Here is a 260,934-nt window from a genome sequence, read left to right on the forward strand (position 1 = left end):
TTCTGGCTTTGTGCTAGTTAGAGACAAGGATTTCATGGATTTGTCTGCTCAGACAGGCTTGGAATTAGGATCCTCGAATCTCAACCACCTGAATAGCTAGGACAGGCATGAAGCCACTGGCACTCAATTCCCCCCTTTTTTTTCTAAATTATTTTAGATCTTATTTCGACATCATAAGTCCAATCATCACTGGAGGTTGATAGGTCTTGTTCTTTTTCTTCTTTTTACAGAGCTTTTAGTATCTGGCCTCCAGTCAATAAGAAAATTTTAATTAATTAGGGAAAAATGTCATTAAGTCACTTAGAAATTTATTCAACAAATATTTATTGAGAAGTCACTATGCCAGGCGTGGTTTTAGGCACTGGAAACTGATTCTGGTGAGAATACACAGAGAAGTAAGTGAATGGATGATAGAATTTTGAAAGCCTAGTGCCATGAAGATATGACATGAAAATCATTAAGGCAGACAAATCATTAAGTGGTGCTTGGCACAGGGGTCAGGAGAATCTATGAAAAGTCTACCTTTAAACTACAGTTGTGGGAAGCTGAGTGGAGAGTTGTCTAGATGAAAGAAATAGCCAGTTGCAATGTTCCTATACCTGCTGGCCCTCTGCTGGCCCGAGAGCCAGAGCTGGGCAGTGCGGCCAGAGTGAGGCCTGAGGAGGAGGCAGAGCCACATCCTGTGATGCTTTATAAGTCAAGGTAGGGAGTTTGTGTTTGGTGGAAAGTTTGTTCATTGGGAATTCACTTGAGGCTTTTAAGCAGGAGAGTGATCTAATCTGTTTAAAAGATCCTTTGGTCTGTGGTACAGAAAATAAAGCATAAAGCTGTGGGGAGACCATGTGGAAGTAATTGTGGGAGTTGAAGGGAAAATGATGGTGTTTTGGACCAGATCGGGAGCCGTAGAGATGGAGAGTCAGGAAAGACGGATGTGTTGCAGGCAGAGTGAGGTGGGTGGTTGGTGGTTAGATAGGAAGTAAGGGGAAGGAGGAGAGGAGGATTCCTGAGAGATGAAGGTTCCTCTCATAGAATAGGGGAGCACTGTGGAGGAAGGAGACCATCGGAAGGTGTCATCTACAAACAATGCCAGGTAGAGTGTGCTCTGCCCATATGGTTTCATTTCAGGGGCTTCATGGCACCCTGGGCTTCCTCCTCTGTAAAACGGGCATGTAATCCCGTCTCTAAGAGTTCTTGTGAAGGACAATGAGCAACTATGTGATGGGCTGGCAGCATCTGGCACAGTGGGGGTGACTTCTTAGGCATTGCTCCACCCTGAAACACACCCGGCCACCCACCAGCCACACACCCACAGTCTGAGGACCCACCCAGGAGAGTGGGTGGATTTCTCTCCCTCCTCTAGGAGTAGCACAGTCTCCAACAAGAATCTCATTCACCCACCTACTTGTTGGAAAGTTCTTGTACTTTGAATAGGAAGGGCTGGTACCGCAGGGAAATGCTTGCCCCATGGCTAAGGTTTCTTTGGGTGAGAGAGACCAGAACTCCTGGATGAACTAGAGGTCCTCCAAAAGAGGTAAGGGTAAGAGAAGAGCCAGAAAAGTGGGAGACACTGGACATGATTCCTCTGTCTCATGTGGGAGTCAGAGAAAAAGGACCCCCAGCAACTACTGCTGTCTGCTCATGGTTCCTTCCTAACCCCTTGATTCCATGAGCACAGAGACCTCAGAATGTGCCTCAACTTGTTCTTAGGGAAGTGCTTCCGGACTTCCATAGCAGAACTGTGAGGTGCCAGTGGCTCACGCCTGTAATCCTAGCTCCTCGGGAGGCTGAGATCTGAGGATTGTGGTTCTAAGCCACCCCAGACAGACAAATTTAAGAGATTCTTATTTCCACTAACCAGTAAAAACTTGGAAATTAAACTGTGGCTCTGGCTGGGAAAGTGGCTCAGTGGTAGAGTGCGTGCCTTGCATGCATGAGGCCCTGGGTTCGATTCCCCAGCACCATATAAGCAGAAAAAGCCGGAAGTGGTACTATGGTAGAGTGCTAGCCTTGAGCTGAAGAGCTGAGGGACAGTGTCCAGGCCCAGAGTTCAGGCCCCATGACCAACAACAACAACAACAAAAAAAAGTAAGATAAACTGTGGCTCATGTGAGCTACAGCCTTGAACTCTTGAGCTCTACCATTTCACTTATATTTGGGGAGTAAAGGGGGCACAGAAATGGAGGGACAAAGGATGAACAAACGCAGCAATGGGGATGGGAGGGAAACACTGGGAGAGAGCAAGGGAAGGGGTGACATTGTCCAAAAAAACATGTGCTCTTTACCTGACTTATGAAACAGTAACTTCTCCATATATCACCTTTATAAAAACAATTTAAAATATGTTTAATTTTTGAAAAAGACTGAAAGTCATTGTTTAGAAAGGCAAGAAATTGGAAAAATTCAACTTCATAATTATTGAGCTTCTTCCTAAGTTCTGAATTGTCTTTCTACTTCTTGCCATGCTAAGTAAATAAATAAATAAGTAAATAAATCTATTGAAAGAAGCCCTTTAAAAAAAAAAAAGAAGAAGAAACTAAGTGACAGAGCTCAGGCCCTGAGTTCCAGCCCCAGTACTGGCACTAAATTAACTAATTATTTTATTTTATTATTAATTTTATTTGCTTCTGTGATTAATTATAATTATTTATAAAAATAAATGGTTTAATTCAATTGTTAATTGAATTAAGATGCTGATGTAATTAAATAATATCATTAGAATTTAAATATTAAATATCATCATAATTAAATATTAAATAGTTAAAATATTCATATTATTTAACATATTTAATTAGAATAAGTAACAAATTAATTTAAATAATATAACAGAACTGTGAGCCGGGACCCTGGCGTACAGAGTTGCTCTCCCTACTCTACCCTCCCTGCTCCCCACAGTACCCTGCTAATCTTGCTTTAAGTTATGTATGTCAATGCATGTATACACATACACACATGCCATATTTTAGATGTATGTTCTGACTAGAAGGACTACAGGGTATGCATTAAAATATTTCTGGGTGGGAAAACTGTGACTTTTTATGTTTATATTTTTAATATTTATTTTCCTTGTCTCAGTCTCTATCTCTCCTTCTTGGTGCTGACGAGGAAACCCAGGGCTTTGTGCAGGCTAGACAAGTACTAGTTGGACAAGTACTGGCCTTGGAACTTGTGATTCTCCTGCTTCAACATCCCAACACCATGTCTGTGTGTGGTTCAAGTGGTAGAGTGCTAGCCTTGAGCTGAAGAGCTCAGGGACAGCGCCCAAGCCCAGAGTTTAAGCCCCATAACCAACCAAACAACAAAAAAAAATCAAAATACTATGATTCTTATGTCTTACTAAAATCATCTTTATGAGGGATATTGTTTAAGAAGTACATAGTACTCTAAGTACTCATGCCTGTACTCCTAGCTACTCAGGAAGCTGAGATCTAAGAATCCTGGTTCAAAGCCAGTGGGAGCAGGAAAGCCCATGAGATTCTTATCTCCAATTTATCACAAAAAAGCCAGAAGTGATGCTGTGGCTCAAGTGGTAGGACACTAGCCTTGAGCACAAAAGCTCATGGACAGTGTCCAGGCCCTGAGTTCAAGCCCCAGGACTGGTGGGGGGAAGAAGGACAATGGAAACTTTATCTACTTTCATTCATAGCCTGCATTCATTCCATTCACTTTTTTTTGTGGGGGAGGGGAGAGCAGTACTGGGGCTGAACTCAAAGCCTTGTCTACCCACTCCCACTCTCTTTTTGATACATGGTCTAGCTACATACCTCAGGCTCGCTTCAAACTCTCTATGTAGCCCAAATTGGCCTTGAACTCTTAATCCTCATGCTTCAGTCTCCCAGCGCTTATATTATAGGTGTGAGCCACCACATTCTGCCTACTTTTTAATTTAGATTTTCTTAAAGCATTAAAGTAGAATAAGGCAAAGAAGGAAAGGAATAATTAGGAAAGCTAAGGTTCTTGAGGAAGGTCTCATCTTGAGGCATTGAAGGCAATTATATACAAGAAATGAAAGTTCTAGGGAGTAGGTAAGATTTGGATCAGTGAAACTGGTAGAAGAGCATTTTGGGCAAGTAAATAGCACTGGCAAAGGCACAGAGGCAGAGGATGGAAAGGAGCAGGTAAAGCAGGAAAATGTATACACTGGCTTCCAAGTTTCAGAGTGTATAAAGTGTATGTGTGTGCATGTGTGTGCACATATTGCCTTATTTTATTTTCATTTTTTGCCAGTTCTAGGGTTTGAATTCAGGGTCTGGGTGCTGTCTCTTAACTTCTTTTGCTCAAGGCTGGTTCTCTACCACTTCTGACTTTTGCCGAGTAGTTTATTAGACATAAGAGTTTCTCAGACTTTCTTGTCCCAGCTGGCTTTGAACTTTGATCCTCAGATCTTGTCCTCCTGAGTAGCTAGGATTATAGGAGTGAACCACTGGTGCCTGGTTATATTGCTTTTTAATGTAGTCTTGGCCAGGCACCAGTGGCTCAGGCTTGTAATCCTGTAATTCTCTCATGAGTTCAAAGTCAACCCGAAGAAAGTCCATGAGACTCTTTATCTCCAATTAACTACTAAAAAGTTGAGGCTCAAGTGGTAGAGTGCTAGCCTGGAGTGAAAAAGCTAAGGGACAATGCCCAGATCCTGAGTTTAGCCCAGGAAAAGCACAAAAAAAAAAAAAAAATAGTGAGCACAGATAGAGTGGTTTATGCCTATAATCACAGCTACTTGGGAGGCAGAGATTGGGAGAAAGCGTTCAAGGCTAACCCAGGCAAAGATATTGTATCAAGGGTTTCCCTTATTTGTAATATCTAGTATATGTCTGAGTCAAGCGGAACAGGTCAGATAATGTGATGTCAGGAAAATGAACGCTTAGATATGTATTTTAATGTTTTTTTTTCTTTCATGCAAGTGTTTCTAACGCATTTATAAGATTATCTCTTTGTTGCTTTGTATGTCCCTCCCCCACAGTATAACCCCTGCTTTCACTATATTTGATGTCAGTATAACTTGTGGAGGAGATGGGGAAAAAACCAGTTGTTTAAGGATACAGGTGGACCTGTTGCAACAATGAGAAATACAAGTTGTCAGGTCCAAAACAAGCTTTACAACGTCGGTGGGGGGGGGGAAGGGGGGGAAGGAAAAGGATTGGGATTGGGGGGAGGGGGGAGGCTGGGAAGGGATGTGAAGGGTAAACAAAGGAGGAGGCTGCAATGCTTGGTAAGAAATGTACGCATTATCCTGCCCATGTAATTGTAACTCCTCTGTACAGTATGTTCACAAATAAAATTAAATTAAATTAAAAAAAAATAAGATAGCCTATCTGAAAATAACAAAATAAAAGGCTGGAAATATGGCCAAGGGGTAGAGTGCTTGCCCTGAGTTCAAACACCAATATCACCAAAAAATTAATTAAACATGAAACGATGTCTAGAAAAATGTTTTAGGTTAAAAAAAAGAGCACATAATGGTATGTAGGATTTAATCATACAGCACCCTCTTTATATGTTCATTTATATTAATTTGCCAAAGAAGTCATTTTACTAACAGTTATTTTATGATCATTTATTTTTTGTGAGGCAGGGTCTTGCTATGCAGCCCAGGCTGGCCTTGAACTTGTGATTCTTCTGCCTCAACCATCCAAGTACTGAGATTAGAGGTGTGAACCACCTCACCCACCTCTAATTTACCTTTAATGATATGTGTGTATTCGCCAGACTCTGGTCATTTTTCTTCCTTCATTGCCCTCTTTCTTCTAATGGCAACCCACTCCCCAAGTATGCTGTGAGGTGTTTCCTGCAGTGTCCCCACACAGGAAGCTATGTCCTGCTACCCTTCCTGGGGACCTTCACCGCACATCCTACACCCCAAGATGGACAGCCATTTATTTCCTCTTCCTAAAGAGGAAGCAGAAGCTCCTGGTGAGCAGAGGGCACAGGGAGCCCTGTCTAGACCACCATCCAGGGGGAATTCTGTCCACACAGTTCCCCATGGAAATCCCCGAGCCCCAAGCAGCTCTGCTGACTCAGACTGCTTTTCTAGGGGTGCCTCAGCCCCCAGTCAACCTGCCTTTTGCACACACCCATGTTCCACCTCTCCAGGGTTCAGGACACCTCCAATGAAGAGTTTGCTTAGACAAGGTAAAGGATTCCATTTGTCTCCTTGATTAAAGCTATGTGTCAGGACCAACTTTGGACCCTGCCTAGAATTAATCCTCTCCTCCCTCCTCTGGGAACAGCTGCCAGCTAGGGCAAGTCCTGAAGGGATTCAAAGATCAGATACATTTTAGCACAATAGGATTCTTTCCACTTCTGAGTAAAGAATCAACCATAGGCAATTCTCAATGGTAGACAATTTGCCTCCTAGCATGTATTTGGTAATATTTGGTGACATTTTGGGTTATCATGATTAGAGGGTGTGTGTGTGTGTGTGTGTGTGTGTGTGTGTGTAACCACTGGCATAAATATATAAAAGCCGGGTTGTTGCTAAACATATACAGAATACATACTAACACACACACACACACACACACACACACACACACACACACACACACACACACACCTACACACACACACACACACACACCAGCCCCAAGCAGCAAAGTCTGAGAGACTATCTTCAATTAACTGGCAAAATGCTGGACTAGAAGAAGGGGTGAGATTTATTGGAATGTATTGTAAACAAGAATGGAAATGTAACAATGAAATCCCCCACTGTATAATTAATATAAGCTAATAAAAAAATACTGCAATGGAGGTGAAGCTCAAATGGTAGAGTGACCAAAATTTTTAAAAAGGGGAGAGGGGCTGGGAAGGTGACTCAGTGGTAGAGTGGTTGCCTTGCATGCATGAGGCCCTGGGTTCAATTCCTCAGCACCACATAAGCAGAAAAAGCTGGAAGTGGCGCTGTGGCTTAAGTGGTAGAGCACTAGCCTTGAGCTGAAGAGCTGAGGGACAGCGTCCAGGCCCAGAGTTCAGGCCCCACAACGGACAAAAAGAGACAAAGAGAGAAAGGGAAGAGGACAAAAGGAGAGAGCTGGATTCTGGCATCTAATTTTGCTCAAATTCTGAACATTTGGTGATTAGAAACACTCTTAAATAGAAATCTGACAAGTGAAGCCAAAGAGTAGAATCTGACCTTGCCATATTGTTTCTTGTGACCCTCTGGAACTACAGAACTATCTTTGACAGCGTCTAAAAGTATAGTATCATCTGGGCTGGGATGCAGCTCAGTGGCAAAGCACTTGCCTAGCAAGTGCAACATCCTGGGTTAAATCCCCAGTACCAAAAAAGAAAAGACAAAATAAAAATGTATAGCATCTGGGCTGGGAAGGTGGCTCAGTGGTAGAGTGCTTGCCTTGCATGCATGAGGCCCTGGGTTCAATTCCTAAGCACCACATAAGCAGAAAAAGCTGGAAGTGGCACTGTGGATCAAGTGGTAGAGAGCTAGCCTTGAGCTGAAGAACTAAGGGACAGTGCCCAAGCCCAGAGTTCAGACCCATGACCAACAACAACAAAAAAAATATAGCATCAGAGAACAGTTATTCTTCTGTGTCTGAGGGGACTAGTTCAAGGCCCACCAGAGACACCAAAGTCTGAGGAGGTTCAAGTCCCTTATATGAAGTGGCACATTTACATATAACTTGTGCACACTTTCCTGGATATTTGAAATGATCTGTAGATTATTTATAATACTTAATACAATATAAATGCTAAGTAGTTTGATACTAGGGAAACATAACAAGAAAAAGAAACATATGCATAGTCAGTACAATGCCAATTCTGGTGAATTTTACAAATATTCACTCTCCGGTTGGATTTATAGGTGTAAAACCCACGGATACAGAAAGCTGACTGTTAAATGAATTAATTTTTTTCCCCTGCTAGTGATACTGGAGTTTGAACTCAAGCCTGCTTAGCAGAGCTCTACTACTTGAATCATATCTCAGTCCTCTTTTGCTTTCGTTATTTTTCAGGTAGGCTCACACGTTTGTTTTTTTTAATTTTGGGTCATACATTTTTACCTGCAGCTAGCCTTGAACCCTGATCCTCCTGCCTTTGCCTTTCCACATGAACTTGATTCCCATAGTTGTGGCCTCCCACATGAGTTCAATGTGTCCAGTGAGATGCATAAAAATAGAACAGGGGCCCCAGGGCTGCCCTTGAGGAGCAGTTGAGAGTGGAAAGGTAGGAGGAAGAGGAATTCAGGAAGGAAATAACTAAAAACTATGAGAGAAGGAGGAGGGTGTAGAGGCCCTGGATTTAAGCCCCTAGGAGGGTGGAAGGAAGAGGGAGAAAGGAGGAGGGAGATGGGGAGGAAGAGGGGAAAGGGGGAAAGAAAGAAAGAGGGAAGGGGAGGGAAGCAAGATACCCTTATGCCTTTGTAGTTGTTAAGGCTCAAAAGATGTCAGAGTGTCCTTTTTACTGAGAAAGGGGGATTCTGTGAGACAGGGAGACGGACCATGCTAGGTCTCATCTATTTTAGTGGTATTGTGGTTTATATTTAGGCTCTTGCACTTGCTAGACAGGAGCTCTACCACTTGAATCACACCTTCAGGCCTTTTTTGCTTTTATTACTTTTTTCACAGAGTCTTTTTCTCTGGGCTAGCCTAGACTACAGCCCTTCTATATATGCTTCCACCACAGATGGGATGACACGTGTATCCCACCATACTCAACATTTTTATGTTTGAGATGATGTCTCTTAAACTTTTTGCCTTTGCTTGCCTCAAACCACAATCTTCTCAGTCTCTTCATTCCACATAGTTAGCTATAGGTATCCTGCACTCGCCAGGCTTCAACCATGTTAGTTTGTCCAATATCATCCTAGTTTTAGATTTGTAAGTCCCATATCCCAGAAAATATCTCCATTTTCTAAGGTAACAGAATGATGAAGATGTACAATTTTTTAAAGCTAGATACTAATTGGGGTACCAACGCAAATAGTTCAGCAATCAGTAGTGTTGATACATACTCTTCAAGAAACCATAATTAAATGATCAGGCTGTATTTGCTACATCCCCTGGGCACGACCCTGGCCCAGACACAAGCCAGGGTTAATAAACTGAGCTAGTTAGATCCAGTCTTTGAAAACCTTTGATCACTTTTGATGTTTTTGGCCTAGAAGCTTTTCCTATCATAAAATTCAGTTAGTCAAGGTTATATTTGGTTCAAACACTGTTTCTCTCAATTGCCTTCACCCAATTGCTTTTACTGGAAAGTAAGCTGTCAAAATAGTGTTGATGCCTTCTCAGAAAAGAAAGCAAGCTTCAAAACTGACACACTTGATAGAAAGAACAAGGAAAATTAGCCCACCTCATTAAGGCTGGAGATCTAAGTGGGGGGAAACAGGCTGTGATTTGGGGAACCATAAGGTTCATCTGTGGTAACTTCTTGGAGCCCATATTTTTTTCTGAAGGCTAAATGGAAAGAAGAGAAATAATGGAAGGAGTGACACTGGTCAAGATGCATTGTACCTGTTTAATGTGTATGCCAGCTCTGGGGTTTGAACCTGGGGCCTGTGCACTGCCCTTTAGCACTCCAGGCTGGTGCTCTACCACTTGAGCCACATCTCCACTTCTGGCTTTTGAGTGGTTACTTGGAGATATGAGTCTCATGGAGTTTTTCTGCTTGAGCTGGCTTTGAACTGTGATCCTCATATCTCAGCTTCCTGAGCAGCTAGGAGTATAAGCATGAATTACTAGCACCTGGCATTATAAGCTGATTTGTTGCATTGAGAAATAGTTTTTTTTTAAAGGCCAAATGCATTGTTTTTGTTAGCAATTATTGCAAAATTCTTCCGTGCTGTGCTATGGTGCTTGGAAATGAGGAGACACTGGAAATAATTTTTCATGTTTTCTGGTTGTTGTTTTTTTACATTCTTTTGGGTTTTGCCCATTTCCTTTAAGCTGGAGGCCAAAAACTGCCAGCATGTGAGTTAATTTCAGCCTGTCAATGTGTTTTGTTTGGCCTATAAGGGTGTTTGTTGACATTTGGATTTAGTTGCCAGCATTTAAAATCCAGGAGATTCATATTTTTAAATCTAAATTCCCTGCCATTTCTTGAAGAAAAAAAAAAAGAGGAGGATCTGAGGATCTGGAGCCACGTACCCCCATGGCAACCGTTGGCAGGCTCTGGGAGCAGCTGCCCCTTTGGGTGCTTCATCCCCTACCCTATTCCATCACAGCTTGCTCCTTTCCTTGTCTTTTACCTGCCAGGCCTGTTCCCAAGACTTCACAGAGAACAAGGCTTTCCAAATGCCTTGATCATTAGTTCTGAACCACTTGCCTTGACCTGTTTACTGCCCTATATCCCAACATGTTCCCCAGACTCAGAGGTTCTGACGTCACAACTGATTTCCTGTTTGTGGATTCGACTCATCCCCTGGCCCGACGCCTGGCACCATTCTCCCAGGTTACCTGGGCTTCCTGCCCACGTTGCCCCTGCCCCTCCAAACCAGACTCACCAGGATCCGTGCTGCTGGCAACCACGAAAACCAAACTCTCCCTTTCTATCTGTTTCCCACTCCCCACTTCTTTTACAGCCCACCAACTCACTCTGCAGATTTTTTTCTCTCTCATTTCCATCCTTGGACTTGGCATAGAGCTCAACTCTTCTTGTTTGGACTCATGGCCTCTTCTCAAGATGTACTTAAAGCTTCACGTGTACCTCTTCTTATTAACAAAATTTCCAGGTCCTCTTGGCGATGGTAGCTCATGCCTATAATCCTAGCTACTCAGGAGACTGAGATTTAAGGATTGCAGTTCAAAGCCAGGCAGGGCAGAAAAGTCTATGAGACTATTACCTCCAATTAACCACTAAAAAGCTGGAAATTAAACTGTGGCTCAAGTGGTAGAGTAGTAGCCTTAAGCAAAACAGCTCAGAAAGTGTTCAGGACCTGAGTTCAAGCCCGGGACCAGCGTGCGCACACGCACGTGCGCACACGCATGTGCGCACACACACACACACACACACACACACACACACACACACACAATCTCCAACTCCATCTGGCTCCAGTCCGGTGAAATGAATCAGTAAATGCTGGCTGTTATGAAGAAATCAGTAGCTTAACACAAAGCAACTTTATTACTCACTCACATAACAACTAAATGTGAATTTTCTTGGTCTGTAGGTGTCTTAGTCCATTTCCTGTTGCTGCAACAGAGTACCCGAGGCTAGGTTATTTATGAAGAAAAGACTCATGATTCTGGAGGCTGAGAGTCCAAGGGCATAGGGGACAGCTTCCGGTGAGAGCCTCATGTGACTTCAAGTCCTGGTGGAAAAGTGAGAGAGCCATGAACACTGTTGGAAGAAATAAGCATGAGAGGTTAGGCTCAATTTGTGACAAACTACGCTCACTTTTTTTTCTGGTCCTAGGGCTTGAACTCAGGACCTGGGCACTGTTCTTGAGCTTTTTTGTGCTTAATGCTGGTGCTCTACCACTTTAGTTATTTTTTTCAGGTAGGGTCTCATGTTTTTGCCTGGGGGCTGGCCTCAAACAGTCATCCTCCTACCTAGAGCCTCCTGAATAGATCACACATGCGTATCACTATACCCAACTCTTTGCTTGAGTACCATGGTCTTTAGCCATTATTCTCTTGGTCTTTTCTTCCTCAGTAACAGAAATTACACTTGTGAGCCACTGCACCTGGCCTAAGTAATCTGTAAATAACCAACCCCCCTCTAATGCCCTACCTCCCAATACTGTCACAATGGCAATCTAATGTCAGCATAAGTTGTGGAGGGAAGAAATATATCCAAAGCATAGCTGACTCTGCAGCTGTGGCTCTGCACTTTCTGAGGGCCTCAGAAGCCTCTTTCCTCTGTGTGTGTGTGTGTATGTGTGTTTGTGTGTGTGTGTGTGTGTGTGTGTGTTTGTGTGTGTGTGTGTCCAAGTGCACACATGCACACTGGTACTAAGGCTTCAACTTAGGGCCTGGTGCTCTACTACTTGAGCCATAGCTCCACTTCTGCCTTTTCGGTGCTTAAGTGGAGATAAGAATTTCATGAACTTTCTTGCCTGGGCTGACTTCAAACCAGGATCCTCAAATTTCCACCTCCTGAGTAGCTAGGATTATAGGTGTGAGCTGCCTGCACCAGACTTCAGAATCCTATTTATCCAGCCCAGTGGAAATCTTCTCTTGGCCAGGATAACACCATCACTTCCACTGCTTATCTATCCCCACCTGAATGAGAGAATGGAAGTGTATTGTGTGGGGATTGCCAGTGACAGTGTCATGTAACATGTAACAGGAGGAAGGGCCTGGGCGTCAGTGCACAGCACCCAGTCTAGCTCTAAGCTCACCTGCCAAGCTCCCTGGCAAAGCTGGCAGTGGCTCCCATCAGGGGTGGGAAAGACACTGTACATTTTTCTCAATATAATCGAAGTAGTCAAAACTCTCCATGACAACTGACAGCAACTCAAATCAGCCCAAGATAAAAGACCCCTTGTTGGCTGTCCTAACCAGCAAGTTCAGGTGGTTGAGGTAGCCTGGAATATAATTGGAGCCAGCACTCACACATAAATATCAGGCCTCTTTTTCTCTCTCCATATCTGGACTGAGCCCCCTCTCTCCTGCAGTTTTCTCCACATGACAAGGAAAGGTGGCTGACAGCTGCCTTTGAGTCATATCCTCCTAATTCCAAAAGGCAAAAGTCCCTTGTCCTCCAGCTCCAAGTTTTCAAAACCACAGAAAAGACTGACTAGCCTACAGAGATGTGAGTTCCTTTCCTGCTATATTGAAGAGGGGGAAGGGAGGGCAGACAAAGCATTGAGTACCTGCCACAACATAATGCAGGCTCTTCCTTGACTTACCCAGTCCAGGCCCTGGGCCTCCACAGGTCCTGGGAGTAGCCTTCTGAGACTCATGCATGCTTGTTATACATAACTATACATTTTTTGTTTGCTTGTTTTCTGGGTTGCGTGCGCGTGCGCGTGCACGTGCGTGCATGCATGCATGAGCATGTGTGCAAATACTGGGGCTTAAACTCAGGGCCTCAGGCTCTTGATCAGCCTTTTCTGTTCCAGGCTGGTGTTCTACCACTTGAACCCACACCCTCACTTCCACCATTTTGCTGGTTAGTTAGAGATAAGAGTTTCTTAGATTTATCAGCTCAGGTGGCTTCAAATCATGATCTTCAGATCTCAGCCTCCTGAGTAGCTAGGATTACAAGTGTGAGCTTGCAGAAATGCTAGAAAGTGGGAGTTAATTATGTTAAATAAAGGTAGAGACTTGATCAAGGGGCTAAGAAGAGGAGAGATCCCAGTGCTGGTGGCTCACACCTGTAATCCTAGCTACTCAGAAGTCTGAGATCTGAGGATCACAGTTCAAAGCCAGCCTGGGCAGGAAAATGTATGAGACTTTTATCTCCAATTAACCACAAAAAGCTAGAAGTTGAGCTGTATAGATCAAATGGTAGAGTGCTAGCCTTGGGCACAAAAAAAGTTCAGGGACACTACCCAGCCCTGAGTTCAAGCCACAGGACTGGCAAAAAAAAAAAAAAAAAAAAAAAAAAAAAAAAAAAAAAAAACACAGGAGGAGGAGGAGGGGCCTAAACTAGTATGTTCTGTTCTGTCTATTCATGTGATACCTGGCGTCACCTAAGGACTCTCCCCCCAGCAAGAAGGTCCTCACTAGATGAGATCTTCTATCTTAGATCTCTAGAACTATGACCTGAACAATCTATTATTCTTTTATCCGTTTATTTTTGCTATTGTTTTTGTTTTGAGACATACTGTCATCATGTATCCCAGGCTGGCTTTTAACTCATGATCTTATTGTCTATGCCTCCCAACTACTGGGATTATAGGCATGTATCAACACATGGCTTAACCTTTCTCTTTATAAATTACTTCAGCCGGGCGCTGGTGGCTCACGCCTGTAATCCTAGCTACTCAGGAGGCTGAGATCTGAGGATCGAGGTTCAAAGCCAGCCCGGGCAGGAAAGACTGTGAGACTCCTATCTCCAATAAACCACCAGAAAACCGGAAGTGGCACTGTAGCTCAAGTGGTAGAGCGCTCGCCTTGAGCTGAAGAGCTGAGGGACAGCGCCCAGGCCCAGAGTTCAAGCCCCACGACCAACGAAAAAAAAAATTACTTCATCTTAGTATTCAATTATTAACAAAAACAAAAACAAAAAAACAGCCCAAGACACCAAGAACAGAAGAAATTCCTTACATGCTCAAGAAAGGAAGATAACCTGGAGTGGTAGTACACATTTGTAATCTTAGCACCTGAGAGACTGAAGTAGGAGGTTTCAAGTTCAAGGCCAGCCTGGCCTACATATTGAGTCCTAGGCCAGTCTGGGCTATGAGAAACTATCACAACAAAAAAGAGGGCTAGAAATGTGGCTCAAGTAGGTAGAGCACTTGCCCTGTAATTCTGAGGCTTTGAGTTCAATCCCCAATACTGGAGAGGGGTCGGTAGGTGTGGGGGGGGGAAGATGGGGAGAGAAAAGGAGAGAAAAGGAGGGAGAGAGAGAGGCAGAGAAAGAGGAGAAGAGGGCTGGGAAGGTGGCTCAGTGGTAGAGTGCTTGCCTTGCATGCTTGAGGCCCTGGGTTCGATTCCTCAGCACCACATAAGCAAAAAGCTGGAAGTGGCGCTGTGGCTCAAGTGGTAGAGCGCTAGCCTTGAGCTGAAGAGCTGAGGGACAGTGCCCAGACCCAGAGTTCAGGCCCCACGACTGAACCCAAAAACAAAAAGAAAGAAAGAAAGAAAGAAAGAAAGAAAGAAAGAAAGAAAGAAAGAAAGAAAGAAAGAAAGAAAGAAAGAAAGAAAGAAAGGAAGGAAGGAAGGAAGGAAGGAAGGAAGGAAGGAAGGAAGGAAGGAAGGAAGGAAGGAAGAGGAGAAGAGAAGATAGAAATCAAGAGCAAACAGCAGAAGTACATGATAGAATTCATGATGTATGGCCAAACACTTCTGGAATTAGGTACTACTTGAATGCTGCCTTATCAGGTGAGCTATTGAGACCAGCCAGCCACTCTCTAACCCCTTTCTTCCTTAATTGCCACTTAGGTTTCATTAGATACTTCCTTATGAATACACAACTCATTTTTCCTGTTAAGTCAATGGCAACTATTTTATATTTATAGAGACTTGTTTTGTATTTACAGAATATGACATGCAAAGTGAAGAGAAACTAAACATTCACTCTTGATTTTGTTTATTACACTATTTATTTTAGAATAATTTTAGGTTAACAGAAAAGTTGTGGAAGTAAAGCAGACAGTTCCTATATACCTTTCAAAATTTAAGTACTCTTAATGTTAAAATTCTTACATTAGCATGTTACATTTGTCAAAACAAAGAAACTACCAGGCACTGATGACCCATGCTGTTAATCCTAGCTACTCAGGAAGACTGTGGTTCAAAGCTAATGCAGACAGAAAAGTCTATGAGACTCTTATCTCAAATTAGCCAGCAAAATGTCAGAAGTAGAGATATGGTTCATGTTGTAGAGTACCACCTTGAGTGGAAAAAGCTAAGAAGAGTGCAAGGCCCTGAATTCAACTCCTAATACTAGCACACACAATTAAGAAACCAATATTAGTAGGTTACTTACTCTTTGCTATACTTCCTATTCTGATTTCACAAGCTTTGTGTGTGTGTGTGTGTGTGTGTGTGTGTGTGTGTGTTTGTGTGTGTGTGTGTGTGTGTGTGTGTGTGATCAATCCAGAATACCACTTTGCATTTAATAGCTCTTGATTTTTGAAGCTCTGTGATCTCTAGGCATGGATTAATTCTGTCTCTTTTCCCTCTTACTGCCAAAGTTCTAAAGATTTCATGGTTCATTAGCACCTCCACTAGATTGTGGGCAAAGGAAGAAAACAGGTTTGAAATGCAAATTAGCCAAATGTTGTTATTTATTAGTTTGTGGCAGTTAGCTCAGTTGCTAATAAGGCCAAGGTTATTGGCTTTGGTAAATGAGTCAGCTGGCTTCATAATGACAAGGGGAATTTTGTCTTGTGGCCATTATTTGCACCTCAAACCCTATGCAAGTTCTCTTTAGATGCAATCCTTTTGTCACAATGAGTAAACCACAAAAGTGCCTTTCCCATTACCTGCCTGCTCAAGTGTGGCTCTTGGACCAGTAGCACCTACATCTTCTGGAATTGTTAGATGGAAGTGCAGAATCTCAGACACTCCCCCAAACCAAGAGTCAGAATCTGCACCCTAACAAGATAGTCTTTTTTTGTTCAGATCAGATTAATTTTTTGCATTTACAAGATCCCCAGGTGATTAGGAAGTATGACTATGATATTTATGATTGTATATTATGATCTATATTACCATCTGAGAATCTGCTCTCAATTGATACTGCTGGAAATTCAAAATTGACAAAGTACTAAGCTACAGTAGTTAGTGGTAGAACTCTTGCTTGGCATGTGTAAGGCCCTGAGTTCCATCTCCAGCATAGAGGAAGAGGGAGAACAGGGAGAGGGAGAGGGAGAGGGATGCCAGAGGGAGGGAGGAGGGGGAAGGGATGGAGGGAGGGAGGGAGGGAGGGAGGAAGGAAGGAAGGAAGGAAGGAAGGAAGGAAGGAAGAAAGGAAGGAAGGAAGGAAGGAAAAGACCCCTTCTTCATCATCATAGAACATGTAATTAAATAAAGAACAATGACAATGATCACAAGGACAATTAGATGATGAGATCCAGCCAGAAGACAAAAGAAAAGCTATTCTTGAAAGCATTTTCTAGAATGATATATTTGAGCTGCAGAAGAGTAAGCTCTAGCTAGTTGAAAGGAGGAGGAACATACTAGATGAGAATAGAAAAACAAATCAAGGGTAGGAGGCAAGGGAGACCATGGTGTCTCCTGGGAACTTCACATAGTTCAGCACAGCTACCATATCCAGTGCCAACACTAGGAATTTGAAAGAGTGGATCTGCAGGTTTTACCTCCTCTGTCTTCATCAGCATCATCAATAAGTATTATTGAGCACTACACTGGGCCCCATGCTAGGCACTGGGGACATAACTACTACATATTATGTATGAATTCCAGGTTGGTTAGTATTATAATAATCCAAAGAACTAGAGGAAAAGAGTGCAAGATACACAAATATGGATCAAGGATCCCCAGGGTGGAACAACCCAAAGGCTCACCTCATGCAACATGTGCCCCAGATACTCAACAGAGCTATAGCGAAGTTTGTCCTGCTGGGGTTTAGTCCTGCTTTGTTCTTTTCATTTTATTTTCCTATTCTTCCATTTTGTAATGGAAATGGTTCACCCTGTGTTATTTTATTTTAGAAGAAGGTAACTCGTCTTCTGATTTTTACAGGGTTTTTCTGTCAAGAATTTGCCTCAAGTATTGGTGGAGACTTTTAGCAATGCTGGAACAGTTATGACTTCAGGGAGTCTTAGTATTTTGGACTCTTGGACTCAATGAACTTTGCATTGCAAAATGAACATGTGCCTTTGGGAGCCAGGGGGCACAGTGCTACAGTATTCATTCATTCATATGTACCAGTACCAGAGCTTGAACTCAGAGCCTGGATGCTTTCCCTGAGTTTTTCTTCTCAAGGTTGGCATTCTACCATTTGAATCACTGGGTTGGTTTTTTTGCTGGTTAATTGGAGATAAGAGTCTCACAGACTTCTCTGCCTAGACTAACTTCAAACTTGGATCCTCAGATCTCAGCTTCTTGATTAGCTAAGACTACAGGCATGAACCACCCCAGCCTGGCTATCAGAGTAGAATGGTTTAGATGTTGAATGACCCTCCCCTGCAAAGGCCCATATATTGAAAGTTTGGTCCCTAGTTGATAGTGCTATTAATAGGTAGTGGAACTTTTACTAGAAGGCTCCTAATGGGAATACAGAATATGGAGGACACACCCTTGAAAGATAGGTATGCTTGTTTTGAGACTAGGTCTGGCTATGTATCCGAGGCTTGCTTGAACTGTAATCCTCCTGCCTCAGACTCCTGGGTGCGATGATTACAAGCATACACCATCAGTCCTGACTCCTTGAAAGGGGTATTAAAACCCTGGCCCCTTTCAGTCTCTTTCTGTTTCCTGGTCACTATGATGAGATCCAGACAGAGGTGAATCATTTCCTCTGCTACACACTCTTACCATGATGTGCTGCCTTACCACAAGTCCAAAAGGAATGGAACCAAACAACTATGGACTGAATCTCTAAAACTGTGAACCTAAATAAACGTTTTCCCCAACGTAAGTTCCTTATCTCAGGTATTTTGTCATAGCAATTGAAAATTGACCAAAATAAGAGACCAGACTTGTATTCATACAGGACAGTAGAATGTTTCAAATACTGAGGGGCTAAGCAAAGGGGGTGTTAGCCGAAGTACCATGTAATAAAAGGATACATGAGTCCCATAGAGGCAGAAGTGCTCCTGAGGTCAACACTGGGCAGATCATGGGAGGCAAGTTCATTTTCTATTGCTCCATAACAAACTTAGTGGCTTAGAACGACACCCAGTTTATGAGCTTACAGATCTGAGTCAGAGTCTGGCTGGTTCACTTGGCCTCTCTGCTTAGATTCCCATAGGGCTAAAACCAACATGTCAACCAGGCTGAACCCTTTATCTAGAAGCCCAGAGGAAGAACATACTTCTAACCCCAGTTTCTTGTGGCTTTAGATTGGGATTTTTGCTTTGTTTTGGCTGCCAACCAGGATTCACTCTTATTAATATATGTTACCCATGTTCCTTTACAAGGAATCCCCTTGTCTTCAGAGCAAACAATAAAGCCAGGAGCTGGTAGCTCATGCCTATAATCCTAGCTACTCAGGAGACTAAGATCTGATACCTGTGAAACTCTTTTTGTTGGTGGTGGTGGTAGTCATGGGACTTGAACTCAGGGCCTAGGCGCTATCCCTGAGCTCTTTTTCCTCAAGGCTAACACTCAACCACTTTGAGCCAGAGTACCCTTCTGGTTTTCTGGTGGCTAATTAGAGAAAAGAGTCTCGTGGATTTTCCTGCCCTGGCTGGCTTTAAACCATGATCCTCATATCTTAGCCTCTGGAGGCATGAGCCACCAGCGCCTGGCTTATAAAACTCTTTTCTCTAATTAACCAGCAAAAAGCCAGAAGTGGAGCTCTGGCTCAAGTAGTAGAGTGGTAGCCTTGAGCAAAAAAGTAAGAGACAATGCCTTGGTCTGAGTTCAAGTCCCAGTATCAGCACAAAATTTTTTTTAAAAACTTTTTTTTAAAGCAACAGTACATAGAATTTCTTTCATCTTTTGTACTGTGACTCCTCTTTAGCTTCCAGCCAGAGAAGCTCTCTGCTCTAAGTGTCCTATGTGGTTGGGTCAAGCAGCTGAATAATCTCCATTTTAAACTCTACTGTGCCATGGAACATAACATAATCTAATCACAGGAATGAAATCTCATCCTATTCAGAGGTTCTGAGAATTAGAACATCTTTGGAAGGATATCTTTGGTTTGGTGCTGGTCCCTGGGGCTTGAACTTAGGGCCTAGGTGCTGTCCCTGAGCTTCTTTTGCTCAAGGCTAGCACTCCACTACTTGAGCCATAGCTCTACTTCCAGCTTTTTGGTAGTTTATTGGAGACAGGAGTCTCATGGACCTTCTGCCTGAGCTGGCTTTGAAGTATGATTCTCAGATCTCAGTAGGATTACAGGCATGAGCCACAGGTGCCCAGCTAGGGCTACTTTTTATTTATTTGGTTGGTCATTTTTCGTGTTTTGAGACGGTGTCTCATTATGTAACCTAGGACAGCCTTGTAGTCATGATCTTTCGGCCTCAGATTCCCAAGTGCTGAGGTTAAAGACATGTACCACTACTCTCAGCTTTGGGAAGGGTGGCATTTTAGAAATCTTGGCTATAACAGAAACTAGGAATCGAGATGGAGTCTTGCAATTCTAATTATTAAGATTTTGCTACATCAAAGTCCCAAAGGAGACTTATGTGGGACTGGAAGTAGAGTTGGCATTCTCATAAATGCCAGGTTAGTCAACCCAGGAAGTGAAGTTGGTGTCAATTACATGCACTCAAGGTCTCCTACCCATCTATGACTTCTGTGATCTCCTAGGAGATTCTGATGATCCATAGTTACTCCTGGGACCAACATCTTCCTTTTCCTCAATTAGGTTAGAATCTTCTCTCTGTGTTCCCATAAAACATCTTCTGTTGCATCTTCTGACAGACCAGAGTCCTGGCAGCTCAGACCCCTTGTTGTCTTGGCACAAAATTCGCTGCAGCCTTCCAGGGACTGTAACAGGTCTAGCTACAGGCTCTTCTTTGTCTTCTCTTCCAACTTCTCATAACTCATTGCTTCCTTCTTCTATTCCTTCAAGAAACCAATCTTGTTCTTTCCTGTATTATAGGCAGAGAAAGACCACTTTCCCCAATCCATACCTTATAGCAGATCTGATTATTTTGTGAAAGCTTTGGGATCACCACTGGTAGAGATCTACCAGACTAAATCACACATCAAGACCACCCTCCTTTCAAGACTGTCTCCTAGTAGGAGTGAGGTGATGGTTGTTTTTTTCTTTGAGTTTCCATGCTATTGATAGAAGTTCTGGGCACAAGGGTAGGGGCATCTCCCAGGGAGGCTACAGGGAATTGAAGACCTAACAGGGTGACTAAAAGGGGAGGAGGACCTATAGAATCAGGCCACAGTAGAAGGGGAAGGCTTTTTACAAACACAAGAAGAGATCAAGGGAGTGAAGGAATTGAGCCTCAAAGGAAGATTAAGATTGAGGTCAGGCCAGGTGTGGTGGCACATACATGTTATATCAGTTACTCAGGAGGCCCAAGTAAGAGGTTCACAGTTTGAGTCCAGCCCTGGCAAAATTAGTAGGAGATTGTATATGAAAAAAATAAAATAAAATAAAAAAGCAAAAGGAGCCAGCCAGCTGCTGGCTCCCCTGTAATTGTAGCTACTCAAGAGGCTGAGACCTGATGGTCATGGTTTAAGGCCAGCCCAGGAAGACAAATATAGATATAGGAAACCCTTATTTCCAATTAGTCAGCAAAAAGCTGAAAGTGGAGGTATAGCTCAAGTGGTAGAGCACCAGACTTAAATGAAAAAACTAAGCAAGAATGTGAGGCCTTGAGTTTAAGCCCCAGTACCTACACACCCTCTCCCCCCTCTCCCACATACCATACACAGAGCAGAAGGACTGAGAGTGTGGCTGAAGTGGTAGAGCACTCGCTGAGCAAATTCAAGCCCTGGGATCAATCCCCAGTACTGCAAAGGCATAAGTTAGCCAAAGAGGGTGCACAGCTTTCCAGGCAGCCCTGTCAATCAAAAAAAGCAGGGAGGAACCTGTTAGGATATCCTGTCCAATCATCAGAGCTCTTTGGAATTGAGAGCTGGCACACAACTTGCTACATGTTGGGTGTGGGAGGCACCTAGGGGACAACTTGTAAAAGGCACAGAATACAAAGCTATTACTTTCATAGGCAGCGAGGTGTCAATAAAGGTTTGGCAAGGCATGTCAATTTGTGCCACCAAGGTCACTTGAATTGACTTAACCTATGCTTGCAAGCATATATACCGTCACATTATATAAAACCTGACTTTATACACACACACACACACACACACACACACACAGCCCCTTCCAAAATACACACAAAGAAAACCTTTTGGTAGCATAAGAAATTGTTTCTTTCCCACTTTTCCAGTGATTTCTTAGTTCATAGAGGCAGAGCTAACACTGACAGGCCAAGTGCTGGTTGTAAACAATTGGCCCTTGGCATCCATTTCCTCTATCCTAAACCTTCCTACATTTCAAATACTGGAGTTGTAAATTACGCTTCTTAGAACCTCTGGAAGTTAGGGTTCTAGACGATTCTGCCAAATCTCACAAGAGATCTCAGAGGCAGAAGGAGAATTGAGTCAGGAGTTCTCTTTCTAAATGCTTTGGCTCTGCCATCCTGATGTGTCATGTTGAGATGATGTGGGGATGCTATTTCTATGTTGACAAGTGTCATGATAAATTGGTGGCAGAGGAGGTGAAGGTAGACTTTATCTCTGGATTGGGGCCTGGTAGTGGACTTTTAAACATAGCCGTGTTGTCAGTATCCTAGTTATGGAGGAATTACAGGTGTCCAGGAAAGCAGGTATCCAAGTTAAAACCCCATTTCTAACCCTTCTAATAATTATGAAATTGTGAATCTTATTCTTGCTGAAAATATCTTGGACATTTAGTTTAGTTCCTGCTGCCCCGAACCTTGACTTCTGAAGCAAGATGACATAAAAAGAGTAAGGTTGTTGTTGTTGTTGTTGTTTTGTTTTGCCAGTCCTGGGTCTTGAACTGAGGGCCTGGGCACTGTCCTTGAGCTTCTTTTACTCAATCAAGCACTCTACCACTTGAGCCACAGTGCTACTTCTAGCTTTTTCAGTTTATATGGTACTGAGGAATTGAACCCAGGGCTTCATGCATGCTAAGCAAGTGTTCTACCACTAAGCCATATTCTAAGCTCCCCTGCCACTCCTTTTTTTCTGTAAGGAAACCTTAATTTTTTCCCCTCAAAGTTGACTATAATAGTAATAGTAATATTATAATAGTATAATAGTAATAGTCCACTTCTGGATTTTTGATTAATTGGAGGTGAGAGTCTCATGGACTTTTCTGCTCAGGCTGGTTTCAAAGCACAATCTTCAGATCTTAGCCTCCTAATAGCTAGAATTACAGTCATGAGCCACCAGTACCCAAACTATGTGGAATTGATCGGGATGGGGTAGGCAGGGAAGGGGTCTGGAATCACCTGCCTCTTTAGTTCATGGACTTCCTCAGGGTAGTGTTCTCAAAGTGTGGTACTTCCATGTAGTGGCACATGAGAGGACATTCTGTAGTATATTAGTGACATTATGCAATTTCAGTGAGTGTGTTTTTATTTTTATATGTACTAGAAAACAATTGTAAGTAACCGCTTATCAGAGCAAACTTCATGATTCAGTAAGTTCATGAATATTATTGTTTATAACAAGGCTAGAGTGAGTAATGATTGCTATGGCAAAATATGCTAATTAATTTAATGAAAAATAGGAAATAAACAACAGATGGATGGCACACAAATCTGGCAAAAATCATGAGGACTGCCGGGTGCCGGTGGCTTATACCTGTAATCATTGCTACTCAGGAGGCTGAGATCTGAGGATTGTGGTTCAAAGCCAGCCCGAGCTGGCTTTGCCAGAAGTGGCACTGTGGCTCAAGTGCAGAATGTTTTCCTTGAGCTGAAAAGCTCAGTGACAGCAGCCAGGCCCTGAGTTCAAGCTCCACAACCGACAAAAAAAAAAAAAAAAAAAAAATCATGAGGATAGTATTGAAGTGACTGCAATTTGGGAAATACTTTCTTAGCTACTCATCCAATGAGGCCCCTTATTGTAGGAATTGGGAGGAATACATTGGGATTTTATGTACTGTTCTTCCACCTGTACCAGGCCTCCATACCCAAAGACCACTGTCCATTCGTTTAATTTATATCCGTACTCAAGGCCTCACATGCTCATTTGACTTTTTTTTCCTCAAAGCTGGAGCTCTACCACTTGAGCCGCACCTTTAGGTCTGGCTTTTTGTTGGTTAATTAGATACAAGAGTTCCATGAACTTTTCTACCCAGACTGGCTTTGAATCTTGATCTTCAGATCTCAGCCTCCTGAGAAACTAAGATGATAAGCATGAGGCACCAGTGCCCAGCCAGACCAGTTCTTTTTTTTAAGAACTCCAGCTACAATGGAAAGGCAACAGTGTTGTGACGTCTTAGACAGAACACCCAAATCCTGTGGGTTTTCACATGCCAAGACTCTATGACCCAAGGGTGGAGAAGGGAGGAGAGGCTGCAAAATGAGCCTGGCTCCAGGAACAGTATGTTACAGCACACAGCCATAAGTTCAGAAATACCAGACTTGGGTGTGTTTGTTATGGAGACGTGCTATAATGCAAGGGTGGACATGACCTGGGATTATTGTCTTCCAAGGAAAAGCTGACAACATCATCTCCCATGCATCCTTGTCAAGACCTCTCAGCCCTAGACATACTAACAGAATAAAGGGACAGCTAGGAGCCATGGACCCTCTCTGTCCTTGTTTTCATCCTAAAGACCTCAGAGGAGATCCTACAGATATATGACTCTAAATGTAATGAGTACAAATGGCAATTGCTCAGAAGCTATGTCTTGATAATGCTTAACTGCAATAGCAAAGAGATAAGATGAGAAACTGGACTAGAGGACATTTAGAACAAAGGCTCTAATAGGTCAGTTGTTTGTAAGGGCTGATCTACAGAACAGTGTCTAGCTGACTACAGAATAATCACCTCCCTGGACAATGAAGGTATGTTTTAAAATCAGAAATTCTATAAAATATTATAAATTCCAAGCCAGGCAAAGTGGTATGAGCCCATTATCCCAGATACTCAGGAGACTGAAGCCTGGGCAACACAGTGAGATCATCTCTACATGACATGAAATGACATGACATGACATAATATAGCATATAATCCTAGAGACCAGCATTTTCTCGTTCAGGTTGGAGGTCAATTCCTATGGTCAACTTTTTTTTTGGTCATGGGGCTTGACCTCTGGGCCTGGGTGCTGTCCCTCAGCTCTTCTGCTCAAGGCAAGCACTCTACCTCTTGAGCCACAGCATCACTTCCAGTTTTCTGAGTGGTTTATTGGCGATAAGAATCTCACAGATTTTTCTGTCTCGCTTGGCTTCAAGCCATGATCCTCAGATCTCAGCCTCCTGAGTAGCTAGGATTACAGGCGTGAGCCACCAGCACCCAGCTTATGGTCAACATTTTTAATACACTGTCCTGATGGTTCTAGTGCTTCATCAATTATATAAACTACTTTTCAAGTTCTTGAGCTTCACATCTAGTTGCTTCCTTCCATTCCCCATCACTCTACCCTGACTCATTCCTTTCCCAAATAGTTGACCTCAAGTTTTCTATTTCCTCTCTTCTCCTTTCTTCTTTCCTCCTTCCCTTTCTCCTCCTCTTCCTCTTCCTTCTTCTCTTCCTCCTTCTTCTCTTTCCTTCTTTTTCCTCCTTCTTCCTTTCTCCTAATACTGAAGTCAAATCAATGATTCTGAAAGACAGGAAAATCCATTTCATAGAGAAAACAGAATTTAATATCCTCCCCGCCCCCATTCTCTTGGGAAAAGTTATTTTACCTCTCAAAACTTCAATTTCTTCATCTTAAAAAATAGAGGTTAAGTTGGTCTCCAGTGGTTCATGCCTGTAATCCTAGCTACTCAAGAGGCTGAGATCTGAGGATCATGGTTCAAAGCCAGCTTGGGCAAGAAAGTCCATGAAATTCCTATCTCCAACTTACCATCAGAAAACCAGAAGTGGATCTGTAGCTCCAAGTTGTAGAGGGCGAGCCTTTAGTGAAAGAGCTCAGGGACAGTGCCCAGGCTCTGACTGACAAAAAAAAGGGGGGAAGGAGAGGTAATAAATGTGCCTATACTATTGAGTTATTATAAGGATTAAATACAGCTATTGATCCATACCTAGTGATATGTGACTTAAGTTGATTGTATCTTTTCTATGTTCAGAAATGTCCAGTGGCTCCTAGAACATATAAGTCTTCCTATGGGCCAGCATGAATTATTTTAAAACACTGCCTTCCTTTCTTCTGTAGAATTCTAGAAAAGCCAATCAGATTCTCTCTTGGGGATATGAATTTTGAGCGGGAATTGGGAGATGGAGTGTTGAAGCTGAGTCATAAATTCATCCCCTGGAGATTCCCTCCTGCTTGGTCAGTTCTCTCTTTAATTCTACACACTTCCTAATATCTTTGGAGCAGACTGCCTCTTCTTTTTTTCACTTAACCCAAAATTGTTTCCTGTCTCCTGAAACCAAAGAGCCCTCACTAACACAGTTTCCCACTGACTACAGAAAAGTTCTCATTCTGCATTACAGACTCCCCATTCTACGTATTTCACACTTCATGCCCTTGTCCTAATGAAGCTTTAAGCTCATGTATGTCAGCCTCCTGAGAACTAGCTCTGAGATTGGCTGTACTTTATGGGAATTGGAATCAACTAGGTGTGAGGCCCAAGGCCCCACATTACAGGCTTGATAGATCTGGGTCAGATCCCTTCAAGGATCATCTCTGATGTTTAAAAATAAGGAAAGACATTCTACCATTTAGAAGTAGCTACCAGAAACTAAGACAACACACACACACACACACACACACACACACACACACACACACACACACATACAAACCATGATAAAACATGAATTTAGGGGAGAGGGTACTTTTACAATACCTTCTAAATAAATACCAGGAAGTAGAAACATGTTTTAAGAGGTAGAATGAAGGGGGAGCACAGGAATGGAGGGAGGGAGGATGAGAAAATGTAGTCATTATATTCAAAAAAAGTAAACTGTGTAACTGGAGGGTGAGGATGGGAGAGGAGAATTGGGAAGAACAAAAGAAGGGATGACATTGACCAAGAAGCGTTGTACTCATAATCTAACATGGAATTGTAGCATCTTTGGACAACTACCTAATAACAACAACAATAAGTATATTCTAAAGATTATATTCTATTCCTTGGGCTGGAAATTATATTTGGAGGTCTAAGTTGGAGGATATAAACTAACTAACCCATGTCCTCTCCATGAAGCCAACTCCTCTGGATTATGCAAATGGATGTTCATAAAGGTTATTTGTATCTTCAGGAGGTCCTGAAGACCCTCACAGGTGCTGTATTCTGAGAATTTAAATCAAGCATACTGTAGGTACTTACATATTTTGCAAAAGGAAAATAATGCAAATTCGTTTTTTTTTAAATTTTTGTGAGTACTGAGGCTTGAATGCAGAGCCTTAGGCTGGCCTTGACTTTTTTTTTAATAGTTATAATTTCTTTTCTTTTTTTAATTATCTTTAAGTAGTTGTACAAAGATGTTCCCATTCTACGAAACAGTATATGAATACAAAGTGTCTGACAACATTGTCATCCATCTGTCTTAACCCATCCCTTCTCTCACTTTTTTTCTTTGAGATTAGGTGATTACATAAATTTCACATATTTCCCAGTATGGTGGAATAATGATACTTAAAGTAACATACACATTTTAACCTTCACAAGGCAAATTTGACTTTTTTTTGCTCAGGGCTCTGCCACTTGAGCCACACCTCCACTTTTGACATTTGCTGCTTTATTTTTTTTTTTTTTTGGTCAGTTGTGGATGCTGTCTCTCAGCTCTTCAGCTCAGCCACAGCGCCACTTCCGGCTTTTTTTTCTGCTTATGTGGTGCTGAGGAATCGAACCCAGGGTCTCATGCATGCCAGGCAAGCACTCAACCACTGAGCCACCTTCCAGCCCCCATTTGCTGCTTTATTAAAGATGAGAGTCTCATGGACTTTTCTAGTCTGAGCTAGATTCTGAAATACAATCCTCAGATCTCAGCCTCCCAAGTGGGTAGGATTACAGGCCTAAACCCCTAATGCCTGGCTTCTTATGCAAATTTGTAATAGGTCAGAAATAGAATAAGGAAATAAGGTTGATTCTTGATTGGTCTGGTGGTAAGACTGGTAGGAAATTATTTTTCCTTCCTTATCTTCCTTATTCCCAATGTCATTAGTTTCAATGACCAATTAGGCATTGCTAACTGGGGCTGCATTCACCACTTTGTTTTTATTATTATTCCCGGAGAGTAGAGAGAGGCGGTGATCAAAATAATTTCTTCAAGAGCAATGTACAGAATGAAACTTCCTTAGAGTCTACTAAACCCAGTTTTATATCCTGCTCTGGCACTTGTTAGTAGCTTATCTTCAGGTAAGTTATTTCCCCTCTCAAAGACTCAGTTTCTTTTTCTTTTTCTCTTTTTTTTTGTTGGTCATGGGGCTTGAACTCTGGGCTTGGGTGCTGTCCCTGTGCTCTTCAGCTCAAGGTGAGTGCTTTACCACTTTGAGCCACAGCGGCGCTTCTGGTTTTCTAGTGGTTTATTGGTGATAAAGAGTCTCATGGACTTTCCTGCTCCACCTGGCTTTGAACCACAATCCTCAGAGTAGCTAGTATTACAGGCGTGAGCCACCAGTGCCTGGCAAAACTGTTTCTTTATCTTTGAAATGAGGACGATAAAAGTGGTAGTCCCAAGATCCTGATTGTGTTGGTGGTTTGGTTCCTTGGAATTCTATTCTCAGTTCCCAAAACGTGTTGTTGTGAGGATAGAATTTATGCAAAGCTCAAGAACAGTGCTTGGGACCAAATCAGTGCTCAAGGAAAGTTCCTGTCCCTCCTTATTCAATGCCCCCTTTGTCCAGTTCCTCTTTAGACCTTAAATTATATTACAAACAGGTGTATATGTGTATGTATGGGCATAAAACATGAATTCTAACATATAAACATATCCTATGTACTTACTTAGCTGTTCAGCAAGTACTTACAGAGAATCCATGGGTGCCAGGCACTAGAACAAAGTTCTCATAGGATTTACCATCTAGGATGAGCATTCCCAGTGAGGAGACAGGGAGGGATAGATGTGGGGAAATAGCACTGTGTAGCCCAGGCAGGTGAGAGATTTATTTCATATCTATCTATCTATCTATCTATCTATCTATCTATCTATCTATCATTTTTATTGTTATTATAAAGGTGATATACAGAGGGGTTACAGTTACATAAATCAGTCAAAGAGTATATTTCTTTTTGGACAATGTTACCCCTTCCTTCACTCTCTCCCAGTTTTTCTCTCCCATCTCCATCCACAAGTTGTATAGTACATTTCCCACATAATGTCTAGTGAGTACCACTGCTGCATTTGTTTACCCTTTGTCCCTCCATTTCTGTGCCCCCTACTTATCCTTCCAAAGTCAGATAAACACACACACACAAGGAAAAGAAAACAAAGCCAACAAAGAAAAAAACACTTGTTCATTTCAATAAATATTATTTTGTATGATCAGATGCACACAGGCATTGCGCCTTTTTGTTCCTCTCCTGAGAGTATCCTCCTTTGGTCTCACTATGTGTGAATACTTAGAGCCCTGTGTATCATATCCCAGTGTGTTTTCGACCTAGCTTCTGCATATGAGAGAAAACATGGGCTGTTTGTGTGTCTGAGCTTGGCTTACCTCACTTATTCATATAGTTTTGAAGGCTGGGAAGGCCCAGGTTGAGGGGTTCTCATATGGCAAAGGCTTTCTTGTGCCATTGCAGAGGGCAAGAGAACACTCTGGTTTCAACATAGAGAGGGAGAGTCAGAGACAGAGAGAGAAAGATAGAGGAGGGAAGGAGCCAGAGCTTACCATTTTTAATCAGGAACTTACTCCTACAGTGGAACTAGTCCATCCTTGGCAGCAGGTCCCTCATGACAATCACCCTTCTTAGGAGGCAGTGCTGGGGATTGTACTCAGGGTGTCAGGCTTCCTAGGCAGACAGCCTACCCCTTGAGCCACATCTTCGGTCTCCCTCCTTTAACTGTGGTTATTTTTGAGGTAAGGTCTTGTCCAGGCTGGCCTTGTGACCCTGGGGATGGCAGGCATGTGCCACTGAGCCAGCCATCGTGTTTTCCTTCCAACTGGGGTAACAGACACGTATCACTGAGAAGTCTCTACAACTTCTTTCTCCTTGGGCTGGCCTTGAGCTGCAATCCCTTCATCTCTGTCTCCCCAGTAGCTAGGAGTACAAACTTGAGCCACCATTCCAAGTGTGGCTACCCCTAATGTCTCATGAACTCTCTGGAGCTCAGGCCCTCTGACATCCTGTTACACATTATGTTCTTTCCCAAATGAGCTGAAATCAGTCTCTACACCTTCCCATGTGCAGTCAGCTAGCTCCCTTCTTTCTTCTCCTTACCGCTCCTTCCACCCCTCTCCCTACACCTATCACCACACAAGGAAATTCTTGGCAAAGGGAAGTGAGGGGACCCAGATCTGGGAACTCTAGATAAGGAAGGAAAGGGTGTAGGGATTCTTATATTGTTGCTGTAGTTTATGTGGTGCTAAGGAATTGAACTCGGGGGGTCATGCATGCTAGGCAAGCACTCTACCACTAAGCCACATTATTCCCAGCCCAGGATACAAGGATTCTGACCTTCCCTTCCTCCTTGATATCTAACAAGCTCTAGTACCTAGAGCACTGACACATGTTGCTTGAAGTGGCACAGCCCTGCAGTAGCTGTGAACACGAACTGATCCTGTCTTCGCCCACCTAGTCCACTTGTTTTGCCAGAGAATTTTAGAACTTTAGGGATGGTAACATAAATAGTTTCCTTCTAATTTAACCATAGGTTGGCAGGGAGGGAGCCAGATGCTAAATATAGTGAGTTCTAATTTTCTAAGGCATTCCTAGAAGTATGAGGAGGAGGGAGGGAATGTGATCACCTACGTTCTGGCACTCTCTACGTTATGTAAGTTATACTCCACACCAGCTCTATAAAACAGATGCTTTTTAAATTCTGATTTAGAAATTAGGGAACTGAGGCTCAAAAGAAGTAAAGGGAGTAAGCAGAATCACCCAGCCTGGCAGTGCTGAGAGCCCAATGAGAACCAAGATTGGCTCATGCTTGGCCCAGAGCTGTACTATATGCCCTTCTGGTACCATTCTCTAGAGTGTTCCTTTAACAGAAAGATAATCTTCATCGCCCCCTTTCTCACATGACCCCATTGAGCCAAGGAGGGTTGGTGGCCCACTTTTCTAATTTTTTTTTTGCCAGTCCTAGGTCTTGAACTCAGGGCCTGGGCACTGTCCCCGAGCTTCTTTTGCTCAAGGCTAGTGCTTTATCACTTGAGCCACAGCACCACTTCCAGCTTTTTCTGTTTATGTGGTACTGAGGAATTGAACCCAGGGCTTCATGCATGCTAGGCAAGCACTACCACTAAGCCACATTCCTAGACCTTAGCTTTCCCATTTCTGATGCTCCTTGTCCATCACTTGATGGATTTCCCACTCTCCCAGTGCCTCCACCTTTGCCCAGGTCCTTATAGCTCTTCTGGTCTTCCTTCCTATGCTTCCTACAAACTGAGGTCAGTGTGTTAAGAAAGAACATTTGAATATTTCAGTTTAAAGAGTGGCCTTTTAGTGTTTTGTTTTGCTGGAGAGGTGAAAGAAGGAACTATTTTTACTGTCTATGCCTTGTTTTGCCTACTGATTTGTGTGCTGATTCCTTAACATGGAGTACTGTCCCAACTACCCCAGGCCTGCAGTGATCTCTCCTTGATAGGTTGTACCCACACAATTAGCATTGACCTAAGAAACAGACTTATCCTGAAGTACTCTCTTGCTGTATATGGGCAGGGAAAATCACTACCATCACTCACCCACCTCTGGTGGATAAGAGGCTATGTTTTATACTTCCCTTGTGCTATGTCCAATAGGTATCAATTTTTAACATAGTTGTGGCCAGGTGCTTGGGGCTCATGTCTGTAATCCTAGCTACTCAGGAGGATGAGATCTAAGGATCATGGTTCTAAGCCAGCCCAGGCAGGAAAGTTTATGAGGATCTTACCTCCAATTAACCATCAAAAAGCCAAAACTTGATCTTTAGCTCAAGTGGTGGAGCACTGGTCTTGAGTGAAAAAGTTAAGGGACAGCGCCTCACACCCTAATTTCAGGCCCTAGTATTGGCATACAAACAATACTACTAGTAATAATAATAAATCTAATAATAATAATACTATAGTCTTGTCTTCCTGATCATCTGACCCTGTAGTAAGCAGGGACCACATAGTGTACCTGAAAGGTGGCACTCCTTGACTTTTGGCTCCTCATCAAGTCTTTATCTCAGGAGCTTTGCCACACCCCTTGTGCATCTTATCTTTGTTAATTCTACAACATGCCTATTCAGCATTACTCTCCTTTCACATAAAGGAAACTCAAGACCAGAAAAGGAAAGCAACATACTCCCAACATAAAACAGAGAGGAAGGGGCAGAAATGGAATTAGAAGGCAGGTGTCACAAAGCATCAGAACATGTGAGTGTCCAACTGTGTGCTTCATCCTGCAGACTCTCCTGGGTGGGGACTGGGTTCCCTATAAAAGACATTTGCATAGTAAATGTTTGCTCAGTAAATTGCCAAAGGAAGTTTACCTTGATTATGGATTGGGTGAGAATTAAAACTGGGGAAAGAGGAAGTGTTTGCACAGTGATAAGGCCTGTGTGCCTGATGGTGTTCCCTATGCCCAGGGCCAGTAGGAGGTAGGCAGCGGTGCCAGCCATCATGAGACAACCTGCTCTGACAGAGGCTGAGAATGAAGAGCATTCAAGAGACCTAAGATGTGATAGAGAAGTTGGGAAGAATGGCTACTCCATTGGCACCTAGACCTAGAGGTTCCCCCACCACCATCACCACAAGTAGCTGAAGAGAGAGATGAAGAGGGTCACCTGAGGCTTATGGGAAGAGCCAGCCAGAGGGGCATATGTGTAAGGGGAAGTCTCACACATATGTGTTGGAGGAGGAGGGGTGGCGCAAGTGCAGGACTTGAAGTTGCTCCACAGGAAGACGGAGATGTATAGTCTTACTTAACATCTCTGCAAATAGAACATCTTCTTGGAAGACTCAGACCAAGAAGGTAATAGAAAAGCATAGCATGAGGGGATCAGATAAGATAGAACCTATGGAAGGACTCTGCATAAGGGAAAGCAGAGTTGGTTCAGGCCTAGCCAAGCCTGAGGAAGATACAGATGACCCAGAAATGCAGGGTAGCAGTGGAAGCTAACCAGATACCTCACATCCTCACCTCCATGTCCACTAGCTGTAGGACTTTGGACAAGTTGCTTAACCTCTGAACCTCGTTTCCTTCTCCAGTAAGTGCCGTATAGTAACAGCATAGGACTTCTACCATTGTAACAATGAATAGCCTTTTCCAGGACTATGGGGGGACTGCTTCCAGAACCCCATTCAGATACCAGTATCTGAGGGTGTTCAAGGAAGTCCCTTATATAAAATGGTGCAGTCTTTGCATGTAATGTCCACGCATCTTCTTGTATACTTTAAAATTATCCCTAGATGATTTTAGATGCATCCCTAAGGCAGTGTAAATAGTTGTTCTGCTGTATTGTGTAGGGAATAATGACAAAGAAACAAGTGTGCATGTTTCAATTTTATGCATGCATTTTTTCTAGTATTTCTATCAGTGATTAGTTAAAACTAATCACTGAAACCCATGGGTATAGATAGTCAGTACTATATAGCTTGACATAGCACCAGACAGAATAAAATGATCTTATTAATATTAATAATAATTGATGGTGGTGGAAAGATCTGGATGTATTCCTGGGAGGAAGAGGTCTAGGAATATAGTGAAAAAACAAGCCACCAACAACCTGTTCTATTAACAGCAGCTTACCTGCACTGGGTGCATACTCTGTTTTAAGCCTTTTTTTTTCTGGTCCTGGGGCTTGAACTCAGGGCCTGGGCAATGTCTATGAATTTCTTTCTCTCAAGACTAGTGCTCTACCACTTGAGCCATAGCTCTACTTCTAGCATTTTTTTTTGTAATTTATTTGAATATGAGTCTCATGGACTTTTCCTGCTCAGGCTGGTTTTGAACTGCAATCCTCAGATCTTAGCCTCTGGAAAAACTAAGATTACAGGTATGAGCCACCATGCTTTGCTGTCCTAAGATATTTTATGCTTTATTTCATTCATTTCTCACTAAAGACTTACGAAGAAGGCATTCTAATCACCCTCATTTACACAAGGAAGCAGATAGATTCAGTATCGATTTCAAGCATTCAAATCTTATGACCACATACATAAATCTGCCCATCATCAGCTTTATTAAAACTAAGACACCTAGGGATCTAGCAGGAACTGGTTTTGTAGCTTCTAGCATGGTACTAAAAATCTCATGTACATTAGAATTTCCTAGAGAGTCAGTTAAAATGAACCACTTCTGAGCCCCAGCAAACCTGATTTGTTTGCAGCAGTAATGGTGGTAGCTACAGCAGAAGGAACAGAAATTAGTAATTTTTTTAAAACTCTGAGATAGGGACTTAGTAACTGACACTTTTGCTTGTTGGCTGATGCTTTACCACCTGACCATTCCTCCAACCCCCAGAAATTAGCATTTTTAGCCAGCTCCTTAGGTAATTCTGATGCAAGTGGTCCAGAGGGAGGGAACAAAGACATGAGCAACACAGGAGTACCCTTTGTGCATCACCTTTGTAATAATAACTTACAATCTTTTTTAAAAAGATAGTAGGGGCTGGGAAGGTGGCTCAGTGGTAGATTGCTTGCCTTGCATGCATGAGGCCCTGAGTTTAATTCCTCAGCACCATATAAGCAGAAAAAGCCAGAAATGGCACTGTGGCTCAAGTGGTAGAGCGCTAGCCTTGAGCTGAAGAGCTGAGGATCATAGCCCAGGCCCAGAGTTCAAGCCCCATGACTGACAAAAGAAAAAAGAAAAAGGAGTTACCAGAGGCCTGGCACAGGGGATCATGGCTGTGCAGTAGGAAGTTGTAAGACCTCCTGGGGCAAGTATCATTTGACATGGACTTCAAGGATGGGTAGGATTTTGAATATTTCTACCTATCTCTATTTGGAGACTGTATAGACATATTGAAGTCTGATGCTGGTGGCTCACACCTGTAATCCTATATACTCTAGAGGCTGAGATCTCAATATTAAGGTTCAAAGCCAGCCCAGGTAGGAAAGTCTGTGACTACAATTTCCTCATAAAATCCTGGAAGTGGATCTCTGGCTTGAGTGGCAGAACACTAGCTTTGCATGAGAAAACTAAGGGACTGCCCAAGTCCTGAGTTGAAGTACACACACACACACACACACACACACACACACACACACACACACACACACACACACACACACACACACACACACACACACACACACACACACACACACACACACACACACACACACACACACACACACACACACACACACACACACACACACACACTGAACCTGTGAATATGACCTGAGTTTGGGAAAAAGGACTTAGGAGGTGTGATTAAGGATATTGAGATCACTCTGGATTGTTTGTTAGGTGCTAAATCCAATGACAGGTATCCTTGAGTATCCTTGATAGAAAACAGAGAAAGAGAAAAAGGAGAAGGCCACATGGAGATAGAGGCAGAATTCAGATGAAAAACAAGGACTATCTGGAGCTACGAAAGTAAGGTGGAAAATTCACATTTTCACCCTTACTCTTTTTTTTTTTTTTCTTGGGGCTTGGTCGTGGGGCCTGAACTCTGGGCCTGGGCGCTGTCCCTCAGCTCTTCAGCTCAAGGCCACAGCGCCACTTCCAGCTTTTTTCTTTTTGCTTAGGTGATGCTGAGGAATCGAACCCAGGGCCTCAGGCATGCAAGGCAAGCACTCTACCACTGAGCCACCTTCCCAGCCCTCACCCTTATTCTTATAAGTCACCATAAGGAGGACTTTGAGACCTCAGAGCTGTGGGGATCATAGCCTGCAGACACAAGGTCTTGAAATGGGATGACAAAACACAACTATTAGTGGATGTAGGTTTAATAGAAGTCAAGGAGCCAGGCACCAGTGGCTCATGCTTATAACCCTAGCTGCTCAGGAGGCTGAGATCTGAGCACTGTGATTCAAATCCATCCCAAGCAGAAAAGTCTATGAGACTCTTATCTTCAATTAAGCACCCAATAAACTGGACCTGGAGCTGTAGCACAAGTGGTAGAGCACTAGCTTTGAGCATAAAAGCTCAGGGACAGCACCCAGGTCCTGAGTTCAAGCCACAGGACCAGCACAAAGACAAAAAGGCTCTATGCTTAGTCTCTGGCTTCACATTTTATAAAGGTATGCCAGATATTCCAGTGTCTAGTTAGTATGGCATAACCAAGATCCCTGTGTAGATCATATATGTGTCTCTGGCAAGTTCATGCCATTAAGACCTGGTTAGGATAATATTTATTGTTACTTTAATTTCCCTCCAGAAAGAACTGGTTGCCTCTAATGACTTTGTTTGGTGGTCTCATCCCTGACCAGTGTGTGGGTAGTGGCTCCTGACCTCTGGTTTAGAGACTCCAGTGGTTCCTTCTTCATAGGTCTTCTACTTTAAGGATGTAAGTCAGAAGCTATTGTTCAAAATGCAGAAGTTGGCCATCTGTGGAACTGACAAAACTGGTTGTGGTTTGTGAAATACCAAATGTTAGAGAAGTGTGTTTTTAGCAAAATTATTAATACTTCCTTTGTCCACGTGCCTCAGTGACTTTTTGCAAGGGAGGATGCAAAGATCCTGTTCTCCCCTGTGCCTGTGGAGACAGCTTCCCATTCCTCCTTCATCAACTCTTGAGTTGGGAGCACGTGGCCGCCAGAAGAATGACCCTTGTTCTCAAGCTAGTATTCAGGTCTGTCATTCCCAGAGGACACCTTTTGTGTTGTTTTCTAGGTGAAAAGGTAACAGTACTTCAGCAGGAGGATGGGAGATACAAGTCAAACAGGGGAAATAATATTTGTTGAGGAAATGCTACCTGAGAGGCATTGAAAGGTTAGATGCTGAGACAGGAACAATGCCTTTGTTTTGGTTTTGTTTTTGGTTGGTCGTGGGGCCTGAACTCTGGGCCTGGGCGCTGTCCCTCAGCTCTTCAGCTCAACGCTAGTGCTCTACCACTTGAGCCACAGCACCACTTCCAGCTTTTTCTGTTTAAGTGGTGCTGAGGAATCGAACCCAGGGCCTCGTGCATGCAAGGCAAGCAATCTACCACTGAGCTACCTTCCCAGCACCAATGCCTTTGTTCTTATACCTAGATGCCCATCAGATCAGGTGATGTCCTGATGCTCAGGTGACATACCATACCAGTTATATCAGGAAGTGGGGAAGTGATGGCCAGACATAAGTTGTCGGTTTTGTTGTTGTTTTGCTGGTCCTGGAGCTTGAACTGTTAAGCCTGGGTGCTGTCCCTGAGTTCTTTTGCTCAAGGCTAGCATTCTTACCAGTTGAGCCACAACTCTACTTCTGGCTTTTTCTGTAATTAATTGTAGATAAGAGTCTCATGGACTTTTCTGCCCAGGCTGGCTTTGAACTGTGATCCTCAGATCTCAGTCTCCTGAGCTAGGATTACAGATGTGAGCCACTGGGTTTTTGTTGTTGTTTGGGTTTTTCTTTTTCTAAGATCCCTAGATGATTCCAATGTACGGGAAAGTTAGGAAAGCACCAAAACATGCTATTCCCTAGTACCATGCCTGTTTTCATTCTTCTGTGTTGGGCATTGGTAGTGTGTGTGTGTGTGTGTGTGTGTGTGTGTGTGTGTGTGTGTGTGTGTGTGTGATTGGAAATATGGGTCACCCATTCTCAGTTCATTGGTAGTTTTTTTTTAAGCTGTATGAATAGTTCTGATACACAGTTCTATTAGATAATAAAGGGTAACAGTCCTGCAGACAGTGTCAAACTGCCTGTATCCCATGTTCTTTCTCCACCTGTGTGGTCCATCTCCCCCTCAAAATGGACCTCCTGTTGAAAGAGAATAGTTTTTTTGCAGATTTCAAGCTAGCTGGTGGTGGTGGACTTGAAATACTGACCACGTAATGGTATGAAAAATGCACTGAAGAGAAAAACTGAAACTGTCTCAAGCCTGGCTCCAGTGGTTCATGAATATAACCTTAGCTGCTCAGAATTCTGAGATCTGAGGGCTAAGGTTCAAGGCTAACTGGGGCAAGAAATTCTGTGAGACTCTTATCTCCAATTAACCACCAAAAAGACAGAGTAGAGCTGTTGCTCAAGTGATAGAGCACTAGACTTGAGCAAAGAAAGGTTAGGAACAGCACCTAGGCTCTAATTCTAAGCCCCAAGACATGAATGTGTGTGCGTACACACACACACACACACACACACACACACACACAGCCTGTTTCAGATCCAGGAGCAAATGCCTGCACCATGTAGTTTTCTACTCTAGGTAACTACATTTTTTTTTGATGGGGCTTGAACTCAGGGAGCTATCTCTGAGCTCTTTTACTCAAGGCTAGCGCCCTACCACTGGAGCCACAGCGCCAGTTTTTGAGTGGTTAGTTGGAAGTAAGCATCTGATGGGGACTTTTTTTCCCTGGGCTGGCTTCAAATGGCAATTCTCAGGTCACAGCCTCCTGAGTAGCTAGGATTACAGGTGTAAGACACAGGTGCCCAACTTAGTAACTACACTTTTTTAAGGTCCCAGAACTCTTGGAAGTCAACTGAAGCCCTCTCCACAGAGAGCGTTGGGCAAGACAGTGTCCAGGAGCAGAGTGCAGCTAATGTTAAGGTTGAGCATTTGGATTCTCCATTCCTCTGTTGGAGAGCTTTCATTCTGGAACTACCTCACAGAGTTTTGTGTAATTTTCCCATTTCTTTCTCAGTCCTTTTTTCCCTTCTTCATGGCATAAACAGTTATGGCATAAGGCAAACCAGGGATCTCTAAAGTCTGTGTCTTACTATATCTCTGGCCCTACTTTGTCTTCCTTTAGAATTCCATTTCTTTTTGTCCCTTGGATCTTCTAATCCTGCTGGTCCAACAGATTTCTTTTTAATCTCGTTCTTGATCTCATGTTCACCTCTGTACCAGGCTCCATGGCTGATATTCTCCATGAAGAAATGCAGCTTTTGGGGAAGAGGAAGTGCCTGTCTTCTAGAACTTGTCCTTTCAATTTTGGTTTGTTTCCAAAGCATGGGAGTTGGCTCATATGATGGTTTTCTGACACTTGGGCTTTGAGGACACATTTTTGCTTGTATCATCTCTAGAATTTTTCCTATTTAAATTTTTTTACACATATTATATTTGTGAAATATAATGTAATTTTTTGAAACACATATAGTGTATAATGATCGAATGAAGACGATTGCTATATTCACCTATTTTGTTTTTTGTTGTTGTTAAATTTACACTTCTTTTTTGGGGGGAGGCAGTCCTGGGGCTTGAAGTCTTAGGGCCTGGGAACTGTCCCTGAGCTTCTTTTGCTCAAGGCTAGCACTCTATCACTTGAGCCACAGTGCCAGTTCCAGCTTTTTCTGTTTATGTGGTACTGAGGAATTGAACCCAGGGTTTCATGCATGCTAGACAAGCATTCTACCACTAAGCAACATTCCCAGCCAATCCACACTTCTTTCAGTCCACATACATCCTTAGAAGAGCTTTGATCCTGGTGATCAGGAACTAAGAGGCAGAGCATACAAGGCAGAATCCTGATAATTTTTTTTTGGGGGGGGTCCGGTTGTGGGGCCTGACCTCTGGGCCTCGATGCTGTCCCTCAGCTCTTCAGCTCAAGGCTAGCGTTCTACCACTTGAGCCACAGTGCCACTTCCGGCTTTTTTCTTTTTGCTTATGTGGTGCTGAGGAATCGAACCCAGGGCCTCAGGCATGCAAGGCAAGTGCTCTACCACTGAGCCACCTTCCCAGCCCCAAGAATCCTGATAATTTTTGTCTACACTATTCTACAGATGAGCTAATTGAATTCATATTTAACATCTGGAAAGATTAAAGTTTAGTATCATAGGAATCTGGAGAGGAAGATAAATCTTGTTTTGTTCTGTTTTGTTTTTCCCAAAAACATGAAGTGAGGGGACCCTAGTAAATGCTTTAAGTTTCTGTATTAACTATTAACATCATCGTATCTGTTATGGGAGAGTTAAAATCTATGTAAAAACTACAAATATACTTTGAGTATAAGTGTGGCTAGAGAAAGATTACCCAGAAATCTAAAACTTCTTAATAGAGCATTAAATAATAAATACCATGTTTTATCAGATGTGATGGCAATTATATCTAAAGACTGGTCTGCAGTTAAAAGTTCTCACATCTGTTTTTGTTTTTATTTTTTAAGTAGTTTTACAAAGGGGTTTCAATTCAACAAGTTAGATTATAATGTATCTTGATCAAAGTCACCCTTTCCATTGTTTTACCCCATCTTTCCCAATCTCAGGCCTATTTTCAACTGTAACATTGACTCATTGTATGATTTGAGGCAAATAAGTAAGCAGCTTTGGACCTCAGCTTCTCCATATGAAAAATGGTGATTAAAATACTGCTAGATAGAGGAACTAGTATTTATTGAGCAATACTCTATTCAGCCCAGTGAAGGATGGCTTACTCTTGTAATCATAGCTACTGAAAAGGCTGAGATCTGAGGATTGTAGTTCAAAGCCAACTGGGCAGGAATGCTTGTGAAACTCTCATCTTCAACTAACCACCAAAAAAAGACCAGAAGTCAGTTATGGCTTAAGTGGTAGGGTGCTACCCTGAGCACAAAAGCTTAGGGACAGCACCCAGGCCCTCATTTCAAGTCCTAGGACTGATGTGTGCCTGTGTGTGTACACATGCGCGCGTGCACGCGTGCGTGCACACACACACACACACACACACTATGTTCATCATGTGCTAGGTTCTATGTTGTAGGAGCTCATTTAATCATACACCAAATCTTTGTTGAGTACCCACTATGTCTAGGATGTTATACCTAGTCTACAATAGAGCAGCTCAAAAAGCCCTTACTCTTTTTGAGCTTAAATTCCAGGTGGATAAGGTGACTAAACAAGAAATGAAACATACAAGATAGTGACAATTGCTATGCATGTAATAAAGCAGATAGTATGATAGAAAGCAATCTGGGGATAGGGTTACTTGAGGGACAGACTACAGGATCTAGAGTCCACAAGACAAGATCTGCGAAAGAAAGGTCCAGGAAGACAGTAAGTGTACAGGTTTGGGTGCAATAGGATCTTAAGCTGTTTAAAAGGCTAGGTAGCTGTAGAAGGTGAACAATTAGGGAGTATGAGAAGTCTTCACTGGGTAGGATGAGATTAGAGAAGTAGGCAGGAGCCAAACCACAGAGGCTTTTGGATGTGGTAATGTATTCAGGTTTTATTTATTTATTATTTTGTGGGTAAGGGGACCTGAACTTAGAGCCTAGGCATTGTTCCTGAGCCTCTGTGCTCAAGGCTAGTGCTGTACACCTTGAGCCATAGAGCCATTTCTGGCTTTTTCTGAGTAGTTTATTGGAGATAAGAGTCTCACTGAGACTCTTCAAACCACGATCCTTTGATCTCAGCCTCTGAGTAGCTAGAGTTACAGGTGCCAGCCACTGGTGTCTGGAGAGACTTTTCTTTTTGTTAGCACCAGGACTTGAACTCAGGGCCAGAGTGCTCTTCACTTAGCTTTTTTGCTTGAGGCTAGAGCTCTACCATTTGAGTAGGAGCTCCACTTTGGGTTTTTTTGCTGGTTAATTGGAGATAAAAGTCTCACACACTTTCCTGCCCTGACTGGCTTTCAACCTCAATCTTCAGATTTCAGCCTGTTGAGTAGCTAGGGTTACAGGCCTGAGCCACTGACACCCAGCAAGACGGTTTTCTTGTGTATGAGAGAGGAAACCTTTTCCATAAGGGGTCACATGATAAATATTTCAGACTGTAGGCCACATAGCTCTCTGTCACACATTCTTCCCAGGCTCCCGCTCTTCCTTTTTTTTTTTTTTTTTTTAAACAATCCTCTTTAAAAAACAGTCTTAGCTCTTGAGCAATACAAAGACAGGAAGTTCTCTGCCAAATCTGACCTGCCTAGCAGATTGTAGGCTACAAGCCTCTGGCTTGAAGAGGAGAAACTGATTAGCATCTATTTAGCGCACAGAACTGATAAGACTTCCTGATGAACTGACAGTGTCTGAAGACTGGGAAATACAGAGGCAAGGATGGTCTCAGGAACTAGGTAGAAGGTAGTGCTGTTTACTGAGTTGAGGAAGACGTAGATTTGAGAATTGGGGAGTGGGAAAGAAGTTATGAGTTAAGTATGAACTGCCTATTGTTTAAGTTGAACTGAGCTAGGAACTCCACAAACACTGGAGCTTAGGGTTAGATCAGAGATGGAGAGCCATATCTGGAAGTTAAATATGGATGGATGCATTTAAAGTTAAGGGATTAAATACCACTGCCAAGAGAGCAGCACATATATTCTGGGACCAGGTACTGGAGGCTCCAACATTTGGAGGGCCCCTTGAAGAAGACCTTGGATTTACTCTCTGGATCAGAGACAAATATTGCCAAATCACTTCCCAGAGGGATCTTTTGGATCTTCCCAGAATCCATCTTGTCTTAGCTAGGTAAATACATGGTGTGGGCGTAGACATGAACGGGCAGGGACACTGGAGGAGTCAGGGATCCTGGATGGCTTATGAGCTTATGAATAGGTTATGCTAACACTGAAGGATTAAACTGGTTAAAGGTAACAGAAGAGGCCCTATGTGTTTCTAAAGGTTCCCATCCACAGAGTCACTGAGACAGCTTGTTATAAATGCTGTGTGTGTATATATGTCTGTATGTGTGCCAGTCCTGGGGCTTGGAATCGATGCCCGGGCACTGTCTTTGAGCTTTTTTGCTCAAGGCTAGAGCTCTACCACTTGAGCTCCATTTCTAACATTTTGGTGGCTAATTGGAGATAAGGGTCTCATGTACTTTCTTTCTCAGGCTGGCTTTTTTTTTTTTTTTTTTTTTTTTTTTGCCAGTCCTGGGGCTTGAACCCAGGGCCTGGGCACTGTCCCTGAGCTTCTTTGCTCAAGGCTAGCACTCTACCACTTAAGCTACAGCACCACTTCTGCCTTTTTCTGTTTATGTGATACTGAGGAATTGAACCCAGGGCTTCATGCATGCTAGGCAAGCACTCTACCATTTAAGCCACAGTCCCAGCCTTTGGCTGGCTTTGACCTATGATCCTCAGATCTCAGCCTTCCGAGTAGCTAGGACTTCAGGTGTGAGCCACTGGCACCCAGCTCCATGAATAAAAGCTTCTGATTCACTCGGTGAGATGTACTTTAAATATGTTCCATCTTTCACAAAGATAAAGTAGAGAATCCGTGGTTTATGTAGACTGGGGAGAGGCTATGTCCTCATGATGTTTCATGTCCGGAGGCTCTGGTGGCTTCAGGAGGTCCTAGGTGGGTCTGGCCTGAGAGTTTCAGATGGAGAGGATGCCAGAGAACCTGCTGGCCAGGAAGACGCATTTACTTCAACTATAAGATGTTTTTCATTTGATTGGGAATTGAGAAGGAATTTACCATTAGTACTGCTCAGACCCACAGAACAAATGTTGCATTCATAGAACCATTATTTATTGTGCCTAAGTTCTGGGAACTATTTTAGGTTAAGGAGATAAAGCAATAATGAACATAGATAAACCCAGCACTGGTGGCTCACGCTTATAATCCTAGCTACTCAGGAGGCTGAAATCTGAGGATAGCAGTTTGAAGCCAGCCCAGGCAGGAAAGTCCATGATACTCTTATCTCCAATTTATCATCAGAAAACCTGAAGTGGCGCTGAGGCTCAAAGTGGTCCCTTGAGCAAGAAAGCTCAGGGACAGCACCTAGGCTGAGTTCAAGCCTCATGACCTACAGGAAGCAAGGAAGGAAAGAATGAAGGGAGGGAGGGAGGGAGGGAGGGAAGGAAGGAGGGAGGGAAGGAGGAGAAAGAGAAAGAGAGAAAGAGAAAGAGAAAGAAAGAAAGAAAGAAAGAAAGAAAGAAAGAAAGAAAGAAAGAAAGAAAGAAAGGAAAGAAGGATGAAAAGAACAGATAAAAATCCTCACAATAGATTCAATTTAGGAGATAGACTGGTAAACACAATGAGAAAATCAATAAATATAAACATGTTATATTAGAGATGAAAGCTAAAGAAAAAAATGAGAGAAAGCAGAGACACAAAGTGTTGGGGCTAAGGAAAAGTACAAACAGAACAACAAAGGACTTAAGAGCTATGACATAGAAAAGTGACTCAGAGCCAGGTGCCCGTGGCTCAGGCCTGTAATCCTCAATACTCAGGAAACTGAGATCTGAGGATCATGGTTCAAAGCCAGCCCAGGCAGGAAAGTCATGAGACTCTTATCTCCAATAAACCACCAGAAAACTGAAAGTGGTGCTGTGGCTCAAGTGGTAGAGTGCTCGCCTTGGGCTGAAGTGCTGAGGGACAGTGCCCAGGCCCCACACAACAACAACGAAGAAGAAAAAGATGAAGAAGAAGAGGAGGAGGAGGAGGAGGAGGAGGAGGAGGAGGAGGAAGAGGAAGAGGAGGAGGAAGAAGGAGGAGGAGGAGGAAAGAAAGAGAGAGAGAGAGAGAGAAAAGGAAAGAAAAGTGACTCAGAGCTGGCACTGGTGGCTCACGCCTGTAATCCTCGATACTCAGAAAACTGGGATCTGAGGATCAAGGTTCAAAGCCAGCCTGGGCAGGAAAGTCTGTGAATTTTTTAATTTTTTTTTTTGTCGGTCGTGGGGTTTGAACTCTGGGCCTGGGTGCTGTCCCTCACTCTTCAGCTCAGGGCTAGAGCTCTACCACTTGAGTCACAGCGCCACTTCCGGTTTTCTGGTGCTTTATTGGAGATAAGAGTCTCACGACTTTCCTGGCCAGGCTGGCTTTGAACTGTGATCCTCAGATCTCAGCTTCCTGAGTAGCTAGGATTACAGGCGTGAGCCAATAGCACACAGCTGTGAATTCTTATCTCCAATAAACCACCAGAAAACTGGAAGTAGCACTATTGCTCAAGTGGTAGAGTGCTAGCCTTGAGCTGAAGAGCTGAGGGACAACACTCAGACCAGAGTTCAAGCTCCACGACTAATAGCTTCTCTGTGGCTCAGTTTTTTTCACCTGTAAAAAAGCTTTTGTTTTGTGTTTTGGTATGTATGCTACAGGACTGGAGCTTGCACTCAGGGCCTCTTATTCTTACTCAGCTTTTTTAGTCACAACTGGTGCTCTAGCACTTGTGCCAGACCTCTACTTCCCACTTCTTTCAGGTTAACTGGATTTTTCTGCCTGCTCTGGTTTAGAACCTCAATCTTCAGATCTCAGCATCCTGAGTAGCTATAATTATATATATATATAATTATATAACTATATTTTAGCTGGTACTCAGCTAAAATAAAAAAAAATGTAGTGAAAGACCAGTTGTTATAGTTGGGAAGGTGGCTCAATGGAAGAGTGCATGCCTTACATGCACGAGGCCCTGGGTTCGATTCCTTAGCACCACATAATCAGAAAAAGCTGGAAATGGTGCTGTGGCTTAAGTGGTAGAGCGCTAGCCTTGAGCTGAAGAGCTGAGGGACAGCGCCCAGGCCCAGAGTTCAGGCTCCACGACCAAAAAAAAAAAAGACCAGTTGATTTTTTTGTGCTGGTCTTCAGGGCTTGAACTCAGGGCCTGGATATTGTTCCTGAGTTTCTTAGGCTCAAATCTAGCACTTTATCACTTGAGCCACAACACTACTTACAGCTTTTTCTGAGTAGTTTATTGAAGATAAAAGTCTCACAGACTTTCCTGCCTCAGCTGGCTTCAAACTGCAATCCTCAGATCTCAGTCTCCTGAGTAGCTAGGATTACAGGTGTGCTGCACCAGCACCTGGTAGACCCAGGCTTTTATCACTTTTAAACTATGGGATTTTTGAGTGCTGACAGACTTCTATCAAACTGTATTCAGGCTATTCTTAACTTCTTTCTCAACTATGTCCTAACTTTTGGACTTATATCTGTACACTATTCAGGTTTAATAACTCTTCCAAGTCACTTTAGCCCAAATATCCTCTCACCTCTGATGTTTACCTTAAGTTACTTTTTGCCCACTGACCTAACGTGATTAATCCTTGGCTGTAAATTTCTGCTTTTCCTTGTACTTGAAGTTAAGATTGACTTCTCTTCCCTACCAATTATCTCTGTCCATATGTATCAATCACTATAGTTTCCTTGAATTAGTCTCGAATTAGTGTCATGAATGATTGTTTCTTTAATACCAGGAAAGTTCCTTGGCTTTTCATATCCTCAAAGTGCCTTATCTGTAAAATTAAAAGACTTGTCCAGACTGTTCAAAACTTTTTTGGAAAATGTGAAGTCACTAAAATATGTGAAAAAGGCCCAGCAATGCACACCTGTGATACCAGGATTCAGGAAGCTGAGGCCGGAGGATTGAGACTTCTAGACCATACTGGGCTACAGAGCAAGAAGACCCTGAATCAATGTGGGAAAAAGTGAAAATATCTTAAAATATATAAACCATTCTGTAGTATAAGATGAAAATGTAAGAAAATGAAAACACCCACACAGGCATTTCAAGGACTGCAAATCTCTTACTAATGGTCAGTAGAGCCTTAGGACTCCACGGAGTAAACCATCAATTAAATAACTGTTTGTACTAAGTCCCTCAGCATTGGCAGGGAAAAGGCAATGCAAATTAGCAGGATGTACTCAGTAGAACTAGCAATCTTATCTCAGATCAGGGATAAAACAATCAAACCAAATGTTCCTAAGTGGACACCTCATAAAATAATTATTATGGGGCATTAGTCAAATTTAAAAATGTTTAACAACTCCTTTATATTTGTTCTTGTAGAACTTCAGTTCCAGGAAAAGGACTAGATGGACTTAATGGAGTTAAAAAAAAAAAAAGCCCAGCCAGCCCAGTGGCTCCTGGGTGGCTCATGCCTGTAATTATAGTTCCTCAGGAGGCTGAGATCAGAGGATCATGCTTCAAAAATCAACATTAGGCAGATAAATCTGAGAGACTCTTAGATCCAATTAACTAGCAACAAGCCAAATATGGAGGTGTGGCTCAATTGGCAGAGAACCAGCCTTGAGCAAAAAAAGCTAAGTAAAAGAATGAGGCCCTGAGTTCAAGACCCAAATACCTGCACGCACACATACACACACACCCACACACACACACACCCCCCCCCCACACACACGGGTGTTCATTTAGGTTTCTAAGGTCAGGTAGATCACATTTCTGGGTATTTCTGCTGATGCTCAAAAAAGATTAATCAAAGTAGATGATTATAAGCATAGACTATTGTGTAATCCTTGGGTTTGTTTCATTGTTTTTAAGAGGTAGAGTCTGGGCTATGTTTCTCAGAATGACTTCCATCTCTTGGGATCAAGCCATCCTTCCGCCTCAACCTCTCCAAGTAGCTGGGACTATCTGTGTTCACCACTGGGCCTAGCTTATATTACTTATTTTCATATATTCTTCAGCTCTTTTTGTGTGTGTGTGTGTGTGGTCGTGGGGCTTGAACTCTGGACCTGGGCACTGTCCTCAGCTCTTCAGCTCAAGGTTGGTGCTCTACCACTTGAGCCACAGCGCCACTTCCAGTCCTCTGGTGGTTAACTGCATAAGAGTCTCATGAATTTTTATGCCCAGACTGGCTTTGAACTGTGATCCTCAGGTCTCAGCTTCCTGAGTAGGTAGGATTACAGGTGTGAGCCCTCAGCACCGAGTCTACCAGCACCGAGCCTATTCTTCAGCTTTTATCTATGGTAATAGCATCTCAATAATGATTTGCTAAACATGTGTAATAGACATGCATAATATAGTGTCAACACACCATGTATACTAACCATTGCTGAAGGAATGCATGATTACAATGCAAATTTGCTTACTATACACTAACCTATTTGAATCACAAATGATGCATTTGAAACACACTTGTCTCCCCTGACAATAGTAACCTGGTAAATTGTATGTTATGTCCATCTGTCAGACTGGGTCGAAACATGGTATTTTATTCAACTTAAATACAAAATTAAATTTGTCTCAAATATAACCTGGTATGGAAGACACTCGATGTTAAACAAATAAAATTCCACAAAGGGTGAACAAATGTAGCAGTGGTACTCATTAGACACTGTTGAAAATGAACTATCCAACTTGTGCGTGATGATGGGAGGGAAAAACTAAGAAAGAGCAAGGGAAAGGGTGACATTGTCCAAAAAGAAATGTACTCATTACCTGATTTATATAACTGTAATCCCTCTGTACATCACCTTTATAATAATAATTACATATTAAAATAAGATTCCCAAAGTGTTACTCCAGCCTGAATTCCAAGGACAGGGGTGTGAACTAGATGCCTGGCATTTGTTCACCTGGTGACCTCTGTATCGTCTTCTCTGAGATACTGGCCCACATAAGCTAAGAACCACGTTAAATTCTTCCTGGAAACTTTCCTCTAAGTCTTTAAGTACGCCAGCAGGGAAGCCTACCTCCTCCTCCGCGCCCAGTCCCCGCCGGGCGGGCTCAGCGAAGGGCCTTGTGGCCGTTCCCTATTGGGCCCTGGTTGCTATGGTATCACGGGCCTTAAAAGTCTCACAGGTCGAACTTCCGGGGGTTAAATGGGGAATTACTTCCAGGTCTGCCCATACTTGCTATGGCTGCCTCCAACGTTCTTAACCGCCACAGAAACAAAAGTTTAGCAGTAAAATCCTGGTCCACCGACGGCAGCCACTTAAACTCGTCGTTGTCACAGGGCACCGTATCCTTTCTCCACCTTGAAACGATCTGCTATAAGTTCTTCGCCTGTTAGCCAATCTCCAAAATGGCGCCGAAGGCATCGAGAGGTCAGAGGTGAGTCACGTGGGACCTCTCGGTTCCGGCGTGGTAGAGGCCCCGGGTGGAGAACAAGTGTCCGGCACCATGTCTGGTTTGTCCGGCCCACTGGCCTGGCTTTGCCCTCGCCAGTTGGCGTTGCTGTTTCTCTTCCTGCTTGGCCCTAGCTCGATCCTCGCCATCTCCTTCCATCTGCCCATTAATTCTCGCAAGTGTCTCCGGGAAGAGATCCACAAGGACCTGTTAGTGACGGGCGCCTACGAGATCACCGACCAGTCTGGGGGCGCTGGAGGCCTGCGCACCCACCTCAAGGTGCGGCTCCGGGCGGCGCGGGGCGGGCGGGAGAGGCTCGGGAGGCCGAGTCCGGGAGGTGGGGGGGGCTGGGCTGGCGGGGACGCGCGGGGGTCCGCCCCTCACCTCGCGGGGCTGGCGGGGCGGGGCGCGGCGCGGCGCCCGGGGCGGGCACTCGTACGAAGGCTGCGCGGCGTTGGCGGAAGTGGCCGCCGGCGAGCTCGGGCAGGCCTGCGCGCAGTGTGGTTGCCAGACCTGATCGGTCTGACAGCCTGGGGAAATCTGGATGTTGAGGATTTGTAGGAATTGACACGATTGACACCCTAGGGTATCTACAGGGAAATAACGTACCGCAATTGGTAAAATTTATTTTAAAAAACCAAACCAAGCATCTGTTGTGTGCCCCACTTCCTGAGCTGCTTTATCTACATTACCACTTGTTCATACACTAGCCTAGGAAACTGGTAGGTAAGGCTGGGAATGTGGCTTAATGGTAGAGTGCTTGCCTAGCATTCATAAAGCCCTGGGTTCGATTCCTCCGTACCACATACACAGAAAAAGCCAGAAGTGGCGCTGTGGCTCAAGTGGTAGAGCACCAGCCCTGAGCTCAGGGACCGTGCCCAGGATCCGAGTTCAAGTCCCAAGACTTGCACACACACAAAAAAAGAGGTAGATAGGTAATTCCTCCATTTGACAAGTTGGAAACAAGCTCAGGTAGAGTAAACTGGTAAATGTTAACAGATGGAATTGTCGATGGAACCATGATGTAACTATTCTTTTATGTGTAATTGGTGATATTGATAAAAGTCCACCATTGCTTACAAAGTGATCTTAGTTTTCAGTTCTTTCACTGACTTAAATCATAGTGTGACTAAATCTAAGCCCAACTATTAGATGGCGACTGCTAATTCCCATAATGCTGTTTTGTCTTTTTCACTAGACTGTTAGTATCCTGAGTGCAGGAATTACTTTCCTATTCATGTTCTGCTGCCTGGCTTCTGGTAAGCACTAGTAAGCACTGAGCAAAACTAGAACCATAGTGATTTTTTTTTTTTTTTTTTTGCCAGTCCTGAGGCTTGAATTCAGGGCCTGGGCACTGTCCCTAACCTTTCTTTTGCTCAAGGCTGGCACTCTATCACTTGAGCCACAGCGCCACTTCTGGCTTTTTCTGTTTAAGGAATCGAACCCAGGGCTTCATGCATGCTAGGCAAGCACTCTACCATTATGCCACATTCTAAGCCCTATTAATTAACTAGTTGACGCCTTCTTTCACTATGCCCAGGTTAGGACCACTGATCAAGTGTTTGTTTTCTCATTTCTTGATGTAGCTTCCAACTGAGTCTAAGGCTATTGGAAAGACCTTATCAAGCGTTTTACATGCTGGCATTTCATTCTCACCCAGTTACTCTTCCATGTCTGTTTTCTTCTAAACCAGTTTAATGGACTACTGGGATCCTAGACCCAAATTCAAAGTCAAGAACAAGAACTAATTGGACCAGATAAGCAGTGATGATGAATGGGAGTGGTAGAGAATTAATTTGGAATGTCCATTTCTTTTCTTTTTTTTTTTTTATAAACAAAACAGGGTCCTACTGTGTGTTACAAGCTGGTCTGAAATTGGTTATATATCCCAGATTGGCATGGACTTCACCATTGGAAAGTTTTAGCTTTCCAAGTGCTGGGATAGCAGCCAGGTGCCATCATGCCCAGCAGTACTCAAACTCTTAAGGAGACTTGTCATGCAAGCACATAGACCCCCCCACCTTTTTTTGTTTTGGTCAGTCATGGGGCTTGAACTCAGTCCCTGGGTCCTGTCCTTGTACTCTTTTGTTCAAGGCTAATGTTCTAGCAGCTGAGCCACAGTTCCACTTCTGGCTTTTTGATGGTTAATTGGGATATGAGTTTCACAGACTTTTCTTCCCAGAATGGCTTTGAATCTCTATCCTCAGATCATAATGGCCTCCTAAGTAGCTAGGATTAGGATTATAGGCATGAGCCACCAGTGTCTGATTTTTTTTTTTTTTTTTTGCCAGTTCTGGGGCTTGAACTCAGGGCCTGGGCAATGTCCCTGAGCTGCTTTTGCTTAAGGCTAGCCCTCTGCCACTTGAGCCATATCGCCACTTCTGGCTTTTTCTGTTTATGTGGAATGGATACCCGGATTTCATGCATGCTAGGCAAGCACTCTATCACTGAGTCACATTCCCAATCCCTTGTTCTTTGTTTTTAAGAGACAGAGTCTGGACAGGGTCATCAGGTTGGCTTCTAGCAGTTTCTCAGTAACTGGGACTACAGATGTGAACCACTGGGCCTGACTTGTATCTTGTATTCCTTATTTATCTTTATATATTCTTCAGCTCTTAATATGTAGTGGTAAGTATCTCTAAGGTCTCTTTACTCTAGAGCAGTCCATTCTTTTTTTTTTTTTTGGTCAGTTGTGGCCTGAACTCTGGGCTTGGGACTGTCCCTCAGCTCTTCAGCTCAAGGCTAGCGTTCTACCACTTGAGCCACGGCGCCACTTCTGGCTTTTTCTGCTTATGTGGTGCTAAGGAATCAAACCCAGGGCCACCTTCCCAGCCCCAAGAGCAATCCATTCTTATGGCTTCCTTTTTAATGCTTGCAATTGTTTGTTGTAATCGATTGCCTTTGAAGGACACCCTACATTTTAGATTTATTTTGTTTTAGAGTACTTCAAGTTGGTTAGAGTACTTCACATGACATCAGGATAGGAACACATTGTACTTTTTGTGACTCTTAGTGCTACTAAAATTGATCAGTGAGTTTAACTGTATATTAGGGTTGTATTGTTAAAAGTAATGAATTACCACAAACAGTGGCTTATAGACTTTTAGAGTTCTAGAGGTCATAAGTCCTAAAATCAAGGAATCACATGGGCTGTGTTCCTTGCTTTGTCTAGCTTCTGTAATTATCTAAATTCTTGATTCTTGGCTAATGATTTCCTCCATCTTCAAAATCAGTGGCATACTGTCAAATCTGTTTTCCCTTTTTCTGTCCCTCCATCCCTCCCTTTTTGTTAAGGAAATACTGACTTTTGCCTCCCTTTTTCCCTTTTATATGCACTCTTATGTTATTCCCCCCTAAGACCCTTAATCAAACCTTTAAAATCCCTTTTGCAGTTAAACATTAGCCAGTTTGGGAGGATTCAACTGTGGATTTCTTGGTGAGGGGTCTTGTCTGCTCAGGTGGAAACAACCTAAAGCAACCTCCATTGTAGTTTCCCATTAAGCTTTCACTTATACATTGCCTAATGACTTTTGAATGAATTCATTAATCTTGTGAAAAGATGACTTTCTTTGTTGTTGTTGGTGGTGGTGGTGATGGTCATGGGGCTTGGGCCTGGGCACTGTCCCTCAGCTCTTCAGCTCAAGGTGAGCACTCTACTATGTTAGCCACAGCGCCACTTCCGGTTTTCTGGTGGTTTATTGAAGATAAGAGTCTCACGAATTTTCCTGCTTGGGCTGGCTTGGAACTGTGATCCTCAGATCTCTGCTTCCTTAGTAGCTAGGATTACAGGCATGAACCACCAGCACCCAGCTTAAAAGATGACTTTCTAATGTAGTTGTTATTCCATATTTAATAACTAGAATTATTCTTAAGAAATTTATGAGGATTATTTAATGTATGATTAGATAAAGTTTTAAAGAATACCATGTAATTCTTAAAAAAAAAAATGCAACCAGACACTACTAGTGTCTCATGCTTGTAATCGTACCTACCTAGGAGGCTGAGATCTGAGGATTGAGGTTGGAAGCCAGCCCAAGCAGGAAAATCAGAGAGACTCATCTCCAATTAACCAACAGAAAATCAGAGTGGAGCTGTGGCTCAAAGTGGTAGAGAGCTAGCCTTGAGCAAAAGAGTTCAGGGACAGTACCCAGGCCCTAAGTTCAAGCCCCACAACCGACAAGAAAACACACACACACACACACACAACACACACACACACACACACACACACACACACACACACACACAAGAAAAGAGGGCTGGGAAGGTGGCTCAGTGGTAGAGCGTTTGCCTTGCATACATGAGGCCCTGGGTTCGATTCCTCAGTACCACATAAGCAAAAAGAAAAAAGCTGGAAGTGGTGCTGTGGCTCAAGTGGTAGAGTGCTAGCCTTGAGCTGAAGAGCTGAGGGACAGCGTTCAGGCCCCTTGACCGGACCTCCCTCCCAAAAGAAAAGAAAAGCAATTAGGGCTGGATGTGTGACTCTAGTCATATATCTAGTCTAGCCAGTATATGGCCCTGAGTTCAAAGCCCAGTACTGCCAAAGGAAAAAAGGTGGGGGGCAGTAGCTCTACTAATTCTGGCATATTTAATATAGAATCTATTAAAAAGAAAAAAGTCAGCTGGATACTGGTGGCTCACTCCTGTAATCCTAGCTACTTAGGAGACTGAGATCTGAGGATCACGGTTCAAAGCCAGCCTGTGCAGGAAAGTCTGTGAGACTCTTATCTCCAGTTAACCACCAGAGACTCATCTCCAATTAACCACCAGAAAACTGGAAGCATCATTATGGCTCAAGTGGTAGAACACTAGTCTTGAGCTGAAGAGCTCAGGGACAGGAAGCAGGCCCAGAGTTCAAGCCACAGGACTGATAAAAGGAAAAAGAAAGAAAGAATAGTGCCAGGCTCTGGTGGTTCATGCCTATAATCCTAGCTACTTAGGAGGCTGAGATTTGAGGATCATGATTCCTGGCAAGGAAAGTCCATGAGACTATTAGCTCCAATTAATCACCAGAAAACCAGAAGTGGCGCTGTAGTTCAAGTGGTAGAGCGCTAGTCTTAAGCTGAAGACCTGAGGGACAGCTCCCAGGCCCAAAGTTCAAGCCCCATGACCAATGGAAAAAAAAAAAGAAAAAAGTAAGCCATAGGGGAGAAAACAAGGGAAGAAAAATTATTGAAAAAGAAATGTATTCGGGGCTGGGAAGGTAGCTCAGTGGTAGAGTGCTTGCCTTGCATGCATGAGGCCCTGGGTTCGATTCCTCAGCACTACATAAGCAAAAAGAAAAAAAGCCAGAAGTGACGCTGTGGCTCAAGTGGTAGAGTGCTAGACTTGAGCTGAAGAGCTGAGGGACAGTGCCCAGGCCCAGAGTTCAGGCCCCACAACCGGACCCCAAAAAAAAAGAAAGAAAGAAAAGAAATGTATTCAACATCTGACTTATCTAACTGTAACCCCTTTGTATATCACCTCTATAATAACACTTATGTAACTGTAACCCCTTTGTACATCACCTCTATAATAAGAGTAAAAATTTTAAAAAGTAAGTCATAGTATACTTATTTTAAAAATAGTCTTACTGGGTGCTAGTGGCTCATGCCTGTAATCCTAGCTACTCAGGAGGCTGAGATCTGAGGATTGCTGTTCAAAGCCAACCCAGGCAGGAAAGTCCATGAGACTCGAGACTCTTATCCAATAAACCACCAAAAAACCAGAAGTGGTGCTGTGGCTCAAGTGGTAGAGTGCTTACTTTGTTTGAGCTGAAGAGCTGAGAGACAGTGCCCAGGCTCAGAGTTCAAGCCCTATGACTGACCAAAAAAAAAAAAAAAGGTCTCATTGTATATTCAAACAAAGTCATGTCTGTGTATATGTAGGGAAAAAAAGTTTTGGTGGGTAGCACTGAACTTACCAGTAACTCTTTCTGGGGAATAGAATTAGAGATGAGAAAGGCAGGGGGTTTTCAAACCATAGAGAAACATTAAATTTTTTAAAATTGGCTGGGAAGGTGGCTCAGTGGTAGAGCGCTTGCCTTGCATGCCTGAGGCCCTGGGTTTGATTCCTCAGCACCACATAAGCAAACAGAAAAAAGCCAGAAGTGGCGCTGTGGCTCAAGTGGTAGAGTGCTAGCCTTGAGCTGAAGAGCTGAGGGACAGCGCCCAGGTCCAGAGTTCAGGCCCATGACTGGACCCAAAAATAAATAAATAAATAAATAAATAAATAAATAAATAAAAAATTTTAAAATTAAGACAAACAGGATATTACTAAACAGCTCCGGGTAGGCTGTAGCTTGCAATCCTTCTGCTTCATCTTCTTGAGTACTGGAATTACCGGTCTGTACCTCTGAACCTGGCCAAAAAAAAATTACCTTTTTAATGAACATTTATTTTGAAATTAGGCAAAAGACCATTGTCAGCATAGCTAGAAAAATACAATAGTATGTATCCTCCTTCTTTTCTCTTATCAGGGCGTGAACTCAGGGCTAGGCAGGCACTATACCACTTGAGACAGAGTCCCCAGTATTTTTTACTTTCAACTCAGGGCATTGCATCTTTTTGATAACTTATGAAGATTTAAGTTTCTAGGAAGTAGGACTAATGTGTAAAGGTAACTTAGAGGGGTACAGTAACTTTCCTACTGTTTTTTGTACTGGCTGATGGTTGATTTAAGCCATTGCTCCCATATTCGTATGCAGCTGACAGCCTCGACAGAAGAGCCCTCTGTGAAATGAGCCAGCTGGACTCAGACCAGAATTTGGGCTTCCAAACAAGCCTAAGACTTGAGGGAGGTTGATGTCATCTGCTTTATCCTGTGCCCCCAACCTCATTGTTCAGTAAAACATGTGGGAAATCAAGAGACTAGTTGTGAAGAAAGAACAAGGCTTTGTTTGTGCCTAAAAGGGTCATGCTGGAGGTTTTACCGTAAATAACTTTGGAACTGTATGAAAAAAAACATTTGATCTGGCTTCACCCCCGCAGTAGTATTGTTAGGACATTCTCATTCCCTCCCCCCGTTCTCCCCTTTCCTTCTCTCCATCCCCACCCCCTCCAGTGAAGAGTGACGTATTGCCTATGTTAAGTTAATGTAGCAAATGCTGATAGAAGCAGGAAGAGAGCATCTATCCATTATCTTACCAGTGCCTGGAAATTTTCCATTTCTCGTTTTCAACACTTCTGTCAAAAAACAAAACAAACAAATAAAAAACCAGGCTCCTTGATCAACTAAAAGGAAATACCTACTATGAAGTATATTGTATCCTTTCAGCTTTTAAGTCTTGATTCTGCTTCCTTGAGGGTTTGCCTGTCTGTCTGTCTGTCTGTCTGTCTGTCTGTCTGTCTGTCTGTCTGTCTGTCTGTCTCTGTCTCTCTCTGTCTGTCTCTCTCTGTCTATCTGTCTCTCTTCCTCTCTTCTCCCCTTCTTCCTTTCCTTCTCTTCCCTGCCCTTCCATCTCTCTCCTTCCTTCTTCTTCTTCTCCCTTCTTCCCTCTCTGCCTCTCCCTGTCTCCTGTCCTCCCTCTCTCCCCCTCTCTCTATGAGGTAACTATTTGGGCACCAATCATCCTTGGGTTTGGTCAACACAGCCTATTTTACCTAGTCTATTAGTACTGGTAGGATAGAAGTATGGTTATTTAGTTAAGTGTTTACAGAGTTCTGAGTTGTTGTCACTAACAATCATAATAGTAACTTTTACTGAGTGCTTGTTATATGAAAGGCACCTCGGGAAGGATGTACAACTATCGTCCTTATTTTGCAAATGAGGCACGGAGTGATTAAGGAACATGGTTTTAAGAGTTACAGGCTTTCAGGACAGAGTAGGAGAGACACTTGAACTAATAGGCACAGGAGGAAGGAACTTCCTGAACAGAGTCCCAGGGTCACAACAAGTTGGAGAGAGACTCGACAAATGGGACTACCTTAAAATAAAAAGCTTCTGCACAGATAAAGCTATCGCAACCAAGCTAGAAAGACAACCAACTAATTGGGAAAAAATATTTACCAGCAATATATCAGACAAGGGGTTAACATCCTGTATATACAGGGAACTCAAGAAACTAATCCCTCCCAAACCTAACAAACCAATTACTAAATGGGCAAGGGAACTAAAGAGGGACTTCTCAAATGAAGAAATAAAAATGAACATGAGGAAATGTTCATCATCCCTGGTGGTGAAGGAAATGCAAATAAAGACAACCCTGAGATACCACCTTACCCCAGTCAGAATGTCCCACATCCACAAATCAGCCAACGACAAATGCTGGAGGGGATGTGGAGAACGAGGATCGCTATTACACTGCTGGTGGGAATGTACACTTATACAACCACTTTGGAAAGCAGTCTGGAGGGTCCTTAGAAAGCTAAAGATTGACCTCCCTTACGACCCAGTCATACCACTTCTAGGCATCTACCCTGAACAACAGGAACCAATATACAAGGACACGTGCACCTCCATGTTTATTGCAGCACTGTTCGCAATAGCTAGGATATGGAAACAACCTAGATGCCCCACCACAGATGAATGGATCCAAAAATTGTGGTATCTATACACAGTGGAATATTATGCAGCCATTAGAAATGACAAAATAATGGCATTTGCAGGGAAATGGATGGAGCTAGAAGGAATCATGTTGAGCGAGGTAAGCCAAGAACGAAGAGACAAACAGTACATGGTCTCCCTGATAAGTGGATGCTAAATCCAAAATGTTAGGTGATAATGACAAAACTAACAGGACTTAAGAAACAAAGAACTCCCACTCATCTGGTTGAACCACTACCAAATATCCCCATGCTGCTGATCACATATATGGCATATAACATGTGAGCACCGTTATATATTACAGACTGTGATAGACAATTTGCTCCAGGAAAGTTAGAATGAACTTGTGACTTTAAATGAGCATCATTATTCCACAATACTGTGAATTTCCGGAAATTAAGTAATCACTTAATCACAATCAAAAAAAAAAAAAAAGAACCTTGGGGAAGGGAGGGAGGGAGGGGGAAAACAATGGAGGGGGTAACAATGTTCAAGAGGAAGTGTACTCATTACCTCACTCATGTAACTGTAACCCTCTGTATAGTATCTTTACAATAAAAAAATTTTTTTAAAAATTAAAAAAAAAAGAGTTACAGGCTTTTCGCCTAGTGTCATAGCTGTGAGTTGAGCAGATCAGAATCAGACTCTATAACTTTCTACATTTTTTTAAAAATAGAGCTGACTTTAACAAAAAGGGAGCAAAAGTTAATTATCGATAACTTTGCATAAGCAGGCAGAGGCCAGCTAACAGGAAAGGGGTCCACGCTGTGGGTGCTGGGTTGGGACTCTTTGGGAGCCATGAAGTGATCATCCATCACATGTGCCCCACAGTCTTGAAGTAAGGGCTAGTGAAAACAACGAACTTGGCCGTGCCAGCATCGACATAGGGAGGATTTCTTGGGCAGCCAGGTGCCATGTGGTAGAGAGCCACAATGCTGTTTGTGGACGCTGTGTTCACAGTTCCATCCGTAGAAAGACGGGGAGGGGGGGGCCAGGCACAGAAGGACCCCAGGATGCACCTACCCCCATTGAGACAACAGGTTTTGTTAAGTTTCTTACTATCCTGAATTTCCATGGATGACACAAGCTTAAAGGACTGAGCCAGAACTGTGAGTCCCTCCTGGGACCGAATGTTGTCATCTCTGAAAGCCAATTGTCTCTCAGATGGAAATGCAAGTTCACCAAGGCTCAACTGAACAACTAATCCCATTCAAACACGTTGGAAACGGCCATCATGAAAATCACACTGAAAGAGAACTTCACCATCTTCTCCAAACCCAGAGTTGCCCCTCCTTAGAAATTCAAGGGAGAGGACGGGAATAAAAATTGCTCGCTGTGCCTTTCATTCATAGAATCACGGCCAAAACACCTCAAGGAAAATATTAATTTTCATGAAGTGGGAAAAAAAAAAGCAATTTCAAAAGGATGATCAGTCCGGATAAGAGGAATCGTTTGGTCCCAGAGGGTTTTTTCACTTTCTACTTTTAACTATTATGTTGTACTATCTCTCAGAGAGAAGGCTGGGTGTTTCTTTTTAGTTCATTTTTTATTTTGTATTAGAGCTTCTGTTCAGGAACTACAAGGTTGGTGTACCACAGAATGATCATAACCTGAAGAAGATACAGTGCAGGTAGGAGCCATTTTAAAGGAAATTGCATCCTCACATTTCAAGCAAGGAAACCAAAGCTACAAGCTGATTGACCTCTGCCCTTCCCAGAAAGACATTTTGTTTTTTCTTTTTCTTTTTTCTTAGGAAAAGGAATTGAATCCAGGGCCTTGTGCAGTCTAGGCTGTATTTAAGCCATGTCCCTAGCCCTGTTTTTCATTTTTTAAATGAATCAAGGGGGAAATACTCTTGGATTGTTAGGGTATAGGGCTGACCTTGGCAAATACAAGCATTGTGTTACTGTGCTAATAGGAAAACAGACTTGTCACCTCACCTGTGGTTTGTATGTCATCTTACATGACTAAGTGTAGACTTGTGACAAACTATTTGCATATACCTCAAAAAATATGTGGTACCCGTTGGCTACCTGAGAGGCTGAGAATGGGAGGACTCTGGATTGCAGCCAGCGCAGGCAGAAAAGTTCACAAGACTCCTTCTCAACCTGTAGCTGGGTGCAGTGGCACAGCTATCCCAAGCTGCCTGGGAACCTGAGATGGGGAAGACTTCAATGCCAGCCAGCCTGGCAGAAAAGTCTTGAAGTTTGTCTCCATGGAGGAAAGGTGTACCCAGTAGTGTGCACCTGTGATCCCAGTAATGAAGAGAAGCCTAAAGTAGTGGGCTGAAGCTCAGGCAAGTGACTGGGAGGGAAGCAAGACCTCCCCTAGAAAATATGAACAGGGCTAGGGATGTGGTTCATCTGTAGTTTACCAACCTAGAAAGCTTGATGTCCTTTTTTTAAACTCCATATCACCACACATACCCACATCCCTCTCCACACACAAACACACACAGAGAGTGAAAGTGCTTGCTTACTGGGCTCTAGGATTACATTTGAGAATCTGGAGATGTATGTGTATTTGACTTTTTTTTTTAGAAGTTTGAAATTGACGAAAAAATAGTGAAGGAAATACTTCACACCTAGAATCCCGTGTTGTAAAGATAGTGGATAGTACACCTATCATAGTGATCAAGCCAATGGGGATATATTATTACTAACCCAAGTCCATTTATCTTGTGAGGGTGTGTGTGTGTGTGTGTGTGTGTGTGTGTGTGTGTGTGTGTGTGTGTGTGTGTGTGTGTGTGTGTGTGTGTGTGTGTGTGTGTGTGTGTGTGTGTGTGTGTGTGTGTGTGTGTGTGTGTGTGTGTGTGTGTGTGTGTGCGCGCGCGCACTGGGGCTTGAACTCAGGGTCTAGGCACTGTTGGCCTTGGTTTCGTCTCTCAAGGCTGGTGCTCTACCACTTGACCCAGGACTCTACTTTCTGTATTTTGCTGGTTAATTTTAGGTAAGAGTCTCACAAACTTTGTCTGCCCAAGCTGGCTTTGAACTGCAACCCTCCTGTCTCAGCCTCCTGAGGAACTAGGTAGAATTAGAGGTGTGAGACACTAGCACTTGACTCTTTGATTTTGTTTGTTTGTTTTTGTGTTTGTTGAGAAAGGGTCTCAAGATGTATCACATGCCTAGGTTGGCCTTACAAGTTTGATACTCCTGCCTTGGACTTCTGAGTAATTGGGATTACAGGTGTGAACCACCATACCTCACTAGACCCATCCTTGGTCCAGATTTGTTTTTTGTTTTTTTTTCATGTAATACCTCTTTTCTGTTCCAGGATCCCAACCTGGATACATTACATTTTAGTTATCTGTATTTGTGCTCCCTTAGTTTATGCCAGTTTCTCTTCCTTGTTTTGAGTATCTTTATCAATTTGAGAGGTACTGGTACAGTGTTTGTGGGCTGACTCTAAATGTATTCTCATTGTATAGTAGATCTGTGGATTTGGGCAAAGACCACAGAGGTCAGATGTCATTTTCATCAACATCTTTAGTAAGACTAGTTGAAAATGATGACTTTCCCAATAAATTACTGTTCATGTTCCAGGAAAATTGTCCCTGAGATAAATTGGTTAGCTTTCATCAGAAAACAAATGATGTGTAACCTAGTTTATTTCTCTTTTTAAAATCTTGGCTTCCAGAAAACTTGAGCCAGATTTATTATCCAAATCTCATTTGTTCTACTTCAGGCTCTTAAAACACCGATTTGTTTCTTCCTCCTGGTAACCTCCATTCTGTTTTACTCCTAATTGTTTTTATTGATCTAAACTAATTAAAGTTCTTTTTCATTGGGCAGGCTGTTATCTTGAATGTTTGGTAAAGGAATTGGGCAGGCTTGAGGAGCAGGATCTGAAGAACCTTCTTCCAGTCAGTTCTCACGATGGTTCAAGAAAATAAAATTCTGAGTGGGTTTACTTTCCTAGTGATCTCTTTCCCATATTTGACAATTTCAGTATGAACATTCACATGTTCTTTACATCACCTACTCTGTATATACAATTAGTGCCTTTTCCATTGCTTTTTATTTTAAGGTATCGACTTTGGTTTGCTTTTTTTGAGATGTTATCTAGAAACTTTTCTTTTTTTTTCTTATCTTTTTTTTGGTGGGTTGTGGGGCTTGAACACTCGCCAAAGGCTAGTACTCTACCACTTAAGCCACAGCACCACTTCTGGTTTTCTGATGGTTTATTGGAGGTAAGAGTCTCACAGACTTTCCAGTCTGGGCTGGCTTTGAACTGTGATCCTCAGATCTCAGCCTCCTAAGTAGCTAGGATTATAGGTGTGAGCCACTGGCACCTGGCAAAACAAATTTTTATTACTTCCCATTCTTTGATGTCCTATTTTAAACTTGATACTACCTTTGTTTAAATAACTTTACATTAAGTAATATATAGATTTTAATTGTTAAAAAAAATGCTTTGAGGACTTGCTATTATAATGTAGGGAAAGCAACAGCTGTTTAGCATGTAGCCAAAATAATTTTTTTTGAGTTCTGAGGGTCAAACTCAGGGACTGTACATGCTGTTAAGTTCTACCACTGAACTACATTACCAACCCTTTATTAGAAGTGTGTGTGTCTATGTGTCTGTATGTGTCTGTGTGTCTGAGGCTTAGGTGCTGTCTCTATGGGTTTTTTTGCTCAAGGCTAGCACTCTGTCCCTTGAACTACAGCTCCATTTCTGGCTTTTTGCTGGTTAATTGGAGATAAAAGTCTGAGGGACTTTCCTGACTGGTCTGGCTTTGAACCAAGATTCTCAGATCTCAGCCTCCTGAGTAGCTAGGATTATAGGCTTGTGCTACTGGTAACTGGCTTCCTTTGTTAGAATTTAAGAAGAAAAAATAAAACCAGATAATCTTTTAATCTCTACTGAGAACATTTTAATTAAAGAAAATTGAAAAGCATAGTTTCAACTGGAGTTGGTAAACTATCTTTAGTTATCTATTGGTTTATGTAATGATGTTGGATTTAGGATTTTGCCATTGTTTTGTTTTTCTACTTAAGAGTTAACAATTTTTCTTTTTATTAGCATCAATTAATTGTAGAAGGGAGGGTTCATTTTTTTAAAAAAATATTATTATATTTTGTGTCTCTACCAGGGTTTGAATTTAGGACCTTGAGCTCGCTCACTCAAGCTTTTTTTCTGGTTATTTGGAGATAGTGTCTGTTTATGTTCTCATTGTATTACAAAATTATTGTCTCAACTTTGTCCCTCTCCTCTTGCCCTCTAAATAGTTCCATGGTGAAAATCATGTTTTATGTCTATATGTATGCATATCTACATTGGTATCTATACATATGCACCTGTCCATGAATATGTATATCTTTAGGTAGGTCTAGCTTCCACAGATGGGGAAAGACTTGGCTTATCTCATTTAACATGTTGTTCTCCAAATCTGTCCATGACTTCATTTTTCATTATGGCTATGTAATATTCTGTGGCATATGTACCTTATCTTTATCCATTCCATCTGTTATTGGCCCTCTCTGATTTTACTGTTTGTCTATTGTGAACAGTGCCACAATAAACTTAGTTATACAGGTGGCTTCCCCCCCCCCCCCAGCCCCACCGCATTTTGCTTGGGGCTTGGGTACTGTCCTTGAGCTTCTTTGTGCTCAAGGCTAGTGTTTTACCACTTGAGCCACAGTGTCACTTCGAAGACTTTTCTGAGTAGTTTATTGGAGATAACAGTCTCACCAACTTTTTTTTTGTCAGTCATGGGGCTTGAACTCGGCCTGGGCGCTGTCCCTCAGCTCTTCAGCTTAAGGCAAGTACTCTACCACTTTAGCCACAGTACTACTTTCCGTTTTCTGGCAGTTTATTGGAGATAAGAGTCTCATGGACTTACGTGCCCAGACTGGCTTTGAACCAAGATCCTCAAATCTCAGCCTCCTGAGTAGCTAGGATTACAGGCATGAGCCACTGGCACTCTGCACAGGTGTCTTTCTTATATATGCCCCAAAATGGTGTAGCAGGGTCATCGGAGAAGTTATTTTTATATTTTATATTATTATTTATATTATTGATGAACTTGCATACCAATTTCTATAGGGGTTTCATTAAGTTTACATTTCCACCAACAGTGTTTGAGGGTTCCTTTTACCCCTTACATCCTCACCAGCATTTGTTGTTTGTTTTCTTGATGGTTGCCATTCTGACTGGGATGAGATGAGATCTTAATGTGACTTTCATTTACACTCCCATTGTGGCTAAGGATGTTGAACTTTTCTTCATGTCTCTTAGCCATTTGTAAACTGTCTATTTACTTGCCTGTTTATTTGTTGAGTTTTTTTGTTCTTTTGCTTAATTTTTGTGTTCTTTGTATCTTTTGTATATTTTTTATCTTTTGAATAGCTAGTGAATATCTTCTCCAGTTCTGTGGATTATCACTTGGCTCTGGTCATTGTTTTTGTGTTGTTGTTGGTGGTGGTGGTGGTTTTTTTGCTTTTGTTTTTTTTTTGTATGTGTGGTGCAGAAACTCTTTAATTTAGTCCCATTTGTCAATTCCTGCTCCCATCCTCTAAGCACTGTACCTTTGTCTAAAACTTTGAGTTTCCCCTATATTTTCCAGATTTTAAGTTTCAGGTCTTACTTCTTTGATTTTTTGGTAAGTGAAGTCCCGCAACACCCAGTTTTCCCAGTACCATTTGTTGAAGAGGCTTTCTTCAGTGTGTTTTTGGCTCCTTTGTAAAAAAATTATTGGCTGCAGCAATGTGGTTTTATTACTAAGTTTTCTATAATGTTTCTTTAGTCTTTAGGTTTTTTTGTGCCAATACCAAGCTGTTTTTGTTACAATGGCTCTGTTGTATTATTTGAATTCTGATATCGTGATACCTCTGTGTTTTGTTTTTAACTCAGAATTGCTTTTGCTATTTGGGGCTTTTTATGCTTCCATATAAATTTGATTTTTCTATTTCTGTGGCTTTGATGGGTATTGCATTGAATTGATTGTTTTTGGTAGGATGGCTATTTTCATGAGAGTGATTCTGCTAACCCATGAACATAAAAGGCATTTTCATCTTCTGTTGTCTTCTTTAATTTCTTTCTTTAAGACTTTACAAATTTTTTTGGCCTTTTTTTAACTACCACAAAAAGCAGAAGTAGTTTGGTTTTATTTTTATTTTTTTAGTTTATTATTTTTTTGGGGGGTCCCGTCATGGGCCTGAACTCTGGGCCTGGGCACTGTCCCTCAGCTCTTCAGCTCAAGGCTAGCACTCTACCACTAGAGCCACAGTGCCACTTCCAGGTTTGTTTGTTTTTTTTTCTGCTTATGTGGTGCTGAGGAATCCAACCCAGGGCCTCATGCATGCAAGGCAAGCACTCTACCATTGAGCCACCTTCCCAGCCCTGGTTTTAATTTTGTGCTAGTATTTGAGCTTGAACTCAGGGCCTTGCACTTTCCCTTAGCTTTTTCGCTCAGGGTCCACTCCTCAGTTTTTGCTCTTTAATTGGAGGTAAGAGTCTCAGGCTTTTCTGCCCAGGCTAGCTTCAAACCGTAATCTTCAGATCTCAGCCTCCTGAGTAAATAGTATTACAGAACCACTGGTACCTGGCAGGACTGTAGTTTTTCTTGTAGAGGTCTTTCACTTCCTTATTTCCAAGTTAATATTTGAGTATTTTATGGTTTTGATGTTACTGTGAATGGACTGTGTTCCTAACTTCTTTATTTTTGTTTTTTATTTTTTTGGTCAGTAATGAGGCTTGAACTCTGGGCCTGGGCACTGTCCCTCAGCTCTTCAGCTCAAGGCTAGTGCTCTACCACTTGAGCCACAGCGCCACTTCCAGTTTTCTGGTGGTTTTTATTGGAGATGAGAGTCTCGTGGACTTTCCTGTGGCTTTGAACTGTGATCCTCAGATCTTAGCCTCCTGAATTGCTAGAATTACAGGCCCTAACTTCTTCTTCTTCTTCTTCTTCTTCTTCTTCTTCTTCTTCTTCTTCTTCTTCTTCTTATCTTTAAGTACTTGTACAAAGAAGCTCCCATTCTACAAAACAGTATATGAATATAAGGTGTCTGACAACATTGTCACCCATCGCTCCTAACCCATCCTTTCTCTCTTTTTTTTTTTTAATTGAGATTAGGTGATTACATAAATCTCACATATTTCACAGTACTGTGGAATAGTATACTTAAAGTCACAAACACATTTTAACCTTCACAAGGCACATTGTCATTTATACAGTTTGTGAATTCTATGAGCTTTGACAATACAAATTATTTTTTCCACATCAGGTGATGATTACATTTCTTTCCTTTTGCTTAGTCTAAGCTGTTCCTGCTTTCCTTCTCATTCCTCCCTTCCCATCTCTGTCTTTGGGTTGCTTAGTTTTTTTTTCTTCTATGTCTGGTACAGCTGATGAGGCTCTAACTTCTTTCTTAACCTGTTAAAAAATTTCATTATTATAAAGATAATGTACAGAGGGATTACAGTTATATAAGTCAGATAGACATATATCTCTGTTTGGACTTGTCACCCCTTGGCTTTTATGCTCAATGCTGGTGTTCTACCATTTGAGCCACACCTGCAGTTGCAGCATTTTGCTGGTTAATCGGAGTCTCATGGATTTATCTGCTTGGGCTGACTTCAAATCTGAGCCTCATAAGTAATTATGATTGTAGATATACACCATTGCCATCTGGCTGATATCTATGACTTTTTCCCATGAGATTAATATCTTTTTGTAACTAAATGTCTGTGAGGTTATAGGAACTTGGTAGAAAATATAAAGTTTAGAACAATTTCAACAGTCCAAATGAGCTGGCCCAACCTGAAAATTTAGTTGTCAAGTTGCCTACTTGGATTTCCAAATATCCATATAAATATTATCATGCATTATTTCTGGGAGGTAAATTTCATGCTGATAGAAAGCTACAGTGTGAGTCCTTTGCTTGCAACCTCTAGTAGTTCAGTTAAGTCTTATTTCCTAGAATGATCCACTAATAATTTTTCAGATGACATAAAACAAATGGTTCTTTTGTGATTTCAGTTTCTCTGTACAACTTGGAGAACAGTTCAAGCAAGGTTTGCGCCTCCTATCTCTTGGAGGTATGGATTGTTCTGAAGTCATTCCAAAAAATGTGACAAATTTCTTAAATTCATTTTGCCAAGCATTTTTACAAATGTCCTAATAAGAATTTATGACCTGCGTTTAAATACTGTTATGATCTAGAGACTGCTTTCTTTAAGATATAATGTGTGTGTGTTTGTGTGTGTGTGCGCGCATATGTGCTTACGCATATGTGTGTGTGTGCACGCATGCACGCATGTGCATGCATCAGTCCTGGGGCTTAAACTCAGGATCAGGATCTGGGTGCTATCTCTGTTTGTGCTCAAGGCTAGCACTCTACCACTTGAGCCACAGCTCCACTTCTAGCTTTTTTGATGGTTAATTAGAGCTGAGAGTTTCACAGACTTTGCTGCCTGATCTGGCTTATAATCACAATCTTCAGAGCTCAACTCTCTGAGTAGCTAGGATTACAGGTATAAACTATTGATCCCAGGCTTTAAAGCTTTTTTTTTTTTTTTCTTTTTTTGGTCCTGGGACTTGAACTCTGGGCCTGGTTGGTGTCCCTGAGCTCTTCAGCTCAAGGCTAGCGCTCTGCCACTTGAGCCACAGCGCCACTTCCAGTTTTCTGGTGGATAATTGGAGATAAAAGTCTCTTGGACTATCCTGCCCAGGCTGCCTTTGAACCGTGATTCTCAGATCTCAGCCTCCTGAGTAGCTAGGATTACAAGTGTGAGTCACCGGCACCTGGCTAAAACTATTTTTTGAAAGACATGTTTAATGTCTTTGGAGAAAATAAATAAAGAGATTGTAGTTTGTTCTTCTAGGGAATAAGGTAGTTGGGCAAATATAGGCTGAATCCTGTCAAACCTGTTAAATTGTTTGTCCTTGGCTGGTGACCTGGTCACCCTTGCCTGAGCAAGGATATGATGAAACCAGTGATGATGTTCAGTACTTAGTCCCTGTTCTTCTCTACTGGTTTCACGTTTTTTTTTTGTTGTTTTGTTTCTTTGTCTGCCAGTCCTGGGGCTTGAACTCTGGGCCTGGGTGCTCTGTCCCTGGGTTCCTTTTGCTCAAGGCTAATACTGTACCACTAGAGCCACAGAACTCTGGCTTTTTCTGTGACTGGTTGGAGATAAGAATGTCACAGGCTTTCCTGCCCAGACTGGCTTCAGACTGCAATGTTCAGATCTCAGCCTCCTGAGTAGATAGGATTATAGGCATAAGCCACTGGTGCCTGGCTCTGGTTTTACTTTAAACAATGTTTAGGAACGTGTGATTTCTACTTTCCCCCTAAAAAATTAAACTAATTCATTGAGCAATTCAGAAAGCTTAATGTTTACCTGAATTTGCCTTGGAGAGGGTCTTTGTTGTCTGCAGCTTTATTTATAGGAACCAAACCAAATTAGCTTATAGTATGAAAATCTGCCTTTCCTACAGTTGACTTTTTGAGCTTCCTCTGCTTTTATGAGTAATTGCATTTGTGGAGATGGGAGTAGGGAAGTGAGTGCTAGAGTAGGTGAACTGATCTCGTTCTCAGACTTGTTTGCCTTGTTTTAATGTGGGTTATCTAGTGTTCTCCATTAGTCCTTTTTTATTTTTATGGTCTTTCTCTTAGTTGATTATTCAGAAAAAGTTATTTTCAGAGCTAAATTTTCCCTTGTAGATTACATAGCTCTCGCAGACTTCAGGGTCAACCTGTGTGTGGCTGCCTGCTGATTTCTCAAGGTGAGGATATAGGCTAGACAGTGCTGTGTTTCACTTGGGAAGACCCAGCTCTCTGATTTGCACTGAGCCAAAGGATCCAAAGAGTGTGACTTTCTTGACTTGGGGCATTCCACTTGACATCTTCATGTTTGCCATCTCCTCTACCCTGAATGTTTTTACTCCTATTCTTCCTTTGATTAGGATTCATCCTTCAAGTATTTTCTGACCCTCCATAGCATGGTACCTGTCCATATCTTTAGTAGAGCACTCTTTATTTTGCAATTAAGCAGTCTTTTCATTTCACTTGGTATAATTGAAATAGAAATTCTATCTCTCTCTCTCTCTATATATATATAAATTCAAAGGAAACAACTTACTGTTTTTATGTGCATTGTGAAATGATTACCAAAATCACGTTGGATTAGCATTTTATTACCTCATACAAACTGCCAATAGAGAAAAGGGAATCCAACCTCACTAATCATCAAGAAAAGATGAATCAAAACCAAAATGAAAGTCCTGTTTTTTTATGCCTCTCCTCATGTAGTTATCTAATCTTAGACCCTTTGAAGACAGGAACTGTCTTACTTACTCTTTGGAACCAGTGATCAATAGATCTAGATGATTTTGGGGGGGGTTGGTCGTGGGGCTTGAACTCTGGGCCTGAGCGCTGTCCCTCAGCTCTTCAGCTCAAGGTGAGCACTCTACCACTTGAGCTATGGGGCCACCAACACATCCTTTCAAATTGATCAATGATGATTTTCTTTAGTTATTATGGAACTTTTTTGAAAATTAAATAGGGTTATTACTATTTTTGTCCATACATTTGATATATGTTGTTGTAGAAAGTAAAAAAAAAAAAAAAAAAAGCACAGGCAATTTCACCAGGCACTGGTAGCTAATAACATCTGTAATCTACTCAGGATACTGTGATCTGGGCTCTCTGTTTGAAAAGAGAAAAGACTGTGAGATTTTTATCTTCAATTAAGCCAGAAGCAAAGTTGTAACTCAAGTGGTAGAGCACCAGCTTGAGTGAAAAAAACAAGTAAGAACATGAAGCCCTAAGTTCACTACTAGCACACACACAAGAACTCATCATTCATAATTAACCACTGTCAGCAAGTATTTATAAATGCATAACTTAAATGTAGTATTACTCAATTTATTAATTTAAAGTTTCATTTATAAAATAATTCTATTTTAACAAACAGTATTAGGACATCTGGTTTAACATAACAAAGCCACTGCTTTTGTGTTTCATAATGCAAAGTAGTTTCCTGTCTTAGATGATGAAATATGCCTCCCCTAATCTCCTATTCAGGGCTTCATGCTCTTGCTTATTAGCTTTTTTGCTCAAGGTTGGGTCTCTAAACACTTAAGTCAGACTTCCATTTCTGGCTTTTTACTGATTAATTGGAAATAAAAATCTCTTGGATTTTTATTTTTATCTCCAAGTTGTCCAGGCTCACTTGGAGCCAGGATCCGAAAATCTCACCCTTCTCAGTAGCTAGGATTACCAGCATGAACTACTGGCACCTAGTGAAATATGCCTTGTTCAGATAGCCTTGTGCTCTTACCTGGAAATTACCCTGTCACAGCCCGGTATGGATGGCTCACACTTGTAATCTTAGCTACTCAGAAGGTTGAGATCAGAGGATGTAGGTTCAAAGCCAGCCCTGTCAGCATAGTCCCTGAGACTCTCATCTCCAATTAACCACGCCCCCCCAACAACCTACCACATCTGGAAATTGAGCTATGGCTCAAGTGGTAGAGCACTAGCCTTGAGCTAAAAAACTCAGGGACAGGTGCAAAAAGAAAAGAAAAAAAATACTGTGTCATACTATGCTTTTGATGTGGCCATTTACGTACAATTCTGTGACCCTTCATATGTTCTAATAGGCCATTCTTTAGAAAGGAAGCTGTTTAAGTTCAAAGGACTAAAGCTAAGCGAAGGAATGAAGCTACAAGGAAGGAATGATCATTTGGAAGTCAAAAATACCTTTTTTAGGACACCTTCTCCCTCTCATCTTGCCTCTACTCTATGTGCCATTAGCATAATTAATGTGAAGTTTATAGAAATAGACTGCCATAGAGATGGTCTTCTGTAAGCATGCTCTCCCCCTCCCCCCTACTTTCTGTCCTTACTGTCAGGGATCTAAGTCCCTTCTCTATCCCTAGTCTTGACATAATAAGTGCAAGTAATTGGGTAGATCTTTGGCCTAATTCTTTTTGGTGTAGGAGCAATAGGTAGGTTGTTTGAATGAGTGAAATTTATTTTTTGAGTTTTATTATCTTCCAGTCCAGTTCCTTTCTTTGGGAATGGTTGGAACATAGTCATCCTGCAGAGAGCTGTTGTCTCTTTCCATTTCTATAAGTATTCTACCTTAGTGTTACTTGCTGACTATTATTATTTTTTAATTTTAGATCACAGATTCTGCTGGCCATATTCTGTACTCCAAGGAGGATGCATCCAAGGGAAAGTTTGCCTTTACTACTGAAGACTATGATATGTTTGAAGTGTGTTTTGAGAGCAAGGGTAAGAAATCAAACTATTTCCATGGATTAAGCATCTTCTCTAACTCTAGTGCTTCCTGATATAGTCAGATACAGTTTTATTTTGTATTTTTATGTATTCTGATATGGAAAGCTGATACCTTATATCTTTAGAGCATTTTTCAAAAGGTTGTTTAGGTGGAATAAGATGAAGCAAGATAGAGAACTTAGAGCACAGGATATTAAGGACAATTAAAATATTTTGTATGATACTATATTGGTTGATATGTTTATCTAATCTCACATTTGGGATATATACAAAGAAGGAACCTAATGTAAACAATGGAATTTGGAGGATAATGATGTATTTTATCATTTGTAATACTCAGCACTCTGGTAGCAGATGTTGACAATAGCAGAAGCAATGCATGTATAGGGGGTAAGAAAAAAATGGGAAATCTCTCTGCCTTCCTCTCAGTTTTGCTATGATCCTAAAGCTGCTCTAATAAAAAGTCTTTAAAACAGAAAAGATAATTTCTTTTTTTTTTTTTTTGGGGGGGGGGGTCTGGTCGTGGGGCCTGAACTCTGGGCCTGGGTACTGTCCCTCAGCTCTTCAGCTCAAGGATAGTGCTCTACCCTTGAGCCACAGCACCACTTCCAGCTTTTTTCTTTTTGCTTATGTGGTGCTGAGGAATCGAACCCAGGGCCTCGAGCATGCAAGGCAAGCGCTCTACCACTGAGCCACCTTCCCAGCCCCAGAAAAGATAATTTCTTTGCCAGGCTAGTTCAGAGAAGATTACTGGAATGGTTTTAAGTCCATGATGTCAGCTAACGATATAAGCTGACTGTTCTATGTAAGAGACTGTATAGTTTGGACTCAGACCATCTAACAGTCTATCACTTTGTGGTTTCATTTGGGCTTGAAACATGCTAAAACTGGGCCTTGGACAGACAGGGAGACAAAAGACTCTTAGAGCATATCTGGTCATTTGAACAGAGTAGGGGGTGGGAACTACTTGGATTTTACTTTTTTTTCCATAATAGGGTTTGAATGTGGGACCTTGCACTTGTCAGGCTGGCATTCTACCACTTGAACCACAACTTCAGCCCTGCTTTTTGCTGGTTATTTTGGAAATGGAATTAGTGAACATTTCAGCCCCTAAACTATGAGCCACTGGCTTCTCGCTCCTCTCCCTACCCCCACCGTTGGGTTTGAATTCAGGGCCTTGACCTTACTAGGCTGGTGTCCTTGCCATTTGTTATACTTCGAGCTCCTCACATCTTTGTAGATGAGGAAGGAAAGCAAAAACTTGTATTATATATCTCTTGTGGATTATATCATTGTCAGGATTGCCCATCTTGATTTGGAGAAAAGACTGCTTTGGGTACTTAGTTTTGTTTGAAGACTTGTGGGGGTCTGAGAGTATAGATTAAGTTGTATAGGGCCTAGCATGCATGAGAGAATTGCAGCTGAACAGGAGGGCTTTTATTCTTTTCCTTTCTCTTCCCTAAAGACTAAAGATTAGATTTCGGGGCTAGGAAGGTGGCTCAGTGGTAGAGCGCTTGCCTTTTATGTATGAGGCCCTGGGTTTGATTCCTCAGCACCACATAAGCAAAAAGAAAAAAGCTGGAAGTGGCGCTGTGGCTCAAGTGGTAGAGTGCTAGCCTTGAGCTGAAGAGCTGAGGGACAGTGCCCAGGCCCAGAGTCCAGGCCCCACGACCAGACCCAAAAAGAAAAAAAATTAGATTTCCCTTTATCAAGGTAAATTAAATTATTTTTCTAATATGAATATTGCATTATTGACACTATTGCTTTAAATAGACACTTACATGAAGCATCCCCATTGTGCTTTTTTTTTTTTTTTTTTTTTTGCCAGTCATGAGGCTTGAATTCAGGGCCTGCGCGCTGTCCCTAAGCGTGCGCATGTGGGTGCGCGCGTGTGTGTGTGTTTTTGTGTGTGTGTCTTGAACTCTGGGCTTAAGCTCCGCTGTTCCTGAGCTCTTAAGCTCAAGGTTAGCGTTCTACCACTTTTCTGAGTAGTTTTTTTTTTTTTTTAAATTTTTGCTATTCATGGGGCCTCAACTCTGGGCCTGGGCGCTGTCCCTCAGCTCTTCAGCTCAAGGCTAGCACTCTACCACTTGAGCCACAGTGCCACTTCCCACTTTTTCTGCTTATGTGGTGCTGAGGAATTGAACTCAGGGCCTCATGCATGTAAGGCAAGCACTCTACCACTGAGCCACCTTCCCAGTGTAGACTTGTGAATTTTATTTCCCAATGCAGTAAGCCTGTGTTTTTTCTCCTGTTCTAGATCTCTGTAGCACCAGTTGCAGTATTTTGTATGCCTGCTCAGTTATTTGCCAGCAGCCTGTTCATGCTTTCCAGCACCCATACAGATAGAGGCTTTGTCTGGAATGTTTGTGATTTTAGTCTGAGCCAGGAATTTTCTGCTGCTGAGTAGGGGGAGGAGTTGTAGCTTTATTGAGAGGATAGGGTTTGGAAGAGGGAGGGTAGGCGGGTGATTTCCCAGAATTTCAAGTATTCTGCACAATGAATCTTTTGATTTCTTTCTCAGGAATGGGGCGGATACCTGACCAACTCGTGATCTTAGATATGAAGCATGGAGTAGAGGCGAAAAATTATGAAGAGGTATGTGCTGTTTTAACATACAGAGGAAGCATTCGTGTGCTGGGCTATGAGCTTATATGACCTAATCAGGTCAACAGACTTGTCTTTGCCCAGAGGCTGTGTCTTTCTCAGCAGTTGTGATAACCAGCTCTGATCTTAGTAACACAAAAAGTTGTATTAACAGGCTTGACTGGTAATTCTGGCCATGCTCTCAGCCCTGTACAAGTCTCAATATGATAAGCATTCGAGCATATGCCACTAGATCTTTGGGGGGGCAGAAATCAGATATTCATGGCTACAATTTTTTCTTTTTTTCTTTTTTTTTTTGTGCTGCTCATAGGGCTTAAACTCAGCCTGGGTGCTTTCCCCAATCATTTTTGCTCAAGGCTAGCACTCTACCACTTGAGCCATAGCATCACTAGCTTTTTTTTTGCGGGGGTGAGGGAGAATGATAGTTAAAAGTCTTACAGACTTTCTAACCTTGGCTGGTTTTGAACCTTGATCCTTGGATCTTAGCCTCCTGAGCTTCAGTTTCTAAAAGCTTGAATTTAGCAGCATGTTAATATACAAAGTTTAAAAAGTACTTTGTATTTAGTTTCTGAGGTTTCTTTCCTCAGAACCAACAGGTAGGGATATATATGTTGGTTTTTTGTAGGTCATGGATTCAGTCCTGTTTAAATTTGAACAGTTATGCTGCCTTTGAGAAATGCCAGTGATAAAAAAAAAAATACCTTTTATCAAAGTAGTTCATTTGCGTTATGAAAATATAATGAAGCCTGTTAGAGTTAAGAAGGGTGAGTGGGATTGATCAGGATACATTGTATATATGTGCCAATGTCTCAATGAAATTCCCCTTTGTACAATTAATATATGCTAATAAAAAATGCCTTTTAGTTAAAATAACTCCAGACTGTAAGATGAAGATGCAAAACCTGTTAGAGACTAGAGATAGTGATAATGAATAGAAATTTGACACTGATAAGAACTATTAATAGAGTAATAAAAACTGGTATTTGAGTGACTGAAGTAGAAGTGTGCTTTTTGTCTATTTGAGAGACTTGAGGGCAGCAAAAAATGGTTCATTAAATGAAGAACACCTTTGAAAAACTACAAGAACTATTTAAGACAAGAGACTTGATGCTTACAGAAAGATAACAGGTTGTTTGTTTTTTATTCCACCAAATATTCCTTGAGATTTTAAAGAAGTGAGGTACAAAAAATGTAAATGTATTTTTTTTTCTCAGTGGTTTAACACGGTTATTTTTATTTCTCATTCATGGTAGGTTTAATGGGGGTCACACAGCCTTCCCATCTCAGAGTTCTTTAGCAGATGCCATAAAACAGGGCAGAGAGGAACATGAGAGACCACACAGAATGTTATTGTTAGTCTTGGAACTTCTCACTTACTTTGGACCATATTTGGTTGACCAGGAGTCAGGTTCAAAATAGAGTGAGAACTATAGACTCTTTTCCTAGAAATTGATAATAGAATCCTGAGAATCTAACTCTTCTATGCCAGAAACACCATTTCCCTTATGTACCTCAGCTGCCACCTTTTTTCACATAATTTATCTTTTTTAATTTAATTTTATTTGTGAACATACTATACAGAGGGGTTACAATTACATGGGCAGGATAATGTGTACATTTCTTACCAAGCATTGCAGCCTCCTCCTTTGGTTTACCCTTCACATCCCTTCCCAGCCTCCCCCCTCCCCCCCAATCCCAATCCTTCTCCTTACCCCCCCCCCCGTAAATGTATTTTGTAGAGTGTAAACTAAATAAATAAAGGAAGCTGAAGTGATTGAGGAGAATTTTCTAATAATGGTAGAATAGGAGAAATTGCTGTCTTTGGTCAGGACTTTGGAAAGTAATGTAAGAAGATTCCAAGTGTTTGATTATTCTACTTCAGGAAGTAGCATTACATTGTAACTTTCTGGGTCTTTTCTCTCTTTTGTTTTCCTTGTTCAAGAAGTCATTTGAATGAAACTAGGTAAGAGTTATTTGGAATCAGTAAATAATAGAAACAAATAATACAGTAATGAATAGAAGATAATTCCTGGTCAAGATTTTGAATGGCTTCTTTTCTCAGGCTAATTTAATTAAAAGAAATCAAGCAAGATAGGCTCTTAATTTAGTAAATGTAAGAATAAATTGAGGGCTGGGAATGTGGCTTAGTGGTAGAGTGGTTGCCTAGCATGCATGAAGTCCTGGTTCAATTTCTTAGTACTACATAAACAGAAAAGCCTGAAGTGGCACTGAGGCTCAAGTGGTAAGAGTGCTAAGCCTTGAACAAAAGAAGCCCAGGGACAGTTCCCAGGCCCTGAGTTCAAGCCCCAGGACTGGGGGGGAAAAATTTTTTTAAATGTTTTTTAAAAAATCTTGATAACTGAAGACTCTTAGTTATAGTTAAGTAATGTATGTTAAAATGCTGAGTGCAATAAATTACCAAGAAAAATGTAGTTACTATGAGGTGCAAGAATAGGTAAAATGATTTTCTATGTGCTGCTCTTCGCATCTATGAACCATCTCTAAATAAGTGCCTTGAACATACCAGATTTCATCTAAATAGGTAATCATTGCCTTCCTGCTATATGAATTTTACCTGTTATAACTATGTTTCAACATAATAGCAATTATTAAAGCTTATATATTAAATAGCAGAGCACATGATGCACTATTAAACTTGAGACCTAGCTGTACCACTGTAACAAAACTGTTGGCATCCTGGTTGCTTTACATATAGAATGATGTGGATATCACTGTCATAGCACCTTTTAGTCAAACACTCTACCATTGAAATATATTTAACATTTTAAAACCTCTATACCTTCTGGAATTTCTTTCATCTTTGGACTTACTAACACTGGGAAAGGCTTTTTTTTTTTTTTTGACCTTATGCTTCACCCATAGGGGATTCCCTAGCAGAAAGGAAAGGACATCGTTTCCTTTGGCTGCTTCCTGCTTTGGCTGTCTGGCACGTCCTAAGCTTTTCTTTATGCACATGGTTACAACATAGCTTTGAGGTTCTGCTTCCTAACCAAGAGCTTGTCCCTACTGCTGTTTAATGACCCCTCCTTCCAACCTCCAGCAGCTGACCACATTGAGGCAGAGAAGTCCGGCCAAAGAACAGTTTTTTTTCCATAGTCTATGACTATGCTTCCTTGAACCTTAAAAATAGCTGTAAATTGTCCCTGGACTAATAAGGCCTCTGAAAAAAACATGGATAATGGAAGTGTTTTCTTCACTGATTAATAGCCAGAGTGTACTGAGCATATATATAATGTTTGAGGCACTTGATTTTAGGCCCTTAGGATAATGGAGAGCCTTTATCCCCAAAGCATTAGGACACTTTGGCATTACTACTCCAGAAGGCAGCACATGAATTTTCTTCACATCCACATATCTATTCCTATTGTATGTGAGTTCTAATCCTCAAATCCTTATGTACTCTTATAAAATTCAGTAGCAGTCAGTGTATTTCATGTTGTTGAATCAGGGTCTCACTATGTAGTCAGTCTGGTTTGCAACTCTGTAGCCCAGGTTGGGCTCAAACTCCTGTTCTCCTTCCTTAGCCTCCCAAGGATTACCGGTGTTGGCAACCATGTCTAACTTAATCAGTGTCTTAATAACTGGACACAGTACCACAGTATCTATCTAAAATGTTTTAGAGACTTAATTAGTGCATGTGAAATAGTAACAATACCAATATGAAATGAAACTACATGGTAGATGTTTTACATGTTATAAAGATGCATAAAATCTTGCTAGGTGCCAGTGGCTCATGTTTGTAATCCTAACTATCCAGGAGGCTGAGATCTGAAGGCAGTGATTCAAAGCCAGCCTATGCAGGAAAGTCAGTGAGACTCTTTATCTCCAACTAATCCCCCCAAAAGCTGGAAGTACAACTGTGGCTCAAGTAGTAGAGCACTGTAATCTTGAACACAAAAACTCAAGGACAATCCCCAGGCCTAGGACTGGCACCAAAACAACAACAAAAAATCTTGCTAAGCACTGGGGGGCTCATACCTGTAATACTAGCTACTCAGGAAGCTGAGGTCTGAGGATTATGGTTCAAAACCTGCCCAACCAGAAAAGTCCCCATGAGACTCTTTTCTCCAGTTAACCAACTCAAAACCAGAAGTGACTCAAAGGGATAGAGCACTAGCCTTGAGCCAAAGAGCACAGGGACAGTGCCCAGGCCCTGAGTTCAAATCCCATATCTGACCAAAAAATCTTATAGCTTGAATTTTTTTGTTTTGTTTTTTGAAGTTGGAATATTGGAGTCTTTATTATACACTTAGCAGACTGAAGGCAGCTAGTTGTTACAAAGGCCTGCAGCACCCCAAATACACTTAACATGGTTAGGAAACAGGCCAGAGAGGAAAGAAAGAACAAAACAATATCAACAAACGAGATGAGCCAGCAGACAGAACATAGGATACCGGACACGATCGGGGAGACACACATGGCATGACTTTGCAGCTTGAATTCTTCCTCTTCCCCCCCTCATCCCCCGCCCTCCGCCCCCAGGTCATGGGTTCTGAACTCTGGGCCTGCGTGCTGCCCTTCAGCTCTTCAGCTCAAGGCTAGCACTCTACCACTTGAGCCACAGCGCCACTACCAGCTTTTTCTGCTTATGTGGTGCTGAGGAACTGAGCCCAAGGCCTCATGCATACAAGACAAGCACTCTACCACTGAGCCAGCCTGTAGCTTAAATTCTTAAAAGAGAAAGAATACTTGTGTCCTCAGAAATAAACACTTTTGAATGTCAGTGTTGTATTTTTAAGGAATTCTGGTTACTGTCTTGTTTTTGCTCTTCAGAGGGGGAGGTATCTGTTAGATTCCAGCTACTTTTTTTTGTGCCATTATACTGAGACTTGAACTCAGGTCTTGCTGAGCTTTTTTACTCATGGCTGGTGCTCTATCATTTAAGCCATACCTCCAGCTGGAGTCCAGGGACCTAATGTCTGATCGTGTAATGCAAGTAAGTTATTTTCCCACAAAGAAGAGCACACATTCTCCAACTCCCAAGTTCTGTATGTCCTTCTGGTTGTTCCAAGGGAATAAAGTTCTGTTTTGCTTACAGGTTCTATTAGTCTGCCATTTGTAGAAACAGTGCCCTAGTTAGAGCCACAGCTAAAGACTTTTCTAAAAGCTCTTTCTCTAAATACTTTTAGGAGGGAGGAGCTATGTTTTCATGTACTAGATCCAGAATCCCTTTTTTGGCATACATTAAATGAAAAGACATAAATAAGGCATGTGACACATAGTTGGTCTGCCCAGTAGATTTTTTTTTTTTTTTTTTTTTTTTTGTCGGTCGTGGGGCTTGAACTCTGGGCCTGGACGCTGTCCCTCAGCTCTTCAGCTCAAGGTGAGCGCTCTACCACTTGAGCTACAGCGCCACTTCCGGTTTTCTGGTGGTTTATTGGAGATAGGAGTCTCACGGTCTCTCCTGCCCGGGCTGGCTTTGAACCGCGATCCTCAGATCTCAGCCTCCTGAGTAGCTAGGATTACAGGCGTGAGCCACCGGCGCCCGGCCTGCCCAGTAGATTTTGACTCCTTTCTCTTACCCTTTTTGAAAACTACCAAATGGTATTGAGTTAAGAAGGGTTTTTCTAAATTTTATTTATCTCTAAGGTTGACAGCATTATCTAGAGTTAGCACCCTCTTGGCCTTCTAAACTCCTAAATAGGCTTGTGATTCATGTCATTTCCTCACCCCCAGAGGCCACTAGATTTGTCCTTGAATGTTGCTTGATCCTCTTTTCCTTGGTTGTTTTAAACTAGATGTTTTTTCACATTTATTGAGTTTGTAAGATCTGTTATAGAAGGCATAGAGGTAGAAAACTAATTTGACTGAATTTGGCCTGCAACAAGAAGGTTCTCTCATGGGTCTTAATTCAAGGGGAAAAAATATAGAGAATCTCAAGACATTGGATTCACACTCATGTTTTAGGAAGGTTCTTGTTTTTGTTTTTTGTTTTGTTAGCGATTTTCCCTGGTAGTTACATATAGCTAAACCAGGTCCTTACCATTACAGTGGCAGATCTGAACCTGGTTTAGTTTACTGATATTTGGGAGGCATTATAGATGTACAGGGGCAGTTTTTATATTTTCTAACTTTTTCAAGCATGCTTATGAGAATAATATTTACTACCTGTGAGAATGGTAGAAATGTACTATGATAGAGCGCTTTCTCTAGGCAATAGGTCTCATATACCAGGTATTTAGGACTCTGTAAGTTGTAAGACATTTTAATTTCCTTGAGTTTAAGAGCTAAACTATAAGAGGGAAGGGTTAAAAGTCAATACAGCCAGGTGCTGGGCACTCACGAAAAAGCTAAAGTGGAGCTGTGGCTCAAGTAATAGAGTGCTAGCTTTGAATTCAAAAGCTCAGGGACAGCACCCAGGTTCTGAATTCAAGCCCCAGCCTGACACACACCCACATACAAAGATAAAACAGCTTGTGAATATGACAGTGTATGCTTATTAATTGTATAATACAATCTTAAGTATGTAGGGCTTTAAGGAAGAGGAAATCAGTGAGGACAGGAGTGGTAGAAGCAGTCATCATAGTTAAAGCCTGCAAGATAGGATTTGGGTAGAGTTGAGGGTATACAATATGCTCTGGAACTTAAGGATTCAGTTCTAGAATTGTTACAGCAGGGCTTTTTGAGGCTAAATAAATGCTTGATGACTCTGGGTAGGGGATCAAGAGACCATATGGTGCTACTAGTTTTGGTCTGCCACACAAAAGTTAAACAACTTCAGTTTCCTCATTTGTAAAATGTAGTCTAGCTGCAACCTTTGATTTCCTAAAGTATACACGCATTAGGCAAGTACCACCACCTAGTGGAGAACCTGTGGTACATACACGTTATTATGGCTTGCCTTTATCAAGCTGAAACACATCATCTTTGCAGCCGTGGAAGTAGTCTAGAGTACTGGCCTGTCTTCAGGAAGCATATTAATCTGGATAATTTGAGCATCAAATCAAATGTTCAGAAGAAAAGAACAATAGCCTGGAGATTCTGAAACTGAAGTCTGCTTTTTAGGTAGGTAGGTAGGTGTGTGTGTGTGTGTGTGTGTGTGTGTGTGTGTGTGTGTGTGTGTCTGTCTGTCTGTCTGTCTGTCTTCAGGAAGCATATTAATCTGGATAATTTGAGCATCAAATCAAATGTTTAGAAGAAAAGAACAATAGCCTGGAGATTCTGAAACTGAAGTCTGCTTTTTAGGGGCGCGCGCGCGCGCGCGCGTGCGCGCGTGCGTGCGTGCGTGCGTGCGTGCACCATCACCATTCCCCTTTCCCCATGCTGGGACTTCACTTGACTTCAGGTCCCTAGCTCTTGCTTTTCTGCTCAAGGCTGACACTCTACCATTTGAGTTATATATGGTTGCTTTTCTAATTTTTTGGTGGTTAATTGGAAATAAGAATCTCATAGACTTTTCTGCATTGATGAGCTTCAAACCATGCTCTTCAGGTCTCAGCCTCCTGAGTAGCCAAGATTACAGGCATGAGCTATGAGGGCCTGGCTTGATTTGTATGACTATAATATATAAAGTCTTAATAGTTTAACCTGGAAAAATTAGACTAATAACAGGAAGAAAGCTACAAAGCTTATTAGTCAAACTTCACTAGTCAGACAAACTAAAACTTAGTCCAGTCCTTCTGGCCTGCTTATTATAGCTTGCTTTGGATTTTATTTATTTACTTAGTTTTTCTGTTTTAGAAAGGTTTTATTTTGGTGTAATAGGATAAAGTAGAGGGAGTTCGGAGTTAAAGACTCAAAATGTGGTTCTTCTCAGTAGCCTTTATGCTTTTTAAAAATATGCCCTAGGGGCTGGGAAGGTGGCTCAGTGGTAGAGTGTTTACCTTGCATGTATGAGGCCCTGGGTTCAATTCCTCAGCACCACATAAGCAGAAAAAGCTGGAAGTGGGGCTGGCTGAGGCTCAAGTGGTAGAGCTCTAGTCTACAGCTGAAGAGCTGAGGTACAGCACCTAAGCCCAGAGTTCAGGCCCCATGACTGACCAAAAAAAAAAAAAAATGCCCTTATCCTTGGACAATACTTTTGGCTAAGTACTAGAGTGGAGATATTATCTAGGCCTACTATAGATACAAGGACAGTTCCCTATCCTTTTATCCATTGTAAAGAGTGTAGTTTTTAACAAATCAAAGAAGAAGTTGATGTAGTCAGCTCCTTTATGTCTTTTATTCTCCTAACTTAACATCTAAAAGTAGATATGTGGGGGATGGGGGGGGAAAGCAAGGGTGTTTGTTTTTTTGTTTTTCTTTTTGCTTTCATTTTCTGGTTCTGATGTCTGAATCTGGCTCTTCTAATATTTATTAATCTTCATTTTCTATCTTCCTTAACTATCCTGCTATAGTTTCCCTCTAAACAACTTGGTTCCTTTTAATCATTAGAGAGGTTCAGAGGGTCAGTGATCCATCTTTAGTAGCAGTTTCTTAGGTGAGAGTGGTTTGCTGGAGTTACCTAGAAGAGGAACCAAAAAATTGTGTCCCTGTCTTACTTAGACGATTAACAGGAAATTCAATTGGCAGCAAACTCATTTGGCAGGCTGCCACAGTTAGGACTATAAGACTTCAAATTGTTCTTTTTTTTTTTTTTTTTTGGTTGGTCATGGGGCTTGAACTCTGGGCCTGGGCACTGCACCTGAGCTTTTCAGCTCAAGGTGAGCACTCTACCACTTGAGCCACAGTGCCACTTCTGTTTTTCTGGAGCTTAATTGGAGGAGATAAGAGTCTCAAGGACTTTCCTGCCCAGGCTGGCTTTGAACCATGATCCTCAGATCTCAGCCTCCTGAGTAGTTACGATTACAGGTGTGAGCCACTGGTGCCTGGCTCGAATTATTCTTTTAACTTGTGAGATTTAAGTCTTGGTTCAGACTTACCAATCTCTGTTACCAGATGATGGATACTGGATTCTCTCAACTTCCCTGTTACCATACAATCACTGGTCCTTGAAAACAACACATGAAAAGAGGTCTTACAATAAGGAGAGTCTCACGAGGTAGAAGTTTTAGCAAGAATTTAAGTTAGAAGAATATATACTGTAAAGATTGGGAATAGTTTTTTTTTTTTCCATCTATAATCTACATTGTAGCCATACTTATTAGTACTGGGTTTAATTTCATCGTGCCTTTTGGGTTTTAGGCTTTAGCTGGTTTCACTTCCAGTTCCTTTTAAATTTCTATTTAGAGACCCTGAAATATTTGATGTCAAAGAAGTTTCAGGCCACTGCCTTTCTACTATTTCATTCATTCATACTAGAAGACAGTAAACAGACTAAAGTTCAACTGTGTATTATCTCTTGTATTGATACGTTTTTCCTGTAGGATATCCTCCCCTCCACACACCCCCCCCCCCAGTCATACATGAAATAAAACAACCACTATACCCTCAAGGTTCATGTCAAACCTGGCATTTGGAGAATTTGCTTAGTGAATAACCACTGGTTAAATATTATGCCTACATAAGCTTTTCTGCAGCTGCCAGTTATTATTAACTCTGTGCAACATTTTACAAATGTAAGAAAATGTGCATACAATGAAAAAAATGTTTAGGTGTCTATTTTAAAATTTAGTGTCTATTGCAAATTGATCACCATGTTTTTATGTGCTTTATATATCAAACTCAGTTGTTTTTTATTGTGTTTTGTTTTTAATTCTGGTACTGGAGCTTTCACTCAGAGCCTAGGTGCTGTCCCTGAGATTTTGTTGTTGTTGTTTTACAATACTAGTGTTCTATCATTTGAGCCAGAGCTCCACTTCCAGCATTTTGGTGAATTAGAAATAACCGTTTCAGGGTGGTTTCAAACTGTGATCCTCAGATCTCAGCCTCCTGAATAACAAGAATTACTAGCATGAGCGTAAATATAAACTCAGTTTCTCTCTCTCTCCCTCTATTTTTTTGGTGAGGGAAGTAAGACAAGGTCCTACTGCATATCCACACTAACTTCAAACTTGCAAATATCATGCCTCTTCATCTGAAATGCTGTGATTAACCAGGTCTGGAATGTATTTTATTTTCTTCACAGTGATGGCATAGGTTGATTGTTAGACAAGCAATCTAGTACAAGAGCCACACCTCCATCCCTTTTGTTCTGCTTATTTATTTACTTATTTATTTATTGTTGGTCTTGGGACCTGAACTCCAGGCCTGCGCGCTGTCCTTGAGCTCTTTTGCTCAAGGGTAGACTTGGCCACTTTGACCCACAGCTCCACTGCCAGTTTTCTGGTGGTTAATTGGAGATAAGAGTCTTATAGACTCTGTGTGACCTAGCTTCAAACCAAGATCCTTAGATCTCAGCCTCTTGAATAGCTGGAATTATAAGTGTGAGCCACCAGCGCCAGGCTTTGCTCTGATTATTTTTGAGATAGAGGTTTATTTCCTCCTCTCCCTGCACATGCTGGTCTGGCTAATAGTAGTCCTATTTGTACTTCTCACTGTATCTAGAATGACAGGCATATACCATCTTGCCCAGACTTTTCTGAAATGAGGATCTCACTTTTTTTTTTTTTTTTGCCAGTTCTTGGGCTTGAACTCAGGGCCTGGGTACTGTCCCTGAGCTTCTTTTGCTCAAGGCTAGCACTCTACCACTTGAGCCACAGTGCCACTTCCAGCCTTTTCTGTGTATGTGGTACTGAGGAATTGAAATCAGGGCTTCATGCATTGTAGGTACGTACTCTACCACTAAGCCACATTCCCAGCCCAAGGATCTCACATTTTTTTTTTTTTTGCCTAAGTTGCCCTGAAACTGTGATCCTCTCAGACATGCACCACCATGCCTACCTGTTGGTTGAGGTGAGGTCTTGTGAACTTTTTACTCAGTTTGTCCTCAAACAGCAATCCTCCTTAATAGCTTGGGACTACAGAGGTAAGTCACTAACACCCAGTTTTAATTTAATTTTAGTGGTGTTTATAATTGAACACAGAGCCTAGTGTATTCTAGAAGAGTACTCTACCACAGTGCTACATTCTCAGCCCTTTATCACCATTTAACAGCTTTCTAGTTGTGGGAGTGGGGGCTGTGGGTGGGTGTGGGGGTGTGTGTGTGTGGATGTGGGGCTTGAACTCTGGGCTTAGGTGCTGTCCCTCAGCTCTTCAGCTCAAGGCTAGTGCTCTACCACTTGAGCCACAGCGCCAATTCCAGTTTTCTGAGTGATTTATTGGAGATAAGAGTCTCACAGACTTTTCCTGCCCAGGCTGGCTTTGAACTGCAATCTTCAGATCTCAGTCACCTAAGTAGCTAGGATTACAAGCGCGAGCCACCTGTGTCCAGCTTCTAGCTTTATTTTAAATAATACCTTGTTCTTCAAGATATTATTTTCCTGGGGCTAGGAAGATGGCTTAGTGGTAGAGTGCTTGTCTTGCATGCATGAGGCCCTGGGTTTGATTCTTCAGAACCACATAAACCGAAAAAGCCGAAGGACAGCGTCCAGGTCCAGAGCTCAGGTCTCACACCGACCAAAAAAAAAAAAAAAAAAAAAAAAGATTATTGTCTCTTGAACAATAGGTAATTAAGGTGGGTGTTATGGTGCATACATGTAATCCCAGCACTGAGGAAGCTGAGGTAGGAGGATCTCAGTTTGATGCCAGCTTGGGCTACAGAATAAGACTCTCTCTATGAATGATTAATAAGTGAATGCATGAATGATTGAATGCTTAAACCCTTTCCATTTGTCCTATATTAATTGCTGTTAACACTTAATAGAACAGTGAAGAGGGATAGGACATGGATGAAAAGTGGGAAATCCTGTAGACAAGGTATAGCAAATACGCTGTGAAAAAGCAAGCATAAAAAAGTATTCTGGCCTGGGAATGTGGCTTAGTGGTAGAGTGCTTGCCGTATAAAGTCCTGGGTTCAATTCCTTAGTACCACATTAGCAGAAAAAGCTGGAAGTGGCTCTGTGTGGCTCAAGTGGTAGAGTGCTAGTCCTGAGTACAGAGAGGCTCATGGACAGAGCCCAGGCCCTGAGTTCAAGCCCTAGGAATGGCTATATATATATATATATATAATTTTCCTGGTACATAAAGAAGTTTGCTTTGTTGTTGTTTCTTTGTGTTTTTGTTTTTGTTCCATTGGTCATGGGGCTTGAACTCAGGGCTTGGGCGCTGTCCCTGAGCTCTTTTGTTCAAGGCAAGCACTCTACGAGCTACAACACCACTTCCGGTTTTCTGGTGGTTTATTGGAAATAAGAGTCTCATGGACTTTCCTGCCAGGCTGGCTTTGAGCCACAAGCCTTAGATCTCAACCACCTGAGTAGCTATCATTACAGGCATGAGCCACTGGCCAGAGTTTTAAGATCTGGAGGTCTTTGATAGTTACTCCATTTTATTTTAGTTTGCTTTTGAGATAGGGTCTTGCTTTGTAGTATGTCCTGACCTCACATTGACAAGTTTCCTCTCTCAGCTTCTTGAGTGCTGGGATTATAAATACATACTTCTACACCTAGAAGTTTATTCCATTTGAACTCAAATCATGGGCCAGGTATACTAAGCACCTGTAATCCCAGCTATTTGAGAGGCCACAGCAGAGGGGAATCACATGAGCCCAGAGGTTCAGGCAACAGAGCAAGACTCTGTGTCATTAAAAAAGTTTCTAAAAAACAAGGAAATCATAAACTAAAATTAATAAAAATAAAACATGGAGCAATGAAATGCTTGCTCATATGATATGCACCTCTACTTATTAGTGTTTCTCACATCATCCCTCATCACACAGGGAAAGCCTTAAGAAATTTCCTTTTTTAAAAAATTAGCATATAATAGTTATGGAGGGTTCACTGTGACATTTCTGCACGAGTATACAATATATTCCAATCAGTCACTCCCCTATCCATAAATTGTCCATTACCTCCCTTTTTTAGTGGGGAAAGTGAGACAGGGTTCTGTTGCATCTCCACACTGACTTTAAACTTGCAAACCTTCCTAAAACAGTTAATAGGTTTCATTGTTCTGTTTTCATACATGCATACTTCAACCATATTCATCTTCACTTTCATTTGACTGGCTGTGTCATTCTTTAAAAAAACAACTTAGGGCTGGAAAGGTGGCTCAGTGGTAGAGTGCTTGCCTTGCATGCCTGAGGCCCTGGATTCGATTCTTCAGCACCACATAAGCAAAAAGAAAAAAGCCGGAAGTGACATTGTGGCTCAAGTGGTAGAGCGCTCCCCTAGAGCTGAAGAGCTGAGGGACAGCATCCAAGCCCAGAGTTCAGGCTCACGACCAACTAAATAAATAAATAAATAAAAATCTTAGACTAATTTTAGAGTAAAAGTTTAAAGTTGTGAGATTTATATCAACAAACCAGAATTCTCTGAATTTAGTGTTGGGGAGTTATCTTAACACTAGAGTAACATTTGCCTTTTCATTTCTATGTATTATTGGAAATCCAGTGGCTTTTCTTCTAAAATCCGGTTTGACCTAAGATCTGTAATACTTTTTATACTAAGATTGTTTATTTCCTAAAATGAGTGAAAGTATAGTAAAGTGATATATTAAAGTCAGAAATCTGGGGGCAAGGCAAGGTAGTTCAACCCCATAATCCATTATCCTAGCTCCTTGGGAAGCAGAGATAGGGTTCAAGGTTCAAGGCCAGTCCCCCCTTCCCCCAAAAAAATTTTATTTAGAAGAGTATGCTGATTAATAGCTATTTGTACAGTGTTACACAACTGTCATCTTCATAACATGGGGTAGCATAAAACAATACCCAATCTCAAAAATAACTGGTGCAAGAAAGAGCTAAAGACTTAGTGCTAGGGGCTGGGAAGGTGGCTCAGTGGTAGAGTGCTTGCCTTGCATGCATGAGGCCCTGGGTTCGATTCCTCAGCACCACATAAGCAGAAAAAGCTGCAAGTGGTGCTGTGGCTCAAGTGGTAGAGCACTAGCCTTGAGCTGCAGAGCTGAGGGACAGTGCTCAGGCCCAGAGTTCAGGCACCATGACTGGCAAAAAAAAAAAAAAAAGACTTAGTGCTAGGGCTGGAAATGTTGTTTACTTGAGAGTGCTTGCCTAGCTTGCATAAAAGCCTGGGTTTGATTCCTCAGTACCACATAAGCAGAAAAAGTCGAAAGTGGCGCTGTGCCTCAAGTAGTAGAGCGCTAGCCTGGAGCAAAAGAAGCTCAGGGACAGTGCCCAGGCCCCTGCCTTCAGTCCCAGGACTGGACAAAAAAAAAAAAAAAAAAAAAGACAGTGCTAGTATATCTGCTGACAAGCATGTTGCCCTGAGTTTAAACCCTTAATACGCTCCCTGCCAAAAAAGAAGAAATCTAGAAATATAAGCAATAAGTACATCTTACTTTATAGCTTTCCATATAATAGTACTTCTTACCAAGGTTTTTTTTTTGGGGGGGGGGCGGGGTGGGGAGCGTGTTAGCCATAATGTGGCTCTCCTCTCTCTCCTCTTCCCTCTCTCCCCTCCCCTCCCCCCTCCTCTCCTTTCCCCTGTCTTCCCCTTCCCTCCCCTGTCCTCCCCTCTCCTCTCTCTCCTCTCTCCTCTCCTTTCCTCTCCTCTCTTTTCCTTCCACTCGCTTCCCTCTCTCCCCCCCACCCCCCTTTCACCAGTCTTGAAGTTTGAACTCAGGGTCTGGGCATTGTCTCTATCCTTGAGCTGCTTTTGCTCAAGGCTACCAGTTGAGCCATAGCTCCACTTTCTGCTTTTTTGGTAATATATTGGAGACAGGAGTCTTATGGACTTTCCTACCCAGGCTGGCTTTCAGACAGTCTCCTCTTCCCCACCCTTTCTTTTGTGCTAATCCTGGGGCTTGAACTCGGGCCCTGGGCATTGTCCTTAAACTTTTATGCTCAAGGCTAGCACTCTACAACTTGAGCCACAGCTCTACTTCTGGCTTTTTTGCTGGTGAATTGGTTAATTTTGCTGGTTAATTAAAACTGCGATGCTCAGATCTCACCCTCTTGAATAGCATGAGCCACAGGTACCAGGCAGTCTCCCTTTCTAGCCCAGGTCAGTTTCATATATTATCAGTCTTTCTGCTCTGCCTCCCAAGTGCTAGGATTGTCACCATGCCCAACATAAAGAGGTTTTAATTAAAACAATCCCAACATAAAAATGTTTAAATTAAAAGTATTTTTATGCTAGGTGCTGGTTTATACCTGTAATCCTAGCTCTACTAAGGAGGCTGAGATCTGAGGATCTAGGTTCCAAGCCTTCCCAGGGAGGAAAATCAGAAGTGGCTCTGAGTGGTAGAGCACTAGCCTTGCGCAAAAGAACTCAGGGACAACACCCAGAGCCAGAGTTCAAGTGTGGGGATATTAGAAAAGTCTAAGAATGAATGTTATTAATAATTTATAGGGAAAGGTAGAAATTCAGATTGCAAGCTAGGTGCTGGTGGCTCTACTCCGCTTAGTTAGCCTAGCTACTCTGGAAGTAGATAGCAAGAGAATTATGGTTCAAGACCAGCCCAGCAAAATGTTCACAAGACACCCACACACACATACACATACTTCCACCAATAGTAGGGTTCTGTTGTATGCACCTGTCATCTTAGCTGCATGGGAAGCATACTTAGCATATCAGAATCCAAGCCAGCCCTGGGCAAAAAGTGAGACCCTATATAAAAAATAAAGTATGGGGGGCTGGGAAGGTGGCCCAGTGGTAGAGTGCTTGCCTTGCATGCATGAGGCCCTGGGTTCGATTCCTCAGCACCACATAAGCAAAAAGCCGGAAGTGGCACTGTGGCTCAAGTGGTAGAGCGCTAGCCTTGAGCTGAAGAGCTGAGGGACAGCGCCCAGGCCCAGAGTTCAGGCCCCACAACCGGACCCAAAAAAATAAAATAAAATAAAATAAAGTATGGTTTTTATCTCCCAATCTCTTTGGCATCCATCCTCTCTCATATTGTCACCTACATCACAACTCAAGGGTTTCATCACAGCATCTCAGTGTTATTATCGCATTCAAATGGCTTTGATCTTATTTTATGAAATATAATTGTAACATCATTACAAATCAAAACTAACATTTTTTAGGGCTGGGGCTTTGAAGATGTTCTTATTTGAACATGACTAGAATATGGTTAATAACTTACTGCCAAAGAGTTAAAATAAATTTCATGTTTTTATCTTAAAAGTAAAGCAAAGGCTGGAGGCATAGTTCAAGCAGTAGAGCACCTATCTGGAAGAGGCTCTTGATTTCAAACACCAACACACAAAAGCCAGATTGTCAAATGTGCTAGGATAATTGACAGGAAAGAATTTAACTCTGGTAAACTTATTTAAAAAAAAAAAAGGCTCCTATTTTGTTTTGTTTTCTTTACCAGAGCAGGTTTTGGGGTTTGGTTTTGTTTTATTTTGTTTTCAGAAAGAGGATTCTTAATTCTTTTCTTTTCTAGATTGCAAAAGTCGAGAAACTCAAACCATTAGAGGTGGAGCTCAGACGTCTAGAAGACCTTTCAGAATCTATCGTTAATGATTTTGCCTACATGAAGAAACGAGAAGAGGAGATGCGTGACACCAATGGTGAGAGGAAGGCAGTTATTTCTCAATAAGTAATCCAGGAGGGAGACAGATCCCCAAATACTAAATTCTGGGATAGCCTTTACTCAGTTTTACAAAAGCAGGGTGTCATATATAGAAAGAAAATTGCTTGCTTCAGTGCCATTGCTGTTGAAGATTAGGTCAGTCTTGTTAGATTTTCAGGAGAATAGATTTTTTTTTTCCTGATAGTGTTTTCTATTGGCCTATAGGTTAGCAAATTGATACCACTAATCTTTGTACTTTGTTTTTTGTTTTCAGTGCTGAGGATCAAACTTTACCACTGAGCTACATCCCTAGCCCTTGGTTTCTTAAGTTGGCTTTGAACTAGCAGTCCTTTGCGTTCACCTCCCAAGGATCACAGGCCTGAACCACCACACCTAGCTTTTTTTTTTTTTTTGGTCCGTCCTGGGGCTTGAACTCAGGGCTTGGGTGCTGTCCCTCTGCCCTTCAGCTCAAGGCGAGCGCTCTACTTGAGCCACAGCGCCACTTCTGGTTTTCAAGTGGTTTATTGGAGATAAGAGTCTCATGGACTTTCCTGCCTGGGCTGGCTTTGAACCGTGATCCTCAGACCTCAGCCTCCTGAGTAGCTAGGATTACAGGCGTGAGCTACCAGCGCCCGGCTTTTTTTAAAACTGTTATTATAAAGGTAGTGTACAGAGGGGTTACAGTGACATAAGTCCAGTAAAGAGTATGTTTTTGGACAATGTTCATGCCCAGCTTTTAAAAAAATGAAATTTTACTTTTAATACTAAGGGTCGGGATGAAATTAATTGCCTGTCTAGTGAGTAGAAGTTATTCTGTAGTTAGTATTAGCCGTCTGACTAGGCTTCATTACATTTCCAATGTTTTTGTTTTTTAGAGTCAACAAATACTCGGGTCCTGTACTTCAGCATCTTTTCAATGTTCTGCCTCATCGGACTAGCCACCTGGCAGGTCTTCTACCTGCGTCGCTTCTTCAAGGCTAAGAAGTTAATTGAGTAATGAAGCCCAGTCTGCTCCCCACTTGTGTGTCAGTCAGCAGAACAGCACTGGGACATGCATGGTCTAATCCAATGCCATCCAACACTAGCACCATCAAGGCCCAGTGGAGCTTTCTTGCAAGAACTGATCTCTTTTTGTGGGGGGGGGGGCCCTGGGGTACTACCTACACCCAAAAGTCAGTGAGGGACTTCTTTTTAACTTGGTAGAATTTGGACTGGTTTTGCAACATTAAGACTATTATTAGAGTCATCTATGACAAAAAAAAAAAAAATAGAGGTAACCTAGATAATGCCAAACTCAGCATTTGTCCTGGGTTTCCTCACATGATTTGTTCGAACCATGTTGGCTTTCTCCTCCCACTTGCTCCCCAGCTTGGGCTTTCACTCTAGTTCTTTTACCAAGAAATGTATGACCATGTTGAACTTGTTTCATACTGATTGTCCTCCTTGGGTTTCCTGTGAAAACATCCTGAACTTTCTCTTCGCCCGTAGGTGAAATGTTTACATAGCTTCTGGTGATATCCTTTCAGAATTTTATGTCCGTAAAAGGGTCCTGGATGTGACACCTCATAAAAGTGAGCTTTGAACTGTAGATAAACCCTAAAGAAAATCTCATTTCATACTATTAAAATATTTGTGCTCAATTGCTTGAACTTTTTTCTTTTCTTGTATGTATTTAGTTCTGTGCAGTTTTACCATGTGACCGTTTTATTCATGTGACCATACACAGTACAGTAAGTTCCATCACAGACCTTTCATTCTGCCCTTTTATACCATAGTCATTCGCTTCCTTACCCAGTGACCTCAACCTCTGCAGTCACTACTCTGCTCACAAGTTCCTTTAATTTTGTCTTTTTCCATGTATTATATAAATGGAATCAAACAGAATGTGTCACATGTTGAGATTGGATTTTTCAGGCAGCATAATTTCTATCAAATTCATTGCAGTTGTTGCACATATCAGTAGTTTGTCCCTTTTAGGGAGAGAGGGCTCGGTCCCTAAGCTTTTATGCTCAAGGCTAGTGCTCTACCACTTTGAGCCATAGCTCCACTTCTGGTTTTTTTGGTGATTAATTGGAGATAAAAGTGCTATGGAGGATTGGGAAGGTGGCTCAGTGGTAGAGCGCTTGCCTTGCATGCATGAGACCCTGGGTTCAATTCCTCAGCACCACATAAGCAGAAAAACCCGGAAGTGGTGCTGTGGCTCAAGTGGTAGAGTGCTAGCCTTGAGCTGAAGAGCTGAGGGACAGTGCCCAGGCCCAGAGTTCAGGCCCCAGACTGACGACAAAAAAAAAAAAAAAAAGTGCTATGGACTTCCTGCCCAGGCTGGCTTCAAACGACAATCCTCAGATCTCAGCCTGAATAGCTAGGATTACAGGTGTGATGAGCCATCAACACCTGGCTACTAATTTGTTTGTTTTTATTACTGAGTAATACTATGAATATTATGAATATTATGGTTATGAATAGCCTACGTATGGTTTAGTCAGTTACCCACAGAAGGACATATGAGTTGTTTAGGGGGTTTTGCCCTAATAAAATTTCTGTGAACTTAAATTTTCATTTCTCTGAGCCTAAGTGTCAGGACAGTTATATTGTATAGAAAGCATATTTCATTTTGTAAAAAACTTCCCTACTTCTTCTAGAATAGTTGTACTGTTTTACATTTCTACTGGCAGCATGTCACTGACCCAGTTCTTCCATATCCTCACTAGATCTTGTTAATACTGTCTTGGCCTTTTGAATAGGTAGGCCTAATGTTACCATGATTTAAATTTGCCTTCTAACAGCAAATGATGGTTGAACATGTTTTGTGTGCTTGTTTGCCATCTGTACATCCTCTTCAATGAAATGTCTATGTCCTTTGCCCATTTTCTGATTGGGTCATTTCTTCTCTTCACTGTTAAATTCTGAGGGTTTTTTTTTGTTGTTGTTGTTGTTATTTCTGAGGGCTTTTATATATTCTGGACACAGGTACTCTATTAGATACATGGTTGCTTGAATTTTAATATCACCAAAAAAAAGTAAATTACCAACTTTTCTTGCAGGATCAATAATTAATTAGTGTGTTTTATCTAGTCAAATGAAGTATAAAATGGAGATCTAGGAATGTCATGAAAAAAGTAAATACTTGAAATAAATACATGTTATGAAATCAAAGCTAAAAATTACTTGTGGGCGTCTAGGGTACCTAAAGCCAATACTAATGTACAAAAGAGAAATCATGGGGCCAAGGTTATGAATCAGTGTTACAGTTTTGCTATCATGAACAAGGCCCTAGGTTCGATTCCCCAGCACCCCACAATAACCATGTACTAAAAGTGAAAACAAATGATTGTGTTCATAAACAGGAAAAATCCTAGCATTTCTTTCTTTCTAATCCTGTTGACTGTTAGAATTTGTCTAGTTACAGTGGCAAGAATTACAAGATTTAGGCCCATATCAATTTCAGTAACGAAATAGAATATGAAACTTGTCAGAGAGCAGTGGATGATCTGGGTGAAGTATGAAAGTGAAAGGGGGAGTGATTTATGTTCTTAAAAATCTCAGGCTATCCTGTTAATGTTGCGCTTACAGTGATCCAAAAGTTGCCCCCTCCCCTTTTTTTTTGACTTTTCCGCAAGTGTGGCTTAAAAGTGGTTCTCATTAACTTGTGCAGCATTGCCATCTGCTGTTGGAAAGTGGAAGATAACTGCTTCCTTGCCAGGAAAGCAGGTGTTGAGAAAGTCTGTCTATAATGTTACATATATTAAATGATAGAGGAATGATTCAAGTAGGGAAAAGAGTTAAATTTGTGGTCTATCTTTATGGACTTTAAATGTGAAAACTTATACTGCACAATTAGCCTAGTAAAAGATTCTTCCATATTTCTGACCTGTGCCTTTCCCCCTTTAAGAAGCAACGAGAGCTACTTTCTTAGATGTGCTTTGATGTTAAAGGTAGGAGAGAAGAGAATATTTTACTTTATTGATATTTTTATTCCTAAATATGACTAAATTTAAACTTTGTGGAACCAAAATTCTTTCATTTCCTTTTACCTATGCCAAAAATTGGACATTTGTGCTTTTGGAAAAAAGAGTTAATTGCTACTAAACCTTGATTTCAGCTAGAAAATAAGAATATTTGCCTTTGATATCAGGCTTGCAGAAAAACATATCAGCATTAAAAAAGGGACATTATCTGTTTTCCTTCATTTTTTTAGCATAATACTCAATGATTTGTGTAATGTAACCGAAAACAATGCAGTTTCAGTAAAACTTGTTATACATTGTCTTGAACCCCTGTCAAAGCCATTTTTCTGTTTGTTTAATGGATACTGACCTGCAATTTATACAAATTCACTTGTAAGTGTTGAATTGGAGATTTTTCTGTAAAATTTCTCAAATAAAGGCTAGCAGAAACCATATCAGGTGTATTTTTCTAATATTCTAAAGTATCTCTTTGTTTTAGCAGTAATCTCCATGTTTCTAGTTTGAGTTTGGGGGGATTTTTTTATTTATTATTTATTTATTTATTTTTTTGCCAGTCCTTGGGCTTGAACTCAGGGCCTGGGCTCTGTCCCTGAGATTCTGTACTCAAGGCTAGGACGTTACCACTTAAGCCACAGCGCAACTTCCGGCTTTTTTCTTTTTGCTTATGTAGTACTGAGGAATCGAACCCAGGGCCTCAGGCATGCAAGGCAAGCACTCTACCACTGAGCCACCTTCCCAGCCCTCCCATGGTTTATTTTTAAGTATAGCAAATAACACTTGATACATTAAGGGAAAAAAATATTGTCTATAATTTACACCAGATGGATAAAGTTAATATTAGCTAATAAATGCTTATTATATATAAATCATGCCTAAAGTAATAACTATATGTACTCAGAAAGACTAGGGAGTCTATAAGCCCAGAATTCCCAATAGCTTTTATTTTGAGACCACTTGGAATTATTTCTTCAGAGAGCCTTCTCCTTGCCCTCATTCCTAAAATATTCCCCTTGGGCTTACTTTTTTTGCTCTATCACCTCTATGCAAAACCTCACTTGAGAAAATAAAGGCTATTTTCTTATTTCTTTCACAACTTTTAACATTTTTCACAAGCATCAAAAATTTTCTAAGCTTAACACTGGTCACTCAGACCTGTAATCCTAGCTATTCAGAAAACAGATCTGAGGATCACAATTCAAAGCCAGTAGGAAAGTCTGTGAGACTTTTATCTCCAATTAACCACCAGAAAACTGGAAGTGGAGCTGTGACTTAAAGTGGTAGAGCTCTAGCCTTGAGCAAAAGGAACTCAAGGAACCACACCCAGGCCCTAAGTTCAAGCCCCATGGCCAACAAAAAGTATATTTTGTTCTCACTGATATTTTAGAGAACAAATAATTTAACAAAACTTACAAATGAATTTTATAGTCTAGTAGAATTATTGTATACTTGTTGGGTATTAACACATCTTTTGCAAATTATTCAGCCTATTAGTGTCCATTATGTGAGTCACAATTTAAATTTTTCTAGTGCCAAATTAAGAAGGTATAGCCAGGTGCCAGTACCTCATGCCCGTAATCCTAGCTTCTCTGGAGGCTGAGGTCTGAGGATCGTGATTCAAAGTCAGCCCCGGTAAGAAAGTCCATGAGACTGATCTCCAGTTACTAGTAAAAAGCTGGAAGTGGAGGTGTGGCTCAAATGGTAGAGTGCCAGCTTTGAGCAAAAAAAGCTAAGGGAAGAGTCTAGTGCCTTGAGTTCAAGCTCCAGTTCAGACAATCAAAAAAAAGTAAAATCAGAAGCCGGGCGCCAGTGGCTCACGCCTGTAATCCTAGCTACTCAGGAGGCTGAGATCTGAGGATCGCAGTTCAAAACCAGCCCGAGCAGCAAAGTCAGTGAGACTCTTATCTCCAATAAACTACCAGAAGACCCAGAAGTGGCGCTGTAGCTCAAGTTGTAGAGCTCTCACCTTGAGCTGAAGAGCTGAGGGACAGCACCCAAGCCCAGAGTTCAAGTCCCACGACCGACAAAAAAAATCAGGAAAATAAAATTGAACAATATGTTGCAACATGTAAACATTATAGAAATAATTTACAATCTTTTTATATAAAATCTGAAATCCAGTGTTTATCTTATAGCACATCTCCAAACGAGCTACAACACAAGTGTGCAGTAATTACATGTAGCTTGCTAGTGGCTACTACAGTAAACAGGCAAGGCTTGGGGTTAGGTCAATTTTTTAGCCTTTACAGTAATTCTATGACCCCTGACAAGTCTGTCCTTCAAAAATGTGAAAACTTCTGTAGTATCATGTGCTAACTATTCATTGGTTAATATAAAACATGGAAATAGTCTATTTTAACAAAAGGAACTTTGAAATCAAGTTATACTTTCAGAATTAATGTTGAGTATTTCTAGACTTAAAAATATTCAAAAATAACCAGGCATCAGTGGCACATGCCTGTAATCCTAGCTATTCAGTGAGATCTGACAATCCAGGTTCAAAACCAGCTGGGGCAGGAAAGTCTGTGAGACTGATCTCCAAATTAAGCACCAGAAAACCAGAAGTGGCGCTGTGGCTCCAGTGGTAGAGTGCTAGCCCTGAGCAAATGAAGCTCAGGGACAGTGCCCAGGCCCTGAGTTCAAGCCCCAGGACTGGCCAAAAGAAAGGAACACTGAAGAGCTGTAGGGAGGCCAGAGGAATGTGAACTCAGCCTTTATACCACTATACCATTTTATCAATTCTGTCTTCCTCCAGTATTTGTTATCTCTATCTGCTTAATACCCTAGAATGAATATCCTGAACTATGTCTTGTACCAACCATATCTCAACTGATCACAAAGTTCTAAATGTTCCCCCAGAGGGATTTCTTTAATCTGGCCCTCCTTCTCACTGATACTGTCTCAGCATCTTTCAGGTTACAAATTGTGTCCTAACTGACCTCCCTGCCTCTAGCCTTTATCTTGCACTGTGTCATCAGAGTTATGCTGGGGAAGAAAGTGTTAACTAAGACTTACTAGAAAAATTGGGACACATGGTGCCTACTGATAGAGTCCATTAAAAACTCTCCAATAATTCCCCTTGCTTATAGGAAACACCAAAACTCTGTCAAAACAAAAAACTCGTGTGTGTGTGTGTGTGTGTGTGTGTGTGTGATTGTCTTCTACTTAACTGGACATTCACCCTGGGCTCCTTCAAATTCCTAGCTCTTTGTTAATCAGCCTTATCACATTTAGCCAGTTAGCCTCCCTGTATCAGTTTCTGTAAGAGAAAATATGAGAATTAAGTGCCATAATACATGGAAAACAGTGTCCAGAACATAATAATCAACACCTTTTATCTGTTACCCCTGCGATGTGGGTTATATTCCCACAGGTTTATACACCGGGGGAAGAAGTTTGTTGGCGATGTGATGAAACATTTGTTGGGTGTATTCCAGATCCCTCGATGACTTGAGGGCCAGGAGCGTCTTCCTGCAGAGGATCCATTCTCAGTGTCTGGCACCAGCGGCACAAAGAACGTTTCCTGAGAACAGATGGTCAGCGAACTGGAAAACGGCAGATGCCGAGTGTGGAAAAAGAACATGGGGAAGAGAGGGCCTGGAGAGTTGACTTAGAATTGTAAGAAGGCGGAGGGAACTGAGGCAGCTTCGACAAAGAGCCGAGGGGAAAGTCTTTCGGCTTGCGATGCCTGTGGCTACCATTCTGCCAGAACTGCTTTCTCAGTCATGGCGCAGGTGAGGCCGGAAAGTCTGGACCGCCGAGCATGAAGAGGACGCAGCAAGGGAAGCGGGAAAGCTGCGGTCAGCAGGCCCTGGAAGGCATCTTGTCCGGGAGGCCTCTGCCCCGTGAGAGCCCCGCGGCTGCTCGGCGTTCTAACCCGGCCGTGGGCCCCGCTTCCACTCCGTCCCCCCGCCCCCGCCCGGGCCCGGGCCCCGAAGGCAGGAAGCCCCAGCAGCCAAAGAGGCGGAAGACAACCTCGCCGGGGCCGGAAACATAGTGAAACGCTTCCGGGTCAGGGGTCAGGAGCCACCATGGAACCTAGCAGTGGCCGAAGGGCCGAGGAACCCCGGGCGGGCGTCTGAAGTGAGGAAGGCGCTGTGCGTTCAGCGCCTCCGGGGACACGCGGGCCGGTGTCCCGGAGTGCCAAGGCCGCCGCCATGTCGGTGCTGGGCGAGTACGAGCGACACTGCGATTCCATCATCTCGGACTTCGGCAGCGAGTCTGGGGGTGGCGGGGACGCGGGCCCGGGGCCCAGCGCCAGCCCGGGGCCGCGAGCCGGCGGCGGCGCGGCGGAGCAGGAGGAGCTGCACTACGTCCCCATCCGCGTCCTGGGCCGCGGCGCCTTCGGGGAGGCCACGCTGTACCGCCGCACCGAGGTAGCGGCCCTCGGCTCTGGCGCAGCCGGCCGCCCGCCCCGAGCCCCTCCCGGCCGGCCCCGCTCTGCGCCCCCCCCCCCCCCCCCCCGGCTCAGCCCGCGTCTTGAGCCTCCTCTCTTAGCGGTTAGATGCCCGCTGAGCTTGTGTCTCAGGATCTTCCACACTCGTTTTGCACTGGCTAGCTCACCGATTTCACTAGCTACTGTTCATTTTTGTCTAAAGGGGGTCGCTGAGCAAATCACTGAAGCGTCTCAGACTTAAAGTCTTCCCCATTTGTAAAATGAACTTAGTGGTAACTATTTTTAAAATGGTCATTTGAAAAAAAATACTCTTTTGAGAAGCAAACGAAGGCGCTTTGCAAACTGTAAAAGTGTAATAAGAACGAAAGATATTGCTAAACTTTCCTTCCTCTCTGGTTCTCGATGGGTAGGTAGGTTTGGGGAAGAGGAGCATAGCATCAAAAAATAGCCACATCCGCCGCACCTCTGCTAGTTTTGTTACTATTTTTAAGTGCCGAAGTGATCGATCTCTCGTTCCTTGAAAATTACTGGGAAGATTGCCCTGTGTTAATTCTTCATCAGCATTTATCCTGTAATTTTTAAGCCTGGGAAATGCTGTGTCAATTGAGCTATTAGTTCTTAACTGTTATAGGAGCAATGACTCCTTTGAGAACCCAGCCTAAGCAAAATGGTCTTCCTCCCTCACCTTCATCCACATACGTATTTATGCACGTGCTTTAGAGGCTTCCATGGATCACTGATTCCCAAATTAAGAACGTGTGCTGATTTAAAACCCTGCAGTGCCATAAGTTGGATTTGATCACTAAAGTCTGAAAACCATAGCTTTAGGGTGGACATTTATTGGAAACTTGATGAGGTGGCTGAAGGTGATTCATACATCCCTGATCCAGTTGTAGTACAAGTGTCTGTTCCAAGCTAACATGTGTTGTTTGGTTTGATTTTCTGTGCTGGGGACGAACTTAAGGCCTTGTGAATGCTAGGGAAATGTTCAACTATTGACATACACCCCTCCCCCAGGCAGCATATAAGACTGAAAGATGGATGTGCCGAGTTGCAAGGGAGTGTCTTTAAATGTTCTTTTTTATTCTGTTACGCATTGATAGATACAGTATTTGATTTTCAGTCAGCTCTTTAAAATTTGTACTCAGTATAAGATGAGCATTGATGTTCATATTTTACAGAGAAGCTCAGAGTATTTAAGCAACTTACCTGCTTAAAGTTTAGGGCTGGGAAGGTGGCTCAGCGGTAGAGTGCTTGCCTTGCAAGCCAGAGGCCCTGGGTTCAATTCCTCAGCACCACATAAGCAAAAAGCAAAAAGCCGGAAATGGAGCTGTGGCTCAAGTGGTAGAGCGCTAGCCTTGAGCTGAAGAGCTGAGGGACAGTGCCCAGGCCCAGAGTTCAGGCCTCATGACCGGACCAAAAAAAAAAAAAAAAGTTTAGAAGTAAATCTTAGACTAGAAGTAGTTTCACATCTTTTTTTCACATCCTATTCCATTATAATCATGTTGAACTTGGTTATTAGTTTTGAGTTAAATTTGATTATACTTTCTCAAAATTGTAGCATTATATTGCCAAGTATGTATTAGATCTATGAATTAACAAAAACTTTTTGGAGGGGGCTGTCTTGGTGTTTTAACTTGCTTGGCATGTGTTCTACTACTTAAACCATACCGTAAGTCTTGCCAGGGTGTAATTATAAGCAACCCTTTTCCTCAAGGTTCAATTTCAGTGAGATGTTAGCCATATAACAAATAGCACTACAGACATTAATGTAAACAAATGAGCAAGAACTGACATAACATTTCAGTGTTTGCTGAAAATTAGGGAAATTGTTTCATTAAATAAATGTATGATAAAAAAAAAAAAAAAGGTTCAAAGTTTCCAGCCAGGCACAGTGCCTCATGCCTGTAATCCTAGCTACTCAGGAGGCTGAGATCTAAGGATCGAGGTTCAAAGCCAGCCTGGGCAGGAAAGTCCCCATGAGACTTATCTCCAGTTACCCACTCAAAAACCAGAAATGGGCCTGTGGCACAAAGTGGTAGAGCACTAGCCTTGAGCAAAAGTGCTCAGGGACAGCACCCAGAGCTTGAGTTCAAATACTAAGCCCTTTAGCTAAAAAAAGCAAACAAAAAAAACTCAAATTATTTAATGGCCTGACAGAGGCATTCAAAAAGAGTATTATATGGGTGGGAATGCTGATGATCTGGGAAGCAGTACCTGGGAAGAATTAGAGGATCAGAAAAGGGAATAGACCTGAGCTACAAGTAAGTTTTCATAGGGGAAAATGTGATATGTGAAAGACTATAAGGATGCAAACTGGGATATGACTTATTCTTACCAGAAATGGCATATGAAAATAACTAGTGAGGTCTAAATTTATAAAATCAAACAGGTTTAGCACTTCCATTTTACAGTATTCTGTACTGAGCTCTCCTTCCCCTATATTCTAGCCCTACCTACTGCAATTTCCAACATGACTACCTGTTTTATAGCCTACTCTTTAGTAGGATTTTTGAGATCTCCCACCCTAATTTTTTTCCTGGTAATGATGCAGGTTAACTAATCTTAATTAAATCTAAATCCGCCCCCCCCCCCATGGTGCTTGACCTCAGGAGTTGGATACTGTCCCTGAGCCCTTTTTGCTCAAGGCTAGCACTCTTACCACTTTGAGCCACAGCGCCACTTAATATCATGAACTTTCCTGCCCAGGCTGACTTTGAACCTCCAATCCTCAGATCTCAGCCTCCTGAGTAGCTAGGATAACAGGTGTGAGCCACTGGCATCGAATTTTAACTGTAATCTTAATGCTTTGTTTTCTCCTGCAGTAAGTTAATAGTGCTCAATTATATGTAAAACTCCTAAAGACTGAATAAAGGAAAAGGTAAAAATCAATCTTTGCCTATCTAGGAAGTTTTCTTTCTAAGCTTACAGGTCCAGGTATGGATTCTCTTCCTGCCAACCAAGAGGAAAGTACATTACACCATTACTGTGTTGCAGGATGACTCACTGGTTGTGTGGAAGGAAGTTGATTTGACCCGACTCTCTGAGAAGGAACGTCGTGATGCCTTGAATGAGATTGTTATTCTGGCACTGCTGCAGCATGACAACATTATTGCCTACTACAATCACTTCATGGACAATACCACCCTGCTGATTGAGCTTGAATATTGTAATGGTAAGGTAGAATTTAATGGGACTTCCTCCGCAAGTTATTTTTCCTGCCCATGCTTAACTTGAGGGGAAGAGTACAATAAAGCAAATGCCATGACAAAACTTTAAATGGATTTCTCAAGCTAAAGACAGATGGTTGAGGCCTTGGAAAGTTATGAAGAGGTGCTGTACAAATAAGGGGATGGATTCTTATAATCCTAGTTCAGTATTCAAATTAGTTTTTCATTTGGACTTATATTTATTTTTAATGGCTTTTCATCTTGAAATAACATCAGTTGCAAATTATAGGTATGGTATGGTTTCGATACTACACAGTATGATATTTAATGAAGTGATACTTACTTATTTTAACTTTAGCTAAAGCTGCCCTATTCAGAAATGGTCCTAGGTCATAACTAAATAAATATGATTGTAAAGCATAACCTTATTTTTCTAGTCTCTGTTTCTCTGTACTTTTTTTCCCCTCTAGTCCTGGGGCTTGAACTCAGGGTCTGGGCACTATCCCTGAGCTTATTTTGCTCAAGGCTAGCACACTACCACTTGAGCCACAGCACCACTTCCAGCCTTTTCTGTTTATGTGGTACTGAGGAATTGAATCCAGGGCTTCAGGCTTCATGCATGCTAGGAAGCACTTTACCACTAAGCCACATTCCCAGCCTGCTTAGTTTATTTATCTTAAAGTGAGTTTATTGATTACAATACTACTTTCTAAGGCTTAGTGTAAATGTGTAAAACTTTAGTATGTAGCAAATGATTCATACCTATTGTACTATTACCCTTTTCTGAGCAGTATGTGCATCACTTATAGCTTTACTGTCTAGACTTTTGTGGTTCAGGATTGTTTCTGGTTCTAACTTATTACATAAGATTGTGTTACTTTTTTTTGTGTGTGCCAGTCCTAGGGCTTGAACTCAGGGCCTGGGTTCTGTCCCTGAGATTTATTTATTTATTTACTTATTTATTTATTTTGGTTAAGGCTAATGCTGTACTACTTAAGCCATAACTCCAATTCCAGCTATTTTTGGTAATTAATTGGAAATAAGAGTCTCGAGCTTTCTTGGTGCTACTGGCTTTGAAGCATGATCTACAGATCTCAGCCTCCTGAGTAGCTAGGATTACAGGTATTACTTGATACAACTCTTTTTTTTTTTTGGCAGTCCTGCAGCTTGAACTCAGGCCCTGAGTTTCTTTGGCTCACTCTACCACTTGAGCCACAACTCCACTTCTGGCTTTTTCTGCTTATGTGGTACTGAAGAATCAAACCCAGGTCTTCATGCATGCTAAGCAAGCACTCTTACCACTAAGCCACATTCCCAGCCCGACACAACTTTTTGAAGTAACAATAGCTTTAAGTAATTAACTTTCTTTGTAGTTAGGAAGTTCTAGGACAAATGATAGTTGTTAGAACTCTGAGTTACTAAATTAGAGTATAAGAGAAGTTGTAGAGCTTTAGCCCAGAGTAAAGTGTAAATTGTAGCCTTGGGTAGGAAATAAAATGAATTATGATAATTTGTAGTCTCTATTACTTGATAAAGGAAAGAGAAGTAAATTCTCATTTAACCCACAGGGGGGAAAAATAGTAAATGGAGTAATGATTAGAAAATCCAGGAGTAGCCCCTAAAACTTGAAGAAACCTTCTCAGTTGGAACTGGAAATAAATACCCAGTATATATGAAACATTGCATCATAGATGTAATCCCAACAATTTGGAGAATTACTATAGAACTATTGCAGATTTCTTGAAATGAAGTTCAACAAAAGAAATTAATTGCGCTCATGCCTGTAATCCTAGCTACTCAGGAGGCTGAGATCTGAGGATTGAGGTTCAAAGCCAGCCTGGACAAGAAAGTCCATGAGACTCTTATCTCGAATTAACTATCAGAAAACCAGAAGTGGCATTGTGGCGTGGCTCAGAGTGATAGAGTGTTCGCCTTGAGCTGAAGAGTTGAGGGACAGTGCCCAGACCCAAAGTTCAAGCCCCACGACCAACAAAGAGAGAGAGAGAAAGAAATTATCTGACTGTGAAGCTATTTCACTAATTGCAATACTACACAACTGGTCTTTACTCTTATCTTTTATTTTTACTTATTTAGTCGGTTGTGGGGCTTGAACTCTGGGTCAGGGCACTGTCCCTCAGCTCTTCAGTTCAAGGCAAGCACTCTACCACTTGAGCCACAGCACCACTTCCAGTTTTCTGATAGTTAATTGGAGATTAGAGTCTCATGGACTTTCCTGCCCAGGCTGGCTTTGAACCTCAATCCTCAGATCTCACCCTCCTGAGTAGCTAGGATTACAGGCATTAGTCACTGGCACCTACTTTCTTATTTTTTCTTAAATGTCATACATAGGCATGGGTGATGGTACCCCTGTAATCTCAGCTACTCAGGAGGCAGAGACAGGAAAATCAAAAGTTGAGGCCAGCCCAAGAGAAATAAAAACCAAAGGGTTGGGTACGCAGCTCAGGTGATTGCCTAGCAAGTGTGAAGCTCTGGGTTCTGTCCCTTGTAAGTTAAAATGTAATACTTCTCATTTTTTTAACTGATCCTTTTCTGTTAGGGAAAGGTGTTTCTGAACCACATTTCTGACATAGAAATAAGAATAGTTTTATACTCAGGTAAAAAAACAAGAGGGAAGAAGTCATTTCCTTTGGAAAGGAAGCAGAATCCTTCATGTCAGCTGTTAAAACCTTGTAAGATAAAGGATCCAAGCTTTGATTTATGAGGCATTCAAACTTGGGTTTTTTGTTTGTTTAATTGTAGGAGGAAACCTGTATGACAAAATCCTCCGTCAGAAGGACAAATTATTTGATGAAGAGGTAATTTATGTGTCTATGAAGGGAAGCTAAAGTTATAATGTTTAATTTCTGAATTCTGGTTCTGTAATTACTCTTCCAACAGTGAAGAGTGTCTTTTTTCTTTTGTTCAGACTCCCTGCAGGCTCTGATATTCATGAGAAAGAAAACCTAACAAGGAAGCTGTCTATAGCTCCCTCCTAAATGTTTTACCTCCATATCATGATTCACTGGACTATCTTTCCTAGTTTTATTACTGCATACTGGTATGCCCAGTTTTCTATGCCTTTGCATTTTTCCTGGGTTTCTTTCCTCAAGTCTGCTTATTACCATACTATATTTTGTAACTATATCCGAATTATATTATGACCTGTTTTTTCTTTTTTCCTCTACCAGTTTTCTTTGCCTCCTCAACCTACAAGCAAGCGATGTCAAGTCATGTTGATTTATAACCTCTAGTTGCAGCTTCCTTTGCTTGGTATGTTTATTTTAATGGAGTCTTTGTTTCCAATCCAAATATATTTTATGTTTGCAGATGGTGGTGTGGTACCTTTTTCAGATTGTTTCAGCAGTGAGCTGTATTCACAAAGCAGGAATCCTTCATAGGTAATAAATTTAAAAATTTATGGGGTGGATTCTTTCCTACTAATCTAATCCTTACTTAGAGTTTCTCCTATTAGTTTTTTTTTTTTTCTTGTCAGTTGTGGAGCTTGAACTCAGGGCATGGGACACTGTCCCTGAGCTCTTTTAGTAGCAATCTATCACTCTGAACCACAATGCCACTTCCGGTTTTCTGGTAGTTACTTGGAAGTAAGAGTCTCACAGACTTTTCCTGCTGGCCAAGCTTTGAATGATGATCCTTAGATTTCAGCCTCCTGAGTAGCTAGGATTACAAGCATGCACCACCAGCACCATCCATTTTTTATGTTCTTGATTTAAGGAGTCAAGGGTTTCCCCCTGACACACACACTTTTATAAAGGATGGGAAAGAGTGAGTATTGAAGGATGTTAGCTTCACTTTCTGAAGTTCAGTCATCTTTGTGATCTACAAAGTCTCCTCAGTAACTAAGTGCCACTGATTATTTCTTTTAAATGTATCCTAGAGTTTACTTATTCAATTTATCAATAAAGCCTAGAAAGTGCTATAAAAAGTCATATCAGTTAGAATGTGTAGCAAGTATGAGCAATAATAATTAGCAGGTATTTTTAATTCTATGCTGAACCTAGCTGTACAGCTTTACACTTTCATTTACTAATAGAAATTCAATTTTATTTTCCCACTTAAAAGACAGGGGGCTGGAAAGTAGCTCAGTGATAAAGTACTTGCCAGTAAGTACAGTGTCCTGGGTTTAATCCCCAGTACCAATAAAGAAAAAGATAGGGGGAAAAAAAGTTTAAATGTAGAAGGAAAGGGAATGCTGAGAGAATACATGTTTTCATATACTCTTTAAAAAGATTTATAGCCCAGTATTGGTGGCTCACACCTGTAATCCTTGCTACTTAGGAGGCTGAGATCTGAGGATTGCAGTTCAAAGCCAGCCCAGGCAGAAAAGTCCATTGAGACTCTTATCTCCAATAAACTACCCAAAAAGCCAGAAGAGGAGCTGTGGCACAAGCCCCAAGACTGGCAAACAAAAAGAAAAAAGAAGAAAATGTTTGACATAAGGAAATAATTCACAATTTTTTCAATTTAAAATTTTTTTTTGGGGGGGGGGGCGTCTGGTCATGGGGCTTGAACTCTGGGCCTGGGCGCTGTCCCTCAGCTCTTCAGCTCAAGGCTAGCGCTCTACCACTTGAGCCACAGCGCCACTTCTGGCTTTTTTCTGTTTGCTTATGTGGTGCTGAGGAATCGAACCCAGGGCCTCATGCATGCAAGGCAAGCACTCTGCCACTGAGCCACCCTCCCAGCCCAATTTTTTTCAATTTTAAAATTAAGTTTTATACACACACACACACACACACACACACACATAAATGTTTTTTTTTGGGGGGGGGGTGCGGGCAGGATTTGGTTGTGGTACTTGAACTCTGGGCTTGAGTATTGTCCCTCGGCTCTTTTGCTCAAGTCTAGTGCTCTACCACTTTGAGCCACAGTGCCATTTCCAGTTTTCTATTTGTTAATTGGAGATAAGAGTCTCAGGAACTTTTCTGCCCGGGCTGTCTTTGAACTGAGATCCTGATATCTCACCTTCTTGAGTAGCAAGGATTACAGGCATGAGCCACCAGTGCCTGGCAAGTTATATTAATTGAAATAAAAGCCTGCTTATGTTGTACAAGTAACTGTATAGTTTTACTAATTTTTTTTCCTTTGGTCAGTCCTAGGGCTTGAGCTCTGGTCCTAGGTGCAATCCCTGAGCTCTTCAGCTCAAGGTGAGTGCTCTACTTGAGCCACAGTGCCACTTTTGGTTTTCTAGTGCTTAATTGGGGATAAGAGTCTCACAGACTTTCCTGCCTGGGCTGGCTTTGAACCTCAATCCTTACATCTTAGCCTCCTGAGTAGCTAGGATTACAGGCATGAGTCACCGGTGCAGGCTACTAAATCTTTATTTGATGAAAATTCAGAGGGGAAATAAAGTTTTCACTCACTTCTAATTGTAGATAAGAATCATTATAAGAACATTTCTGCATCATTAAACCCTTCTTAAGTGAGTCATAAGAACATTTCTACATCATTAAACCCTTAAGTGAGTCATTGACCATTGCCAGCAATTAATTATACCAGAGTTTCTTTTTATTGGTTTGTCCATTTAGTTAACACATTTATTGAAAGCTATTGAATGTCTACTATTGCACACTGTTACTGTCTTATTAAAAATAAAAAAATTCTGGCTTAGTCACATCTAGAGTGTGATCTAGATACAGATTATTTTATTTTACTTTATCTTATTTTATATATAGCAATTCACCTTTAAAAGATTAACCACTGACTTTCTTTAGGTAATCTAAAACAATCTAGTTATGTTGTTGTTGACATAGGAAGCCTCTTTTCCTGCTTTAGCAGATTATTTGAAACTATGATGCCAGGCAGGTATTAAATTGCCTTGACATCAAATTTCAGGGAATCATAAGGCACATTCAGGGAATCACCAGGCACCATAGCTCACATCTATCATCTTAGTTATTTAGGAGGCTGAGATCTGAGCATTGCAGTTCAAAGGCAGAAAAATCTGTGAGACACTTTTATCTCCAATAAACTACTCAGAAAAAGCCAGAAGTGGTGTTATGGCTCAAGTGGTAGAGTGGTATCCTTAAGCACAAAGAGGCCCCGGCTCTTCAAGCCACCCAACCGACAGACAAAAAAGTAAATAATTTTTTTTTCAGGGAATAAGTATAGTTGCATAGGCAAAGTATTTTACAGATTATGATTGGCTGGGGTACTGTCTCATCTGTTTAATTTTTACTAGCAGCTTCAGTGGTATGGGTGACAATCTTTTACTATCAAGCCCTAGAGAATAATATTCTCTGCCTTTACTCCCAAATCTCTTTAAAATGTTGTTAAAATGTGTGTGATGCCGGGAGCTGGTGTCTCATACCTATAATCCTAGCTGCTCAGGAGGCTGAGAGCTAAGGATCACGGTTCAAAGCCAGCCCAGGCAGGAAAGTCCGTGAGACACTTATCTCCAATAAACTACCAGAAAACCAGAAGTGGTGCTGTGGCTCAAGTGGTAGAGTGCCTGCCTTGAGCTGAATTGCTGAGGGACAGCGCCCAAGCCCAGAGTTCAAGCCCCACGATTGACAAAAAAAAAAAAGGTGTGTGAAAGTGGGACATTTAGGACCCTGTAACAAAAACAGCAGAAGAAACACTCATTTTTATTCTGTACTAATCCTGACTGGGTGGGGGATGAGAATTGTTATAGGGACTTAATATGCAGTATCTTTTTTTTCAGAGATATAAAGACCTTAAATATTTTTCTGACTAAGGCAAACCTGATAAAACTTGGAGATTATGGCCTAGCAAAGAAACTTAATTCTGAGTATTCCATGGCTGAGACGGTAAGTATAGATTCCTTTTTCTCACTTAACACTAAGATATAACTATGCACTATAAATCTTGCTCAGTTTTCCAGTATTCTTGCACTTTATCCACACTACTAATGCAAGTTTTCAGATGTCTTGTCCTGGGCCTACTTGTAGTCATTTTTATGAGATGTTCTTTGTAGACTCATTTTCCATATCACAGCTTTGACCTCATAGCTTTTTCCAGCACTCATTAGACAATTTTCTAGAAGAAACAAAATGCTGTACTTTTTTTTTTTCTAGCTTAACATCTTCAGTATATTTCATTTTATTTCCTATTTAATGTTTGAAGCCATGGTGAGATGTTTCTTTGTGTTTCTTTTGAGTGTTGCTTCTGGCTTGGAAAGAAGCACTACATTGTAAGTTGAGGCTAATGGCAGAAAACAATCTGTTCTGTCACACACAGGTTATATTGGAGAGCTAGCTCTCTTCTTACCTGATTTGGAGAAAGATCATTGGTTAAAAAGCAGACTTAAAATGATCTTAAGATAGTGATATTATCTTTTGACAATTATAAAACCCGATTGTTACTCTTCTGGTTTTACAGTACTCTGTCCTTAAAAGAACTTGAATATGTAAGTTAATAAAGTTAACTTCATCTTTGATAATGTCAAGATAGTCTGCAAGCAATTTAGAAATTCAGTGTTTAGAGTCTCTGTTTCAGGACTTCAGTTATATGTTGTTGGCCAAATTAAGCTTCTAGGGAAGCAATTGTGTTCCTTACATGGAATTTTTTTTCTTACTAAGAACTATCTGATAAAATCCAAGAGTTGACTTCTTTTCAGCTAGTTAGATGCAATGAAATAATTACATGAAAAAATACAAATGCTATGTAAGCTATTTGGAAATTTGTTTGCTGATTAAAGATGTCTGTCAGTTTTGTTAGAATTGCCGGGGCATATATTGTCTCTTAACTTTTGGAGTATTTATATAGATTTTTATTTCCAGACCCCTTTTTTTTTTGGTCCAGTCGTGGGGCCTGAACTCTGGGCCTGGGCGCTGTCCTTCAGCTCTTCAGCTCAAGGCTAGCGCTCTACCACTTGAGCCACAGCATCACTTCTGGCTTTTTTCTTTTTGCTTATGTGGTGCTGAGGAATCGAACCCAGGGCCTCAGGCATGCAAGGCAAGCGCTCTACCACTGAGCCACCTTCCCAGTCTCATTTCCAGACCCTTTTATTGTTTATCGTTTGTGTTTTTTGAGATAGGTGTGGTATGTAACACATGCTAGCCTTGAACTCAAGGTTCTCTTGCTTCATCCTCCCAAGTCTGACTAGGATTACATTATAAGCATGTACCACCATATCTAGCTTCCAAGTCTATTTTTAAAGTAAAATCCAAAGAAGTTCACTATGTTAGTACCACAAATGTCAAGTGAGCCATTGAGAAAGTTCCATTTACATCCCAGTTAGGACTTTTAACCCCTTTATTCAATTGCTATTTCCCTTCTGCCATTGTTTGACTATTCCCCCTTGGTGAGCTTTCAGCATGACTCTGTCTTTATGAAATCTTTAGTAGACTTTATTGCTTAAAGCCTATGTTAATGAGTGTTTTATGGTTATTATTCCTAATTCTTGGAAATTTTAATTTAGTTGTTGAACTATTAATTTAGTTACCTCAGAAAAGAAGTTATCTTTGTTTTCTTTATTGTTTAGCTTGTAGGAACACCATATTACATGTCTCCAGAGCTCTGCCAAGGAGTAAAATACAACTTCAAATCTGATATCTGGGCAGTAGGCTGTGTCATTTTTGAACTACTTACACTAAAGAGAACTTTTGATGCTACAGTAAGTTGGTGAATTATCCCCATATTGTGAATGGTACATATTGGTTAAGTAATTATGTATCTTTGAACTTCTTGCTTTTTTTTTTTTTTTTTTTTTTTTTTGCTGGTGTGAGGCTTTGGGCTCATTCAGCTTGCTAGCTCACAGTTGGCTCTATCACTTGAGCCACACTTTTAGCTCATGCACGAGCTTCTGAATTCTTACACATATATCACCTGTAGTCAAAAATAACCTATAGTCAGGCACTGAATTCGTAGTATATTAAATGTAATAGGCTATATTTATCTCCAATTTGAATTTCTCATTGAATGATCATCTGACAGTTTGGGCACTACAGTTAAATTTGACTATAATTTTAAAACTGGCTTTAGGGTCATCCATATTATATTGTAGTCTAAATAAAAGTGATTTCTTGAGCTTCATCTCATAATTTTTTTAAAAAGCTAAGGTGAATTATCTAAAACTTCAGTGTTTTAATCATTTTTTATGAAAAAATCACTCTCATTAAAAACTCATAAGTTTATGGACAACATGTCCCTTTAGGCGTTTCTTTCTTTCTACTTTTTTAAACTAAAAACATGAGGCACATCTTGTTACAATGCAAGTCAGAGTGGGGAAGAGAGGATATTCTACATTTCTAGCAAACTCCCAGACAGAAGTTTATTTTGGTGTACTTACCAATCTAGTTCTCCTAAATAATACAGTGAAAGAAAAATAACTTTTGGAGTCAGGTAGACTTTGATTGGAATGATGACTTCACTTTTTTTCTATGTAATTTTGGGCAAATAACTTTATATCTCTAAGTTGTGTTTTTCTTTTGTACAAATTGAGAATGATAGCAACTTTATTGTGATATAAGAGGTTTTATTGGGTTTAAGATGTTCATATATGTAATATGCCTATCTAGTTTATAGTGATCTTTCATTAAAGTGGTGATGGTGGTGGTAATGTATGATTATCACCTTATGTCATGCTTTGTCTTTTATTTATTGTTTGGCCTGTTAGTCATTATTGGGATGTATACATTAGTAGGCAAATTAATTGACAAGGGAGTTAAGGCTAAGAAACATGGCTAATCATGCTGTCCTGTTTCCTGAGATTCAGTCCATGAGTCAAATTATAATCAGAGCAATATGCAATGGGCCACACAATAATAGCATTAAATTCCATGTTGACTACTTAGCTTTATTCCATCTGATAGAAGCAGTACATTCCTAGCCTCTTACTGATAAATATTAATGATTATAAAATTTAACCAGAACTTATGAGTTCTTTAAATAATGAGTTCTTTAAATAATGGCTACAGACATCTCTTAAGTCCCTGCTGGTAGGATAGTGTAACCAGAAACAATGCAGTAATCATTTTCTCATAGAATCCACTCAACCTGTGTGTGAAGATTGTGCAAGGAATTCGGGCCATGGAAGTTGATTCCAGTCAATACTCGTTGGAATTGATTCAAATAGTTCATGCATGCCTTGACCAGGTAGATATAACTTACATATTGATTTTAGTGTCATGTTTTTTCCTTCTAGCCTCAATGTTGAGGATATGGCATAGTTACAAATCACACAAAACCACATCTACTTCCCCAAGGTAGAATATGTGTATGTGGCTATACTCAGAATATACATTGGCAATTCATGATAGTTACGTGCCTCAACAAACACAACCTTCCCTTATTCTGTTCTGTAGTTATTTGTGAAACAGTGTTTTTGTTTGGGGATTTTTGTTTTTTTTGTCAGTCTTGGAGCTTGAACTCTGGGCCTGGGCACTGTCCCTCAGCTCTTCAGCTTAAGGTGAGTACTCTATCACTTGAGCCACAGCGCCACTTCTGGTTTTCTGGTGATTAATTGGAGATAGGAGTCTTATGGACTTTCCTGCCCCGGCTGGCTTTGAACCACGATCCTGAGATCTCACCCTCCTGAGTAGCTAGGATTACAGGTATGAGCCACCGGCACCCAACTTGTGAGACAGTTTTGATGTCTAAATTCTGCTCTTTTTTTTTTTTTTTTTGATCGGTCCTGGGGCCTGAACTCAGGGCTTGGGTGCCATCCCTCAGATCTTCAGCTCAAGGCGAGCGCTCTAGAACTTGAGCTACAGCACCACTTCCGGTTTTCTGGTGGTTTATTGGAGATAAGAGTCTCACGGACTTTCCTGCCCGGGCTGGCTTTGAACTGCAGTTCTCAGCTCTCAGCCTCCTGAGTAGCTAGGATTATAGGCGTGAGCCACAGGCATCCGGCTGCTCCATTTTTTTATAAGCAAGATTCATTTCTAAAGCTGGTGGTTCATAGTGGTTCATACCTGTAATTCTAGCTACTCAGGTGACTGACACTTGGGATCTTGGTTTGAAGCCAGCTCAGGTAGAACATCCATGAGGCTCTTATCTCCAATTAACTAGCAAAAAGCTGGAACTGGAACTGTGGCTCAAGTGCTGAGTTCTAACCTTGAATGGAAAAAGCCAAGTGAGAGTATGAAGCCCCTGAATTCAAGCCCTAGGACCAGCATGGGGGAAGAAAAAAAGATTGATTTAAGTTGATTTTTTAAAAAAATTATACCTAGTGGTAATTTAGAGTTCCTTATATACACAATGTATATAGTTCTATTATAATTCCCTTACTGTGTATGTAATACTAATTTTATTCAAAGTATTGTCAGAGAACCACTGATACCATAATCCCTAGTGAGTAGAGGAATTACAAGTAAAAATGAAAATTTCTGGGTCCTTCCACAGGCCAACAGAGTGTCTGGATAAAACCAGAAGTCTTTATTTGTAACAGGTATACCAGGTGATACTTTGGTGCTGTATGTATTGAGATGTGTGAGCTTATTATTATTGAATAATAAGGCAAGGTAATTGTAGACATTCTCATTTGTGTGCAGTGTTGATGATGATGGGGCATTAAATGTGGACTATGACATAAGAAATGGCTATTTTTGAAATTAAAGAATAATAATATGCAGAAACTTTTAAATATAGACTTCTAAGAAGACAAATAATTCCTCATTAGATCCCATATTACTCATCCCCTTTAAGTGAAAACTAATATTGTTTTGCTTTCTTAGGATCCTGAGCAGAGACCCACTGCAGATGAACTTCTGGATCGTCCCCTTTTGAGGAAACGCAGGAGGTAATGTACAAAAATCATCTCATTGTCTTTCCAGAGATGATTAAGAGTAGTACAGGAATGTCTCCTAATTTGGCTTCTCTAGTGCTCTTTTCTACCAACCCCTGCTTTCATTCCTTGAGGATGCCTCTTATTTTATTCTAATTTTGTATTGAGACCCAAAAGCCCTTAATGGGTTTTTTGTTTGTTTAGTGCCAGTCCTGAGGCTTGAACTCAGGGCCTGGGTGCTCTCCTTTAGCTCTTTTGCTCAAGGCTGGCACTCTACCACTTGAGCAACAGGTCTACTTCCAGCTTTTTGCTAATTTGTGGTGATAAGAGTCTCAGATTTGTCTGCCCAAGCTGGCTTCAAATGACAGTCCTCAGCTGGGTGCCGGTGGCTGATGCCTGTAATCCTAGCTACTCAGGAGGCTGAGATCTGAGGATCATAATTCAAAGCTAGCCTGAGCAGGAAAGTCTGTGAGACTCTTATCTCCAATAAACGACCAGAAAATCAGAAGTGGCTCTAATGGTAGAACGCTTGCCTTGAGCTAAAGAGCTGAGGGACAGCGCCTAGGCCCAAAGTTCAAGCCCCATGACTGACAAAAAAGCTGTGCACCAGTGGCTCATGCCTGTAATCCTAGCTACTCAGGAGGCTGAGATCTGAGGATCACGGTTCAAAACCAGCCCAGCAGGAAAGTCTGTGAGACTCTTATCTCCAGTAAACCACTTAGAACACCAGAAATGGTGCTGTGGCTCAAGTGTTAGAGCGTTTGCCTGGGCCAAGAGTTCAAGCCTTACGACCAACAACAACAACAAAAAAAGACAGTCAGATCTCAGTGTCTCAAGTAGCTAGGATTACAGGTGTGGACCACCATCACCTAGCCCTATATGCGTTTTTTATTGAAGAGTCAAGACATTGATATTCTTAGGCTTGTATCTTTGAAAACAAAGATTTGAAACAAATACTTTAGTAGTATTAGAATTTAAACCCAGTATCTCTTCCTTGTAGCTTTCTTTTCAATGGGTCTCGTGCTTTTTGCTGGGCTGGCCTTTTACCATAATCATTTTGCTTCTCCTTGCCTACCAGTTAGATAGAAGGGAGTCCAGGTATGTACCACCATACCAACTTTGGTTTTGTTTTGATTTTTTAAAATTGTTATTTTTATTTTTGTTGATACTGGGTTTTGAACTCAGAACTTTGCACTTGGTTAGGCAAATGGATTACTACTTGAGCCACAATGCCACTTCTGGCCTTTTCTGAATAGTTTATTGGAGATAGGCATCTCATGAACTTTACTGCGTGTGCTAGCTTCAAACCACAATCCTCAGATCTCAGCCTCCTGAGTAGCTAGAATTACAGGAATGAGCCACCAGTGCCCTGTTTCTGTGAGACCTATCTCCAGTTAACTACCAGAAAACCAGAAGTGTAACTGTCGCTCAAAAGTGATAGACAACTAGCCTTGAGCAAAAAGAGCTCATGAACAACACCCAGGTCCTGAGTTCAAGCCCCATGACCAACTCACGTCTGTAAGCTACTCAGGAGGCTGAGGTCTGAGGATCGGGGTTCAGCCCAGCCTGGGCAGGAAAGTCTGTGAGACTCTTATCTCCAAAAAACCACTCAGAAAACTGAAAGTGGTAGAGTGCCAGCTTTGAGCTGAAGAGGTCAGGGACAGGGCCCAGGCCCAGAGTTCAAGCCCCATGACTGACCCCAAAAAAAAACTAACATAAAAGCATGGGCACAAGAAATTGTGGGAAGTACTCAAGAAACACATAGTCCTATTTGGCTAGATTAGTGGTTCTAGTCCTTCTTCAGGAGCTTTCAAAATTTCCAGTGCTTGGGTCTGTAGGCACAGCTCAGCAGTAGAATGCCAGCTCAGCAACTAAGGGGCTTGAGTTCAAACTCCAGTACTATTTTTAAAAAAAAATTTTTTGTTTTTTTTGGTCAGTCATGGGGCCTGGGCTGAGCTCTTCAGCTCAAGGCGAGCACTCTACCACTTGAGCCACAGCACCACTTCCAGTTTTCTGGTGGGTAATTGGAGATGAGTCTCACAGACTTTCCTGCCCGGGCTGGCTTTGAACCATGAACCTCAGATCTCAGCCTCCTGAGTAGCTAGGATTATGTTGAGCCGCTGGCACCCAGCAAAAATAATTCTTAGTGGTAGGAAATTATTTGCATAAACTTCCGAAATTTAAAAAGAAGAATTACTGATGTCTGCCTACTACCACAGTAGTTCATCAGTAGTAGAACAATAATAAATTTATGTTGAATAATAACCCTGGCTAGAACATGGATTCTTAGTGAAAGGAAAGAAGGTAGAGAATCTTGAATGCCAGGTTTGGTTCAAGAGAGTACAGAAGTATTAAGTGATTGTGAAGAGCAGTTCATATGATGAGAGATGTACCTAAGGAAGAGTCATTTAGCAGCACTAGGATTAGGTTAAAATAGGACTAATGAAAGCAGATTAGGACTCTACTAGGTTTGGCTGGCTAGGAAGCCCTACTATAGTACAAACATTCACAACTAAGATGATAGGACTTTGGCAGGAAGAGTTGAGTTTTAAAAGGTATTGTGGTCAGGCATGATGGCATATACCTGCAATCTCAGCACTTGGGAGGCTGAGGCACAAAGATTTCAAGTTTGAAGCCACCCTAGGACTTATAGCTAGTTGAAAGTCAGTATGGAAATCATTGTGAAATACGGTCTCAAAAAGCAATGGCAAAGAGAAAAAGTACTGATAGGTAAACATATAGAAATGAAATGTTGAAGAAAGGAGAGAAGGGTTAAAGGTGACTGGATTTGATTGGGAGAGAATGGGTGAGAGTGTTGCCAATTACAAAAATAAGGGTGTCAGCAGGACACATTGGTAGTTCCTGCCTATAATCCTAGCTACTCTGGAGGCTGAGATTTCAAGATTGCAGTTCAAAGCCAGCCTGGGCAGGCAAGTCTGTGAGACTCTTAACTCCAGTTAAGGACCAAAAGGCCAGAAGTAGAGCTGTGACTCAAGTGATAGAGCACAAATCTCTCTCTCTCTCTCTCTCTCTCTCTCTCTCTCTCTCTCTCTCTCTCTCTCTCTCTTCTCTCTCTCTCTGTCTCTCTCTGTGTGTGTGTGTGTGTGTGTGTGTGTGTGTGTGTGTGTCGGTTATAGGGCTTGAACTCAGGGCCTGGAAGCTGTCCCTGAGCTCTTTGTTCAAGGCTAGCACTCTACCACTTTGAGTCATAGCTGCACTTCCAGTTTTTGAGTAGTTACTTGGACATAAGAGTCTCAAAAGGCTGAGATCTGAGGATCTCGGTTCAAAGCCAGCCCAAGCAGGAAAGTCCGTGAGACTCTTATCTCCAGTAAACCACTAGAAAACCAGAATTGGTGCTGTGGCTCAAGCGGTAGAGTGCTCGCCTTGAGCTGAAGAGCGCAGGGACAGCGCCCAAACCCAGAGTTCAAGCCCCATGACCGACGAAAAAAAGAATCTCATGGGCACTTTCCTGCCCAGGCTTGTTTCAAACTGTGATCCCCAGATCTTAGCCTCCTGAGTAGCTGATGTGAGCCACCCAGCACCTTGCTTTAAGAAAAAAAAAAAGCTGAAGGACAGCGTGCCCAGACCCTGAGTTCAACCCCCAGGACTGGCCAAAAAAAAAGGGAAAGTCAAGCTGGTTTGGAAGAAAGATAACAAGGATAGGACTGGAGATTTTGCATTTGGAGCAGGTGGCCAAGTAGATCGAGATGTCCATTACTTGCATCAGAGGATCTATCATGTGTTCCCTGCTTCAGTCTAGTCTGTTTCTTGGAGATAAAAAGTAAATGGCCCCAAACCACTGGTCACTTTGTATCTAATGCCAGGTGTGAGTAACTGTTATATAGAGATATTTTCCTAAAAGTATTACCATATTGTAGGATGCTTATGATTAATAAGAGGATTCAGTTTGACATTTATTGAGACATGTTGCAGTTTAGAATCTGTTGTTTTACTCATCCTTTTTTCATTTGGTAGAGAGATGGAGGAAAAAGTCACTCTGCTTAATGGACCTACAAAGAGACCAAGGTAATGTTCAAATGAGTCTGTCTATCCTCGCTTCTCACCATGAAGATTAGTTGATCCCAGTAGCCTTTGAAATCCTGTCAGGAGTCAACATCTGCTTACATGTCAGACTCACTTCTGAGGAGAAAACTATAAGTCACCCTCATACTAAAGTAGATATCAGGGCTGGGAAGGTGACTCAGTGGTAGAGTGCTGGCCTAGCATGCATGAAGTACTGGGTTCAGTTCCTCAGTACCACATAAACAGAAAAGGCTGGAAGTGGTGCTGTGGCTCAAGTGGTAGAGTGCTAGCCTTGGGCAAAAGAAACTCAGGGACAGTGCTCAGGCCCTGAGTTCAAGCCCCAGGACTGGAAAAAATTAAAAAAAAAAAAAAAGTGGGTATCATTGCATGGTGAGTGTTGGAAAGTATAAATGTTGCAAATCAGACTGGAATCTGTGATTCTACTCTGCCCTCAGGCATGCTTTGCAAAGCAAGAGTTGAGAGAACATACTTTCTCAAACCAAGGTTGTCAATCCTAGCCACAGCCTTCTTAGGTACTAATTGCACATTCAATGTGCCTTTGTTCTGGGGGTTGTTGGCAGGTCAAGTACCGTGACTGAAGCACCCATTGCTGTGGTAACATCACGAACCAGTGAAGTATATGTTTGGGGTGGTGGAAAATCCACACCCCAGAAATTGGATGTCATCAAAAGTGGCTGTAGTGCTCGGCAGGTGTGCGCCGGGAATACACATTTTGCTGTGGTCACAGTGGAGAAGGAACTATACACCTGGGTGGTAAGTGGAGGAATGCTGTCAGCCTGGTTGCTTAAGGGACCCAAGCTGTCCTAATCATTTGTTAGTTAGCTATGTTTCAGGACTACAAGAGGGAGTTGGTATATCAGCCCTTGTGAGAGAAAGGATTTGGTCTGCCCATAACTGGGAGGAAGGGGAGGGAGTGTGGGAGTAGGGGAAGATGGGAGGGAATCTTAGGTTTGGAATCAAGTTGCCATTTACATTTGGATGATTTCAGACAAATTTGTTACTCTGTTAATGTTACTATGAGGGTCAGAACAGGAGTGTCTGTGAAATAGCTTTGTAAACAAAGCATATACCATGTCAGGAAGCCTCTGAGACCCTCACCTGTGATTGAAAATGACTGGTTATATCCTCCATACCCATACAGATTTTCCTTTGTTGCTGTCTAGATTCTGCCCTGACTCTCACCTTCTTAACAAACTGTGCTTGCTGCCTATTTTCTTATCTCCCTCTCCTCACTCATCTACAATTGCAGCTTCATTCCCTGACATTCATTTGAAATGTGTCTTGAGCAAATGATAAATTGATAAAGCAAAATAGATGCTTTTTAACCCTTGCCTAGCTAGACCTCTCAGCAACGTTTGATATAGTTAACCACTCCTTCCTTCTTGAAGCTGTGTTCCATAATAGCATGTTCGCCTGGTTTCTCTCTGAGGGAGCTCCCCCACCCTCCCAGTAGTTTCAGATACCTTCTCAGTTAGTATAGGAACTAAATCGTACTCGCTTCTGAAGCCCTAATACATGAGAGTGGACACACAAACTATTATTGAAATAAAGAATGAATGATTTGGCTTAGGATGGAATGACGGTTTCCTGCTATTTCCTAACACCTACCCCCTTACAGTATTAGTCCCTGGACAGTTACCAAAATAGAATGAAACCAGTACTTTAAAAACCATTTATAGGCTGGCACCGGTGGCTCACAACTGTAATCCTAGGGACTCAAAGCCAGCCCAGACAGGAAGAAGTCCATGAGACTTTTATAACCAATTAGCAAAACTCCAATAGAGCTATGGCTCAAGTGGTAAAGTACTAGCCTTGAGCAAAAAAAAGCTCAGGAAGCCTTAGGACCAGCATCAAAAAAACCACAACCCATAAGCCAGGCGCTGGTGGCTTACAGCTGTAATACTAGCTACTCAGGAGGCTGAAATCTGAGGATCACGGTTCAAAGCCAGCCTGGGCAGGAAAGTTCTTGAGACTCTTATCTCCATTTAACAACCAGAAAACCAGAAGTGGCACTGTAGCTCAAGTGGTAGAGTGCTTGCCTTGAGCTGAAGAGCTGAGGGACAGTGCTCAGGCCCAGAGTTCAAGCCCCATGACAAACAAAAAAAGAAACCCACAAAACTATAAAGTAGAGTGCTGGTGGCTCACACCTGTAATCCTAGTTAATCAGAAGGCTGAGTTCTGAGGGTTGTGGTTCAAAGCCAGCCCAAGCAGGAAATCTATGACACTCTTTTATCTCCAGTTAAGTACCAGAAAAATCATAAGTAGAGCTGTGGCTCAAAGTGGTAGTGTGCTTGTCTTGAGCAAAATAACTCAGGGACAATGCCCAGGCCCTAAGTTCAAGCTCTACAACCAACCAAAAAAAAATAGACTTATAGTTGAGTCATTGAATGGGAAGAATTATCTGTACATGTAAAACTTGGAAAGTCATGTATCAGTGCTGTGTAGCAGCTTCTTTGATATAGCAAGATTTCTTTCTTGCTTTTCTGGGAAAATGACTAAAATTTGTAAAACTCCTAAAAGCTAGACTCTTATAGAAAGCAATGAAATTATACTTTATGGAGAATTTTTCAACATCACCCATGATTAAATATATAGTTTCAGCTTAGATTTGAAGAACAAAGACAAAATTAATATGTCCTATTCATATCCTAATGGATGTGGACATGTATACTTTTAAAAATCTTTACCTGTCGGTAGAGGTTTTGTGCTGCATATTAAAAGGTCTGATCCCCTTATCCATTATTTTCTTTAAACTATTCTTTTTCTACCATTTTTCTTCATAAGAAGTTAGTAATTAGCTTTTAGTGTGAAAAGTTACAACTTCACAACCTCTTCATTTCACAGAACATGCAAGGGGGTACTAAACTCCACGGTCAGCTGGGCCATGGAGACAAAGCTTCCTATCGACAACCAAAGCACGTGGAAAAATTGCAAGGCAAAGCTATCCGTCAGGTCTCATGTGGTGATGATTTCACTGTCTGTGTGACAGGTAAGCCATTAGCAGAAAGCATTTGAGAGCCATTTAGTGTAGGTTATGGTGCTGAATGTTCTTCTCTTTCATTTATTTTGATTATTTATTTTGGTTGGTTGTGGGGCTTGAACTCAGGGCTTGAGCACTATCCCAAGCTTTTGTGCTCAAGCCTAGAGCTCTACTACTTTGAGCCACAGCGCTACTTCCAATTTTCTGGTGGTTAATTGGAGATAAGAGTTTCACAGACTTTCCTACCTGGGCTGGCTTCAAACCAAGATCCTCAGATCCTCAGCCTTCTGAGTAACTAGAATTACAGGCACGAGCCACCACTGCCTGGCAGTTTTAGATGGGATTTTATAACAACACAACAAAAATCTAAAAAAACCAAAAGACATTATAAACAACTCATTCATGACAATTCAAGTTTATTTTGCCATGAATTAGGAAGTGATGAACAAGGGGAAGTCACATCAATAACACAGGTTGTGGATTAGGGAGACATTTGTTGTATTTGGGAAAAGGAAAAAGACATTTGGAAAATAGGAACATAATCTCCCTACCTGTTCAGACTATGTATAGCACAAAATTAGGACCAAGAACTAAATCTAGTTTTGGTCTTAGCATTTTATGAAACCTTAGTACTTTTCTCTTTACCTACAAAATATAGAAGACTAGTAAAAATGTTAAGTCCTTTTTAACTTGGTAATACTACCTTTTTTAGAACTTCATAAAACCTAGTGCTGATGGTTCACACTTGTAGTCTTAGCTACTCAGGAGGCTGAGATCCAGAGGATTGCAATTCAAAGCCAACCTGGACAGAAAAGTCCATATCCAAAATTACCAACAAAAAGCCAGGCTGGCTGCATGGCTTACATGATAGAGACTAACTGAGTAAGCAGGAGGCCTAAGTTCATATTCTAGTGCTGGGGAACTAAAAACAACAACAAAATAACTTATTCATTACAGTAATACTACTTGTGACTCCTTAACTGGAAATAGCTCTAGACTTACGTGGTTTATTATTTAGACTTCGGATGTAATCATCTCACATGAGATCATTGGCTGGGGTAGTCTTTATTCTATCCTTATTCAGTTTTCTGGTTGGACAAAATAAGTCATTCCTGTGATGAACTGTTTTACTTCCTTGTGCAGATGAAGGTCAGCTCTATGCCTTTGGATCTGATTATTACGGCTGTATGGGGATGGACAAAGTTGCTGGCCCTGAAGTTCTGGAACCTATGCAGCTGAACTTCTTCCTCGACAATCCGGTGGAACAAGTCTCCTGTGGGGATAATCATGTGGTGGTTCTGACACGGAACAAAGAAGTCTATTCTTGGGGCTGTGGTGAATATGGTAGGTATAGCTCAGGTGTACAGCTTGATTTCAGGCTGTGTGAATCTAAGCACATCATTTAGCCTCTGAGAAATGTTAATGCAGTAACAGACTCTTATAGAACATTCTCATTGGGATAAAGGTCCTCATCATAACGGCTTTATTTCTTATGCATGTTTCAGGACGTCTAGGTTTGGATTCAGAAGAGGATTATTGTACACCACAAAAGGTAAAGTCAGAAACAGCTTCTTCCTAAAGCCTGTGTAAAACACATAACCCCTAAAAATATATCCTTTCACCCTATCATTGACTCCTCATATTAAAAGTGTTAATTTCTGAAGAAATTCCTATCTGGGAGCCTGACAACCTAAGATTCCTAATTCAGTTATATGTGGTCTTGTCATCTGAAAAAGTCAGAAAGTTGAGAGAGTAGGTATAGGTATTATGAACACTGTGGTATCATATCACAAGTACTAGAAAAAAGTACAGCAAAAAATTCAAGTATAGCTAAACATATGACTAAACATTTTTCCTTCTTTTGTGTACAGTTGAACACCAGATGAATAGATGTTTTTTTGCTATGAGATCATGTGGTCTGAAACACGTGACTACTCCCAAGACTATCAGAACTGGCTATCTGAAGGAAAAGCACATCTCTCTCACTCCCTGGGGACAAGTTTATACTGGCTGACATCTATTACACTACTTACTGTTACCAGTTTTTATTTACATCCTAAACATTAACTGATGGCGTGGAGACCATCCTCATCGGAATTTATATATAGCTGTTCCTTTTCTCCTAAAGAGGCGGTAGTAGAAACTTGGGACTCACATTTCACAAATAGCCATCATGGCCACATCTGTCACTCTCTTTCTTCAACCCTGTGTAGTTAGCTGTAGAAGTATATATTTGGAAGACGACTAATTTTTTTTTTTTTTTTTTTTTTTTTTGCTAGACCTGAGGCTTGAACTCAGGACCTGGGCACTGTCCCTGAGCTTCTTTTGCTCAAAGCTAGCATTCTACCACTTGAGCCACAATGCCACTTCCAGCTTTTTCTGCTTATGTGGTACTGAGGAATCAAACCCAGGGCTTCATGCATGCAAGGCAAGCACTCTACCATTAAGATTAAGCTAACCCACATTCTCTTACTCTTGAATAAACTAGTGGCCCTAGGCTTGAGCCTAGGGCCACTAGTTTATTCGGCTTGCATGCTTGCCTAGCATTCTATCACTTGGGCTATACCTCCAATCCAGTTTTTGATGGCTAATTTTAGAGATGAAGTCTTGTAGACTTTTCTACTGGGATGGCTTTAAACTTAAACCTTCAGATCTCAGCCTCTGAGTAGACAGAATTACAACTACTAGCACCTGGCTTTAAACGATTTTTAACAACAGTCAAGCCTGTAATCCTAGCTATTCAGGAAGCTGAGATCTGGGAACTGCAGTTAAAAGCCAGCCTGGGCAGAAAAATCTGAGACTTAAGGGGGGGGGGGGGGTGTGTGTGTGTGTGTGTGTGTGTGTGTGTGTGTGTGTGTGTGTGTGTGTGTGTGTGTGTGTGTGTGTGTGTGTGTGTGTGTGTGTGTGTGTGTGTGTGTGTGTGTGTGTGTGTGTGTGTGTGTGTGTGTGTGTGTGTGTGTGTGTGTGTGTGTGTGTGTCACTCTACCACTTGAACCACAGCTCTGTTTTTTGTTGGTTAATTAGAGGTAAGAATTTCACAGTCTTTCTTGCCTAGGCTGGCTTTGAACTGTAATCCTTAGATCTCAGCCTCCTGGATACCTAAGATTATAGGCATAAGCCACTGGCACCCAGTTCTATCACTTTTTTCTTTCTTTTTTTAATTAACATATCAGTAGGCTAGAGGCATACTGTGCCAGCCTAACAAACATGAGCTCCGAAGTTCAAAATTTCTAGTACTAAGCCGGGCGCTGGTGGCTCACACCTGTAATCCTAGCTACTCAGGAGGCTGAGATCTGAGGATCGCAGTTCAAAGCCAGCCCGGGCAGGAGAGACTGTGAGACTCCTATCTCCAATAAACCACCAGAAAACCGGAAGTGGCGCTGTAGCTCAAGTGGTAGAGCGCTCGCCTTGAGCTGAAGAGCTGAGGGACAGCGCCCAGGCCCAGAGTTCAAGAGCCCCACGACCGACAAAAAAAAAATTTTCTAGTACTAACCAAAAATAAGACCAGATCAAGGTCCAAAGGGCTGTTGAACTTCTTTTGTAAATGTCAAGGTACTCTCTGTCTCATTAGAAAAAGCCAGTGAGGGATTAAGGCCAATCCTTTCCCAGCACTTGTATTGCTCTTTCTCTCAAGTTTTCTTTTCCAGAGAAGTAAGATCTGTTGCTAAAACAGATCTATAGAATCTGTCTACTTAGTTGTCCTAGAACTGCCACTTTTTCCTTTATATATTAAAATTTGCGTTCTACCTTGCAAAGGGTAGCCTTCAAACTACTGGGCAAATCTGAAGAGAACAGTTCAACTATATTTCCTTATAATCATTCTTCTGAATGTAGCAAGTCCTTTTGTGAAAGACTAAGGGGTTTTCCTAATATGAATGCGGTACTTAAGATTTTTTTTTCTGATTTACTCTTTCTTTGCAGGTGGATGTTCCCAAGGCCTTAATTATTGTTGCTGTTCAGTGTGGCTGTGATGGGACCTTTCTGCTGACTCAGTCAGGCAAAGTGCTGGCCTGTGGGCTCAATGAGTTCAACAAACTGGGTCTGAATCAGTGCATGTCTGGAATCATCAATCATGAAGTGAGTATTCTCTTGATGTCCTGACCACATTGTCAGAACTATTGTAGACTGGAATACCTTTGGAATGCTGTTATTGGTTAGTGACCATAGAAGTTGATTTAAGAATGAAGAATACAATGTAATACAATGTTCACAAAAATAAAATAAATATTAAAGAAAAGAATTAAGAATACATATTGTATTCAGCAAAAGAAGACAGCCACAAAAGGTACATACTGTATGATTATAGATGTGAAATATAGCAACATTCAAAATTAAGTTACTGTGGCATTAGTCAAGAGAAGTTACTTCTTGGAGGAGTGTGGGTCTTAACAAAAAAGTGAAAAGATTACCCATTATCTCTGGTGCTGGAAATGGTCTGTGTCTTAATCAGAGTGATTTTACAGAACAGAAAAATAATCAGACTGACAATATTTTGCAGTATGTTATAGCTCAATAAAATTGATAACAGCAAACAAAATTGTAGGTTCTATCCTTATTACCGGAATAGGAACAGGAAAATTACTGTGAAAAAGCAACATTCTAATATATCACCTCCCTGGAGAGATTTTAGATTTATTGTTTCTTGTTGTTGTTTTTTTGGGTCCAGTTGTGGGGCCTGAACTCTGGGCCTGGGAGCTGTCCCTCAGCTCTTCAGCTCAAGGCTAGCACTCTACCACTTGAGCCACAGCACCACTTCCGGCTTTTTTTTTTTCTGCTTATGTGGTGCTGAGGAATCGAACCCAGGGCCTCAAGCATGCAAGGCAAGCGCTCTACCACTGAGCCACCTTCCTAGCCCATAAATTTATTGGTTTCTAAAACACTGCTTACTAAATGTATTACCATTTTCCTCCTTTAAGGATGTCACCAAATTAACCAATGATAGTCTTGGTTTTTCTCTTTGTGTAATATCATTACTTTCTGTCTTTTTTTGTTGTTGTTAGTCATGGGGCTTGAACTCTGGACCTGGGCTCTGTCCCTGAGCTCTTCCGCTCAAAGCTAGCACTCTACCACTTGAGCCACAGTGCCACTTCTGGTTTTCTGGTGTTTTATTGGAGATTAGATTCTCACAGAGTTTCCTGCCCCCTTGCTGGCTTTGAACCGCAGTCCTCAGATCTTAGCCTCCTGAGTAGCTAGGACTACAGACATGGGCCACCAGCACCCAGCTACTTTGTGTCATCTCTAAAGAGTCAAGTTAAGAGACATAAATTTCCTCACTCAATGAAAAAGGTTAGAGTAGAGTTTTAAGTCTTTGAAGTAGTGAGTCTTAGGAGATTACAAGTTCAGGGCAAGGCTGAAGAATATGTAATTTGAAAGGTTTGTTCAGAATTACTACTTGATTTTTGTGTTTTGTTAAGAAAACTAGATTTGTTGTGAAAATTAATTTATGTGAGGGTATTTTTCTTTTAATATGAACTCAAAAGGCCTTAGGGGCTTTAAAAAGTGATGAAACACTACTCCGTGGGTGAAATTAAATCTTTAGTAACTGATTACTTAGAGGCTGGAGAGATTCTTCTGATTTTAATTCTTTTTCCTGCTATTGTTAGGTGTGCAGAATATATAACCAAAACAATGTCAGGGAGTCTGTCCTTAAAATAATATCTTTTCTAGGTGCCAGTGGCTCACGCCTGTAATCCTGGCTACTCAGAAGGCTGAGATCCAAGGATCACAGTTCAAAGCCAGCCCAGGCAGGAAAGTCCTTGAGACTCTTATCTCCAATTAAACACCAGAAAATAGAAGTAGTGCTGTGGCTTAAAGTTGTAGAGCACTAGTCTTGAGCTGAAGAACTCAGGGACAGCACTCAAGCCCAGAGTTCAAGCCTCATGACCGACCAAAAAGAAAAAAGGAAAAAAAAAAAACTTCTACAGTGTTCATATATTACACACTTTTAACTCAGAATATAAAAATGTGTTGTCAGAAAGTCCTGCTTGGTATACTAAATTCTTGTTGACATGTTGAGCTTATTTCTTCTTGTATCCTTTTAAAGATGGCAAACTTCCTGGCACTCAGTAACATGGTTTGTTGAAAGACTTTGTGGTCACCATGACCTTTTCCATTCTCAGTTTAATTATCCCTTCATTTTTTACTTCATGAGTCTTTGTGTTTTACTTGTTTCAGGCATACCATGAAGTTCCTTACACAACTTCCTTTACCCTGGCCAAACAGTTATCCTTTTATAAGATCCGTACCATTGCCCCAGGCAAGACTCATACAGCTGCTATTGATGGTGAGTTGACTATCAACCATATCTCATGCATTAGGAGCTCAGGCTCCTTTATACTATGAACAATGCATGTTCTGACAGCTTCCTGTAATCCACTTTGTGTGTGTGTGTATGTGTGAGAGAGAGACAGAGACAGACAGACAGACAGAGACAGAGAGAGATTGAATGCTGGTCTTTAGGTCTTAAATTCAGGGCTTGGGCACTGTCCCTGAGTTTCTCTGCTCAAGGCTAGCAAACTACCATTTGAGCCAGAGCTCCACTTTGAGCTTTTTCAGCTAGTTAATTGGAGATAGAATCTCACAGACTTTCCTACCTGGGCTGGCTTCAAACCACGATCTTCAGATCTCAGCCTCCTGAGTAGTCTGGATTACAGGCATGGGCCACTGGCTCATTTTTGGTGATAGTCCCTATAAATAAAAGATAAATAAATACATCTCATAATAAGAATCTCTCTCTCTCTCTCTCTTTTTTTTTTTTTTTTTTTTTTTGCCAGTCCTGAGGCTTGAACTCAGGGCCTGGGCAATGTTCATGAGCTCCTTTTTTTCTTTGCTCAAGGCTAGCACTCTACCAAGCCACAGCACTGAGGAATCAAACCCAGGCAAGCACTCTACCACTAAGCCACATTCTCAGCCCCAGAATCTCATTCTTATAATTCTTGACTTCTGTTGTCTTTAAATGGCCTGTATGGTAAGTATTCCAAGTTAGACAGTATCTGTTATCCATGTTAAAAACTCAATTTGGGGGAGAAAACACAATTTTCTGTCAGTAGGTCCAGATGGTCACAGTGTCTAGATAGCCTGGCAACCATAGGTCCAGGATCACATGGCTAGCATCCTAATCATATCTTCTAACAACTAGAAGTTAGTGAATGGAAGTCTATATAGGTTACATTTTTCTTCTGTTCCATAAACCACTAGAGCTTAATTATTTTTGCTTCTCTCTCAGAGCGAGGCCGCCTTTTGACCTTTGGCTGCAATAAGTGTGGACAGCTGGGTGTTGGAAATTACAAGAAGCGTCTGGGAATCAACTTATTGGGTGGACCCCTTGGTGGGAAGCAAGTGATTAGGGTTTCCTGTGGTGATGAGTTCACCATCGCTGCCACAGATGGTGAGTCTGTATATGTCATTTCATGCTTTTTGGACAGATGACTTATGTTTTAATTCTTTTTTTTTTTAATTGTTCACTCTTCAATTATTTTTGATTATCTATAAGTAGTTGTACAGAGAAGTTGCTATTCAACAAAACAGTTTATGAATACAATACATCTTTGTCATTCTCCTCCATCCCTTCTGTGTTTTAATTCCTGCTTGGGATGGGAGAGACTAGTTTTTGTATAACTGAATCATGGTTTTCCTTTTTTATTTGTATGAAATTGGCAGTTACCACCTGAAATGGAACATTTATTTATTTATTTTTTTGCCGGCCATGGGGCCTGAACTCTGGGTCTGGGCGCTGTCCCTCAGCTCTTCAGCTCAAGGCTAGTGCTCTACCACTGGAGCCACAGCGCCACTTGCAGCTTTTTCTGTTTATGTGGTGCTGAGGAATCGAACCCAGGGCCTCATGCTTGCAAGGCATGCACTCTACCGCTGAGCTATCTTCCCAGCCCCGGAACATTTATTTATTTATATGTTGTCAGTCTCCCCATTTAAAATGCCAGTTCCAAAGGAGCAAGGACTTTATTTGTTCAGTGCTCAATTTTTTCAAGCCATGCCTTCCATGATGTAGATTCCCAATACGTGTTTGAGTGAGTGACCAGTACAAAGGTGATAAGTAAATGAATGACAGTACAGAGTAGCAATAGTCACTTTTGCCTGGAAGTAATCAGGAAAACTTTATGCTTTATATAGGGAAATAATCAGCTTTCTTTAAATTTGTAAACAGTAGGACATCTCTTTAGTTCTAGGGCATAAAGAGGAGAAATCAAAGAGTTGGGAAGCCAGTGTTCTGTTAAAAATGATCTGTTGTCTAATATAGATAATCATATTTTTGCCTGGGGCAATGGTGGTAATGGACGTCTGGCAATGACTCCCACTGAAAGACCACATGGCTCTGATATCTGTACCTCATGGCCTAGGCCTATTTTTGGATCTCTGCATCATGTTCCAGACCTATCTTGCCGTGGCTGGCACACCATTCTCATTGTTGGTAAGTGTTTCATACGTGTGGGCTTGGGGTGGCTTTGTCAGAATTGATCCATAACTAAATACTACTGGGCACATTCTTGGAAACATAAGTGTCATGAAGAGCTAGTTCTGTTAAATCCTGTAACGGTCAGGGATTCCAAACTGAATGCTAGGAACAAAACTGTAAGTTTTTAGTTTTGTCATTGTTTTTTTGTTGTTTTTGTTGTGTTTTGTTTCTGGGGCTTGAACTCAAGGCCTACCAGCATTTTTGCCCAAGTATAGAGCTCTACTCCCTGAGCCACAGTTCCACTTCTGACTTTTTTTTGGTAGTTCATGGAGATAAGACTGTTTCAGGCTTTCCTGTGTGGGCTAGTTTCAAACTACAATCCTCAGATTTCAGCCTCCGAGTTGATAGGATTACAGGTGTGAGCCACTAGAACCTGGTTCAGTACATGTTTTAAAAGAAAATCTTAGGTCATAAAGATAACTTTGTTTGGGGCTGGGAAGGTGGCTCAGTGGTAGAGCGCTTGCCTTGCATGCATGAGGGCCTGGGTTCAATTTCTCTGCACCACATAAGCAGAAAAAGCTGGAAGTGGTGCTGTGGAAGTGGCCTTGAGCTGAAGAGCTAAGAGACAGTGCCCAGGCCCACAGTTCAGGCCCCGTGACTGACCAAAAAAAAAAAAAAAGATAACTTTGTTTGGACTTAATTTTAAAAGCCTTGGCTGAACATCAGAATCTTTTGGAGAGTTGTTACAAATTCTAGTCCTGACCAATTAAATCTTAATTTCTAGAGTGTTACTTTCCAGTTTCCCAGGTGATTCCAGTGGGTAGCAGGAGTGGAACATGTAGTTCTCTAAATGTACTTAGAGTAGCTAGTGGTATTTAGATAATGACATTAATTGCTAAACAGTAATTATATATTTTTATTTTTATTTTTATTTATTTATTTATTTTTTTGGGTCCAGTCGTGGGGCCTGAACTCTGGGCCTGGGCGCTGTCCCTCAGCTCTTCAGCTCAAGGCTAGTGCTCTACCACTTGAGCCACAGGGCCACTTCTGGCTTTTTTCGTTTTGCTTATGTGGTGCTGAGGAATCAAACCCAGGGCCTCATGCATGCAAGGCAAGCACTCTACCACTGAGCCATCTTCCCAGCCCCATTTTTTAATATATATTTTTACTGTAAAGATACTGGACAAAGGGGTTACAGTTACATGAATAAGGTAATGAGTACATTCCTATCGAGCATTGTTACCCCCTCCTTTGTTTTTCCCCTATCATCCCTTCCCTCCCCACCTCCCCAGTAATCATATATTTACCTATAGCAAGGAATAGCAGTTATCTTCTACATTACCTCCCTATAGTTCCCTCTTACTGTTCTTGCCCATCTCTGCACAAAATGCTTACCTACTGATTTATTTTTTCCTCAGAGAAAGTACTGAATTCTAAGACCATCCGTTCTAATAGCAGTGGCCTCTCCATTGGAACTGGTAAGTAGTAATGTCTCAAGTAGCAGTGTTTTTTCTCATATGTGGGTCTTTGGGTTAGATTACATACATTCTCCAAAACTGAAAGGAAAATAGTAAGTGAGGGCAAATGTGGAGAAGTGAAGAATCCAGTGACTAGGAGGGAGCATCCCATTTTGGTGAATTTCACAGTAACTCATGAATGGCGTTGTGGTCAGAAAGAGAATACATCTTTGCCTTCATGTATATGGAAGTAATTAAGTGTTTGCCTCACATTGTAATGTGACTTATATAATATTTCTTTCTATCCTAGGGGCCAAAGATTTTCTCTGCCCGTTATTTCATGGTATTCCTCAGAGTATTCCATTCTATAGAAATAGTCCTTCAGCACAAGCCTTTAGCTGGTGGCTCACGCCTATAATCTTAGCTACTCAGGAGACTGAGATCTGAGGATCATGGCTCAAAACCAGTTCAGGCAGAAAAGTCAATGAGACTTATCTTCAATAATCACCAAGAAACTGGAAGTGGAAGTGTGGCTCAAGTGGTAGAGTGCCAGCACTGAACAAAAAAAGCTAAAAGACAGCACTTAGGCCCTGAGTTCAAGCCCCAGTACTGGCACAAAAAATAATAATAAAAAAAAACAAGCCCTTAGAAATAAAATTCATGGGGCTGGGAAGTTGGCTCAGTGGTAGAGTGCTTGCCTTGCATGCATGAGGCCCTGGGTTCGATTCCTCAGCACCACATAAGCAGAAAAAAGACGGAAGTAGCACTGTGGCTCAAGTGGTAGGGCACTAGCCTTGAGCTGCAGAGCTGAGGGACAGCGCCCAGGCCCAGAGTTCGGCCCCCACAACTGACAAAAAAAAAAAAAGAAAAAAAACAAATGAAAGTCATGAACAAGGGAAAGGGTGACATTATCCTAAATGAAATGTACTCTTTACCTGACTTATATAACTATAACCCCCTTTTTAATAAAAAAAAATTAAAATAAATAAAGGTCAAATAGACTTTCAGCATGGTTAGAAGAGTCAGCACATACCTCTCTAATAATCTTCCTTTGGCTGCTTCTTTCATGGTTATCTTGTTTGGGCCTATCAAGAAACTGAATCTGTATTCCTTTTTGGTTGTCTACCTGCCAGAGTCCATGCATATCAGAACCAGTTCTGATATACAGAATCAAATAAATGAGAACCCAAAATAAATGCAGATTAATCTCTTAAAAAGAAACAATCAGGGCTGGGAAGGTGGCTCAGTGGCAGAGTGTTTGCCTCACATGCATGAGGCCCTGGGTTCGATTCCTCAGCACCACATAATCAGAAAAAAAAAAAGCTGGAAGTGGCACTGTGGCTCAAGTGGTAGAGCGCTAGCCTTGAGCTGAAGAGCTGAGGGATACCATCCAAGCCCAGAGTTCAGGCCCCACAACTGACAAAAAAAAAAAAAAAATCAAAAATCTTACATAGTCTTGTTGAGCTTTAATTTGTAAATATAGATACACAGCACAGCATTTATTGGTTTTCTGAAATTGCTCAGCATCTCAATTTGTGCATGTTAATGTAATGTTATGTAATGTTAAGGTAATTAAATATCTTTTTCGCCAAACATGGTTATTCTTCTGCAACTTTGCTGGAACAATATTTCATGGAAAAAGATAAGATAAAGCAAATGATTGGCTAGGAAATGTAAACTCAGTAGTGTATAATTAATGTGATAAATGCTCTAGAAGTAGTTGTTGAATGAAAGTGTTATACCCATCTGTTGGTCTGGGTTTTAAATAGGAATGGAAATGAACACCATCCCTAAGTATTTTCATAATATAAAATGTAGAAAGTAAGTTGCCGTTTTTGCTTATGTGGTGCTGAGGAATCAAATCTAGGGCCTTAGGCATGCAAGGCAAGCGCTCTACTACTGAGCCACCTTCCCAGCCCCCCACATATAGTTTTAAACAAGCCAAATAATAAATTCTTTAAGAGTATGCAAAGACAGGCACTGGTGGCTCATGCCTGTAATCCTAGCTACTCAGGAGGCTGATATCTTAAGATCTCGGTTCAAAACCAGCCGGGCAAGAAAGCCCATGAGACTTTTATCTCCAGTTCACCACCAGAAAACTGGAAGTGGTGCTGTGGCTCAAGGGGTAGAGCTCTACCTGAAGAGCTCAGGGACAGCGCCCAAGCCCAGAGTTCAAACTTCACAACTGACCAAAAAAAAGAGTACATAATAACATGAAATGAAGAAGAAATGGTAAATACAAAATCGGTAATGCTGGGTAATCCTAGCTTCTCAGGAGGCTGAGATCTGAGGATCACAGAAGATAGCCCCTACAGGAGAGTCTGTGAGACTGTCTTCAATTAACTATCAAAAGCCAGAAGTGGAGCTGTGACTCAAGTGGTAGAGTGCTATCCTTGAGCAAAAAGCTCTGGGACTTCACCCAGGCCCCAGGTTCAAGCCCCAGATGGGCACCCCCTTCACAACCCAAAAAAATCAGTAGTTTTATCTTAGTAGGAGACTAGAAGAGGAAGGACTATTCAAGGCAAATGCAATGATAGAGACAGCAGTATCCAATAGAACCTTCGATGACTGAATATTCTATATCTGTGCTATCCAGAATAATAGCACTTAAAAAAGCAGCTAGTATAACTGAGAAACTGAATTTTTATTTAAATTTAAATCATTATATCAAGTGACTACCATCTGGGATAGTGCCATTCTAGTTCTTTTACTGATAGTATTTCACTTGTCTATTGTTGAGCATCAAAGAAAATTGGACATTTGTTTCGAACATAATATTTAAGTAGTTGTACAAAGAATTTCAACTCAACATGTCAGCTTATTAATCAAACGTATCTTGATCAGTGTCACCCCGTCATCAGTTCTCCACTACTCCTAACCACACCCATCCCCTCAGTTACCTGAGGCCATTTGAACTCTTCACTCTTGTTTAGAATTTTTTGCTCAAAGCTTATGGTCTACTACTTGAACCATACATCTACTTCTGACTTTTTGCTGGTTAATTGAGAATCAGAGTCCCTCGGGCCAGGCACCAGTGGCATGCCTAATGTCATGAAGCTGGAGTCTGAGGATCAAAGTTCAGTGCTAGCTCAGGCAAGAAAGTCTGTGAGACTTTTATCTCCAAATCAACCAGCAAAAAGCCTGAAGTGGTGCAAGCACTATCCTTGAATGAAAAAGCAAAGGGACAGTACCTAGACAAAGTTCAAGCCTCCATACCGGCATGCGTGCATGGGTGCATGCGCACACACACACACACACACACACACACACCCCTTAAGTCTCAGATTTTTCTGCCCAAGCCTCCATACCGGCATGGGTGCATCACACACACACACACACATACACACACACACCAGGCACACACACACACACACACCCCTCTCTTAAGTCTCAGATTTTTCTGCCCAGGCTGGCTACCGGCATGGGTGCATCACACACACACACACACACAAACACACACCAGGCACGCACACACACACACCAGGCACACACACCAGGCACACACACCAGGCACACACACACACCAGGCACACACACACACCAGGCACACACACACACCAGGCACACACACCAGGCACACACACCAGGCACACACACCAGGCACACACACCAGACACACACACCAGACACACACACCAGACACACACACCAGACACACACACACACACACCAGACACACACACACACACACACACACACACACACACACACACACACACACACACACACACACACACACACACACACACACACACACACACACACACACACACACACACACACACACACACACACACACACACACACACACACACACACACACACACACACACACACACACACACACACACACACACACACACACACACACACACACCCTTAAGTCTCAGATTTTTCTGCCCAGGCTGGCTTTTAACTGCAGTTCCCAGATCTCAGCTTCCTGAATAGCTAGGATTACAGGCTTGACTGTTGTTAAAAATCATTTAAAGCCAGGTGCTAGTAGTTGTAATTCTGTCTACTCAGAGGCTGAGATCTGAAGGTTTAAGTTTAAAGCCATCCCAGTAGAAAAGTCTACAAGACTTCATCTCTAAAATTAGCCATCAAAAACTGGATTGGAGGTATAGCCCAAGTGATAGAATGCTAGGCAAGCATGCAAGCCGAATAAACTAGTGGCCCTAGGCTCAAGCCCCAGAACAGTCAGTAAAAGGAAAAGAAAAGAAAAGGCTATTTAAAGCAAAATAGCAAGATTCAAGAGCTTGTTCTACTCTCCTCTGTAGTTGGGCTGCTTCAATAGAATCACAGGCTGACACAGTCCTAAGGCCAGTGTATGCTGGGATAGAGTCCTTTGTATTGAACCTTGGAGCATACCGTGAACTTTTGTTTTTGTTGGCTGTTTTGTTTGTTTTATCTTTGGCAAATTTAACATTTGACTCATATTAAAATTCAGTTTCATTTCCTAACCACATAGCCTTATTATGGTAGCTTAACATATACTCCTTATTAGAACCAACCATCATATTTTTAAAATTGATACAAATTGTCATCAAAGAATTCAATGCTCATATTTGTTGAAGAATTCACTAGTATTTATCTCAAACAAAATTACCAATAGTGTGTTCTTCTGGCAACTTTAAGACCTGTTTGGCTCAAATATTAAAGAACTTACATAAGGCAAGTGCTAATGGAGGATGCTAGACTATGAATGTATCTGCTAAAGACAGTAAACATGGGCACTAGATTTGTCAAACTGGTTGAGGGGTTCATTCAGTAATGCACTAGAATGTTGATAATCTGTTATGAATACAGAAATGCCTAACTGCACTACTGCCAATCCACTTCATGTAACTCTAGGAACCTTTCTAGGGGTATGAGGGTCCCAGATGGTAAATCTTTCTTGTTGCATAGCAAAGCTCTCTACTTCTGTGCCATGTATCCACCAGTGGTCCACAGCTCTAGCCCAGGAGGTGGTGGTGGTGGTGGTGGTGGTGGCGGCGGCGGCGGCGGCGGAGGAGGAGGAGGAGGAGGAGGAGAAGAGGACAGTCGGCAGGAGTCAGAAACTCCTGATCCAAGTGGAGGCTTCCGAGGAACAATGGAAGCGGATCGAGGAATAGAAGGCTTAATCAGTCCCACAGAGGCCATGGGAAACAGTTGTGGGGCCAGCAGCTCCTGTCCTGGCTGGCTTCGAAAGGTAAGTCCTTTGCAGTCCCTAGAAAAATGCTGTCAGAATCTGTTTCCTATGTCCTTTAAATTGTTCTGTAGTAAGAATCTAGCCTTCGACCTCTACTTGGAAAGAAATCACTAAAACCCGTGGGTTTTTTTTTTCTTTCCAGAAGTAAGAGATTTTTTTAAAATGCTGTCATACTCATATTACTTAAGTGAATATAAATTAATATAGCCTATTCATAGAAGTGGAATGTCAGGGCTGATAGAATCCCCTACAATAGAAATACAGTTGATGAAAATAGGTTTAATATTAAAAACTAAATATGAAATCTATTATTTATATGGAAAGTCAGTTACAGTATAGCTTGTGGAAGAGGATGGAATATCTGTTGCTAAGACCTTATTTCAGAAAATAGGTGATCACCTTGCTTTCACTGTATTTGATGTTGGTATAATTTGTGGAGGGGAAGGGAAAAAAACAAATCATTTAAATAGGGATACAGGTGGACCCATTGAAACAATGAGATGTACAAGTCATTATGTCGAAAAACGAACTTTACAACTTTGGGGGGGGTGTATAGGAGGGATATGGGGGGAGGATATGGGAAGGGATAGGAAGGGGAAACAAAGGAGGAAGCAACAATGCTTGACAAGAAAAGTTAAAGCCGGGCGCTGGTGGCTCACGCCTGTAATCCTAGCTACTCAGGAGGCTGAGATCTGAGGATCACGGTTCAAAGCCAGCCCGGGCAGGAGAGACTGTGAGACTCCTATCTCCAATAAACCACCAGAAAACCGGAAGTGGTGCTGTAGCTCAAGTGGTAGAGCGCTCGCCTTGAGCTGAAGAGCTGAGGGACAGCGCCCAGGCCCAGAGTTCAAGCCCCACTACCAACCAAAAATAAAAAATAAAAATAAAAACCTACAGATTTAAAGCTTCTTATCCAGACTGAATAGTTATGAGGCCTATGAGCAGAGAAAGCAGCACATCTTCAGCCCAGCCTCTGGCAGCTTGGCCATCAACCTCCCTGCATTGTCTTCAAACCTCCTAACTAGCTGAGTAGCCTGTGTAGAATAAGAATGTTGAGGAAACACTGCAAACACTCCAGACTCTGCTCAGATTTGCATCTCAAATTATGTATCACTTCTATGATGGATTCCCAGGGTGGGAATCCTACTGTCCTGCACCACTAGAGGGTGCTGATGTCTTAACAGTAAAAACAAGAGCAAAAGCAAGAAAGGAATTTGGGAGAAAGTAGATTGTTGCAACTGATAAAATTTCTTTTTCTATACCTAGGAGCTGGAAAATGCAGAATTCATCCCCATGCCTGACAGCCCAATTCCCCTAAGTACAGGATTTTCAGAATCTGAGAAAGATACGCTACCCTATGAAGAGCTGCAAGGACTCAAAGTGGCCTCGGAAGTTCCTCCGGAACACAAACCCCAAGTGGGAGTCTGGGTAACTGAGTTTTGTATATTTGAATCACAATTGTGACCTCATCATGTCCTCTAGCCTCCTTGTTCTTCTGTGGCTGTCCTGTATCAACTCATTACCCTGTCACATTTCTGATAGGCTAGTACTTTTCTGCTCAAGGCTAGTACTTAACTACTTTGAGCCACAGTGCCACTTCCGGTTTTCTGATGGTTAATTGGAGATAGGACTGTCCTGGACTTTGTTATCCTGTCTGGCCTGGAACTGTGATCCTTAGATCTCAGCCTCCTTAGTAGCTATGATTATAGGTGTGAGCCACCAGTACCTTTCCACCCCAGAGAATTATGTTTTCTCTCTGCCTCAGAAATACAAAACTGAAATCCAAAACCCCCGTTCATTTTTTTAACACACTATGGTGGGTTGAAGAGCTATAAATATAAATAACTAATATACATCTAACCTTGTAGATGTTTTCATTTTACACCTCAGTGAAACAAAACTAAAGAGGTCACATACTATTTTTTTATGTAACCCATATAATCTCTTGTAACTATTGGACACTGGCACTGCAGCACAAAAGCAGGCACACATATAAGTTGAATACCTTTTATCCAAAATGCTCAGGACCCAGAAGTATTTGTTAGATTTTTGTTACATTTCAGGTATTAGATTTTTTTTTTATTATCTGCATATATATAGTGAGATATCTTGGAACTGGGACTCAAGTTTAAACACAAAATTCATTTGTGTTTATAGACACCTTATATAAATAGCCTGAAGGTCATTATGTACAATATTTTACTATGCTTGCTTTTTTACCATAACCCTTCTCATGAGCTTAGCAGTGACATTTTCTATTTGAGGCATCATGTTAATGCCCAAACAGTTTTGAACTTTAGAACATTTGGGATCTTCAGATTAGAGATGCTCAAACCTTTAATACTTTATGAGTGAGCATGTCTGTGTTTCATTAAGACTATTTACAAAATCAGTAGTAGGCCAAAATTGGTCCATGGACTGTTGTCTGTTGATTCTGGCTTATACACAAAGTATAGAAAAATCTAGATAATTAGCCGGCTGCCAGTGGCTCACGCCTGTAATCTTAGGTACTCAGGAGGCTGAGAGATCTGAGGATCACAGTTCAAAGCCAGCCCAGGCAGGAAAGTCCAGAAGAGTCATCTCCAATAAACCATTAGAAAACTGGAAGTGGCGCTGTGGCTCAAGTGGTAGAGTGTTTACCTTGAGCTTAAGACCCCAGGAACAGCGCCTAAGCCCAGAGTTCAAGCCCCACAACCGACCAAAAAAAAGAAAAGAAAAATCTGGATAATTAGAAACCTTCCCAGGAGGTAATAAAATCTTTGAAACTTCAATATGAGCATTTTAATTTCTATTGATTAGCTTTGAGTCCTGTTTACTGTTAGAGTCCTATTTACTGAATACTTCTTCACATCTTTTTTATATTGTTATTCATTATTTATGATTTTTTTTTGGTCGGTCATGGGGCTTGGACTCTGGGCCTGGGTGCTGTCTTTGAGCTTTTTTTGCTCAAGCCTTGAGCCAGCGCCACTTCTGGCCTTTTTTGTTTATGTGGTACTAAGGAATCGAATTCAGGGCTTCATGCATGCTAGGCAAACATGCTACCTAAGCCACATTCTCAGCCCATGTTTTATGAATCTTAATCCTTTGAATCATAGTGTCTTCATTATTATCAGGACTTAATATCCTCACTGTGATCGGAAGGATTTGTTCCAAATGATGCTTTTCTCCATGTTAGCATTTTATTTTTTTTAATTTAATTTTATTTTATTTGTGAACATACTGTACAGAGGGGTTACAATTACATGGGCAGGATAATGCGTACATTTCTTACCAAGCATTGCAGCCTCCTCCTTTGGTTTACCCTTCACATCCCTTCCCAGCCTCCCCCCTCCCCCCCATGTTAGCATTTTAAATGAGAACATATTGATGTCCTCTAAAGACTTTTTACAGGGCAGGGCACGGTGGTATATGCCTGTAATCCCAGCACTTAGGAGGCTAAGTTAGGAGTTTGTGAGTTCCAGGCTAGCCTGGGCTACGTAGAAGTACTATGTTTCAAAAAATATACATAGATACATAAACATCTTCATAAAATCCTTCAACATAGATTATTTTTCCTAGCCTAATGAGCACCAAGGCACTGAGTATTGCCTTGCCCTGTCAACACCAGCTGCGTTAGAATCCTAATGTTCTTCATTTCTCTTGTATATGTGTTCTGTCTTGTTAGTTTTAAGGTAAAATCTGTTTTGGTTGGGAAACTATGGCACTTGAGGACAGCTTCCTGCAATGTCTAATTCTTGTCTGTAGCCACCTCAGCTGACTCCTGTGGTACCATGTGCTGGGAAGGGGACACCACTGACTCCTGCCTGTACATGCAGCGGTCTGCAAGAGGAGGTTGAGAGATTGCAGGGGTTGGTGTTAAAGTGTCTGGCTGAACAACAGACGCTACAGCAAGAAAACCTCCAGATTTTTACCCAGCTACAGAAGCTAAACAAGAAATTAGAAGGAGGGCAGCAGGTGAGAGCATTAAAAGAGTAATCCAATTTCTAAGTCTGGTTTGAAAAATCACAGAAACAAAACACCAAGTACTAAATAGACTTACTCCTTTGTAAGTCCCCTTACAGTGATGTAAGTGTCATAATTAATCTCAGAAACTTGAGCTTTGTTGAGGCACCTGGATTGAATCATTCTTACCACCTAGTTTCCTTTGGAGTTTCTTTTAATCTTTTAGCCCTTTTTTTTTTTTTTGCCAGTCCTGGAGCTTGAACTTAGGGCCTGGGTACTGTCCCTGAGCTGCTTTTTTTGTTGTTCAAGGCTAGCATTCTATCACTTGAGCCTTAGCACCACTGCCAGCTTTTTCTGTTTATGTGGTACTGAAGAATCAAACCCAGGGCTTCATGCATGCTAGGCAAGCACTTCACCACTAAGCCATATTCCCTCTGGGCCTGGGTACTGTCCCTCAGCTCTTCAGCTCAAGGCTAGGGCTCTACCACTTGAGCCACAGCACTGCTTCCGGCTTTTTTTCTGATTATGTGGTGCTGAGGAATTGAACCCAGGGCTTCATGCATGTGAGGCAAGCACTCTGCCACTGAGCCACCTTCCCAGCCCCCTCTTTTCTTATATGAAAGATTTGAAACATCTTACTGAACACCTGTCAACCCACCATCTAAACTTGTTATTATGTTGCTATATGTGTTGTAAGATATCAATATAAATTTTATTTTTCTGAGTCATTTTAAAGTAAGTTATAAAAATCATGAGGTAGACCTATTATGTATACTTTATTACACATCCCAGAACAAAAGTACCCATTCTTTTGGCCAGCCAACTTATTATCATACCTAATAAGATTAACACTAATATTTCTCAAGTTTCATGTAGTATACCAGGTTGGTAATTTGAATTTTCCCAATTTTATTTTTTTTAATGGCCTTTTGAAGACCAAAAGCCAGTCAAGAATCCCACATTCCATATGGTTGTGTCTCATTGTAATCTAGTTGCATTCATTACTATCACTTTTTTTTTCTTTGTGGCACTAAGATTTGAACTCAGAGCCTTGTGCCAAGGCAGGTGCTCTAACACTTGATCTACACTCTCTGCCACATCACTTATTATTATCTTTAAGTAGTTGTACAAAGGGTTTCAATTCAATATGTCAGTGTGTGAATACAATGCATCTTGACCAGCATTACCCCTTCTATCATTGGCTTGATAATGGCTTGAAGAAACAGGGCTAATTTAACAAAATATCCTGTGCTCTGAATTTGTCTCTTTGGTCTAAATTGTTTTGTCACCTTTTCTTTTCTGAAAACTAGATAGTCTTAAAGCTTGATGTTTATTTGGATGGAAAATCATTTTGGAAGAACATTTTTTCCAGTGATGCGGCTGATACTGGTTTTAAAGAACCCTGATACCATTTTCTATAATCTCAGCTTAAAAGTAGGGAACCAGATTCAGCCTTTGGCTTTGCCATTTATCTGCTATATGTGTTTGAGTTCATTACTTGTTGTTCTGAGCCCCAGTTTCCTAAAAGGAGAATAATACCACTAACCCCATATGTGTTACTTTGAGGATTAAGAGAGAGAGAGAGAGAGAGAGAGAGTGTGTGTGTGTGTGTGTGTGTGTGTGTGTGTGTGTGTGTGTGTGTGTTGAGGTAAAATTGGAAGCCATCGCAGGCCGGAAGGTTTGCCCAGAACTGTTTCTGTTGAAAAACAGAAGATTCTGCATTCCAGAAAACTCTGCAGGTCTAGGCAAACCAAGACAATTAGTCACCTTACCTGCAACAGATATAAAGAGGTAGACTAAAGAAATGCCATGAGGGGCTGGGAAGGTGGCTCAGTGGTAGAGCGCTTGCCTTGCATGCATGAGGCCCTGGGTTCGATTCCTCAGCACCACATAAGCAAAAAGAAAAAAGCTGGAAGTGGCGCTGTGGCTCAAGTGGTAGAGCGCTAGCCTTGAGCTGAAGAGCTGAGGGACAGCGCCTAGGCCCAGAGTTCAGGCCCCACGACTGGACCCAAAAAAAAAAAAAAAAGAAAAAAGCCAGAGTGGTGCTGTGGCTCAAGTGGTAGAGCGCTAGCCTTGAGCTGAAGAGCTGAGGGACAGCGCCCAGGCCCAGAGTTCAGGCCCCATGACTGGACCCAAAAAAAAAAAAGAAATGCCATGAGCTTCTAGCCACAAGTCCTTAGTGACATTGAAAGTACAGTCCTAAATGGCTATGATTAGGCAGTTCTGAGACTGTATTTTATCTGGACAGGTGGGGATGCATTCCAAAGGAACTCAGACAGCAAAAGAAGAAATGGAAATGGATCCAAAGCCTGACCTAGATTCAGATTCCTGGTGCCTTCTGGGAACAGATTCCTGTCGACCCAGCCTCTAGTCTCCTGAGTCTACACAGGAAACTGGGATCTAAAGAACCTCACAGCACACTTACTGAATGCAGAGAGCAACTTTCCTGGCTTTGTTCACTTGCAGACAAGGAGCGCAAGGCGGAGGCTCTGAAGCACTTTCCTTGTACATGTGGAGAGTGGCATTGCCTTTTAGATAGGATCTAGGAGTGAGTTCATTGTTTTGGTGAATGGAAGGGACCCAGAACCCTGGCTTTGTCATCAGTGACTGCCATAGCAACAGCAGCTCTGTACCTCATCTATTGATCCCTCCTTTAAAGAGGAGACACAGTGCTCACCTTAATTACGCTGATAGCAGTTCATATACCATTTATCATTTTCAGCATTGATTGGAAGCTGCCTTGGAAATTCAGCACCAGGCATTGCCCCTCCAGGTGGGGGAGGGGAAAGTGTAAAGCTGCTTTGGGCTGGAACCAGGTGTGGCCCTCACGGGTCCTCCGAAAGTGGTGAAGCATCTGAGCCCTCTGAGGAGCCCTGAGTCCAGGAAAGCTTGTGCAGTGGAGTCAGTCTAGTGTTTGCTTTCAGAAAGTTGGATTACTTTGTGCAGCTAAACACTTGAAGAGGAAAAGTGGGCTTAGATTGCTTTCCTCTGAAGATTGATTGAAATGTCATTAGTGAGTAGAGAAAGGGCAAGTCCCTTCTTATCACACAGCTATCTCTTCAGCCTGTGGCTGGTGCAGGCATCCTCTTGGCTCTGGAGGATGCCTCCAAGGAAGATGTATCTGAGAATTGAGTTAGGGGACAGTAGGTAGGGCTACAGAAGGAAATTGTAAGGCAAAGGAACTCCTTCAATGCCTGTACTTTGTGTATGAGTGATGCTGAGTTTCTGGGATGGCTTCTTGTGCCTCAACTCTTAAGGGTCTAAGATCTCAGCAGCCCTAGCCCTAGCCACTCCCTTTCTGAATGTCTATAGTCAGTATTTTTCCCCTTCTGGTGTGTTTTGAAGCCACACCACACATAGTGAATCTGTATCATTTTTCCTACTTGAGTGGCCCAACACCAGCACTAAAACCTAAGTGTCCTGGAAGCCTAGTAGTACCTGGTGCCTGCCAGGTGGAAGGGATTTGGCTGTAAGCTCTCCTCTGATGTGTCCTTGAAATCAGGAACAAGCTACCTTTTCTAAACACATTTTATGCCCTAGAACCACCAGGCTATATATGCAGAATTTCAGGCTACTCAAGGATGTGAGCCTGGGTTTTCCATCGAGACTTATGAAATATTCTGTAGTGTTTATCTCATATCTTGTTGCCCCCAACAGCTGGATTGTTTTATCCAAACCAAAAAAAAAAATGTTCTTAATATTGTAGGAGGACCTATACAGTGGAAATTTTGCCATTTTCCTAAACCTGGTAGTGCAAAGGCTGGTGCTTGGAGGAAACCCCCTTCTGGTGTGGGCACCTCTGTCAATGGGATCTTCTTTGGTTTGCTATCCCATTGTTTTCTCAATTCTGAGAAGCACAGTACAGTAGTACTAACATATTCACCAAAGCCTTTTCCTATAATAAGGGAAGGGCCAACCCTGACTTAAGGTTACAAGGTCTGGAGGCCTGAGGTTGGCTATCAGTCCCCTGACAGTAGGTTTTGGTTCATCATGTAAATGAAGCTTTGGTGTTCATAAGGACTGACTGGCCTTTCATGTTCCTGTACCATACTCACCATCTCAGCAGGCCTGAGAGGCAGGGTGAGTTTGGGAATTGATCGTGAGGATTGCTTCTGCTCTGGAGCTGAGAGACATGGGCATGTGCTCAGACAGTGAGGTGACAGACAGCAAGTGTTGAAGGGAGATGAGCTCTAGTTCTTGTTGGGGGGCCGAAGGGGAGGGTGTCAGTCCCAAGCGGTGGAATATGGTAATGGTTTTCTTCCTATGTTCCCTTGGGAAGTCTAGGCTTGATAATAATCTGGCTGAGTAAATTCTGTGCCTTAGAGACAATTTGCACTTTCCCTAATTGTGCCTGGGATAGCCATATGATTTTCCCCACCAAACAGCTATGCAAACAGAAACCAGTTCAAGGTGGCAGCCATGCGTTAGAATATTGTGAACGCAAGGCAGCTGAAATGCCTTTGAATGGTTTCCTGTAGCTAATTTTCTTTCAAGTGTGTCCTGCTTTTCCTTATGCAGTGCTGGGTGTTTGAAGTTTTCCAGTAGTATTGCTTTTGAGTTACAGTATAACCTGTATTACTTTGCGCCTGCACTTTTGCTGCAGAACCAGCTTATTGTTAGCCAGAAGCTGGAAAGGTTGAGGGTGGAGTGGTTTGGCATTTCTGTTTTAAATAAACATTTAAACCCTGAGTGATGTGGTTCAGTAAGCCTGTGTGTGAACCTTAGTCATTGGAGATAAAACACCCACATTCTAGGCTTTTGTGAATCTTCAATTACATGAGTCTTTATGTAAATAATAAATGTTCCTTAACAGAAACAAAAAGGACAGTGTTCAGAAAAAATCTCCTTCCCAGTGTCTTATTCTTGCCAGTAAAGTCATTTCAATTGCTAGAACCTTTTTCCCCCCCCCGAAAGACCTCTGAAGGTGTGGGAGTGGGGATTGAACCATTAAAAGCAGATCCATTCTTTTTTTTTTTTTTTTTTGTCGGTCGTGGGGCTTGAACTCTGGGCCTGGGCGCTGTCCCTCAGCTCTTCAGCTCAAGGCGAGCGCTCTACCACTTGAGCTACAGCACCACTTCCGGTTTTCTGGTGGTTTATTGGAGATAGGAGTCTCATGGTCTTTCTTGCCCGGGCTGGCTTTGAACCGCGATCCTCAGATCTCAGCCTCCTGAGTAGCTAGGATTACAGGCGTGAGCCACCAGCGCCCGGCTAGCAGATCCATTCTTGTGTTTTCCTCTTCAGTGTCAGGGACAGGGGTGCTCTTCTAAGTGGTCATGCCAGGTTCTTTCTATAAAACTTTTCTCAAAGAAGCCGAGCTGTACTTGGTCTTCCTGGTATAGCACAGACAAGTTACAAACTTCTCTCTTGGCTGAGCATCTTGCTAAATTTAAAGCATAGGCCTTCTAAAACTCAAACTTCATTTGTTTTTGTTATCTATTAGGAAACACAATAAAGAGTGACTCAGGAACTGGAGGCATGTCTCACTGAAGTGGTAAGAGTGCCAGCCTTGAGGGAAAAAGCTAAGCAGGATCAAGGCCCTAAATATACTCGGCACCAAAAAAAAAAAAAAAAAACAGTTTTACACAAATTCATTCAAATGAGATCCCTGGGACTCTCAAGGAAGTATTAGTCACAATGGCATCAGGACAGAGTAGGCTATAGTCAGGAGTGAAACACATTCTTCTCTGTTGGAAAGCCAAAAGTTGTTTTTGCTTCCATGCTACAGAAGTGCACTAATCATTAAACTCAGAGGCACGGGGTTAGGGAAGAGAGCCCATGTCCTGTCACATCTGCTGCTGCCTGTCACTTTGAAGAGTGATCTGTTGGACTGAAAGCAAATAATGACCAGAGGTGCTGTATGGCATAAAGCAGGAAGACGTATTATCTCTGTATTGCACACACAGTTCCCAAAATTAGTTTCCATGTGAGCCTCATCGTGAGGTTTTTTTCCCCGTAGCTTAACTTTTTGAACTTGAAAATTTGTTTATTTGCACTAAATGTTCTTGGGTAAGGTAATATAAAATGGACATTTACAAGCAGCATTTATGTGTCCTCTGCTGTCCTTTTTCTACACAAGAAGACCTCTTCCCAAAAGCCAAGTCAGATTCAAAAGATGGAAACTCAGGGCCTCAACATGTACATATCAAAGGGAGCACTTAAGACATTGGTTATTACATTTCTTTGGGAGCTAAAGAATGAATAACTGTATCACTGTGTCTATAGATATAGCATTTATTCTCTGGAAGACCCAGACCTGTGACCTTAACATCATCTAGGGCTAAAACTGACCCTAATGCTGCCATTCGACAACTAAAGGAGCCACTAATTCTGAACTCCACCCACAATGCCCTAGGCTGGTGTCATGTTTCCAGGACCTCCAACTTTTCAAGACATTCTCCCTATCTTGTTTTTCAAATGTTGGAATGTATTTTAACGCTGCGTAGCCAAATAAGCTAGAATTCTGGAGCAACGCTGTCCACAACTTATTCTTGCCATCCATTGCTTTTAACATTAAGTGTGGAACTTAGTGTATTTCTCATTAAACTTCCTGGGGAGATGAGATACATATTGGTCAAATATCTTGTCTCTGAGCTGTCCTTACTCAAATCTTTTTGGTTAAGTTCATAAAATCCATTAATTGAGGATGTAACTTGTACTAGGCACTTTTCTACGTAGGAAATTTAAAAGATCTGGTCCTGCCCCTGCAAAGGTTATTCTAAAATATTAGTGTGATCATACTCTAACCATCAGGGACATGGGACTCTGCCAGTGCCTCTGCTTGGCTTTGATGGTAGATTTGCTCCCTCATTTAAAAACTCATTCAACCCTCCTGAGTTGAGAGCAGATTATCAACATCTTTTTCTTTTTATCCAACATATGAAACCCATTAGAAAAGAACAAGTTGAAGTAAAATGTGTTTTCTCCCCATTCCTATGCTGTAACATACATAAAGATGTTTCCTTTATTAACAGTACACCACAGGGAAGGTTTAAGATACACTGGTGCCCTCACATTATGTATTTTTATAGGCTTTTGGCCAGGACCATGCCCCTGGGAGGCCAAGATAGAGTTCCATTTAATAATGCCTTAAAGCACAATCTTACTATCCTTTGTTTTCTTGTGCTAGGGATCGAACCCAGGCTTTGTACGCGCTAGGCAAACACTCTACCACTGAGCTGCACCCTCAGTCCTTTATTGTTTTTCTCAACAGTTATCATCTATGTGACCGTAGTCTTCTGACTCCAACTCACTCGGTACTCTGAACTTGCATGAATGAGAAGGCTTTAAAGAAACCTTGAACATGTGATGACCGTAGGCCCTTCACTAGCACAAAGCCCAGGCTCACCGGAAGAGAACTTTAATGCAGCCTGTTCATGATTTACTGTCCTCACCCACTTGCTTGGGGCGAGAACATAAGGCACACAAGCAAAGGTTGTGATGTAAGAGGAAGCTGGGTTTTCCTGTCTCGATGCTTACCAATGGCTCTCCTAGTGCAGCTTAACTGCAGGCAAATGTGGCTTCTGGAAAAGTTCTGTTTTCTTTCTGCTTTGCATCAAATGTATTTGGTTTCTGTTTACTGCTGAAGAGAAGCAGAGCTTTGGGAACTACATAAGGTAGTCTCGCTGTCATCTGCTCAGCTCTCATGCTTCCGTGGAGGTGGAGGGCGGTTCTTGATGGTCTTACACTTGGGAATGTGTCGCTCAGCCACCTTAGGAGCAAAGTGGCGGCTACAGTGAGGACACTGAACATAGTCTGGATTTTCTGCCGGCAGGATTGGAGGCAAGTCTGCTGGGTTTCCACCTTTGGCAATTACTTGCTGGACTTCTCGAGCCTGACGGAGAGTACGGATGAAAGATTCATGCTTTTGTCTCCAGTTGCTCTTCCGAGGAGGTTCAGCCTGTAATATAAAAAGAACACTGATCCTTCAACAGGGTATTTATCTTGTCTCCTTCCTGAGACTCCATGAGAATGATAGTCGGAAATTAAAAGGCTTATTGATTCTCAAGAGAACAGGAAGAGGGCAGCAGTAACATCTGACTTGTCATAGCAGAGGCACAGACCAAGGGGGAAGACAGCTGGGAAACAAGCCATTTTCCCAGCAAAATGCCTGAGGAGGTCAGTGCTTGGAAGTACTTGATAGTAGAAAAGCAGAAGGTGCCGGCTGAAAAGCTGGCACCCAGGGCTTCTCTCCACCTTGCACATCCAAATGTCCAGTACTCTCACAAGAGAACAGGGAGACTTGTTCTCTGAGAAACAGAATTGGATGGGTTTCAGACACAGAAATCCAGACAGGGTGGAGAACAAAGTTAATCTCTGGACTGAAATGGGGATTAAGTTCAAGTATACATTACAAATTGTGGAACTTTCATCCTTCTTCTCCAAACTCAATTCCCAGAGTACCAAGAAAACTGACATCATCCTCTTTCTTTCTTTCCTTTTTTCTTTTTCTTCCTTCCTTCCTTTTCTTTCTCTTTCTTTCGTGTGTGTGCGTGTGTGTGCGTGCGTGCATTCGTGCATGTGTGCCTGCCTTCCTGGGAATTAAACTCAGGGCTTTGACACTGTCCTTGACCTTTTTTTTTTTTTTTTTTTTTTTTTCCTGTCGGTCCTGGGGCTTGAACTCTGGGCCTGGGCGCTGTCCCTCAGCTCTTCAGCTCAAGGCGAGCGCTCTACCACTTGAGCTACAGCGCCACTTCCGGTTTTCTGGTGGTTTATTGGAGATAGGAGTCTCACAGTCTCTCCTGCCCGGGCTGGCTTTGAACCGCGATCCTCAGATCTCAGCCTCCTGAGTAGCTAGGATTACAGGTGTGAGCCACCAGCGCCCGGCTTTCCAAGAGACTCTTATCTCCAATTAACCAACAGAAAACCAGAAGTGGCTCTGTGGCTCAAGTGGTAGAAAGTTAGCCTTGAGCTGAAGAGCTGAGGGACAGCACACTAAGCCCCACGACTGACTAGATAGATACCTAGATACATAGATAGACAAAAGCTCTAAAAGACTTTTAAAAAGGTTCACAGGGCTGGGAAAGTGGCTCAGTGGTAGAGTGCTTGCCTTGCATGCATGAGGCCCTGAGTTTGATTACTCAGCATCACATAAGCAGAAAAAGTCGGAAGTGGCACTGTGGCTCAAGTGGTAGATGCTGGCCTTGAGCTGAAGAGCTGAGGGACCACACCCAGGTCCAGAGTTCAAGCCCCACAACTGACCCCCACCCCCCAAAAAAAGTTCAGAAACAAAAACTCAGGAAGAAAAATGACAAAACTCTTCTTTACAGAAAAGCACAACAAAATATGTACAAGAAGGGCAGGGAAGGTGGCTCAGTGATAGAGCGCTTGCCTTGCATGCATGAGACCCTGGGTTCGATTCCTCAGCACCACATAAGCAAAAAGAAAAAAGCTGGAAGTGGTGCTGTGGCTCAAGTGGTAGAGTGCTAGCCTTGAGCTGAAGAGCTGAGGGACAGCGCCCAGGCCCAGAGTTCAGGCCCCACAACCGGACCCCAAAAAAAAAAGAAAAAGCCGAAGTAGTGCTGTAGCTCAAGTGGTAGATTGCCAGCTTTGAACAAGAGAAGCTCACGGATAGTGCTCAGAGTTCAAGGCCAAGACCAGAAAAACAAATCACTGAAACTAAAATGGTTTAACAAGTATCTGAATCAATCACTGTAAAATTTCAAAATTACAAGCTGGGCACCAGTGGCTCACACTACTTAGAAAGCTGAGAGCTGAGGATTGTGGTTTGAAGCCACCCTGAAGAAGGAAAGTTGAGAGCCTCTTATATCCAATTAGCCATCAAAAAGGTGGATGTGGAGTTATGGGTTAAGTGGTAGAGCATTAACGTTGAGCACCTTGAGCTCAAGCCCCAGTATTGGCAACAACACACACAAAAAAAAAGAAATCAAAATAAACAAAATACAGTATGCTTTCTGATAAACAACAGAACAATTTCATAGTATTAAATAGGAATCCAAATGTTATTAGATTTCCCAACAGTAAACCCTAGATGAGACACGTCTTAAAAGTTCTAATAAAGGGGCTGGGAAGGTGGCTCAGTGGTAGAGCGCTTGCCTTGCATGCCTGAGGCCCTGGGTTCAATTCCTCAGCACCACATAAGCAAAAAGAAAAAAGCCGGAAGTGGCGCTGTGGCTCAAGTGGTAGAGCACTTAGCCTTGAGCTGAAGAGCTGAAGGACAGCGCCGAGACCCAGAGTTCAGGCCCCACGACCGGACCCAAAAATAAAAAAAATAAATAAAAAAGTTCTAATAAAATAATTTTCCACTGAGGATTCTATACCCAGCCAAATCATTGATAGCAGGCTACTTTTATAAATATTTTCATTCAAGACAAAAAAAAAATACTTCTTGAACAAAATTCTTGTAACTGTCAGCAAATCAAGAAGTGAAGCAAGAAAAATAAAGACACAGATGATGGAAATGGGTCCCAAACAGAAGAGAAGCAAAAAGAAGTCCCAAGTCAGTAGGTCCACATCAGGACTTGAGAATAACCAGTCTAGATGAAGCAGGGGGAGGCAGAGAGAAGGAAGATAAATTTCTAGAATAAAAAGAAAAAAAACCCTAGTATGAGAGGTGTTTGAGCACTAACAAAAACATTAATATATGAATCAACAAGAAATATATTCAAGGAAAAAAACGAGGTTTCATTAAGAGAGTCTCTTATTGACACAGAGAAGGGTAGAGTCAGTGTTAGTAAAAGTATTCAGGACACTTTCAGAGAAATCAACTAGAAGCAGGCTCCTCAAGTATATACCTATATTTTAACTCTTTCTCATACTGCAACTGTACTCAATACAAAGCATAAAGAAGTGTATGGTTCTTAAGCTGGGCACCAGTGGTTCAAGCTTCTAATCCTAGCCACTTAGGAGGCTGACATCTGAGAATCACAATTCAAAGCCAGCGTGGGCAAGAAAGTCTGTGAGACTATCTCCAATTTTCTCCAGAAAACTGGAAATGTTTCTGTGGCTTAAAAAAAAAGTATATGGTTTTAAGAAGTATATGGTTCCTGACTTCAAATGCTTACCATTTAGTGAAACAAGTCTTCTGGAAGTTATGTAAAGATTAAAGGATGTCAAGAAGCCAGGCACCAGCAGTGCCTCAAGCTTATAATCCTAGTTACTAAGGAGCTAAATCTGTGAGAATTTTATTTCCAAATACCCTGCAAAAAGCCAGGGATGGTGGAGTGGTAGCTGTGAGCTGTAAAAAACAAGTCAAGAGTGTGAGGCCCTGAGTTCAAGCCCCAATACCAACCACAATAACAAAAACAAAAGAATGTCTGTGGAAACTGTTGATTTGAGTAGACTAGAGGAGTGTCAGGGAGACACAGCTGCTCAGCTGCTGAAGGCACAGGGCTCTAAATAAGACTTGAGGCATTTCCAGGAGGGTATGTACACCCATCCAGGTCCTTTCTGCCTTAATGTCCTCAGTTAAACACTTGTTCTCAAACTAGTTTCTACAAAGCTGGATTGTCTGATCTCAGAAACCCAGTGGGCTTTATTTGTGTGTGTGGGGGGGGGGGGGGTTTCTTCATGTTTAATATAAGAAACACAGTATTCATTTAGGTTCTGGCCAAAAGTAAACCACTATGGTAGATTTATGGAGAGGGAATCCCCAGTGGATTATTGGGTTGACCAAAAAGAAAACACAAAAGATTGGTAACTAGCCATACTGTCATTTCATCTGCCAGAACTAATTGTGGATGTCTTGGAAGCTAGATTTTAGGGAGATGACTCTGAGCCTGGGAGGAACTTTCTTTGTGGCGGATCCCCTAGATTATACCAAAAGAAAAAAACTGCAGTGTAATCCGTATCTGTTGAGTTTTTAAAGGGCCAGCAAGTGCACACAAACCAGATGAATGAGAGGTTCCAGCATAGCAGAGGAGTTTGGCAATAGATCAATCTCTTTCTCTCTCTCTCTCTCTCTCTCTCTCTCTCTCTCTCTCTCTCTCTCTCTCTCTCTCTCTCTCTCTCTCTTTCCCTCTCTCTCTCTCTCTCTCTCTCTCTCTCTCTCTTTCTTAGAATATCAGTCAGATGAGGCCCTTGAGATCATATGTCCTCAGCTTTCCTTAAGCTTGTTCAATTTATTCTCTTTACTATCAATATTTTCTTTTAAATTCAAGATCCCTAGACATTACAGGCTTAATAAGCTCACTAAAAACATTAAAAACATTAAAACAAAAGTATTTGTCAATGCACTCCATTTTGAGAAACACTCATTTTACAAACCAAATGACATTGTTTAAGGGTCGGTCTCCTCCAGAGATGTCCAAACATACATGATTCTCATGAACTTACTACCTAAGAGTCTTGTAGCCTTTTCTTTTTACAACCTGGTTGTAAAGTGAGGAAAGTTCTGAAAGGTAGCCCAAAAGAAGATCTCTTACCCTCGAGATGTGCACACTCTAAGCAGAGAGAAGGGTAATCCCAAATTTAGCTCTGCTTCTCATATTCTCTAGGAAGGCATAGCAAAATCGAACTACTCTTGAATGCAGCTAAAGGCACACATGGTAACAGCTCTAGTCTTGGGAGGGAGCAGGATATATGTTCCAAGGGGGAAAAATGTATGTTTATCTCAACATAAAATTGTAGGGTTTTTAAATTTTTCATGCTACAAATTTTTGATGTGGTAAACATATTAACTTTATACTCAAAAGAACATATATTTGTCAGTCTAGATTTTACAGTCATCCCAATATGAGCTTGCCATTTAAAGCTAGGACTTCAAGGGGAGTTATTTAATATGCTCTAGTCAAGTGTGTGTGTGTGTGTGTGTGTGTGTATGTGTGTCTAAGTGTGCATATATGTAGTGTGTTTTTTTTTTTTTTGAGAAAATGAGAGCTAATGAGATCTTCACAGTTGTGAGGATCTCATGAAAAGCTCCTGTCCCTGTGGCTGGCACAAAAGAACTGTTCATTCTTTCCTTTATCCTACATGACACGATGTTTCCCTAAAGAAAACTGGTGAGGCCATAACAGGCCCTTACAAGGATCCCCACACAAAGGCAACTCTAGGAGGCCCTTATTACCTTGACTGCATCTGGCCCCTTCCAGTTCAAGTATTGCTCTAGTTCTGTGCCCTTAGCCCGAGCCCTGGAGGAGTCAAACACTTTCCTCTTGGACCCCTGCATCCTGCCACAGACAGTGGAATGTCTCTCCAGCCTGAGCAAGAGAAATGTGCGACCACAGTGGCTACACTTGCCCATCTCTGGCTTCTCAGTCGAGCTGCTAGAGCCTGAGGAGCCTGGGGTCCTGGATAGGCTAGAACTTCTGGTAGATTCTTGAAAAGGGCTGCTGGTCTCTTCCAGAGGTTGAGAGAAGTTCTCTGAAGATGGTCTTGAGGCTCGGGCTCGGGTTTTGTTATTACTGTTCACCAGTTTTTCCCTTCTGAGCCTCTGGATTCCATAACCAGACAACTGGAATGGAGTAGAATTCTCCTGAGGGCATCCCCATATTTCCTCCTCTTCTCTATCTCTGATCAATACCTCTTCAGACCTGACTTCTGGGGAAAAGACAGGTTTGTATGTGCTGCTGCTGTTACTGCCTTTAATTCTTCTCCTGGAGAGTAACATTCTTTGTAGTTCTTGGTCTTCATTTTCCTTGGCCTGTTCCTTTTCCTTCTGGATCCTTCTGAGTCCCTGCTCTGTCTTCTTCAGCTTTTCCCTCAGGAGATTCTCCTTTCTTCGGATTTCCTCCTCTAAGCTTTCCCCAGCAGCTTCAAGACGTTGGATCTGTATCCAGTCAATTCTATGGAGGTTTGTCATGGCCTTCTCCTCCTGCAAGGCGGCAAGAACTGATAAATTCACCCAGTTCCTCAGACCAGGGTTGCTGTCTGAGAACTCTCTTGGCTCTGAAAATCCTGGGTAAACCATCTGGTCCCCATCAGGACCAGCCTCACCTGTGTTATGAGACTTCCGGTGGACCATGGGTTTCAGTGGGTAGGCCCGGTCTACCCCAACTCGCTTTTTTGTAAAGGGAATGAAGTCCTGATCATTTGCTTTGGGATACCGGGATTGAGGGCTTGATGAATAAAACAAACTCTTTCCTTGGCTCTGGAAATCACTTCCCGAGTCTCGCTGGCTGATTCCAGCACAGTGGAGATAGGAATAAGTCCTGGTTTTTGTGCAGGTGTTCGATTTAGGGTGAGTGTAGACATTATCCAGTGCCAGCTCTTTGTTGCTCAAAGACTTCTGCTGGCAGTTGTTTCTCAAGTGCTCCATCGGGGACTGCTGGGAAGAGTCACCTTGTTCATAAAGGTCTTGCTTGGCTGAGTGGAGCCCTGGAGCTTCTGTTTTATTATGTGGGAACATAACGCCCACAGGCAGATGTGGAGCCAACTGGAGACCAGCCATTCAGGGTCTGGACTGAAGCCTAGGGGAGATTTAAACCAGATACATGTGAAAGATTTGTTTGAGGTTCCCTCCTGTTTGCTACAGTAAACTGTTTCTATATTTGCCTTATGCATGAAACTATTCTAGGGACAGTAATGCTGGATCTGCCAGAACAATAAGCCCGAAGTTGTGATTTTTAGGCCCTGAGGGTCTAAAACTAGATTTGACAACAGGTGTTCCTGTCACTCAATCGTCCGTTGCAACAGTACCAGTCACAAACAATCATGTAGTGGATGAAATGTTTTAGACCTGTAACATTAAGAAGCAAATTCCCCTTGCTGGCATGTTTCTTCACTTATTAACTGAGAAGTTAGTAAGACACCAGCAACACCATTTTACAGATGAGAGAACAGTGGCTCACAGATACTAACTGGCATAGAGCTTTCGAGTTCTTCCTTCTGCTGGGAATCAAAAGGGCACGGGGACCGCCAGGGGCCTGCGGGGCGGATGCCTGGAGAGGTCAAACCTGCACGGTAAAGGGTGGCGCCGATGGGTCACCCCAGGGGTGGAGGCCACCTGACTTGGCCGCGGCCTGCTTTAGATCTGGAACTCTGAAGTCCTGAAGAATCAAGTAGGAGCCCCTCACCGGGGACTCCGCTTTGGGGACAAGCCCTCGGGAGGCCGAGGCATTCACCCCGGGTCTCCCCGCCCTTCCGCCTACCTGAGGCTCTTGGGTACAGCTCCAGCTCCGGCAAAGCCCAAGCATCTAATTCCTGACCTTGCCAACCGACAGCCGCGCAGGCGCTCTTGAGCCCGCCTCTGTTGTTGCTGTTGTCCGGGAGACGGGAGCGCGTGCGCGCCGAGCCCCGCCTCCGGCAGGGAACCCGGCTGGGAAGGCGCGCGCAGGCGCAGTTCACAGGGGGCGCGTGGGGGGGGGGGTAGGAGGTGAAGGGGGTGCGGTCGGGTTCAGTGTCACTGGACGCTGTGTCCAGCCAACTCGGCAACTCAGCTCTGCCCTGCCCTCGGGAGACGGGGGAGGGGCGGGAGGCTCCATCACAGAAGCACTTGTGTTTGTCTGAGAACAATGCTCCCAGCCCTCGGGGTGTGCCCTCGCCGGGCGGAGGGTGGAACCCCGGGATGCGCCGCGGAGCCACCCCGCCGCAGGATTCCGGTGTCCGCCCGGCTGGCGGGCGCGGGCCTGCTGATCGCCGCGCTGGCCGCGCTCGGCCGCTCCCCGCGGGCCCCAGGTACGGCCGCAGCCCTCGGTGCTGCCTCCCGCTAACTGCTTGGGAGCTTGAGCGCTGATCTTTTTTTTCCCCCACGCATTATCTTTCTGGAGTGGTTTTTGGAGCCTCCCTAATTATTCTGTTATTGTAATGGTTTGCTCTCACGTGGTAAATACGGCTTTCAGTACTTAGGGCCCAGGCGTGACTCAGCCAAATGCCATGATAATAAAGCTAACTGCCATCGACAGTAATCAGCATAACTTGATTTCGGCACTAACCGATACCCTAGGACTTGGTTGACCTCAGGAGAGAGTTTGTTGGTCTTCATGCTTCGGTTCATTTGGGTAAGCTGTTTGGAACGGGCGGCTCACTTTTCCTGTAACTACTCAAAAGAATTCTGCACGTGGTCGGTCGTGTTAATACTGCAACACAGACTGCAGCTTTTAAGTGTTACAGAGAAAATCCTCCTCGCTGGGTCCTCAGGTTTTTTTCCAGTCCTTGTTTTCATTCCTAAGTGAACTATTCTGCCTTCTCCACAACCCAGCCCCAGACATTTCCACTCTCCAGGGGCCTCCAGTTAGCTCAGCTTCTCCAGCCTCTGTCAACTCCCACAGCTTCTCTCCACTCGGGCAGAATTTCCCAGAGGCTCCTTTCTCTCTGACTTCCCTCTAGTTTCTAGTTTGTTCCTGGACATGTCACTTCTGGAGTCTTCTCCACCTCCAATTAACCAGCAAAAAGCAGTGGTTCAAGTAGTAGAGCACCAACCAGACAAGCATGAAGCTCCTGAGTTCAAACACAGTACTGGAAAATAACAACAACAATAATAAAGTTGAAATGCGTAATTTAGCATGGCATTTCTAACTCCCAGATTAGATCCACCGTATCTTTCCAGCCCTGCCTCCCCTTCCTAGTCCCTAGATTCTAGTTCAGTAGGGCCAATTCTGGTTGTGTATTAAAACAACTTGGGGGCTGGGAAGGTGGCTCAGTGATAGAGCGCTTGCCTTGCATGCATGAGGCCCTGGGTTCAATTCCTCAGCACCACGTAAGCAAAAAGAAAGAAAGCCGCAAGTGGCGCTGTGGCTCAAGTGGTAGAGCGCTAGCCTTGAGCTGAAGAGCTGAGGGACAGCGCCCAGGCCCAGAGTTCAGGCCCCACGACCGGACCCCTCCAAAAAAACACACACACAAAAAAACAACTTGGAAAGCAATATGTTGAGAGTAAGGTCTAGGCAGTCATATTTTTAGAAGCTTCTCAACGGTTGAGAACCCTGGTATAGACATAACTGACCAGTTGTCCTTTCTTGCCTTAGTGGTTCTCTTTCCATGTCTGGGAAGTGGTAGAATACACCACAGCTTCATCACATACTGGATAGAGCACATTACAGCTCCATCACTTAACCTTGGAATAATGCTGTTTTATACAAGAGCCAGTTTTCCCAGACAGAATTCATTTCTTTGCTCCTTCATAATATTTTTGTTCCTGTTATAAGGGCTGATTCAAGATGAGCTCTCAATGAATGTTCATGAAATTGAATTACCATGTTGTATATTTTATTGTCATCATGTGCATGCATTTGAATATATCCTTTCCACTAAAAAAAAAGTAAAAACTGGGGTTGGGAAGATGGCTCAGTGGTAGAGTGCTTGCCTTGCATGCCTCTGAGGCCCTGGGTTCAATTCCTCAGCACCACATAAGCAAAAAGAAAAAAGCCGGAAGTGGCGCTGTGACTCAAGAGGTAGAGTGTTAGTCTTGAGCTGAAGAGCTGAAGGACAGCGCCCAGGCCCAGAGTTCAGGCCCCACAACCGGACCCCCCCCCCCCAAAAAAAGTAAAAACTCTCTGAAGGCAAGTGTTACCATTCATCTTTGTCCATTTTATGGTGTTCCATACATTTTAGATTCTCAATAGATTCTGGATTCTAAAGAAAACCTAAAAAAAAAAGGGGTGGGGGGACCAGGTACTGGTGGCTCATGCCAGTAATCTTAGCTAGTCAAGAGGCTGAGACCTTGAGGATCTTGGTTGAAAGTCAGCCCAGGCAGAGAAGTCTGTGAGACTTATCTCCAATCAATTACCAAAAAGTGGGAAGTGAAGCTATGGTAGAATGCTATTTGTGAGCAAAAAATGCCAAGAGGTAATGCCCTGAGTTCAAGTCCCAGGACTAAAACAAAAATAAATAATAAATAAATTTAGGTAAAAATTGCATCAGCAAATACACCTTTTCTTTTTGTTGGTGGTGGCGCTTGAACTGAGGGCCTGGGTGCTGTTCTTGAGCTCTTTTGCTCGAGGATCTGGATCCATACTCTGTATTGGAATTATTCATTTTCATTGGCTGGCATGGCAAGCCCATCTTACTTGCAGAAGCTGCCAACTTATTTACTTGGATGGAGACTTAAGTTATAAAGAGATAGAATCTAAAGAGGAATAATAAATACAAGCTCTTCTTTATACACATTCCTAATCATAAGGGTAGCTGAATTCAAATGTCTACCAGACAACAATCCTTACCCCACAACCCACTTTGACAATTACCTTTTCCAAAAATAACTGGTTTGATTGATATTGATTTAGTTGAGATTCTAGAAGCCTGAGTTATTTGCTTTTGCTTTGTTTAGCTTCTGTTTTTTATACATTCATTAGCTACTCAGACATCTTCTCAGTACAGTAGATTCGGTGGCAGCTTTCAAAAATCCAGGATAAATAACCCCATCTGCATGTATTATATATTAGCTCCTCTACTACTGACTTCAGAGTAGACATAGAACAAAATGGAAGGGAAATGAGAGGAAAAAAATCAGGACAAGAAAGGGTGTGTGTATGTCTTTTTTCGGTTTATTTGTGGCGTTTTGTGTTTATTATCAGTATTCCACACTTCCAGAATGTAAGTTCCTCCATAGGGAGACTCTTCCCATTACCCAGTACTGTGAATTGGCAGCACCCAGTAGGCCACCAGTGCCTTTTTATCGAATGAGTGAATGTGTCCCAAGGACTTCGTCTATACCTTTCTCGCCACGAGAAAATGAAAAGAGGGATGTGGGCTTCGTGACTGAGGTATAGCTCGATCTTTGTTTGTAGCATCCAAGCCACGTTTTGGATAGATCCTCAATCCAACACTTTGCTAGGTTACTTGCTGGTGCTGAAGTCCCACCCTCTAGGCGGGCTTAGGGCTGAGGCTCTGCCTCTGATTGGTCAGAAGAAGGTGATAGGCATGAAAGACAGCGAAGGAGAAGCAAGACTCAAACTTCCGGAAGCGGCGGTTTGCGCGGTTTGGGGTCGGTTGGTCTGGTGGTCGCCCGTGTTGCTTGGGCAAGAAGAAGAGGGTGAGCCTGGGAAGGGAGGTCCAGGGGCGAGCTCCCCACAGAGAGTTACTGGTAGTAAATGGGCATCCTGGGCCGCGTGGGAAGAGGCGTGGAGGGGAGGGACGGGGCTAGCGTGGCCCTGTGAAGTAACGGGATACACAGGTCCTTGGCCTGCGAGGCCTCAGCGCTCCTCCCCGGTGTCCTGCCGAAGCTTCCCACGCTGGCGGCCCCTTCCGAGAAGGACCTTAGGTCACAGTGGGATGGGTGGAAGAAGTGCGAGTGGGGCCCCTGCTGCCCCAGGATTAGCAAGTCCAGAGTGGGCCTTTACTTTTCTGTTTTCCTGGTCTCTGACAGGTCCGAGCATGGCAGAAGGGGACACCTTGGTATCAGTGGATTACGAAATTTTTGGGAAGGTGCAAGGGGTGTTTTTCCGCAAGTACACGCAGGTATGTGACCTACAGCCAGCTACGAGCGTGCAAACAAAAAGAGACTTGTTTCTGGCAAACGTGAACCGGGAAAGGCTGGCTCTTTGGTAGCTATATGGAGAAATGCATGGTGTAGCAATGGAGATGACAATCTTCTGAGATGGGTAAAACGATGTAAATGGCAGATTCTCGGGCTGTTAGCTAAAATGGTCACTGAGCATCTGTTGACACATTGATGTTTTGTTTTTCCTCTTCCAAAAGGAAAAGTCCTGTTGTGGTTTCATCAAACTCACATATCTGATAGGAAACCACCGTTCACACAGAGATGGCCCTTAGACGAATTGATTCTTGCTCATGTAAATTATGTAATTGTTTCCCTTCCTAGTGTGTGTGTGTGTGCGCACGCACACCAATCCTGGGGCTTGAACTCAGGGCCTGGGTGCTCTCCTTGAGCTGCTACCCCCATTTCCTGATTTTCGGTGGTTAACTGGAGAATCTCATGGACTCTCCTGCCCAGGCTGGTTTCGAACCAGGATTCTCATCTCTTAACCTCTCAAATAGCTAGGATTATAGGCACGGAACCACCAACACTCAGCAACTTTTTGTTCCTTTTTTTTTTTTTAGTCGGTTGTGGAGCTTGAACTCTGGGCCTAAGCATTGTCCTTAATCTCTTCAGTTCACTGCCAGCACTCTACCACTTGAGCCATAATGCTACTTTCCTGCCTGGGCTGGCTTTGAACTGTGATCCTTAGATCTCAGCCTCCTGAGTAGCTAGGGTTACAGACATGAGTCACCAGCACCCAGCTTTCTGTTCTTTTTTTGACTTTGAAGAATTATTCACTTTTTCTAGCTGAAATTTCTCAAGTTAAAAATAACTATTCATTCCATAATAGTAATGGTAGCATGGTTTCCTGCTAGAGTAATAGAGAGTATTTGAAGAGATAAACTGTTGGCAACTCTTCATCTACTTTAATGGCACTAATCTTCCCTTAACATTCACACACAAGGGCTGTCTCAATTTCCCTTCTGCATTTGTACAGGGATATCAGGCTATGGCTCACGCAATGTATGTACTACCTCCTTATAGAAAATGACTTAGGGCTGTGGAACTTGTTGTTGATTGTGGGGATTGAACTCTGGGCCTGAGCTCTATCCCTGAGCTCTTCAGCTCAAGGTGAGCACTGTACCACTTGAGCCACAGAGCCACTTCTGGTTTTCTGGTGGTTTATTGGAGACAGGAGTCTCACGGAGTTTCCTGCCTGGGCTGGCTTTGAACTGTGATCCTCAGATCTCAGTTTCTGAGTAGCTAGGATTACAGGCATGAGCCACTGGCACCCGACCTACTGCAGAACTGTTATATTGCTGGGATTAAAAATTCAGACCAGGGTGGGGGTGGGGGCGGGTGGGAAGGTAGCTCAGTGGTAGAGCGCTTGCCTTGCATGCCTGAGGCCCTGGGTTCAATTCCTCAGCACCACATAAGAAAAAAGAAAAAAGCCGGAAGTGGCCCTGTGGCTCAAGTGGTAGAGCGCTAGCCTTGAGCTGAAGAGCTGAGGGACAGCACCCAGGCCCAGAGTTCAGGCTCCATGACCGGACCCCCCCCCCCCAAAAAAAAAATTCAGACATGGGGGCTGGGAAGGTGCCTCAGTGGTAGAGTGCTTGTCTAGTATGCATGAAGCCCTAGGTTCCATTCCTCAGTAACACATACACAGAAAAAGCTGGAAGTGGTGCTGTGGCTCAAGTGGTAGAGCACTAGCCCTGAGCAAAAGAAGCTCAGGGACAGTGCCCAAACCCAGCGTTCAAGCCCCAGGACTGGCAAAAAAAAAAAAAAAAAGAAAGAAAAGTTATGGTTCTTGGAAATAGAAATGTAAGTTGACAATGCCTCATACTCGAATTAGTTGTAAAATAATTTCTTTATGCTTCATACTCAAAGTGCCTTTTGAAGAAAGAATTGCTGGAAGTTATAGCAAAAGCTTTGTTCCAATTAGCTGTGCTTACGAGTAATATGGAGCAAGTACCTGTGATTTAGTAGATAGAAGTGACAGCTTCAAAGAATAGCCGTTGACTCATGGCTAATTGTAGCAACTCAACAGACTGAGATCTGAGGATAGAGATTTGAAACCAGTCCAGGCAAAAAGGTCTTAAGAGCCTGTCTCCTATTTATCAACAAAGTGTCAGACTGGAGCTGTGGTTCAAGTGGTAGAGCACAAGCTATGATTTAAAAAGCTGAATGAGAGCTGATTTCAGGCCTCAGTAAAATGAGCAAGAGAGACAGACAGACAGAAGACACACAGTAAAATGGGAAAAGAGAGAGAGAGAGAAAGAAAGAAAGAGAGTGATTAAGTTGCTAAGGGACAAGGACCAGATGATATAGCCCATCTTTCTTGCCTTATATTCCTTCCTCTGCCTCCAGTTTAGAGAAAGAGTAAAAAGAATGTAGAGCTAGGTGTTAGTGACTCATGCCTATAAGCATGGCTACTCAGAAGGCTGAGATTTGAGGATCACGGTTCAAAGCCAACTGAGGAAAGTCCTTGAGACTCCTATTAACAACTGGAAAACCAGAAGTGGAGCTGTGGTAGAGTACTAGCCTTGAGCAGTAAAGCTCAGGGACAGTGCCCAGATGCTGATTTTAAACCCCATGACTACCACTACCAATAACAGAGAATATAGAAAGCTACAAGGAATATTTCATCATTTTTTCTTAAACTTGTAGCTTATTCTTTACTGTTTGTAATCTTTTTTTTTTGTCGGTTATGATACTGTGAACATTATTTGCATGTTTTTGTACAGACATTTTCTGTTCCTTTAGGCATCTATACCTAGGAGTACTTTGCTGGGTTATTTAAGCTACCAAAATTTCCCATTTTACACACCAGCAGTGTATGAGAATTTCGATTTTTTTTTTTTTTGATCCTTGCCAATAGCTCTCATGGTCTTATTTATAATGACCATCATAATGGGTGTGAGCATCTCAGAGGATTTTTGTTGTTTGCTTTATTTTCAGGTACCAATAAATTTAAAAATATTTTAAGTGATACAAGAAATGGTCTTCAACCGGGCGCTGGTGGCTCATGCCTGTAATCCTAGCTACTCAGGAGGCTGAGATCTGAGGATCGCGGTTCAAAGCCAGCCCGGGCAGGAGAGACCGTGAGACTCCTATCTCCAATAAACCACCAGAAAACCGGAAGTGGCGCTGTAGCTCAAGTGGTAGAGCGCTCGCCTTGAGCTGAAGAGCTGAGGGACAGTGCCCAGGCCCAGAGTTCAAGCCCCATGACCGACAAAAAAAAAAAAAAAAGAAATGGTCTCCAACTATAGGGGAACTACAGTGCAAACCAGTAACAAAACTGGAAACTGTGTAACAGATACTCTTTTCAACCTGTATTAGAATACACATAATATAAAATTTACTATTTTAACCATTTTTAATATTCAGTTCAGCAACCCATTGTGCTACCATCTCCACCATCCATCCACAGAACTCTTAACAAAACTGAAATTCTACCCACAGCTAACTCCTCATTTTCTCCTCTACCCAGCCCCTGGCAATCATGATCCTGCCTTCCATCTTTATAAATTTGGCCACTTTAGGCCACTCACAAATGGAATCATACTGCATTGTTAACACCTTGGGGAGTGGCTTACTTCACTTAGCATAATGTCTGCAAGGGTATATCCACATTGAATCATGAGTCAGAATTTCCTACTTTTTATAATAATGTGTAATATGTTATACTTGTATGCTCTCAGGGTAGTTTTGATTTGCCTTCTCCTAGTGATTAATGGTGTTGAATATCTATCTTTTCAACGTCTTTTTTTTTTTTTTTTTTTTTTGCCAGTCCTGGGTCTTGAGCTCAGGGCCTGGGCACTGTCCCTGAGCTCCTTTTGCTCAAGACTGTCACTCAAGCCACAGCTTGTTCTGTTTATGTGGTATGGAGGAATTGAACCCAGGGCTCCATGCATGCTAGGCAAGCAGTCTACCGCTAAGCCACATTTCCAGCCCCTTCTACAGCTTTTTACAGGTAAAAGAAGATACTGTATGTTAATGAAATGAGCTCCCTTCCCAGCTTAGTACACTCCTTCCCTTCTCCACAGCTTAGCATGCTCCTTCCTAGGCAACACTAGGCCCGCTTAGTAAAGGCAGTAAATAATCCCCTCTACCTTGGGATGGCACTTCTCTGGGGCAGCTACCACCATATAAGGCAACAAGAGCCCCTTAGAGTGACCTTCAGGTCTGGGCTGCTGCAGGACCCTTATCTACTATTTGGATAGCAGTTATAAATCCTAGTCCACCATGATGAAGCCCTTGGCCCACATGTCCACACCGGGGTCTCCACCTCCTAGCCCCTGCTAGCTCCTCCTAAGCTTCCTAGATTATATAGGTCACCTCAGACAAAAGCCCGTGCTTCTTACTTGTCTCTTGTGAAGAGTCTTGCCGGCCCTTTTCCCGGCTATATACCTTTCTTTGTTCTCTATACTTGGATGTCTGTGGTTTTCTGGTAAAGGTCTAATAATCTTTACTGTAATCCTTTCTTCTATTTTTATTTCTCATTGATTATAAGACTTTTTATACTGTAGAGAGTAGTCTCTTTTTATATGATTTGCATACATTTTTCTCATTCTGTGAATTTGGTTTTATTTCCATTGATCATATCCTTGACGAAGTCTAATTTAGCTCTTTTTTCTTGTCCTTTCAGTTTTACCACTGAGCCACACTCCCAGACCTCTTTCGGTTTTATATCTAAGAAACCTTTGCTTTGCCCAAGGTCATGAAGTTTTATTTTATATTGTCTTCTAAGACTTTCATTGTGTAAGCTCTTAAGTTTAGGATTTTGATCTAAATTGAATTATCTGTGTATGTGTACATGTCTGTGTGTGCATGAGTGTGTGCGTATATTGGTTCTGGGGCTTGAATTCAGGGACTTGTTCTTTTGTGTTCAAAGCTGGCTCTTTACCTACCACTTGAGCCATACCTCCATTTCTGGCTTTTTAACTAGTTAATTGGAGATCAGGGTCTCCTGGATGTGTGTGCTTCAGTGGGCTTCAAGCCTTTATTTTCAGATCTCAGCCTCCTATTATAAACATAAGCCTCTGGTGCCTGGCAAGAATCTTTCTTTAAGCTTTTGTAGAATTCATCTGTGAAGCTATTTGGTCTGAGGCTTTTTATGAAGTTTTTTTTTTTCCAGGTACTGGGGATTAAATATAGGGCATCTGACTTGCTAGACAAATAGTTTACTGTTAGCTACCCTTTAAGACTTTTTTGCACTATTATTATTTTGTGCTGGGCCTGGGGCTTGAACTCAGGATATGGGCACTGTCTGTGACCTTTTTTGCTCAAGGTGACTGTTCTACTGTTTAACCCACAGCTCTCCTTCTGGCATTTTTGGTGGTTAATTAGAGAAAGAGTCTCATGGATGCTGATGGCTCATGTCTGTAATCCTAGCTACTCAGGAGGCTGAGATCTGAGGATCCCGGTTCAAAGCCAGCCCACGCAGAAAAGTCTTTTATCTCCAATTAACCACTCAAAAACCGATAGTGGAGTTGTAGCTCAAAGTGGGAGAGCATGAGCCATGAGTGAAGGAGTTCAAAGACAGTGCCCAGGCCTCATGACCAACAACAAAAAAGGTTTCATGGACTTTTCCTGCTGCATCTGGTATTCAGGTATGTGCCTGAACAGTTATTCACCCATTTTAGGCCTCCCCTTGTAGCCTAGAATAATAAGCACATGTCACCATGCCCAGTTTATTTCTGTTTAGATGGAGTCTTGAAGACCTTTCTGTCTTGGTCTTGATCTTCCCAATCACATGCTAACAAGTAGGAATAGAGGCATAGAACCAACAGCATCCAGTTCTGGGAAGTTTTTGACTTGCAATTCAGACTCTTAGGGTATCTGTTCTTTTTTATTTAGTTTGTCTTTGTGGCAATCTGTCTTCATCTAAGTTACCTAATTTTTTGGTATATAATTGTTCATTGTATTCTTTCATAATACTTTCTACTTTTGTAAGGAAAACGGTAATAGTCTTTCATTTCTTATTTCTTATTCTAGCCATCATTTTTCTATATCAGTTTAGCTAAAAGTTGTCAATTTTGCTGATGATTTCAAACTACTATCTTTTAGTTTCATTGATTTTTTTTTTTTCTCCTTTAAAAAAAATTCTTGGAAGTGGCGATGTGGCTTAAGTGGTAGAGTGCTAGCCTTGAGCTGAAGAGCTGAGGGACAGCGCCCAGGCCCAGAGTTCAAGCCCCATGATCGACAAAAAAAAAAAAAAAAGAAAAGAAAAATTCTTCTCGGGCTGGGAATGCCTAGCACACATGAAGCCCTGGGTTTGATTCCTCAGTACTGCATAAACAGAAAAAGCCAGAAGTGGCGCTGTGGCTCAGTGGTAGAGTGCTAGTCTTGAGCAAAAAGCACTCAGAGACAGTGCCTAGGCCCTGATTTTTAAGCCCCAGGACTGGCCCCCCTACCCCCCTAATCTTTCTTCTGCTCTGCTCTGCCTTGTATTATTGCCTTCTTTTTGCTTGTTTTAGCTTAGCTTGCTCTTTTTTTTTTTTTTTTTTTTTTTGATTGTTCATGGGCTTGAAATTGGGGCCTGGTCACTCACTGACCCTGAGCTCTTTTTTGCTCAAGGCTTGTCCTCTACCACTTTGAGTAACAGTGCCACTTTTTTTTTTTTTTTCTGATAGTTAATTGGAGATAATAGTCTCATGACACAATAAAAAAACTTATTTAAAAAAAAAAAAAAGAGTCTCGGGCTGGGAAGGTGGCTCAGTGGTAGAGTGCTTGCCTTGCATGCCTGAGGCCCTGGGTTCTATTCCTCAGCACCACATAAGCAAAAACAAAAAAGCCGGAAGTGGCGCTGTGGCTCAGGTGGTAGAGTGCTAACCTTGAGCTGAAGAGCTGAGGGACAGTGCCCAGGCCCAGAGTTCAGGCCCCACAACTGGACCAAAAACAAAACAAAACAAAACAGAAAAAAAAAAGAGTCTCACGGACTTTCCTGCTGGTTTTCAACTGGGATCCTCAGATCTCTGCTTCCTGTGTAGCTAGGATTACAACTATAAGCCACCAGCACTCACCTTGCTATTCTTGTATGTTACTGATTTAAGGAGACTTAGTTTTTGGATCGAATATGAGAGTTAGTGATTATTATGTTCCTGAAAATGTAAGCAGAGGGCCGGACATGCTTGTCACCTCAGCACTTGGAAGGCAGAGGAGGATTGAGAGTTTGAGGCCAGTTTGGTCAAGATAATGAAACACTCTCAAAAAAAAAAAAAAAAAATATATATATATATACACACTATCAGAAAAAAAAAAAAAGCCAGATGACTGTTAAGAATGCATACGGGCCAAGTGCCTGTGGCTCACACCTGTAATCCAGCTACTCAGGAGGCTGAGATCTGAGAATAGCAGTTCAAAGCCAGCCCAAGCAGGAAAGTCCATGAGACTCTTATCTCCAGTAAAGTGCTCAGAAAACTGGAAATGGTGCTGTGGTTCAAATGGTGGAGCACTAGCCTTGAGTTGAAGAGCTGAGGGACAGTGTCCAGGCCCAGAGTTCAAGCTCCACAACCGACTTAAAAAAAATGCATATGGGTATTAGAAAGAATTAGCTTTTTTCAATTAAAAAACTTACTTAGATAGATATTCAAACCTGAACATAAATTAGTAATATTTTGCTATTATTTTAAAAATTAGAATTGAGGGCACAAATGAAACCTGTTGGAAATTCTCATTCTCAACACCAGTCCAATTTTGGAATTTTTTGTTCATTCTCAAGAGTTCAAATAAATCATATTGCAAGTTATTTGGCTGTTAGATTCTCTTTCTCAAAACTACACAATCATGCTGATAGTTATTTACCATATATGGCAAATAACAACTAGAGAAAGCCAACTCCCCTCTGTTAATATGAAGCAGAAGAATGCAGTTGTTACACACAGTCAGTTGGATATGGTGTCTTCCTCAAAACCCATTCTCAGCATTCTTCTTTTATGTTTTTGTCTCTGGCAGTTAGTAATGCATGCTATATGTATCTCCTGGTTTCCTTCATTCCCTAATTTCTCTCTCCCTTAAAATTTATTTGGTTGTAAATTATCGTTTGTTCACTATTCTAACATGTCTTTCCATTGAACATAACTGATTTGATGGATACTTTAGTACTGCATCAAACATTTTTCTGTGCATAACGTTTCCTTTGGCTAACCTCCAGCATTTTCCTGTGTTTACTAGGTCACTATTCTAGCATTTGGACAGGCAATCATGCTAACTCCTATTTTCTTATGCAATCTAACCCCCTCTAATATAGATTATTCTATGAATTAATGACTTACACTATTCTAATTATATGTTTATAAATAAAATTTTCTCTAAAATAGCATTACCTTTGCTAAAGGTTTAATTTTGCCTAAGCTTAACAACTTAAAGAGCACTGAAGAACCAATGGCTAAAACACTAGCCACTACTATTAGTTGGTCTTTATAAACTCATTCAGTTTTAAAGATATTGTGAGCCCGGCACCAGTGGCTCACGCCTGTAATCCTAGCTACTCAGAAGACTGAGAGATCTGAGGATCATGATTCAAAGCCAGCCCAGGCAGGAAAGTCTGTGAGACTCTTATCTCCAATAAACCACTAGAAAACCAGAAGTGGTGCTGTGGCTCAAGTGGTAGAGCACTCGCCTTGAGCTGAAGAGCTGAGGAACAACACCCAAGCCCAGAGTTCAAGCCCCATCGCCGACGCCCCTCCCCCCAAAAAGATATTGTGATTATTTAAACAGAAGAAAAGAATGTCTTGTGAAAATTTGATGGTTATGAATGCTCAACATTCAGAGGCTGCTCACAGCTCCATTCTTTCTCCAGGAGAATGACAGAAAGTGTCTTTAATGTAACATAAACATGTTGGGTTAGACAGTTTCTCTATACTAGAAACAGTGGGTGAGTTGCCCAGGGAATTATGAAATACTCTTTTAATGATTTTTTATTTTTTGGGTCCGGTCACAGGGCCTGAACTCTAGGCCTGGGCTAAGGGACAGCCCCTTAGCTCTTCAGCTCAAGGCTAGCGCTCTACCACTTGAGCCACAGCGCCACTTCAGGCTTTTTTCTTTTTGCTTATGTGGTGCTGAGGAATCGAACCCAGGGCCTCAGGCATGCAAGGCAAGCTCTCTACCACTGAGCCATCTTCCCAGCCCCTCTTTTAATGATTTTTAAAGATATAATGGACACCATTTCTTCTGGATTTGTTTACATGTGGTTCTGATTTAAGACAAAGAATCAGATAACTTCACAATTTTTCCATTTAAACATAACCAGTCGGTCTTTGATTAAGAGAAAGGAAAAATGGGCAAGGTACAGCCCTGTATCCTAAGAACAGTCAGCCTTAGGGAATTATTTTGAAAGTATCTGTTTTGGACTTAAGTCTAAAGACTTAACCACATTTACCACATAGTGAAAAATTCTAAAAATTTCAAGTGCCTAGGTTTTATAGAATTGAAGAAGGAAATGGAATCAAGTGGGTAACACTTGATGTTAAAATCATCAGTGAGATCCTCTTGCTGTCTTTCTATTTTGATTTTTCTGGACAATGTCAAATTAGTTTTAGCTTGTTGTGTGGCCAAGATTCTGGCAACAGATTATAGTCTTGCTTTGTTTTGTTCCATCTCACTGGATCTCTTTCTCTCTTCTCTCTCTCCCTCTCTCTTCCCTTAGGCTGAAGGTAAAAAGCTAGGATTGGTAGGCTGGGTACAAAACACTGACCGCGGCACAGTGCAAGGACAACTGCAAGGGCCCATCTCCAAGGTGCGCCATATGCAGGAATGGCTTAAGACAAGAGGAAGCCCCAAATCGCATATTGACAGTGCAAACTTCAACAATGAGAAAGTCATCTTAAGATTGGATTACTCGGATTTCCAAATTGTGAAATAATGGCCTGCATTTTAATTTTCTAAGATAAACTTAGAAGGCTGGACAGAACTATCCTGTGTTCAATATTTTTCAGTAAGTTATTTTAGTGTAAGATATTTTGCTGTTTAATATGTTATACATATGATAGAAGGATTGCAACTGTACAGTTCTCAATAAAATCACCTAAGACTCTTTTGCTTTATAGCAATTTATTTTATAAATTTATAAATCTTCAATGAAGTTTCTTTTAGAGGAAATAATTATTTATTTGTGGGAAGAAATTTGTGGGAAGAAGACTTTGAGGTCAATTTAAAGAAAAGCAGTAACTTGGAATCTTTCTTTAAATGGTTTCTTCAGAAAATTACATGATTAAAAATGAACAAATACCAGTTTAATCTATATGCTATTCAAATGATGTTTTAGAGTGATTACTTTTAGTATTCCAGAACATCTACCAACATTCCTGTTTTCTGAGTAAGAAATTCACAGGAAGTGATGCTATGGGCTAAATGGGTATGTTCCCACCCCTTCCTTTATATTCTAAATTCCTGAGCCCTCAAACCTCTGAAAGTGACTATTAGGAGATAGTGCCCGTAAAGAGATAATCAAGTTAAAATGAGGTTGTTAGTGTAATCATTCCTTGAGTCCAAGTCCAAAACAGACATAAGTTAATCCTTAACTTCCTGGCCAACACACCAAATACATTACCAGAAAGTTTAGAGTAGTTAAACAACTTCAGTACTTGTGTCTGGCAAGAGAAAATTGAGGCAAGACATGAACATAAGGATTACAGAAAGGTTTATTAGAAAAGAGATATGGCAGAGAGAGCGCACATGTGGCATATGCCACGTGCGAGACCATGAGAACACACGCGCAGGTAAGATGGCAGTTCAACCCTTCTCTGTCATTTTGTACTGTCTTCCTCATTACAGATCTTCACTTTGTGTTAAATAGTGAAGATTGAGTGGCTTTCTGATTGGTGAGTCTCCTTTCTGTTATATGTAAGATTGTGTTGTCAAAGATTTATAGCCCTATCCTTACTTATTTCCTCATTCTTTTTATTTATTTATTTTTTACAGTACTGGGGCTTGAACTCAGGGCCTGGGCACTGTCTCTAAGCTTCTTTTGCTCAAGGCTAGCACTCTGTAACTTGACCACAGGGCCACTTCCGGCCTTTTCCATTTATATGGCACTGAGGAATCAAATCCAGGGCTTCATGTATGCTAAGCAAGCACTCTACCACTAAGCCACATTCCCAGCCCTTCCTCATTCTTTTGTGGCTTCTTTCCCCCAGTTTATTTCAGTTGTTAGGCCTGTTTTAGTTTATAAGCTTACCTTTCCATCTCTAAGTTCTTTTTTTTTTTTTTTTGGGTCCGGTCGTAGGGCCTGAACTCTGGGCCTGGGAGCTGTCCCTCAGCTCTTCAGCTCAAGGCTAGCGCTCTACCACTTGAGCCACAGCACCACTTCCAGCTTTTTTCTTATGTGGTGCTGAGGAATCGAATCCAGGGCCTCGAGCATGCAAGGCAAGTGCTCTACCACTGAACCATCTTCCCAGCTCCATCTCTAAGTTCTATAGGCCACAATTCCCTGATTGGCTGCTTTTGTATTAACTCATCATTGTTATGGGCCCTAATCCAATCCTACTGGTATCCTTATACAAAGAAGAAATATAGCAACAGATAATGTGAGCACACAGACAAAAGACCACATGAAGATGGTAATGTTCATGCCAAGGAGAGGCCTCAGGAAAAATCCCTGCCAACATTTTAATCTCAGACTTCTTGTCTCCAGAACTGAAAGCAAACTGCTGTTTAAGCCACCCAGTCTGTGGAATTTTGTCATGGAGCCCCAACAAACTAAGCAATAATGAAAATTTTGCCTCATCAGCCCCAGAAGTCTGCTTTGATTAGTGATTCAACAAGTATATATTAAATACTTACAAGGTTTCAAGTTTTGTCATAAGTTCCATTTTTAAAGCAAAGTTTCAGTGAAATTAAGACAAATAAAAACCAAGTATTGATGAACAATAATTCCCAAAACATTCTCATGATGTTTTTAGAGTTCTGCTCTTCTTTAGTTAGGAAATGGCTGTGCTGGCATTGGGAAGATACCAAAAAAAAGTCAATAAAGAGAGTCCTGGTGTCCTCATTTGTAAATTAAGACAGTTGAGCTAGTACTCAGTGTTTTCTAGCTCTGGAAAACATTAATTCTAAATGGAAAACTTTGGGTTTATTCACGGAGTGCCTACCATAGGCCAGGCATTGTTCTTGGCCGCCATGATAAAGCAGTAAAACAGGCAAAATTCCTACCTTCATAAAACTTACATTTCAGTGAAGGAAAACAATAAATGAAATATATATTGAAATAAATATTAGTATGTGCAAAAGAGGGAAAAGTGAGAAAAGGAAAGGAAAAGCAAGTAAAAACAACTAGATCCCACAAAATTAAGAAAAGTGAGGGAAGGGCTGGATTGGTAGGGATGGATGAGAATGTTGAAAGGGGTATTCATAAACTGCTTTATTGAACAGGCAACTCCTTTGTGCTACCACTTAAAGATAATAAGTGGGTTTTTTTTGTTTTGTTATGCTGGTCTTGGAGCTTGAACTCAGGGCCTGGGCACTGTCCCTGAGCCTCTCTGTGCTTAAATCTAGTGCTCTACCACTTGAGCCACAATGCCACTTCTGGCTTTTTCTGTTTATGTGGTACTGAAGAATCAAATCCAGGGCATTGTGGATGCTAGGCAAGCACTTTACCACTAAGCCACATTCCCAGCCCATAAGTTAAAATTTTTAATGTAAGCTGGGCCCCGCTCCGGTGGCTCACACCTGTAATCCAAACTACTCAAGAGGCTGAGATCTGAGGATCACGGTTCAAAGCCAGCCCAGGCAGAAACGTCCATGAGACTTTCTTTATCTCTAATAAGCCACTAGAAAACTGGAAGTGGTGCTGTGGCTCAAGTGGTAGTGCACTTGCCTTGAGCTGAAGAGCTCAGGGACAGTGGCCAGGCCCAGAGTTCAAGCCCCACAACCAACAAAAAAATAAAAATAAACGTGTATATATACACAATGAAATTTTACTCATTAGAAAGAATGGTACTGCATCACTTGCAAAGAAATGAAGGGATCTGGAAAAAAAAATAAGTGAAGTCAAGATCAGAGAGACCAGGGATGCACATTTTCTGTCATGTGGAAGTTAGAATTAATCTTTAAATACCTAAGTAAACACTTTGGGATGGCATGCAAGTATACACCAATCTATTAACAGTAAAGTATGGTAGTTTCAGGAAAGAAACGGTATAATTCCTACCTAGTAAGGCTAACTTACTGTCAAACACGAGGAAATGGGTACTTAAAAGGGGGAGGTAAAATCAAGAGGGAGTAGACAAATGGGAAAGGTAGAAGATGAGAATGCACTCATAAAATTCAATACATAACCTAAAAAAATTGAGGGAAGGGATGGAGTTGGAAAGGACGGGGGAGAATGTTCAAAGAGGTGACATTGATCAAGACCACATTATATTCATAAACTACTTGGTGAATGGCAACTTCTTCATACAGTTAAAGATAATTTTTAAAAAATATTAAAACAACAACAACTAGAAAGAAGCCCTTCAAACCATTCCAAAAGATCAGGGCTGGAGATCTTGGGTACCAGCAGGAAAGGACGCTTAGAAAGTAGACTTCCGGCTGGCAACACCTGGTGCGCGTGCGCACTGGGACGTCGCGCAGGAAGCGTGCCGGAGAGTCCCCTTCAGAAGCGCATGCTCGCGGGCGCGCACGAGCTTCTCAAGCCCTAGCGCGCGCCTGGCGTCCGCAGCGGTTGGCGGTCAAGTCGGGTGGAGGAGATTCGAGGTGACTTGGGGGAAAGCACGCGACACAAGGATGATTCCGGGGATTCGTCTAACACCAGGAAGGCCCTGGTGACCGCAGCGACCTGCTTTTTGGTGCCACACGCTCCAGGGGTCCGAGAGACCCCCCCCCCCCCCGCGGCCGAGACGGCGTGTTCCCGGGTGGAGAGGAGGGGCGGCGAGGCGGGGCCTAGGTCCGGGGCGGGTTCGCCCGGTGGAGAGGCGGGGCTGGGGCGGGGCCTGGGGGCGGGGCGGGCGGGGCTGCTGGGAGGTCCGGCCTACTGGGCCCGCGCTGTGGCTGGGAGGAACTCTTTAGTTCGAATCCTCTTAGCTATCACTCACCATTGCTGCGGGCTGCCAAATTCAGTCTTAGCACCTGAAGTTATACAGTTCTGATTTTCCCAGGCTTGAAAAACCAGCCCTGCCACCTGCGAGAGGTCTCGTTTTAGAAGAGATGGGCACCTTTCATGGTCCTAGAATCTTACTTTGTCTGTGAGATAAACTTAAAATCAGCTTCAGACAGCTTCATACCATCATCAGTATTGCCAAGGTAGTATGTACTGGTATGTAAAAACGAAGTATTACTGTAAGAGAATATCAATAATAAGGACATTCTAAACATTATATCAAAGTAATACATAGACGAGATTTTAAAGTTTAAATAGTAAAGTCATTCTTTCTGGTTCCCAGTCCCTGTTCCCTGCGGCAACTATGTTTAACTAATAATAATAATTGTAGTTGGTTTTATTTTTCCATTTTGTTGCTGGTCCTGGGGCTTGAACTCAGGGCCTTGCTTTCTCATCTGGCTTTTTACCTCACAGCTGGTACTTTTAACACTTGAGTCATGCCTCCAGTCCAGAATTTTTCTGGTTATTTATAGATAGCTTAGGTTGGCTTGAAACTCCCAACTTTGGGCTGGGAATGTGGCTTAGTGGTAGAGTGCTTGACTAGCATGCATGAAGCCCTGGGTTCTATTCCTCAGTACCACACAAGCAGAAAAAGCGGAAGTGACCCTGTGGCTCAAGTGGTAGAGTGCTAGCCTGGGGCAAAAGAAACTCAGGAAATTGTCCCTGAGTTCAAGCCCCAGGACTGACAAGAAAAAACAAAAAACAAAAACAAAAAATCCTCCCATTGCTCTATTCAGCCTCCTGAATAGCTAGGATTACAAGCCTTGGCCAGGAGAGCCCTGCTATATTAATTTTTCCTATTGCTTCTCCTTCCTACCAACAATGTCTTAACAGTTCATCATACATTTTTCTAAAAGTCATTGTATAATGTATAAATGTTATGAAACTAGCTTGGACTTTTTTCATGAATAATTTCTAACGAATGTTTCTTAGCTGAATTTAATTTAGGCATCTGGTTTTGGTGAAGTGGTTAGGATTTCGAGTACAGTCTTTATGGGTCAACATCAAGTATAATTATGACTGTTTTAGGGCATGTGGTACTTAGAAAGGAGCAATGAAAATTAAGAAATTACAAATGCTCCTTTGGATGTTAAATTCATTGCACCTGGCATGAGTTTTGTGATCTGCCTAGAAATCAGAGGTTAATTTTGTTTTATTTCATAATTTAGCTTAATATAGATTTCCTTTACTTCAAGTTATATTTTTCTATAACATTTGGATGAAAATAGGTAATGCCATGTAACTGGAGCTTTGATAGTGTGTGTGTATGTGTGTGTGTTTCTTCCCCTAGGCAATTATTTCAAGTCAGAGAAGGAAATCAGTGCCTGGCATTCTCACCATCTTTCTACCTGCCATGATCAAGTGCTTATCAGCTGAAGTGCAAGCCAAATTGCGGTCTGGTTTGGCCATAAGTTCCTTAGGCCAATGTGTTGAGGAACTTGTCCTCAATAGTATTGATGCTGAAGCAAAATGTGTGGCCATCAGAGTGAATATGGAAACCTTCCAAGTTCAGGTGATAGACAATGGATTTGGAATGGGGGATGATGATGTAGACAAGGTGGGAAATCGTTATTTCACAAGTAAATGCAGCTCGATACAGGACTTAGAGAACCCAAGGTTTTATGGTTTCCGAGGGGAGGCCTTGGCAAGTATAGCTAACATGGCCAGTGCTATGGAAATTTCATCCAAGAAAAACAGGACAATGAAAACCTTTGTGAAACTGTTTCAGAATGGAAAAGCCCTGAAAGTTTGTGAGGCGGATTTGACTAGACCAAGCACAGGAACAACAGTAACAGTATATAATCTGTTTTACCAGCTACCTGTGAGGAGGAAATGCATGGATCCTAGACTGGAGTTTGAGACTGTTAGACAAAGGATAGAAGCTCTTTCACTGATGCACCCTTCCATTTCTTTCTCTTTGAGGAATGATGTTTCTGGTTCCATGGTTCTTCAGCTCCCTAAAACCAAAAACATATGTTCCCGATTTTGTCAAATTTATGGATTGAGCAAGTCCCAAAAGCTAAAAGAAATACAATTTAAATATAAGGAATTTGAGCTTAGTGGCTATATCAGCTGTGAAGCACACTACAATAAGAATATGCAGTTTTTGTTTGTGAACAGAAGACTAGTTTTGAGGACAAAGTTGCATAAACTCATTGACTTTTTATTACGAAAAGAAAGTATTATATGCAAGCCAAAGAATGGCCCTGCTAATAGGCAAATGAGTTTAAGTCCTCGGCATCGGTCTGCTCCAGAACTCTATGGGATATATGTGATCAATGTGCAGTGCCAGTTCTGTGAGTATGATGTGTGCATGGAGCCAGCAAAAACTCTAATTGAGTTTCAGAACTGGGATACTCCCTTGACTTGTATTCAGGAAGGAGTAATAATGTTTTTAAAGCAAGAAAAATTATTTGTGGAATTATCAGGTGAAGATATTAAGGAATTTAGCGAAGATAATGATTTTAGTTTATTTGGTGCTACTCTTCAGAAGCACATGTCCTCTCATGAGAAGAGTGACCAAGGCAGTTTCCAGGAAGCATGTAATAATATTTTGGATTCCTATGAAGTGTTTAATTTACAATCAAAAGCTGTGAAAAGGAAATTTACTGGAGAAAACATAACCACAGAGAATTCTACAGAATCAGAAGCTACCAGAAAAAAGAGAAATGACTCATTTTCCTATAATTTTGAATCAGATGGCCCATGCCATAGCAAAATGACAGAGTCATCTTTATACAACAAAGACAGCTCTCACTTAGAATCAAGGATATTGGAACAAGAAACAGTTGAAGCACCAGAATCTAGAGAAAATGAGAAACATCAAAAACCTTACTTGGAACATAACACTTTAGAAAACCCATGTGGAAGCAGTCCACAAACATTTTCAGTCCCTTTTCAGACCCATCATTCTGAGGAGAGTCGGGCAGATGGAGAAATACAGAAAGTATGTACTACTGTTAGTGGCACAGCTGCCAACATCTTGAATAATAGAATTCAAAATCAGCTAGAGAAATTTAAAGATGTTACTGAAACTGACTGCCAATCTCTGCCGTTTGGGTCAACATTATTTAGAGTACATAGTGCTGAGAGAGAGAAAGAGAGAAAAAGAGAGCCTCATAGTTATGGAAGAAAACGAGTTTTCACTTATGGACGAGTTAAGTTATGTTCCACTGGCTTTATAACTCATGTAGTACAGAATGAACAATGTAAATCAACTGAAGCAGAACATTCATTTAAAAATTATGATCAACCTGGCTCTCATGCCCAAGAAACATTTGGAAACAGAACACATCATTCAGTTGAGATTCCAGACTGCAAGGATGTAACCAGCACTTTCAGTAAAGAATCTGCTCAACTGCCCAACAAAAGTTTTTGCAGAACACATTCCAGTTATAGACTAGAGAACAAAGCAACAGCAGCTAATAAAAATTTTTCTCTTTTTCAGAAAAGTAGTGAAAAATTACACCCAGATTGCTTATTACCTGATACATCCTCCTCTTTTGAGTGGTATAGACATGTTGCAGGCATTAGTAAGAAAACTGATAAGTTGACTGGTTCTACCAGACCCATAGTCCATAAGAAACTAAGTTTGAGTTCACAACTAGGATCTTTGGAGAAATTTAAAAGGGAATATGGGAAGATAAAAATTCCTTTGGATATAGAAGTAGAGGAGGAAAATGTTGAAGTCAGGACCTGTCTCAATCTTCAAGATGAACCTGATAGTTCATTGAAAGACAGGAACCACATAGACCAAGCTGGTGTTTGTAAAATTACTACTCTAAAGCATAGTGATTCAAATGATGACTGTCAACCAGTAAGTCACATCCTGTGCTCAGAGAAGTCTCCACTTTCTAAAGAAGATTTCTTGGAACAACAGATGCCTTGTTTGGGAGAAAGTCCTATAACAGAGTTCTCTCACTGCAACAGAAAGCTTTTGGATGCTGAGAAGTCACCTCAATCACTAGCCTCTAAATTATCCAGACTGAAGGATTCTGAAAAAGAGACTCAAACAATGGAGGAGATGAATCATTTAAATGAACTTTCAATTTCAGATTCCAGTAGGAAAAGCAGTGACTTGCACAGTGGGCTAACCCTTGATTTTTATGAGCTAGTTAAAAATGAGCATGAGAAAACAGAAAGCAGTATCCTCCCAGTGTTAGAACCTGTCACACAAGATCATTCCTTTAATAATGATGGTGAAACACATTCTAACAGTGATACAGCAGAGAACACTGTGACACCAGCAGCTCTGTTGGCATTACCCTGTAACAGTTATAAAATTGCCAGAGAAGATGTTGATGTTCTTATCAGAGCTTCGGAGCAACACACAGGAAGTCTTGAGTCTCCCAATCTAATGGTAACAAGTCAAGTAGAAGATGCCAAAAAAACCCAAAATGAAGTATCTTCCCAGAGTGAGGAATCTAAGTCAGGATCTTATGGGGAAAATGAGTCAACCGCTTCTTTGGATTGGCAGCAATATTTTGATGTAGCCCTGGGCAGAATGGTATACATCAACAAAATGACTGGCCTTAGCACATTTGTTGCTCCTACTGAGGACATTCAAACTGCTTGTACTCAAGACCTGACAACTGTGGCTGTAGATGTCCTATTTGGGAATGGTAAGTATGTGGTATGCACTGATCTGAAATGCTTTCGAAGATGGGAATGATGGCCAAGGAACAAGGTAATTATTGTTTAAAGACATAATCATAGCCAGGTGTTGGTGGCTCATGCCTGTAATCCTAGGAGGCTAAGATCTGAGGATCACTGTTCAAAGCCAGCCTGGGCAGGAAAGTCTGTGAGACTCTATCTCCAATTAACCACCAGAAAACAAAGTGGCACTGTGGCTGAAGTGTTAGAGTGCTTGCTCATCTTGAGCTGAAGAGCTGAGGGACAGCACCCAGGCCCAGAGTTCAAGGCCCAGGACCAACAAAATAAAAGAAAAAAAAAATAGACATGATCCTAACAGACAAAACATTTGAGGCCAGGCACTGGTGGCTCATGCCTGTAATCCTAGCTACTCACGAAGCTGAGATCTGAGGATCGAGTTTCAAAGCCAGGCCAGGCAGGAATGTCTGTGAGACTCTTATCTCCAATTAACCTGAATTAACCAGAAAACCCAAAGTGGCACTATGGTGGAGCACTTGCCTTGAGCTGAAGAGCTCAGGGACAGAGCCCAGACCGAGTTCAAGATCCACAATCGACAAAATACATACACACAAAAACAACAACAGCAAAAAACATTTGAAGGATTTTTAAAACAAAGATTCTATAGAGCCAATGATATTTAAAAATAGTAATCCAAGCTGAGTGCCAGTGGCTCACACCTGTAATCCCAGCTACTCAAGCAGGTCTGAGGGTTGCAGTTTGAAGCCAGCCTAGGCAGGAAGATTTGTGAGATTCTTACCTCCAACCAACAGAAGGCTGAAAGTGAAGTTGTGGCTCAAGTGATAGAGTACTAGCCTTGAGCAAAAAAGTTGAGGGGAAGCACGTAGGCCCTGAGTTCAAGCCCCAGGACTGCTCCCCCCCCCCCCGCCCAAGGGAAAACAATGAAAAACTGACACAGAATATAAGAGTACATGTATGTATTGATGAGATGATGTATGTATGTATAACACAGGTAAATGATCCATTTGACTGAAAATGGTACTGTTAATAGCCAAGAAGACCCACAGTTCCCCCCATCCAATTTCCTCTTCACGGTCAAACACACCGCTCCCCCAGAAATCTTTGAAGTTTATCTGGCATCAGATAACGGCTGAATGATTCTGAAACTATGATGATTTTTCAGTAAAATCTGTAGATCAGTACATTACTAGTTTATGAACTTATTTTTCTGCCAGAAAGTAAGACTTGATCATAACATTTTCAATTTTTTTCAAGTATATATTTCCATAACTATGCTTTTCAGGTATATATTACATGATAGTCCACTTGATCTGATTTTGGTGTCTGAAGAGAATAATGTGACATTAGATCATAGCACAAGACTATATCAGAGTCTACACTGGGACTCTGGCTTCTCAGGTCTCCCGTTAGCATTGAAAGTGACATTCTTTTGGAAGTGTGTTGAGAGCCAGATGTTGGGAGATGGTAATGCTGATTGCCATCTGGCTTTCACTAGGAAGATAAATATTAAATCTATATCTACATGAAAAAATCTTGAATGTTGCAAAAGAATGTAAATTGTGTGAATATAATTACAAATCAACCTATAATTTTTTGGATTAATATCTCTTGCAAGAGACTTTGACTTAGTTTAAATACCTCCTCCCTTTTTGTTTTTTGTTTTTATCTGTGTTGTAACTTTCAATGTATACAATAGAAGTAGTAGATACTTTTCTTTCAGTATTGCTCTTGGCTATCAAGTTGCTCTTACAGCAACTTTATGTGCTTCTCAGTCTAGGTCATTTCATGTCCTGGTTTGTACAGAATGCTTAGCTGAGGTACAGCTAAGACCCCAGCACTTCATCTTCTGAACTACAGCTGCTTCTGTTATGGTGCCAAAAAACTAACTGGATGACATTAAACTGAGATGGTTCTTGCCAAAACATAGAGGGAAATCTTAGTTGTCATATTCAACATAAACATCTGCTTCTGTTAAATAAATCTAAACTCTAAAACACTTCAATCCACTTAACTTTCTAGATTAGCATGTTTTATAGTGAATGTCTGAGGATTATGTTAACTCATAATTTCCCAATGAAAAATATTTTTGGTACAGAAACAAGTTCTATGAAAGCCCCTTAGTACTCCCTCATTAATGTGGAATATTATCTTACTGGAAATGGTTTAGTTCAACATGTATAGCAGGACATTAGGACATGGTCGAACCATACATGAAAATGCTACATGCAGTAATTTATTAAGAGAATGTTGTGGGGCTGGGAATGTGGTTTAGTGGTAGAGTGCTTTGTCTAGCATGCATGAAGCCCTGGGTTTGATTCCTCAGTATCACAAACAAGAAAGAGCTGAAAGTGGAGTTGTGGCTCAAGTGGTAGAGCGCTACCCTTGAGCAAAAGAAGCTCAAGGACAGTGCCCAGGCCCTGAGTTCAATCCCTAGGACTGGTGACACACACAAAAAATAATTTTGTTGTATAGAAGAAAATATCTATAAATGTAATTTTAAGTGGTGCCAAGTCCTCAAGCCCTAGAAACAATCCTTTTAGAAATAATCTTTAACCAGGTGCTGGTTGCTTGTGCCTTTAATTCTAGCTATTCAGCAAGTTGAGATCTGAGAATCATGGTTCAAAGTCAGCCTAGGTGGGAAAATCTGTGAGACTGTTTTGCCAGTCCTGGGGCTTGAACTCAGGGCTTAGGGCCTTGAGCCTCTCTGTGATCAAGGCTATTGCTGTACCACTTGAGCCACAGCGCCACCTCTGGCTTTTTCTGTTTATGTGATACTGAGGAATCAAATCTAGGGCTTCATGCATTCTAGTCAAGCACTCTACCACTAATTGTGGCTCAAGTTAGTAGAGTGCTAGGCTTGAGCAAAAAAGCTCAGGGACAGTGCCCTGAGTTCAAGCCCTAGGACAACACCCACACCCACCCACACCTTTTTTTTTTTTTTTCTGTTTTTTCTGGGGCCTTGCACATGGTAGACAAGCACTTTACTACTGAGCTATATCCTGGACTTTTAAAAATGTGTTTAATTCGGCCCTTTCTATTATCAGTTACACTGTTTACCTTGTACCTTAATTCTCAGTATATCCATTTCTTGTCCAACAAATTGATGTTTTTGAAACAATAGCTTCCTCATGTTTTGCTGTTCATGTTCCTGTTCAAACCTGTCAAGTTCAGCATTGTTTCTAAAACTCAAATCTGAAAGAATTTAAATTCTTCAGAGCATTGGTAGAATTTCAGCCAATCTTATCTGACTTTGGAGTCTGAAATGAGAGTCTTTCATTGTTGATCTTTTCATATATTCATTTAGCATTTGTTGATGGTTACACTGTGCTAAATTGTTGCATTGTGGGTATCTTTCAGCATTTCACAGTCTTACTGAGAAGACAGTTATGTAAATATAATTCTGATAAAGTGAAATAAGGTTATAGTAGAGACATATTGAGATAAAATGCAAAAAATGGGGATTTGCAAAGGTAATAAGTTCTAGCTGTTAAACTCTAACACAAGGTTTTTCTGGGTAACTATATATTGTAGGATATTTAGCAGTATCTCTGGCATTTATCTGCTAGATTCTACTAGCACCATTCACCCAAGTTATGACAACAAAAAAAATCTCTCAAACTACTGCCAAATATTCCTCCATGCAAAACTACCCTGTTGAGAATCACTATGACCTAAGTGTTCATTCTGTCTGGTTTAGATGGATAATTAGTTAACACATTTATGTAGATGCTTATATTAGCAGATTAGTTTCTCCATTTAGTGTTTGGTAATTGGTTCTCCATTTAGTGTTTGGTAATTTTACATCTTTAGTTTTTGGAGGAGGTTTTATGTAATTTAAATTTTAATAACTTATTTGTATATTGAGTTCAAATTTCTAGGTTTTTCCTTTTTTATTTAGGGTCTCAATACAGATGTCATCCTTTTAGAAGCGACCTTATTCTTCCTTTCCTTCCAAGACCTCGGGAAGAGAGGACTGTGTTGAAACAGAATATCAGAGGTGGGAGCAATAGCATAGATTTTGGGGCCACCTAGTCCACCCCATACCACCTTATACAAAAAACAAAGCAAAGTTGTATTAAGCTTGATCAGTGCCAGCTGTGCCTTACTGGAGCCAGGAATTCCCCATGGCCCTATTTCACAGCAGAACTAAGTAATTCAGCGCATGCATTTCGATCAGAAATTACTTTTCCAGACTTGAGGTCAGTACTGTGATTATGCATAGTCTGTAGTGTGTTGTAATTGGGAAAATGTTTCTTATTTTTAAAGGTTAGAGTTTTACTCCATATTGCAATAGTTTGATCTAGGTAAAACTCTTGGAAGAAAAGCTACAGACATCTATTATTTTTTTGTTGCTAAAAACAGATAAGATATACTTTTACCTAAGGGTGGTGTGAAGTTACTAACTTTTGTTTTGTTTTGTTTGCTTTTGTTTGTTGGCCATACTGGGATTTGAACTTAGAGCTTCATATTCTAGTTTGACTTTTTCCACTCAAGGCTGGCACTCTACCACTTGAGCCACACTTCTACTTCTGGCTAATTGGAAGAGTTTCATGGATTTTTGGATGAGTCTCATGGATTTTTCTGCCCTGGCTGGCATTGAACTGTATCTCTCAGATTTCAGCCTCCTGAATAAGCTAGGATTATAGGAATGAGTCATCCGGGCCCATCTTGTTTTACTTTTTTGAGACAGATGCACATCATCCCCAATGAAGCTAGTGTGCTACAGTTTCTTCAAGAAGTGTATTCTGAAATATCTCTTTAAACAGTTTTTTGTTTTGTTTTGTCGGTTGTGGGGCCTGAACTCTGGGCCTGGGTGTTGTCCCCTCAGCTCTTTAGCTCAAGGCTAGTGCTCTACCACTTGAGCCACAGCACCATTTCTGGCTTTTTCTGCTTATGTGGTGCTGAGGAATCGAACCCAGGGCCTCATGCATGTGAGGCAAGCACTCTATCACTGAGCTACCTCCCCAGCCAGAAGCAGTTTTTAAAGTAACTTATCAAAACAATTTAGAGATATAACAAAATGAAAATTCCTAGAATGTAGGAACCAGTATCTCTGATCTTTGGTCTTGAGGCTGTAGCCTTTCCCCTTCTTCTTCCTCCTTCCCCTTTTTTTCCTCCCCTTCCTCTCCTGCTTCCTCTTCCCCTTCCCCTTTCCTTCCTCACCTTTCCTCCCTCTTCTCTCTTACTCCCTCTCTGCTCTCTCTGTGATACTGTGGATTGAATTTAGGACTTAGGCACGTTCAGCATGTATTCTACCACTAAGATATTACCAGATATCACTCAGTTCCCTGTGTTGTTGTTGTTGTTGTTGTTGTTGTTGTTGTTGCAATTCTGGGATTTGAACCCAGGATTAGGGCTGGGAATGTGGCTCAAGTGATAGAATGCCTACTTAGCAAGCATAAGTACAAACCTAGAAAGCAAGCAAACAAGTAAGCAAGCAAGAAAGAAAACAGAAAGGAAGGGAGTGGGGGGAGGAGAGAAAGAGGGAGGGAGAGGGAGGGAAATTGAACACAGGGCCAGGCAGGCAAGCTACCATTTGAGCCCTTCCAGGGGTTCTTTTTGTTTTGTTTTATAATTTTTCAAATTAGTATCAGTTGTACAAGATCATTTCATTTTAACACCTCCCTGTGTCTGTGATTCCAGTTTCACCTGTCTCTTTTGCCCTAGATGCTGTGGGTGATACTGTTGGTAGTGGATCACTAAAGTCTTTATTTTCAGAATGGGACAATCCAGTATTTGCCAGATACCCAGAGGTGGGTCTTTTTCTTTCTTTAACTATTTTTGACCTTTATTTAAGTTGGATATGGGTTTGAATGACTGACTATGCTAATTTATAATTATGAATAGAAACTAGGCATGTTCCCAAATATTTTATTTAGAAATTCATGTTTAATATTGAGAGGAGGAAGCTCAGACATTTTGAATTAAATGTGTCATCAGTGTGTGAAAAACATGCATTTTAGTGAAATATTCAGGGTGATGATAATGAAATGGTTATCTCTAGATAAAGCAGTGAGTCTTCTACTGCAGGAGCAGTTCATCATTGGCCTAGATGCCTGTGGTTTACTCAGTGTGTCATCACAGAATGTATTGTGTGTCAGTGAGGGTGGGTAATAGATGAGCCTTTGACTATTGATTCTTGAGTCAAGATGACTTTAAAGACTTGATGGAACATCAACAAATTGTTCTGAAACAGTACTGGTTTTTGTCAGCAATTTTGTTCATAAAGCATGTTAGTTGGAATGGAGCTGTGGTTCAAGTGATGGAACACTGCCTTGAGCAAAAATGCTCAGGTCCAGCACTCAGGCCCTGAATTCAAGCCCTAGGACTGGCACAAAACAAACAAAGAAGTACTAGTTAAGACTATTCTTAGAGTCTTTGAATCAAAGTTTCCTGAATTCACCCTACTTCTAGTAGGTGAAAGAATATTTTTAAAGGACTTGAAGATCCTTGGTGAAAAAAAAAAAAGGGCCTACAGACATTTAAATTCACATTTAAATGATGTTTTTGCTGGATCTTTGTAGGTTGCTGTTGATGTAAGCAGTGGCCAGGCTGAGAGCTTAGCAGTTAAAATTCATAACATCTTGTATCCCTACCGTTTCACCAAAGAAATGATTCATTCAATGCAGGTAAAGACTGACTTTCAAATCGATGTAAGGCCTAAACTAAACTAACTTTCGTGAGAATTTGCTTTGTGTGTGTGTGTGGGGGGGGGGGGGGAGTGGCACTTTACTATTTAAGCCATACCCTCCAGCCTTGCTTTTTGCTGGCTATTCTGTAGATACCAGCTTTTTGAGTAGCTGAGATTACAGATGTAAGCCACTGGCACCTAATGAAATTGGATTTAGCCAGGTGCTGATGGCTTACGCCTGTAATCCTAGCTACTCAGGAGGCTGAGACGGGAGGATCACGGTTCAAAGCTAGCCAGGGCAGGAATGTCCATGACCACTCAGAAAACTGGAAGTGGTTCTGTGGCTCAAGTGGTAGAGTGTTCACCTTGAGCTGAAGAGCTCAGGGACAGCACCCAGGCCCAGAGTTCAAGCCCTAGGACCAACAAACAAAAAAAAAGAAAAAAGAAATTGGATTTATTTAATAGTAAAGACCATGTTGGTCAAGCCTTTTTTGTTGCTGTTGTTTTGTATTCACCACTCCTGGGGCTTGAGTAAAGAGCCTGCACAGTCCCCGAGCTTCTTTTCTCAAGGCTAGCACTTTACCACTTGAGTTACTTCAGCTTTTTCTGTTTATGTGGTAACCATGGAATAGAACCCAGGGCTTCATGCTTGCTAGGCAAGCACTCTACCACTAAACCCCATTCCCAGTCCTGTTTTTGTTGTTTTAATCTCATAGAATTTGTATCATTAGAAGAGCAAGGATTAATTTCCTTCTGTTCCTGTCCTCTTACCACTTTTATTTTCCTAATTTTTACCCTTCCTAAGGACTCCTTTAGGTTCAGCAGTACCTTCCTCATCTTAGATGAGAACGGCATAATGCAAAATGAAGTATTTTTTATTTTTATGCAAATCAGCCTGTACCAATGTTTATTTAGTGCTGTTCCACTTATCTGTATGTATGGCAGGTTCTCCAGCAAGTGGATAACAAGTTTATTGCCTGTTTAATGAGCACTAAGACTGAAGAGAATGGCAGAGAAGGTAAGAATAGAGTTTAGTTTTAATTAATAAGCTAACTGAACTTCTTGTAACTTTTAAAGTTACTTTTGGCTGGGCTTTACTGGCTCATGCCTGTAATCCTTACTTAGGAGACTGAGTTCTAAGGATCCCAGTTTAAAGCCAATAGAGGTAGAAAAGGCTGGGCTGGGAAGGTGGCTCAGTGGTAGAGCGCTTGCCTTGCATGCATGAGGCCCTGGGTTCGATTCCTCAGCACCACATAAGCAGAAAAAAAAAAGCCGGAAGTGGCGCTGTGGCTCAAGTGGTAGAGTGCTAGCCTTGAGCTGAAGAGCTGAGGGACAGCGCCCAGGGCCCAGAGTTCAGGCCCTATGACCGGACCAAAAAAAAAAAAAAAAAAAGAGGTAGAAAAGGCTGAGAGATTCAGTCTCCAATTAATCAGCAAAAAAGCTGGGCTGGAGGTGTGACTTAAGTGGATGAGCACCAACTGTTAGCAAAAAAAGCCAGGTTGAGAGCGTGAGGTATTGGCACACACAAAAAAGTTTCTTTTAGTATACAGTGTAAGTTCAGTGACTTAGACACTAGGAAAACTGATCTAAATTAAGAACATTATAAAGTAACAGTTTTAAAGTATATTAGTTTTATGTGTATACATGCATATGCGTATGCACATACATAAGATACACATTAAGCTATTAATAATGTTGCCTGCAGCCAGGTGCCAGTGGCTTATGTCTGTAATCCTTGCTACTCAGTAGTCTAAGATCTGATGATTGTAATTTAAAGCCAGCCTGGGCAGGAAAGTCTATGAACTGGAAGTAGCACTGTGGTCAAAGTGGTAGAGCAATAGCCTTGAGTGAAACTGCTCAGGGACAATGCCCAGACCAGAGAAAAGAAAAAAATGAGAGTGGGAAAAAGAATTTCATTTGTTACTCCTTTAAAAAATTTAGGGGCAGTTTGAATTCAAGTACTTGCTGGGCAGGTACTCTACCACTTGAGCTATACCTCCATTTTAGAATGCTTTCGTTAACTTTTCAATAATGTTTTATGTTTTCTCTCTAAAACAACAGGAAGTTTATATTATGAATTAGGTTCATCAGAGTTTCATAGAATTTCTTGTTGACTTTAATATAAACAATAATGGTTTATAACTGACACTGATTCATTCAACAAATAGTGTTTGAGTGCCTATTATATGCCAGAGACTATTCTAGGCCCTAGAGATACAATAATGAGAAAACAGATATTTCAAAGAAACATAATTATACAATCACATAAAATTTTAACTTTACCTTGCCCATGTAATTGTAACCCCTCTATACGGTATTTTCACACACACACAAAAATTAACTATATCTCCTACAGAGGAGAAATAGAATGGAGAAGCAGATGCTGTAAGAACCTGTGTTTTACTGGGCACCGATGGCTCATGACCGTAATCCTAGCTACTCAGGAGGCTGAGATCCGAGGATCACAGTTCAAAGCCAGCCTGGGCAGGAAAGTCCATGACACTCTTATCTCCAATAAACCACCAGAAAACCAGAAGTGGCACTGTGGCTCAAGCGGTAAGCACTCACCTTGAGCTGAAGAGCACAGAGACAGTGCCCAAGCCCAGAGTTCAAGTTTCAGGACCTACCAAAAAAAAAAAAAAAAGAATCTATGTTGTACATGATAACATACAGGGCTGTATGCATATACATACAAACGAAATAACTAGAACATACTTAGGGGAGGAATCTAAATGTGTGTAACTCCTCAACAACTAATGAATTGCTTATTAAAATGAATAACAGGAAGCGAGAACATGTTTGGAGGGAGATGACTTCAGGGGTGAAGAACAAATGGAGGGAGGGAAGATTAGCAAATGCAGTCATTATATTCAATGTACATTATATGAAAATCGAACTACATGACCTGAGGGTGGGCATGGAAGGAGGAATAATGAAGGAGAACAATGGAAGGGGTGACATGGATCAAGATCATTGTACTCAACCTGGCTTATGAAATTGTAACCTCTTTGTACAACTGCATCATAATAAAATAACCTATGTTGGAGATTTAGTTTTGTCAGAGAGATCAGAGAAAGGACCTTGGTAAAATGAAGTCTGAAGTATGAGAATGTCAAACAAGAGAATGAATAACATAGGTAATTTGTGATTTCCTTTCCTTCGATGCATATAAGCAGGGCAGTACAGCTGGAGACAAGTCTAGAGAAGTAGGTAGAAGCCAGATCTTAAATGCCAGTTAAAAGCTTTGCTTTGCCCTAACAACCAACTGGAAACAATTTAAAGTTTTTTCTTTCTTGTTTGATTCTTTATATGGTTTTAAGTACTTTATGTCATATCACATTGTATTTATTTTCTTGTATATCAAATTATTATAAATTATTATTATTTTGCTGATCCTAGGGCTTGAGCTCTGGGCCTGAGCATTGTCCCTCAGCTTTTATGCTCAAGCCTAGTGCTCTGCCACAGCTCCATTTTTGGCTTCTTGTTATTAATTGGACATAAGAGTTTCATGGACTTTCCTGCCCCAGCTGGCTTCGAACTACAATCCTCAGATTTTAGCCTCCTGTGTAGCTAGGACTACAGGTGTGAGCCACCAGCACCCCGCTTTTTTTTAATCTTTAAGTAGCTGAATTCATCGTGTTAATTTATGAGCACAATGTATCTTGATCATGTCATCACTTCCCCCATTTCTCCCAGTCTCATCTGTCCTTTCAAGTTGCCTGGTCCCATTTTCACATTAGATTTTATTATTATTATTATTATTATTATTATTTTATTTATTTATTTTTGTCGGTCATGGGGCCTGAACTCTGGGCCTGGGTGCTGTCCCTCAGATCTTCAGCTCAAGGCTAGTGCTCTACCACTTGAGCCATAACACCGCTTCCAGCTTTTTCTGCTTATGTGGTTCTGAGAAATTGAACCCAGGGCCTCATGCATGCAAGGCAAGCACTCTACCACTGAGCCACCTTCCCAGCCTTTTTTTTTTTTTGTCAGTTGTGGGCTTGAACTCTGGGCCCAGGCGCTATCCCTCAGCTCTTCAGATCAAGGCGAGCACTGTACCATTTGAGCCACAGAGCTACTTCTGGTTTTCTGAGTGGTTTATTGGAGATAAGAGTCTCACTGAGTTTCCTGCGTGGGCTATCTTTGAACCGTGATCCTCAGATCTCAGCCTCCTGAGTAGCTAAGATTACAGGCATGAGCCACGGATGCCTGGCCATTATTTTTAAAGATTAGTCTGGTTGCAAAATGGAGAATGTAGTAAGTCAGGGTGGAGTTCCAGCAACTTCAGAGAAACTGGAGTATATTGCAGTATCTAAAAAATGAGGGGCTGGGAAGGTGGCTCAGTGGTAGAGTGCTTGCCTTGCATGCATGAGGCCCTGGGTTCAATTCCTCAGCACCACATAAGCAGAAAAAGCCAGAAGTGGCGCTGTGGCTCAAGTGGTAGAGTGCTTGCCTTGAGCTGAAGATCTGAGGAACAGTGTCCAGGCCTAGAGTTCAGGCCTATGACTGACACAAAAATAAAAAAAAAAAATGATAATTGACTTGAACCCTGGTGGACAGGGAGAAGTGAATATTTTGGTAAAATATTCAGGAGAAAAAGTCAGCTTAGATCTGAGGGAAAAATATCAAAGATGACTTCTAGTTTTCTGGCCTCCATAACTGAGTGAACAATGTTGAAAAACCAGATTGGAGAAAGCTGGGATGGTAAAAATCATGGCTTTAAATTCTCTTTAAAGTGTTCAAAATGAGATGGCTATAAGGTCTGCATAGGGACACCGCCCTACCTCTTGGCTAAGGTTAATTTTGAAAGGGCAGGCAGAAAGTGGCTGATGTGACATCATCTCCTCTTACTCCTCTCCATGTTCCCTTGTTCCCCAGACTGACGGAGTCTAGGTGCTCGTTGCTGGGATGGCTTTTCCCAGTTAGTATTCTTGGAGGTTTGAACTCAAGGCCTAGGCACTGTTCCTGAGTACTTCTGCTCAAGGCTAGCACTCTACAAGTTTGAGTTATAGTACCACTTCCAGTATTTGCTGGTTAATTAGAGATAAAAGTCTAGCCATGCTTCCAGCCTGGCTCTTTGTAGGTTAGTTGGGAGATGGAGTCTTAGGGATTTTTCAGCCCGAGCTGGCTTTGAACTGCAATCTTTGCCACAAAAACCCTTTATTATTTCCAATTAAAGTAACAAGGAGATCAGATAAAATAAGTAGAGCTTACCTGGTCCTTATCAAGAATTGACCAACAAATATTCTGCAATGACAAAACTCGTTAGATGTGATGAGACTTTTAGCACAGATATAGTATTGATTTCTTTCTGGTAATCCTAACAGTGCTTAAGTTAACCAAAGTTACAGAAAGAGCCTTAGCTTTTGCAAATCCAAAGCAATATTTCACCAGGAAATCAGCAACGTGTGATGGAGCCAAGTGAGACTCCAGTCTACTTTTACCATGGTGGAGGTAGTCAGGATGGTCTAGGCAGGAGTGAGGCCTGTCTTCTACGTTGGAAGGGATGGACTGGATCTGGACTGCATATAGACTGGCTAGCACTGAGCTATGAATCCAAACGGAACAAATTTCAGGAATCTCAGACAAATTAAGCCAAATAACTTGATTACAATGCCAGATAACAAGTTTACACAGACATACACACACACACACACACACACACACACACACACACACACACACACACACACACACACTGTACACATTAAGTTTTACAGCATCCCAAACTGAATAATGGCCGTAGACTCTTGGAATTCCAGCAGTAAGATGACATTATTTTGCCCAATATCTAGAACCACATGGTCAGTAGTAGAATATATAACACCAAACAAAAAAAGGCAGAACTCAAAACCTAAAATTTTTGACAACACTATTTAGACATCTTTCCTAACAAAGCACATCAGATGATTGGGCCTCAGTTACCAGCACCTGTAAAGAGGCAGCAAAAAATGGGTGGAGGAGTAGTAAGCTTGGAGGAAGGTTAAGGGTGGGATGAGACCAAACTCTTAACCCACCATGTGGCCAACATGGTGAATTTCTGAAAAAGTACAAAGAAAACCTGAAACAAATGGAAACTCTGACAATTTTCAAACCTAGCCTTTGGAAGGGAACCTAGAATGGGGGGGTCCCTGGGACCCAGCCTGCGTCCCACTCTTTGTAAGGTATACTAAATAGGTAGGTTTCATTAGGTAGCCGATGAAGAGAACACCACGCGCTATTCAGGCAGGAAAAGAAGTTTATTTACCGAACTGCTGCCCTGGCATGGTAGAGAGGCATGGCTGAAAAGGAAAGGGGCCACCCATCCTTGGGCCAGGATTTATGTAGGCCAGGGACAGGAAGAAGTGTGGCCAGGTGGGGGAAAGATGTGGCCACAGTGGATCTGGACATGACCTCAAGGTCTGGAACCCTCCTAAGGTCAGATGGGAGGCATGTGACCAGAGATGGCCCAGGATGTGTCCTAGCAGGAGGGGAAAGTGACTGCTTCCAGGTCTGCCAGTTACCTAGGTAACAAACAGATACTGGGCAGAAACTTAGCCAAGAGGTAGGAAGGTGTCCCTGTGCAGACCTTACACTCTTCAGGGCACAGCCAAAATGTTTAGAAAAGAGAAAGGGAGAGATACGGAAAGTTGGACATGATTGGCAGAGAGAGAACAAAGAGAGCCTGAAAGTAAACAGACTTCTGAGCATTTACCACTGCAGTGTCAAAAACTGTCTACATCTGAGAATGGCATAAAATTAGGTGCTCTGGCTTTCCAGGGAGCGCAGGAGGCATTTCAAAGGGGTTTGGGACCACATCTCAGCCTTTTACTCCTATTGTTGATGCCCTTGCCAGCAGGAAGTAGCCAGAGAGAATCTTCACCCTTTTTCATAATTATCAAAAGGCTGGAATGTAAGGTCTGCACAGGGACACCTCCCTACTTCTTGGCTAAGTTTCCATCCAGTATCTGTTACTTAGGTAACTGGCAGACCTGGAAGCAGTCACCTTCCCCTCCTGCTAGGACACATCCTGGGCCATCTCTGGTCACATGCCTCCCATCTAAGCTTAGGAGGGTCCTAGACCCGGAGGTCATGTCCGGATCCACTGTGGCCTCACCTTTCCCCCACCTGTCCACACCTCTTCCAGTCTCTGGCCTACGTAAGTCCTGGCCCAGGGATGGGTGGCCCCTTTCCTTTTCAGCCATGCCTCTCCACCATGCATGGCAGGGGCAGCAGTTCGGTAAATAAACTTCTTTTCCTGCCTGAATAGCGCGTGGTGTTCTCTTCATCGGCTACCTAATGAAACCTACCTATTTAATATACCTTACAATGGCATAAGTACATTTGAATATTACAACTATAGACTACAGTGCTCCAACCTGTTGATAAAAATTTGAGTTGTTAGCATGAAGTTGGCCAGTGAAATCCCAGGAGTAAATTTTATCACCTGAAAGAAAAGTGAACAGATGTCCTGAATCTAAAATAATTCCAGCACTTAACAGATCAGTAGCAAAATATGAACCAGCAAAAGAAATTGTGAAGAACTAGCTAGAGAAACAGGGAGAAAAGTGAATGTTATGTTGCAGAGGCAAGATTTCATGCCAAATGCTTCAGCGCAATTTAGTAGAAGATTGTTAAATTGGTTTTTGTTTTTTTTGTTCAGTCGTGGGGCCTTGAACTCTGGGCCTGGACACTGTCCCTCAGTTCTCTCAGCTCTACCACTTGAGCCACAACACCACTTCCAGCTTTTTCTGCTTATATGGTGCTGAGGAACCGAACCCAGGGCCTCATGCATGCGAGGCAAGCACTCTACCACTGAGCCACCTTCCCAGCCCTGTTGTTTAGTTTTTTTGTGACAGTAGAGATCAGAGACTTCAGCAAGTGAGCTCTGATTGAGAACAGGTGGACAAGTTGCTGACAAGTTGCTAATGGTGACTGTAAGGAGAGACTAAGAAATCTGAGATAGGGAGGAAAGAGACCAGGGGAAGGGTGGGTATTCCAGTTAGAAAAAAACTTTTTTAAAAAGACTTGAAACTGGGTGCCAGTGGCTCACACCTGTAATCCTAGCTACTCAGGAGGCTGAGATCTAAGGATCGTGGTTCAAAGCCAGCTCGGGCAGGAAATTCTGTGAGTGGCACGGTGCTGTAGCTCAAGTGGTAGAGCGTTAGCCTTGAGCTGAAGAGCTCAGAGACAGCACCTAATCCCAGAGTGCAAGCCGGAAGACTGACATTAAAAAAAAAAAAAAAAGACTTAAATGAGAGAATCTTGAGCAAGATTACAAATACTTGCCATTTCTACAGTTTTGCTTTCTGGAATTCCAGTTACCTATAATCAGCCAGGGTTAGAATACTAAATGAAAAATTCCAGACTTCATAAGTTTTAAATCTCATACCACCCTGAGTAGTATGATGAATTGTCCCACCCAGGATGTGACGTTTCCCTTTGTCTAGGGAATCCACAGTATGTACATTACTCTCCTGTTAGTCACTTAGTATCTGTTTCCCTTATCCATATTGACTTTCCTGATATTGGAGTGCTATGTACAAGTAACCTAAGTGCAAAATTGGTGATGCTGACAATTTTATTATGATTTATTGCTATTGATCTATTTTCTTAGTACTTTTGCTAATCTGTGCCTAATTTATAAGCTAAACTGTCTATCATAGGTTTGTAAGTATAGAAAAAATAGTTTATTCAGAGTTTAGAACTATCTGAAGTTCCAGGTATACACTAAGGGCCTTGGAATGTATCCCTGAGGGAAAGAAGATTTTGTTGTCTAAGGAATGCTAGATACCAGTATCCTGAAAAGGCCTTGTGGCCGAGAGCTTCAGATTCTTAGAGCTTTATGGAAGTACTTCCAAAGTTAAAAGTAGATCATTCTCTTTGTATTTGGAAACATTCTCTTCTACCTTGTTTAATGATATTGTAGACCAAAGGCAAATTAATGAAAACTGTCAGAATCATCCCGAGTATGGAATTCATGGTCAAATTCCTAAAGTTTTATTATTTCTAGAATAATTAAGTTTTTTTGTGAAGTTTTGATCAGTTGGTATTCTTTGTGCCTTTTGTTTTTACAGTACTGGGGGTGCTTCATGCGTCATAAGCAAGCACCTGAGCTTATCACCTAGCCTTGTTGGGGTGGTGGTCATAGGCACTGTTCCCTGAGTTTCTTTGCTTAAGGATAGTGCTCTAGAGCTACCGCACCATTTCTGGTTTTCTAGTGATTAATTGGAGATAAGAGTCTCAGGACTTTTCTGCCCTGGCTGGCTTCGGACCACTATTCTCAGATCTCAGCCTCCTGAGTACTGAGATTACTGGCGTGAACCACCAGTGCCAGCTTTTTGTTGCTTTTGAGATTCCAAAATCTCTACTAATGGTATTCAGGATGAATGCAACAAAATGTGTAGATGTTTGAGGAAGCAAAAGGGACTCCTTAAATTTCTCCTGAGATTTCATACTATTGTTGGATTAATTAAATGCCCCTAAAGGGTATTCTTAGTATTTTTTTCTGAAAAGAAAACAAAAGGCAGAGTTCAAGAGTATTTTTTTTCGGGGGGAGGGGAGTCCAGTCATGGGGCCTGAACTCTGGGCTTGGGCACTGCCCCTCAGCTCTTCAGCTCAAGGCTAGCTCTCTACCACTTGAGCCACAGCGCCACTTCTGGCTTTTTTTTTTCTGCTGCTTATGTGGTGCTGAGGAATTGAACCCAGGGCCTCATGCATGCAAGGCAAGCGCTCTACCACTGAGCCACCTTCCCAGCCCACTCAAGAGTATTTTTGAAACTAGAGGTTTAGACCCATCCCTAAACTCCAGGAGTTTTACATCTCAGGTGTGGCCATTGGCCCCTGTAGGTCAGATAGACTTGGTGAAGGACAAAGATTTATAATATATGATTGATGCCACAGAAAAACAGCCATTCAGCCATCTTTCACCATCTTTAGGGTACAGACATGAGCTATAGGTTAAAGTAGAAAAAGAACTGGGGGGAGGGGAAAAAGGGAGAGAGAGAGAGAGAGAAAGAGATTGATTTAGGAGCCTAAGTAAGGGAATCAGTACTTTTTAGCCAAAAGCAGTTTATCTCTTATGCAATCAGTAAATAATTTTTCTTTTCTTTCTGCTCCTCCTTCCTTTTGCTCCTTATTTTTTCTCCTTTTCCTCCTTTTCATCCTTTGTTTTTTCTTTTTTCTTTTTTTGGTTATTTGCTATATAGCTCAGGCTCCTTAAACTATCATTTTGTACCACAGCTTCCTAAATGCTGGGATTATAGGCATACATTTATTGACTCTTAGCTGATAAATATGTTTTTCTAAATCAAAATTTAGTTATTTTTATTGTCATGAATAACAAATGCAACCTGTTTAACTGATTTATTTTAATGGGTATTTTCCATTGAGTTTTACATTACAGTGAAAATAATGCCACATACTAACATTTTACTTTTCATGTTTCTACCTACACTAAAATATATTTGTTCAGTTAGAAAACCTTAAAGAACAATAACTCATTCGTTCATTTATTCTATAAATATTTATTGAGTGCCTATTATATGCCAGGTCCTATTTTATGTGCTGGAAATATACAAACATCCCTGTCTTCATGAACTTCTTTTATGTAAAAATAGATCTTCTGTCCTGAGTAAATACCTTCTATATTCTGCTTCATTCAAGAAATAGAAAATGTTAAGAACACGATGTAAGCAGTGAACAGATAAGCAGCATTCCAGTCTGATGCAGGCTTTATTTCCAAGGTTCTCTACCTCTTAGTAATTTACACTAGATCCAGTTTCAAGTTTGTCACTCCCGTACAGTTCATGATTTATTCCATTGGGTTTTTTTTCACAATACAGGATGTTCAGTATTTATTACAATTAGCTGCAACTTTTCCTGTCCTCAAAGGAATTTAATAGTCAACCTGAAGGATCCTACACATCCATCCCAGGGAACCACGCAGAGGCAGCCAGGCACAGGAGAAATATTATTATAAGGTTTATTAGAGGAGCCATATTCCCCCCAAGAGGGAGCACATGACCACAGTAGCAGGAGGATCTGAGGGATAGGAAGTGAAGTAGATGGGAGTTCGGGTGGGTCTGGGTGGAGGGGGGGGGGCAGCTGTATGGAGGGAACTCCGGGAATGGGAGGGGGCCCGGGTCTGGGTGGAGCTGAGTACCAAAGGTGAACATAATACTAACACAACCTATTAGAGGATGTTACTATGATTAAACATACTGTCAGAAAGTTTATTTATTTTTTAAGTCTTAAGCTCTCATGTCATAAATTCAATAGTGTCATAGGGGAAAAAAACAACTTAATCTTGCAGTAGAAATAGGAAAAATGGGTATTATTCAAGATCTTTCACTTCATTATAACCAGCAGCAATAAATTTTAACTTGTTGGCCAAAGTGATAAAATTATAAGCTAAGCCCGCACCAGTGGCTCATACCTGTTATTCTAGCTGCTCAGGAGACTGAGATCTGAGTATTATTGTTCAAAGCCAGCCTGGGTAGGAAAGTCCTTGAGACTCTTCAATTAAACACCAAAAAAGCCTGAAGTGGAGTTGTGGTTCAAGTGGTAGAGCACTATCTTTGAGCACTAAAACTTAGGGACAGCACCCAGGCCCTGAGTTCAAGCCTCAGGACTGGCACAAAACAAAACAAAAAATTAGAAGCTAAAAAGCTACTGTTGTCACTGAGAATCATCCTATTGTCCATGAGAAGATTTCCCTGCAGGTTTGCCTTGTAGACATTCTGTCACCTCACTTGTATTTGAGGTCTGCAGACAGAATCACCTGAGAGTTCTTACTCCAGAATAATCTGCATTTGAATAAGGGCTTAGTGATGCATTTATAGGAAAGCTCTGGTAGCCCACATCCAAAACGGTTCAAATTGTGGCTTTAGGCAGATCCACTCACTGTCTGCTTCTCTACAGCCAGAATGGTAAAAATAGTTTATATCCTTCAATGGTTAGTGAGGAAAAAAGAACAAAAAATTGTTTTTGACACAGTAAAATTCTATGAAATTCTTATTTTAGTGCCATAAATAAAGTTTTATTGAAGTACAGCTATATAGTTACAGTTGTCTGTGGCTGCTTTGGCTCAAAATGAATAGTTGAGTAGTCATGACAGAACTCATTAGGCTCTAAAGGCCTAAAATATTTCTTCTCTGTCCTTCATGGAAAACATTTCCTGGCCTCTGATGTAAAGTGTACAAGAAGTAACACTCTTCATGAGTTTCAGAGGAGCTTACAAACCAAGGCCTGCTGATTATATTTTGTTATCAGATAATTCTTCATTGTATTAAAGTTGAATTAAAGCAGAATAACTTTTTAAACATTAGGAATGTAAGACTTTAGTCATTTTTATGTCTTTACTAATGAACTAGAATTTTATATCTGATAAATTTAGTATCATCTTCCTCATAATTTTAATTTTTTTAGGAACTAAAGGTATAATTTTATTCCTACCCAGTATTTCCTCCTATGCCTGTGTTGTTAAGTAGATTAAATTAACTTTCTTTCTTCCTCCACACAGCATGATCATTTTAATTGTGTTCTGAGAATTTGAAATTCCAGTAATCTTTGGTGGTTTTGTAGGTGGAAACCTGCTAATCCTGGTGGATCAGCATGCTGCCCATGAGCGCATTCGTTTAGAGCAGCTCATTACTGGTAAGTATCATTTTGCAATTCAAAAAGTCTAAGATTTCCTAGCAGAACTCATAATCCTAAAAATTTTGAGTGTTTCTTGCTATGACTGTTGGGAGGAAAGTCGTACTGAAGAACTCTCTTTAGAGACTGGGAAACCCTACTAAAGGAATAGGGAGGAAAGTATCTTGAGTCATAAGGATTGTGTGATAAACCTATGTATTTTCCCAGAAATACACATTGTTCACCTGTTATTAGAACCACAAGTTACTAGCCATAGGAAAACTACATTGTTCATTTGGATATTAGGTATAAGTATTGTTTCCTATTTTAGAAAATAATGTGAAGATGAGTAAACTGTCTGGATTCCTTAGATTGCCTCTAATAATGGAATACAAAGTCTAGGGCTAGGGCTGGGAAGGTGGCTCAGTGGTAGAGCATTTGCCTTGCACGCTTAAGGCCCTGGGTTTGATTCCTCAGTACCACATAAGCAAAAAGCCGGAAGTGGTGTTGTGGCTCAAGTGGTAGAGAGCTAGCCTTGAGCTGAAGAGCTGAGGGACAGCGCCCAGACCCAGAGTTCAGGCCTACGACTGGACCCAAAAAATAAAAAAATAAAAATAAACAAAGTCTAGGGCTGAACATTGACTAATACATTCTTGAGCACAAGATTACTTTTATCATGGCCACACCTTGCAGTGCTTCCTTTTAATTGAATGTAGAAGATGCCCTATCCCTTCTTACTCTAACCCATTCACCTTTGTTTCAATAGACTCCTATGAGAAGCAACAACCACAAGGTTCTTGTCGGAAAAAATTGCTATCTTCTATTATAATTCCTCCCCTAGAGGTAATGGTAACAGAAGAACAGAGGAGAATCTTATGGTTAGTATCACTATGAGAATGTGATATAATAGTATAAATTCTCACAAGAATTCTCTGAGGTCTTTACATAACTGTTGCTCCATTTTTCAGAAGAGGAAACTGAGACCAGGAAAGGTTTATTTGGCTTTTCTAAGGTCACAACAATTATTATCTAAGGTCACAACAATCAGCCACTTGAAGTCAGGTCTTTTGATTCCAAATGCCCTTCTTTCCTCTATATCATAGCTATTGCGTGTCTGGTAGAATTTCCCTGATAATTTTTTCCAGCAGTGGGCTTAGAATATTCTCATTTCTTGGAACAACCAAATGTTTATGCTGTGCTGTTTCTGAAAGCAAAGTTAGTTTCTGAAAGCAAAGTTTGTCTAGTAATTACTTCCATTCTGCTTTGTCTTGGTTCATTCTAGATTCTTTATTATCATAATCTTATTAGGAAAATAAGTAAAACACTGAAAGGCAAGGAAGGGACAAATAACTTCAGTGATTAGTCACAAGATAGGACATTTTCCCACTTCTGGGCCATATAATTTATTGAAAAATAAATTTCCCTTTATTTCAGATATGGAAATAGCTCCTGCCAATACTTTTTGTTCCCTGTGACAAATTCTTTTAATATATTCCTTGTTAATCATGGCTTCTCAGTTCCTGGGGCTATTCCTCCCTGCTTTAATGGTGATTCAAAATATTCTCAGACCTTTTCTTTGTGCCAGACTCCTTTAAATGCAGACAAGATAATAGCAGTTCCTCAGCATTGATAAAAATTACAATGGGAGGGGTAACGCTGATCAAGATATATTGTATGCAGAAATGGACATGTTAAAAATGAAACAACTAATTAATGTTATTAAAGCAACCTAGAAAGAGATTTAGAAACAATTTGATTCTCTCAATGGAAAAAAAAAAAGTTATTAAGCAGTAATCTTCTCTTACCTCAGAGGATTTGTTCCAAGAATCCCATTGGATGGCTGAAGACTCAGAGAGTCTAGGTCCTAAATACATTTTTTCCTATATGTCCTGTAACATTGCTTCATAAGGTGAATCTTTCTTCTATGTTTTATGCCCTACTGTTGTACTTTGGGGCCACTATTAGGGTAGTTTCTTGATAAATGAGATAGTTTCTAAGTAACATGTGTGGCCTAGACAGTGTGGATATGATGGAAAAGGATGGTTCAGTAGACATGAACTCAAAACAGCATGCAATTCAAAATGTCTGACTAACTATGTAACTCAGCGATGAGTGCATGTTTAACATGTACAAGGCCCCAAGTTCAATTCCCAGCATCAAAAATATTGTCTAGCCGGGCGCTGGTTGGCTCACGCCTGTAATCCTAGCTATGCAGGAGGCTGAGATCTGAGGATCACAGTTCAGAGCCAGCCTGGGCAGGAAAGTCCGTGAGTCTCTTATCTCCAATAAACCACCAGAAAACCACTGCGCTCAACTGGTAGAGCACTAGCCTTGATCTGAAGAGCTGAGGGTCAGCGCCCAGGCCCAGAGTTCAAAACCCACGACCGACTTTAAAAAAAATACTGTCTATTTTTGGAATTTTCTATTTAAGATTTTTGAACTACAGTCAAGTTGAGTAACTAAAATCTTGGAAAGTAAAACCATGAATAAGGAAGGAACTACTACAGTTCTAGAAGGAATCTTGGTGAAAGATTTGAAATAAACACATATAAATGAAAAATGCAATACAATCCATAAAACTTACATTACCTTTTAAGAAACTCTGAAACTAGTACTGATTTGCAAATGAAGTAATAGTTTTAAATTTGAGGCTATCTCTTTAGGTGTTACCACAAAAATCTGGAAGATCTGGGCCTTGAATTTATTTTTCCAGACACCAGTGATTCTCTGGTCCTTGTGGGAAAAGTACCACTCTGTTTTGTAGAAAGAGAAGCCAATGAACTTCGAAGAGGGAGATCTACTGTCACCAAGAGTATTGTGGAGGTAAGACATAGCTTCTGATGTGGAAATCGCTCAGTGACAATTTCACATTTTTTAGAGATTCTCTTCATTCATATTATTCAACACGTATTGATGCTAATTATCTGCAGCATGCCAGGTACTAAAAATTCAAAGATCAATTAACTTTTGAGGAATAAGACATTTAGATATCTATAGTACAGTGAAATTTGGCTAGATTTATTCAGAAAATGTTATGAAAACTCAGTTACTATGTCCAGAAGAGGGGCTTAGAAAATTTTAGCAAAGGGGCTGGGAAGGTGGCTCAGTGGTAGAGCGCTTGCCTTGGATGCATGAGGCCTTAGGTTTGATTCCTCAGGACCACATAAGCAAAAAGAAAAAAGCCAGAAGTGGTGCTGTGGCTCAAGTGTCTGTAGAGCACTAGCCCTGAGCTAAAGAACTGAGGGACAGCGCCCAGGCTCAGAGTTCAGGCCCCATGACCGGACCCCCCAAAAAAATGAATCTCATAGACTTTCCTGCCTTGGCTGGCTTTGAACCAGCTTCCCTAGTAGCTAGGATTATGGGTGAGTCACCAGTGGGCCTGGTGTGTGTGTGTGTGTGTGTGTGTGTGCCTGGTGTGTGTGTGTGTGTGTGTGTGTGTATGTCACCAGTGGCCTGGTGTGTGTGTGTGTTGGTCACCAGTGGCCTGGTGTGTGTGTGTGTATGTGTGTGTTGGTCACCAATGGTCTGGTGTGTGTGTGTGTGTGTGTGTGTGTGTGTGTGTGTGTGTGTGTGTGTGTGTGTGTGTGTGTGTGTGTGTGTGTGTGTGTGTGTGTGTGTGTGTGTGTGTGTGACCAGTGGCCTAGTATGTGTGTGTGTGTTGCTCACCAGTGGCCTGGTGTGTGTGTGTGTGTGTGTGTGTATGTGTGTGTGTTGGTCCTGGCGTGTAAACTCAGAGCCTGGGTGGGTAGCTTCTTGGGCATAAGGTTAGCACTGTATTACTTGAACCACAGCTCCACTCCCAATTTTCTGTTGGTTTATTGGAGATAAGAATCGCATAGACTTTCCTGCCTGGGCTGGCTTCAAACTGTGGTCCTCACCTTTCAGCCTTCTGAGTAGCTAGGATTGACCGCTAGGAACCCCAGCTCTCAGCTTATGTATTGTCTTTGAAAAAAAAAATATACATATTCTTTTTGACACAAGATCTGTGTGCCCCACCTGACCTCAGACTTCCTGTGTAGCCTTTACTTCCTTCAAACTCATGACATCCTCCTGCCTCGCCATTAGCACTGCTGCTGTTGCAAGCAGAGCCATCGCACCCAGCTTGAAAATAGCTTCAGTTTGCAGTCATACTTTCTAGCTAAAAGTAGAACTTTACATTGCCAATTATCTTCAAGCATTTTGAAAATACTACAATTCTTTTGCCAATCTAATTATCACTATTATGTAGTTCTCTCATTTTCCCTCAGGTTGCTTTAAGAGTTTTTCCCTTGTCTTTGGCATTCCAAAGTTTCCTTGTGATGTATCTTAGTATGGATTTATTTTCATTTCCTTCTTGAGATCCATCATGTTTTCCTAAGATTTGAAAGTGTATAGTCATTACCATTTCAAATATTCTCCATTCTCTCTCTTATTTCCTGGAATTCCTGTAAGATATCTTCCGGAATATTGTCTTCTCCATGTCTTGTTCTCATTGCTTTATCTCTGTGTTACAATCTGAGAAATATCCTCATTTATCTTCTGGTAAACTGAAATTCCTCTTTGTCTGCTTTTTTTGGGGGGGGTCAGGTTGTGGGGCCTGTACTCTGGGCCTGGGCGCTGTCCCTCAGCTCTTCAGCTCAAGGCTAGCGCTCTACCACTTGAGCCACAGCGCCACTTCCGGCTTTTTTCTTTTTGCTTATGTGGTGCTGAGGAATGGAACCCAGGGCCTCAGGCATACAGGGTAAGCGCTCTACCACCGAGCCACCTTCCCAGCCCCCTCTCTTTGTATGCTTTTTAATTATACGTTTAACTTATACATTGTTTTTATTTTAATATTTCACATATTGAAATTGAAATTAATCAGTTTTAATGAGTTTAATTAAATACTTGAAATTAATTGAATTTATCTACATAAAATTATTTCAGATTGGGAAGACAGCTAACTGGTAGAGTGTTTGCCTTGCATTCATGAGGCCCTGGGTTCGATTCCTCAGCATCACATAAGCAGAAAAAGCCAGAAGTTGCACTATGGCTCAAGTGGTAGAGCGCTCCCATTGAGCTGAAGAGCTGAGGGACAGTGCCCAGGCCCAGAGTTCAGACCCCACAACCGAGAAAAAGAAAAAGAATATATATATATATATATCAGTATTCAGTAATATTGATTTTTAATAATTTTTTTGGGTCCGGTCGTGGATTTTTAATAATTTTAATAATAATTTTTAATTCAGACTTTAAAAATTAATTTACTTTATTGTTATTATTATAGAGGGATTACAGTTTACATAACCATAATGAGAACATTTCCTTTCATATATTTTCAGAAGTTGTATTGGTTCTTTTTCAAATATACCTGTGTTTTGTCATTACAGTTTCTACTTCTTTCATGCTAGCTCTCTTTAGAGTATAGGCAAATGCACATCAACTTAAGTCTATCATTTTTCTAGAAATCCAAGTTACTTTAGTAATGTCTAAAATAAAACTTAGAAGATAGATTTAGTAGGTAAGTCACAGGTTAGGGTAGTCTGGGAAAGGTCAGAGACAGTGCAAGCAGTTGGGAGACTGTAGCTCTTGTTGGGTAAGAGAAGATGAGGACTTACTAAGTCAGTAGTAGTGGGAAAGGAAAGGAGACACATATTGAGACCTATTTTGGGAAGTAAAATCAAGAAGACCTGATAAACAATAGACTATTAAAGAAATAAAGGAGCCAGGCCAGGTGGCTCACGGCTTATAGCTCACGCCTATAATCCTAACTACTCAGGAGGTTGAGATCTGAGGATTGTGGTTCAAAGCCTGCCCAGCCAGGAAAGTTCATGAGACTCTTATCTCCAATAAACCACTCAAAACCGGAAGTGGAGGGCTGTGACTCTAGAGGTAGAGCGCTAGCCTTGAGCCGAAGAGCTGAGAGACAGTGCCCAGGCCTAGAGTTCAAGTCCCATGACCACCAAAATAAATAAAGGAATAAAGAAATAAAGGAAAAAACAGTATGTAACAAGGATTCTTTTTTTTTTTTCTTTTTTTTTTTTGGGGGGGGGGGTTCCGGTCATGGGGCCTGAACTCTGGGCCTGGGCACTGTCCCTCAGCTCTTCAGCTCAAGGCTAGCGCTCTACCACTTGAGCCACAGGGCTACTTCCGGCTTTTTTCCTTTTGCTTATGTGGTGCTGAGGAATCGAACCCAGGGCCTCATGCATGCAAGGCAAAGCACTCTACCACTGAGCCACCTTTCCAGTCCCTATAACAGGGATTCTTAAGGTGACAGGAGAATACTGGTGCTATTGACAAAGAAATGGAGGAAGAGACATACACTATGAGGTAAAAGATTAAGATCTTAATGCAGACACCTTGGGCCTTCAAGTACAGATGTCCAGTGGATAGGCAGAATTCAGATTTTACACCAGAAAAGAAATCTGGACCATATGTTATCTACTGCATAGTTAGCAATGTGTGCAGTCTGATAATATCTAAAACTAGAGAAGGTCCTGGAAGGGAGTGTGGTTGTCCAGGAAAACTATGAAAAGAAAGGGAGCGAGCAAAAGGTGAAATCAGGAACACTAGCACTGAAGGTGTATATGTATCGGCAGTGGTCACCCAAACTATAAGGATGATTGAGAATATCTGAGGGAAGAAGTCCAGGAAAAAGTAATATTCCCTAAAAAGTAATATCCCCTAAACTAAGGGAAGCTGTAAACAAGAAGTAGAAAGCCAATGATAACCATAAAGTAAAGCCCTAGAAGTCAGAGTTGGGCTATTGAAGTCATTCATCCCTGAGGATGAAGTCTGGCAGAAGACAGAGAGCAGAAGGTTGAAAGTGTGTGAAGTGATTAGCAGACCAAGGAAACCACCCTTTCAAGAACTCAGGCTAGTCGTGGTGGCATTTGCCTGTTATCCCAGCACTCTACAGGTTAAGGCAAGAGGATTACAAGTTCCAGGATAGCCTGAAGTAAGATCCTATCTCAGAGAAATCAAGGGCAGAGGATATAACTCAGTGGTAGAGTGCTTACCTAGCACACACAGTCCCTAGTCCTGAAAAACAAAAAGACCTGACTACATGGAAGACAGATAGGGTCACAGCTGAAGATTAGAGTTATGGTGAAGTTAAGGCAGGCAGAAGGCTGAAGAAGCACTTTGTTTTTAGAAGGAAGAGACTTGAGCATGTTTGTAGGCTAAGGGTAAGAAGACATTCAAAAACAATGAGCAGTTAACAGTGCCAGCTTTTGGATTACCTTGAGTTCCCCCTTTTCATCCAATAGCCTTGGCTTTGCTTTTAGTCCAGCTCTTTTCTCCCCACAGGGCTCATTGCTTCTAAGACTCCTGCTCCAAATTCTCTTAAACCCAGAAGATAAAATCTGATAGAATCTTTCATTGTAACTCAATCCCTAAAATTTAACTAGAAAATTATAATGAAAACTTTTCTTGAAGTGACTTCAAAGGCTACTGTTAAGGAGTTTGCCTCACATTGAAACAAAGCTTATGGTTTCAGAACAATCTTGATCATGTTAAATCAGGCAGATCAAGAGAGATTTTGTTGATTTGGAAAAAAAGTTAGTACACTTTGGTGTTTTGAGGAGGTAGCAACTTGTATCCTAGCAGTTAACATCATCAATACATTGTCCTAAAATTCTCTTCCCACCTGATAAATGAGCCTGTTTAACTTATTTAAATTATCCAGCATAAACTGAACCACTGAAATAGGAAGTAAACTAAGAATGAGACCCTTTCCCCTGCCAGGTTTTACACAGTGGAGAGACAAACATGAGAGAATAGAAAAGCTGGTTTTTATTTTATTCCATACAAAGCTTTATTAGTGGGTCAGGTATTATGAGACATATTTCTATCTTTTTGTTTGGGGAAACATGTATGTATTTAAAATATATCCAATGCATCATCTTTCAGCTCTTGCTGGATGGAAGATGTCTGCTCATTTATAAGCATAACAGACTACAATACATATTATAAACATGATTTCTTACAATGTGTAGAAGGAAAAGAGAGAATGTTCTGAGCCCAATTTAAAAAGAAAATCACCATTTTTAAAGCTGGATACCAATGGCTCATGCCTGTAATCCTAGCTACTTAGGAGGCTGAAATCTGAGGATAGCAGTTCAAAGCCAGCCTGGGCAGAAAAGTCCCCATGAGACTCTGATCTCCAGTAAATTACTCAAAAAAGTTGGAAGTGGTGCTGTGGTTCAAGTGGTAATGTGCTAGCTTTGAGCACAGAGAGCCAAGGATGGTGCCCAGGCCCTGAGTTCAAGCCCCAGAACCAGCAAAAAAAACAAAACAAAACACAACAACAACAACAACAACAAACCTCCCCCCCCCTGCACCATTTTTTATTTGGTAAGCTGATTTATACACAGCAACTTCCAGAAGTAAGGAAAGCTGTCTTTCAAGCTGGTGCCATTATACCTGTAATCCTAGCTACACAGGAGGCAGAGATCTGAGGATTCCAGTTTGAAGCCAGCCTGAGCAGAAAAGTGAGTGAGACTCTTAATCTCCAGTTAACCACTCAAAAAGCCAGAAGTAGAGCTATAGCTCAAGTAGTAAGAGCAAACCTAGTAAAGAGCCTTGAACAAAAAGCTCAGAGACAACTTCCAGCTTCAAGCCCAGGACCAGTGTGCCATAATCTCAAAGCTTTCATACGTCAGGGTTAAGCAAACTGATTTGTGTCAGCTTTGAATTGCTTTTGTAAAATATTAATATAACTATTGAAGAGTTATGGGGATGGGGATGCTGTATGCAGTCCTACTGGGAGACAGGGGCAGGAGGATCTCAAGGCCAAAGCCAGAGGGAAGTACATTGTGAAACTCCGTCTCCAGAAATTTTAAAAAGAGAAACATATGAGGAAGGAGAAACTTCTCAACCAAAGGCTTCATAAAATAAGCTTTTGACCTGAAGGGAATTGTCAAAAAAACATGTGGGAAGTAAAGTGACTATTTACTTAAGTTGGTAATATTTAAACAAGAGACTGAGTACACAGTTGTGTTGATAATTTTTGTGTATTTATTCTCAGCTTGTATGTAATATTACCCTTGTTCTGGCCAAGATTATAAGTACAAACAGCCTTACAACAAATAAATCTACCTATGTGCTTACGTTGCTGGGATTCTGCCCTTCAGGAAGCATGTTTTAAAAAAAATAAAACAGGATATTTTATAAACTGTCAAAGGGCAAGTACAACAAAACAGTAGATTAATGCCCAGTTTCCTTTTGGTTTCGTAGGCGTTTATTCGAGAGCAAGTAGAGGTAAGATTTTCTCTTATTTTGGAGTGTTGCACAGAGCTGCCACACAGAAAAGGCTTCATTGTCCAGTTTCCTCCTCCTGTTGATCATACAGCTGCTGCAGACCACAGGAGGCATCCAGGGGACTCTGCCACTGACTGTCCAGAAGGTGCTGGCCTCCCAAGCCTGCCATGGTAAGAGGCGCAGGGCCAGCTAATGAATCCTTTGTGTCCTGAGGACTGACCAGAAAGAGGCAGAAGGCACAATTCTGCTCACCAATTTGTCCCTTACTACACACCAACTCAAAACTCTCACAGCTGAGATACCACACACTTCTACATCCACTGTCCTTGCCCCAAGTCCAGAAGACCTCCCTAACCCCACTGACTAAACCCCAAGGGACTCAACAGACTCTTCTAGACATTCCCTCAGGCATCACTCCACACTGAACCCAGGTGTGGAAATGAGAGAGGTTCCCTAGCTCTCACACTCAGTTGCTCCACCTCATTTCCATAACCTCAGCTTGCGCTCACTCCACAGCTGCCACATTTGAGCCCCTGCCACTGCCCTCACATCTGTCCATAGTCAGGCAGCTGGGTCCCAGTGCCCCAGGATGCTTGGCCCCAAGGAGAACTACCTATGCCGAGGGCTCCCTGGAATGGTCCCTTGATCTGGACGTTGTAGTCAACTACACAAAGACTTTGAACACTGGGCTTAGGAACTACCATCTCCCTTCACTTGCCTCTTAAAAAGAACACAGTTTAGATCAAGACACTGAATAGACCTAAAAAATTACTTTTCGGAAGCAAAACACCAACCTGACTCCAGTGTGACTTGGAAGATGAGTCCCAGGGGAAGGGAGCTGAGGGTATATATTCATCTCAGACAGATAAAGCAGCCTGGGCAGAGTAGCAAAAGAAAATGAATCCCTGACTAGGTGCTGGCTCCATACCTTTAATCACAGCTACTTCAGAAGCAGAGATCAGGAAGATCAAGTTAGAGGTCAGCCTAGGCAAAATGAATGAATACTGGGTGTGGTGGTTTGTATTGGTCATCCCAGCTATATGGGAAGCATAAATAGGAGGACCATGATCCAGGACACTGGCATAAATACTTTTTTGAGAAATTCAAAACAAGAAGTGCTAGCCGTGTGCCTTAGGTGATACGTAGCTGCCTAGGCAAGCACAAGGCACTAAGTTCAAACTCCAGTAAAGAGATGGGCACCAGTGGCTCACGCCTGTAATCCTAGCTTAAGATCTGAGGATCACGGTTCAAAGGCAGCCTGGACAGGAAAGTCCAGTTAACCACCAGAAAACTAGAATTAGTGCTGTGGCTCAAGTGGTAGAGCACTCACCTTGAGCTGAAGAGCTGAGGGACAGCGCCCAGGCCCAGAGTTCAGGCCCCAGGACTGGAAAAGAAAAGCCCAAAACCTTCAATAAAGAAAAAAAAAATGAGATTAGTTCCTTCCTGGAGTTGCAGCAAAGAGTACTAGGACTGTAGGTATAAGAACAGAAGCTCCGAATTTCAGACAATGTGTAGATCTGATGTGGAGGGTACCAGAGCAATGAGAGATCTTTGGTGTAGGGAACGTGATAAACAGGAAACACATGACTTTTTCCAAACCCAGGTCAGCAATGGTTTCCCACTGTGTGCATCATAGCCTTCCGGTTTCTTCATTTAGGAGCCATTAAGTTTAATGATGCCCTGAGTCTAGAGGAGAGCTTTCGCCTTATTGAAGCTTTGTCCTCATGTCAGCTGCCATTCCAGTGTGCTCATGGGAGACCTTCCATGCTGCCCTTAGCTGACCTGGACCACTTGGAGCAGGAAAAACAGGTAAAAACTGACGACTACTAGAACAGGATGGGCCAAGGTGTATTTCTTCTTTCTTTTCCAGCTCCTGCTAATCTTTTCTCAAATATGAACATTTTGAAAAACATGCATTGGAAGTTTCATTTAAAGCTGCACCCACTGCCTCGTCCAGTTCAAATTGAAAATAGATGTTAAACTGTCAAGATTATCCACATGTTGGCTTTGTATTTTTATGCCTAATGTGTACAGATTTACATATCCTGCATGTATATGGAAACATAGCAAACTCAGTTTTCACAGAATGTAACCTGACCATCCAGTTTCTTAAAAGTGCATGTGGAAATGATGGCCTGTGATGGTAGCTAGCTAGCCGTAGGGGGTCTCTAAGAGTCATCAGGCAAGGAACCAAGCTTAGGAGATCCCACCCACTACTGTGGCCCTCCTTACTCTTCAGCCAGTGAACAAAGAGGCAGATAATGCAATAAAGGCACAGAGTGGTTTGACATTTTCTCCTCTTGTTAACAATATTAAATGAAACAGAACATGAACACATAACATAATGTCCATGTTTCTGTTTCTGCTTCCCCAAATCTTTTGTTTTGTTTAACTTTTCCTGCTACAGGCAGGAGTTTTCAGGTACTAATGTATTCTGTTTCATGCAGTTGATTATACTGATTATAAAATTCTTTGTTAAGCCAGGTGTGGTGGTACATGCCTGTTAACCAGAAGTTAGGAAGCTGAGGTAATACTACTAGCCTGGAAAAAAACACACACACACACACACACACACACACACACACACACACACACACACACACACACACACACACACACACACACACACACACACACACACACACACACACACACACACACACACACACACACACACACACACACCCCTCTCTCTCTCTCTCTATATATATATCTCCCTCTCTCTATATATATACACACACATATATGTATTTATACTCAAGATATAACATAGACACAGTGATACCCTGTCTCAAAAAGAAAAGAAAAATCTGGACACCATTGGCTTACACCTTAATCCTAGTTACTTAGGAGGCTGGAGTCTGAGGATCATGCTTCGAAGCCAGCCCAGGCAGGAAAGTTTATGACACTCTTATCTCCATAACCACCAAAAAGCCAGAAGGGGAGCTGTGGCTCAAGTAGTAGAACACTAGCTTTGAGCGAAAAAGCTAAGGGACAGCATGTAGGCCCTGAGATCAAGTGTAGGGAGGGGAGGAAAGGGGAGAAGAGGAAAAGAAAGGGCAAGGGAGGAGAAGACTCAGATCCATGGTTGGGAACCAGTAGGAGGCCAAGGGCTAACAAAAACGGTGAATGGGATGAGTTTGTTTGGATATTAAAAAAACAGACTTACCGGGCTGGGAAGGTGGCTCAGTGGTAGATTGCTTGCCTTGCATGCATAAGGCCTTGGGCTCAATTCCTCAGCACCACATAAGCAGAAAAAGCTGGAAGTGGCGCTGTGGCTAAAGTGGTAGAGCGCTAGCCTTGAGATGAAGAGCTGTGGGACAGCGCCCAGGCCCAGAGTTCAGGCCCCATGACCAACAACAACAACAAAAATACAGTTATGAAATTTGTTGACATTTTTTAGGAAGGGAAATGGGATGAGGGAGAAAGGCAGAGAGAATGATGTTATGGAGATACATTATTTGCTTGTGTGGAAATATCACCATGAAATTGCCTTTGAACAATTAATATATGCTACTAAAGAAAAAGAGAAGTAAGAAAAAGTTCAAACTCGCATAACATGAAACTGAAAAACCCTGTCCCCATTGTTGAAGAAATGAGACTCTGTAGTTGGCATTCCCACTAATCCTAAAGAACTGTATAATCTTCCTGAGTAGAAAGTAGAAATCTAAACCGATTAGCAGAGCCATACCTGGGAGATCTTGTGCCACCTGGCATTTCCTAAAATGCTAGTTGAAGTTACCTTCTTCCCATAGGTAAAACCTAATCTTGCTAAGCTTCGAAGACTGGCCCAGGCATGGCATCGTTTTGGGAAAGCAGGAGGCTGTGATGACACAAGACAGAGCTCGCAGCAATCTGTGCCTCTTTGTGAGCCACCGTGAGAACGGACTAATCTGTGAGGAATGAAGCATGAGCAGCAGGCAGCAGCACAGCCTTGATGGAGTCAGCCCTTGCCCCACACTGGATCACCACGTCAGTCCGGGAGCAGGTGATCCTTCAGATGAGCAGCCAGTGGATTCACTTGTTCTTCCCTTTGCATCCACAGACACAGGATGTTGCTTAGAACACCTACCTTCTGAACTTATTTAGTGATAAAACTTAATGATTGCTTAGTTGATTGGCAGATTGGCTTAGGTTTAAGGAGTGTGGTTTCTGTTCTTGTGGTTTTTCCAGCAGCCCAATTTGCCTTATTGTATCATGCTGATTTTACCCCAAAGGCACTCTTTCCTTCTTGAATCCAACCTTTCCCATTTGTCCCTCCTTCCCTCAGTTCTTCACTTCCGCCACCGCTTCTTTACATTTTCATTTGTAGTCTTCCAGCCTGGCTTTTCTCCATAAAAACACCCCTTCATATCTTTGTTTAACAGGACTTTAAAATTTTAAATTATTTTAAGGATTAAAAACTATTGATAGCCAGGTATGGTGAGATGTATCTGCAATCTCAGCACTCAGGAAGCAAAATAGAGCAAATAAATAAAGTTTTGGTAAAGAGAAACATGGACAAAGATAGAACAGAGATATTTGAAGTTCTATTCTTTTTGTTGTTGTTAGTTTATAGCTTTATAAATACAGAGATTAATGTTCCTATCCTAAACCAGTAAAATGATAAAAAAATACTATGAGCTTTTTTGTTTAAAAAAAACACAAAATTTCTTTGTACATTTTATAAAGTGCTTCTATATGTGAAAACAATTGTACTTACAAAGTGCTTCTTTATGTAAAAACAATTATCTTATAAAATGCAGCATTCATCCTTTCAGCCTAACCAGATATGTTCTATACTATTCTCTACCCCTCCCCCAGGAAACAAAGGCTCTTTTGGTCCCTTTCCAATTGAATCTTAGTTTTATTACATTATGCCTATGTGATGGCCTTATAATTTTACTTGGGACCAAAACTGATCTTCCTGCAAATGTTTGTTATCCACTTTTCAGTCTGTATTTCCCTGACCTTTTCAGATGATTTGGGGTTAAGAGTCAATTATAAAAGGGATGAGGGCACTAGTGGATCATTTCTGTAATCTTAGCTATTCAGAGATTCAGCAGGCGTGTATCTGGAGGATCTTTGTTCAAAGCCAGCTGGGGCAAAACAGTCTGAGACTACAGACTAGAAGCAAGGCTCAAGAGATACTCGGTGCCAGTGAAGCTCAAGGCCCCTGTAGTTCAAACTCTGGTACTAGCAAAATAATAATAATAATAACAATGATAATAATACTAATCTGTAGAAGAAGGGAAAAAAATCCCAGTTGGTAGTAATTTACTGCAACTGATCCCATTAATGCCACACAGTAAGAAGTTGCCATGAGAATTGCTATTGCACTATTTCTTGACCAGGCTGCTCAAATTGGCTATATGCTATCGGTGAAATACTTTTCTTCAACTTTAAATACAAGAAACAACTACATGGAGAAAGTCTGCTTGCCAGCTGCCCTTGAGTGAATCTTCAGAATAAAAGTACTGCCTTCATGAGCACGGGCCGTGGGGCAGGTTTTTTTTTGGGGGGGGGGGGGGAAGAGGGTGGAAAGGCGTGGGTGAACTCACGTTCCAAGGGAACCTTATAGTTATACAATCAGAACCCTGAAGAATAGTCACTACTGTCTAAAAATGGACTTCCTCCTACCAAATCCATACTAACAGAAGTTGGAGCCATGACCTTAGAACAGAGACGGCTGTCAGGAGACTTGCAAGGCCTCGGATGCGAAGCCTCCAGACAGGGCACTCCCCTGGAGCTGCAGGGAGCCAACCTTCCGGGGAATTTGAAAAATCCTTTTAGGTCAGACTTGGAATAGTTACAATACCTCCTCTTAGGATGATGGGGTGAATTTTGTAAGTATTCCTCTTTTATAACCCAACTGCTCTTTTATTGAAAATAGCAGAGGATTAGAAACAGCTCTCCATGAATTATGTCTTCCTGGCTAGCCTAGCTAGCAACATAAGAAATAATTATCCCATGTTAATAATTTATAAACTCAGTAGCATGCATCAGCCAAAAATATCTAATAGATTACTTTTATTGCCTGCTAGGGTTTTATTTTGTTCTAATGCTAGTACCATAAGAACAAAGATATGTTTATTTTTCCGGGTATGTTATAGTAATTTTTTTTTTTTTTTTTTGTCAGTCATGGGGCTTGAACTCTGGGCCTGAGTGCTGTCCCTGAGCTCTTCAGCTCAAGGCAAGTGCTCTGCCACTTGAAGCACAGCGCCACTTCTGGTTTTCTGGTGGTTAATTGGAGATAAGTCTCATGGACTTTCCTGCCTGGGCTGACTTTGAACTGTGATCCTCAGATCTCAGCCTCCTGAGTAGCTAGGATTACAGGTGTGAGCCACTGGTGCCCAGACTTTTTTTTTTTTTTTTTTAAATACTTTCTGTGTGTATGGAAATGGGGACAAGAGGGAGAGGGGAGGTCTAGAGCTTGAACTCAGGGCTTTTTTTTTTCAAGGCTAGCATTCTACCCCTTGAGCCTCAGCTCCATTTCTGGCTTCTCTTTTCTTTTCTTTTCTTTTTTTTTTTTTTTTTTTTTTTTTGGTCAGTCCTGGGGCTTGAACTCAGGGCCTGGGGCACTGTCCCTGAGCTTCTTTTGCACAAGGCTAGCACTCTACCACTTGAGCCACAGCACCACTTCTGGCTTTTTCTGTTTATGTGGTACTGACAAATTGAACCCAGGGCTTCATGTATGCTAGCCAAGTACTCTACCACTAAGCATATTCCCAGCCCCTCTTTTCTTTTTCCTTTTCTTTCGAAAAGCTAAGAGAGCTTAGAAAACTAAGCCAAAATTCAGACCTTGGTCTTTATGACTTCAAATGGCACACGAAAACCCCATTATTGCCCCATGCTGAACCAGATAATGTACTTTTAATTTGGAATTCATTCGTCTTAAAACCTAGAGGTTCACCTTCACTATATTCTGGTTGGTAGAATCTTGAGAGTAAAATCAGAGATGAGCCATTCTTGAGAGCCCCATTTTCAAGAACATGCATCAAAAGGTAAACAATCAAAGTGCATATCATGGTCTCTACATTCAAGAGGTTAAGCTTCAGTTAAGAGAGGAAGGAAACCAAGGGTAGAATCTGGTATCTTCTCCAGGTGCAGGGTTACTGAACCTCACTAATTTTAGTGAGATGGGAAGAGGTAACAGTCCTACTGTGACAGTTAAAATCAGATAGCAGGGGAAGGTCCTTTCAGAAAAGCTGAAGGATCAAAGTGAGATAGGATCCTGAAACAGCGATGGAGAGAGGCTCCAGGAAGCCGGGAAAGGGGCAGCGGTGAAGTGCTCATGATCAAAGTTCAAGGTCAAGGGAGGGAAAACGCCACATAATTGAGAGCAGATGCAGCTGGTAAAACACAAGATCTGAATGAAGGAATCTGAATCTTACTAGATTTAAATGGAAGAAGTGCAGTTTCTGGGTGGTACATGTGTGTAAACCTAGCATTCAGGAGGCTGAGGTAGAAAAATCTTGATTCAAGGTCTGGGATACTCAGAAGGAAAAACAAAAACATCAACAACAACAAAAACTTTAGAGGCTGGGAAGGTGGCTCAGTGGTAGAGCACTTGCCTTGCATACCTGAGGCCCTGGGTTCGATTCCTCAGCACCACATAAGCAAAAAGAAAAAAGCCGGAAGTGGCTCTATGGCTCAAGTGGTAGAGCGCTAGCCTTGAGCTGAAGAACTGAGGGACAGCGCCCAAGTCCAAAAGAAGACCCAAAGACCACAGAAGTTAAGGCTTGCTCTGCTCTGAATGGTAAAATAGTATGTGTGACAGAAAAGGATTAGCATTGGGGAAAAAAAATGTGAAAAAAAAGAGGTTACCATATTACTGGTTGCTCTTCAAACCTTGGGTCGTGTTCACCCCATGCCCATTTGCTAGTGGGCCCAATCTCATGCAAACATCTTTGCTGAAGTTCAGGCAGCCTGATCAAAGCTATGAGGATCTCAGTGTCTTAAAGGTAAAGACACTGTTGGAATCCACCAAGCCAGTGAGCTGGCATGGCATGACCAGCAGTCTGGCAGTGAGGCTTTGCATGCTGCCCTGACTTCAGCCTTACAACTTGCTTTTGTTTACTTCAAAAGTGATGGTTTAAAAAACCAAAGAAAGGGCTGGGAAGGTGGCTCAGTGGTAGAGCGCTTGCCTTGCATGCCTGAGGCCCTGGGTTCGATTCCTCAGCACCACATAAGCAGAAAAAAAAAGCCGGAAGTGGTGCTGTGGCTCAAGTGGTAGAGTGCTAGCCTTGAGCTGAAGAGCTGAGGGATAGTGCCCAGGCCCAGAGTTCAGGCCACACGACCGGACCCAAAAAAAACAAAAAACAAAAAACAAAAAAAACAAAGAAAGGCAGCTGGGAGTTATCTACTGCTACTGTTAGTAGCTTACTCAACATTGCATTATCTCTTGTAACTACAGAATTTTGTAAAAATATCACAAACTTTTAGACATCTTGTTTTTGTTTATCTACCACTTAGTAGTATTCTGTTAACAAGTCTTAATTCTAAATATAACATGCCTTTTAAAATACTGAGCTGGAGATATGGCTCAGCAGCAGAGCACCTGCCTAGGAAGCTCAAAGCTCTGAGTTCAAACCCCAGAACTACAGAAAAACAAACACGGAAAGGATCCTTCTAAGCATAGGGTTTACTAGAAACATCCAACAATCAACTATTCCAAGTGCAGTGCCCTCTATTGTGTGAGTGAGCCAGAGACTGAAAATTCAGTGTGTAGCTTTTATTAAATGATTATTTAGATATTGCACAATATCCTGTTTGTGAATAAAAGAATGATTTAATGGCTAGGGCTACAACTCAGTGGCAGAGTATGTGTCTTATCATACACAAGCCCTGGTTTCTAACTCCAGCACTACTAGTATGACCAGGATGATGACTACTACTAGTAGTAATTATTATTATTATATAAGGATATATACATATGGAAAGTAGGCCATACCCCAAACCCCATTTCAAACTAATTTGGTCAATAAGGGACATGTCTCCAAAGGGACCTTCCAAGGACAGGTAGGACAATATAGGATCTTCATGATAATTACATCTCACTATCTGTTGCCTTTCATGGGGAGGCAGTTCGGATGTACATAGTTTTAAGACAGCCAAATAGTTCAATGACAGGCAGCCTTCATTAATCCAAAGAGTGCTCTGAAAAATGGTTTTGAAGTGCATCTATAAAACTTACGCCATGTGGGTAACCAGCATTTATTTCTTTAAGGTATCACTTTACACTTAAGTTTTTCTTGGTGGAGTATTTTTCAAAGGCTAAATTAAGAATTTCTGTTCCTTATTGAAGTTCCAAGTACTGTGCCTTTCCTGCCCTACACCCAACTTGGAAGATAGAAACCGTGGGAAAAAGTGCATTGTTATCTAAGTTGGCTTATTTGGCAAACACAGAGTTTCACATTCATGAACTCCTATTTCTGTTCATTCTCTTCAAGCTGCAAGGATGTTGTTTTTTCTGAGTCTGTCTCTAAGGCAGGGGTGGGAGGTGGGCACAACGAAGGTGGTAGTGAATGTAGGCTTTCCTTTCACACAGGATCAGCTGAGCTTCTCTCCAACATTTGCCCCTCAAACAGGAAAGGGAAAGGATTGGGAGAGAAGGCTTGATGGGGTTTACTTGAGGTCATAAAGAGTAGAGAAAATGCATTCCTGCAGTTCTGTCCTAGGCAATGAAAGAGTTGGCCCAAGGAGACAGCTTCTACCCTTCTGCCCTCATCTATCCATCTCCGTCTGGGAAGGATTCGGATTCTAATTTTAGAGACGAAGATGCCCAAAGGACAATTATCATGAAACATTTTTGGAGCCAGAAACAGATTTAAAGTCTTCAGTTCACTGCTGTTCTTCCTCCAAACCACAGGATTGTACCCAAGTGAATTGCTGTTAGAATTGGTGCCTTCAGAGGAGACAATGGATTGTAATTGGCAGCCATAAGCCACTTCACTGAGAAAGCTTGGGGCCTTAGATGCTTTAAGAAATAATTGACAGGCTGGGGCCTGAGTGAGTCAGGCTCTTCTGGGTCACACAGCTTTTGGATTAGGACAGTAACTGATTTTCTTTGGTCTTGCCTTCTTTCTCCCCCTCAGAAAGACAAGCTTAAGGCAGGCCTCTCAAGTAGTTGTCAGAAGCCTTTGCCTCATAACCTATTCCTAATCAGTATCTACCAAAGTGTGATCAAAATCCCCCAGAATATGTCCATGTGTTAAACATGCAGATTCCTAGGTTCCCCTCACTCAAGGATACTACTGGAAAGGTTGGGCGGCGGGGGCGGGCAGCAGGAGATCTCCTGCTTCATTTGGACTACTAGATCCTCAAATGGAAAATCATTCACATCACCTGGCCAGGAGCCAGTGATGTATGCCTGTAATCCTAGCTACTCAGAAAGCTGAGATCTGGTTTGAAGCTAACCAGGGAAGGGCAGTCAATGAGACTTTCCTCTCCAATTATCCACCAAAAACCAGAAGTGGAGCTGTGAGTCAAGTGGTAGAGCACTAGCCTGACCAAAAAAAAGCTCAGGGCCAGAGACAGGCCCCAAGTTCAAGACCCAGGACTGGCACAAGCAAACAAAAAACAATCTGTAATACTAAGTAATACAGTTAAGAACAAAGCCGGGCACCAGTGGCTTACACCTGTAATCCTAACTACTCAGGAGGCTGAGATCTGAGGATCGCAGTTCAAAGCCAGCCAGGGCAGCAAAGTCTGTGAGATTCTTATTGCCAATTAACCACCAGAAAACCAGAAGTGGGGGCTGGGAAGGTGGCTCAGCGGTAGAGCGCTTGCCTTGCATGCATGAGGCCCTGGGTTCGATTCCTCAGCACCACATAAGAAAAAAGCCAGAAGTGGCGCTGTGGCTCATAGTGGTAGAGGCGCTAGCTTTGAGCTGAAGAGCTGAGGGAAAGCGCCCAGGCCCAGAGTTCAGGCCCCACAACTGGACCCCCACCCCCCCAAAAAAAAGAAAACCAGAAGTGGTGCTGTGGCTCAAGTGTTAGAATGATTCCCTTGAGCTAAAGAGCTTAGGGATAGTACCCACGCCAAGTTCAAGTCCCAAAACCGACAAAAAAGAAAATAAAATTAGATGTCCCCCAGTCTGCCAGTGTTTTTCTTCCACACATTTTCCCTGTAGATGGATAGCATTCTGTTTTCACAAGTAAGGGTTATATTGCATGTATATTGTTTTGCATCTTGTGCTTGTTTTTTCTCCCCAGATTGCTTTTAATACAGACTACAAATCTTTAAAGTGTGAATGAAGGGCTCAGGCAGATGGTATATGAGTTAAATGGCATATAAGAGTTAAAGATTTCTGCAGGATTTGTTTCTCATGGGATCTGATGTTAACCAACTGTAGCCAACTACTGCTATTTGGGAATGACATCTAAGTTTAATGCACTATCCCCAAGTTTTAAAAAATCAGTAACTAATTCTTTTTTTTTTTTTTGGGGGGGGGGGTCCGGTCGTGGGGCCTGAACTCTGGGCCTGGGCGCTGTCCCTTAGCTCTGCAGCTCAAGGCTAGCATGCTACCACTTGAGCCATAGCACCACTTCTGGCTTTTTTGATTTTCTGCTTATGTGGTGCTGAGGAATCGAACCCAGGGCCTCACGCATGCAAGGCAAGCGCTCTACCACTGAGCTACCTTCCCAGCCCATTGGTAACTAATTCAAATTAAATTCTGGGTGAGCCAGTCAAAATGTTTTAAGTATTTCCAATCCAGATACTGCCCTCAAGCAACCCTACTGAAACATATGAGACATTTACAGTGGAAACCTCATGCTAACTTTTCTTCTACTGCTGAACACTTAGGCCATACCATAATTGCTACAATATTCTAGTGTGCACAACTATATCCTAGAAGTGTAGGTTTCAAATCACCTTCAAACACTGTAACAACTTACATAAATCCTATTAACAGGACCTAAGAGGGAGGATCCTTTCCTGGGAAGCTTTAAATTGATTCCTGCCATTGAAAACCATCACCCCAATCAGATGCAATTGGTCAGAGATGTTGACTACTTTTTAAGTCTCTAAGCAAATCTGATGATCAGAGGACTTGAAACCATGCCCTAGATTACTAAGAAGTTTTTTTGGACCATTTCCAATGTATCGTAAAAGGAAACTGAATGCTTTCACCTGTACTTTGTTCCTGCCGCTGCGCTCTTAATTACAGCACCACAGCTGCTGTTTCTGTTCAGTCAACACTCTGGACAATAAACAAACACATGAACTTTCAGAAGCTTTTATTGGCACTGCCAGGAAAAGGTGCAGGAGCCATTTCTGAGCAAAAATCTGTACTCCAACAAGGTAGTCAATGTTATGTTTAACACACCATTGACCCAGAAAGCTGAAGTTCCTGAAACAGATGCAGCTAGGTCACTAAGAGGTTCCAAAATCAACAAGTTAAGCTCTGCTGCTCTGTTAAGACCTGACAGGCAAGGAAAAGTCCCAGATGTGCTCCTTGTCAGGAAACACCCCTGAGGTTCTGCAGGTTGTTCTGTCCCTCACTGTAGCAGCAGCAGCAGCAGCACAGAGTCTCTGGGTCTCTCTAAGCCGGCTCTGTTTAGGGCACATGGTGGCTTGGCAGTCAGAGGACATGGTCATCGGGATGGTAAAGCTCACTCATCAGGCGGTAGATGTACGAAGGTGCATTCCCACCGATGTTGGAGATGAAGAGGGTAATGAGCTCAGGGGGGACGTAGTCAAACACAGGGCAGTGAACACTGACCTTCTCCAGAATGTCCCCTGCAAGGCAATCACACACACTAAGGACAAGGCTGAGGATCCTACTCTAAAAATTAAGTAGCACATAGTCTAGGCTCAGTAATGGAGCCATTATGATTTCCCTCAAGGGAAGTTGGGGCAAAGTGCAAATTAGAAGAGATGACTCCAGACAGAGTTTCTCCCGCTAATTCTCCAGTGGCTGAGGAGGGAGGAGGACTGCGAGTTGGAGGCCAATCTAGACTACACACAGCAAGGCTCTGTTTCAAAAACAAAACAAAGTGAACTCCCAGCTCCTACCTCCTGGGTATTTGGCAGGATTGGGGATGGGTGTGGGCAGAAGGGTGGGGGGTATGATCTCGTCTCTCTATTTCTCCCTTCTTTTCCTGCTTTGCTAAAACAACAAAGAAACAAGACAAAAAGAAGTCTCAGCCCAGTGCTGGTGGCTCATGCCTGTAATCCTAGCTACCCAGGAGGTTAAGGTCTGAGAATCACAGTTCAAAGCCAGCCCAGGCAGGAAAGTCCACGAGACTCTTATCTCCAATAAACCACTCGAAAACCAGAAGTGGCATTGTGGCTTAAGTGGTAGAGCACTAGCCTTGAGCTGAAGAGCACAGGGACAGCGCCTAAGCCCAGAGTTTAAGCCCCACAACCGACCAAAAAAAAAAAAGTCTCAGCTGGTGCTGGTGGCTCACCCCTGTAATCCAAGCTATTTAGGAGGCTGAGATATGAAGACTGTGGTCCAAAGTCAGCCTGGTTCTCGAGATTCTTATCTCCAATTAACCACCAAAAAGCCAGAAGTGGAGTTGTGGCTCAAGTGGTAGAGTGCCAGCCACCTTGAGCACAACAGCTCAGCACTCAGGCCCCAGAACCGGCACCAAAGATCATCATCATCATCATCATCTCCAATGCTCTTGCACAGCCCTTAGCATAAAATGCAAACTCACCCCTCTCCAGCACATCAATTGTAATTTGTAACACACACATGTTCACTACTCTGCATCCACATGGCTAGCATTTTCCAACTGACTAAGCATGTCTCATGTCAGGACCTTGTACCAATGCTCAGGAAACTCCTCCAACCCTCACACGTTCAGCTCTATTCATTCAGAACTACGAAACAATCAGGACTGTTCTCCAAACTTGACATCTCTGTAGCCACTTTCACAACACCCACCCTTCTTTGTTTCCTTCCTAAAACATCCCAGGACCTGACATTTCCTTGCCTGCCAACTGTAGCAGAATGCAGGGTCTGAGGGAGGAGAACCTTATTTCCTTTGCTCATTGCTATGTCCCCTATGCATTCATATAGTGGGTGCTCAATAGATACTTTGTGTGTGTGTGTGTGCGTGTGTCTGTGTGTGTGTGTGTGTGTGTGTGTGTGTGTGTGTGTGTGTGTCTGTGTGGTATGCTGATCCTGGGGCTTGAACTCAGGGCCTAGGTGCTATCCCAGGCCTTCTTTTGCTCAAACTAGTTCTCTAGCACTTGAGCCATACAGCTCCACTTCCAGCTTTCTTGATAGTTTACTGGAGATAAGAGTCTCACAGACGTTCCTGCCTGTTCCTGCCTGGGCTTGCTTCCAACAGCGATCCTCATCTTGGCCCCCTGAGATTAGGATTACAGGGGTCAGCTACCAGCACCTCAAAGACAGGCTTGTATATTATTTTGTAAGTAGGAACATTTCAGTTCCTGCATCCTGTGACAGCCAACTCATCAAATGACTCCCCACAGCAACTGAAAGCAATTCACTTGTATTTGAAGCAAAGCACTTGGACTAATCCAGTGAATTCTGAGGGATTGAATACACTATGGCCTCAGCACCTTAGCTAACATACATTTGCCTTAAAACAAATTAATATGGACTCAAACACAGGTCCTCAAACACTCTACGGTGCTAGAGAAAACGGTTCTCACTAGAGTACGATTCAAACAAAACAACATCACTCAATCCTACTGACCAATCCTCCCACGCCCCCCAGAACACTTGTGTACCTTCTGTGAAAGGCAAGACTTCTTCAGGAGTCACAAACTTGTGAAATGAATCTTCTTCATTGGGGAACTAATAAAGAAAAAAAATTTTTTAAAGGAAACCTAGAAATTCCACTTCTAGATAAGTACCTAAGAGAAGTGAAAAATCCACGTCCAAACAGAAAACTTACAATGCTTAAAGCAGCAGCACTATTCATAAAAGCTAAAGTATGTAATCAACCCAAATGTATATCAATAAACAAATGAAAAAACTGTTGTATATCTATACAATGGAATACAATTCAGCCTTATAAAGGAAGTCTGACACACTTTATATCATGAACAAAAACTTGAATGTATCCTAAGTGAAAAAAAAGTCAGACATAAAATGTCATGTATGATTCCTTTTATATAAAAATACCAAAAGTGGCAAATAAAAAGAGACAGAAAGCAGATCACAGTTACTAAGAGATGCAGAGGAGGGGGAATAGGGAATGATTATTTAATGAGCACACAGTGTTTTTCTGGGATGATAAAATGTTCTGAAGCTAGAGGGATCTGACTAGTGCCATGTAAATGTACTAAATACCACCACCACTTGCTTCTCATTTCAAATGATTAACTGTATGTCATGAGAATTTCACTTTAACTAAAAAAGAGATCTATAAATAGGTTGTTTCCAAATACAAATAGTTTCTATCAATGACAAAATGCTTCTTCCCTTAGCAACCACTTGTATTCAGGGGAGAGAGGACAGACCCACAACAATGACAAATAAAACCAATGCTAGTTTCAACCTGCTTGACATTTTCAGAAATGGTTAGGGTGATAGGAAGTGGTGGCAATTTTTTTTATTTTCATTTTTTTGCCAGTCATGGAGCTTGAACTCTGGGCCTGAACACTGTCCCTCAGCTCTTCAGCTCAAGGCTAGCGCTTTACCACTTGAGCCACAGCACCACTTCCAACTGGTGGCAATTTTACACACAGGGATGTATTGGCTTTCTAAAGTGGAAAGGCTCTAACTATCATTGGCTCAAGATTTCTATGGCTCTTTCTAGCTTCCATTGTATCTAATCCATTCACTGAAAGAACATAAAATGAAGCCCAGAATGAGGGTTAAAGCATAGCATTCAAGCTTAAACTTGAGTTTCTTTCTCTCTGTTGGCTCCCAGCCAGAGATAGACACACAGACATACCTGTGGGGAAAGCTTGAACATGGGCGCACACACAATGAGTGGAGTAGAATGGTGTTTTGCTGCCAGTGCCAGAGTATGTGTTCCTGTCACAGCTCTCAGGGCACCATTGGCCAGTATGGTCTTCGTGCCAATGATCACCTTCAGGATAGGAAGAAAACTGAGAGTCATTCTGGGGGTAGAGCCCTAAAAGGGTCATTCATTGGCCTCAACGGGCTTAAATGCTCAGTCCACCATCTTGGCATCTTGAGTCACAGACCAGCAGAGGAAAAGGGATCACAGGCTCAGTGCCACAGAAGTGTAGCATTCCCAAAAGAATGAATCTAGTCTGGCAAAGGAAGTTGCAATAGCTACTGCTCTTCCCTGTCTTTATTTCTTTTTTTTTGTTGTTGTTGTTGGTCATGAGGCTTGAACTCTGGGCCTGGGCGCTGTCCCTCAGCACTTCAACTCAAGGCTAGTGCTCTACCACTTGAGCCACAGAACCACTTCCAGTTTTCTGGTGGTTTATTGAAGATAAGATTCTCACAGAGCCAGGCACCGGTGGCTCACGCCTGTAATCCTAGCTACTCAGGAGACTGAGATCTGAGGATTGTGGTTCAAAGCCAGCCCCGGCAGGAAACTTTGTGAGACTCTTATCTTCAATAAACCACTAGAAAAACCAGAAGTGGCACTTTGGCTTAAGCAGTAGAGTGCTCGCCTTGAGTTGAAGAGTGCAGGGACAGTGCCCACGCCCAGAGTTCAAGCCCCATGGCAAAAAAAAAAAAAAATTCTCATGGACTTTCCTGCCCGGGCTGGCTTTGAACCGAGATCCTCAGATCTCAGCCTCCTGAGCAGCTAGGATTACAGGAGTGAGCCACCAGTGCCCAGCTATCTTTATTTCTTGAGAAGCCAAGAATTCTTTTCATTTACCACTCATCCTTGCCCACTCTTCTGAGCATAAAGTAGGAATCCTATAGCCAGTCCCTAGAAGCTAACGCTCTCACTTGGTTTTAAGTTATTCTTCTTCTCAAAGCCTTTACCAAAAATTTAGAGGCTACTCCAAGTGAGGGACAGTGATATAGATAAATGGAAAAGAATTTTGTTAACATATTTAAAAAGTCTAAGTATGTACTTTCAAAGAGTGCTAGAAACTTTCTTCCCTTATCATGGACTTTATAAGAGGAGAAAAAGAAATGAGTGTGAGCGTGTGAGCATGTGTGTGTGTGTGTGTGAGAGAGAGAAAGAGAGAGAGAGAGAGAGAGAGAGAGAGAGAGAGAGAGAGAGAGATATTAAGGTTTGAATTCAGGGCCTTGTGTGCTTTAACACTTGAGACACCTCTAACCTAAGACATCAATATTTTCCTTTTTTTTTTTTTTTGTCAGTCATGGAACTTAACTCTGGGCTTAGGTGCTGTCTTTGAGCTCTTCAGCTCAAGGCAAGCACTCTACAACTTGAGCCACAGTGCCATTTCCAGTTTTCTGGTGGTTCATTGACAATAAGTCTCACAGACTTTCCTGCCTGGGCTGGTTTTGAACCTTAATCCTCAGATCTCAGCCTCCTGAGAAGCTAGGATTTCAGGCAGGAGCCATGGGTGTCCAGCGACATCAATATTTTCAAAGTAGAGCCTTCATGAATTCAACTGAGTTAATTCAGACACCCACCTTGTTGACTCTTGACATAACAGCAAAAATGGCAGCATCAGTCATGACAGTCGTCTCAATACCTGCTTTGGACAAATTGACGGCCATTTCATGACCCTGCAATAGAGGGAAAGGCTGATGCTGGGAGAGAGTGAGACAGTGAAAAGAGCTCTCCAATGCAGCTGGACTTGGGGGTTCTGTGATCTAGGCACACCCAGCACATGATTTCCAACACATAACTCACTTTTCTGCCCGAGCTGGATATACTTTGTTGAGCTACAAGGACGCTAGTAAAAATATAATATATATATTGCTCCAGAGCAGCCACAAAACTGGAAATACAACTTATAGAATAAAGTAGGGTTGACAAGATACTCCTGGCTCATTATTTTACTACTTCCTGCATCTTTACCTACTTCTTTTTTGAGATCTATTATTTACTTAAGGATTGAGATCAGACCAACCAACAATCAATCCCAAGGTAATTTACCCTTATTTTGATTCCTGAAAGAATATTTCTCTCTCCTTGGACCTAAGCAGTTCACTTTGATTCTCAAAATTAAAACCATGCTTAAAAACATTCATAGGATAAATAACTTGAAAATTCTCTCAATTTTCTACTTTGTTTCCAATGTCTCATTGACTTGTTTACCAATTCAGAGTTGTCATGGACACAACCCGTCACCCATCCTTTATTCCTCTTTCATTTTTCTTAGCAACTCCAGTAGTTTTGCTTACTTGGCAGAAAGGAGCACATTCTGCTACAATGACATGGAACTTCCTTTTCCGGGCAGCCTCCCTGAGGAAGGCCTCAACTGTTCTGGAGAAGCCAATGGTCATGATCACCTCATTGGAGTGGATGTGTTCCAGGGCCTGGGCTGCAATATTCTCCGTTGTGCCTTCTGCAAGAACCATTTTGTCAAGAAAATATAAAATACCAATATATCAGATAGGCCCAACAGTTTAGAAAGGATGTCTTCCCTTTGTAAACACTGTCCATTTGGCAGATTTGGGATTAACAGCTGCAAAGCAAAACAACTCAATTTTAAACACCTACTCCCCTGGGATCCTCTACTTCAAATCTTTCAGTCAGTCTACATTTTTTTCCCCAAGTGCACCTCTGCTAGTCGGCGACTTCCCTGCCATCAAACCAGTGCCTTACATTTGCTTTAGAAGATAACCAGTTCAGGAAAGAAAAGAAGTCTGGTAAACCCTAAAAGCCTGACTGATGGAGTAAACACATCTTCTCCCAAAAGGTGGTCACAGCAACCTCCATGAGAGTAAGAGGAAAGAGAAGAAAACTTGGGGAAGGAAATTGAAAGCAGGTTAGTACAGGTAGTACCCTAGCTTCTTCATCTCTGAGGAACTTTAATTATAAGGAAAGTCTGCAGGTCTCCTGGGTCACAAAGACAAGGAAGGTGTGTGTGTGTGTGTATGTGTGTATGTGTGTGTGTGTGTGTGTGTCACAAAGACAAGGAAGGTGTGTGTGTGTGTGTGTCACAAAGACAAGGAAGGTGTGTGTGTGTGTGTGTGTACAAGTTTTTCATGAAGCTTAGTGGGAAGGGCCTAGGAAGTGTGTTTTTCAGGAATTCATTGTCTTTAAAACAAAAATTAAACTCTGCCCTAAGAGCTTCTGTCACAGTGCATTTGCAGTTGTGAAGGGTGAAATCTGTGGGGAAAAGTCCAGAGGGTTACTTTAGTCCCGCAGTCTCGCTCCCTCCCCCTTCTATCAGGTTTGAGTCAAAACTCTGGGTACTGACCCAGATGACAGGAACCTCTGCCAGGAACCAAGAACAGGTAACCTCTTCCATCTCGACTAAAACATTTTGTTTCCTCATCTGCCTGGCCTGTGCTGGTCACAGCGTTGAGAACTCTTACCCAGCTCCACTAGCAGCTCATTAATCGCCTCAATGATGTTGGGCTGAAGTTGGGCATAGTGGAAACTGAAATCTTCGCTCAAACCTCCGGATGTTAAGAGTTTGTGCAGAGACTCCTGCTGATCGCTCTCATCACTGCGCCCATGCAGTCTAGGGAAGTAAAAAGACCCACACAGGGAGGTGGGAAGGAGGTGTAGTCAGGTGGGCATCAGGGGGATGTCTAGCAACAAGAGGTTCCAAGCACTAAGAGGACACAGGTACAAGGGGGGTGGGGGGAGAGGGAGCGAGCGCGCGCGCGCGCGCGCCTGGATCCAACCACGGAGCCCAGAATGGGAGGCTGACCTGCCATACTCCTCCCGGATGATCTTCAGCACTCTCCGCACCATATTGCCCACGGTGGTCTCGGACGGCTGTGCAGCCGTCATCCTCCGGCCTTCCCTGCGGATCAGCGCCATCAGCTCCCCTGCACCCCCAGGGTCAGAGCGTGAGGGCCGGGCGGCCAGACGGGCAGGGGGTGGGGAGGGGGGGAGGGTGCGGGGGGGAGGGGGGAGGGTGTGGGGGGGGAAGGTGTGGGGGGTGGGGAGGGTGGGGGGAGGGTGTGGGGGAAGGTGTGGGGGGGAGGGAGGAGGGTGTGGGGGGGAAGGTGTGGGGGAGGGTGGGGGGCCGGGGGGGCGGGCCTCCTCACCCGCGTCGCTCCAGCGGTGGTCCGTGATGATCCGGCGCAGCAACCCCAGGGTCTCCCGGGCCATGTCCTCGCTGCGCTGCCCGCCGCCCCTTTTTAAGGTTTCAACGAAACCCTCGATCCTTTCGGACAACTCCGAGTCCTTCGCCGAAGCTCCCGGCATCTCCAAAACAGCCGCCGGGTGCGCAACAGCACCCACACCTGGGAGGAAGAAAAAAAAAATGAATTTCAGGGTTTCACTTCCGGGGCGGGAAATGTCAACTTCCGCTCCGCAAGGAAAACTCCAGTTAGTGAGGCGGTAGGCCCGCCTCCTTCTGCTTGGGCCAATCAGAGGCGTCTGCTCGCCTCCGAGCTTTGAAATCGGAAGTGGCCTTTCCGGTTTCCCCGGCGGCTGAGCGAGGCCGACCTGTCAGGCCTGGGCGCAGCGCTGGAGTCCCGTTGCTATGGGAACAGCAAGTTCTAGGCTCCCTTGGCCTGAGGCTACACTGGAGAAATTGTGGCTTTTCTTCCGAACCACAGAACTCAGTTACCGCCGGTCTCCTGCTGGAGGCTCTGAATGAGATTCAAAGTAGGGTCTAAGCAGCAGAGGTGGTGTCCTCCCCCTGACAGGACGGGAGTCATAGGTATACATGCAGGGTGCTAGGTGCACAGTGTGTGAATTGTCTTATCTAATACAACTCAGCAGGTGCTTCGTCCCTATTTGATGGACTGGGAGACAGACACAATATTTAAACAGTCAGGGAAGGGTGAGTTTACACATAGATCCAGGCCTATTTGAACCCAAAGTCTCTGTGTAATAGGAATTATTTCCTAATGATAAATTTCTCCTTAGGCACACACGTTTTTATGACTTTTGTTACAAATGACAAATTACTCCTCACGAAGATTACTAAAACTACTCGAAGATAGTACAGAAAGAGAAAACTATAAGACTATCTGTCATGCACCAAAAATTTGCCACAAATTAGTAACAGATCAAATCCAGGAACACATTAAAGAAAAATAGTACATATGAAATGCAATTTAAACTTGGAATTCAAAGTTGGCTCAATATTTGTTTCATTGTTTTCTCTCTTTTTTTTTTTTTTTTGTCGGTTATGGGGCTTGAACTCTGGGCTTGGGTGCTGTCCCTGTGCTCTTCAGCTGAAGGCAAGGGCTCTACTGCTTGAGCCACAGCACCACTTCTGGTTTTCTAGTGTTTTATTGGAGGTAAGAGTCTCACAGACTATCCTGCCTGGGCTGGCTTTGAACTGTGATCCTCAGATCTTAGCCTCCTGAGTAGCTAGTAGTACAAGCATTAGCCTGTACAGCCCCCAGCTGTTTTCTTCTTTGTAATGTGTGTATCATCAAATAGTTGTTCAAGGGCTGGGAAGGTGGCTCAGTGGTAGAGCACTTGCCTCGCAAGCCTGAGGCCCTGGGTTCACTTCCTCAATACCACATAAGCAAAAAGAAAAAAGCCAGAAGTGGTGCTGGGCTCAAGTGGTAGAGCGCTAGCCTTGAGCTGAAGAGCTGAGGGACAGCGCCCAGGCCCAGAGTACAGGCCCGACGACCGGACCCCCCCCCAAAAAAAAAGTTGTTCAAAGGGGTTTCAATTTAACATGTCCATTTAGATGAATAATGTAATCTTAATCAGTGAAATCCCTTCTATCATTTCCCCCCACTCTCTCCTAGTTTCCTAGTTCCATATTCATGTATGTACAAGTGTGAACCTGTGTTCATGGTTCAGTATTTGGAAATTGACTAGTGTAATATATCATACTAACAATCAAGAAATAAAAACATATAATCATAGCAATTTATGTAATTTATACCCTGTCTTTGAGGTTTCGTTTGGTTTTGATTTTTTTAAGATAAAAAAACACAGCACTTCAAAACCCTTACTGGCTTCAAAATTGAAATGTAATCCCAAATTCTGGGACTACAGACATGCCCTACCATGTACAATTTTGAGATGTCTTTAAACAAAATTTAAAATACTATTAGTATGTTCAACTATTGATATTGTATTTTATAGTGATTTTTGTGTCTTATTTTGTAAATGCTTCCTTAATCCAAAATAAAAATGTATAAGCTAGATTTTATTTGAAATATGATTCATTATTTATGCTAGGGATTGGACCTAAGGCCTCTGGCATGCTAGGCAAGTGCTCTACCACTGAGTTATTCTACCAGTTCCATCTAAATATTTCAAAATTCCATCTGAATGCATGTTTTAGAATTACTTTTCATGCAGAATGGAAAGTGGTAATCCAATTTTTTTCATCCTTTCTCCAGTGATTCCTAATGCTACTGCTGTTAGATGTTCAGTTTCTATAATGTATGAGACTATTTTGGAGCCCTCCATTTTATTTCATTGCCAAATTTATCAACCAAACTAATCTGACATTATTTTAACTATTGTGCTATTTTTCTAAGAATTCTAACTGTGAGCTTGGTACTGGTGGCTCATGCCTGTTTATCCTAGCTGAGATCTGAGGATCACAGTTCAAAGCCAGCCAGAGCAGAAAAGTCTGTGAGACTCCTATCTTCAATTAACCACCAGAAAACTAGAAGTGGCACTGTGGCTCAAAGTGGTAGATTGTCAACCTTGAGTGGAAAAAGCTCAAGGACAGCACCCAGGCCCTGAGTTCAAGCCCCATGACCAACAAAATTAAATAAATAAAATAAGTCTAATTGGTAAGAAAAAAAACTTCCTTGCTTACTTCTTTTCTTTTAGAGTAGCTTGAGGCCCTAAATTCAAATTCTAGTATAGAAGGAGGAGCAGAAAGAGATGAGCATTTTACATGTGTTTATTGACTATCTGCATTGCTTCTAGTGAAGAAGCAATGTGGTCATGTGGTTTGCCCATTTTTCCAGTGTGATGTGTGGCAGATATTCCGATTGCTCATCCAATATTATTTTCACTCTTCTTTCTTGTTAACAGAACTGACTTTGTTGATGGTTCCTATCAGCAGAGAAAGTGGCCCTATCATGGGAAAATACTGATTGGCCTAAGAAAACCATGGTAGTTCCATTCTCCTTTTCTTTTCTTTTCTTTTCTTTTCTTTTCTTTTCTTTTCTTTTCTTTCTTTCTTTCTTTCTTTCTTTCTTTCTTTCTTTCTTTCTTTCTTTCTTTCTTTCTTTCCTTCTTTCCTTCTTTCCTTCTTTCCTTCTTTCTTTCTTTCTTTCTTTTTTTGGTCCAGTCGTGGGGCCTGAACTCTGGGCATGGGCGCTGTCCCTCAGCTCTTCAGCTCAAGGCTAGCGCTCTACCACTTGAGCCACAGCACCACTTCCGGCTTTTTTCTTATGTGGTGCTGAGGAATCAAACCCAGGGCCTCATGCATGCAAGGCAAGTGCTCCACCACTGAGCCACCTTCCCAGCCCTCTTTTCTTTTCTTTTCTTCTTCTTTTTTTAAATAGATGTTGTAGAGCAACTCATTTTCTAAGCAGCAGGATATAAAAAAGAGATCTGTTTGGGACTTCTTGGAAAGGTCTCCTTGCCCTTTTTTTTTTTTTTTTTTTTTTTTGGTCTCCTTGCCCTTAAGAAGAAGATAGAGACTATTCAGTCTTCTCTATTTCTGATCTTGAATGCGATGCCTGGAACTACTGCATTTGTTTTAAGCCCCAGTTTCAAGATTGCCATTAAAGATAACTGCTCAGGAAGTCAGAACAGAGTAAGAACTTAGGCCCTTCATAATATCAACCTTTAATAGATTATTTACATATATTAACTTGTTACTCTCCCTTTTTTTTTTTTTTTTTTTGGCCATGGGGCTTGAACTCTGGGCCTGGGTGCTGTCCCTCAGTTCTTCAGCTCAAGGTGAGAGCTCTGCTGCTTGAGCCACAGCACCACTTATGGTTTTCTGAGTGGTTTATTGAAGATAAGAGTCTCACTGACTTTCTTGCTGGGCTGGCTTTGAACCACAATCCTCAGATCTCAGCCTAGCTAGGATTACAGATTTTCTCTTTCGTATCAGTATATACTAATTATATAATAGGTTTCATTGTGATATTTCCATACATGCATATAATGAAATTATACATGATCAAACATAGGATCAAATCATTGCCTTTATTACACTTTCTGGTCCCTCCCTTTTAGACAATGTTTCTGTCTTCATTATCCTATTTCCATATATGCATGTGAATCTCTTTGATGACATTCAACCCTTTATCTTTTTTTGGGGGGGGGGTCCGGTCGTGGGGCCTGAACTCTGGGCCTGGGCGCTGTCCCTCAGCTCTTCAGCTCAAGGCTAGCACGCTACCACTTGAGCCATAACACCACTTCTGGCTTTTTTTTTCTGCTTATGTGGTATTGAGGAATCGAACACAGGGCCTCAGGCATACAAGGCAAGCACTCTACCACTGAGCCACCTTCTCAGCCCCTGAGGAAAAAAAATTTTTTTAAAAATTAATTTCATCCTCTTCTTTCATCCTGCAGGTTCCTCCACCCAAGAAAGTCCCCAGTTTTACATTTGTGTCATTTTTTTTTCAGGTCTAGATTCTGCATATGTTTGTCTTTCTCAGTCTAGCCTATTTCGTTTGACCTGATGACGGAGTACCATTTATTTTCCAATGACATAATTTCATTCTTTATGGAATACAGCCATTTCAAAAGGAGAAGCTGAGGAACTTGTTCAATGTTATACATTTAGTGGAAGAGCTAGGATGAACGCCCAGTAGCCTGGCTTCAGAGCCTGTACATTTAGTCTATGTATTGTGGTGTCTTTTACTACAGTCAGTGTGTAAAAGAGCAAATGTAGGAGTGTCCCACCTTGAAACTTCTTTTTTTTTTTTTTGGGTCCGGTCCTGGGGCCTGAACTCTGGGCCTGGGCGCTGTCCCTCAGCTCTTCAGCTCAAGGCTAGCGCTCTACCACTTGAGCCACGGTGCCACTTCCAGCTTTTTTCTTTTTGCTTATGTTGTGCTGAGGAATCGAACCCAGGGCCTCATGCATGCAAGGCAAGCGCTCTACCACTGAGCCACCTTCCCAGCCCCTTGAAACTTCTTATATGAGAGATACAGTTCTCTATCCTTTGTGTGACTTTGAAGTTTTCTGTTACTTGCTTGCTCTAAGGTGTTATACTGACTATCTCTTATTAGTTGATTTGTGAGATATATTTATGTATTAATGATACCAATAATTTGGGTGTCATTTATGTTGCAATATTAATATTTTGAGAAATTTTGCCCCAATTCTTATTTAATGCTGTGGGAGTGTTTGAAGTAGGATAATTTTAGAAACATAGCAAAAAGATTTACAATGTTCATTCATACTCTGAATCATATCCATGAGTAGAAATTTATCTTAAAGAAATACTTAGAAATGGGTGCAAATAGCAATACACAATAATATCTTTGCTACTATTGATAACATAAAAAACTAAATATTCAAAATTAGGAAATTTATTCAGGACATTACAGTTATCCACACAATGGAATATCATGTTTTAAAGAATAACAGACGACCGGAATGTGGAAGGCACTTGCCTACATGGCCTTGAGTTGAATCCTCAAATGTTACCAAAAAAAATGAAGAAAGAAAAAAGACCTGAGGGTGTGGTTCAACTGATAAAGCAACTTATCTGCTTAGCAAGCATAAGACCCAGAACTCAAGCCTCAGGACCACCAAAATCATCATCATCATCATCATCATCATCACTACCATTACCATCATCATCATCATCATCATCATCATCATCATCATCATCATCATCATCATCATATAGTACATACTTAATGATAACTTTTTAGGTTGCTCTTGTCTATTTGTGTAATACTGGGAATTGAACCCAGAGCTCGAAAGCTTCTCTACCCATATTAAATTTGATGTTTGGGGTTTTTCTTTTTAACTGTACGTGTGTGTGTGTGTGTGTGTGTGTGTGTGTGTGTGTGTGTGTGTGTGTGTGTGTGTGTGTGTGTGTGTGTGTGTGTGTGTGTGTGTGTGTGTGTGTGTGTGTGTGTGTGAGTCATTGGGCCTGAACTCTGGGCCTGGGCACTGTCCCTGAGCTCTTCAGCTCAAGGCTAGCACTCTACCACTTGAGCCACAGCGCCACTTCCAGCCTTTTCTGCTTATGTGGTGCTGAGGAATCAAACCCAGGGCCTCATGCATGCAAAGCAAGCACTCTACCACTGAGCCACCTTCCCAGACCAGTCTTTTCTTACTACTGGGGATTGAACCTAGGATGTTGTACTTGCTGGGCAAGCACTTCGCCACTGATCTACATCCCAGCCCCCCATATTAAATTTGAAAGGCATGTTATATATAAGCACCCGGGGAAATTTTTAGCAGTTGTCTTCAACACAAAAACGAACTTATACAGCACAGCAACTGCACTTGTTCAATTCTCCCAGAGAAAGAACTTGAACCTGAATGTTCATAGCAGTTTTAATCATAATAATCCCAAACTGCAAACTACCCAGATGTCTTCCAGTTGGTGACTATTTAAACAAGCTGTTGTACATCCACACAATTGACTATTGCTTGGCAATAAAAAAGGAACAATTAATACATGCAATAACTTAGATGAGCCACAGGAAATTGTGCTCAGTTAAAACAAACAAAACGAATCTCCTGCCAGGTGCCAGTGTCTCATGCCTATAATCCAATTTCTCAGGAGGCTGAGATCTAAGGATCATTGTTCGAAGCCAGCCCAAGCAAGTAAGTCTGTAAGACCCTTACCTCCAATCCACAAAAAGGTCAAAAGTGGAACTGTGGCTCAAGTGATAGAGCACTAGCTTTGAGCAAAAAAGCTCAGAGACAGTTCCAAGGCCCTGAGTTCAAGCCCCAGGACCACCAGCACACACAAAAAATTTACTTAAGGGTAGAGATGGGAGGGGAAAAAAATGAATGGTGGAAGGGGTGACATTGATCATGATGCATTGTACTCATAACCTGAAATGGAATTATAACCTCTTTATATAAATCCTTAATAATAAAAAGTTAAAATCATTAGCTTATATTAGTTCTAGAAGAGGGGATTTCATTTCACATTTCCACACGTTTTAATATATTCCAATCAATTTCGCTTCTATCACTGGGGATTCTCAATTTCATATGTATATTTTATACATATGAAATGTAAAAATTCACACATATATACATATGAGTATGTATGCATATATGTATTTTTATGGGCATGGGTATGTATATAGATGAAAATGTAGAGTCTGCCCTGGGAAGGAGGGGTAGACTCCTCTGAACAGTGGCTATCTCTGGGTATTATGTTTATAGGTTAATTAGAGACCTTTAATTGCCCCCATAACCATTCTTCTTTTCGATAGAACAGAATACTCTAATGGAACTTATTTGAGAAAGCAGCTACCTAGAATAAAGACTGCATTTCCCCCTCTCCTTAGCATGCAGATGTGGCCATATGACTCGTTCTTAACAAATGGGATGGTGTGGACATGTGTTCTTGTTCTGGGATCTTCTCTAGGAGAGCTGTGTTGGGTATTTGCCTTTGCATCCCTTTCTTTTTCTTGCCATATTTCTGCTTTGCCAGATGAGATGATGAAGATGCTGGGCACATGGTAGAGATGGCAGAGTTGTGAGCTGGCAGAAGCGTGACTATCCTGGGGCCTTAGAGGAGTAGTTTTCTCACACCAGCTGGATTATGTGCCCTTGGACTTATATGCAGGTGAGAGCAAAATAAATTTGGATCTTGTTTAAAAAAACCACCCTAAAACATAGGGTTTCAATCACTTGCAGTCATGCCGAACCCTAAGAAACCCCAGTTCTTTTTAATATTTAATTTATGTACCATTCTGAATTTTCACACATACTTACAAGAAACATATCCCATTTATAACCATAAAGAAATGTTATTTATAAGAAAAAAAACTTGTTTCTTTTTCTCAACCACAAATATAATAAAAATCCACAGAAACTTCCAGATAACTCCCAAAGTGTCCCAATTACAAACATTCTGAATAACTGTCTAGTTAGATAAGTTTCCTGAACTGAATTTGGAGATCAGGTGATTGGAATGAGGTTGATCAAAATATTTGTGTCTTCTGTGTTGTAAAGGATCTCTTTTAGGCCATGGGATCACTTCCTTTTCCTGAGAAGCTTTGACTCAACACTTGCGAATGTGAATGCATCACTGTTTTCATCCTTCTTTGATTGTTTTGGTGCATAAGTCATGTCTCTACGCAACCTGAGAACAAGTGCTATTGTAGTGGACACCTGTTGTTTTTGTCTACCCTGCACCCCCCCTTTCCGCTGGGAATTACCCCTCCTTATCCTATGTGGTTTGGGTGAACTGTCAATCTCAGTGCCTCCTGGTGTTTCAAGGAGTCCCTAACCACAGGGCTTGCACACCACCCATCATTCAATCTCCATGTTGATGGGAGATGACAGCCATTCAGTTCCTTCACTGGTATCTAGACCCTGAGAAAAAGCCAGGTTTTCTCTTTTAGATTATCTCCTGTAAACAGTTGACTTTAGACTGTCAGGGGCTACCTTTCCTGCCTTATAGTGAGAGATTGTCTGATTTGGGAGAAAGGCTACTGCCCCAGAAGAAAGCCAAACAATTATTCTAGGAAAAGCAAGCAGAACCAAGTCCTAGAGCAATAATGAGCCGATGAACTAGCCCTTTGAAACAGGCTGATGTAGGATCTTAGGTCTAGCCATGTCTGAAGGTAATACCCAATAGAGCATCTCCACAAATTCTCTTTTGTCTTAACTCTTAGTTTTTGGAGTCTTAGCTAAACTACTTTTTTATCCTTCGAGGAGCCCAAGCTAATTCTCAGCTGAGGTCAGGGTTCATTGTGTGATTGCTTCTGCTAACCTAGAAGCATAACTTGGTCTAAATGTGGATCTATATTTTTGTGAGACCTTTTTGTACTTTTGAGATTCCCTGCCACTTGAACATAGCCTATTGCTAGAAATTTGGAGAAAAAAATCGAATGACAGGCACAGATAGTGGTATCAGGGGATGTGATTTTTAAAAATAAAATAAAATACTTACCTATTGTAATTCCCTAGTGTATTGAAATTTGTTGTTCATATATAAGCAATTTCAATATGTATCTAATGTTTTATCCAGCACCTTTTTTTGGGGGGGGGGTCCGGTTGTGGGGCCTGAACTCTGGGCCTGGGTGCTGTCCCTCAGCTCTTCAGCTCAAGGCTAGTGCTCTACCACTTGAGCCACAGCGTCACTTCTAGCTTTTTTCTTTTTGCTTATGTGGTGCTGAGAAATCGAACCCAGGGCCTCATGCATGCAAGGCAAGCACTCTGCCACTGAGCCACCTTCCCAGCCCATTATCCAGCACCTTTATATCAAGCATCACATGGAATTCAGAAAAAAGCCTCCTACAAGGGGAAACAGTGAAAATAAGCAACAATATCCATTATAGTTTACCAACTTTTTGCCTTTGGTTAAATACTTCATCTCTTATTCTATTTATCTATTTATTTGTTATCTAGAACAGCCTTATGAGAAAGGCTAGTTTTGATCAACAGCTCTACCAAGCACATAAGTAGACCAAAACAAACAGTTTGTGATTCTGAGAAAAACTATAGAGACCAGTTATCCTCTCAGCTCTGGTAGCGTGGTATTGATTGTCAAACCATGTGGAAGCCTAGGTTTAGAAGCCAGACAGCCTTAAATCTGCCTCTTCGAAACCAAATGATGGGCCAGGCACCTGTGGCTCATGCCTATAATTCTAGCTACTCATGGTCTGATGACCATAGTTTGAAGTCAGCCCAGGCAGACAAATCAGTGACTTTTATCTCCAATTAGCCAGCAAGAAGCCTGAAATGGAGTTTTGGATCAAGTGGAAGAGCCCTTGAGAGGAAAAGCTAAGCAAGAGCACAAGGCCCTGAGTTCAAGCCCATGTATTGAACAAGAAATGAGAAAGAAGGAAGGAAGGAAGGAAGGAAGGAAGGAAGAAAGGAAGGAGGGGAGGGAGGGAGGGAGGAAGGGAGGGAGGGAAGGAGGGAGGAAGGGAAGGGAAGGGAGGGAAGAAGGGAGGGAGGGAGAGAGGGAGGGAGGGAGGGAGGAAGGAAGGAAGGAAGGAAGGAAGGAAGGAAGGAAGGAAGGAAGGAAGGAAAGAAGGAAGGAAGGAAGGAAGGAAGGGACGGAGGGAGGGAGGCAGGGAGGAAAGAAACTAGATGATCTTGTTTGTTGATGGAAATAGCAGTAGCAGCAAAGATGTGAACAGTCTGGAAGATTCGGAAACATTGTTGTACTGTTGATCTTTAAGTATGTCTGGATGCCCATTACATGAGAAGTTGTTTTTAATTTCCATTAGAAGAGATCCCAGTGAGAACATGGTTGTAATTTCAAAGACAGCAAATTGAGGGAGAAATAATGCCACTTCCATTCCAGAACTCCTCTCTCTGAAGAACTTTCGGTCCTTGTAGCTACTCAAGAAGGGGCTATCACAGCAATGCTGCTTGCTAGTGCTGCCCAGTCAGGTACCCATGCCCTTGCTCCCGGAAACTTTCTGCTTAGGTGACACTCAGTGAGTGACTTGCAGACAGAGGCTGCTGGCAGCTCCCTAGGGGCTACCTTCTCTCATCTGGCTCCCTTCTGTCCCAGGGTTGATACCTGTGGCCAGGAATATCCAGACAACAATCATGGTCTAACTTGGGAGTGTAGTTAACTGGTTCTGGCTCTGGGGTTGGGGGAGGGAGAAGGAGGGGACACAGTTCTCTAGCTGCTCTCTGTATTGAGCAAAATGTGGGAGTGGGGATAAGTAAGCTGAGACCTGAGATCGGAAGGTTCTTTCTTTCTTGTCGGTCATGGGGCTTGAAATCTGGGCCTGGGCACTGTCCCCCAGCTCTTCAGCTCAAGGTGGGCACTCTACCACTTGAGCCACAGCACCACTTCCGGTTTTCTGGTCGTTTACTGGAGATAGGAGTCTCACAGTCTTTCCTGCCCGGGCTGGCTTTGAACCGCAATCCTCAGATCTCAGCCTCCTGAGTAAGTAGGATTACAGGCGTGAGCCACTGGCGCCCGGGGAAGGTTCTTTCTATTCTCAAACTAGCTTCACCTCTTTAGGCTTGTGTGATAAGAACACAGGGAAGGATCTCCCCTTGCAAAGTACTGATTTTGTGCCAGAGACTTTCTAGATGAGACCTCTAAACCTCCTAGGGCTTGACAGGGTAAATGTTAACTCATCAGAGCCAAGACTCAGAGAGGTAAGTGGTGTGCCCAGTCACATAGCTAATAGTGGCAGAGCATAGATTCTAACCCAATGTCCAGAGACTTGAGTGGTGCTTCGTAGGCCAATAGCATCCATACCTCCGTACTAGATGGGGAGGAATGGCCTTCTGGGCTCAACCTCGGGCCAGACTTCCACCCAGAGCTCTTCCTGTTGTTGTTGGTAGAATTTCCATGTCCTTATCCGTCATATGACTATGGAGAGGTCGGCCTCCCTGCAATGCCCAGAACACACCTAGGGCACTAGGATGGAGAGGGAAGAGCCCTGCTCGGCTCTGACTCCCACTTGCCAGTCCCTGGCCCTTCAGGGGAGAGGGCAGGAAAAGCTCTTTGGCTGCCCAGGGTAGATGGCTCCACAAAGCCTCGTGGGCAGTTGTACCCGGTGGGAAAGCCTTGGCCCTGGCCAGCCATGGAGCCACGATGGTGCCGCCTCCTACCCACGCCTTGGCTCAGTGGATTCCCAAGTGGCTTGACTTCCTCCTTGCTGTCCCCCACCCCCTCGATCCCCAGGGAGCCAGGAAGGCTACTGGCAGACTTGTTCCAGTCCTCAGGTCCCACAGGCTTCTCCCAATCCCTTGTCCACACAACTCAGTGCAGGCTTCCCCAGAGGGAGAGAGAAGGAAGGATCCCCAGGGCACCTCTTGCCCCTAGGTCTATTTAGGGCTGGTAGGCCCCATCCCCTCTCCTTCCCATCAAGCAAGAGCACAGAGACTCCACTCTTGCTACAATAACAGGGCTTTGGGTATGGGCTGTTGTTTTTGCAGCTGGACTGGGGCGGAGCAGAGGGAAGGCATCTTGGGTACTGGCCTTCTGAGAAAGCCCCGAACCCACATTCCCACTAAGACCTAGGCAGGGGCTCCCCTTCAAGCTGAGCTCTTCCTGGGGAGAAGGAACCCTGAGTGAGAGCTGAGTGTTGGAGGGCAGGCAGAGGAAGCCAGCTGGCAGGGCAGCAGACCTAGGGGAACCTGGAAGTCCCAGGCCGTCTGTGAGTCACCCCTCCCCCAGCAGCCTCTGGTTCTCGCTATTGCTAACTGCAGCTGGACTAGTCTCCCAGACCCCCACACACATCTGGGAGACGCTGCAGCAAGCTTCCTTAAAACAAACAACAAACAAAACAAAACGTTTCCTTTACTGGAGGGACAATGTTGGAAACGAAAGAGGAATAAAACAGATCACTCATAACGTCTTTACACAAAATATTTACAATGAACATTTTGACATGTTTCTTCATAACGTGTGTGTGTGTGCGCACGCACACACCTACTGGAGCTGGGGCTTGAACTCAGGGCCTTGCACTCTAGCTTGGCTTTTTTCCATTCAAGGCTGGCACTCTACCACTTGAGCCACACATAGCTCCACTTCTGGCTTTTGGCTGACTCATTGGAGATAAGAGTCTCACAGATTTCTTCTGCCCCGGCTATCTTCAAACCACAATCCTTAGACCTAAGCTTTCTGAGTAGCTAGGATTATAGGTATGAGTTACCAGCACTGGGCTTAATCTAGCTTTTTCAATTGTGGCAAAATATATCTCACATAAAATGTACCATTTCATCCATTTGACCCATTTTATCCAGTTTTACTTTGTGCCCAGTTAAGCACTGTGTTATGATTGGAATAGGAACTCTCTTCCCCAGACTCTTACATTGAATGCTTAGTCCCCAGCTGGCTGTGCTATTCCGGAAGGTGGATGGAAACTTCTGGAGGTATGACCTAGCTGGAGGAAGTGGGTTAGTGGGGACTTGCCCTTGACGGTTAAATCTGGTCTCCAGTCTCTTTCCCTCTGTCTGTTTCCGGACCATAATGAAGTGAGGAAGCTCCTCTACCACATGCTCCTGCTGCCATCTTGTTCTGCCCAAGTGCATGGTGCCAAGCAACCAGAGCCCAAGGCCTCTGAAACCATGAGGGGTTTTCAATCCTTCCTACCCTAAGTTGTGCTCTCAGGCATATTTGTCACAGCAACTCTATGTTACAACCTTCTCCAGAACTGGTGTCATGGCATACTGAAACCCTGTCCCCATTGGACACTATTTACTCCAGTCCCTGGAAGCCGTCATTTCACTCAGTGACTCTGCAGAGGTGACTATCCTCATAGCTCATATGATGAATCATATTGCATTTGTCCTTTTCTGTCTTGCTCATTCACTTAGCGTAGTTTTATGTTTCATCTCGGTTTTAGCACGTGCCAGAATTTCCTTCCTTTTTAAGGCTAAAATCATTATGTGTCATTTTTTTTGTTTTTCCTTCATCATCTTGTTTATAAGATGATAAAGTCATACTTTGTCAGTAGGGAGATATCCTGATTTTTTTACTTGGGTGTTGCCAGGTCATTAAAAATGTTTTCTTAAACGTAATTTTTAGTTGTTGCTCTTTAATAACTTGTACAGATGGAAATAAGAGTACTATAATTAATGACTCTCCTACCATTGTACAACAATGTGCTATTTATCTGTAATCATAAATGACAAGGAGAAGCACATTTTTGTAGACTTTTTTTTTTAGTACTGGTGTTTGAACTCATAACCTCAAGCTTTCTTGGCAATAATTACCACTCCAGCCATATCTTTATCCCTTTTATGCTTTAGGTTATTACTCAAAGAAGGTGTCACATTTTTGATAGGAGCCAGCCTCAGATAACTATCCTTCTATCTATGCTTCCTAGGATAGCTTGGATTACAGATGCACACCACTAAATCTGGCTGTTGGTTGAGAAGAGGTCTTACGCTGGGCGCCAGTAGCTCACGCCTGTAATCCTAGGTACTCAGGAGGCTGAGATCTGAGGATCATAGTTCAAAGCCAGCCTGGTCTGGAGACTCCTATCTCCAATAAACCACTAGAAAAGCAGAAGTGGCGCTGTGGTGCAAGTGGTAGAGCACTCGCCATGAGCTGAAGAGCTGAGGGATAGCGCCCAAGCCCAGAGTTCAAGCCCCATGACCGACCAAAAAAAAAAAAAAATGAAGAGGTCTTGCTAACTTTTTGCTTGGACTGGCCTCAAACCTCAGTCTTCCCAATCTCTACCTCCTAAGTAGCTAGGCTTGCAAGCATGAGCTGTAATCACTTGGCTGCCTGGTTTTCTTTTAGTTGTTTTTCAGATAGGAGCTCATGTTCTTGCCCAGACTAGCCTTGGACTGTGACCCTCCTACTTCTACATCCAGAGTAGCTGAGATTACAGACAACTGTTACTTGTTTCTGAGAAAAGATCTTACTTTCAATTTTGGGGGGATAAACTGACTTCAAATCATGATCCTCCTATCTATACCTCCCAAGTAACTAGGATTACAGACATGTGCTACTATGCCTGGCTTTTGTTGACTTCTTTTTTTTTTTTTTTGTCAATCATGAGGCTTGAACTCAGGGTCTGGGTGCTGTCCCTGAGCGCTTTTGCTCAAGGTTAGTGCTCTACCACTTTGAGCCACAGCTCCACTTCTGGTTTTTGAGTGGTTAATTGGATATAAGAGTCTCATGGGGACTTTTCTGCCTTGGGCTGGCTTTGAACCATGATCCTCAGATCTTAGCCTCCTGAGTAGCTACGATTATAGGTGTGAGCCCACTGGCTCCTGGCTCCTGAACTCTCGGCCTGGGCCCTGTCCCTCAGCTCTTCAGCTCAAGGCTAGAGCTCTTGAGCCACAGCTCCACTTCTGAGGAAACGAACCCAGGGCCTCATGCATGCAAGGCAAGCACTCTACCACTGAGCCACCTTCCCAGCCCCTTTATTGATATATTTTTTTCATGGGCCCTCCTGCAGTCCTGCCTGGCCTTTGGTAATTCAAGTAGTTTCTAAGGGCAAGTGACAGAACTGGAATCACCCAGCAAACTGATCAACATTCCTCAGCCTCTTCATCAGTATCACCCAAACCTTCCAGGGAAAACGTGAGCTTGTTCCTTCCTTCGCTACATTCAGCAGTACCTGAGTACTGCCTTCTAAGTACCAAGCCATCTGTCACTGAGGAGTTAATGGTGCTATGTTGCACCTTATTTCCTGGAGAAAGGCAGAGACCACTTCAAGTCGAGCTTCAGGAGACCCAATCATTTTCTTCCAGTGACCTTAGTAGGCTAGCCAGTATGGCTGAGGTGACAAGTTTTGATGGCTATGAGAAGAATGATTCAGAAGACAGCCAGTCTGGGATTGGGGCTACTGTGGGAGATGGCTCTGAGACCATAGCAATCAATGTGTGTTTGTGTCTATCTGTGTGTATGTGTATGCATGCCCATGCGCGCGCGCGCGCGCGCGCGCACACACACACACACACACACACACACACACACACACACACAGAGGGGGGTCTTCTTTGTAGCTATGGCCAAAGTTTGGCCCAGGACCATTTTGAAGATCCCTTAGCAGCCTAGCCAACCCCATGCAGAGGAGATGCTGAAGAAATAATGCCATTTATTGGGGATTTACTCTAAACTGACTGCTTGTACAAACCCTACACCATAGGGGCCTCCATTGTTCCCATTTTGCTGACAAGGCTACTGAGTTCCTCACCAACTTGGTCAGGCATATGGCTGATGTGCAGTAGAGCTGGGAGTTGTAGTTAGGTCTCTGTGACTCTAGAATTTGTCCCATATCCTGCCTCTTCTCCCAAGGGCTCTTCTGGCACCTCAAGTCTGGGGAGGAGGGAAGGGAGGGCTGCAGACTAATGACAGTCTATAGGATGGGATTCGGTTCTGCCCTCTGTGCCTAGCCATGCCCAAACCTAAGCTAGAGACCTCTGATCATGTGGACTGATGAATGCTTCATGCCCCACAGGGACCTGGCTGGGGCAGAAATGGGGACAACTTGCAGGGGGGGTGAGGGTGGGGTAGGAGGGGAGGGGAGGTAGCCTGGGACTACACTGTACACAAAGGACTTGATTATATTACAGACTCTGCTCTTTGGGAAAATATGTATCACAAAGTCATCTTGTTTTGGACAATTTGTATCTCAGAGACCCAGAGCCAATAAAAACACAGACTGAGGAAGCAGAGCCAGCAATCTTGAAGGCCGCAGGTGAAGCCAGCCCTTCTGCGGTTAGAGATGGGAAGCCCTGTGAATTCTCAAGCCGGAAACCAGGTGCTCAAGTCTTCTAAAATATGGTCTGAGCACTAGCTGGGAAAGTTGTTGTGTATACCCACAAGATCTAGAGGTCTGAAGGGCTCAGAGCCCCCAGCTCATCCTCTGGAGTAGCCCTGGGGACTCACACACAGAATAGTTACCCCATCCTCGGCTCCAGATGTCTCTGAGATCTGTGGCCTGTCCATGGGTTCTATTCCTGAGCCTGAGGAACAGGCTGAGACCATCCAGTCGGGGCCATGCCAGGCTTGGGTGGTCAGAGTACCCTACAAGGCAAGAGAAGGCTACTCCGTATGAACCCCAGTAGGGAGGGGTAGTTTTTTTCTTTTTTCTTTCTTTCTTTCTTTTTTTTTTTTCCAGAACAAGATTCCCCGTGGGGCACAGGGCAGAGAAGTTAGTGGGCTCAAGAGTCAGGGACGTGCCTGTTTGGCTCAGCTCAGGTCAAGAGGGCAGCCTACTGGTCAGGCCTCCCTCGGCCAAAGCCAACACAGGAAATGCCAAGCAGACCTCAATGTCCGGGCACCTAATTTGCTCTGGCTGGCAAGGAGTGCGGCCTTCCCGAGCTCAGTTGTTGGCAGTGCCAGCTGGAGGGCACAATGGCATCAGTGCTCAGGGGATTCACACTCCTGGGCCTGTCTGCATGGGCTCTCAGCCCCGTGGCAGGAGGAGCCCAGCAAACACATGCGAGACAGCAGGCAGGGGAGCCAGGCGTTGCCCTGGATGGCGGCCACTGCACTGTTGTTGGGATACAATTTCATGCTCCTTCGAGGAGGAGCACAGCAAGGGGTCATCCCCTCCACAACGACGCCCCAGGAAGGAGACTGATGGACAGACAGTTGTTAACGCCACGCTGCCTGCCGCCGCCACCATGGTGATTAAGGCCGCAGTAATCGGCCTCACAGCCAAGCAGGGGCCAGACCTGACAGCGGGCAGCTTCCAAGGTCTGCTGGGCAGGGGAGGGGGCCTAGTGCATAAGGGCCTGTGCTGGAGCTCTGTGTGTGTGTGTGTGTGTGTGTGTGTGTGTGTGTGTGTGTGTGTGCGTGTGTGCGTGCTGATCAGATTAACTTGTGAATTGACAATCCTCCTCAGAAATTTTTTTTTGGGGGGGCGGGCCTGCCAGAGGGCAGAACTGAGTAGTCAGTAGTGGATTATGGACACAGGGAAGCCATGAAGCTACCCAGGCTTCTTATTTGTAAGGGCACTATGTAGAAGTGGGTGGGTAAAGCTGGGTGCTGGTGGCTCATGCCTGTCATCCTAGCTACTCAGAAGGCTAAGATCTGAGGATCACAGTTCAAATCCAGTCCAGAGAGGAAAGCCTGTGAGACTCTTATCTCCAATTAGCCACCTGAAAACTGGAAGTGGAGATGTGGCTCAAAATGGTAGAGCTCTAGCCTTGAGCACAAGAGCACCCAGGACCTGAGTTCCAGACCCATGACCAAAAAAGAAAGAAAGAAAGAATGAAAGGAAGGAAGGAAGGAAAGAAGGAAGGAAGAGAGAGAAAAGAAAGAAAGAGAAAAGAAGTCGGTGGGTGAAGGACCTCCATCTCCATCCTCCACATGATGCTGGGTCTAAGACCTCTCCACAGATGGGTCGGTGACTTCCCAGCCAGTTCATGTGGAGGACTCTCAGGAAAGGGGGGGCATTTCCAGGGGTACCTGGTACACGTCAATCTTCATAGGTAAACTCCTTATGCCCAGGCCCAACTGGCACCCAGCTCAGAGAATAGATTTGCCAGAGATATCAGCGGAATGACTGGATCTTCTTCCCTGACCAGCTGAGGTACCTTCAATGAGCTCCTCCAACATCTGGGTGGTTGGTAGCTATAGGAGCATTTTTTTTTTCCAGCTGAAGACCCCTCTGTCTATCCCCAGCCTCTAAGAGAGGCAGCCCTTCTGCCATCTTTCCTTCTGCATTACTATGGGAACCCAAGTGAACGCGTGTGTATGTGTTCTCTGCTGGAAGACACTAGACCTTTTCTTCCCTAGGCATCCTCTATGCTCGCTCAACTTTGTGGACTTGCCTGCCTTGGAGGTTGCAGGCAGGGAAGGGGAAGGCCTACAAGCAAGTGTAGTGGTTTCTGGGTTATGACTTTTGCAGAGGTGACTTACTTACATTTCAGGCTGGCTTCCCACTGCCCAGGCGATGTGTCCCTTCCCTGAAGGGGTTTCCCCGCCCACTGTGTGTAGGCACTGGTTTCTGGCTTCCTGAGACTTGACTTCCCTGGGGCTGGACATGCTAGAGGCCAGGCAGCTACAGATGGCAGGTTGATGAAGGCGATAGCCCTAGAGGGGAGAGCGTGGGCTTATCTATCAGCATGTGTAGGCAATGGTGTTAGGTAAGAAGTGAACCTGGAGGCTCAGGAGGGATAGTCAGAGAGAAAGGTTCATGGTCCAGGTTGTCCAAGGCTGAAAGGCAGTTTGTCCTCTTTTGCCAAGTTTGGCTTGAAAAGCCCTCCACTGCCAGCTGCCCAGCCCTGGCTCTGCCCAGGCCTGCAGGGCCCCAAGGCCCCTATGCCTAAGCATAGCACAGACTTTCAGGAACACTGGAGAGGAACCCACTGCATTCCAAAAGGACCTTGCAACCCTCCTGGCCCACTGTTCCAAATTCTCTCCTCAGCTCCCTCTCCCATCTCCTCCTCCCACCCACCCCCAATCTGGGGTCCTCCCTCCTCTCCTCCAGCTCATTTACCTACTCAGGGAAGGGGCTAGAGGCTGTAACAGGATGAGAATAGGCTTGGCCGTGCAGCCTGGGAGAGCCATTGAACTTTCCAGAACCTCAGTTTTCTTGCTTTCAAATGGGAATGAGAAATCTGCACATAATGCTTGCAGTAGTACATGATGTCTTGAGGAATGAAAACAGTAGCATGTAATACAGATACCCTGAAGATGTTCCAGAAGGATGTCCAGTAAATTACAGGCAGACACTGCCCCTGGATATTGCCTTTGGTCATTGCACCTGGAAGTGGCCAGGTGGGGACAAGCGTAAATGGAGGAGAGATGAATTCTCACTTCTTAATTAATAAACCTTGACATGCGTATGCTTTGGATTATTTATTTATTTATTTATTTATTTTTGTCAGTCACGGGGCTGAGCTCTGGGCCTGGGCACTGTCCCTGAGTTCTTTTTGCTCAAGGCTAGTGTTCTACCACTTTGAGCCACAGTGCCACTTCTGGTTTTCTGGTGGTTAATTGGAGACAAGAGTCTCATGGAATTTCTTGCCCGAGCTAGCTTTGAACCATGATCCTCAGATCTCAGCCTCTTGAGTAGCTAGGATTACAGGTGTGAGCCATCAGCACCTGGCTTTATAGTTTGAATTTTGTGCACACTTCTTTCCTGTTGTTGGCTTTTAAACTTTTTGCCTTTGATTTTGTTTATGTGTTTATTTCTTGGCAGTACTGTGGATTGAGCCCATGCTGGCAAATCTGTACTGTATCCCCAACCCCTTTATTATTATTTTTTTTTAATTCTGTTTATCTTGCTTTGGTTTTCTGGCAGGACTAGAGTTTGAACTCAGGTTCCTATGCTTGCTAGACAATTACTCTACTAATTAAGTCATATCTCCAGGCCTTTTTTTTTTTTTTGCTTCAGGTTCTTTTTCAGATAACATCCTTTTTTTTTTTTTTTTTTTTTTTTTGGTCCATCATGAGGCTTGAACTCTGGGCCTGGGCGCTGTCCCTCAGCTCTTCAGCTCAAAGCTAGTGCTCTACCACTTCAGCCATAGCACCACTTCCGCAAATAACATCCTATTTTGTGATTAAGGTGGCTTCAGACTCAGATCATCTTATCTAAGTCTCAGTGTAGTTTAGGATTACATACATGCCCAACTATACCTGGCTTGCTTCTGATATGAGGGTCCTCTTAACGTTTTTCCCAGGCTAGCCTCGAACTAAATTACTCCCAATCTCTACACAGTGAGCCACTGTGCCTTAGTTGGCCCTCTTGTAATTTCAAGAATTGAAAGCCCCTTTATACAATTACTTAAAGGAAATTATTATTAATTATTATTATTATTATCGATCATGGGACTTAAACTCAGCCTGAGTGCTGTCCCTCAGCTCTTCAGCTCAAAGCTAGAGCTCTACCATTTGAGCCACAGCGCCACTTCTGGTTTTCTGGTGGTTTATTGGAGATAGTCTCGCGGCCTGTCCTGCCTGAGCTGGCTTTGAACTGCAATCCTCACATCTCAGCGTCCTAAGTAACTAGGATTATAGGATGAGCCACCAGCGCCCAGCTAAATTATTTTTTTTAACTTAAGAAAAAGGTAAGGGGGCTGGGAAGGTGGCTCAGTGGTAGAGTGCTTGCCTTGCATGCATGAGGCCCTGGGTTCAATTCCTCAGCACCACATAAGCAGAAAAAGCCAGAAGTGGCACTGTGGCTCAAGTGGTAGAGTGCTCGCCTTGAGCTGAAGAGCTCAAGGGCAGTGCCCAGGCCCAGAGTTCAAGCCCAGGACTGGCAAAAAAAAAGAAAAGAAAAAAGAAAAAGGTAAGGATTTTATTTTGCAGGATTGTTGCAAGTATTAATATTAATGTGCATATTAATATTAATATGTATTTATTGCATGGACAGGTGGATGAATGGATGATAGATGGGGGTGGGGTACAAGCCCAGTGCAGAGTCTCTTCTGAGACTCTGTCTCAGCTCCACCTTCTCTCCCTGGAGGGCTTAAAACAGCAGCATTTCTAGAGCAGAGTAAGAGAACCCCATGGCTACGGTTGTGGGCCCCAGTAGGACATACGGGGTGCATAGCTATGGCATCCTGACTCCACCTCACTCCCACTTGTCTTCTGGATACAGTGGCCACTGGCAGGCCACGAGGGCCGCCCACTGTGCTCAGCTCAGGATCTGCTTCCAATTACCCATGAAATCTGAGCTGGAAGAGACCTATTAAAGCCCCATTTAGTTTGATCCCACTGGAGGCCAGGGATCTTTTCCGGTGACATCCCCCTCCTTGTCTGACTGGGACTCCAAGCCCTTTGGATGTTATCTCCTCTTGGGTCAATATTGTGACAACTCCAGCTGTGACCCAGGCCACCCTGGAGCCAGAGCTGATCTGAGCCAGGCGCAGAGGGCAAAAGGGGCTCCAAATCCAGCTCCCACCCACCCTGGGCTCAGAGAGGGCTGAGCCACATCCTACCACATGCCTATCCTCCCCCTCGTCCCTCTTTTCCAGCCATATAGCAAAATAGAGCTACCTCTAGCCAGAGCTCAGCCAGCCTGCGCCTCATTCTTTAGCTTGGTCTGCCGTTCACCTTGGGCCCACCTGCTTAACCCCACAGGAAGCTTTTACTGCTACACACCAGCTTTTCTGTATTCCCAGTGGTGCCCGGTACAAGGTTGCATATTTCAAAACACCCCATTACATAAGAAATAATAAATAACGGTGATTAATGACATCCTCCCTTCATCCTGGGCTCCTCTGGGTCAGACCTCCCAGGGAAGGCAGAGCAGAGGAAGCCCAGGGCACAGAGGTACTCTCACTCTCCATCTCCTCTCCAAGGACTTTGGCATGTCCTCACCCATGGGCCACTCCCTAGAGAACAATCAGAAAGCCCCAAGAAAGGAAAGGCAGAGGTCTAACGCCTTTAGGGGGACCTCAGCAAGAAGTGTTGACCCCCAAAGCTGCTCTGATCCTGCCCCTATCAGTTGGCATTGGCCTTCAAGACCACCTGGCTAGAGGGAGGGTGCCCACAGAGGGCCTTGCCTGGCTTGGGCCCCTGAGTATCTCTCTGGATGGGAGGTCCAGGCTGCGCTGCAGAGATCAGGCAGGGCTGGGCTGGCCCTTTGCAAATGGGAGGACCTGTGGCTTCTATCCTGAAGTCTAGAGCAGCAGAGAAGGAGCCAGGACACATTTTGAGTGCATAGCTGGGTCAGCCACTGGTAGGTGAGGAGAGGGCAGCAGGAAATGAAGTGTGCCTGCCTGTCCTCCTGTGCCTGTAAGACTCCGTCTGGCCCCCTCTGTATGCCAAGGCCAAGGTACGGTGCCAGGACCACGGGGGAGGGGTATTTCTAAAGGCCAACAGGAGTTAGGTGGGGGACATGTACCTTTCTTTAATTATAGAATCTAGCATATATATATATATATATATTTATACATGCATGCTATATAGCATAGACCCTATCTCCCCAAATAAATAAGCATCTAATGGTTATCAGGGCCAGTTTCCTGTCTCCCATACCTCTGTCCTCCTAGTGGTTAGATATAGGTCCTGCCTGTCCTTTGGATCTTGGTAGACATAACATTTGTGGAAGATGTCTTCCTTAGTTTTTTTCCCCCTTAGTTTTTTGGTATTTATTTGTTTGTTTTTCTAGTACCAGGGCTTTAACTCAAAGCCTAACACTTGCTCCTATTTCTTGTTCTCTTGGCATTCTACCACTTGAGCCATGCCTCCAGCCCAGCTTTTTTTCTGGTTAACTGAAGATGCAGTTCTTCAGACTTTTCTTCTTTGGCTGGCTTCGAACTGTGATCTTCTGTGTCTCAACCTCCTGAGACATAGAAGGATTATAGGTGCAAGCCTTTGGTGCCTGGCTACCCTTCCCTTTGTTCTTACTTATCTGTCTTCAGTTGTCCTTGCTATACTTTGTGTTTGTTTGTTTGTTTGTTTGCTTGTTATAATCAGGGTCTCACTATGCAATCCAGTCTGGACTAGAGCTAGAAATCCTCTGCCTCATTTTCCTGGGTGCTGGGATTAAAGATGTGCTCCACTGCACTGTCCCCCTCCCCCCAACTCTTTGTTATACTCTAAGCCTGCATTTCATTCCATCTAAAATGATTCACATAATCGGTCCTGCCATTGTACCCCTTTCTCTGTGCCCCCAAAATAACCTACTCCTTTGTTCCTCTACAAGCTACTCCCTAAAGGACACCACAGATCTGGCATGCTGGGTACGCTGATCTGTCACCATCCACTGATGGGCACAGTGTACCCAGCTCCTCATAAGCCCCAAGAGGGATCATGCCTGGGATCCAGAGAGTGTCATTATTTCTTGCTAGACACATCCTGCACCCTCCTAATCCTGGTCCCCATCATAGTAGGGAACAGAGGCTGCTGAGGGCTAGAGGTCAGGAGCAGGCCACCATGGGAGCAGACCCCTGCCACTCCCAGATCTTCATAGCCACAGCCTTACAAGTTTGAATCTTTGATTGCTCATAGGCGTGTGCACCTGCTTTGGAATGTATGTGTAGACTCACATGCATACACATAGTCATACAGGCACATTTACTCCAGGCATGTCCAACACACACAGACACACACACACACAGACACACACACACACAGACACACACACACACGCATGCGCGCGCACACACACACATGCGCACCACAGATCCCATCCCTGTGCGCATGCTTGCTCTTATCTTCTCATTAGCAGAGGTGTGGCCATCCTAGCACAATGGCACACTTCATGTGCACACACTGGGGTTAAAAGGAGACTGGTAGCTAAGGTTTACTACAAATGTATAGAATATACAGTAGGAATAACTCAGAAAGTCCAACTCTAGAGATTGGGGAAGAGGAGCCTGGGTCCCCATCTCTTTGGGAGCTTCTAGGCTTGTGGAAAGAGTATCAATGGGTAAATGCTTGGTCATCTTTCCTGGGGGAGCAGAAGTGGGGGCAAGGCAGTGGAATGGGGAGGTTAAGTTTGGCTGGGATAGAGAACACTGGCACAACGTAGGGGATGAGGAAGCTGAAGAGTACAAAAGGGCTTCATGCAAGGGGAGCCATGGAACTTTCTGGAGTAGGAGACTGTTGGGGTAGGGAAGCTTTAGTCACATGATACCTGCCATGTGCTTTGGGCAGAGGGAACCCAGAGAGAAACTGATTGGGTGTGTCTGGAGTGATAGAGGGAGCAGGACAGCTTCCCATTTGCCCTGTAAGCCCCAAGGATGGAGTAGAGATATCCAGACAAGGAAAGCCAGGACAAGTGCCCTAAGGTAAAGTTGGAAGCTGGGTGTTGGGAGTGGGGACGCTGTGTGCTACGTGGAGCCAAGCACAGGATGTCCTGAACATCACATGTGTCCAAATCCAGGAGTCCAGGCAGTTATGACAAAGTCCCCTGTGAACAGCGTCTGGTGCTATCCCAGTCATTGCTGGCCTGACCCCAGGGGGAGAAGCTGTTCTGAGTGAGCCATCCAGGAGGATACAGGCTGTTCCAGGGCCTTCTGGCGCGCTTGTAAAGGGTCCCACTCGGGTCTCAAGGGGCAGTGGCCATTTGTTTCCTGGCCTGGAGAGAGAGCAGGTAGGGATACAGAAGTTACCTGGCCCTGATCCTTAGACACCCCCTCCCTCTCTGGGAAACTTTCACCAAAGACAGTTCAGCCAGATGACACCACCACCCCGTGAGGTTCCATCCCTGTCATGGCCCCATCTCTAGCCTCCATCTCTCAGAGCGGGAAAGGCCACATCCCAGCTGTCTGTCCCAAATCCACCTGGAGACCAGCCAGCTTGGCGGAAGCCCAACGTAGGCCAGATCCCAGGAGACACTGCCGGGAAGAGGCAAGCACTGGAAGGAAGCAGCTAGGCCAACGAGAGCCCCTTTCTGGGGCCTGGTTCGTCCTGGTACATCATGTGGCTGCCCACTGCCACATACTTTGGAGCCCCTGGCGCCCCAGGCTGTGGCTCCAGGCTTTTCTGGGCAGTCCTAAAAAGATGCAAGTTGTCAGGACAGCTGGTGGTTGGACTCCACCCTGATTGCAAAAGGCCTGAAGGCCTGGCTTCAGCCCTACTAGGGACAGAAGGAAATCTGGCTGGGAACCGGGAGACAGAAATGTGGAGACCCTCACTCAGAACAGCTTTTTCCTGCCTCCAACCTTTCCATGCTAACAGCTTGTTTCGGCTGCAGCTACTAAGGCCCCAGGGGCAGCCTGAGGCCAACAGGTGGTGAAGGAAAGAGAGGCTGGGCTGGTGGGGGCCTAGGACCACTCCACTCTCCCAAGTTCTCACCCTCTAGGCCCCCAGCCCCGGCTTCTAAGTGCATTACCTTCCTTTCCAGCTCCTACCCTGAAGATGCTTTCCTGTTGCCATGGTAACTGGGTAGCACAGGGAGAAGCCCTCCTTGCCCCCAGATGTTTGCCACATTTTACACAAATGCCCTCTTGGCCCATTCTGACTTGCAAACCCAGAGTCAGGAAAGCTCTAGGGGACACCTGGGTACCCAAGGAACTGTCCCTAGGACCCCTGGCCAGAGGGAAGGAGACAAAAGAGAATTTGAGACAAAGGCCTAGGGTCCTTGACTGCTGAGAAATGCATATGAAGAACAACTCCTTGGGGGACCAGGATGAGAATGTGAATGGGGACAGGGACCCCATTACTTCCCCACTTGCTTTGGAAAGGTTGTCTGATCAACGTTGGGAAGGATCAAGGGTGTGAGTTTGCCACCGGACACTAAGGTTTCCCTCACTGGCTCATGACCCCTCTGGAAAACAGGACTACTTTTGTAGCTACTATTGTTTTTGTTAGTGTTTTGTTCTGAGACAAGGACTCATTGCATAGCTCAGGTTGACCTCCAACTCACAATCCTCCTGTCCAACCTCCTGAGTACTGGGATTATAGGTGTGTCCTGCCATGGCTGGCTATACTTCATTATTCTGTTTTTTTTTGTTGTTGTTGTTTTTTGGGGGGTCCGGTCGTGGGGCTTGAACTCTGGGCCTGGGCGCTGTCCCTCAGCAATTCAGCTCCAGGCTAGCACTTTACCACTTGAGCCACAGCGCCACTTCTGGCTTTTTTCTTTTTGCTTATGTGGTGCTGAGGAATTGAACCCAGGGCCTCAGGCATGCAAGGCAAGCGCTTTACCACTGAGCCACCTTCCCAGCCCTACTTCATTATTCTGAAATAAGCCAACTTGTGTCAAATATTTGAGCAGAGGTCCTGACACCTATAGGTTGTGATCTAGGGCAAGCTATTATCACTCTTACTTTCTGTGCTTAGATTTCCTTGTTGGCCAAAGGCATATTATAACGCATGAAGCCCCTGTCACCATGGGGATGGAGTAGAATTAGACCCCATGAGGTGGTAAACTCAGAGCAAGGTCCTGCTCCGAAGTCTGCTGCCCTCCTCCTGCCTTAGCCCCACTCCTGGCTCTGCAGCCGAGTCCCCAGGGCAGGTCTCACGCTCAGCCAGGCAACAGGTGCAGAGGCCGGCAGGGTACAGGTGCAGCCTTGTAGGGGAAGTGTGAGGTGTGTGTGTGGATCTCTCCTGTTTCCTCTCCATAGTTTCCCCCATCCCATCCCCACTGCTGGCCAGGCAGCCCGGACCTCCAGGAGGACCAGGCAGAGAGAGGCAGTAAATACAGCCACGTGCAGTCAGGGTGCTGAGTAAGCACCCCATTTCCTGCCCTCCCCCAGCAGCTTTAGCAGTGGCCAGTGGTGGCTCACAATGCTTGCTAGGACAGGAGCTGAGACCCGGTAGCGGCGTCACTTCCCTGAATTGTACTCCATGTTACCCCTCTTCCCTTCCCCAGCGCACCTGGCTGACCTAGAGAACCACAGGGTGGCCTGGCCACTCCCACAAGTACCATCCTGGGTGGCAGTGGGCACTCAGGCCTCACCAGGCCAGGAGGCAGGGCCTTGGAATGGCCACTTATTCTGGGGTCTGGACTCTGCCCAAGGTTCAGTCTGAGTTTTGGCCCAGACTCCCTGTGCCCGAGCCAGAGAACAACATGAGTGTCCACTCTGCACAGGGCTCTGCACCAGGGCTGGGCTCTGGCCACCCTCCTGCTACCCTCCCTGCCAACATCTCTCACTGTCTTGGTGGGCTTGGGGGATAAAAGACTCTGGCAGATGCACAGCCAGAAGAAATGCAATGGCCAATGTGAGTCATGGGGAAAAATGCTCAACCGGACCAGTTGATAACCAAGGAAACATGTCCAGAGCCAGTCCTGAGACGTGATGGGTACCAGGGACGGCCATGTGTGGGATGGCTAGCTGAAGCGAGCCCTTTGCAGGGCAATTTGACAACAAGCATCAAAATCCTTTGCTCTAGAAATTGTATTTCTAAGCCTTGTAAACACAAGCAACAAATATGCATGAAGACACTCATCACGGTATTGTCAATGATGGAGAAATTGTTAGATACAATCCAAATGCCCAGTTATGGGTGAGTTTGAAAAGAAACATTTGGTTGTGTAGGGGTAAATATTCCCTGAGCACGTGACCACTGAAAATGGCATTGAACAGCAGCATTCTCAAATGTCAATGTGTACACAAATTCCCCCAGGGATCTTGTTAAAATACATATTCAAAGTCACCAGATCTGGAATGAAACTTCATATTTGTGTGTGTATGTGTCAGCCAGTCCTAGGGTTTGAACTCAGGGCCTGGGCACTGTCCCTGAGCTTCTTTTTTCACTCAAGTCTGGCATTCTACCACATAAGCCACAGCTCCACTTCTGGCCTTTTTGGTAGTTTAGTGGAGATAAGAGTCTTCATAGACTTTCCTGCCTCAGCCACAATCCTCAGATCTCAGCCTCCTGAATAGCTAGGATTATAGGCGTGAGCCACTGGCAACTGGCTAACTTCATGTATTTTTAATAAGCACCCAGGTGATGACAAGGTCCCTAGACTATATTTTGAGCAAAACTATAGAATTTCCACTACTGTTATTAAAGAGACATTCCAAAATGAGAAAAAAAGCATGCTACAAAATAAATGTGATTCCTTTGCTTTGTTTTTGTTTTTGCTATGTAGCCTAGGCTCTTCTTGAACTTACCCGCTTTGTTCCAAGTGTTGGGATTACAGGCATATGCCACCATCCCTGTTCACAATTCTACTTTATAAGGAAAAAAATGTGCAGACAGAGAAAAAAATCTAAAAGCATGTACTACAAAATATTAATAGAGTTTTCTCTGGGCAATGAGACTTTTGTTTTATTATTTATGCTACTTTGTATTTTATAACATACATACATATAGATACACATGTATGTATATTATATATGTATATATATTATATGTGTACAGATGTACCTATATGGATGTCTACACACATACATATACATGCACACATATAGTTTAAATTAAAGCAAAGGTGATGTGTTTTGCTGCTAGACCATACTCCTGAAGATATAGAGAATGGGTCTCAATTAAAGAAGAACCATGCTCAGACCAGTTATGAAAAGTGTATCTGTTTTATTTTTACTATACTTATCAGCAAAGTCTTTCTGCTGTTGTTGTGGTCTTCTTTTGCAGTGCTGGGGATTGTGCCTGCTAGGCAAGAGCTTCAGTTCCTGCTGCTTAAAGGTATCTCTGTTGGTGCAGGAGTCCGCCCTGAGCTGCAAAGGGCTGGCCAACCAGCGGGCTTGGAATATTGCTCTCTTGACCGGGACCATGAAGGAGCTGCAATGTGCAGGAGGAAGTCCCAGATGGTGCCCACTGGAGGCCAGTGCAGGCTAGGAACTGAGGCCCCCAGTGTTTGATACAAGAAGACACTATACTCTGACCAGTTTGACCTTCTTTCCTTTCCCTAAGCATCCATGGGGACCAACATGTTGGTAAAAACTGGAATCAGAAAGGGAGAGACTCAATGTACAATGAAATGTGTTTTGAGGGTGGAGACCACATTCCCAGGCTGGCTGGGACCCCAGTCTTGCTGTACCTGAACACTGTATTATCTTATTGGAAGGTGGGGTGACTCTCAGGAGGAGGCTCATGGCTTTGCTCAAGATTTGGTGGGGTAGCCTGGTAGAGAACCTCAAGAGGTCCCTCAAACTCTCCACTAACGCTGAAGTTTCTCAGCGTTAGTTGCTTTGTGTCTTTGGAAGGCTCTGAGCTTCACATACTTAAATCTGGGGCTGGGAATGTGGCTTGGTGGTAGAGTGCTTGCCTAGCATGCATGAAGCCCTGGGTTCGATTCCTCAGAACCACATACACAGAAAAAGCTGGAAGTGGCACTGTGGTTCAAGTGGTAGAGTGCTAGCCTTGAGCAAAAGAAGCCCAGGCTCTGAGTTCAAGCCCCAGGACTGGCAAAAAACAAAAACAAAAAACTCTTAGGTAATTATAAAGCTGTTGTCAAGGCTGAGAAGTCAGTCTTTCCTCCATCTGTCTTTTTGCTTTCTTTCTTGCTTGCTTGCTTGCTTTCTTTCTTTTCTTTTTCTTTCTTTCTTTCTTTTGTGGGGCCTGAACTCTGGGCCTGGGCACTGTCCCTCAGCTCATCAGCTCAAGGCTAGCGCTCTACCACTTGAGCCACAGCGCCACTTCTGGCTTTTTTCTTTTTGCTTATGTGGTACTGAGGAATCCAACCCAGGGCCTCAGGCATGCAAGGCAAGCGCTCTACCACTGAGCCACCTTCCCAGCCCCTCTTCTTTTTCTCTCTTTTATCTGCTTCCTTCCTTCCTTCCTGCTTTCTTTTTCCCTTGGTACTACTGAGCTTTGAACTGAGGTCTTCATATTTGCTAGGTGGGTTCCTACCACTTGAGTTACACCTTAGCCCTTTTTTGCCTTAGTTGATTCAAGGATAGGGTCTTGCATTTTTGCCTGAAGCCAGCCTGAGATGTAATCCTGTCTTCTAATTTAACATTTTAATTTTAAATATTTAGGAAGTAGAGGTGTGGATCAAGTGATAGAGCACCAGCCTTGAGCAAATAAGGAAGGGAGAGGCTGTGAGTTCAAGCCCCAGTACTGGCACAAAAAATGTTTAAAATACACACATTAAGTTGGACAAGGTAGTACAAGTCTATAATCCCAGCACTTGGAAGGCTGAGGCAGGATGATTACAAGTGGTAGGCCAGCCTGAGCTAATGGTCTCACAGTAGTTGTAATGACAGAGATGTGCCACGATGTCCAGTTTCTTGGTAGAGATGGGATCTTGCTAACTTTTTGCTTGGACTAGCCTCAAACCATGATCCTCCAAATCCCTTTCTCCCCAGAGGGATTAATGCAGGACTGAATGAGTCCTCACGAGAGCCAGTGAATTCCCACTGTCTGTATTGGATTCGTTCCTCTGAGCAAGCAGGGCTGTCTCTGCTCGTTTTGCCTCTTCCCTAGGCACTCTCTTCTCCTGCGCTTTCCCACCAGAGGCCCTCACCAGAAGCCAAGCAGATGCCCACGCCTGTGCTCCTGGACTTCCTGGCCCGCAGAACTGTGGGCCAAAACATACTTCTTTCCTTCATAAATTACCCAGTTTCAAGTATTCTGGGATAGCAATGGAAAACAGACCCAGATAGCAGCGTTGGAGGTAATTTTTGCTGAACTCAACTATAGCCTTTAATAACAATTGACTCATGGAATGAGGAAGCTCCTTTTCCTAGCCCTCTCTGCATCCCCATAGGACTTCGGACACCTCTTACACCTCACTCACACTTGCAGTTTCCTTTTAAGGAAAAGAGAGCAGGCCTCCCTCTCACTCGTTCCTGGCAATATCCAGCTATAAATCAATTGAATTATAAAAGTTATCTTTCTATTTAAGATGACATAATAGTTCATTTGAAATGTTTAAATTAAAATGTACGTACCTGCACACATACACAGGCATGTGCACACACATGTATACAAACTAAATTGAGTGCGATGGTTCAGGGAGCTGAGGCAGGAGGACTTTGAGCTGTAGGTAGCCTGGGCTATACAGAGAGGGATCCTGTCTCAGAAAGGAAAGAGAGGGAGAGAGGGAAAGAGAGAGAGAGAGAGAGAGAGAGAGAAAGAAAGAAAGGAAAGGAAGGAAGGAAGGAAGAAAGAAAGGAAGGAAGGAAGAAAGGGAGAGAGAAAGAAAGAAAGGAAGGAAGAAAGGACGAAAGAAAGAAAGAAGGAAAGAAAGAGGGAGAGAGAGAAGGAAGGAAGGAAAAGAAAGGAAGAAAGGAGAAAGGAAAGGAAGGAAAGAGAAAGAAAGAAAAAGGAAGTAAGTAGGGGAAAGAAGGAAGGAGAGAGAGGGAGAGAAAGAGAGAGGAAGAGAGGGAAGGAGGGAGGAAAGGAGAAAGGAAGGAAAGAAGGAAGGAAGGAAGGAAGGAGGAAGGCAGGCAGGCAGAAAGGCAGGAAGGCAGGAAGGCAGGAAGGCAGGAAGGCAGGAGCAGTGAAGTGGAGGAGAGGCAGGTGTGTGGAGAGAAAGGATGCTGAAGACTGGTCTCTCCTTAAAGTCTGACCTAGCTCTAGAATCATCTGATGGACTCCACCATCTGGGACCTCAAGTCTAGGCCTCCACCAATGCTAGTGTCACCAACCTGGTCTTTGGATTCATATGACTAGTGCTTAATTTCCACCTCTTAATGACTGGCTGAGTAATCTGAAGCATGTTATTTAAACTATCTGTGCATTATTCTCATTGCTAGAATGGCTGATATTAACTTACCTCTTGGGTTGAGGATCATATGGATCACAAGAGTACAGATGGGGTCAGACACAGTGCTATGTGAACATAGATTATAAGGAACTCTGAAAGTTCCTGGGGAAAAGATTCAGAGGTGACTCAGGTCCTGGGTGTCAGCGGCAGCATTAGACTCATTGTTTGAGGGAACTGGACTCTCTGGAGCTTTCCTGACATATGTCCCGTGCTGGCTAGCTAGAATCCAATTGCAGATATCGGCTTGCATACCCAACCCCACCTCCATGCCTGCCCATGCCCTCCCATTTCTACCCCATTACATCTGGAGTAGACTCCTTTAGGGCCTCTGGGGCTCTAGACTTGAGGCCCCACTCTTTGAGATGAGGAAAGCTGGAAGTCAAGAGGATTTCTGAAGAAGCAGCCAAATGTTCTTTGACTCATAGAAAAGCCCGAGGCCTAAGGGGCCAGCTGGAAGTCCGTTGTCTGCCTGCTGAAGACTCTGCTAGACTTTCTGGCTCCTCTACCCCTGGGAATCCAACCATAAGAGGAACTAATCTGGCTCCCCTCTGCACCTCTTGCCCCCAACCCAGTCTCCTTCCTGTGCTCCCTGGGAGAAGATGAGAGCTGGGGAGGGAGGGATGCGTCTGGAGGAAGCTGGTCCAGCTTGGTTGCACTGTAACATCTGCATCCTTAACAGCAGCCCCCTCACTCTTGCTTCCAGCTGAGAGGGGTGGGAGAGCCCTAGCTCTTCTCAAAGAGAGAGGTCTGACTCACTCCCCAGGAGAAACCATGAAAGAATCCAGACTTTCCCCTACAAAAATCATATAGAACTGTGAAACTCATTGTCTTACCTTTGGAAAGAAAAATGTAAAACAGCATTTAAAAAAACCTCCAAAATAACAGTGGCTCAAATAACAGAGAAGTTTATTTCCCTTTCAGATAATTGTGGATGTAAGCAGACGGGCCAGGGCTGCTATGGTAATTTCATAAGGTTTTTCAGGAATCCACTTTCTTCCATTTCATTGTCATAGTCCAGGATGGTCCTAGATGGGAAGAACAAGATCTCCTACCATCAGATTTGAGTTCCAGAAAAATCTTGCCAGAAGTCAGGTACCAGTGGTTCATGCTTATAATCATAGCTACTCAGAAGGCTGAGATCTGAGGATCGTGGTTCAAAGCTAGCCTGGGAAAGTAAGTTGGTAAGACTCTTATCTCCAATTAACCAGCAAAAGGCAGGAAATGGGGCTGTGGCTCAAAGTGGTAGAGTGTTTGCCTTGAGCACAAAAACTGAGAGACAACATCCAGGTCCTGAGTTCAAGCTTAGGACCAGCTTAAAACAAAAATCTTGGCAGATAATGAAGATGAGATGCTCTTCTCCTTTTAAAGGACCTTTCCAGAGGTCAAACTCAACACTGTCACATAGACCCACAATCCTAACACATCCTAAGAATAGGAATTGGTCAGCACTTACTCATCAGGTTGTAGCTGGCACTAAAGAACATTAAGAAATATTTTTTAAAAAATCATAATGACATTGGGACCCATCCACTTTTCCTCCTCAGCCACGGTCGCTGTCCAGGGCACTCTTAGTTCTGTGATCATCAGATCTAGTTTTCCTACCTTGAGGTCAGACCTTCTATCTGCCCCCAGCTATTTCTCCCAAGTATATTTTCAACCATGTCACTCTCTTGCTCAAGGGTCTGGGCTAGCTCCCTAGGGCCCTTGGAATGAATTTTCAGCATGATCTACAAGCTCTTTAGAATTTAACCCAGCTTTACCTTCGGGCATAGCTCCTGCCCCCCATGCCCTTGCTTTCCCAGCATCCCCAGTGTTCCTCAGACAACCCATACCTTGTTCAGCTACTCTCGACAAACATACTTTTTCCACCCTTCTATTCCTGTTGGACTTGGGTGCATCCTCTAAGATGCTGGACATGCAGCATTCCTCACCTGTGCTACATAAAGCCTTCCTTGAGCCCATCTTGCCCATTCCGTAGACCTTCTTTGAATCTCCAGAACCTTCTATCTTTCACATCATGAAGGTGCTTGAAAGATAGGTGATTTGGAAGATTCAGAGCTGTTCACTCATTGCAGCCAACAATGCATCAGAAGGCCTATAGGATCAGTAAGTGCTGGAAACAAGGTCTTTCCCTCTGGGCTAGAGGCCCTCATGGGCCATTACTGTTATGGTGTCCCTGGTACCCATCCTAGGCCTGAGTAATGAAGACCCCACCAGAGACCCAGTACCCCTCCCCCTTCCCAGGGACTCTGCTCTTGGCTTTAGGAAACTGCTCAGTCTGCCAGAGCAGGTGTAAGGGTCCTGTGGCTCTACTATCCCAGCCTCCCTCTCTGAAGTACTGGCAGCAACTAACCCAGGCTGACCCTCCAGGAAGTGACCTGACAGGGAACAGACCAACCTTCAACACATCTACCCAAGATCAAATTGTTTGGTTTGGTTGTACTATGGTTTAAACTCAGGGCCTCATGCTTGCTCAGCTGGTACTCTACCACTTGATCCACATCTCCAGTCCACCTTTTGGCTGATTAATCTGAGATGGAGTCTAGTGACTATTTCTTCCTGCCCTAGCCTTGATCCTTGATCCTCTGGGTCTCAGGTTCCTGAATAGCTAGAATGAAAGGTGTGAGTCACTGGCCCCTGGGTACAAGATCAAATTCTTAATTGATAGTAATTGTCTGCGAACTGGAGCCATCTGCTTTCTTATGTGTCTAGCACAAAGAAAGTAACCAAATGACGTGAGGGCCCTCTGCTTTCCTTGTCCTGTTGGAAGCTGGGTTGGGGGGAGGGGTCCTTCAAGGTTGTTTTCAGCCCCTGAAGGGGTAGGGATAATCTAGCAGGCTCACTTTTCTGGGTTGGTGACCTGTCGGGGTCTGCTAGAAGACTGTACAGATAAGCTGCCTTTCTCGTTCTCCTCCAGAAAACAGTCTGAACAGCTGACATTATTAAGTACTGTGTGATCAATTTCTGCTTCTCTGGTTACGCCACGCAGCCAGCTTCTGAGATGGGAAAGAAGAAAAAAGTAAACAAGAAAGCAGGAAAGACTCGGCTAATATCACACAGCTAGTAGGTAGAAGCAGGCTCCCATCCAGCCCAACACTGCCTCTTTGCTCAGCCTTTACTGGTCCTCCCCACTTCTGTAGCTTGCTGGCTGTGGCAATTTGCTTGAACTATTTCCCCACTCTGAACCTCCATTTTCTGACCCAGAATACGGGGATGATGATACTCCCTCAGACCATGAAGCAGAGATTTCCACATGTTGAGTATAGAGAGAACCTCTGTGGCACAGAATAGAGCCACCAACCGCCAGCATCCCTCAGGCCACCCAGTGGATCAGGAGGAAGAGGACAAAGAGGTGACCTGCTGTCCCCATCCGGAGACTGACAAGCAGAGCCTTCCAGCTGTCGTCCAGAGGCTGGATGGCCCGGGCTCTCTCAGGCTCTCAGGTTCTCCAAAGGCTCCGTTCCACATGGCGGCTGATTAGCTACAAATACCACCCCCTCCTCCTGTATCAATTACTCAACCAAGAAAAGAGCGATTGTTTCTAAGGAAGAAGGTCTCTGGGCCCCTCACCCCAGAGCAGCTGAGAGACATCATGGGGATGAAAGAGCACTGAGAAGAAGGACAAAGTCACAGGAAATAAGGATGTGGTAGGTCTCTGGCAGGTGCAAAGAGCCATCCACTCCCAGCAAGCAGCAGACGGGCAAAGCAAAGCTCAGCAGGGGCTCTGCGTGGTGATAGCAGGAAAAGGAGGGGGATCGAAGCCAGCTCGGGAGCCTGGCACCTCCACAGCAGCCCCCAGCTACACAGAGATTGTCCCCTACCATGGGGCAAATACAGTGCATCTGGTGCCCGGCCTCTGGATCGCCCCAGAGCTTCCGTAACCCCTGGGTTCCAAATATCTTCCTTCAAAGTGACTGGGGTTATCCTGCTATGCTGATCCTCAGATTTTAGAAAAGCTCAAGCTATTGAGGCTAAAGCCTAGAAGAGTCTAGAAGGAGTCCAGAAGACTGGTGATGGCCTTCAGAGCCTCCCTGTGCCCTTGGTGGTCTTTTGCTGTTACCAAGAAGCTACCCTCCATTCACTGGGCCACGCATGCCCAGTCCCTCTGCCCCTCTCAGCACAGCTGAGACCAGCTGGCATTTTCACAAAGGGCTTTACTAAATACTAAGGGAGAACAAAAGGGAAATAATTACAGAAAACACGAAAAACCCAGCCCTGGCTGCCAAGTTCCCAAAGTACAGGTTTCATTCCGTTGGTGACAACACGTCGCCCCAGAGGCCTGGGACAAGGTTGTGGGCACCTCGCCTGGCTTCTCTTGTTCTCAGCCCTGTTGGTGGGTACCATCTTGTTTCCAACCCTAGGCTCATCTCCTGACTCCTTTCCCATTCAGCACCACCCCAGGCCTCCCACTGAGTTCTGGTCTCTTGGGCAGAGCCATGAGCCTTTTCCCCTGGGGGTTGTTAGGACTGTGGTGACCAACACAGCACATGATTACACAGTAATGAGAGGTGGTTCTCCTAAACTGACCCCTGACCCAGAGAGGCCCACCCAAGTTGAAAGGTTTTCAGTGTGGTTGGTCTAGGAAGGGGTCCTTTTTCTGAAGATCTGAAGGC

The 260,934-nt window shown here is 42.6% G+C and overlaps 6 protein-coding genes and 1 long non-coding RNA gene across 19 annotated transcripts; 4 read left to right on the forward strand and 3 right to left on the reverse strand.

The window, feature by feature from the left end:
- Nucleotides 1-11,049: 11,049 nt before the first annotated feature.
- LOC138832178 (uncharacterized) lies at nucleotides 11,050-48,131 on the reverse strand. The gene is made up of 4 exons (XR_011373528.1): nucleotides 47,845-48,131; nucleotides 24,865-25,014; nucleotides 21,081-21,217; nucleotides 11,050-11,289 (listed from the first exon to the last, which is right to left on the reverse strand). It is a non-coding gene; the product is annotated as an uncharacterized lncRNA (long non-coding RNA).
- Nucleotides 48,132-48,222: 91 nt separating this feature from the next.
- Nucleotides 48,223-90,704, forward strand: Tmed10 (transmembrane p24 trafficking protein 10). The gene is made up of 5 exons (XM_070029698.1): nucleotides 48,223-48,499; nucleotides 69,873-69,984; nucleotides 72,515-72,588; nucleotides 88,936-89,062; nucleotides 89,940-90,704. The coding sequence occupies exons 1-5, from the start codon at nucleotides 48,275-48,277 to the stop codon at nucleotides 90,059-90,061; spliced, it is 660 nt and encodes a 219-aa protein (XP_069885799.1). The 5' UTR covers nucleotides 48,223-48,274; the 3' UTR covers nucleotides 90,062-90,704.
- A 6,323-nt stretch (nucleotides 90,705-97,027) lies between these two features.
- Nek9 (NIMA related kinase 9) lies at nucleotides 97,028-143,009 on the forward strand. Its single transcript, XM_070029720.1, has 22 exons — nucleotides 97,028-97,405; nucleotides 100,423-100,600; nucleotides 103,356-103,411; nucleotides 103,923-103,993; nucleotides 107,275-107,380; nucleotides 109,057-109,188; nucleotides 110,559-110,669; nucleotides 112,250-112,314; nucleotides 116,275-116,325; nucleotides 116,904-117,096; nucleotides 119,188-119,332; nucleotides 120,467-120,667; nucleotides 120,829-120,875; nucleotides 123,245-123,400; nucleotides 125,498-125,606; nucleotides 126,549-126,710; nucleotides 127,578-127,748; nucleotides 129,152-129,211; nucleotides 134,131-134,378; nucleotides 135,645-135,806; nucleotides 138,123-138,332; nucleotides 140,569-143,009. The coding sequence occupies exons 1-22, from the start codon at nucleotides 97,187-97,189 to the stop codon at nucleotides 140,689-140,691; spliced, it is 2,976 nt and encodes a 991-aa protein (XP_069885821.1). The 5' UTR covers nucleotides 97,028-97,186; the 3' UTR covers nucleotides 140,692-143,009.
- Nucleotides 143,010-143,115: 106 nt separating this feature from the next.
- Zc2hc1c (zinc finger C2HC-type containing 1C) lies at nucleotides 143,116-153,453 on the reverse strand. 2 transcript variants are annotated; one of them, XM_070029733.1, is made up of 3 exons: nucleotides 153,365-153,453; nucleotides 151,342-152,683; nucleotides 143,116-146,217 (listed from the first exon to the last, which is right to left on the reverse strand). In XM_070029733.1, exons 2-3 carry the CDS (start codon nucleotides 152,662-152,664, stop codon nucleotides 145,954-145,956), a joined length of 1,587 nt encoding a protein of 528 aa, XP_069885834.1. In that variant the 5' UTR covers nucleotides 152,665-152,683; nucleotides 153,365-153,453; the 3' UTR covers nucleotides 143,116-145,953. The 2 variants fall into 2 exon arrangements, with proteins under 2 accessions (XP_069885834.1, XP_069885843.1); XM_070029742.1 differs by lacking the exon at nucleotides 153,365-153,453 and adding an exon at nucleotides 153,075-153,129.
- A 259-nt stretch (nucleotides 153,454-153,712) lies between these two features.
- Acyp1 (acylphosphatase 1) lies at nucleotides 153,713-167,665 on the forward strand. 3 transcript variants are annotated; one of them, XM_070029851.1, is made up of 3 exons: nucleotides 153,713-153,890; nucleotides 157,516-157,607; nucleotides 167,279-167,665. In XM_070029851.1, exons 1-3 carry the CDS (start codon nucleotides 153,728-153,730, stop codon nucleotides 167,492-167,494), a joined length of 471 nt encoding a protein of 156 aa, XP_069885952.1. In that variant the 5' UTR covers nucleotides 153,713-153,727; the 3' UTR covers nucleotides 167,495-167,665. The 3 variants fall into 3 exon arrangements, with proteins under 3 accessions (XP_069885952.1, XP_069885972.1, XP_069885962.1); XM_070029871.1 differs by lacking the exon at nucleotides 153,713-153,890 and adding an exon at nucleotides 154,118-154,213; XM_070029861.1 differs by lacking the exon at nucleotides 153,713-153,890 and adding an exon at nucleotides 157,079-157,182.
- A 2,410-nt stretch (nucleotides 167,666-170,075) lies between these two features.
- Nucleotides 170,076-210,286, forward strand: Mlh3 (mutL homolog 3). Of its 10 annotated transcripts, none has more exons than XM_070029766.1 (14): nucleotides 170,076-171,324; nucleotides 171,726-171,883; nucleotides 173,019-176,349; nucleotides 180,258-180,356; nucleotides 182,027-182,112; nucleotides 182,884-182,988; nucleotides 183,936-184,008; nucleotides 195,555-195,626; nucleotides 196,372-196,483; nucleotides 198,269-198,428; nucleotides 204,801-204,824; nucleotides 204,916-204,994; nucleotides 206,428-206,633; nucleotides 208,580-210,286. In XM_070029766.1, exons 3-14 carry the CDS (start codon nucleotides 173,082-173,084, stop codon nucleotides 208,703-208,705), a joined length of 4,410 nt encoding a protein of 1,469 aa, XP_069885867.1. In that variant the 5' UTR covers nucleotides 170,076-171,324; nucleotides 171,726-171,883; nucleotides 173,019-173,081; the 3' UTR covers nucleotides 208,706-210,286. The 10 variants fall into 10 exon arrangements, with proteins under 10 accessions (XP_069885867.1, XP_069885857.1, XP_069885919.1 ...); XM_070029756.1 differs by having other exon boundaries at nucleotides 171,726-171,870; XM_070029818.1 differs by having other exon boundaries at nucleotides 171,726-171,870; nucleotides 206,556-206,633; nucleotides 208,580-208,669.
- Nucleotides 210,287-217,030: 6,744 nt separating this feature from the next.
- Eif2b2 (eukaryotic translation initiation factor 2B subunit beta) lies at nucleotides 217,031-225,101 on the reverse strand. Its single transcript, XM_070029884.1, has 8 exons — nucleotides 224,866-225,101; nucleotides 224,523-224,643; nucleotides 224,182-224,330; nucleotides 223,042-223,205; nucleotides 222,325-222,420; nucleotides 220,688-220,825; nucleotides 219,516-219,582; nucleotides 217,031-217,547 (listed from the first exon to the last, which is right to left on the reverse strand). Exons 1-8 carry the CDS (start codon nucleotides 225,023-225,025, stop codon nucleotides 217,390-217,392), a joined length of 1,053 nt encoding a protein of 350 aa, XP_069885985.1. The 5' UTR covers nucleotides 225,026-225,101; the 3' UTR covers nucleotides 217,031-217,389.
- Between the last annotated feature and the right edge of the window lie 35,833 nt (nucleotides 225,102-260,934).

This window comes from Dipodomys merriami, unplaced genomic scaffold, assembly GCF_024711535.1.
Source record: "Dipodomys merriami isolate MVZ:Mamm:240054 unplaced genomic scaffold, mDipMer1.0.p SCAF_1, whole genome shotgun sequence".
Taxonomy (NCBI): Eukaryota; Metazoa; Chordata; class Mammalia; order Rodentia; family Heteromyidae; genus Dipodomys; species Dipodomys merriami.

Excerpts from the sequence above, each read along its gene's own strand:
- Nek9 (XM_070029720.1), top strand. The coding sequence starts at position 97,187 with ATGTCGGTGCTGGGCGAGTACGAGCGACACTGCGATTCCATCATCTCG. Across the intron at positions 97,406-100,422 it reads CGCTGTACCGCCGCACCGAG|GATGACTCACTGGTTGTGTG; the intron begins GTAGCGGCCCTC and ends ACTGTGTTGCAG. Across the intron at positions 127,749-129,151 it reads GCACACCATTCTCATTGTTG|AGAAAGTACTGAATTCTAAG; the intron begins GTAAGTGTTTCA and ends TTTTTTCCTCAG.
- Tmed10 (XM_070029698.1), top strand. The coding sequence starts at position 48,275 with ATGTCTGGTTTGTCCGGCCCACTGGCCTGGCTTTGCCCTCGCCAGTTG. Across the intron at positions 48,500-69,872 it reads GCCTGCGCACCCACCTCAAG|ATCACAGATTCTGCTGGCCA; the intron begins GTGCGGCTCCGG and ends TTTTAATTTTAG. Across the intron at positions 89,063-89,939 it reads GGAGATGCGTGACACCAATG|AGTCAACAAATACTCGGGTC; the intron begins GTGAGAGGAAGG and ends TTTGTTTTTTAG.
- Mlh3 (XM_070029766.1), top strand. The coding sequence starts at position 173,082 with ATGATCAAGTGCTTATCAGCTGAAGTGCAAGCCAAATTGCGGTCTGGT. Across the intron at positions 182,989-183,935 it reads AAATGATTCATTCAATGCAG|GTTCTCCAGCAAGTGGATAA; the intron begins GTAAAGACTGAC and ends TATGTATGGCAG. Across the intron at positions 184,009-195,554 it reads TGAAGAGAATGGCAGAGAAG|GTGGAAACCTGCTAATCCTG; the intron begins GTAAGAATAGAG and ends GTGGTTTTGTAG.
- Acyp1 (XM_070029851.1), top strand. The coding sequence starts at position 153,728 with ATGCTCCCAGCCCTCGGGGTGTGCCCTCGCCGGGCGGAGGGTGGAACC. Across the intron at positions 153,891-157,515 it reads CCGCTCCCCGCGGGCCCCAG|GTCCGAGCATGGCAGAAGGG; the intron begins GTACGGCCGCAG and ends GGTCTCTGACAG. Across the intron at positions 157,608-167,278 it reads TTTTCCGCAAGTACACGCAG|GCTGAAGGTAAAAAGCTAGG; the intron begins GTATGTGACCTA and ends CTCTTCCCTTAG.
- Eif2b2 (XM_070029884.1), bottom strand. The coding sequence starts at position 225,025 with ATGCCGGGAGCTTCGGCGAAGGACTCGGAGTTGTCCGAAAGGATCGAG. Across the intron at positions 224,331-224,522 it reads ATCCGGGAGGAGTATGGCAG|ACTGCATGGGCGCAGTGATG; the intron begins GTCAGCCTCCCA and ends TTACTTCCCTAG. Across the intron at positions 217,548-219,515 it reads AGTCTTGCCTTTCACAGAAG|GGGACATTCTGGAGAAGGTC; the intron begins GTACACAAGTGT and ends ATTGCCTTGCAG.
- Zc2hc1c (XM_070029733.1), bottom strand. The coding sequence starts at position 152,664 with ATGGCTGGTCTCCAGTTGGCTCCACATCTGCCTGTGGGCGTTATGTTC. Across the intron at positions 146,218-151,341 it reads AGGGGCCAGATGCAGTCAAG|GCTGAACCTCCTCGGAAGAG; the intron begins GTAATAAGGGCC and ends TTTATATTACAG.